This window comes from Chanodichthys erythropterus, chromosome 16, assembly GCF_024489055.1.
Source record: "Chanodichthys erythropterus isolate Z2021 chromosome 16, ASM2448905v1, whole genome shotgun sequence".
Lineage (NCBI taxonomy): Eukaryota > Metazoa > Chordata > Actinopteri > Cypriniformes > Xenocyprididae > Chanodichthys > Chanodichthys erythropterus.
In genome coordinates this window covers 12862032-13115000 of record NC_090236.1, presented here as the reverse complement: position 1 = coordinate 13115000, position 252969 = coordinate 12862032, and the positions used below count along the sequence as shown (strand labels likewise).

General features: G+C 35.7%; 12 protein-coding genes and 1 long non-coding RNA gene across 18 annotated transcripts in view; 8 read left to right on the top strand and 5 right to left on the bottom strand.

Annotated features, from left to right (window-relative positions):
- The window catches only part of ncana (neurocan a), a 95539-nt gene extending 89976 nt beyond the window's left edge, over positions 1–5563 (top strand). Inside the window, exons 14-16 of the mRNA XM_067364032.1 lie at positions 187–331; positions 5077–5259; positions 5452–5563. Coding sequence (XP_067220133.1) covers positions 187–331; positions 5077–5259; positions 5452–5549 — 426 coding nt within the window. The 3' untranslated portion in view covers positions 5550–5563. The remainder of the gene's footprint in view (positions 1–186; positions 332–5076; positions 5260–5451) is intronic.
- An 8234-nt stretch (positions 5564–13797) lies between these two features.
- tm6sf2a (transmembrane 6 superfamily member 2a) lies at positions 13798–22697 on the bottom strand. The gene is made up of 10 exons (XM_067363709.1): positions 22402–22697; positions 21770–21873; positions 19670–19767; positions 19138–19241; positions 17920–18002; positions 17678–17802; positions 17325–17426; positions 17143–17235; positions 16942–17061; positions 13798–15415 (listed from the first exon to the last, which is right to left on the bottom strand). Exons 1-10 carry the CDS (start codon positions 22491–22493, stop codon positions 15206–15208), a joined length of 1131 nt encoding a protein of 376 aa, XP_067219810.1. The 5' UTR covers positions 22494–22697; the 3' UTR covers positions 13798–15205.
- A 2797-nt stretch (positions 22698–25494) lies between these two features.
- Positions 25495–59198, top strand: sbno2a (strawberry notch homolog 2a). 5 transcript variants are annotated; one of them, XM_067362103.1, is made up of 32 exons: positions 25495–25548; positions 26405–26582; positions 28420–28499; positions 30619–30706; positions 37370–37543; positions 38079–38153; positions 38249–38354; positions 40703–40863; positions 40974–41107; positions 41223–41313; positions 42406–42549; positions 42874–42991; positions 43312–43417; positions 43497–43650; positions 43899–44075; positions 46181–46278; positions 46481–46563; positions 46682–46864; positions 47280–47401; positions 49064–49195; positions 49300–49435; positions 49518–49630; positions 49845–49916; positions 50068–50176; positions 50718–50789; positions 51277–51420; positions 51560–51654; positions 52153–52245; positions 52367–52498; positions 53039–53115; positions 53539–53729; positions 56189–59198. In XM_067362103.1, exons 2-32 carry the CDS (start codon positions 26463–26465, stop codon positions 57343–57345), a joined length of 4737 nt encoding a protein of 1578 aa, XP_067218204.1. In that variant the 5' UTR covers positions 25495–25548; positions 26405–26462; the 3' UTR covers positions 57346–59198. The 5 variants fall into 5 exon arrangements, with proteins under 5 accessions (XP_067218204.1, XP_067218205.1, XP_067218207.1 ...); XM_067362104.1 differs by having other exon boundaries at positions 25532–25552; XM_067362106.1 differs by lacking the exon at positions 25495–25548 and adding an exon at positions 25553–25689 and having other exon boundaries at positions 38082–38153.
- Positions 26669–28268, bottom strand: LOC137002538 (uncharacterized). The gene is made up of 3 exons (XR_010891885.1): positions 28133–28268; positions 26889–26925; positions 26669–26760 (listed from the first exon to the last, which is right to left on the bottom strand). It is a non-coding gene; the product is annotated as an uncharacterized lncRNA (long non-coding RNA).
- A 2397-nt stretch (positions 59199–61595) lies between the features above and the next one.
- On the top strand, positions 61596–95407 carry arhgap45a (Rho GTPase activating protein 45a). Of its 2 annotated transcripts, none has more exons than XM_067362816.1 (23): positions 61596–61814; positions 66888–67251; positions 75394–75540; positions 75994–76078; positions 77523–77595; positions 78692–78767; positions 79104–79235; positions 79408–79469; positions 79981–80091; positions 81682–81762; positions 81845–82024; positions 82387–82524; positions 84627–84817; positions 85049–85173; positions 86145–86246; positions 86530–86628; positions 87637–87800; positions 88657–88845; positions 89347–89484; positions 90734–90972; positions 92140–92338; positions 92484–92535; positions 94260–95407. In XM_067362816.1, exons 1-23 carry the CDS (start codon positions 61734–61736, stop codon positions 94523–94525), a joined length of 3294 nt encoding a protein of 1097 aa, XP_067218917.1. In that variant the 5' UTR covers positions 61596–61733; the 3' UTR covers positions 94526–95407. The 2 variants fall into 2 exon arrangements, with proteins under 2 accessions (XP_067218917.1, XP_067218916.1); XM_067362815.1 differs by having other exon boundaries at positions 66873–67251.
- A 6826-nt stretch (positions 95408–102233) lies between these two features.
- polr2ea (RNA polymerase II, I and III subunit E, a) lies at positions 102234–106145 on the bottom strand. The gene is made up of 7 exons (XM_067363249.1): positions 106022–106145; positions 105040–105214; positions 104849–104964; positions 104705–104785; positions 102867–102925; positions 102610–102688; positions 102234–102483 (listed from the first exon to the last, which is right to left on the bottom strand). Exons 1-7 carry the CDS (start codon positions 106076–106078, stop codon positions 102418–102420), a joined length of 633 nt encoding a protein of 210 aa, XP_067219350.1. The 5' UTR covers positions 106079–106145; the 3' UTR covers positions 102234–102417.
- A 212-nt stretch (positions 106146–106357) lies between these two features.
- gpx4b (glutathione peroxidase 4b) lies at positions 106358–112402 on the top strand. The gene is made up of 7 exons (XM_067363566.1): positions 106358–106480; positions 108705–108799; positions 109148–109292; positions 111552–111703; positions 111794–111818; positions 111903–111962; positions 112137–112402. Exons 1-7 carry the CDS (start codon positions 106415–106417, stop codon positions 112167–112169), a joined length of 576 nt encoding a protein of 191 aa, XP_067219667.1. The 5' UTR covers positions 106358–106414; the 3' UTR covers positions 112170–112402.
- A 2167-nt stretch (positions 112403–114569) lies between these two features.
- Positions 114570–172057, top strand: pip5k1cb (phosphatidylinositol-4-phosphate 5-kinase, type I, gamma b). Its single transcript, XM_067362251.1, has 17 exons — positions 114570–114757; positions 138104–138135; positions 138941–139033; positions 140340–140470; positions 140981–141098; positions 143948–144100; positions 145667–145966; positions 146045–146250; positions 147777–147860; positions 149333–149381; positions 151600–151684; positions 151794–151955; positions 156483–156615; positions 156988–157023; positions 157383–157514; positions 161721–162042; positions 169558–172057. The coding sequence occupies exons 1-17, from the start codon at positions 114661–114663 to the stop codon at positions 169558–169560; spliced, it is 2136 nt and encodes a 711-aa protein (XP_067218352.1). The 5' UTR covers positions 114570–114660; the 3' UTR covers positions 169561–172057.
- Positions 172058–173958: 1901 nt separating this feature from the next.
- Positions 173959–185767, bottom strand: rab11bb (RAB11B, member RAS oncogene family, b). The gene is made up of 5 exons (XM_067362723.1): positions 185571–185767; positions 182901–183096; positions 178150–178343; positions 177472–177552; positions 173959–175789 (listed from the first exon to the last, which is right to left on the bottom strand). Exons 1-5 carry the CDS (start codon positions 185608–185610, stop codon positions 175644–175646), a joined length of 657 nt encoding a protein of 218 aa, XP_067218824.1. The 5' UTR covers positions 185611–185767; the 3' UTR covers positions 173959–175643.
- A 14964-nt stretch (positions 185768–200731) lies between these two features.
- On the top strand, positions 200732–201206 carry LOC137003601 (cortexin-1). The gene has a single exon (XM_067363810.1). The coding sequence runs from the start codon at positions 200732–200734 to the stop codon at positions 200996–200998; it is 267 nt and encodes an 88-aa protein (XP_067219911.1). The 3' UTR covers positions 200999–201206.
- A 9041-nt stretch (positions 201207–210247) lies between these two features.
- cers4b (ceramide synthase 4b) lies at positions 210248–225963 on the top strand. The gene is made up of 11 exons (XM_067362833.1): positions 210248–210630; positions 213515–213685; positions 215894–216011; positions 217544–217662; positions 218830–218887; positions 219236–219286; positions 220891–220983; positions 221493–221621; positions 223865–223971; positions 224228–224384; positions 225289–225963. Exons 2-11 carry the CDS (start codon positions 213516–213518, stop codon positions 225496–225498), a joined length of 1212 nt encoding a protein of 403 aa, XP_067218934.1. The 5' UTR covers positions 210248–210630; position 213515; the 3' UTR covers positions 225499–225963.
- Positions 225964–228043: 2080 nt separating this feature from the next.
- On the top strand, positions 228044–230351 carry uba52 (ubiquitin A-52 residue ribosomal protein fusion product 1). Its single transcript, XM_067362372.1, has 5 exons — positions 228044–228091; positions 228871–228980; positions 229823–229909; positions 230000–230102; positions 230190–230351. The coding sequence occupies exons 2-5, from the start codon at positions 228878–228880 to the stop codon at positions 230281–230283; spliced, it is 387 nt and encodes a 128-aa protein (XP_067218473.1). The 5' UTR covers positions 228044–228091; positions 228871–228877; the 3' UTR covers positions 230284–230351.
- A 2442-nt stretch (positions 230352–232793) lies between these two features.
- Positions 232794–252969, bottom strand: part of LOC137003200 (homer protein homolog 3) — a 41386-nt gene continuing 21210 nt past the window's right edge. The window contains exons 4-10 of the mRNA XM_067363255.1: positions 252781–252912; positions 252449–252556; positions 242957–243090; positions 240698–240854; positions 236630–236737; positions 236377–236457; positions 232794–234699 (exon numbers count right to left, since the gene is read on the bottom strand). Coding sequence (XP_067219356.1) covers positions 234514–234699; positions 236377–236457; positions 236630–236737; positions 240698–240854; positions 242957–243090; positions 252449–252556; positions 252781–252912 — 906 coding nt within the window. The 3' untranslated portion in view covers positions 232794–234513. The remainder of the gene's footprint in view (positions 234700–236376; positions 236458–236629; positions 236738–240697; positions 240855–242956; positions 243091–252448; positions 252557–252780; positions 252913–252969) is intronic.

Here is a 252969-nt window from a genome sequence, read left to right as displayed (position 1 = left end):
TATTACGTTTTGGAACCAAACTCTTCATTAATTAGTCCAAATAAACATTCTAAACCTCCACCTGTCGACGGTTCAGCTCCTGTGAATGAGGTCAAACTCTCAAACCACACATGCTTCATGCCCTCATATATGTCAGAAGAGCTTGTACATGTTCTGTCCGCTGGTGTCTGACTGCGTCTCATGCAGGTGTACGAGAACTGGCGGGAGAATCAGCCGGATAATTTCTTCGCGGGCGGAGAGGATTGTGTGGTGATGGTCACTAGAGAGGACGGCAAATGGAACGATGTGCCCTGCAACTACAATCTACCCTACATCTGCAAGAAGGGAACAGGTGAGAGAGACTGTTATTAATCCCTTTGTTCAGCGAAGACACATTAAAATGTGACAGTAAGGATGTTCTGACATCTTTAACCTGATATAAAAGCAATGAAGGTCTGTGCATTGTCAGATTAAGTGTGTATTGATGTGTGTATTGATTCCTCAATAAGAGTCAGAAACACTAATGCAGAGTGTGAAGTCAGTGTGTTGTTCAGTTCTCATATCACACACAAGGCAAAACACTCAGTTCAGCACCTCAGTCCTGCATTTCAATGGCTGTGATTTCAACAGATGGACTCTAAACGCCGTCTTTCAGTCCTCAACACAAGGAGGTCTCAGTTTTTAGGGGCGAGTATTCAAACCCCATTGAGAAGGTCTCAGATTGTCGATTTAAGCACTACAATTCCCACGATGCCGTCCTTTGTGGCATATCCAGGATCCAGGCGGTTTCCTGTGGCAGTGACGCCAGAGAACAGATTTACGGCTGAGCCGGTGGCTCCCTGCCTATGGAAACAAGGCTCATTGTCTGGAGACGGAGCACTTGTGCCAGGACTTCAGGATTTAGTTTAATATATTTCAAAAGGTTGACATTTAAAAAATCGTATTTTCCCTAGAAAATCTTATTTTCTTGAAACCAGATGTATTCAGATTAGTGCTCGGGGACTGTGTTGGATCAATTTGATTTTCAAACTGCTTGGAAACACTGGTTCAACTCTTTTTTTTTCTTTTGTGATTTATTCTCATTAAGGGTGATGAATGTGCATGCAAATGTTCCACACATACAATAGCGGCCAAAAGTGATGTTCAGAGGGGATATTTGTTTTTAATGACTGTACAAGTTTGATTAAAATGGATTGTTTCCATGCAATTTGACAAAAATCAGCACTTTGAAAAACAGCAGAGAGTCGGGTAAAAAACAGAAAACCTTTATTGTAGTTTGTCAAACACTGAAATATGAAATGCATGATTAATTATGATATTTCATTTTCAAAAAGCAACAATGATCAAAAAATCACTGTTTCTTCTTCTATTTGAGTTTCACAGTCAAAAATAATCTGTGAAAGGATGTTTTTGGTGGTTAGTTTTTTTTAGATCTGGTCTGCACTGAAAATAAGTGTGAGAAACACATTTTACCCTCACAACGGTTTGATATCCAGATAGAGGCTCTTACACCAAGTATAAATAGTAATAAATACTTGCACAATAAATGTTTCATACTGTTTATACTTAGTTGTAGTTACTTATGGAAGCTTGTTTCCACCATGAAATAAAAAATAAAAAAGGCAATTGCGACTTTTTTTCCCTCACAAGTACGAGTTATAAAGTCAGAATTACGAAATATAAAGTCAGAATTGTGAGATATAAAGTCAGAATTACGAGATATAAAGTCAGAATTACAAGTTATAAAGTCAGAATTACGAGATATAAAGTCAGAATTACAAGTTATAAAGTCAGAATTACGAGATATAAAGTCAGAATTACAAGTTATAAAGTCAGAATTATGAGTTATAAAGTCAGAATTACAAGATATAAAGTCAGAATTGTGAGATATAAAGTCAAAATTACGAGATATAAAGTCAAAATTACGAGATATAAAGACAGAATTGCGAGTTATAAAGTCAGAATTACGAATTATAAAGTCAGAATTGTGAGTTATAAAGTCAGAATTGCGAGTTATAAAGCCAGAATTACGAATTATAAAGTCAGAATTGTGAGTTATAAAGTCAGAATTACGAGTTATAAAGTCAGAATTACGAGATATAAAGTCAGAATTACAAGATATAAAGTCAGAATTGTGAGATATAAAGTCAAAATTACAAGATATAAAGACAGAATTGTGAGTTATAAAGTCAGAATTGCGAGTAATAAAGTCAGAATTGCGAGATATAAAGTCAGAATTGTGAGATATAAAGTCAGAATTACGAGATATAAAGACAGAATTACAAGATATAAAGTCAGAATTGCGAGTTATAAAGTCAGAATTACGAGATATAAAGTCAGAATTGCGAGTTATAAAGTCAGAATTACGAGTTATAAAGTCAGAATTACGAGTTATAAAGTCAGAATTACGAGTTATATAGTCAGAATTACGAGTTATAAAGTCAGAATTACGAGATATAAAGTCAGAATTACAAGATATAAAGTCAGAATTGCGAGTTATAAAGTCAGAATTACGAGATATAAAGTCAGAATTGCGAGTTATAAAGTCAGAATTACGAGTTATAAAGTCAGAATTACGAGTTATAAAGTCAGAATTACGAGTTATATAGTCAGAATTACGAGTTATAAAGTCAGAATTACGAGATATAAAGTCAGAATTACGAGTTATATAGTCAGAATTACGAGTTATAAAGTCAGAATTACGAGTTATATAGTCAGAATTACGAGTTATATAGTCAGAATTGCGAGTTATAAAGTCAGAATTACGAGTTATAAAGTCAGAATTACGAGTTATATAGTCAGAATTACGAGTTATATAGTCAGAATTGCGAGTTATAAAGTCAGAATTACGAGTTATAAAGTCAGAATTACGAGTTATATAGTCAGAATTACGAGTTATATAGTCAGAATTGCGAGTTATAAAGTCAGAATTACGAGTTATATAGTCAGAATTGCGAGTTATAAAGTCAGAATTACGAGTTATAAAGTCAGAATTACGAGTTATAAAGTCAGAATTGCGAGTTATAAAGACAGAATTACAAGATATAAAGTCAGAATTGCGAGATATAAAGTCAGAATTACGAGTTATATAGTCAGAATTGCGAGTTATAAAGTCAGAATTACGAGTTATAAAGTCAGAATTACGAGTTATATAGTCAGAATTGCGAGTTATAAAGTCAGAATTACGAGTTATATAGTCAGAATTGCGAGTTATAAAGTCAGAATTACGAGTTATAAAGTCAGAATTACGAGTTATAAAGTCAGAATTGCGAGTTATAAAGACAGAATTACAAGATATAAAGTCAGAATTACGAGTTATAAAGTCAGAATTACGAGTTATATAGTCAGAATTACGAGTTATAAAGTCAGAATTGCGAGTTATAAAGACAGAATTACGAGTTATATAGTCAGAATTGCGAGTTATAAAGTCAGAATTGCGAGTTATAAAGACAGAATTACAAGATATAAAGTCAGAATTGTGAGATATAAAGTCAAAATTACAAGATATAAAGACAGAATTGTGAGTTATAAAGTCAGAATTGCGAGATATAAAGTCAGAATTGTGAGATATAAAGTCAGAATTACGAGATATAAAGACAGAATTACAAGATATAAAGTCAGAATTGCGAGTTATAAAGACAGAATTACAAGATATAAAGTCAGAATTACGAGATATAAAGACAGAATTACAAGATATAAAGTCAGAATTGCGAGTAATAAAGTCAGAATTGCGAGATATAAAGTCAGAATTGTGAGATATAAAGTCAGAATTACGAGATATAAAGACAGAATTACAAGATATAAAGTCAGAATTGCGAGTTATAAAGTCAGAATTACGAGATATAAAGTCAGAATTGCGAGTTATAAAGTCAGAATTACGAGTTATAAAGTCAGAATTACGAGTTATAAAGTCAGAATTACGAGTTATATAGTCAGAATTACGAGTTATAAAGTCAGAATTGCGAGATATAAAGTCAGAATTAAAAGATATAAAGTCAGAATTGCGAGTTATAAAGTCAGAATTACGAGATATATAGTCAGAATTGCGAGTTATAAAGTCAGAATTGCGAGTTATAAAGTCAGAATTACGAGTTATAAAGTCAGAATTACAAGATATAAAGTCAGAATTGCGAGATATAAAGTCAGAATTACGAGATATAAAGTCAGAATTGCGAGTTATAAAGTCAGAATTATGAGTTATAAAGTCAGAATTATGAGTTATATAGTCAGAATTACGAGTTATATAGTCAGAATTGCGAGTTATAAAGTCAGAATTACGAGTTATATAGTCAGAATTGCGAGTTATAAAGTCAGAATTGCGAGTTATAAAGTCAGAATTATGAGTTATAAAGTCAGAATTACGAGTTATATAGTCAGAATTACGAGTTATATAGTCAGAATTGCGAGTTATAAAGTCAGAATTACGAGTTATATAGTCAGAATTGCGAGTTATAAAGTCAGAATTGCGAGTTATAAAGTCAGAATTACAAGATATAAAGTCAGAATTGCGAGTTATAAAGTCAGAATTATGAGTTATAAAGTCAGAATTACGAGTTATAAAGTCAGAATTGCGAGTTATAAAGTCAGAATTACGAGTTATATAGTCAGAATTGCGAGTTATAAAGTCAGAATTGCGAGTTATAAAGTCAGAATTACAAGATATAAAGTCAGAATTGTGTGATTTAAATGTCGCAATTACCTTTTTAATTTTTTTATTTTGTGGTGGAAACAAGCTTCCATAGTTATTTGTACCTCAGTGAAGTCATTACAAAAAAAAACTTTTTTTTTTTTTTTGTGTCGTTCAGCTAATTTTGAACATAAATATGTGGAAATTATAGAAATAGATGAAAATTGTGAAATTTCTCACATTTTATACTTTTTAGTCTCTGACAAGCTACAATAGAGGTTTTCTGTTCAACATGAATCGTTAGTGTTTTTCATAGTGTAGATTTTTGGCAAATTACATGGAAACCAATCAGTCTGACCCGTGACACAGACAGGGTTCCCAGACTGTCAGTCCTCTGGAGCAGTTTTCTGCATGTTCATGATCAGTTCAGTTAGACGAACACTGATGGTTTATAATGTTTGTGTTTGCAGTCATGTGTGGCACTCCTCCGGCCGTAGACAACGCCTATCTAGTGGGCCGCAGACGCTCACACTACGACATCCACGCTGTGGTGCGATACCAGTGCGCCGACGGCTTCTTTCAGCGCCACATACCAACCGTCCGCTGCCGACCCAATGGAGTCTGGGAAAGACCCAAGATCATCTGCACTAAATGTGAGTCTCAACATGATTATCTAAATAAATATTACAAAAATAATGCTCATTACTGACACCAAATATTGGATTTTTTTTTTTTTTTTTTTTACAAATTTTTGAATGCATGAACCAATCAAATGTATCGGTTTAGATAAAAGCCAAATGTACATGCAAAGCAGATGGTCATGTGACATTTCGGTCTCCCTCCAGCACGGCGATCTCACCGTTATCGTCGGCAACACCACAGATCTCGACGTGAGCATCGAAGACATCGGAGACACGGATCCGGGCACAGGGGGCGGGATTAGGCCACAAGGGCGGAGCTAAACAACAGGGGTCGTCACCTCTGACCCCGTGACATCTGTTCCGGTGTTTCCCTGTTAGAGGAAAAGCAACAGACGGAAAGGACAGAAACTATCACTCCTCCTCTTCTCGTTTACCTTTCTTTTAGTTCATTTAGGTTTCATTAACCCGCTGTTCACATCTTCAACTCGACGTGACGTTATTTCATGTGTACTGAAGGTTATTCGACGCAGAGAGTCGGTCATGTGGGCAGAACAAACGCCTCTTGATCTTTTTGGGATAGTTGTATTAATTTGTTTAGGCGGCAGGTGAAGGTTTTAGTAGCTCATGTTCATAGATTTTTTGGATTTAATGCTTTAATGAAATACTGAACGTCCCCAAAATGAAAGAAGTTCACCTTCATAAATAAGACACTTGTAATCAATTCCTTCAGTCTAACATCTTTGTATCTTTTACTTCGTTTCGAGTGTTTGCTGATGATTTGGTTTATATTGCAATCTTTAACTCTTGTGAAATGTTGGAGTAGAATCGTAGGTATGTTCTGTCATGTTTAATCTCATGAAGAAAAGCCACATCCAAGTCATGTTTCGCCACTAAATGAAAAGAAATTCAATTTTGCATAAAGAACATGAAGCCTATTTTTTAAACTGGTAAGATTTTTTTGCATTGTGAAAATTACAGTGTATTTCCCATCAAATTAAAAATGCAAAAATTAAAAAAATCACAATTCCAATTGGAATGCAAAATGTAATTTCTCATTTCTTCTTTTTGATGTTGTGGTGAAATATGACCAAAACTCAACATAAATCAGTTCACTTATCTTCTCGCACAGATTGTGATGAAGCATCTGAAAGCTTTGAAACGTTTTTGGCAGGTGTCGGTTTACCCATCAAACTGTCATCTCTGTGTTCAGAGCGATTCAAAGTCAGTCATTTCTGTCTAGAATTTGAGTGTTTGAAGAGAAACAGACACAGGCACATTGAATCCTCAAGGAGGCGATAAAGTTTCATTCAAATGTCAGTATCGTTAAACCAGTCGTGTTGTCATTCAGGTTATCTCAAAAAGATCAATAAATTGACCTGAAAGAGAAAACTGAGCCTAGAAGGAAGTTTATGCATGAACACATACTTTTTAAATTACGTTCTGACACATTTTGAAATGCACCAATGTGAGGAAATTGGAGTTTGCGTTAGTGTTCACATCCTTTATCAGGATTGTTTCGTGTCTCATTCACTCCCTTGTTTATTCTCACGCTGCTGAAGCACGTGTGACTCTGGCGTGTTGGAGGAGTTTCAGACGACTCATTTGACATGCCTGTTGCTTGGTAACATCGAAATGTTTCTCTGTGTCCTTCCCGTGTGTGTGTGTGTGTGTGTGTGTGTGTGTGTGTGTGTGTGTGTGTGTGTGTGTGTGTGTTATTTGAGATAACAGCATGTGTTTGTGTGTGTTTTTTGTTTGTGCAGTTTTAAATGTTTTTTACAGTACAGATGACACTCATTAATCAGTTCACAACCATAATAAGTATTTTTGTCTTGTTCCCCTACAAATATCTAAACATTCTTAAATCAAAACACATTTAATTCTTCTTTTTTCCTCAAAAAAATGAATGCTTAAAACAAGAAAAAATATCAGCAACAATTTACTTTTCGCCTTATATATATAATGCATTATAAAGGTATTCATAATGTACGTTATAATGCATTATATTTTTTCATAAATAATTGTAACCAAAGTTAAAATGCATTATAATATTCACCGATTCCTTGTTCCATCTGAAATTGGTTGTTCGTCATGTTTTAATGCATTATAAGGTGTATTATAACTGATTATAATTATTCATGAGATCATACAATGCATTACAAGGCATAATTAATGCATTAAAAATACTTTTATGTAAAAGTAAAGTGTTACCAGAATATCTGCCAGTGTGGTCAGAAAAATAAACTTATTTTCCCTTTTTAATTTCAAGCATAAACTTGCTTAAGTTTTTCAGACAACAAGACTTTCTATCTTAAACCATTTTGCATCTCAAGTAAATGCGTCTTGATTTTAAAAAAAGTTTAGATATTTGTGTTGGAAAACAAGACAAAAATACAAAGTAAGAAAATAAATTTTTGCAGGTCAGGATCTGTTCTTAAACCTAGTGAGCTGCCTAACTAGACAACTCCAAGAAAAATCGTTCATTGCAACAAGAAATATAATCCAGTATTTGGGATGAAGCTCAATAAAATATACTTACATTTCATTCAGTGGTGGAAAATATTAATGCATTATTTTACACATATTTGTGTGTCATTTTTATTCAAATACAGTGTTAATAAAGTGCACTTTGTGTGGGTTTGACTTCTGAAGGATGCTGCCTATGTAGGGAGCACTAGGTTTTGGAGAAGATGTGTTTGACACCAATAACCCAGTGTGAATCTGGATTTGTTTTCTTTTCTTTTTGCTCTGTGTTTATTAATAACATGTAGCCTAGTGAACATGATGACAAATAATCCCTTCAGCTCACTCCTCTGTTTGATCCAAGCTTATTCTTTTGTATATAAATTGGATGGAGTTTGTATTCTGTTGTTTTCACTCATTTATTCCTTAATGATGCTCATGTTTTTTATTCTATTGTCTGATCACATGTAATCGCCCTCTTCAATAGTTTTTGCAGAACTGACATGGAAACGTGTGTTTCACACAATAACAACACGAGCGTATGTTTCAGCAGCTCTTCATGAAATTCGGCGATGAATCTGGTTTCTGAAGTCAAACCTTGATGTTTTTATGGCTTCACTTCTCGTTTGTTGATGTGTTTTGTTCTTTATTAAACTCGAAACAAACCAACAATAAAACTGATTGGATCAAATCTGCTGTCATTTCAGTGACCTGCTTCCTCGTTGTACACCAACAAAATGATTAATACTTCTGAAAGGGTACAAATCTGTTTTTATTCTTTTTCCATGATGCATTTTTTCAGTTATTTTTTTAAGTGTATCACATCTAAATATGCTAATGTTACAAGATGGGGTTATGCATAACTTTATTGATGTTGAATTAAAGCTGTCAGAGCATGACGGCAGTGTTTTATACTCAGTTAGTTTTAGTATGCTGTGCTGTTTTGCTGCTTATTATTGCTCTATTAGGACTCGTCCCTTTGGAAGGACACCTACTTAGAGACGACATCAGTCACACACACTTTCATCTGCTGATTTAGGCCAGAAACACACACTTTATGCATGTATTTAAGCGAAAGTCCCCATTTGCTATACTGTTGCGATATTAAAGGGTTAGTTCACCCAAAAATGAAAATTCTGTCATTAATTACTCGCCCTCATGTCGTTCCACACCTGTAAGACCTTCATTCATCTTCAGAACACAAATTAAGATATTTTTGATGAAATCCGATGGCTCAGTGAGGCCTGAGCAATGACATTTCCTCTCTCAAGATCCATTAATGTACTAAAAACATATTTAAATCAGGTCATGTGAGTACAGTGGTTCAATATTAATATTATAAAGCCACCAGAATATTTTTGGTGCACCAAAAAAACAAAATAACGACTTATTTAGTGATGGCCGATTTCAAAACACTGCTTCATGAAGCATCGGAGCACAAATGAATCAGGGTGTCGAATCAGCTGTTCGGAGCGCCAAAGTCATGTGATTTCAGCAGTTTGACACGTGATCCGAATCACTGATTCAATACAAAAGATTCATAACGCTCTGAAGCTTCATGAAGCAGTGTTTTATAATCGGCCATCACTATATAAGTCGTTATTTTGGGTTTTTTGGCGCACCAAAATATCCTCGTGGCTTTATAATAATAATATTGAACCACTGTACTCACATGAACTGATTTAAATATGTTTTAGTATCTTTATGGATATTGAGAGAGGAAATGTCATTGCTGGCTATGGAGGCCTCACTGAGACATCGGATTTCATCAAAAATATCTTAATTTGCGTTCTCAAGATGAACGAAGGTCTTACAGGTGTGGAACGGCATGAGGGTGAATAATAAATGACATTATTTTCATTTTTGGGTGAACTAATTCATTTGTGATTTCCTGAGGGATCTGTTCTGTCCTGCAGTATTATATTTCTATATTAATCTTCAGGTTCATGTGTCTGATCCTGACGCCCACTTCAGGTCCACGAGGTCAGATTGAGCCCCTCTTGATCTGATCATGGTGAAGTGACTCTCATTGTTCACTTTCTTAGTTCTCTTTTCTGGACAGAGGTGTATTCTTCCATCACACAAAAGCAGACCAATGAGTCAGATCAGAGCTTCATAGAAACAGGCGAGTTAGAGGTTAGGATTTGGTAAAATGAGTTCAAATGAGCTGAGAATAGAGACACACCATGTTTTTTTATTTATTTGATTAAAGGTACGCTAACTTTTTTGCTCAAAATTAACAAAATTTAAATAATGATTAAATAATACATCACCAGTCCTTCTTCCAAAATGAGTTTTTGTCTTACCCTGATTTGCTATGGTAATCCTGTTATATTTTAGACCGGGCGGGGTGGTTTTCGCGGGAAATGATTTACTTGCGTCACTCGCCTGTGCATGCCTCGTCATGAAAAAGAATAAATAACATATATTAAGGGCATGCACATTTACTCTCTCTTCAGCCGTTTACTATTTAACTCATAAAGCCCAGTTTAATTAGCTAATTAATGGTAAAATCTAATTTTTGAAGCATCAACCTTTTCTTCTGTCCTCAGGGTTATCTGTATTTGAATAAACATCGTTTACAATGGTATATATGGTTAATTTATTCAGTTGGCCCTTCATGTGTTTTCAGACACAGATAAAGATCAGCCATTAACATCAGATTCAGAAACTCAATAAGCGTCTTCAGTCGCCCAATAGCTTTGAGCCAATCTGTTGCCACGGTTACCGCCCACATCAAAGCATTCCATTCTGCAGACGCAATGGTTAAACATGCTCTTTGTAATTGCTGAAAAACTAACCGGCATCATTCAGCTTTTGAAATCCTAATGAGGCGATCTGAGAGACATCTGTTCGAGTCGGATTCAAACGTTCCCAGTCCAATTCAAATCCGCTACAAGATTATGGACACCCTCAAAACAGCTCAAACGTATTAAAAGGCTCATTTGAGTTGAATAAGAATTCATTTATAGTCATTAGACCACAGGAACATTAGCCAAAAACATCCTGCATCTACTTGAGGTAGATTAAGAACTAGTTTTTTTTTTGTCAATGAACGTCCAGAATCTATTCTAGTTAATGTGCATTAGGCTATGTGTTCATTTCTTAAAGAAAAAAAAAAATATTTTGACCAATTAGTTTAACAATTAACAAAATCCAGATTGATAATCATCCAAGAGTAAATTTTCTCTTCGTTCAGCATATGTTTTTCAACTGATTATGAAACTAAAGATTGAATATGAATCATTTTTAGAATTGTAATTTAATCAAATCATTGTCAGAGCAAATATTTCCACCCTTATTATGTTACGTGACGTAGGTGTAGCAAGGAACAGGGACGAAGGAGAATACGTTGAGTATTTAATGACAAAACAGGCAGGAATACACTAATCACAGTCAACATCAACAAGAACGGACGAGGAATGAATGGAAACACAGGGTATCGACGTCACTTTCCCGCCGAAAGCGCGCTCCCTCAGCTGGACTGAGTGGCAAAAGAACCTGCTGCATGACTGGATTTAATAGGAGAAACTTTCCCTGCGTTCCAATGTCCATACTATCCATCCTAAATAGTATGTGAGATTAAAATAAGTGTGTCCCAAAGCATAGTATGTTGAAAAGAGTATGCCAAAAGTCCCCGGATGGTCTACTATTTCCGGTAGATTTTCGAAGTGTGGATCCGTGCACACTATAAAGGCTAATATTGCCCACAACCCATTGCGCATTGGACGAGGATTCATGGTGCGTTCAAGTCATGTCGGAAAGATCGTATTTACGAGCAGAACCGACATGAACGCCACCATAATGTCGTAAATACCAGTGGGAAGCTCGTAATTTTCTTTAAGCTCCGATCTGTACGAGTTGGGGGCGTGTCAGTCAGAAACATAGCGAAATACCACAATACCTGCAGGTATTTAGCAGTGACATTGTCAGGCTTTTCTATTTACAACGAAGTAAGCTGATTCCCAGCTAAAAATATGATAGCATCACAGTATAAAAATGTAATATGTAACAATAAAGTTTACAATGGCTTCATAAATGAATTAAAAAACATAAAAAAGCAACATACAACTAATGCACACAAGTGCTATTTTGTGTAATTCATTTAGAGAAGGCACACCGCCATTATACTCCGAGGAAAGTGACTTGAACGCACCTACCGTCGTACACACGACTTCCCACCTCGTAAATACGAACTTCCCAAGAGGACTTGAACGCACCATCAGTTCAGAACTACAAACACGAGTAAAAAGTGTTAAAAAACTACAAAACATGGCGGATACGCGCGATCGACGCTGAGAGATTTGAGTGACTAATAATCATTTTAACCTGATAGAAAATATATATTTAATGTTACCCGTGTTATTTTTCATCTGCAAATACCAATGTGGACTTTTATAAAGATCCGAATGGCCATTAACTTTTAAATGCATCATTATGCATAAATATGAGGACAGTTCTCCACATGAAAGACCCGCGACTGCAGATCAACGTGCTGCATTTCTCTCCGATACGGTAGGAAATTAACTAAATGAAATGTGGAGGATGTAAGATGATTGACAGGCCAGTTTACGGTGACAGGATGCGACAGAGAGAATTGACGCGATTGTCTGACGTGTTAGTATGTCCCAAAGCTTGTCTACTCTTTTGCTACACACTCAAAAGTAAGTACTTTTTGTTCACAGAAAGAGTACATACTTTTAGGGCGTAGTATAAGTAGGCGAATTGGAACGCAGCATGTGAAAAAGCGAGTAAAGCAAACGAATTACACTAAAGGTTGGAATTGAATGTGTTCCTTACAACTTGTCAAATAAACTTAATCCATGGATATTGACATGCAGCCAGGAGTCGTGTTTCCTGACATTTATATGTGCCTGATTTCGACGCTGGGGAAACACATAAAGCAGATCTGGCTGTGAATATTTTATATAACTACAATATAGGTAGGTTTAAATCCGCGTAATCACTTATATCAATGTTATATCGTCATATTGTCCAGCCCTATAGCCAGCGTTGTTTATTGAAATACACCCAATTATGCAGAATATAAGATGGAAAATATTTAATTGATGACTTGTCAACATAATATACAACAATACAATATATACGGTATGATTTTACCTCAAAATCCAACAATTTGACACAAAATGATAACTGCAAAACATGTTTCTCTGCCTGGAGTCCAGCTTTTTCTGTGAATTTCAGTGATCCATTTGCTTATTTTTTTCTGTAGCTTTCTGCAGTTTTTAAATATATGCCTCGGGTTTTGTGTCAAAGCTATTTGTACAGTCAGTCGCAAAGCTCTTTCCCGTTTTGGATGTGTTTTTCGCGACATTCATGCTGAAAACCAATGCTGCCGCTCAGTCTTTTGCCACTCAGTGGGCGCGACCGCAGTCGTAACGGTCGACGGTGACGTCACGTGCATACCCTCTATACACACAAATCAAACTAGTAACTAATGAGGGCGATAATGACACACAGGTGAAAGAAATGACTAATTAAACAGAATGAGGAAAACTAGGTCAAACTTAAGGAAGACAACAGAGAACATGTAACATATTAGTAATGCAGCATTATTTTTAATGGCTGAGATATGTAAAGTCTGTTTGAAACAGAAGTTGCACTGGTCTTTTGTTCCCTATTGTGACGTATAGCCTAGTGAAACGGCTTTGCAAACAAGAACAAATGTAGGGCAGGGCTTGATTTTGATTGGATGGTTGTGGTTTGCTATTGGTGGATCTCATGTGAGTGACAGATTGCCCCGCCCTCATCATCAGAGGAGGGAGGGGAAGTTATTTTAATTAAGGATTACAATGAATTAAATAATAATGATAATTTGCATTGCTATTTATAACAAATACTGCAATATTCCATAAAATTTTTGATATCAAGGTGATTTTAATTCAATTTCTCTTCATGCAGGAACATTGAAGATAGGGTGATGTAATCAGTTCATTCTACACTCTCACACGCTTCATTCATCTGATGGTAAGCGGGTAGGAGGTCACTGGACCAGCGATGCTGCACTGGTCCCGATGATGTCATCAGCGCTGCAGAGCAAAGGTCAGAGATTTGATAGGACGAGGCAAAGAAATGTGATAGTTCCGTTCATGATATCTTTAAATTAATCATTCGACTTCTAGTTTGACAGTGTTGCAACACTATAAATATCTCTCCACCCTGAACCCGTGCCCCGGCGTTCCCTTTGGAGCCTAACGCAAAGAATAATAAACAGCGAATTTCACAAGACGAGAGATATGAGGGTTCATGACACCACTGACAAATCATCGCACCACAGAAAAGTTGGGAAAACACTATATGATATAAAAACAGATATCAAATAAAACATTTGGTTGAATCTGTGGGTCATATTTTGACATTTGATAAAGTAACTGAATTTTTGATGATTTATTAAAGACAATATTATTGACCATTGTATCCCTTCATCTCACACTAAAACAGTCAAATGTGCCCTGGATGAGCTTTTGTGAGATCAGGATCTGTTTTAAATCATTTAAAAAAATTATTTACAGCAAGAAAGTACTGCTTAAAACACACACACACACACACAGACATGATCAGGACACACCCATCAAACGTCTCTGAGAATGAAGTAAAGCAGTCCAGAGTCCAGATTTATTGAGATTTCACCAACTGACCCCAGATAAACTTGGCAGAGATCAGTAGTTTGAACTCTTTCACACAAATGAGGCATTAAGAAGCTGCAAAACACCATGTAAAAAAAGAAAAACAGATGACTTTACATTCTTTCTAGGGATGCATATCAACGTTTTGGTCAATTATTTTGTCATGGCCAGTAATAATCTTTTAAATCCATACCATTTGTTCACGCACAGTGCCATGCTTATAATAAAATAAATAAAATCATGCATCTGTCATTCTAAATCACACTGATACTGACGATAAAAACACAGCTGTGATTATTTTCATGTTATGACTGAAAACTTTTTATAATCTAGCAAAGAAAAAAAATGTAATGCTTGAATTGGAAAAAATAAGCCCAATACTTGTATCTGCTCATAACAGAACTTTGGCTATCAAAGTAATGAACAAACGTTCTTACAGTAACACTAATAGAATGTTCATCTGGTCTTTACAGCGTTCTAAAAACAGAAACATTGTTTATGGAACTTTATCTGAAACATTTTAGTTTTTTTAAATGTTACTACTTGTTTCGGAATGTTCAGAGAACATTCAAAAGTAACATTTCCATAATGTTTGAAGAATGATCAAATGGAATGTTCTTATAAAACATTTTTAAAACATTTAAAAACTGGACGTTTTGAACGTTCTGAAATAACGTTATTTTTGTTGGCTGGAATCAGACTGATAGGCTTTAAAAAGACACAGATATAGATGCAGTCACTGATACTTTTACAGATAATTCAGGGAGGTTTCAGCTGGTCTCTCTTCTGAAACTCGCCCAATTCAAGCTTCACTATCCTCACACGTTCTTGCGTGTGAATTGTTCGTGATTCTAACTCTTCTTCTTGCCGTTGCTGGCTTGTTCCTGAGGAACGTTCTTCATGAAGAAGGCCTGATCCAGGTAGCAGCGAACGGCGAGCAGGACGGGCACGGCCGCGTACAGCAGGTTCAGCGTGACGACCAGCCGCCACTCGTCTCTGGGGATCCGGTAGGTGAACGATGTGCGAGAGTGAACGGACGCTCCGAGGTGAGTCCACTGAGTCTGTGGAGAGATGTAAGAACATGTGCTTTTAAACAGTGAGAATATCGACATTAACTAATATTAGATTGCAGTTTCATTGTGAAAAGTTTTATTCAGACAGTTTAGATTTATAATGGGCCATCATATCAGTTATAACAAAAATAATTATTGGTTGTATCTGCAAAATCATTCATCTTAATTCATTTATTCAACACATTTTTCTCTGATGCATAAGGCTATTTTTCAAACTAAATTTTTTAAAAAACGACAATGATAATTGTTAAATTATTAAAACTATTCAATTAATAAAACTAAAACTAAATTCTCACATAAAGTTCATCTCAGTTTTATTTTAATATTATTTATATAATTATTAATAATGATAATAATTATTATGATTTCATTATATTAATTATAATATTAACGTTCATCTCAGTGTTATTTAGAACTATTTTAATAATAATAATTATTATTATTTTTATTTTTATTATTATTAATATTAAAGTTCACCTCAGGGTTATTTAGAATTATTTTAATAATAATAATTATTATTATTTTTATTATTATTAATATTAAAGTTCACCTCAGTGTTATTTAGAATTATTTTAATAATAATAATAATACTTATTATTTTTATTATTATTAATATTAAAGTGAATCTCTGAGTTATTTTAGTATTATTTATATAATTATTAATAATCATTATTATTATATTAATATAATTATATATAAATAAATAAATATAATTATATAAATATAATATAATATAAAATAAATATATATAATTATATAAATATAATTATAATATTAAAGTTCATCTCAGTGTTATTTAGTACTATTTTAATCATAATAATAATAATTATTATTATTATTATTAAAATTAAACTTCATCTCAGTGTTATTTTAGTAATATTTATATAATTATTAATAACAATAATTATTATTGATTTTATTATATTAAATATAATATTAAAGTTCATCTCAGTGTTATTTAGAATTATTTTAATAATAATTATTATTATTATTTTTATTATTATTATTAATATTAAAGTTCACCTCAGAGTTATTTTAGTATTATTTATATAATTATTAATAATCATTATTGTTATGATTTTATTATATTAATTATAATATTAAAGTTCATCTCAGTGTTAAGTAATATTTATATAATTATTAATAATAATAATAATTATTATTATGATTTTATTATATTAATTATAATATTAAAGTTAATCTCGGTGTCATTTAGTATTATTTTAATAATAATTATTATTATTATTTTTATTGTTATTAAAATTAAAGTTCATTGCAGTCTTATTTTAGTATTATTTATATACCATTAGTATTTATTAATTCACTTTTATTCTTATATTTTCAGTTTTCATTTTAATTTGAGTTTAATTTTTAGTATTTTGTATGTGCTTTTGTTTTTAGATTGCAAGGCAACATTTGTTTTTCATCTAATATTTATATTTGATTTAACTGCAGCTTTATTTCAATTTTAGTTGTAGTTTTAGTTGTACCAGCACTGGTTCCTGTATATTTACCTGAGCGACAGCTCCTGCGAGGAACAGTGTCCAGTCCAACATCCACGTGCATCCAGGAGTGTAAAGCCCATAAACACACGCGGTCAAGAGCGGTAAAACATAGAACATTGACACCAGCATCTACGAGGACATGGAAAATGTGATGATTCATCTCATGATGCATCTCAAATCATGCGAAAGTCCTAAAGCCGCTGAACTCACCATGACTTTTGGAAAGCCGACGCTGTCTTTCATGTACGGCTCAGACTGGTAGATGTAGGAAAAACAAGAATCCAGAGAGCATTCAAGAATAACCTGTTGAAGATAAAAAAGAAAGGAACAGAATGAGTAACGGAAGAGCTGGATGGATACACAGACCCACGGATGGATGTGCAGATACTCACAAACCCTCTGAACGCAGTGAATATGATGGTCCCTAAGAGGCCGAGTGTGAGCAGCAGGTCTGCGGGACGAGAAAACAGCGCTTTCTTCTGCTCGACCTCCACCTACAGACGAGAAGAAACTCATGTAGTGCTTCTACTTCAGTAGAGACAGTGTGTTTGCCTCAAGGCACATAGACGGGTTTAAATTTGTGCTGCACTACTGGATTTGTAAATGAGTATTTACAAGCCAAAACATTTGATTCAAGATAATTTGACCTTTTATCCTCGGTTTGATCTTACAGTAGATGATTAAATCAATCCAGCTGATGTGATGTGAATATTAATGTTTCTGACATCATCATCTAGAACTTCACCTTGTCAGCAGGAATGATTGACAGCTCTCTCGGCCTGTTGAAAAGCTTCGCCGCCGCCCATATGGGTAAAACCAAAAAAGCCGCGTTTCTCCAGAAAGCAGGGAGGATTTTCTTTCCAAATTTACCTAAAACACAAAAACAAAGACATCAATATGCAGCTGAGTTTGACCCAATAGATTACAGAAGGTTTTAACAATAAACACAAACTTTATGTTCGAATTCAGAGTAAAGAAGCGTCTCACCTACTACAATGCCTGGGATGAAGACGATCTGACTGGCGATCATCGATCCGGCCCATACGAGAGCCATACTGCGAAACGACTTCCTGTATGAAGAGAGACCAACACCACCATCTCAAACACTACCGCTTTTGATATAAATGTGTATCTGGTTGTTGTTGCATTATTGAGTGACAGGCCGTCTGTAAGAAGTTACAGACCAATATATTGACCATGCTAAATAATCAATTTATAATAATCAATAATAAATATATATTAATATATAACATTTTAATATTAACAATTTCATAAATATAATTGTTTCATTAATTATTATTATTAATATGCATATATAAAAATATGTTAATGTTAGGTGCAATTAATCGCAATTAATTACAGAAAAATGTGCAATTAAGTTATTTTTAATCGACTATAAGCACTATGTGTGTATATATATATATATATATATATATATATATATATATATATATATATATATATTACAATAATTGATTACATACATACAATAATTAAATAATTTATGTACATATATATATATATATATATACACATTATTTAATTAATTATAAATAGTTATACAATAGTATATACGATATACAGTAGATATATTATTTCTTTAAATAAAAAAATATATTTTATATAGTAATGTAGAAATATTATATTCTAATATTATATTATTATAAAATTAATAGGACTTTTGTGAATATTAATTAATGATTATAATAATTAATATTCATATATATTAATATTTTTAAATGTGAGTCAATCATCTGAAATATTGCTTAATTATCATTACATAAATAAGTGTAAAATATGTATTATTTTATATGGTTTATATTCAATACACTAATATTACTTCATATTATATCATATTTATTTTAATTGTTATAATTAATATAATAATTATAATGTATTAATATAATTTCAAACATACATGTGTGTATACATTTTCACGTGGCCCGTCACACTATACACACACACAATTTTTAATATATGTATTTATATATAATAAAACACATTTATATTATTAATATTAATTAATATAATGCGAGCTGCATGCATAATATTTATAGAAAAATTAGCAAAATCCATTAAAACTGGAAATGGCGTGTCACTGTGCAGGAAAACATCCCAAAAGTATTTCATATCAACTGCCCTCATCAGCACAAGCCACAATTGTATTGACACTCTGCTGTGTGTTTATCTGATGATCACTCTTACCCTGCGGTCAGACGGTGGATCATGATGAGGAGCAGACCGTAGTGAACCACTCCGTCCCAGTAGCTCATCATGATGCAGTGGGCTGAGCTCAGGTACGGCTCCACCTTCAACACATGATGTGAGAGGAGGGATTCAGTGTGTGTGTGTGTGTGTGTGTGTGTGTGTGTGTGTGCTCGTCCTTCATAAGAACTGAGAGCGTTTGCTTTTTCAATCTAAGAGTGATCCCTCTTTCAGTTGCACAACAGAGGAGCTTCATTAATCCGACAAAACATGATTAATCATCATCATTATCATTAATAATAGTCTGTTTCACTTCATTTACCTCCATTTTTAAGAATCTGAGGTAAAAATAGAGCATTTTGTGAAATATTTGGAGACAATTTTTGCTATTATGACAACATGTTTATGTGTAATTCATATTAGAAAATCAATTGCATTACCAAAAACTACATTGATTATTTCCATGATCTGATATCACATCATGTTTGCTGCCTGAATTCAAGTTCACTTCGATGTGTGTGTGTGTTCTGACCTTGCTTATATAAAAGTCCATAAAGCCTCTGATGAATCCATCCTGCTGCAGAGCATTGGTGATGCCGACAACAGAAGTGAAGGAAAACACTGCGAACACTGAAACACACACAGATTGGAAACATCAGCACGTTCGGCTCTACATCTCTCACTCTGATCTCGTTTATCTCTCCCCCTCTCCATCCTTTAGCCTCTGTCTGGCTTTCACTTTCTTTTCCTCGCCAACTATTGATTTCTCTCCCAAACAGCAGAGCTAATGATGGCTCACGGTTGTCCAGGTGAAGGAGGAATTCGATCATGCGGCCCTCAGACTAGAGTTTCCTCATTCCCAAGTGGACAAGTCGACTCGCTTTTGGATTCAAAGCGCTGGCAGCCGGACAAATAAAGGCTTGAGAAACTTTAGAGAAGCTGAGATCACTCAAGGATTGATCACAGCGGGCTGATTTAGTGGCTGTCCACCAACTCACTGACAGCGACACGACCCACATGAAAATGTTTTGCTCTGGGAACGCTCTTCAGAGACAGAAACATATCGAGAACTCAATAAACATAAGGTCAACTTTGTCTGCAAATCTTAAAATTAGTGAAAGATCCTTTCCATCTAAACTGGTTGTAGCAGAACCAAAACAATGTTCTTCCGCAAAATGCATGCAGTTTTGTTTTTTTACCACTAGAGTGCCAAAAGTTACATAGAGTATCTTTAAATTGCACCTTTTTTGTCATATAGTTCTTTAAAATTGAGTTTAAAACCATAGAGTTCTGTATATAAAACACCATTGAACCTTGTTACTTGCCATTTCTTTGTGATTATTTGTGAAATTTACTAGTAATGTCCAGTGAAAGCTTTTCTACACCTATCGTATCCATTGGCGTTCTTATTATTATTCTTTGTCAGTTTCTTCTTTTTCTTCTTCTTCCGCTCTTGAGTCTATGGCAGCCCATAGAACCATATGGTAAAAAGTTGTGAAATTTGGCACACAGATAGAGGTCAGACCTAACATTAACCACACAGATTTTGGAATCTCTAACTCAATCCCTCTAGCGCCACCATCCTATGACATTTTCTGTCATGAAAATTTTTCCACCATTTTTAATTTTCCCGAAAACATACTTTTTTTAACTCCACCTAGGCCGTTGCTCCAATTTTCACAAAAATTTAAGCAGATCATCTTCAGACCATGCCGACAAAAAGTTATGGAATTCAAGTCAATTCGTTAAACCATTCTCGAATAACATGCAAACGAATTTTACGTAGCACTTGCATAAATATAGGCGTAAGGCTGTATCTCCTCAATGCGTTATCATTTTCAGACCAAACTTGGTCCATATCATCATAAGCATGACCTGAGGTTACATGCTGCATTTGGGCGCAGCGCCACCTACTGGTCCGGAGATATGCAAAAAAAAAAGTCTATTTTTGCTTATAACTCCTGATTGGTTTGCCCAAAGTTAGATTCAGGGTGACATGCCAAGTCGAATTTTCCCGTATCGTTATGAAACTAGGTATGGGTCATCAGCACTATGCCCTGAAGGAGCCTGAGAAGTTTCAAGCCAGCGCCACCTAGTGTTAAAAATCAAATATTCAAATGCTTATAACTTTGGGTTTGGTCAACTTATTTTCACAAGTCATCTCCTTAGACTCTCCAAACAACATGGTTTGCGCAACATGGTGATTTGGTGTTAAAACAACTTTCACCAATACCTACAAAAGCGTTAGTCCGATCAAGACGAAACCAGCTTAGGAAATTCGAAAACATAGATCGTTGGCTATACTCTAATGGCCAAATGTCAAAATATTCATAGAAGGTGGCAAAAAAAGGCAAACAAAGTTTTCCTTGGGTCATTTTTTTCTGTTCTCATAGATATATATGTCTATAACTCCAAAGCAAAATGAGATTTTCACCAAATTTGATGGTATGGGCTCACTCTGAGGACACATAAAAAAAAAATGGTGCATGGTTTATTATGCTCTTTGTGCTCGGACCCGATAATTTTCAGTGTGTTTGGAGAACATAACTGAGATATTAATGAGATCCCATTTGTTTTCTTTCAATTAGGGGAATTTTTGCTCATCATCTTCATCTGTCAGTATTGGACTTACCATAAAAGAGAGGGTCGGTAGATTTTCTACTCTTGACACTGAGGTTTGCCAGGAGGAATAGTGTTGTAAGAACTGTGATGCCTATAGCCAATATAACCTGTGGACTGAATGAGAAAACATGTTGTTGAAACGTCATAAATGATTATCAGAGGATTGTTTTTATCTTGCATGATCAATGAGGTCATATTTCACCCTTAAAAAACAAGTTATCATTTGCATAAAGAAAATGAAGCATACTTTAAGACCACGTGTAATTCTCATTACTGTCAAAGCTCATTTCTATTAAATTCTTATGATTGTATTGCACATAAAATGCTGCAATAAATGCATAATTTAAAATAGTACAACATATGTAATGTAATAAATACAGATATAGTTAATGAATATAAAAGAGATTCACCAATGAATTGCATTAAACAACGTCAGCTCAGTGATCATATCACCTCAGAATGAAGTATGAAATAGAAGTTGGTTGCCCTCTTTTGGCAAAACGAGGCAGGTAAAACCTCATAAAACGTTTTAAAAGTTACACTTGATCTTGTAAAACAAAAACGAGTTTACATTGCTTAATCTCAATGCAAACTTCCTTAACATGCACTGTTGTAAAATAATGGCATAAGATGCAAACTTACTCTTGTAAGATGGACACATGATTGATTGTGTAGAGAATAAAAGGTGCTGTCAGAGACAGAAGAAAAACACTGATCTCTGGAGGAAAATCCATTTGAGAAATCAGGAATCCACACAAATATAAAAATATGCTTCAGCTCTGTCTAGCACAAATATACAGGCATATAAATAGCTATTAATATAAATATCTAGAAACTGAAATAACACATCATGTCTTGATTTCCCTGAGGTTTCCAGTGTAAAGGCGGCTCTGTCTGTGTGTGTCCTGTAGTTTACTCAGCACTGATGATGATGGAATCAACATGAAATCAGTTCAAACCCTCCAAAGTCCATGGACTATGAACTATTACCACCCAGAGTTGAAAGAAAAAGTCCCATCAATAAACCTCCATATGGAGGCGCAACCACTCAGCAGAGACAAATGTGTTCTAAGAACATTTTTCTAATGTTCCAATTAAGTTACGAAACATTCCATTAGACCATTTTGCAAACATTATTGGAATGTTACTTTTGAATGTTCTCTGAACGTTCTGAAACAAGTAGTAACATTCTAAAAATTGGCACACAGTGTACAGCATAAATGAGTACACCCCCTCTGAAACTTCTGAAAGTCAGAAATTACTCAATTACTAGAAGACATGTTAGGGTTCTTTAGAGATATAATGTTCCAGGAAGTCTGCTTAAACAATTACCAAAGAAGCATGTCAAAATTATTCATAAAAATAAGATTTTCTTATCAAGGTGATAAAATGTTGTGTAGCAAAAATGAGTACACCCTCCTAAAAGTTACTAAATAAAACGCTTTTGAGTCTATGGCAGCCCATAGAACCATATGGTGAAAATTTGTGAAATTTGGCACACAGATAGAGGTCAGACCTAACATTAACCACACCGATTTTGGAATCTCTAACTCAATCCCTCTAGCGCCACCATCCTATGACATTTTTTATCATATTCAGACCTCACTTGGTCCATATCATCATAAGCATGACCTGAGGTTACATGCTGCATTTTGGTGCAGCGCCACCTACTGGTCCGGAGATATCTTTAGGAGACTTATTTCTTAGCACAAAAGAGGACAGTGATACAAGAGAATTACCAAATCATTGTTTTAAGTGTGAAAATATAGCAAAAGTAACACAGAAATTCAAAAACTATGGACTTGTGACAATAATCAGGCCTTCATTTTAAGCTTTCGTTTAGTGATGAGGGATTTTTTTTTTGCTAGACAAAGAGCAGGAGAAACACAGAGTGTCTCAGAGCCAGCAAAAGCTATGAAAAGAGTGTTTATCTCATAGAGTGCAGAAATGACATGCATGGGGGTTGTTCTCATTGAAACTACCTACTGTAGCCAAAGCACAATAAAGTCAGCCATTTCCAAAGCCCATATTTACAAAATATAGATTCTGGGAATCAATACTCTGGTCTCATGAGACCAAATCAATCATTTTGGATCTAACAGCATCCAAAATGTTCTGGTGTTGCTAGAGGAGGAGTACAGTGAGAAGTGCCTGGTTCCCACAGTAAAGTTCAGTGATAGTAAAGCTCTTAAGGCCGGAACACACCAAGCCGACGGCGACGAACTAGTGGCGACGAAAGCAGACTGCGGGGTCGGCTGGCGTCGGCTGGCGTCGGCAGCGTCTGGGTCCAAAGTTGCCCTGACACACCAAGCCGACGTTCGACAGCCGACGGCCAAATAGCACGTCCGTTCTGCGCCTGCGTGAGATGAAATGCCTTTCCATGCCAGCAGGTGGCAGTAGTTTGTGTTCGTTGCTATGGTTCGTTGCTAGGGAGACCGGAAGAGCTACAGGGATACAAAACATAAACAAAGGTGCATGAAAAACCAGTTCTCGCTCATCACATACGGATTCGTGTTATTTCAAAAATGTCCGACACGTTGCAAATGGCACTGGCTTTGTCAGCCCTTGGTCTTTTGCTTGTGGAAGAGGAAAAGAAGAAGCGGATGAGAAAAATACGGAGAAAGCGCACTAAATGGGTGAAACCATGGATACTCCAGAGACAGGCCCAAGGTGCTTTCCCGAACCTGTGTCGAGAGCTCGAGTTACAGGAAACTTGTGGTTTTAAAAATTTCGCTCGGCTTTTTCCCACTCAATTTCACATGTTAAAAGAACTTATTAGTCCAATCATACAGAGAACAAACACGAACTACCGGGATTATATTATATAGGGATGTATGAGTGCTGAAGGTGTGAGGGAGTTGTGCTTTATCAATGCTGTCATGAATTCCCACACCACTGTGTAATTTAATACACAAACTTGTAACAGAAGATGTTACCTTCATTCCCTGCATTGTTGGGCATTATTTCAACATGACAATGAGGATATGCATTCACCCAAGGTGAAAAACAATCTTTGCACTCAATCTTTACACTCTTGGGCACCTGTGAGGGATTCTGTAGAGACAATTTGAGGAACACTCCCCATTAAAGATCAGGGCATTTAAGGAGCTCATCATCCAGGAGTTCAACAGGACAGATGTGACGTAGTCATGAACTTGCCAAGAAGGGTATATTCAAAATGATGGAGGGCATACTAAGTGCTACAATATTATACATTTGTTGAATTAAATCTAGGGTGTACTAATTTCTGCAATGCTTAATTTAAACAAAATTGGCTAATTTACTTATTTTATGGCTATTAATGACATATATTTCTCAGATTTGATTATGTATATGTTTAATGCATTTTAGTTTTGCCATCTTTCCATGAATTGTATTAGTGATTATAAAGAAAATACATCTTTTGTATGTGTTCAGAGGGGGCGCACTCATTTATGCTGTGCACTGTACATTGCACAACTAGGTGCTAAAAAGTTTAAGGCTCAGAAGAGACCTTGCAATAACTGAATATTACTTCACCATAGTAATATTAATAAAATTGAGTTTTTACTTAGATTGGTGGGTTTAAAGATTCTAAAATCATCATATTATAACATCATATCATATTATAAACATCAACATATTATATATATTTATAAACAATGGAAAAAGTAAACCAAATGAGTTTTCTAATCCACAAAAATCGTAAATTAATCGTGTTCCTGTCGCGCGCGCGCGTTCTGGACCGGCCATGACGTCAGCGGAAGAGTCCTCCTTCTTTTAGAACAAGATGGCGACGTCGACCAGGAAGTAGGTAAACAACCGTACAGGGGTAGAAAAATATGGATTAACCCCTCCAATACACCCTTACCGATCAAGAAAAACCCAGATTGAGTGGTCGTTAGTGCTCGTGGAGGGGGTTCGAGGAAAGGGGGGTTTAATTAACGCGCGGTGAGTGAGTTTTCTCTGAGGTTAGCATGTTAGCACGAATCAAACAATAGCGCTCCATTGAGTCAATCAGAAAAAACACACAGACAGCTGATAAATTCGTGAATAAATCAATTAAGTTAATCTACAGTAATCAATATGAGCTGGGAATCATATAAAAGTGACGTGCTTTATAGGTCAGTGCTGTTTGGTTGATACTTTTGAGGTTGACAGACGCTCAGACAGATTATTTTATGATAATCTTATATATATTTTAATATTTTAAGTTTGATATCATCTGTTTATTAAGGGTGAATGTCTAACAGGTTGTTCTAAAATGGTAAGAATAAAGCTGAGACATACTTACAGTGTAATCCCTTCAAACTGTCACATAGGCAAGGCCTCTATCACATTTAATATAATAACCCAAATCTGTCTCTTATTCTGTTTATTCATATATCTACATGTTGTCTTTTATCTGTAATAAACTGTTTGTATCCTCAGATGATAATGTGGTTAATGTACATTTTTCAGTTAAAACAGTAGATGATAATAATTTATTAATGGAAACGCATGCATTTAATAAGAAAAATGCAAAATAAAAGCCTTTTCTATGTAGTAATTTTATTATTTCTAGTAATCACTTCTAAATTAGTAGTTGGTCAAGTAAATCTGGAGGGTTCAGGTAATCAGTATTATTACCCTGACTGATCTCTCTCTTTCTCTTTCCCTCTCTCAGAGATGGCTGAAGAACGACAGGGGGTTTGACTCGTAACCATGTTTCTGCTCGGAGCCTGATGCCCATTCTTGCCACGTCTGTTGTCATGGACACGGAGGACTATCTGCACCCTGAGGACCCTCAGCTGGGGAGCCCGAAGTTCATTGCTCCCAGTCCTCCTCTCCCAAGTTCCATAGAGGTACATACTACACCACACACATTTTACATTGTAAATTTTACACTTTTTTTATTGTAAATGTCATGGTTACCCCTATACAAAGAGTCCCAGGCTAAAGGTCTGCACATGTTTGAACTTGAGACCCTGTGTGTATCGGCCTATTGTTTAAGAATAGACGATGATCAGGGCTGATTATATCCTGTCAATCAAAAGTAGGAAGAAAAACGTGTCAGACTGCAACTCATTCTGTGTGTGAAGAAAATGTATCTTGTTGATTTTAAAGGGCTAGTTCACCCAAAAATGAAATTTCTGTCATTTATTACTCACCCTCATGCTGTTCAACACCCGTAAGGCCTTCATTAATCTTTAGAACACAAATTAAGATATTTTTGATGAAATCCGATGGCTCAGTGAGGCCTTCATAGCCAGCAATGACATTTCCTCTCTCAAGATCCATTAATGTACTAAAAATATATTTAAATCAGCTCACGTGAGTACAGTGGTTCAATATTAATATTATAAAGCGATGAGAATATTTTTGGTGCACCAAAAAAAAAAAAAAAACGATTTCAAAACATTGCTTCAGGAAGCTTCGGAGCATTATAAATCAGCATGTTCAGGGCGCCAAAGTCACGTGATTTCAGCAGTTTGGTGGTTTGACACGCGATCCAAATCACTGATTCGACACAAAAGATTCATAATGCGCTGAAGCTTCCTGAAGCAGTGTTTTGAAATCTACCATCACTATATAAGTCGAATGGCAGGGGAGAGACGAATTTGTTGAATAAAGTCGTTATTTTTGTTTGTTTTTGCGCACAAAAAAGTGTTCTCATTGCTTCATAACATTTATAGCGTGCCTCGGAAACAATAATTGCAAAGATCTTTGTTACTTGTGATAAGAAAGTCTCAGCTTTGAAATTCTGTCCATATTATCACAAAATTCAAACAATACACTCTTTGACGCTCTTAAATGTGACGTGACAGATTGCTATAGCAGCACCTCTTTTCTTCCTCTTTAATACAAGTTATTGCATGAAAAAACATGCATGAACATCAGAAGGTATGTTGAAAGGTACAGTACATCTTACCGAAATGTATCATAATCAATCGCTCAATGTTTCAAATGTGGAAAGACTTCAATAAAACAGCTTGAGAATAATGTAACTTAATGTTGCATTTACCTCAGGAAAGTAATCCAGTGTTCATAATTCATTAGCTATAAAAACACCAGAGAGGAGTTTATTTAGTGTTAAATATATATGTATGTTTGAATAAGTTTGTCATGAAGACCAGTGTTTATGAAAACTATCCATATATATATATATAATATGTATGTATATGTTTCATTATCTAAGCCCAGTACAAATTAAAAAGTTACACATTAACAGTTCTCCTAATCCTGTCAGGCTCGGGTTTGGAAGCGTATTGAACTCAATATACAAGCCTGTCAGGTGTCTAATTGCTGCTGCAATTTCTAATGTCATAGTCTTTATGTCATTTTTCCTTGATCTGATAAAATCTGCAGTTTTAAACTGTCTTCTTCCTAACTATTACTCTAGTTGGTCTTGTACCTTATCCAGTATGGGGCGGACATGGAGTGCGTTGGTAGCCAGTGGTAATCATCTTTCTAGAAACGGTTGCCTCACATCACCTGGTTTACGGTTGTTTATTTAGTGAACTGTTAGTTTTCACTGTGTATGTGCACGGTTTATGCTGGGTCTCACCATGTGTAGATGAGTCATTAGTTCATCAGCACTGCCAGTAAATATTTGGGTTAATGGGTAGTATCTCTGCTGAACAGTGTTTCCAAAAGGCCACTTCCTGTGTCAAATGTGCTGTTTGTTTCCTGTTTCCCCAGAATCAGCTGTATCCGTCTAACTCATGGGCGTACTCACAGCAAACTCAATACAACCAGCACTATCCTATGCAATCTGGGAGGTGAGTCGCGTACACTGTACGCGTACAAAGCATTGTAACTAGGGCTGTCACGATTCCTTGGTTAAATTCGATTTAAAAAACAAAACAAAAAAAAAAAATCCTTGATTGCAATTTGCCTGTGTCGATTAACTGGCAAAATACCGGAAGTGGCGCATTCAATGTACAAGAATCCATGAACCGCATTATTAGAGTCTGACGCGCTTTGTGTTTCATGCAAAGTATTGCACTGTTATCATTTCAATGCGTGTAGCGTGTCTCAGCAGCTCACTTAACAAACTCCACCTCTGCATATGCTACGAAATTGAGTTTATAACGTTCATTTGAGAATGCAACATGAGCTATTTCACTATATTTGAAGAGTTTGGTTCCAAAACGCGATAAACGCCATTTTCAGAAAAATTGAGTTTCTGCCAAAATCAGTATTGTATCTGGTCGGTATTGAAAAGTCATTTATTAATTTTGTGCAAAATGCGATATCCGTCATGTTATTCTGTCATGTTTTCTCGCTTTCTTTCCAAAACGCGACAAACGCCAGTCTCCTTTTTCTGCAGAACGCGATATATCCGCTCAACCAATCACATCGCACCATTCCACCCAATGTAAACATTAAAGGCTTTTTTAAAAAACGTTTTTTAATACCAATGTATTTGGCAAATGCGTTTATTTAACCGTGCGGTGGCGCCAGATACTCGTTAATCGCTAATGACAAATGATTTATGACATTAACATGACCCGTTAATTTCATTTTGGGAGCGACGGCTGAATGTAGCCTATTTTTAGTAAAATGTCTGTATATAAGATAAATATTGGCAAATTTTAGACTCTGTCATATATGTGAATCAACTTACTTTATGTATTTTCAATTTGAAAAATAATTTTTATATTGATGGATTTATTGCATTTTGGGAAAAAAAATTACGTTTTTATAATAAACTTTTTAAAATCATAATGTAGATTTGAATTTTTAATGTTTTTATAACCAAAAGATGCTATGTGAAAGTTTGAAACAGAAAATAGTGGTTTTTATCTTGCCACACCTTTTTACTCAAATTAATCAAAATGAAGTTATTGCGTTTTGGAACCAAACTCTTCATTTGTAACAAATCACTTATAAACCTGCGCCAACACAGGAGAATACATCAGTAGGTTTCTAAATATGCAAACTGTTGTTCATCACAATTTCAAAATAAAAGTTTAAATCCTAGCTTTGAGTTTGCATGTCTTGTTCAGGAAATTACAGTGGCTGTAGCATTTCTAGATATTAAAGATTAAGTGGACATTAAATTAAATGTTATTTGGCCAATATTAAACAAGGATTTTATCATTCTGTAAAGTGTAACAACAACAACAATCTCCAGGCCGTTGGCGCCCTCTGCAGGCATTTGCTGTAATATGTGATGTACATAAGTTAATTGTTTATATTATGTATGTTACATTATGTATTTAACAGTTGTTTGATAAAACCATATGATTACTAGCTTGATTTGAACCATTATTATTGCCTTATTGTTATTATACCTTTGAATTTAAGTCATTTTAATGGTTATTGTTCACTTGGGTCTATTTTTATTACCACAAAAAAATCTAGATTAATCGTCAAAATAATTGACCGATTATTCGATTACCAAAAAAATCATTAGTAACACCCCTCATTTTAATGGAGTTGTGAGTTTGTGAATTGTGCATTATATTTTAATAATAATATATTGATAATAAATAGTCAGCACATTTTTTTTAAATTCTCACTGACTGCATGCACAATTAACATCCAGCTTAATCTGTCGTTCAATTCACAAATTAATTGGTTTAGTGAAGATCGTAGACTGAATCAGTCGAACAACTTACTGAATCGACTCAAACCTTTAACTGTCTCTTTCATATATTCAGTGCTGTTTCCAAATATAATATTGTGGTGCATTCTGATGTATTGAATGTGACATATGTACTTTATCGTGAGTTAGTAGATTCAATGTGTATTTAAAGATATAAACCTGGTGGTGCTGTTAAATATATCAGCACTCTGAATTGATCTTTATTTATAGGAGTATTTAAATTAGTATTTTGAAGATATTCTGCTCTCTGTGTGATTGTTCTTGATGTTTCTCCATTGATTTATTAGGCAGCTCCAGCCGAACCCGTCCTCTGTGAATCTGGACCTGTCTGACATAGACTTTCATGACCTCGTACGGAACGGAGACTTCTCCCAGGTACGAGCAGAACCCGTCTTTTCTTGTTTCCAGAACCATTGAGTTCAGGCCAGACTTGAACCTGCATCTCAGGATCACTATTGTGCTTTGACCATTTTTTTTTTTTTTTTTTTTTTTTATGAATAGCTTTGCCTGTGGGAAAATGGATTAATCTCAAACCTACAGCTGAACAAAGCAGTTCTGTTGAACATGAACGTGTGATTAACAAAAAAGATTTACTCCATCATTATAGCAGCTGCAGTTCTTGCATGTGGGATAAAAGCGCAGGTTTGAATAGCTGAAAATGCAAAACCCCCCACATTTTTTGGTTAGTTTTAGCTAATTATAATATGGAAGCTTGTTTCCGCCACTAAATAAAAAAATTAAAAAGGTACTTGACTTTTTACCTCACAATTCTGACTTTTTTTCTTTGCAATTCTGACTTTATAGCTGACTTTATAAAGTCACAACTGCAAGTTATAAAGTCAGAATTGCGAGATATATAGTAAGAATTGCGAGATATAAAGTCAGAATTGCGAGATATATAGTCAGAATTGCATGATTTAAAGTCAGAATTGCGAGAATTGCGAGATATAAAGTCAGAATTGCGAGATATAAAGTCAGAATTGCGAGATATAAAGTCAGAATTACGAGATATAAAGTCAGAATTGCGAGATATAAAGTCAGAATTGCGAGATATAAAGTCAGAATTGCGAGATATAAAGTCAGAATTGCGAGATATAAAGTCAGAATTGGGAGATATATAGTAAGAATTGCGAGATATAAAGTCAGAATTGCGAGATATATAGTCAGAATTGCGAGATATAAAGTCAGAATTGCGAGATATATAGTAAGAATTGCGAGATATAAAGTCAGAATTGTGAGATATATAGTCAGAATTGCGAGATATAAAGTCAGAATTGCGAGATATATAGTAAGAATTGCGAGATATATAGTCAGAATTGCGAGATATAAAGTCAGAATTGCGAGATATATAGTCAGAATTGCGAGATATATAGTCAGAATTGCGAGATTTAAAGTCAGAATTGCGAGATATAAAGTCAGAATTGCGAGATATAAAGTCAGAATTACGAGATATAAAGTCAGAATTGCGAGATATAAAGTCAGAATTGCGAGATATATAGTAAGAATTGCGAGATATATAGTAAGAATTGCGAGATATATAGTCAGAATTGCGAGATATATAGTCAGAATTGCGAGATTTAAAGTCAGAATTGCGAGATATAAAGTCAGAATTGCGAGATATAAAGTCAGAATTACGAGATGTAAAGTCAGAATTGCGAGATATAAAGTCAGAATTGCGAGATATATAGTCAGAATTGCGAGATATATAGTCAGAATTGCGAGAAATAAAGTCAGAATTGCGAGAAATATAGTCAGAATTGCGAGATATATAGTCAGAATTGCGAGATATAAAGTCAGAATTGCGAGATATAAAGTCAGAATTGCGAGATATATAGTCAGAATTGCGAGATATATAGTCAGAATTGCGAGATATAAAGTCAGAATTGCGAGATATAAAGTCAGAATTACGAGATATATAGTCAGAATTGCGAGATATATAGTCAGAATTGCGAGATATAAAGTCAGAATTGCGAGATATAAAGTCAGAATTGCGAGATATATAGTCAGAATTGCGAGATATAAAGTCAGAATTGCGAGATATATAGTAAGAATTGCGAGATATATAGTCAGAATTGCGAGATATATAGTCAGAATTGCGAGATATAAAGTCAGAATTGGGAGATATATAGTCGGAATTGCGAGAAACTCAGAATTGCGAGATATAAAGTCAGAATTGCGAGATATAAAGTCAGAATTGCGAGATATAAAGTCAGAATTGCGAGATATAAAATCAGAATTGCGAGATATAAAGTCAGAATTGCGAGAATGTCAGAATTGCAAGATGTAAACTTACAATTGTGAGTTAAAGTCGCAATCAATCTATATTTTTTTTATTCCGTGGCGGAAACAAGCTTCATACTATAATAACCCTGGTTTGAAATGTTTAGTGTTGCATGCTGTGACCGTTTCACAATCTTATTAAAATAGTAAGATTACAGTATGTACAGTATGTCTGACTATCACTCTGTGACACATGGAAAGTCATACTATATGGAGGAAAATATAGTTTATATATTGCTCTTCAGGCACATACTCGCTATTTGCTCTGTATTAGCATGCTATTAAAGAGCCACACACTGCTGTCGACTCTTAAAACACATGTGGTAAAAATAGGCTGGGCTGCCTGTAAATGTGGACACAAAAGCATCATTTCCTGAAAGAAGACCACCACACCCCAGAGCAAACACACGCATGATTGTGTTCGAATGAATGTTACCTGTGTGTCACCACGCACAGGTCAGATCCTCATGGTTAGGTTTTGCGTTTAAGTGAACTTGTACCTGCTATCAGTTCGACCTAATGTTTTTCTCAGATGAAATTCTTCTTGGCACTCAGTCAGATGCCTATGCTGCAGTTTCGCGCACACTGCTCTGATCAGACAGGACGGCCTTTGGTAAAGGTACAGCTTCGGTTTCGGTTAAATATGTCTTATTTATAAAAGTTTTCATGTTAGGCTGCTGGATGCATTCAGGTATTGTTGTTTTCTATAGTTGTAATATGGAAATGACTTCAAAAAGCTTCATTTTTTGAAATGTAGATCATGATATCTCTTGATTGGTTACCTGATATCTTTTATATTCTTCTTTGAATCACTTTATTTATTTATTTTCTTAATTTGTAATTCTACTTAAGCAGCTTTGTTTGTCTGATTTTAAAAAAAAAATCTGTTTTGTTTAATGCTTTCTAAAAAAAAAGCCCATGCAATGTGTCAAAGTGTACACATTTATTTCTTTTGAGAATAATTTGGGATCCCTGAGCTCACAGCTGATTGGTCCCTTACTAGTAAACATTCTGAAGTGACATGTAGCTTCACTTCCAGGCATGATTTTGAATGATTTCAGCGTAGAAACAAGTTGCGTGATCCACCTATTGCTGTGAGTTTAGTTCTTTTATTTCAGCATCTGCTTCTACAGATATCAGTTTTTGATGTGTTTAGACATTTCATCTCATGTTCTGACCTTGCTGTGCTCCTCATTCCTTCCTGTCCAACTAAATTTACTGCTATTGTCCTGTCATTCAGTCCTGACCCTGTTTTATCTCTGCTAAATTGCCCGTTTCACTCTCACAAATGGAAAAATTACACCACTGGATGTCTCTCGCTGTCGGAAAAGAGTAGTTCCAGAATAATACGAGGCAATTTCATTGTCTTTTGACAGCCAGAAATCATTTTTATAGTGCACAATTGAAAGATCCATCCAGTAGAGCACTTTCAAGAGGCCGTAACATCTGTGAATAGAAGGTTACAATATCTGGAATGGGCTTTCATTTGATTGTTGAAGGGTTATGGGTTTGTGTAAGATTCTACCTTAAAGGGGTCTTTGATTATGATTTCGCTTATTTAACTTTAGTTAGTGTGTAATGTTGCTGTTTGAGCAAGTTACGACGCTCAAAGTTCAATGCAAAGGGAGATATTTTCTTTTACAGAAATAGCTTTTTAAGGACTACAACAAACGGCTGGTAGGGACTAGAACAAACTTCTTCCCTAGTTGGTGACATAACTAACCCTAAAATTTACATAAGCCCCGCCCCCGAGAACACATTGTGACGAAACGTGAGCTGTTAAAGCTCCGCCCTCTTCTGGAAAGGGGGTGGGGAGCAGCAGCTCATTTGCATTTAAAGGTGTTCTAGAACCAGTTTTTACGAGATGTAATATAAGTCTAAGGTGTCCCCTGAGTGTGTCTGTGAAGTTTCAGCTCAAAATACCCCATAGATTTATTTTAATTAATTTTTTTAACTGCCTATTTTTGGGGCATCATGAACTATGCACCGATTCAGGCTGCAGCCCCTTTAAATCTCTCACTCCCTGCCCCCCGAGCTCTCGACTATAATACAGTGCATTTACAAAGTTCACACAGCTAATATAACCCTCAAATGGATCTTTATAAGATGTTCGTCATGCATACTGCATGCATGCGTCGGATCATGTGAGTATAGTATTTATTTGGATGTTTACATTTGATTCTGAATGAGTTTGATGGTGATCCGTGGCTAAAGCTAACATTACACACCGTTGGAGAGATTTATAAAGAATGAAGTTGTGTTTATGAATAGGGCTGGGTACCGAACTCGATACTTTTTAGGTACCGATCGAACTGCCTCGATACTATCGAGTATCGAAAAGTGTCTTGTCATTCGGTACCAAATTTCGGTACCTCAGAATGGAGCCGAGTAGAGGGGCGGAGAAATGCCTTCGCTGTCTCGTTGAGGAGCAAGTATCGTTGCGCTACATTATTATTTATATCTCAATATATAAAACTATACGCGCGAGAGAGACCCTATGTGCGAGAGTGCGAGTGACGTTTTCCGTTTATCTCCGAATGGACGGGTGAGAAACGGCTGTTTATGTGAGCAGCCGGTTCACTACAGATACTGTTAACAGAAAACAAAAGTGTGGCACTGCCTGCAGAAACAGCGGAACGCGCAATGTTTTTTAGACTAGTTATGGACAGGTACAACACACAGCAGCTTTACATCAGCGTTCTTCCCTCAAGTCTATGGAAACTCACGACCGGTTTGTGACAGGCTCGTTCGCCTGCACGAGCACAGGCTCTGCCTCTGGCTCCAGAACGCGAACAATTCTGCTGAAAAAGGGGTATCAGCGTCCTCCTGATACTGCGGATAATCATAACAAAAATTAATTGCGGGTGGATGAGAGATGAATCATTAATGTGTTGATTTTAATAAAGACACAGAACTCTTATTTCACGGTAAGACGCAACAAACTTGCGTCACTCTTACTTCCGCTTTGATCTTGTTAATAATAATTAATTTTTTGAAGAACAATTGCTGAGTGATTTAAAAAGAGCCTCACATACTGAATTTTTGCACTGAAAACTAAACTTTATTAAAACTTTGCACTGATTTATTGTATTGGGTAAATTTTGTTAATTTGTGCTTTTTTTATTCCCCGCAGTGGCTCAGGAGATGAGTCTTTGAGAAAAAAAGTCAACAAAGTTAAAATATAAAACCAAAGATTTTTTTTAGGTTATGTAATCTTGTTTAAAGATTTTATAAAATTGGTATCGAAAAAGGTATCGTTTAGGTATCGGTATCGAAGTAAAGGTATCGGTATCGTCTCGGTATCAAATTTTTGAACGATACCCAGCCCTATTTATGAATTATACTGTACAGACTGCAAGTGTTTAAAAATATAAATAACGACGGCTCTTGTCTCCGTGAATACAGTAAGAAACGATGGTAACTTTAACCTCATTTAACAGTACATTAGCAACATGCTAATGAAACATTTAGAAAGACAATATCACTAAAAGTATCATGATATCATGGATCATGTCAGTTATTATTGCTCCATTTTTCGCTATTGTTCTTGCTTGCTTATCTAGTCTGATGATTCAGCTGTGCACAGATCCAGACGTTAATACTGGCTGCCCTTGTGTAATGCGTTGAACATGGGCTGGCATATGCAAATATCGGGGGCGTACATATTAATGATCCCGACTGTTACGTAACAGTCGGTGTTATGTTGAGATTCGCCTGTTTTTCAGAGATCTTTTAATCAAATGAGATTTATATAAGAAGGAGGAAACAATGGAGTTTGAAACTCAATGTACGTCATTACTGAATTCTTGTTATTCAACTATGCCAAGGTAAATTCAATTTTTGATTCTAGGGCACCTTTAAAGGGACACACACAAAAATGGTGTGTTTTTGCTCACACCCAAATAGGCTCAAATTTGACAAGCTATAATAAATGATCTTAGCTGAAACTTCACAGACACATTCTTGGGACTCAAGAGACTTATATTACATGCTGAAAAGGGGCATTATTGGTCCCCTTTAAGCTTGAGTTGAAGTTTACTGTATAATTGAGGCTTACACATTTCATAATACAATTGTCAAGTATTTCATGTGCTCAGGCACAAGCTATTCTAAAGCTTCATTAAGATGTTTAACCCCTAAACATGAACGTGTGGTTTCGCTTTAGCCATGTGGAGTTTTCAATATTTTATCTCTTAGGAATAGCACATTGAGTGTGATCATGAATACTGTTTGAAGCTTCCAGGAATGAAAAGCATCTCTTGACAGATTTACAGCAAATGTTTTTGGACACTGGCCATGTCTGAAGTAATGTGTTGAGTCCACAGCTGCTGTGAAAAACAAACCGCAGTTCGCGCATCATATATCAGATGAGTTTATGAGCGCCGTTTCTGAGTATCGCAGCTTTTAAAGGAATACTAAACCCAGAAATGAAAATGGTCATTTACTCACCCTCACGTTGAACTCGTATGACTTTATAAGAGCTACTCTTTTCAATTCAATAAGAGTCCTCATGCAAATCATATGGGTTGTATGAACTAATTTTATGGTGCTTAAAGTCCCTGTTTATTGTAATTGCATGGAAAACACTGAACAGTGCATTATTAAAATGTTTCCTTTTGTGTTTCTCTGAAGAAAGAAAGTCATGCACATTTGGACACACACTTTGATTAGATAAGAGAATATCTAGAATGAAAGTAAAATGATATTAGTGACTGAAGCGTCAACTTCTGAACATGTTTTTGCGGTTGTTATTTTTAGGATCTGTCGTGCATAGACGAGCTGTCCAACACATCTCTGTTCTCCTCACCATCTGAATCTCTGTCGGAGTATCCAGACCCTTCAGGATTTGGCACTGATAGCCTGGCACAGTTACCCGCTGAGGGCACCGCGGCACAGATGTGCTGGGGTATACCTGGACAGAGTCAGAGACAGGTATTCATACGCTGCTTTTCTCCCAGATGTTCATTTGTCTGACATTTTCAGTGGTCCTGCCACACAACTCTAACAATGACCACATTTGTAAACACATTCTTAAACCGATTACGTTTAATAAGAAGGCAACATGTGTGGTCATTTAAATGCATTACACCATGAGGTTTCCTTGTTGCTCGGCATGTAAACACTTGTGCCATCGGATTAAAGCCAAGGACAAGTAGTACATTGAGGGCATTTACATGCACTTTTTTTTTTTTGTTGAATTATTTAGCCTTTATTGATATTTTGTACAGAGAAATGACAGTAAGTGAAGTGGGAAATTAAGTGGGTAATGGTCCACGGACCGGTATTCGAACTCGGTTCAGCTGATCCGCAACCATGTGCCATGAGGCTATCGGCTACATGCACGTTCTTATCTTAATTATGATTTAATATACTGACAATGCGCATGGTTATCAGAGTAAGTCTTGACCCAAGAAGTCTGTTATTTCATACGAGCGTTCATCGTCTCTTCTGTATCTGTGTTCTTCAGCAGAACCTGAGCACATTTCCTGCTAGGTTCGATGACATCAGCGTGATCCTGTCAGCGCCAGTGGCCAGTTTTAAGGTAGATTCTCTTCTTGCCTTCATATAATATTCGCTTTTCTATTTCACCGCATTTCATCATCTTGTGTTTTCTGCCTCCCTTCTTCATTTCTACAGCCTGCTCCTCCGCCGCCACCACCAGAGGAAGAGGAGGAGGCAGACGAGGAAGAGACGGAGGAGTTGGGGCATGTGGACACGTACGCCGAATACAAGCCATCCAAATGTAAATTCACATGTCATATCATATCTATTTACAGCACAGGGGTGGGCCGAATGAACAAAATGAGTATGGTAATGGTGTATAAGAGTAGGGCTGGTTAAAAAATCGATTTTTAGATTTTAATCGATTCTCATTTTTATGAACCGATATCGATTCTTAAATCCCAAGAATCGATTAGTCTAGTCTGTTTTCAGTTGATGAATGAGCAGAATATGTAGCGCCTCCCATCCAATAAATTGCAATAATCTGTTACTTTTGATATGAAGCAAAGTCTCAGATTTTAAATGACGTCCATCTTATTATGAGATTCAAAATAATAAACACCGTTTTGGCGCTGTTTAATGTGGCGTGACAGATCGCTTTAGCGCCTCAGTTAAAGAGAAGCATGTGATCATCCTCTCCTCCGCTTTAATACCAGTTACGGCGCGAAATAAACATGCATGAACATCTGAAGGTATGTTAAAATATACAGTACAACTTACTGAAATCCGTATCACGTCTCGTGTAATCGCTCAATCAGTGCTTCAACCTCGGAAAGACGTCAATAAAACAGCTTCAATGTCACGTGACGTCACATTTACCTCAGAAAAACATATTCAGTGACCATAAACTCATTAGTCAGACTCTAGAAAGCAATATTCTGATAAATATAGCTATGCACATTACATATTCATTATAATGTTCTTAAATATTTAATGCATGTTTGAATAAATCAGTTATGACGGCTGCGATTTAAATGTTTATATTTCAAAAAAATGAAATGGAGTAGAAATATGATTATGTAATTCTAAACTTTATTTATAATGAAAACATAATTGAGTGTAATTTAAGTGTTTGTATATAAATAAGTTAATTTAATCTTCAATATTATTATAGTAGTACCAGCTGACTCTCATGTGTAGTTAACAGCATTAGTTGAGAGATTTTTTTCCTCTAGAAAATTTGCCATGTACTGAAACTGAAATACTACATCCAAAATAATCGATATTGAATGTTATCGTAATCGTAATCTGATCGAATTGAAAGCATGAGAATAGTAATCGAATCGTGAAAATTGTCAATTGTGCCCTATATAACATGTCAGTTAATTTTGGTCATCATGCACCTATGCATGTTGATTATAGTCGCAGTTATCGTTTAATGACCTTGGTGTTGTTTCACCTTAGTCATGAAAAAAAATGTCATCGATGAACAGTTTTTGTTCACAAAAATAACACACATTTCGTTAGTCCATCATGCTCCACTATAGGCATGTGAGGGTATCAAATTTTCATGTTGCGAGTAATTGATGAAGATTTTATCACGGTATACGGTATTATCACGGTATTAAAATAAGTTGCAAAACCATTTTTGTCATAGTTTAACAGGTTTAAGAACTCTTTTTGTAATAAAACAAAAACAACTTATTTTCAAACAGATTAAAATGCAAAAGAATTCGGCTATAAAGAACAACAGATAACACTTTACTCTATTTAATGCATTAACTAAGATTGAGCAATAGCTACATTTGTTACAGAAAGTGTTATTTTTTGTTAATGTTAGTTTAGAAACACAACTGATCATTGTTAGTTTTATCTCAGGTCCATTAAATAAGTTATTTTGATTTTAGTAATGTTATTAAATAGTAACTAACAAATCAACATTAATTAATAATAATTAATACTTTATAAGTATTTTTATTGTCAGTTTAGTGAAAATGAATTAACATGTTAACTAATGAAGCTGTATGTTTTCAAAGTTTTACTGAACAATAACAAATAATCAGAACATTTCTAATCATTAGGGCATGTTGTAGTCCAGATTAAAATATAAAAATGTTTAGGTTTGAAAATAAATATCCTTTTAAGTCTTGTGATGAACAACACTCAGATTACAAAAAAATGAATGGCTGTTTGAAGCATTTTAAAAACCTCACTAGCGCAGTTACTTTGTTTGCACGGTTTCCATGGTAACCGCTGCATGCTGCTGTTCCATCAGCGCCCTCTGCTGTCAGAGAGTGAACGCGCACTTTCATTCAGCTCGTCTCCTTTACTGGTTTCACCATGTGCTTCTCGTGCACGTTGGGATTGTTTACATCTAAGCGTGTGTCCTTTTGACGCAGAATACAGCGGTGTTGTGCATTTTTATACGATTGATGGGTAAAGTATTCTTAATCGCCTTATAAAAAAAAAAAAAAATTGGTAATAAATTATTTACGGTATTCTGAAGTGCCGACGATTACAATATCGTGCACATTCACTATCGCGATTTATTACCGAATATCGGCACAAGTCTACTCCACTACAGCAAAAATCATTTCATATTTTGTGGGGTTTCCATGGCAAATAAACGCTCTGTTCATATGTGTGCAGCTACTATTGGAATCTCTCACCCTGACATCGTAGTGGAGACCAACACACTGTCCAGCGTTCCTCCTCCTGACATCACCTACACACTGTCCATTTCGGACAGCACCATTAACTCTGGCCTGCTGTCCGCCCTGCAGCTGGAGGCCATCATCTACGCCTGCCAGGTACGGTTCTGTCTCTGTGCACTTCACTTTCGGCCTTTCTGTCTCTGTTATTGTCTGTTTCCACTCAAAAATGTGTAGTATGAAGTTGTCTTTGTGGTCGTTTTCTTCAGCAACACGAGGTGATTCTTCAGAACGGTCAGCGAGCGGGTTTTCTGATCGGAGACGGGGCTGGTGTTGGGAAGGGCCGTACTGTTGCTGGAATCATACTGGAGAATTTTTTAAAGGGAAGAAAGAGAGCACTATGGTAAATACTTGCATGTGTCCCTAACACGCCTGATAAGTCAAATGAGTTTGACTGAACATAAATCTTAGCGTTTATGTTCTCCATTCATTATTTCTGAAAATCTACTTTGTTTTAGGTTCAGTGTGTCAAATGATCTGAAGTATGATGCTGAGAGAGATCTCAAGGACATAGACGCTCCCAACATCCCCGTGTTTGCTTTAAATAAGGTTTGTGAAATGAGTCGTCACAGTTTTATTTTTATGAGTATTGTACATATTAGGGTTTTCCAAATGTGATGGAAGATGGAACTAACAGATGGTTAGTGAGTTATATTACAGAGATATATACACACACATATAATATATAATATATTATATTATATTATATTATATTATATTATATTATATTATATTATATTATATTATATTATATTATATTATATTATATTATATAATATTATATAATATTATATATAATATATATAACGGGTTTGTGAGTTAAAAGCTTATGTAAAATTTAAATACATAAATAATTTAAGAATAAAAACAATAAAAATAAAACACTTGCAAATATTAAAAATATTAAAAGTATTTTATTTGCTTACATGCATTATTTTTATTTGTTTTAGCTTTTATTCATTTTAATTAGTAAGTTAAAAGCTAATAATTAAATCATAACAATGTAAAATTTAAATAAATAAATGGCTTTAAAATAAAAACAATCAAGATAATTTGATTTAAAATATTTAAAATTTAAAATATCTTTTTTAATATTAAAAGTATTGTATTTGTTTATCTGCATTATTTTTTATTTCAGTTTTAGTTTTATTAATCTTAATTCTTCAACTTTATTTCAATGTTACCAAGGCAACATTTTCTAATTTTCATTTATCTATTTTTTTTCAGCTTTATTTCAATGAATGAAAATTGTTTAATACTTTTAATTTCACTTAACTCTGCCTTAAACCTTCAAATGTGTTAAATTATTTAAATTATATGAAAAATTACTTGTTTCATTACCAGATAAATCAGCATTTTTTAATGAATCTCTTGATTGAATGATTCAATGACAAATGCATTTTTAAGTCACTTATCGCCACCTAGTGGCCTAAGATTGTAATCGATGCAATCATTTTTGAAGCGCTGTGATTTACTCTATTTTGATCACTACCGTAGACGTCAGTGTTTATATCTAAGATATAAACTTTTATCCCAGTACTTCTGTGGTAATTTGAGTATTTGTAACACAGAAATAATGAAACTGCCAATGCAGATTTGATTCCGGTGCGACAGTTCTCATGCTTTTCCTCTTTCGTACAGATTAAATACGGAGATACGGCTACCTCAGAGGGCGTTCTTTTCGCCACATACTCAGCGCTGATTGGAGAGAGCCAGGCCGGCGGGCAGCACCGCACCAGACTCAAACAGATCCTGGACTGGTGCAAACCCAACTTTGATGGAGTCGTATCCTTCACATCCAGCGTTGCAGCCTGTGCATTAATTTGAAATCTTGAAATCTTAACTGAAGTTTCAACACCATTTCAGCAAGGTATCAGATGGGACACACAATAGTTGTAAAGGTGTCTTGCAGCAAAACCTGATTCTTGCTGTACCTTTAAGACTGATGTATAATATAATATCTAAATGACCTCTGTTATGATTGGCTAACCTCTGTTTACCAGCACAGTTCACATTGACATTCATCAGGGATTATCTTAATACTGATTGACTGTTGATATGTATTAACAGTAGTAGTGTTGTTGACCCTTGACCTTTAACCTCTGTCAGATTGTGTTTGATGAGTGCCATAAGGCTAAAAATGCGACCTCCACCAAGATGGGTAAAGCCGTCCTGGATTTGCAGAGCAAACTGCCCCTGGCGAGAGTAGTGTATGCCAGTGCCACAGGTGGGTGCTCGTGTCGCTGTGTGTCAAGGGGCGGTCACACTACTTTTCATTCCATTGATGTCCATTTATACGCGTGCGAATGCATCAGACCACAAACGCAAGCTCATTCTAAAAGTTTGTATTTGGGGTTCAGATGGTGTTGTGCAAACTAACTAGCCTAACCTTTGACCCCTTGATGTTTGATTTTGTTGGTTAGTTATTTTCCAAATACCCAAATCCACTTAAAAAGGGTTTATTATGGTTTCATCCATTGAAATCTCTTGGTCTTTGTGGATTAATGAGATCAAAAACGTTCCTGTCTTTATCATTCTCGTTCTCAGGTGCTTCTGAGCCAAAGAATATGATATACATGAGCCGACTGGGTATCTGGGGGCAAGGAACACCTTTCAAGACCTTTGACGACTTCCTGCATGCGATTGAGAAGAGGTCAGAGTTTATCTTTTTCTGACAAAATGTTCACTTTCACTTATAAACATTTGCTCAGTTATCACCTTCCATCTTTCAGGGGTGTTGGTGCCATGGAGATTGTAGCTATGGATATGAAAGTGAGTGGCATGTATATCGCACGGCAGCTGAGCTTTTCCGGCGTGTCCTTCCGTATAGAGGAGATTACACTGGATGAAGAGTTTAAACTGGTCTACAACAAAGCAGCTAGACTGGTGAGAGAAACACGTAGACATCTCTAAGGCCAAGTCTACAGTATCTATATATAACACAGTTTTCCTTAGTTGTACCGGAAAATATACACTTTGAAGAATGTCTTCAAAAACGGCATCTCAGAGTGGACAAAAGGCCAAAACGTAGAGACAAAGACGCAATTTCAAATGTTTCCAGATTAATGTAGACGTAATGCGGTCTGCCATGATTTTGATTACACAAAATTTCAAATCCTTCTGTCTCTCTCCAGTGGGCTGAGGCTCTCGAGCTGTTCACCAGAGCAGCAGACACGTTAGGTCTGGCCTCCCGGAAGTCTCTATGGGGTCAGTTCTGGTCGTCGCACCAGAGGTTTTTTAAGTACCTCTGCATCGCCGCTAAAGTCCGTCGTCTGGTTGAGCTCGCTCATAATGAGATGCAGCACGGCAAGGTGAGTCTGTGATTACGATTTGTGCTTTTGCTTGTTATAAACCCATTACATTTTTTATATATATATATATATATATATATATATATATATATATATATATATATATATATATATCCTTACTGTGCGTTCACACCGGACGCGACTTGCGTGAATAAATCGTGCTATTCGCGCGTAGTTGGACGCTTGAACATTTTGAGTTTACTCGCTTCATTCACGCATGACATTCGCTTCATTCGCGCATGAAAATCCCTTCACAACAGACGCGAATTCGCGTCATGAGAGGGGCTCTCCCGCTCCTTTATGTGTCCCAGACTCTCCCACTGCTTTCTGCACACTTCCTCTGAATAAACACAACTTGTCAGTGGGGAAATAATTGTAAATTACAGCGAATAAGCTCAATTGGTCATCTTTAGTTGGCTTGTAGTCTTAATGTGTGTGTGTGTGTGTGTGTGTGTGTGTATATATATATATATATTATTGCTCAAATTGAGTAAAGACCGTTTTTTACAACTTATCAGATTGTCCGACCTCCTCACTCACTTTCTTTCAAACACTATCCTTTTTATTTCTGTTTCTATAAATGTATGAAGGTGTACAGCGACGATGATTTTGTCCTCCATTGTTGTTTTGAATTTCTGCCTCAGCTCGCTACATCACGTCACTACTAGAGCAAGCTCCTGATTGGTTAACGCGGTGCGGAAATTCGCCGAAGTTCCAATTTTTCAACTTGCGCAAATCGCGTCAAATACCCGAATTGCTCAATTCGTGCTGCAGGATGTCATTTCTTGTCTTTGCATTGTCTTAACATGTAAATCACTCGCGCTTACCGCTTCATTCGCGTCCGGTGTGAACGCACCATTACCCAGTAATAGGGCTGCAAGATTAATTGAAATAAAACAAAAATTGCCATATGACTTAGTGCGATTATCAAATTGTAATGGCTGTGATTTAATGAAATAAATATATGCAACGTGTGTTTCAAAGTAAAACGCAGCACTATTCATTTACACATGAGCAGCTCATGATTCAGATCAGCTCGATTCACAGGAAATGCTGATCCATACGAACTCCGTCTCTGCATCTGCTCTGCGTTTGAGTCACTTATAATGAGCATTTGTGAACACAACATGTGGCAACCATCTTCTCAAACTTGTAATGAGAAGCACATATAAACCGACTTTCCGACGAAATAAGAGTTTATTGGTTTGATGTTTGTAAATTAAGAAATGATACATAAAGACATAAATATTAACATTTAATTTTGCAGCTGTACTGTAAAATATTATTTTTCTTACATTCTCAATTTCTTGTATTGTGAAATATTGTAATAGTACGATTTCTTGATTTGATATTAACATTTTATTTAGTAATGGTAATTATCATAATGATGATGATGATGATGATGATGATGATAATAATAATAATTATTAAGGCTGTCAAGCGATTAAAATTTTTAATCTAATTAATTACATAATGTGGCGATTAATTGATCTAATTAATCACACATGAAATTTGGCTGAGAAATTGCTCTCAAAAGAAACTTTAAAGTCATTATTGTGTAAAGCATCAAATAGATATTACAGAAAGTAGCTTCAGCAAGAAATATTTGAATTGATTCAACATAGAATTTATTACACATATTCTTTTAGACCATGAGGCTGAGTAAATGATGACTGAATTTTTATTTTTGGGTGTTTTTTTTGTTTTTTTATTACTATGGAAATATGAAATAATTTTTTAATGAAATTATACTCTAAAAAGAAACTAAAACTGCCAGTATGTGGCGGTAAATGTCTTAATGATTAAGTCATTCATTCATTTGATTCATTCAAACGGCTGATTCATTCAGAAGTGAAGTAAATGGTTTTTTGTAACTGTAATTAATTAATCTAATAAACGTGTTAAATCGACAGCCCTATAATGTGCATCCCTGCTAACAAACACAGCAAACCTGGAACCTTTATTTTTTTTAAATCAATTTTTATTGGGGAATTTGGGATGCAAAATTTATATTTAAACATGTGGAAACCGTGTTTTAAGTGTTCCACTAATTGTGTAAAATCGTCTGACTGTGACTCCGCCTCTCTCCCATGTCATTTCAAAAGTGCATCGTGATTGGCCTGCAGTCCACTGGAGAGGCTCGTACTCGAGAGGTCCTGGACGAGAACGATGGACACCTGGACAGATTCGTCTCCGCTGCTGAGTAAGTGTGCTGAAAGTCTTTTAAAGCAATTAAATTGTCCACAAGTACAGCTTCTGTCTGCTTGAGTGGGGAAAGAATCCAACAATTCACCAATAGGCCAATCAGAATTCCAGAGAGCCGTATAAAATGGATAAATATCTGTCCAATAGTTCTGTGTTTATGTGAACTGGATTGAGTTTTGTGTTTTTTTTTGGTCATGTAGGGGGGTTTTCCAGTCATTAGTTCAGAAACACTTCCCAACACAGAAACCCAAAAGAGAGAAAAGTGCAGCAAGCAAAAGGAAACGTAAGTCGCATCATATTCATTTCCTTTGAGGATTTGTGCTGTATCAGACATTGATTTGTCTCCGGGCCTTTTGGTCTGTGGGGTTTTTGTTATGAATCTCTCCGTTTGTTTTCTGAAGGAAAGCCCAGAGGCCGGACTTCAAAATTTCCAAAGCACTGTGTGGAAGTGGGCGGGGTTATTAAAATCAGCGACGATTCAGACTCTGACTCAGATGAGATTGACAGCGAATCAAACTCCTCCCCTGAATCACTACAGGACAATGATGATGTGATTTTCGTGAACCACATCAACGGACCTGCTGGTAGGTTGACTTAAATGCAAGATAAAATCAAAATTTTAATTTATTTTTGAGTCTTATGTTCACACTTGGCCGGTTTGGTTCGATATTAATAATCATTAGTGTGATCCGAACCTAACAAGTGGACCGAGATCCCCGAAAAGGTGAATCTCGGTTCGCTTCCAAACAAACTCGGGTGCAGTTTGACTGAAATATGAATGCAACACAGACCAAAGACATCTAAATGAACCAAAAACAGGATGTGACCTCACAAGATGCAACCCTAAAGAATACCTGGTTTGGTTTGGGCAAGTGTGAAGTGTTTTTTTCTGCTCCCTGTACTTCACATTACACACTTATTAAATCAGACCTAATTTCTGTCTAGATGGCTAAACCACACAGGAGTGATTAAGTGTGTGTGTGTTGTGTGTGTTTTCAGCTAGACTAGAAGAACTTAAGCAGCGGCTGCTGGGTAAAATAGCAGAGCTGGGGAAAGAGCTGCCACTCAACACTCTTGATGAGCTGATTGACAAGTTTGGAGGACCAGAGAAGGTGTCAGAGGTGAAAATCTCTTTAATGCATGCTTTTGATGCTCAGCTGTGTATTTGAAACAATAATTACATTAATATTTACATTACATTAAATTACATTACATTACATTACATACATTAAATTTAGACGGCTACATTAATTAGTATATTGCTGACTAATATTTAGTCTCAGCTTCAAATTGCACATCCAGCTGTCTGATATTTCAAAAATATCAGAAAATTACACTTCAAAAATTGCAATTTCTCAGACTAATGTGGTGCTTTTATCAGTCCACAAGAAAATAGACTTCATGACGTCAGTTTTTTGTGTTGTTATTTTTAACTAAAACTATTTAAAATAAAAAAATTTAATTATTTATTTAAAATCATGTCCGTTAATTATAAAGCTAAAAAAAAAGAATAAAAATGAAAAATAAAATATTGAACAAAAATATATACAGTACAGTCCAAAAGTTTGGAACCACTAAGATTTTTAATGTTTTTAAAAGAAGTTTCGTCTGCTCACCAAGGCTACATTTATTTAATTAAAAATACAGTAAAAACAGTAATATTGTGAAATATAATTACAATTTAAAATAACTGTTTTCTATTTGAATATATTTCACAAAGTAATTTATTCCTGTGATCAAAGCTGAATTTTCAGCATCATTACTCCAGTCTTCAGTGTCACATGATCCTTCAGAAATCATTCTGATATGATGATCTGCTGCTCAAGAAACATTTAATGTGTACAATTGTACAAAATATTTGTGTACAATATTTTTTTTCAGGATTATTTGATGAATAGAAAGTTCAAAAGAACAGTGTTTATCTGAAATCTAATCTTTTGTAACATTATAAATGTCTTTACTGCCACTTTTGATTGATTTAATGCATCCATGCTGAATAAAAGTATTCATTTCTTTAATTTCTTTTCAAAAAAATAAAAATAAAAATTCTTACTGACCCCAAACTTTTGAACGGTAGTGTATAATGCTACAGAAGCTTTGTATTTCAGATAAATGCTGTTCTTTTGAACTTTCTATTCATCGAGGAATCCTAAAAAAAAAAAGTACACAACTGTTTTCAACATTGAAAATAATCATAAATGTTTATTGAGCAGCAAATCAGCATATTAGAATGATTTCTGAAGGATCATGTGACACTGAAGACTGGAGTAATGATGCTGAAAATTCAGCTTTGCATCACAGGAATAAATTACTTTGTCAAATATATTTAAATAGTACACAGTTATTTTAAATTGTAATAATATTTCACAATAAAATCTTAGTGGTTCCAAACTTTTGGACTGTACTGTATATAAATAAAATTAATATCCTGGCAACTACCTGATATAAAATAAGTTAAAATAATAAAATGACTTAAAATAAAACTGAAATAAATGTAAATTAATGCTAAATATCAATTAAAAAAATGTAAATGACAAACGCACATGACAAAATAACAAAAAATTAAAATTTTAAAATGTAAAAAAATAAAATATCTTTCAAAATATTAATAAATACTGTAATATATAAATAATACTAAAATAAAACTGCTAAAATAATACTAAAATAATAATGCTCAGTTTTTTTTGAGACACTTGATGATGTTTGTTCACATCTGTATATTAGACTGATATCACAATGTCATGTTATGACACACAAGTAAAATGCTAAGTGTGTGTGTGTAGATGACAGGCCGAAAGGGACGTGTAGTGCGGCGTCCTGATGGCAGCGTACGATATGAGACCAGAGCAGAACAGGGCCTGACCATCGACCATGTCAACGTCAGAGAGAAAGAGCGATTCATGATGGGAGAAAAGGTGACAACCTCTGATCTACAAACACACAACACTTTCTGGATTCTGGATATTTTGTCGTAAAATGCAGTGTTCATATATCTAATGCAAGTCCGTTTCTCTCTCAGCTGATAGCCATCATCTCTGAAGCGGCTAGCTCGGGTATTTCTCTACAGGCGGATAAACGCGTGCAGAACCGCAGGAGAAGAGTTCACATGACCTTAGAGCTGCCGTGGAGCGCGGACCGCGCCATCCAGCAGTTCGGTGAGTGTCTGCGTTCGTTTGTGTGTGCGTGTTTGAGAGATATTGTGGCGCTTGCTAATATTGTGGCTGTGTATCTTATCAGGTCGAACACATCGCTCAAATCAGGTTACAGCTCCGGAGTATATCTTCCTCATCTCAGAGCTGGCTGGAGAAAGACGCTTCGCCTCGATCGTCGCCAAGAGATTGGAGAGCCTGGTAAAGTCTCTGGTTTTCAGATGTTATATACACATAGGGTCCTTGGATACATGCATCATGCCTTGTGAGCATATGAAATGTACTTAAACTTCTAGATTCATTATGCAATATTTATTAGAAGCCATTCTACAATCATGTGAGAAACTGATTAAATTGCTGTCAGAGCATGTTTATGGAAATCCAGCCACATTAAAACGTGTGTTGTGTTTTTCAGGGGGCGCTGACACACGGGGACCGACGAGCCACTGAATCCAGAGACCTGAGCCAGTACAACTTTGAGAACAAAGTAAGCGCATTTTCATCCAAACCAGGATCTTTTTTTATTGCAAATGTACCACAGTTCAGACCCACCAATGCAATGTGAAAATAGACCAGTTGTTAAAGCCACCTCATTTAATGAAACTGTTTATTGATGGCATGTCTTTTGTCTGTCTTAGTATGGCACCAAAGCATTGGATAAGATCACTAAAGCCATCCTCGGGCACATCGACAACAAAGTCTCTCCACCAAAGGGCTACCCAGGAGGTGACATCATGTTCTTCAGAGGTAATGACATCTGCTGTGATGTGCTTCAGTCTCAATTCACACACCTGTACTAAACTTCACACTAAAATTATGTACTTCACAAACATACTTCACCATTAAAAAGTTTGGTGTCATGCTTTTATTCAGCAAGGATGCATAAAATTGACATTAAAGACATTTATAATGTCACAAAATATTTCTATTTTAAATAATGCTGTTCTTTTGAACTTTGTTTATCAAAGAATCCTGAAAATATGAAGCAGCACAACTGTTTTCAACATTGATAATAAGAAATTTGAGCAGAAAATCAGCAGATCTAAATTGTACAGACAGTTAAATTGTATATGATATATTAATAGTTGACATTTCTACCCAAATACCATAGTTTCTGTAGTTATTGTTATTATAGTAAATCCATGAAGTCTGCATACTGTGATTTCAGACACTAATCTTACTCTTGCTTACTATTTTGGCTTGCGAGACACTGTTCAAGCCAATGCAAAAGAGCATGACAGTGTAATGTTTGTGTGCACTGATTTTAATATTCATTTGTGTGTTTCAGATATGAAGAAAGGCATGATTGATGTGGGAATCTTCTGTAGGGAGCCGCGTCTGAGTCTAAATACAGAGAAAGGTAAATTTAATATAACAACAACACAATATTATCAGCAATTGCTTCTGCATACTTATTATAGTGATTAAATATATATCTGTGCCAGGTAACACTTTATTTTACACATTACATGCACTTACTATAATAATACCAGTAAATTTAGCATAATTACATGCAACTAGCTCTAAATTTTAACCCTAACCCGGAGCCTATAGTAAGTACATGTTGTTAATTGATATTACTTAGTACTTCAATGAATAATTAAACTGTAAGTAAGGCATCTTAAAATAAATATATGGCTATTTTGATGTTATTGATGTTGGCTGATAATCAGGCTGTGTCAGATTCAAAATATGTACAGTTGTACAGTGGAGTGGTGATGCATAACTGATGGAGTTACATCACATTTACATGCAAATTATTTATTTTTGTATTTATGTAAATTACATGCAAGTAAGGTAAATGCAACCAAGTGGCTAATCGTCTTTCTTTTCTTCCTGTATCCTAGACTGCACTATCACTAAGTTTCTGAACCGTATTTTGGGTTTGGAGGTCCATCAGCAGAACTCTCTGTTCCAGTACTTCACCGATAACTTTGACTACCTGATCAACAAGGACAAAAGAGAGGGGAAATATGACATGGGTATATTGGGTGAGGAATCTGAATTTTAAAATGATTCACAGTATTAATGCAAATTTGGTCTGTCACATATTTATCTGGTATGTTTTCATAGCAGTAGACGAGCTGTATGTGTGTATGGGATTGATGTTGTTATGTCTGCTGTGTTCAGATCTGGCTCCGGGTAATGATGAGATTCACGAGGAAACACAGGAGAAGTTTCTGACTCCAGGAAACCCTCAGGAGGGCCAGGTCATCCTCTATAAGGTACATGAGGATCTCTGATCTTGCACTCGACTTGACTGATCCAACATCTCTAAGAAATTAATACTTTTATTCAGCAAGGATGCATTAAATTGATCAAAAGTGACTTTAAAGACATTTATAATGTTACAAAAGATTCTATTTCAAATAAATGCTGTTCTTTAGAACTTTCTATTCATCAAATAATCTTGGAAAAAAAAGTTTCATGGTTTCAACAAAAATCTGAAGCTGTTCTCAACATTGATGATAATCAGAAATGTTTCTTGAGCAGCAAATCAGCATATTAGAATGATTTCTGAAGGATCATGTGACACTGAAGACTGGAGTACTGATGCTGAAAATTCAGCTTTGATCACAGGAATAAATTACTTTTTAAATTATAATAAAATTTCACAGTATTTACTGTATTTTTCCAAAATCAAAAACATTTCAAAATCTTACTCACCCCAAACTTTTGAACAGTTGTCAGTATCATAAATGTCCTGACATTGTTGTTTTCAGATTAGTGTGGATCGTGGGATGCCCTGGGAAGAGGCTTGCAGTAAAGCAGAGAAACTCGCTGGAGAATATGAAGGGTTTTACCTCTCAAACAAGGTATGAGACACACACATTGATGTGTTTATGCACTTGCTTTCTATTGAAATCATCCAAATGTTAATGTTTCCAATTACCAGCCGTCTTTAAGTAAAAGGAATACGTGTTTGTGTGTGTGCAGCTGCGTGGGAGCCAGCCGTGTGTCCTGCTTGCCGAACAGGGTCGTGGTCGGAACCTCATCCTGTATAAACCCAACATCGGTAAACAGGCTCATCCTGAGAACCTGGACAACCTCCTCCTGAGATACTACAAGGTACAACACGCTTAACCCGTCCCTACATCTCACACACAGCAGAATAATGTTAAAACTTACGCAGAGATCTTGTTGCACAGTGACATCTAGTGGTAGAGAGCGGGTTTGACAGGAACACAAATACATGTTTGAATCATGTAAAAGTTGGTTTGATTGTTTGGTCCAAACCTGAACTTAATACCAGATTGTAGTTATGCTTTTTTTTTCATGTTCATCTTTCTTTAGTGTGTAATGTTGCTGTTTGAGTCCCTCCAGCAGGAGTTCTTCTCTATATCAGTGTCAGTGTTTCTGAAACACTTCATCAAAAAACACTTCATTTCTCATTCACTCTCCTCTGAGATGGTGAATAAAGATGTTTGATTGGCTGCATTAAAAGCATAACTAGCCTTAAAATACAATGTTGTAAACAAATAAAAAGTTATAATGGATAAAAAAACAATCAACAAGGGCATTTAAAAAAACGTTTTTGCCACTTTTGATGGCATTTTTGTTCAGCTTTACACTAAAAACTCAAAAAGTGTTGTTCTTCCCGCTCTATAGGTGACTCCTGATGAAGCAAAGGATTTCTGGAAAAGTCAATTTGACTTCTCCTTTAGAAACTGCACCCATGCCAATTGGTGAGTGACATTATGATTGTGTGTGTGTAAGAGAGTGAGTGATTAGTACATACTTTAATCCTATTGACCTTGATTTATTTAGATTTTGTCAGTGTTTCAATATGTACCTGAAAAAAAAAAATTATTTGCAAGGTTTTTATTGTAATTTGCACAGAGATGATTATTTTAACAGCTATGATGTAACTCTGAACTGAGTAAGTTTGCGTGTGTGAAGTTGTGGCCACGTTTACCATCGCTCTGCATAATTTCACAGGCAAAAGCACGGAGGACCGGATGATAAAATATGTAAATGCATAGGCAAATTTCTTCACCATCTGACAAAATTCATCATTGCATCGATTCCCTTTAAAATGACTGCATTTTGCTCATGAAATTTCCCTGTGAGCACAGTGTAATCGTGTTGTATTTCTGTTTTTCTCGTAGGAAGGGTAAGTGTAAGCAGATCGAGGACGGGCATGAGTGTTTTCTGGGGATGCGCCTCCGGCAGTATCACATGTTGTGTGGAGCTCTGCTGAGGGTTTGGAAGCGAGTGTCTGACATAGTCTCGGACATCACCAACTCCAGCATCCTGCAGATTGTACGGCTCAAAACGAAACAGAACAGCAAACAAGTTGGTGAGTTGACATTTTTGTTATCTGTTACTTCTCTATCATGTTTCCTAGCAAACAAATTATTGCAATGAACATCTCAGATTCATCCTAAAGCTTATTTTGTCCTGAGTGTTGATTAAGAGTTAAGGCCCGTTCACACCAAGAACGATAACTATAACGTATCTTCAGTTTCAATTTTTAGAATGTTTATGTCCCAGCTGAAGAACGATGATAACATTGACAGCCAATCAAAATCCAGAATTTAAAGCAGCAGACGCTTATTAGGGGTGTGAATCATCACTGGACTCATGATTCAGTTCAATTAAGATTATCATGTTTTCGATTTGATTCTATGATGCGTTGCATCCTCAATTTTCTATATATCTGCACATGGCTAAATTTGTCAAAGAATACAAGCAATCAGATATATGAACTCCCATTTTATTTGATCTGCTCCAAGAAAGTACACTTCCTGAATGTAGTAAACATCAAACAAAACTAACACAGCAGACGACAGGAGCATTTAGAACTAATAAACCAAATAAATACTAAAAGAGCATGAAACTGTCAAGTAGTGAAATTGAGTTACAATAATGCTCGCACACACACACATTCTCTCACACACACTCATACATACTCGCACACACTTTCACGCACGTTCTCTTGCTCGCATACACGCTCTCACACACTTGCACGCACACACTCGCACACTGTAAATGTTAAAATAGTGGGCGCATTTTTTTATGACTCTTGTTTTGCTATTTTACGTTGGCGCGAGAAGCACCTATGCAACGAATGACATCAGAGAAACTTCAGTAGGCTATTACGGCATCAATGCAGAATCGTCCGCATCGCGATGCATCGTAGAAACGATTCATTTCAACACCCCTAATGCTCATAATAAACAGAACGTTATTGCGCATTGTTGTGGACATTGTCGTTCTTGGTGTGAATGTCATGGGAAATAACTAGTGCTGGGCAACGATTAAATATTTTAATTGCGATTAATCACATGGTTTTTCTGCGATTAATCGCGATTAATCGCAGCATGCGCAAAATTCAATAATGAAATCAAAAGTAGTGTATTGCGTAATTTTATTCTTTCAAAGTACTGCTGTATGAACAAAAGTGCAATAGAGAATACGAACCGACGTCACACCTCGTTGCATGCCGGGGCGGCGCCGCCATTTTGACAGGATCGCCCTCTACTCGTACTGAAATTAATACGGATTCTTGCTTACCTTTTGTTTTGTTTCTGCCATTATTTGAACGTTAACATTTTTAATGGTATCGTTTGCAGGGAATAGAAGCTATTTTATCGCATCGCATGATCATTTTATTTATTTTTTCACTGAAGTTTTGTAGAATTTCGTTTACAGTGTTGATCTGTTTACCGTGTCGCACGCTGGACGCTCCCTGCGTCAGCCATCGTATGAATATCATCGTATGAATATCCAAATAAATCTATGTAATTAACACACTGAGAAAAGTCGATTCATTTATTTGTTGGAAACGTTTAAATGATGCTTAAACGAGCATATTGAGTAGACCTACATGTCATTGTAATTCCCCTTTTCCACGATCACAGATGAGGAGAATCAGAGATTATGGGTCAAATTCAGCGGACAGACGGACACAAACACACTGTATTTTTATATTTATTTTAACAAATGACAACCACACTAAGCCTTTATAAAACCGTTATGAAGAAAATTTATAAAATGGTTACATTTTAAGTGATACTGAAAGTTTATATTTTGGTGTCATCCGTTTTTCTGCATGTGCTTTATTTGTAAATAGAATTTGGTATCTTTAATATCAGTCTAAGTGCATTAAGCATTTTCTTGAGATGACATGAGAGGAAACCGTTTAAGATATAAATGTGTTGCATTCATATTTTGGGCTCATTTGTTTATCTCCACACAGTATGCTTTAATAAACATGTACAGAATTGTTGGTCACATGAAGCGTTTTGTTAAGCATTTGAATGTCCCCGTCATTCACGAGCGCAGTGAGAGTCAGACTCGCAAAGGTAATGTTAATTATTAAACCAAACAAAATCAAAACATTCAAAAACACTTAGCAATGTGATTCTTTTATTGAGTGATAAGCAGTGGGTACCTTTTTCCATCTTTCTGTCCGCACCAGATATTTTCTTTTTCGCGCTGTAGCTCTCTTAGGCACACAACAAATGCTTTCATTGGTTGAGACGCGTGATGACGCTCATCCCAAGCAGCCAGTAGCCTATTGATAAACATCCCGCCCCTCCTGTGACCCATGGTTTGTGTTGTATTCGGTTGTAGTCTATCTATGTGTATTCAAACGCAGTGAGCAACGGACTTTCAAAATGAAAAGTACGTTAACGCGCGATAAACTAATTGTCGGCGTTAATTAATTAATGCGTTAACGCGATAAAAACGCGTTAACTTGCCCAGCCCTAGAAATAACATGTCGATTTAATAACGACTTTCTGTGTTTCACAGGTATAAAAATCCCCGAAAACTGCGTATCCCGCGTACGCGCCGAGCTCTCTCGGATGGACGAGGAGGTGAAGAAAGCGCGGCGAGAGAGAGAGCAGCTCGCAAAAGAGCGTCTTCACCAAGAGATGCTGGCCAAGATGATCCACGCCCGCAAGCTCATCGCCAACCCTCCCCGCTCCCTCCCGAACCACCTTCACTACCCACGATCCCTTCTGGCACCTGCGGTGCTGCCAAAACCTGAAGCTGTCAGCGAGGTCCTGGATCTGACCATCAGCCCCTGCCCTTCGCCGGACATCAAACCGCCTGCGTCAGACCTAAACGGCGTGTCCCTAAACGGAGCGATGCTCACTGGCAGAGGACGGCCGTGCGCAGTTGTTCCAGAGACGTACAACCTGGAAGAACTGATTTCCCAGGAGCGGCAGAGACATAGTCAGGTGCCGCTGAACTTGAACATGCGTGTGCCGTCGTCGCACGCTGCTTTGAACATCCCGCAGCAGCACGTTCACACACTAAAGAATCATTCATCATACGGGGTGCTGACGCAGCAGCAGCAGAGCGGCTCCCACGCACAATCGTCCGCGCAGTACAGCGCGCTTCTGTCGCAGCTGCAGCGAGGGCACGACAAATCCTTAGTGCTGCAGCTTCTCAATCAAATGCAACGGCAAACTGTCACGCCAGTGCAATCGCCGCACGTAACGCTACACCAGAACAGTCAACGCATGCCGCACACTTCAAACTCGCACGCGCAGCTGTCAAAACGACAGCCGCAACCCCTGGAGTCGCATGTCACTCAACCTGCTCACGAAAGAGCGAACGATGACTTCACTTTCGACGACTTGGACTTCGGTTACCCTTCGCCCGATTCGCAACTTAAGTACCCGTTCACCTCACAGGCCCTGCCATCCTCGACTCCGCCCCCTCCTCCTTATTCCTCCTCCCTCTTTGCGTCGGCACCTACAAACTCCTCCCTCTCTGACTCTAGCTCCTCCTCCTCGCACTTCACTCCTTCGTCTTCTTCCTCCGAACAGACGCATCTGTTACCCAACGGCCACAGCAGTATGGACCCCCTGGATACACTGGATCACATGATCCACGGAACACCCTCGGATCTCCGCCAGTCTGTCATCCAGTTTAAATCAGTGGACTGGGACGCCACCTAGAGGCTGGTACACGCACAGTCAAAAGTTTTGTTTTCCCAAGTCATTCTCAGTCCATAAGCTACGAGTTGCATTGACGTTCAGTGAAGACGATTTGAAATACACGGGCACTTGAAATCAGTTTGGTTTTTATTTGCCTTATTTGAAGCAATAGGGCTTTTCCACCCACCATTTCATCACATCAAACATTGAGGTAAAAGAGATATTTATTTATTACGACATTGGTGTATACTGTTTCCTATCTTAGGGAGTTTATCTTTTCGAATGAATGCCTTCTGTTAAATCAGTGCCTTTATCTCCTTCAGATGCAGTCTTGTGTGCGTATATATACATATATATATATATATATATTTCTAGACAGAGTAGTGCTATATTATTTATTTCCGCCGGTGTCGATATCCTCTACCCAGAGTTCTGTGCTTCTTCGTAGGCGGCGTACGTACGGACCCGATCGCATGATTATGAAACTGCTGTTTGACCCCTTAACCCTGTGAATTTCTCCTTTTCTTTCAGTAATCTGAACACAGGGACAGATTCGCTCACAATATCAAGGTTACAGTGATGGCGCCGCTCACCCGCTTTACACCGTTTGTGTAATTTCTCAGGTATATCATAGACTCATCACTGTCCAAAATGATTATTTTATAAAATATAATAGACTGCAGATGGATCGTCGTGAGCTTTGGGAATTGGAAACCAAATTATTTATTAACAGATCTTATGAGGTTGCGAAATAGCGCTAAACCACTGGACCTCACGCTGAGACGTCTTTATAACAAGTGCGAGTGAGACTTAGCAATAAAAACCAAACGAATGATTATAAAAATCAAATACTGCCCCATGAACAACTCGCGATTCTCTTTATATCTGTTCAGAAGTGATATTTTTGAATTGTTTTCGAAGAATATTATATTTGTTAAGAGAAAAAAAATGGACTTGTTTGTTTGTTTGTTTGTTTGTTTGTTTGTATGAGGTCAACGTTTTTTCCTTTGGTCTTGTATTCTCGTGTAGTTGGAATGAAAGCAAATGTATTGGTGTCTTTGATATTGCTGTTCGTATTATTATTATTGTTATTAATACTATTATTATTATTGTTGCTATTTATATCCAAGGGACATTATTAGTAGAAGTAGACATTATTATAATAATCACGTGTAGAAGTTCAAACACTTTTCCAATGCCTTGTCAGGGTTTTGTTTGATTTCTCCTGCTCCCAAAAGACAGAATCAAAGCCTGCAACCTGCCACCAAATCCAACTGCACTGCCCTGCGCTGCTTACTTATTCCTTCACTCGAACTTCGGAAAAGTTCAGTTTTCTTCTTTGGGTCGGGCGTCTAGATTCCCATCGCACCAAAGTTTTCTGTGCAGTTTTTGCAGGCACCGTACGGTCGTGCTTAATCTCAGGAAAAGTCGAGGGAAAGAATGCGGCGTCGCGGATAACGACGCGTGATACTGACTACTGTATTCTACAGGCCTGGCTACCGTATTCTAGACTTGAAGTATATGAGAGAAAATGCGAATTTAGGAATATTGCTCGAGTATTACTACAAGTTCTCTGCTTTTGATATGAGGTTTTTTTTTTTTTTGATAACTTTTATGAGAAATAATGCAAGCAGCTTTGAAACTGGATTGGCATATCATGTGAACAAAAACAATCCCACTCCCATGAGGCTGTGATTGGCTCTAGTTACTCAATTTAAGTGTTTTTGTGTGTAAAAAGAACCTTGCAGATGTGTTTTTGCCCACTGTGTTTCTACTCCTTTTGTCCTGACATCTTGCCAGAATTTTAAAACTCATCTGCTGCCCGGCGTTTTTTAAAGACATCACAAATGAACACTTTAATAATAAAAACAAAACATTTAAGACTGCTACTGATTGTATGTATTGTTGTTGCTGTTGTTGATATTATTATTGTTATATTATTAATGTTTCCAGTTAGAATTCTGTTCAGCACTTTTACTTTGGGCTTCTTTGTTTTATCCCAATATTTATGAGTTTAGATGGAACTGTAAATAATGTAAACAAATGTGCCTTTTGACTCATTCTGAACGTTTTCTACATTTAACAGAAGGAATATATTGTACTGCAATATAATTTTTAACAAACAATAAAATTTTAAGAGTTTGTTCAAATTGCTCATCTGTATCAGTCTGACGGTGTTGTCTGTATCAGCTCTAACCAAGAAATACCATGTATGTGAACATGCCGAGTTAAAGGTGCAGTAAGTGATTTCTGAGAAGCTGTTGATATTTGAAATCACCAAAACAGACACGCCCCTACCCAAAAGGATCACACCCCTATCTTGATAGCTCCACCCCCAAAATCATGAATACGCTATGCAAAGGCTGCTCTGATCCTGCTCACAAGTCAGTGTAAAGGCCCAATGCCGCATAAAAGCCAGACTAAAGTATTCCTGCTTTGGCCCTAGTGTATATGGTTGTAATTGTTACCTCTGAGCAGCATTAAAGAGTTTGTGTAAAGACACCTAAATGCCACTTCAGAAGCAGCCTCTGTACGGTGTATAGCTATGTGGCATTTGACTACCATGGTAATATCATATAATATGAAAGTTAATAATTTATCTTGTGTACTGTGTATATTTACATATCACATGCATATCACTCTTTTTGGTTTAGTTTAGGGTTACACTTTATTTTAAGGAGTCCTTGTTACATATTCAAGCAGCCTGCTGAGTAATATTATTTAACTGAATGTACTTACTATTTTAGGGTTTGGTTTAGATTAGCTGCATGTAATTATGCATAATTTATAGCTGCTAACTATATGTAAAGTGTAAGGACACTCTAAAATTAAAAGTCTTAGTTTGACTGTGTTAGTGGCGCTAAAAAAGACTATTTAAGTTCCCTCAAATTGATAGAAATATGTATATAAATGGAAACATAATATGATTGTGTCCCAAAAATAACCACCAGAAATGCATTTTCCCTCTGAAATTAATTGACCTACGGAAGCCCGCCATTTTAGGTAAATATAAATCAGCTTTTGATAAATAAATCTTCTGACTCGAGTCAAAAATATGAGATGAAAAGTCAATTATGACATATTAAGTCATAATTATGAGATTAAAAAGTAGAAATTATGACTTTTTACACTGTCGGAGTATATGTGCAGCGTGACGCAGCCAATTTTACCTCATAATTTTTAAATGTTAATGTCATAGTTATTCATTTTTTAAGTCATAACTTCGATTTTTCATTCCATATTTAGGAAAAGTCTTGGTTTGACTGAAGGTGTTAGTGGCGCTAAAAAATACGATTTAAGTTCCCTCAAATAGATTGTGTCCCAAAAATAACCACCAGAAATGTATTTCCTCCAGAAATTCATTGACCTACGGAAGCCCGCCATTTCAGGTAAAATAAATCAGCTTTTGATAAATAAATCATGACTGAAGTCAAAAATATGAGATGAAAAGTCAAAATTATGACACATTAAATCTTAATTATGAGATTAAAAAATCGAAATTATGACTTTTTACTTATATGTCGGAGTATGTGAAGCTACGTGATGCAGCCAATTTTACCTCATAATTTTTAATTTTAAAATTTTAATGTCATAGTATTTATTTTTTAAGTATAACTTTGATTTTTCATTTCATAGTTAGGAAAAGTCTTAGTTTGACTGAAGGTGTTAGTGGCGCTAAAAAAAAGACGATTTAAGTTCCCTCAAATAGATTGTGTCCCAAAAATAACCACCAGAAATGTTTTTTCCCCCCTGAAATTCATTGACCTACGGAAGCCCGCCATTTCAGGTAAAATAAATCAGCTTTTGATAAATAAATCTTATGACTCAAGTCAAAAAATGTGAGATGGAAAGTCTAAATTATGACATATTAAATCATAATTATGAGATTAAAAAAATCTAAATTATGACTTTTTACTTACTTAAATTTCAACGGCTGGTATGTACGTCACGCAGCCAACTTTACGTCATAATTTTTTACATAATGTCATAGTTATTTTTAAGTCATAACTTCCATTTTTCATTTTATATTTAGGACTTAGCATATAATAATTTCGACTTTTTATGTCATAATTACGATTTTAAAAGCATGAGTTTTTCCTAAAATGGCTTTCATATTGACCTTAGCTGTTCAAATACTGAAGAAACCTGAACCTTGATTCATATCTGAATCTCTCGTGTCATGTTGTTGTTGGTGATGTTTGTTTAGTGGCTCTCCGGCAGGTGCCAGCAGCGTCTTTGAGACAGACGCGCGTCACCGCAGCAGGAAGAGAGCGCGCCGCGCGGGAGCGAGTAACTGAACTCTCATGATGGGGAAGTAACTGTCAGTCACAGACGAGTCTGCGGATACATTTTCACAAGTATTTGTCTCATTCCTGAAGATTTGCACGATTTCTGTAAACAGTGTGAACATGTTTTCTCGAAAGAAAAAGGAGCAGACGACTAAAGCTTCTCCAGCATCCAAAAAGAGCAACTCCGCTCAAAACCCTTCGGTAAGACCAACAGCCTTTCTTAGGAAAATCAAAAAGCGAGTTTAGTTTTGTTGATATTACTGCTGTAAGGGTGTTTAAAAGAGGAAAAACTGGTTTAATTTCCCCTAAAACCTACTCGTAAAGCGACTTTACAAAATTTGCTCCATTTTAAACGGTTGACAAACTAGTTCACATTCATCCTCTTGCTTTCCTTAAGCAGTTCACACAAGAATTTTGTTTAAAAGACTAAATTTACTGTATTTCTTATAGATACTGGACATGTGTGGGAGGTCTGATTCATAGCAGAGAATTTGTTTGCTCGAACGATTCATTAAAATGAACCGGTTCACAATAGTCGAGTGTTTTATAACTATGAACACTTGTTTCTTGTTACTGAATCATTAAAAAGAATCGGCTCGAAAGGATCATTTGTTCAGATGGTGTAATTCACTAGTGAATATTGCATATTGATGATGAACGGTTCTGTACAACTGTTGTTGGTGAACAATGTCTGTTGAAGTACGTCTTTCTCTTTGTTTCACAAACAATGCCAAAATTAAACTGAGAGGAAGTCATGCAAGAGTCATCTCAGAACGAGCAACTGTTTAGTTTTACAGCTCCAGATGGAAACAAGAATAGAATAGAATCCAGACGGGCTTCACTTTTTCTGTTAATGCAATATAAGATGCAATACACTGATCTGAACAACCTATAATTTAACAAAGAACTTATACAAATCTCCATAGAACCATGATTCTTGATTAAAAGAAGAGAGTTAATCCAAAAATGAAAATTTTGTGATTTTTTTTTTTTTACTGTTATTCCAAACCTAAAACACAAAAGATATTTTGAAGAACAGAGGGGTCCAAACAACTTTGGACCTCATTTACTTCATACAAATGACAGAAGAACAGTCATTTATTAATTTGCGATAAGAGTATTTTCAGACTCATAAGGCGTGTTCAGACCTTTATTTTGAAATATTGATGTACCAACCCAATCTCATGGAAAAAAGGTAACAATATTTTTTTTAATCACAAGGCGTTAAATGGCAGCGATAATCGTGCGCGATATTCGCCCCGGTGTATACAGGCCTTAATGCACGGATCCAATACACTGATACACATCCGATATTCTCCCAACTGTTTACGTTCACTTAAAGGGTTAGTTCACCCAAAAATGAAAATTCTGTCATTTATTACTCACCCTCAGTGAAATGACAATTTCCTTTAATTTCCTTTTTACTGGTGCTTCAAGGAACCCAGGAGTGCATCACAACTAGCAGATGACACCTAGAAACTATAATTACACATCAAGAACTGTATAAAGATAAACTAACTAAATATCATTTGAAAGTCGAGTTTTCATTCTTGGTGACTGATTTTCAATACAAATGACAGAAGAACAGTCATTTATTAATTTGCGACAAGAGTATTTTCAGACTCATAAGGCGTGTTCAGACCTTTATTTTGAAATATTCAAACCCAATCTCTCGGGAAAACGTAACTATTTTACGAAGTGGCGATTTTGTGTGAATTTGTATAATTTGAATCGTATAAAAAACGCATGATAGCATATAGGCCTATACAGTCTTTATAACAACTTATAACAAAAGATAACAAAGAACACTGAGTGATTTTTCACTTTGTCCCTATGAAATTTGTTTTATTTTTTCCCAAATTCCGTTTTTTTCCGTTTTAATTTTTCTGGATTCTGTTTTTTTTTTTTTTTTTTTTTTTTTGGACTTCATTTTAATGGTTAAATTAAATTTTAGTAATCAAAAAGCATGTCTAAATAATTGAAAAAATAAAACATCCAATTTACCAACAATTTATTAAAAGTTTAACAAAAAATTTAGAGCCCTATGATATACGTTTTATTTGTTTTTTGTTTTTTTCCCCAAATTTTGTTTTCTGTTTTAACATTTCTGCGATTCCATCCGCGTTTTCTGCATCGCGGAAATCATAGGGCCCTAGATTAATAATAATGACAGAAAGCATCAGGTTATTAGGCTGCTGTCACTTTAAGATTTAAAGCCTCGTACACACCAGGACGAATATCACGCACTTATCGCCAGCATTTTTCAATACGTTTTTCATGTTTATACCCAAGCGATTTTCACTGGCAATGCATCGAGTGAACGAGCAAATTCACTCCCTGACAGTATATGGTGCTTGTGCTGAACGGTAGTGCAAATAAATATATTTATGATATAAAATTAACGAAGATAAAAATACAGATATAAAATGGCATATACATGACATGAAGAGATGGTAGTCAGAAACGGTAGTGCAAATAAGTCACAATGAGAGTAGTGCAAGTGAACGGTAGTGCAAATAAACATATTTATGAAATAGACATTCTCAACTATATGTCTTGAATGTAAAAGTAAAAAAAACTATAAAAATACAGAAATAAAATGGCATATAATACACATCTAGTATTGGTGTGGCCAAGAACTGGCAGAGCACCCATAGTTTGTAGGGGTCTTCCTCATCTACTTACTTCCTCTTCGTCGTCTTGCTATCAATGTGTGCTTGGCAAGACTGTTTTGTGCTTGAGTGCCACCAAGTCGTGTTTTAATGTAACTTCAGCAGCTCCAGGCACGTGAACAAAAGCGCCAATCTCATTGGTCGGCCAGTTTTTAAACCCGAGGTGTTTTTTAAAATTTACGCTTTTACGCCTGCCGTTTTTCGCGTCGGTGTGCACACTCACAGTGGCACCCTTTGTTTAGTCACGAGGCGTTAAACGGCGGTGATATTCGTGCGCGATATTCGTCCCGGTGTGTACAGGCCTTAATGCACGGATCCAATACACTGATACACATCCGATATTCTCCCAACTGTTTACGCTCACTTAAAGGGTTAGTTCACCCAAAAATGAAAATAATGTCATTAATTACTCACCCTCATGGCGTTCCACACCCGTAAGATCATCTTCAGAACACAAATTAAGATGTTTTAGTTGAAATCCGATGGCTCAGTGAGGCCTGCATAGCCAGCAATGACATTTCCTCTCTCAAGATTCATTAATGTACTAAAAACATATTTAAATCAGTTCATGTGAGTACAGTGGTTCAATATTAATATTATAAAGCCACGAGAATATTTTTGGTGCACCAAAAAAACAAAATAACTTATATAGTGATGGCCGATTTCAAAACACTGCTTCAGGAAGCTTTGGAGCGTTATGAATCTTTTGTGTCGAATCATGATTCAGATTGTGTGTCAAACCGCCAAACTGCTGAAATCATGCGACTTTGGCGCTCCGAACCGCTGATTCAACATGCTGATTCAGAATGCTCTGAAGCTAATAAATGACATTATTTTCATTTTTGGGTGAACTAAACCTTTAAGACATAACTGACTGTGTTTACGTGACATTTTGGCATAATTTTGTGTGTTTTTGTCCATTCAAGCGTGAAAAGAGAGCTCAATTCAGTACTCGTGCGCTATCTGAGAGGCAGCTTTCTGTGTGTTTGTGCACAGAAAACCACACTGAATTGAGCTCTCTTTTGCTTCGTCATGCCGTTTTTGAGATTCATCTCTTTCTCCCAGACGTTTACATTTCTGAAAGTTTTATGAAGAGGACACAATCATGCATGCAGGACATCAATTTCGACTGGATCTCTTCCCAAATCTTACATTTTTGTGTGGTTTTTATTCGTTGATGAAAATGTCAGTAGATTTGTCATATTTTTTGTTATTCAAAACTGTTTTTTATTTAACTATCATCTCGTTTTCGTCAGTGAAAAACATTGACGCAAATTGTTCCATGGAACTGTGAATAATGTAAACAAATTTTACATTACATTTTACATTTTTTAACAAACAACAACATTTTGTTCAAATTGTTTGCTCAAATTGCTCATCTGCATCATTCAAACAGTGTTGTTGTCTGTATCAGCTCTAACCTAGAAATACCATGTTAAAGGGTTAGTTCAATTCATCATTAATCATTAATAAAGTCATTAATTAGAATCTTCAGAACACAAATTAAGATATTTTTGAGATACAAATTAAGATATACCGCCCATACTACTTCTGAATAGGATGTGTACTTCATAAATTGTTTGAAAATTTCCTTATATCATCACCAGTGGACCCTGGATATCATCTAGTGGAAACGTTTGGTACTGCGCCCAAACAAAATCTGACTTAAAGCTCATTTTTTAAGATATCAACCTAAAATTTGGAACACAAAGTAAAACATGTTTTGTGAAATATATATATTTTATATAAAATATTAAAAAATTATATTTGTATTTTTTCATAAACTTAAACTTTTATAACTTTTTTTTTAATTTAACTTTGATCATTTTTTTTTAACTTCTACAATAAGTTGCCAAGTGTCTCATTCAAAAAGAGACCAAACTTAAGTCTGCTCCAAAGATTTATAACAGTTTTAGTTGGAAATGTAATTTTGGGATATGTGCCCCAACAATGGGACTGACAGTTAAGAGGTAATATTTTTTTAAGTAAAATTTGCACATAATTTATATATTTAATGTAGTTTTATTATGAATATTTTAATTTTCAATATATCGAGCTTGTCATAAAATAGCCTTTGCTGCTGATATGGCATTAAATAATAAACAAATAAACCAGAAAGATTGTAAGATATGTAAACAATTCATATTTAAATAAATAAATACAAATTAAATATAAACATTTTATTGTAATATTAGTAAATATTGCATAAAATATTTTAATGTACATAATATTTACTCAAATTGCAATTAAAAATATAAAAATAATTAATATTAATTAATTTAACTAGTTTTGACATTTGGTGACTGATTTCCAATACAGGAACAGTAATTTATTAATTTGCAACAAGAATATTTTCAGACTCACACCTGTGACTGCGCACAATCTATATTAATCCACCAAGTTTTCAGCCTTGCAGAATTGTTTAATAATTAATTTAACTATTTATTCACTGTTGAGTTGTTATTTAAACATATTTCTGTTTCCTCATATATTACATCATTAACCCTGTCCATATTGTTCATCTCCATAATCATCCACCGCCTGTCATTCACACTCCATTCTCTCTCTCCTTCCCACGTTAACCCAGTTGTCCATCCTTCAGGAACACTCTCACAATGACACTATCGATGGCCCCTGCCTGCTGACCCCTCCTGATTCAGTCCCCTCATCCTGTCCGGGAACACCGTCCGCCCACTCAAAGCTAACAGGATGCAGTTCACCTGTCGGCACACTCAAGCGGCCCACGGCTCTCAGCCGCCACGCCAGCGCTGCCGGGTTCCCCTTCCAGACCTCTGGGACATGGGGCTTCCATAAAGGCTACGTCCGGGCCGCTCTCAGCTTTGGACAGGCGTCGGAGGGTGTGGAAGCATCGGTCATCGAGGTGGAGGACATTCCCTCGCTGCTAAGAGACGTTGCCCGCTTTGCAGAGGCTGTGGAGAAACTAAAGGACATGGTGCTGGGCGAAGGTATGAGATTTTGGGTTGGTGTTGGTTTGAAAAGAGATTTTCAGATGTTTTTTGGATGGTTGGTTTTTGGGTGGTTTGTAAATGAACTCTGTAGGCCAAAATAGCAACTGAATATATATTCATCCATGTTAATAGATAATATACATTTTCTGTTTTTAAATACTTTTGATTGTAATATTAGTAAATATTGTCTAAAAGAATTTATTGTCCGCAATATATACTCAATTTGCAATTAAAAAATGTGAATATTTAAATAAATGAATACAAATTAAAAAATAATACTTATGATTGCAATATTAATAAATATCTCGCAATATAATTTAAAAATGTAAACATTTAATATTAAAGTAAAGTAATAAATAAATGACAAAAAATTAAAGAATACTTTTAAATATATTAGAAAATATTGTCTAAAATAATTAAAAAGTGTAAATACTTAAATTTTATGTGAATGAATAAATAAATAAAAATTAAAGATAATACTTTTGATTGTAGTATTAATAAATATTTGTGCAAAGATAATTTATTATACACACTATTTACTCAATTTTCGATTAAAAAGTGACAATATTTACTTGATTTGCAGTTAAAAATGTAAACATTTAATATTTAAGTAAATTAATAAATAAATGAATAAAATGAAAAAGAATACTTTTGATTGTAATGTTAATAAATATTGTGTAAACATTTATTGTACACATTATTAACTCAATTTGCAAAGAAAAAGTTTACATTTACATATTAAAGTAAATTATTAAATAAATTACTAAAAATTAAAGATAATACTTTTCATTGTAATAGTAGTAAATATTGTCTAAAATAGTTTATTCAACACAATATTTACTCAATTTACTATTAAAAAGTTGTATGTATTTAATATTTACGTGAACAAAAATGTAGAGATTGAATAAATTATTGTAATATTAGTAAATATTTTGTAAAACTATTATACGTAAAATTAACTTAATTTGAAATTAAAAATATGTAAAAAATGTAATACTTAAGTAAATAAAAATGAAAATACTTTTGATTGTAATATTAGTAAATATTGTATAAAAGATTTTTTTTATTATTATTTGAAGAATTAGAATTATTTGAAGCTCTTATAAATGCATTTAAACCAAGTTACGGCATTGCTTTTTGGCCTTAAACATTAAGTTACAACTATTTTACTGGCCAGAAGAATTGTTTAATACTTAATTTAACTATATATAATATAAATATATTTAAATATATGTTCTATAATATTCCCTGTTGTATTCATAGTTTCCATATTTTTGTAGAAGGAAGAAAGACACTCGAGGTCAAATTAAAACTAGCATTGAATTTTATCTGATGTATTTCAACCGCAACTCATCAGTGATCTCTACATCTCATTATCAGCTGACTAATCAACATGAGTTCAGGAATGGCTATTTGTAACACGTGTTTTGTCATTGGGTTTCCATGGTGAAAGAGAGGAAGGAAGAGGAACCGTGCGTCAGATGTTTTCATTGCAGCCTTCAGTTTGAGATTACACACGTCCGCTGGGGTCCCCCCCCCCACCTTCCCTTAAAAGTGTGTTTCACAGGCAAAACCCTACAGAGTGTAGACCCGACGTCTACTGCTTCTCACCGCATGCAGAAATGTGGTGATGTGGTGTTATAGAGGGGCTTATGATATTCCTCTTTTAGTCTTCATGCACAGTCACTCACTCATTTAAATATTATCAGACATATAAGGTGCACAAATGTAAGGACTATTGACAAACTGAGATGGTAACCATGCAAATCAGCACCATAAAAATAGCCATACAACTATTTTCCAAGTCTTCTAGTCTGCTGTGATGAACAGACTGAAATTTACGTCATTATTTGCGGTCAAATCTCATTCGACTTCCACATATTCTAACATGTTTAAAGACATCTTGTAGCACATACTGTTGTCGGTTCTTGCGTGTCTCGTAAACTGAGCGCTGTGCACCTTGTCTGACTTTATCCAGGGCAGAGGAAAGGAGATAGAGGTGTATCACGTCTGCTCTTTAAAGAGCAGAAGTCAGTTGAGTCTCCTCAGGCCTTGTGGACTTCCTTAAAGTGTCGCTATTTTCATCAGCTCTACTTCCTGTTTACATCTGCGCTGCTTATAGAGTTGCAATAGAAATGTGTCCAATGCATCTCAAGGCAAAACTTTCTTTCAGCCGTTTGGTGTTAGCGTAACCCAGGGATTGCCAAACTTTCTTGCCAGCTGGACCCCTTTGACCTAAAATATTTTCTATGAAAGTTAATATTTCAATAATTTGGCGACAGAGTTCTTATTGTTAACAAAAAAAATTTTTTTTTGTTAATCATAATTTTACCTAAATAAAAACTAACTATATTTGAAGTTGGAAAATAAATAAATAAAAAACTAAAATAAAGATAATAAAGAAATAAAATTAAATAAATATAATAAAATTAAAATATAAGAAATAAAATTAACTAAATAAAAAAAGCTAATAAAAATGACAAAAGAACATAATAAAATTACTGAAAATTAAACAAATTAAAATTTTAAATATATAACAGTGCTTCCCACAGGTTTGAAATATACTTGCGGTGGTAGCCGGGTGAAAAATCCTCCTATTACCCAAGGCACAAAAATGTGACAAACAAATAATGTGTGATTTTTAACAGTGTTTTTATTTATTGAAATTAATTTTAATTACATAGCATATTACATTTAATTACATAATAATATTATGCATTATAATGCTTTGTAAATTATGCAAAATTACAGCATTTAAATGGTTATCCTTTTCCTATGTTCTCCTTGCTGTCATACAGTGTCTCTCTCAGTGAATTGGACACAGATTTTACTAGTAAAATTTATATAATGAATAATATATGTGTCAAATAATGTTCTTAGTCTTTTCTTCCTGTGGGGGAGACTACTATTACTACTACTATGAATTAAATGGAAATCAAATGAAATACAATTTATTGTGTAACCAAAATATCAATAATGCCCAAAAGAAAAAGAAAAAACTTAGCATGTGACTTTTAATTATAAACAAGCCCAAAATTCACCGGGACTCTTATTTTGAAATGTCTGTACTATTGCAGGCTGATCCTTCAGATTCTTACAATCATCTAAAACATTTTATATAAAGGCCATAAAGTAGACATAATAATTCATCAACTTGAGTTCATTAGCAATCGCTTGGCATAAATCTGCTCTTTCATTGATTGAGAATCACTTTGAAGCAGTGTTGCGCGAGCTTGTAGAACGCGCAACAGCGCCACCTTGTGACTTTGCAAAATGCAGCGCAAAATGATGCACACATAACGAGCAGGTACGAAACGACTAGTTAATCTATCGCGGATGGTTTCATTATCTTGGGCGGATATAAAAATATAAGAGGATAAAAATAATAAAAGCAAAAATGTGTCTCCAAATTAGGGCTGTGACGGTAGGCATGACAACCGCACCACAGCGGTCGTGGAGTGTCACCGGCAGTAGTGTGACATTTTATATGTATAAAATATATATAAGAGGTCGCGTTAACCGAAAATTTTCCGTCATTGATGAATTTTTTTTAGCAGTGACAGAAAATATCTGCAGCCCGTCCGTCATTTTGACAGATTATGTAGCTTGTAACTGTAATTCCCACCCCTGTCCAGTAGGTGGTGAGCGCGCTCCAGTGTGGCAGCAGAGCGCGAGTTCAGTCTCCAGAATAAATTGAAAACAGACGAGCACCCTAGTTTAAGTCAATTTTATAATAATAAAGTTACTTATGTTTACTTGCATAATTAAGTTTTGTTATTTTTCTTACTGACTATAAGTTTATGGTCAACGAATGGCTTTTCTGAGGTATATTGTTACGTGAAATTGTTTGCAACACTGATGACTGATGTGATACAGATTTCGGTAAGCTAACTTAAGTACTTTCAACATATTTTTTTTAAATTTTCATTCATGTTTATTTCGTTCTGTACAGTAGTAAAGAGGAAATGGTGTCACAATCCGTGACAAGTGTTCAAGATAACTGAAAAGTGACGCAGTATTTGATCAACTTTCTTTTCATAGTATAAATAAATGCATAGCCTATGCCTATTTGCTTATCCTGTAAGTTCATGAATAAAAATGAAAATGTTGACGAAATAAGAAGCTATTAAATGACTTATCAAAATGTATAAATTCAAATGACGGGTAATTATTGATTATGATGGATTTTTTTACGATCCTGTCCATCAAAATGACGGTGAAACGCAAGTCTAACACAACCTCTGATTTTTTATATATATATATATATATATATATATATATATATATACATACACACACACACACACACACACACACAACCAAACCCCGCCCCCCTTTGGACCCCACCACCGCAACACCGGCGGTTGTTGGTGATTTACCACCGCGGTAGTAAAAATTTGCCACCGTCACAGCCCTACTCCAAATATACTTGGGCGGCCGTTAATAAACCTGGGCGGCCCGCCCAAGTAAAGTCTATGTGTGGGAAGCACTGTTTAAAGACAAAAGCTAATAACAAAAACTATAATAGTACATAAATAATACTAAAATAAAACATTCGCATGTTCATGGTCCTCTGATGTTTGTTAATGGTCACATGACATGCAGCTAAACAAATACAATATTTCATTTTCATCTTTTTCAAGTTTGTGATGTTTTGTTTTATTTTTAAAATTATTTATTTATATTAATTGGACATTTTTATGACATATTTTAGTTTTCGCTTTTCATAAACTCAAGAACCTCAGTTTGGGAAACACTGACGTAACTTAAAAACTAAAGAAATATTGGTAACACTTTCCTTAAAGCCTTTGGGCTCTATCACACACCCGCAATGCGGCGCCAGGCGTGACGCAAGTGTTTTTGTTTGTTTCATCCCGACGCAGCTATCATTTTTACGTCCTGTGCCATGTTGCTTAAATAGCAAATGCATTTGTACCCATCTGTTCGCACACGAGCATGCTGGTCTGAAAACGAGGTGTGTTCAGGTGCATTGTTGGCGTGTTGCTATTTTGAGGCAACTGAAAACGACTGCACCATTGACCAACAAAAACCTGCTCAAGTTAATGCCGCAGTATTTTTTTTTTAAGAGCGTGTTAGTAATATGCACTTATATGCAGGTGCACAACGCTCTTACACTCTGCTTGTTACACACAAGGGGACGCACAGCAGCACACAAACATGCCAAATATTAAAAATAAAATGATTACAATGTAAAAGATTTTTATTGTGTGCATAAAGATAAAAATGCTTTGGTGGAATCTGACTTTTCCCGTAGATGGTCTGCTTGCGTGCCTTAACCTCATGCACGAGCAGATCCGTTTCCTCACTAGAGAAGCATTCAGTTTTTCCACTTGCTAATTCCGCCATGTAAATAGCGAATCCGCCATGGCATGAGTGCAACTGGCTTTTAAAGGGAATGGGAGATAAGACTCTGATTGGTTTATTGCACGTTATGCCCAAAACACACCCATGACTCATTAAGAGAATAGGGACAACCCTTTTAGACCATGCACCGGGTGTGCCGACCATTTTTCCTGGCGTTAAACTAGTAAAAGTGGATTCGGACACGCCCTAAGTGCACTTGCGCACGCGCTTAGATTGTTAAAATAGGGCCCTATATGTATAAATGCATTATAAAGGTATTCATAAAGTATGTTAGAATGCATTATAATTGTAACCAAAGTAAAAATTAGAGATGCACCAATATATCGGTCAATAATCGGTATCGGCCGATAAATGCACATTTTAAAAACAGCCAATAATCAAAAGAAAATACACTGAATTTGTGCTTTGTGTAAAAAAAAAAAAATGCTAAGAAACCAGTTTGATGTTCAACATTAATAGTGATTATATGAATTAATAACTTTCAGAAAGTTAATTTAATCTTCAGAATGTAGTTAATGTGTGTTGAGTAATGTGTTTGTTAATAACTGATACCAGTTACTCTGAAACAAGTTGATGAAATGGAGAGAATAAAGTTTTTATTTGCATTTCTTTCAAAATATAATAACTAAAAATATAATGATTAATTATTAATTATACTGAAATTCATTAATTTAAAAGAAGGTATAGAAGGCAGAACCGCCAAACTATCGGCAGATATCACTTTAGTATCGGTACATCTCTAGTTAAAATGCATCATAATCACTGCAGATTCATTGTTACATCTGAAATTGGTTGTTTATCATGTGTTTTAATGCATTATACTTTCTAAAGATGTAACAATGAATAGATAATTATTAGAACTGAGGTTACAATTATTCATGAGATCATACAATGCATTATAAGGTGCATAGTTAATGCATTAAAGATACTTTTATAGTTATATAAAGGCTTTAAATAAAGTATTACTGATAAATCACTATCAACTCATTTGTGTCTATTCTGATATTTCCTAAATACCTGAGATGAAGCTGATATTAGATAAAGCATAACAGAGAACTCAATGAAGTCTCCTGAGCAATGAAAGAGCAACCTCTCTAGGAAGTCACGTAGCGTAGTCGTGTTTTTCTTCAAATATAGTTGTCATTTCCTCAGCAGTCTCAGAGCTGTAAAAGCCACAAAAGGCGATTCATTCACTGCTCACAGCCACAGATCGACTGCAGCGTACAGGCCTGTACAGGCTTTTACAGTTTCTTCTTACATAAAACAGCATTCAGTGTTGAATCACGCTCGATTAGATGCCTGTGAGAGGTGGGGGACGTTTTATGGCAGATGGCATGATTTTTTATCTCTGTCATCATCGTATCATGTGTTGAAGGGGTGAACAGTAACATTTCAGTTTTAGATGGACAGTTAAAAACCTGCACAGGTCTGCATGACGTGCATGCATCAACATGCACAGAAACTCTCTCCTGTAAAACATCAGAGGCTTGCATCACTATTACTATTACTTTTGCAACCACCCAGAATGCTCTGGCATCGGGACAGGGAGTTTTGCATGTGCAAACGCCACTTGTGTTTCCTTCAGAACATCAAATTGTCTGAGAGTTACACACTTGTGTAGGAGTTCATCATATTTCCAGCGCTGCATCAAAGAGGAGCGACTTGTTTGAAATGATACACTCTTGTGTTGTGTGTTGTGTTTTTTGCATTTTTAAGAACACCCACTCTCCGAACATGCATTTAGGCATGGACACACACACACACAAGGACTTTTGTCGTGCACAACAACAGCTTTCATTGTCCTGCTGAAAAGGATATGGTTCCAGCAGCCAAACTCCGGCTTTTTTTCCTCAAACGCCATGGTATAATGGCTGCTGACATTGATTTACAGTGGAGTTCTGTGATGTTAAAACAAAACATTTACTTACTTACTTACTTATTTTATAGACTAATGGTTTGATTTAATCACAAAGTGAAGCAAAAGTCATTGCTCTGAACATGTGCATCTGCTGAACCTGATGAACTCATGAGGTGACCGTAATATGTAGTATCATAGACGTAAGTGTGTGGCTGTAAGTTCCCTCTTGTGGTATTGAGTGGAATGTTCAGGCACTGAGAAGTGCATTGTGGGAATGGGTGGGTAGGAAGTGGACAAATAACTGACATGTTTTGGTGAAAATAAGAGGCAGAACAACAGTAGATCTACTTCCTAACATGTGGCAATTGTGTTTCTGTGTGATTTATAGTGTGTACAAATATTGTTTGCACACTTAATGCACATTTAAAATATCAGAATGATGTGGCTTTAGATTGGTTTACTTCAGAATTCATATTTCCTGATAATTTCCTCACCCTCATGCAATCCAAGATGTTCATGTCTTTCTTTCTTCAGTCAAAAAGAAATGAAGGTTTTTGAGGAAAACATTCCAGGATTTTTCTCACTAACGGGTTGAAGGTCCAAATGTCAGTTTCAGTGCAGCTTCTAAGAGCTCTACATGATCCCAGATGAGGAATAAGAGTCTCATCTAGAGAAACCATTGGTCATTTTCTAAAAAAAATTAAAAATTATATACTTTTTAACCACAATTGCTCGTCTTGCACTGCTCTGTGATGCGCCATGCATTACGTAATCATGTTGTAAAGTGTGTCATTTATTTGAAAGACCTTTAAAGCAAACTATTTGTCCAAATGCTTCTTGATGTGATGAGCGTAAATGTGTCCGTGTTCATGAATGAAGATGTTTTCTCTCTGCAGTGAAAGAGGAGCCGTGCAGCAGGCCGGCCGTTCACGAGTGTTTAGGGGAGGTTCTGCGTGTTTTGCGGCAGGTAATCAGCACGTATCCTCTGCTGAACACCGTGGAAACACTCACCGCAGCTGGAACTCTTATCTCAAAGGTCAAAGGTCAGTCATGTTTTCTTTACTTTTATTAAACCTCTTCAAATAACATAAAGACATTATTTTTATATCACACAACCACACTAAAAAGGAATATATTAAATTAAATTAAGCTTTAATTAATCTATACATATTTCAAGTAATTTAGAGAGTTTTAAGGCACAACTGCCATGTTAAACTCAACTCATGTCATCGGTTCATTCCTCTCACACTCTTATGATTGCAAACACATCAACATGTTCAGTGCAAGCCACATTATATACCCAAACAGCAGTTAGCACACAACTAGCAAGGAAAAACACATATAGCATGAGGACATGACTAACTGAAGTACAGGTGTTTCCATTTTTTTCCTCTAAATGTGATGTCACTTCTAGTTTTATTTGTTATCAAAGCAGAAGCACACGTTTGTTTTAGATGAGTTGTGACAGTAAAATTGTTCTCTTCTCTGTTTGTCAGGGTTCAGTTATGAAGGCACGACTGACGCTCAGAAGAAAGACTTTGAGAAGGCCATCGAGACCATTGCCGTGGCCTTCAGCAGCAAGTAAGACCCGACGCTCTGCATTCACAGATTACCTGCTCTTTTTCTTTATTTTAAATTATAATATAATTATATTAAATGTGATTAAATAAATAAATATTAATTATATGTATTTGATTATATTTTAATTGTGTATATATGTACCGAGTTAAAATATTATTAATATAATTGATTTTAATATGATAATATTAAAATATATATATATATATATATATATAATTTTAATTTAATTTTATATATATTTTATTTAAAAAATAATTTTATGTATATAATTTTAAATATATATATATATATATATATATATATATATATATATATATATATATATATATATATATATATATATATATATAATTACATATAATTAAACTTTAACAATATTATAAATGTTTATATATATATATATATATATTATTCAGATATTTCAAAATATAAATATATCATTATACTAAATAAATAAATATTAATTAATTAAATATGTATTTTATTATATTTTAATTATATACATGTATAACTAAATTAAAATATTATTTATGTAATAATAATATTATGTTTTAAATTGTATATATATAAACATTTAATATATTACTTTATATATTATTATTATTCAAATATTTCAATATGTAAATATATATTTAAAATTGAGAAAATACATTAAATATGATTAAATAAATAAATATTAATTATATATATTTTATTATATTTTAATTATATACATGTATAACTAAATTAAAATATTTTAAATTCAATTAATTTTATGTAATATAATATTATTTACATTATATATATATATATTATTCAAATATTTCAATATATAAATATTATTTAAAATAAATTAATGTAATGTAAATCCCCATATATATATATATATAACTTATAATGTTGGATCATTTTCTACCTTCTCTCTAAAATTTTTGTAAATATTTTTGGCTCTGTGACAAATTGCTTTTTTTTTCTCCATTGTAAGTTGCTTTGGATAAAAGCATCTGTTAAATGCATAAATGTAATGAAAGTGTAGAATAAAACTTCTTTTTTTTGCCACTGTACCTTTAAGACCTCTTCTGTAACGCCCTCTTCACCTGTGACACTCTGACTACTCTGCATTGACCCTCATAACATCCTCGTCTTGCACAACCAAATGCAGATTTTATCTTTCAATGATTATTGAAAAACAGAGAAGAAGATTTTCATCTCTAATAACTTTTATCTAAAAGATTAAATGTAGAGGAAATGAACACTTTTCTGTTTTTTAGAAGAGATCCCTACAGTGGCTCAAACTGTGCTCAGATTCACCAACATATGCAATCGAAATTCAGAGACCTCATTATGAACTCAAACATTTCAAATGATTTGAGCTGCTCCACATGCACTTTATAGCGCTATACTCTTACTAGACAAGAAACATGGACTCATTTGTGTCTTTTTTATTTCTTTATCTATTTATCAGTGTTTCAGAGTTGTTGATGGGAGAGATTGACAGCAGTACTCTTCTGTCCCTGCCGCCGACAGAAAAGAGCAGGGTGAGTGTGTGTGTGTGTGTGTGTGTGTGTGTGTGTGTGTGTGTATTTACGCAGTGCGGATGTTGTTAGAAGCGTGTGTGTGGGTCGCTTCCTGAGTTGTCTTGCAAGCATATTGTTTCCTCCACACCTCTATACAGACTCAAGTCTTCGAGAAACACATCACTGATGACAAATTAATCATTTTGACTGTCCAGAAGAGCCACTAATATTTTTTCGCAGAAATACTTCACTTCCCACTTTTTAAAAAAGCACAAGCTACGAACCAAAAGTAGTAAAGTACATCAAACATACATTGGCAATGTTATTTTATAAATATAACTATTCGATGATATAATTTAGTTTTGATTCAACATTATATCTAACTTTTTTGACAACACTATATGTAACAGATAATCATTTAAATAATGATTGATAACTAGAATATGCTATAACTAAAACATAGAAATGAGCTGCAGCATTTAACTAAATATTTCAGTGCATAAAATAAGATCTAATGTTTGATTTTTAGTCAGTTCACTTACGTTCATTTCCCAGGATGCAGAGAGTTTGTGAGTTCATGAAAATGTTGTAATTAAATCATAAAAATGTAAAATTAAAATAATTTTAATGTCTAAAATTTTTTTTTTTTTTATGAAAACAATCTAAATAAAATATTTTATGTTTACCTGCATGTCATGTGACCATCAGAGGAACTTAAATTGTTAGCTTAAAATCTCAGGACAACTTCAAGAAAGGGTTTCGGGCCCCGAATTCGTGTTCAAGTGAATCATTACAAATGAACCGATTCCCTAGAATGAATCTGATTTACAGTGCGAGAGCATTTTATGAGAGTGTGTTTGATAACCGCCTTTTCTAAGGTAATATCAGTCCCTAAAAGGTGAAGTAATACTGCAAGGGAAGAGCCAAATCTACCCAACAGCCCTCAGAAAAGGAAGTGATAAGACTACTGTCTCACCGCATGTATCTGATGTTGACCTCGGCTCTAAGATCACCGTGAAATTACAATCCACCCTGTTTAATTTCACAGTGCATGTTATTTTCAAAAAAAGAAAATATGTAATAAGTTGCCGTGCCTCTGTCTTGTGAATGTGTGCAGTCTATGGAGGATCTGTACAGGGTGTCATCAGGTCAGGGTCCTGAAGGAGGAGGAAAATACGACCATCAGGACTGCAGTGAGTCAATCACTCTTTTTATTGTCTTTAGTTATGAGCAGAACTTCTGTTTTTGAAAGTACATGTTATGCATAGTGTGCAGAGCGTTACTGACAGACTGGGAAGAGAGGAGCTGCAACAATGGAGAATATGAGGAAAATAATCAACCTGTTCTAGTAGAGCCAAAAACAACATCAAGAATTGTAAAAGGGCATAATATGGGCTTTTAAAAATATAATAAGCAATATATACTATATATACATCACTTTCATATTCCATTCTAAACAGCTATTTTTCATTTAAAAGTGTTATTTGTTCATATATGGGATGGCTGATGTTTAGCGTGTGTGTTGGCAGTGAGTCCACAGGAAGTTGATATCCTCCTGCAGCGCAGTGAAGGTGGTGTGGACTCGGCTCTGAATTATGCCAAATTTATCGCCAAATACATGAAGGACATCATCAGCTACGTAGACAAGAGAATCGCTCTCGGTAATGCCATGCTGTTTATTTTATTGGTGATTTTTGAAATCCATGTGTTTTTACTGTCATAAGCATTTCAGTGGCTTCTGGTAATAACTTGAACAGCCCATTTAGACAGATGCATTTAAAAACCATCCCATTATGTTTTCATGACACTTTTTGTCTTGTTTTTCTGTCACAGAGAACGAGTTTTCTAAAGGTCTTCAGAGACTCTACCAGTCCTGCAAACAAAACATCATACAGGTACATCAGTGTGCTTCGCTTGTGTTTCAGTTGTTTCTGCAGATTGAAATGACACTAGTGAGGCTTATGTTGTAAAAACTTTAAAGATTACCCAGACCGTGAAAAAACATCTTAAAAGACACCTTAAAAAAACTATCATTAAATACCTTAAAAGTGATCAGTACAATTTTAACAGTATCTTCCAAACACATTAAATATAGAATAAATGTCATATAGACTATTTTTAAGTTATGTTTATGTTGATTTTATAGTGTTTTAGTCATTTTTGAACACTGTCGACTTATTTTACTGAAAAAACAAACAAAAAGGAAAGATCAGAGTTTGAATGGATCATGACAGAATTATTATTTTAATTTAAAAACAGAGTTATCATTATCATATCATCTATTCCTGTAATTGATACTGAATCTATTTGTAAATATTTATTATTTAATATCACATGCTTACAGTATACAGCATACAGTAAAGGAGGTTTCTCAATCTTCTCTCTCTCTCTCTCTCTCTCTGTCAGGAACACATGCCATTGTTGTCTATCTTCTCTCTGGCTCTCGAGCAGGACTCAGAGCAGAGCTGCGGTTTACAGCAAGCCACAAATAACATCTACACACACTCGTTTCTACAGGTACCACACCACCTGCTCTGGCAACACACATTACAGCAAGATGACAGTGTGAAAGTATATTTGCAAAAGTGGGTGAAACAAAGAAATGTCTGGGTCACATTTCACCGCTAAAACAAAAGAAAAAAAATATATATATATTTTGAAAAATAATTATAAATCTGTTTTTAAATATTTGTATAATACAATAAATATTGTATTTAAATTTATTATTTACATATAGTATTTCACCCCTTATTTAAAAGAAAAATGTGAAAAAATAAATTATAAATCTATTTTTAAATATTTTTACAATAAATGTTGTATTTAAATTATATATATATATATATATATATATATATATATATATATATATATATATATATATATATATATATATATATCGAGAGCCAGATAAAATTTTATATATATATAATATATTTTATTTATTATTATTACAAATAAATAAATAATAAATTAATTTAAAAAAAATATTATTAATTTTTTTATTATATTACTATATATATTTTTTAAATTAAAAAAGGCTCATTTTTGGATCATTACAAATCTTTTTTTTATTATTATTATTATTATTTCACATATGACATTTTAATTTCTCATTTCTCATATATAAAATGTAGGATCATTTTAGGATTTTGATGTTATTTTCAGGAAAATTAAAGATATTTTTATTGTACTGAGAAAAAAAAACCCTCCATTCCCATTGTTTTAATATGAAAAAGTGACATAAGTGAAATTGTTCCCAAAAACATTATGCCAATACTATCACAGCCCAAAGTATACATCAGTAGTCCACATTCTGTGGAGATCCGCGCACTGTCCACGTGATGTAATCATCGGAAGGTAGGGATAATCAACTTTTCGCGCAAATTTTGGTGACGCAGTATATTGCCAGTTGTGTTTACATGCATGTTTGTTATATATATATATATATATATATATATATATATATATATATATATATATATATATATATAATATTATTATATATATTTTTTAAATTAAAAAAGCCTAATTTTTGGATCATTACGAATCTTTTTTTTTATTATTATTATTATTATTATTATTATTTCACATATGACATTTTAATTTCTCGTTTGTGACCCTGGACCACAAAACCAGTCATAAGTAGCACAGGTATATTTGTAAATTATCGTTTTTTCTTTTATGCCAAAAATCATTAGGATATTAAGTGAAGATCATGTTCCATGAAGATATTTTGCACATTTCCGTCCATAAATATATCAAAAATGTGTTTTTGTGAGTGGATATGCATTGCTAACTTTAAAAGCGATTTTCTCAATATTTTGATTTTTTTTGCACCTTCAGATTCCAGATTTTCAAAATTATTGTATCAAATAAAATGTATCTCTCCTATCCTAACAAACCATACATCCATGGAAAGCTTATTAATTCAGCTGATGTATAAATCTAAATTTCAAAAAAATTGACCATTATGACTGGTTTTGGGGTCCAGGGTCACATTTTGTTCTTGGCAGATTTTGTGAGATTCACCTAAGTAAGTCTAATGAAAAATCAAAAACAAATAAAATTAAACCTTTAAAAGATTATTTCCCTCTCTCTCTTGTTCAGCCCATGACACAACGCAGACAGGAACATGAGAAGAAGCGCAGAGACATTAAAGAGCAGTGGCAGAGAGCCAAGAGAAAACTGGTAACGAACTAAACGAACTAAATAACTCATATGTATATCTGTGTTGATGCTTTAAAGATTTGTGTGTTTTTGTGTTCATCAGGCTGATGCTGAGAGTAACCTCCGCAAGGCGCGTCATTTGTACATGGGCCGCTGTGAGGAGTACGAGAGAGCTCGGACAGTAGCCAATAAGGTTGAAGAGGAACAAAGCGGAACAGGAAGTGGCTCAACCACTAAAGCCCTGGACAAGAAGAGACGACTAGAAGAGGAAGCACGCAACAAGGTCAGCAAGCTCAAACAGGAAATGATCTAACATGAGCTAATTTCACACATTTTGTGAGGGGAGTGTGAATTTGTTTTGTGGTCACGTGCAGGTAACCAACATTTTGTTGCATAGATTGATGTTAGATTCTCTTTACATGCATCATCTCCTACATTTCATTTTTGATATAAAATTAGATTATTTAATTTTTTTCTCTGCAATTGATACATTATTGTAGTATTTGTGGAGTTGCTTTTAATTAATTAAAAAAAATAATGTTTTTAGCAGCATTTGTGCCATTGTGTAGTTTTCTTGATATAACCCCTTTACGACAAGCAAGCCAGAGGAAGTATATCAAGTCTCGTGTGTGTTTGTGTCCACAGGCGGAGGAGGCCGAGGCAACATATCGCACCTGCATCGCTGACGCCACGACTCAGCAGCAGGAGCTGGAGGACATGAAGGTGAACGTGCTCAAACAGATCCAAGAACTCATCAGACAGACAGACCAGATCCTGCGAGCGGTGAGAGTCATATGAGTCTTTAATTGTATATAAAATGTAGGATCATTTTAGGATTTTGATGTTATTTTCAGGACAATTAAAGATATTTTTATTGTACTGAGAAAAAAAACCCCTCCATTCCCATTGTTTTAATATGAAAAAAGTGACATAAGTGAAATTGTTCCCAAAAACATTATGCCAGTACTATCACAGCCCAAAGTATACATCAGTAGTCCACGTTCTGTGGAGATCCGCGCACTGTCCACATCATCGGACGGTAGGGATAATCGTCAACGTTTCGTGCAAATGATGCAGTATATTGCCAGTTGTGTTTACATGCATGTTTGTTAACTTAAAAATGAATTTCACAAACATTTCGGCCTATCGTGCTGCTTTCTGTGTCAGATGCAGAGGTTGAGCTAAGACAGCTCCTCCACACACACACACACACACACACACACACACACATAGGCTACGTTCCACTCCACTTTTAGACACGCACTCGCAAATTTCCTTAAGAACTTCCCCTCAAAGGGGAATCCCCGCTGCCATTTTGAAGCAAATTCCACTTCGTGAAGTGGACAAGGGAAATTTATATGGGCCGACCGTATACTGATGTACACTTCAAGCAACTATACATCCCACAATTCAACTTGATTGTGACGTCACAGCACATAAATGAAGTGTATAATATATTAATTAGATATTTGAGATACTTGTAGCTACCTTATGGTTATAGTATTGATATTTGTTTGTTTCGTACCTATAGGATTTTATATATTTTCTCCAACAACTTAAATGCAAATAGAATGTTGCATAAAACAAATTCATAAGCAAAAAGAGGTTTAAATAATAAATCAGCTCCATAGTGAATTCCAAGCGATCAAGGGCAATGATATTGAGCCACTCAAAATCACCTCAAGGGAAATTCCTTTACCTCGACAGCCTTATCGGGAGGATCTCTGCATCAATCCATCCGCGTATTTTGCACATGCAGCACATGCGCGTCCACCGGGTGGCAGTAGGCACAGTTATGATGTACTGTGCAGTAGTCAAAGAAGACTTTTTGTTTTGGTTCTTGTTCTAAACACTGCAATCCAAAACCGCATTCTCTCTTGAGTAGGTACTTATTTTGAGTAAGTAATTATTTCACGACAGCTAAAAAAGTATGTTTCATATTATAGTATGAGTGTGTAGTATGAATGTAAACTAGATTTGCAATGTTGTCATTATCATGTGACCTATCAGAGTCAAATGCATTGCTTCACTGCCAAAACACACTGTTTTTGTGTGTGTCCCTTTAAATGTAAATGAGCTGCTGCTTCCGGCCACCCTTTTAGAAGAAGGCGGAGCTTTAACAGCTCGCACTTCGGTTGCTCAACAACAACAAAGCTGGAGAATCTCACGCAGCTAAAATGACAAATTCCGTGGCCTCATGGGATATTAAAGTGTCCATCGTATGCACAATTCCGAATCTCGCCGGAAGTAGTAGGTCATCCGGGTACTTTCTGCATACTCTTCCAGACATACTTCTTGTGTCACATACTGTTTTTTGCCTACTATATGGTAGGGAAGTATGCAATTTCGGATACAGCCAGGGTTGCCAGGTTTTCACAACAAAACCCGCCCAATTGCTACTCAAATCTAGCCCAATCGTGTTCCAGGGGGTAAAATCCGCATTTTTGGCGGGGTTCCTGTGGTTAAAATTCACATTCCAAAGGCTAAATATCATGTTATTTGGGGTCGCTTCAACCCGGAAGATGAAAAACAACCCACGGCAACAGTGTTAAAGTAGCCCAATTCCACAAGAAAACCATGAACTTGGCAACACTAATTTTCGACTCAGTGCTGCCCTCAGATATCTGGTAAGATATAAAAAGCAATTGTACTACGTGTCAACTGCGTCCATCTGCACTCGAGTATACTTGTGAAAGCTGTGTGGACACGACTGTGTGCAAGATAAATATGCTGAGTCCTTTAAAGGGGTTACAAGGTTTACAAAGTGTATTTGTACCGTATACTGTATTTGGGACACACAAATCCTAATCCTGCCTACCTTTTAGGACATCTGGTATGTGAATAGGGATGATTGTGTTTAATGAATCCTTTTTCTCTCTGTTCAGTGCACCATCTCCTACTATCAGACGATGCATGTGCAGACAGCAGCACTGCCGGTGCATTTCCAGACGCTCTGTGAGAGCTGTAAGCTGTACGATCCGGGTCAGCAGTACGCTTCATACGTCAAAAACCTGCAGCTCCGCACAGACCTGCCCGTACAGTACCAGTTTGAGCCGTACTCTGCGTCCAGCCACCAGTAAGACCACTTCCTGTTAGAACAAGACTGTATTCAGAATGAAATACTTAGTAAACTATGAAAAAATATGAACCGTGAATGTTTCAAACAGTTCCGTGCTACACTGTTGTCACATGACCTCACTACTTTGCATGTTTAATTTGCAGTTGATGTTAAGGCTGCATGATTTATCAAAATAATTTGGAATGTGGTGCAATAAGGAAATGATGAAATCACTTTTATCCTAATCAGGCATGTTCGAACCCGGAACAACAGCCTCTCTAATGACCAGCGGCAGAACAGCTCTGAAGCTCCTCCCACCACAGAGGTGGCGGGATTTGGAGAGGGCGCTGTGGTTAAACAAAGACGAAGTCAAGGTCAGTTTTACATACAACCCGAATTCCGGAAATGTTGGGACGTTTTTTAAATTTGAATAAAATGAAAACTAAAAGACTTTTTTGAATCACGTAAGCCAATATTTTATTCATAATAAAACATAGATTACATAACAAATGTTTAAACTTTACAAATTTTACACTTTTATCCACTAAATGAGCTCATTTCAAATTTGATGCCTGCTACAAGTCTCAAAAAAGTTGGCACGGGGGCAACAAATGGCTGAAAAAGCAAGACATTTTGAAAAGACTCAGCTGGGAGAGCATCTAGCAACTAATTAAGTTAATTTATATCTGGTCTGAAACATGATTAGCTATAAAAGGGATGTCACAATAAACACAATCCGCCGTGCCATCTGCAGATGCCAACTAAAGCTCTATCATGCAAAAAGGAAGCCATATGTGAACATGTTCCAGAAGTGCCGTTGTGTCCTGTGGGCCAAGGCTCACTTAAAATGGACTGTTTCAAAGTAGAAAAGTGTTCCAAATTTGACATTCTTGTTGGAAATCACGGACGCCGTGTCCTCCGGGTTAAAGCGGAGAGAGACCTTCCAGTGTGTTATCAGCGTTCAGTTCAAAAGCCAGCATCTCTGATGCTCATTTTGTGCATAAAATTGTACAATTTCTCTGTTTAAACATTTGTTATGTTATCTATGTTCTATTGTGAATAAAACATTGGTTCATGTGATTTGAAAGTCTTTTAGTTTTCATTTTATTCAAATTTCCCAACATTTCCGGAATTCAGGTTGTACAATAAATGAACCAAAATCAGCTTTTAGGGGCCGCACACACAACATATCTTCTTACCTTATAAACAGAAGAGATTGCTGTCAGTGTGATCACCCCTTCAGGCTGTTTTTATCATTGCAGTCACAGTTTTTAGGGTATTTGATGTGAATTGTCATTTTAAAGTGTGATTATGTGGACATATGTGTTGTGATTTGTCATTGCAGGTAGAGACCATCATCAAGCTCATAAGTCCTGGCCGTCCACATTGAGTGACACGGACAGTGTTGGTCCAGGAAGTGGACTGGGCTCCCCGACCTCCAGCACAGGTATGAAACACAACCAGATCAGTCTGGATTATTGTTTTACTGACCATTCAGCATTAGTACAGATTTTTAAAATGCTGAATTATTTTGATCTTACAGTGAAACATCAGTATTAAATACACCATCAACTTAAGAACAATCTACACAAAAAAATAGATCAATATTTAAAATATACAATCTAACATCCACAATCTTTAGGAGTCTACACACGGAGTGAACTACGATATCTCTCAGTTCAACACCTCAGGATGGTTTACAATAATATTGTATAATGTTTTGGTCTCAGGTGACATCTCAAAACCTTCAAGGCCAGTTTCTGCAGCCACCTTGTCGTCCAATGAAGATTTAGAGGAGAGAGATGGCACCATGACCCCGTTTGAACAAAGTAAGTGACAGATTGCAGTTCAAGGAAACATTAAATATAAATACACAGAGGGACTTTTTTATTGCCCCAGACTTGAGTGCACACTTTGCAGATCTGAGCACTGAAGCAATCTCAAGATCTCTTCTGAAACTCCAGAGGAAACACATGAGAGATTACTGGGGTCTTTTTCTAAGGAGAAACATCTGAGAAGCTGGAGACTTAAACTAATGTCTCAATTTGCTCTCCATTTAACAATCATTGTTTTTCATGCACTGGCCAATTTTGAGATTTTGGGCTATTTTGCTTCTATAACGTGGAAAAGAAAGCATCCAAAATGCACATTTAAGTGTTTATTTTATTACACTTTATCTATTTGTGCCCATAGATTTCAAATGCAATATGTCTTCAAATGCTGTTAATAATGTTACTTAAATGCACTAGTTTTATCTATAGATATCTATAGTTACAACTATAATATTTCCTCAAATAATTTACTCTATAATGTTTACTCAAATGCCACTCGGCAACAAATAAAGTAGCAAATGATTATCTAAATCATACTGTACTTTGCTGTTTGGTGATCATTCAACATCAAACCACATTTATAGTATCAAACTGATGTGTCAGAGGTGAATATATGCAGGTTATGCAGTTTCTGGTTTCTTTACCTCATAAGTATGTTATTACTTTGAGAAAACATTGACAAAAACCCTGTTATATTCACAGTAACTGTACTGTATACCAAATATAATGTTGAAAATAATGCTTGTATGAACCATTTATGTTAAATATGTTCTGAAACATGACATTCCAGAAAAATTGTAAGACAAAAGTTTATGTATTAATGTCCTGTGATTAATCAACTGGGGAAGTATGGTGATACCTATTGGTTAAACATTGTATCCTATTCATCTGTAGTATCCTGCCTTAAACACATTGCTGTCTAGGAGAAACAATAATCTTGTTTAGTAGATCTAGTATTTAGTCATGATATTTGACGAGTGCGTCTGGATGTTTGTTGTGTTTTAGGTATAAATGGGATTGAACCGGAAAGCGTGGCGCCCACTGGACCTTTCAAAAATGTGGGATTGTCCAAAGCCGCAAAAACCCATCGTCTGCGCAAACTGCGCACGCCATCAAAGTGCAGAGAATGTGACAGCTACGTTTATTTCCAGGGCGCAGAATGTGAGGAGGTGAGACTGACCGATGCATTTATGTTGTTGACAGTATCAGATAAAACTAGAGATGTATAATACCTGCAAATCAACTGTATAAAACAACATTATTGTGCGTTAGATCACTGATGTTGAACGACAAGTCAAGTCACATTTATTTTTATAGCCCTTTATACTGTACAGAAGGACTCATGTATTTATTTAATTTATTTGTGTGTGTGTGTGACCCTGGACCACAAAACCAGTCATAAACCAGTTTAAAAAAATATTTATATATACATAATAAATATACACAGTACACATATATTATGTAAACACAAACTTTTATTTTGTATGTGATTAATTGTTTGACAGACACAATTTTTTAAATTGAGATTTATACATCATAAATCTCCATACATTTCCATTGATGTATGGTTTGTTAGGATAGGACAATATTTGGTCGTGATACAACTATTGAAAATCTGGAATCTGAGGAATATTGAGAAAATCACCTTTAAAGTTGTTCAAATTAAGTCCTCAGAAATGCATATCCACTCACAAAATACATTTTTGATATGTTTATGGTAGGAAATTTACAAAATATATTCATGGAATATGATCTTTACTGAATATCCTGATGATTTTTGGCATAAAACGAAAATCGCTATTTTTGACCCATACAATGTACAGTTGGCTATTGCTACAAATATACCCGGGTCACTTTTTTTCTGTTTTTTCTTTTTTGACAGACAGTGTTGCAAAATTCAGTTATGAAACAACTTCATTTTCAGCCATAAAGCAGCTCTACAGAAGACAATATTGTCATTATTCAGCTCAATTCAGTTCCTGTTTGTTCTCATCAGTGATCAACTTGTGTGTGTTTGTGTGTCAGTGTTTCCTGGCCTGTCACAAGAAGTGTCTGGAGTCTCTTGCCATCCAGTGTGGTCATAAGAAGCTCCAGGGTCGCCTGCAGCTCTTCGGCCGTGATTTCTCTCAGGTCCTGCAGGGTGACGTGGAGGGCGTTCCCTTCATCATCAAGAAATGCATCACAGAGATCGAGAGGAGAGCGCTCAGAATGAAGGTGCGAGAGAAAGAATAAAGTTGTTCCTGTGTTTTCCCTTTTTCTTCCTCTATTTCTGATTGGTTTGAATGTTTACCTCTGATAAATGAATTATAAATGTACTGTTTGCTCATTGCTTCATTTGCATATAAAATCTGAAATAAAATAGCAAATAAACTACTTTATACATTATATGCATGCGAGTTATGCACATAAATTCCCCAGCTGGGGAGATTTGAACTTCACTTCTAAATAATGTTTACTTTATAAAAATCAGTGCAGATTTCACAGCAAAAAAAAACACGTAAACCACGAAGTGAAGGTGTACATTTGTACAATTACACCAAAACGCTTTTTACTTGGTAAAAAAGTCTAAACTGTCATTCAGACAACAGAAGGCATGTAGTAGATTTTGTGCAACAGGTTTTACAGTAAACTTCTGATCATGTTGATCATTCATGATCATTTCAAATATGACACACTAGGGTTTATAGGGTTAATGCTCTCTTTGCATGACTTCAGGGAATCTATCGTGTGAATGGCGTGAAGACCCGAGTGGAAAAGTTGTGCCAGGCATTTGAGAACGGCAAAGAGCTGGTGGAGCTCTCGCAGGCGTCTCCACATGACATCAGCAACGTGTTAAAGCTCTACCTGAGACAGGTGAGTCACCTGACACAGGCAAGCACAAATACAAGCTCACACGTATTTATTGTAAAGACGTCTCCTGTCATTTTGCAGACTGATATGTGAGTGAAAATGATCATCTATAGCATCATATTTGCTGAATGAAACCCAATATTTGTTTCTTATTCATTTTGGGGTTCTGATTCCAAAAATAGTGCATGTTTTGCTCTAGCATGGCACTTTATCACAAAATATGATGTGCATTTTGTAGCTTTTTTGCTTTTGAGTCTTGTATTTGTAGTAAAAACTGCTACAAACAAATCTGATGATACTCACATGTATGACATTATTTTTTTTGTCTAATTATGGGCAGTGACAGGAGAAAATACAAACACATCTCTGGGTGTTTTACTACATCCAAACAGCGACAGAAAATTGCAGATTTTGTGCAAAAGCTTATTTATTTATAAACTTGTGTTTTAAGTAAATTATTTGACATTAAAGGCACAATATGTAAGATTTTTGCATTGAAATATGCAAAACCCACTTGCACAGTTGCATATTTTATTCACTTGTGTACTTAAATTATCCCAAATGTTTCGAACAATGTTTAAATCCAGAGAAATGCACAATTTTAACCAGTGTAATGTCCCGTGTCATTGCGTCACCTGTCAATGACGTCATATCCATGTTATCCTCGGTTTCCACTTTTACTGCTGAGAAACATACATACGGGTGGATACGTTCAAATGTACTTTAGTATAATTGTTTTGAACACGTAAAATTGCGCTGCATTACCCCACCATTTAATTCGACAAATAAAGTGACATTTTTGAGTAGTAATTTAGCATTAACATTACTTTACTTGTTCATGTGATCAAACCTAACAGTTATAAAACTTTATTTCATTACCTCATCTATGAACATGACTTATGAGTCCCATCAGATTGATTTGCATCGGTAGTGGAGGTGAAAACTACAACTCCCATCATTCCACACTCCTTCACAGCGTTTCAATTTATGCCTTTGTTATTGTTTTGAATATGCGACCTCTAGTGGCGAAAATTACATACTGTGCCTTTAAATGGAGTATTTGAACATGTTTTTTTACTTCTTTTGCAATACTTTTTGTCATTAAAACAGAAACTTTTGACATTTAATATAGGTGCAGGGCTGCGTAGTAATTGACATCATGCCACAGATGCTGTTGATTGACATTAAGACGAAAATGCTCCTATAATAGACGAGCGTTGTGGCATGTTCATCGTCTCTGTCTCCTCCTCAGCTCCCAGAGCCCATCATGCCCTTCCGTCTGTATAATGATCTGATGGGACTAGCGAAGGAAAGCCTGAACTCAGACGGCTCGGAGGCCGGTGAGGGGGTGAAAAGCCCAGAGCTGGTGGATCGTGGGTCAGAAACAGAACCAGAGGTGCTGACGTTAGTGCAGAAACTCAGAGAGCTGCTCAAGCGGTTGCCACATGCTAACATCTCCACGCTGAAGTACATCGTCCGGCACCTGCGCAGGTGAGATTCTGATCCCGCAGATTCATAACCTACCACAGATGAACTGAAGGGGATTTATGAGATTGTGATTAGAAATGTCAATGCCATATTGAAGTATGTATGATTCTTAAAATTATAGGTATATTTAAAAAGTCTTAATATTGGCACTTTGCTCTGAACTGTACAAAAATGTACAAAAACTACGATAAAATATTTATTTTTTAAAAGTATCATAAAATATATTGGTTATCATAATTGTAGAAAGGCTGGAACTTTACTCAATTTTAAGGGGATACTGTAATAATAATAATAATTATGATCAATTAATTCAATAATAAAAAATATAAACATTTAATTACTAATGTTTTATAACAATTAAAAATAATAATATTTTGATGATTTAAGTTTTAATATAATAATAATTTAATAATATTTAATAGTTTAGGTGAAACTTGTAATATTGGAAATGTCAATTCCATTTTAAAGTATGTATAATTCTTAAAACTAAAGGTATAATATTAAAAATGTCTAAATATTGACACTTTGCTCTGAACTGTACAAAAACTGTATGATAAAATATTTTTTTGAAGTATCATAAATTATATTGGTCATCATAATTATAAAAAGGCTGGAACTTTACTAAATCTTAGGGGTATACTTTATTTAATAATAACAATTAATTAATTTAATAATTAAATAATAACAAATATAAACATTTTTATTAATTGCTAATTAATATTTTATAATATATATATATATTTTTAAAAAAGTATTATTTTGATTATTTAAGTTTTAATATATTAATAATTTAAGTCTAATAATTTAATAATTTAGGTGAAACTTTTAATATTTTAATAATAAAAATAAATAAATCTGTAATAATTAAAGTCAGGTGTTCAGAAGACAAAAAACAAGGCATGCAAAATAATTTGGTAGTTGACAAATAACATGAAAGTATTATTTTTTAGCATTTTCATATATGAGAGCATGTATTTTAGGTCCTGTAACTGGTCTCCATTTTAAGTTGCATTAAACTGCATGAATATAAAAACAAACAAACAAAAAAAATGTTTTTTAAAATAGTCTCTGCTTGAAATATCAAGTATGCAAACAGCTGTTTTATAGATTTGTCATAAGTGTGCTGGGAATATAAATCATCACAGGATAATGTCCTGTTTTCTCTCTCAGGGTGTCAGAGTTGGAGCAAGATAATAAAATGAGCGCCAGTAATTTAGGCATCGTGTTCGGCCCGACCCTGATGAGACCCAAACCCACCGGAGCCACGGTGTCGCTCTCTTCTCTGGTGGATTACCCTCATCAGGCTCGCATCGTAGAGGCTATGATCGTCTTCCAGCAGAACATCTTCATCTCTCCAGCTCAGAGCCAGGTCTGCTCACAGTCACTGCTAACATGTGGATATCTGATGTGATGTACTGTAGTAGTGCACGGGGTTATACGGGAGTGTCAGTGATTGAGGATTGATGTGGTTCAGTCACAGCACACTTCTGATGCGCATCTTCTCCTCCATACAGGACTGTGAGGCTGGAGCTCAGGAAGAGCCAAACAGAGCCGATCTGGAATGTGGTGAGAGAAATATATATGAGAAACAATCACATCATTTAATAAATATTAAATAATTAAAAAAATAATAATAATATATAAATATTATAAAATATGTTTCATGCTTGGGTTTGCAAATTAAGTGGGATATGTATTAGAAATATTATAATTAAAATGAATAAATTATTCATTTTTATTATTATTTTAATATTAATATTATAAAATGTGGATTGGGTTTTTTGAATGAAGAGGAGCTGGACTGTGGTATATATAATATATATATATATATATATATATATATATATATATATATATATATATATATATATATATATATATATATATATATATTACAAATTGAATTTTTTTTTTTTATATATTTTATATATGAATGTTATAAAATAATATTTTTTATCCATAGGCTTGTGAATTAAAGATTATTATTAGGATTAGAATGATAAATATTTATGTAGAATATAAAGAAATATTCAAATTTTTATTTTACATATTGTTTTAAATATTTTTAATATTTTACATATAAATGTTATAAAATATTTTGTATCCATAGGTTTATGAATTTATGATTTATTTTACATATTGTATTTAATATTTTTATATTTTCTAATATATTTATCTTTATTATTTTAAATATTAATATTATAAAATGTGGATTGGGTTTTTTGAATGAAGAGGTTCTGGACTGTGGTATATATATATATTACAAATTGAATTTAAATTTTTTATTTTTAATATTTTATATATGAATGTTATTAATATTTTTTATCCATAGGCTTGTGAATTAAAAATGAATATTAGGATTAGAGTTAGGAATATTATTTATATATTATTATTACAAACTGAAGTTAAAAATTAATATTAGGATTAGAATTATAAATATTTATGTAGCATTTAAAGAAATATTCGAATTTTTATTTACATATTGTTTTAAATATGTTTTATATTTTACATATAAATGTTATAAAATATTTTGTATCCATAGGTTTATGAATTAAAAATTAATATTAGGATTAGAATTATAAATATTTATGTAGCATATAAAGAAATATTCGAATTTTTATTTACATATTGTTTTAAATATGTTTTATATTTTACATATAAATGTTATAAAATATTTTGTATCCATAGGTTTATGAATTAAAAATTAATATTAGGATTAGAATTAGGAATATTATTTATATAGCATATAAAGAAATATAAGAAATTTTATTTTACATATTGTATTTAATATTTTTATATTTTCTAATATATTTATCTTTATTATTTTAAATATTAATAATATAAAATGTGGATTCGGTTTTTTGAATGAAGAGGTTCTGGACTGTGGTATGTATATATTACAAATTGAATTTAAGATTTTTATTTTTAATATTTTATATATGAATGTTATAAATTGATATTTTGTATCCATAGGCTTGTGAATTAAAAATTAATATTAGGATTAGAATTAGGAATATTATTTATATAGCATATAAAGAAATATAAGACATTTTATTTTACATATTGTATTTAATATTTTTATTATATATTTTTATTTATAATATATATTTGTATCCACTGGGTTGTGAATTAAGAAATAATATTAGGATTAGAATTTGAAATTTAATGCCTTTTTATTCTTTTTAATGGCAGTTATCATATTGCAGTTCAAATCACAATATTTGTTAAAAAATCCTCCTAAATTGTGCTGTCTTACTGTTGAACAAGTGTCATGTTTTGTCTGTCTTCAGGTCATTCGGTGGACTCCTCTGGCTCTCAGGAGCGTTCGCTGGACTCAGACTCTGACGTGGAGGATCCGGGCAGAGGAAGCAGACAGCGCCCTCCTCTGGTGAGTCAGGAGAGTGAGACCAGCACAGAGGACGACCAGATGAGTCCCAGAGCGAGCCTGGACCTGAGCGGACTCGTTCCAGAGACCATCCCAGAGCAGACCACCGGTACAGACCCGCAGTCAGACGACGCAGAGGAAACCAACTCCGAGCAGGTCTCAGATCAGTAAGACGAGGGAGGCATTAGTCAGGCCAAAATATTAGAAATGTGTTCTTTCTGTATCTGTATGTTAATTCCTAAAAGTCAGAATAGCAACATTTATTTACATTTACGGTTTTGGCTGACAGGCAAACTGATGTGACCTCTCAGTGACCTCTAACCTTTTTTTTTAGAACGGAGATCAGTGTAGTTTCAAATATTGGCTGATATGAACTGGATGTTTATATAAAATCAGTCTCTTTATTCAGTATAACAGATCATCTGTGCACTAGTCTGCATAAACCACAATAATTACTGTCCTCCAGAAACAAACATGAACGTCATTATTATTTAATACAAGTTCAAGGCGAGTCAGTGTGTAGATATTAAAAGTGCTTTGCATAAAGTCTCAATATATATATTGAAAGGATATATAGGAACTTTTAACATTTTGATATTTATTATAGTTTCTTCTATGCACTGGAGATTTTCTTTTGTTTATTAACCAAAGAGCATAAAAAGATGTTACGGTTAAATGAACTAACAGTGGCGCTGCTGGTCAGTGCCGGATTCTCTTGTCTCTTCCAAACATTTGCTTCATTTGTATTAGTGTGTGTATTTCAGAAATGATGGTAGGATGGTTGTTCCCGCAGGACTTTACTGTGTAACCAAATACAGTGAGATCTGGGGCTGTAGCTTCATCTGAACCATGTTAACAAAAACAAAAACTTGATTGATGACATGTGGACTTCATTCACATCCGTTTTGTACATTCTGAAACTGTATATATTCAAGGAAACATTTATGACCAATAAGACTATCATTTCTATTATATTTGCAATTAATAATTTACTTTGTAAACTTTTTGCCATTTATGTAAAATGTTCACAAAACCCTAATAAAACCATTCATGAAACAAAAATTGATTTATTTTTTTGTCGTTTTGCAAAATCCAAGATTTTAAAACAAAAGAACATGAGAATTAATATAAAAAAAAATCCTTTATCTTTATTATTTTAAATATTAATATTATAAAATGTTGCTTGGGTTGGAATGTGGTTTATACATACATATATGTATATATATATATATATATATATATATATATATATATATATATATATATTGTGCTATTATTTTGTTATCACAGATTCTCCAAGTAGTTCATATACTTTTTCTTGTGTGTATATATGTATATATATATATATATATATATATATATGTATGTATATTATTAGGAGTGTCATGCCACATATTTCAAGGAAACATATCTAATAAATCGTCTCGGTTACGTATGTAACCCTCGTTCCCTGAAGGAGGGAACGGAGACGTACGTCAGTAGTGACCGACGAATTGGGATATCGCTTAGAGAGCCCTATCATCTTCGTGTAAACTAAAACAAGCCAATGGAATTGGCGTGCGATATTTGCATAATGCGCACCGCCCCCGACAGGTGTATATAAATAGGAAGCAGATGCAATCGCACTCTGTTTTTCGCTGAGGAGACAACTGGTGTCCGCACTACAGCGAGGGTACAGAAACTGTGGCGACGGGACGTACGTCTCCGTTCCCTCCTTCAGGGAACGAGGGTTACATACGTAACCGAGACGTTCCCTTTCAGTCGGTCACGTTCGACGTACGTCAGTAGTGACCGACGAATTGGGATCCCAACTAAAGCGCCACAGTTACGAAACCCCTTCCAGTGCCCAGCACAAGCTCAGCCGCCCATAGCACCGGCTGGCGGTGAAGGGGGCGAGCTTACACCGAGAGAGTCTACTGCTGTCTAACCACTACCCACTAAGTAAACTAGACACACTGGGGAAGCGAACCCGTAAGGGATGCTGCGGAAACCACTACCTACCCAATGGGGGAGGAGTTTATGTGGGAAATACACACATGGACTGGCCCGGGGGGGGCAGTACGCATATGGAGTCACTGGGATGGCTCCACCTGGTTAGGGGGAGACTCATCTGACAGGTGACAGCAGAGCTGGCTCTGCTAAGGGAAAGACACGGACTCGGCCCGTAGGGAGTTTTAACCGTGGAAAATACACATATGGGACCGCTCACGTAGAGGGGTCACGACATATGGGCCCCAGCCAACAGACAGCGTCAGCGACGGATGTAGGCCTGGCATCAGACACTCCGCAATGTCCGAGCCGAAGGGGGAGGCGGAGGAACTCGACAGGGTTCGCCAGCGGGGAACACGACTGGAGTGAAAGTATGCACGTATCCGGCCAGTGGCGGGAATGGCATTGCAAGCCGACACTTAGAGTGGGTACAACACGTCTACCGACTAGTGGATGCGAGTACACGCGAGGATACCGGCTCTACACGTAGGCTATAAAACCTAGCGAACGTGTTTGGTGTCGCCCAGCCCGCAGCTCTACAGATATCTGTCAGCGAGGCGCCATGAGCCAGCGCCCAGGAAGAGGCCACCCCTCTGGTGGAGTGGGCTCTCAACCTGAGCTGGCAAGGCACGCCCTGGGATTCGTACGCCAAGGCGATGGCATCCACTATCCAGTGGGCCATCCTCTGCTTGGAGACAGCCTTTCCCTTCTGCTGGCCTCCGTAACAGATGAAGAGCTGATCTGAGGTCCTGAAGCTTCGCGTTCTGTCCATGTAAACGCGCAGAGCACGGACGGGACAGAGCAAAGCTAGGGCTGGGTCTGCCTCCTCCGAGGGCAGCGCTTGCAGGTTCACTACCTGATCTCTGAAGGGAGTGGTAGGAACCTTGGGCACGTATCCAGGCCGGGGTCTCAGGATGACGTGAGAAGCACCGGGCCCGAATTCTAGGCACGTTTTGTCGACCGAAAATGCATGCAGATCCCCTACCCTCTTCAGGGAAGCCAATGCAACCAGAAGAACCGTCTTAAGAGACATTAGTTTCAGGTCGACTGATTGCAAAGGTTCGAAGGGATGACCCCGGAGAGCTGTGAGAACCAGGGGCAAATCCCAAGAGGGTACGGAGGAAGGGCGAGGAGGATTCAGTCTCCTGGCCCCCCTCAGGAATCTGACGATCAGATCGTGTTTCCCCAGGGACTTACCCTCAACTGCATGGTGATGTGCGGCAATGGCGGCAACATACACCTTGAGGGTGGAGGGAGACAGCCTTCGCTCCAACCCATCTTGCAGAAAGGAAAGCACGGATACGACCGAACATGATCGGGGGTCCTCTCGGCGAGAGGCGCACCATTCGACGAACAGGTTCCACTTCAGCGCGTAGAGATTCCTAGTGGAAGGAGCTCTAGCGGAAGTGATGGTGTCTACGACCGCTTGCGGGAGATCACTCAGAACCTCCGCATCCCGTCCAGGGACCACACGTGGAGGTTCCACAGATCGGGACGCGGGTGCCACAGGGTGCCCCGTCTCTGAGTCAGGGGGTCCTTCCTCAGAGGAATCGGCCAGGGAGGTGCTGTCACGAGGAGAATGAGGTCTGAGAATCAGGTCCGAGTGGGCCAGTACGGAGCCACTAACAGAACCTGCTCCCCGTCCTCCCTGACCTTGCACATGAGTTGTGCGAGAAGGCTCACTGGGGGAAACGCATGTTTGCGCAGACCCGGGGGCCAGCTGTGTGCCAGGGCATCCGTGCCGAGCGTGCCGCCGGTCAGGGAATAAAATCACTGGCGGAGGGCAGTTTCCGGGGAGGCAAGCAGGAATACCTGGGCCTCGCCGAAACGCTGCCAAATCAGCTGGACCGCCTGGGGGTGGAGCCGCCACTCGCCCGCAAGTAGATGCTGCCGTGACAGCTCGTCGGCTGCACGGTTGAGCACACCTGAGACACGAGTGGCCCGAAGGGACCTCAGATCCTTCTGACTCCACAACAAGAGATGGCGGGCGAGTTGCAACATGCGACGGAAGCGTAGACCACCTTGACGGTAGGTGTACGCAACGGTCGCAGTGCTTAGTGAGCGGACTAGAACGTGCTTGCCTGACAACAGCTCCTTGAAGCGGGCCAGCGCAAGACGAACCGCTAGCAACTCGAGGCAATTGGTATGCCAATGCAGCTGAGGCCCCGTCCAAAGACCTGTCACTGCATGCCCGTTGTACGTGGCCCCCCATCCCGTGGCAGAGACATCTGTGGAGACCACAGCGTGCCTGGACACTCGTTCGAGGGGTACTCCGGCCCACAGGAACGAAGGGTCCAACCACCGGACAAGGGTGCGACGGCAGCTCGGTGTCACGGGGACACGGAGCGTGCCGCACTGCCACGCCCATCTCGGGACCCGGCCGCGGAGCCAGTGTTGAAGCGGTCTCATATGAAGCAATCCGAGCGGCGTTACCGCGGCTGCAGATTCCATATGCCCCAGGAGCCTCTGAAAATCTTTCAGTGGAGCCGCTGTCCTGCACTTGAGCGAGCTCAGGCAGTTCAACACCGACTGGACGCGCACCTCGGTGAGACGCGCAGTCCGTGCGACCGAGTCTAGCTCGAGACCGAAACAAGAGATCCTCTACCCGGGGGCGAGTTTGCTCTTGTCCCAGTTGACCTGAAGACCCAACCGGTTGGGAGCTACAACCATGTCGGTTAGGACTTTGTACTGACATGCCCGACCCTCGAACGCAGACCGACCTAGGAAGGGTCTGTGTCGAGGCAGAATCGAGACATGAAAGTACGCGTCCTTCAGGTCTATTGCTGCAAACAATCCTGGGGACGGTCCAGGATTGGCCGTAGCCCACCGCCCTTTTACGGTACAATGAAGTAGGGGCTGTAAAACCCCGACTTCATATCGGCTGGAGGGACCGGCTTGATTGTACCCTTCGCCAGGAGGACAGCAATCTCCACCCGGAGAACAGGAGCACTGTCCAACGACACCTGAGTGAAGTGGACAGCCCTGAAAACCGGGGGACGCCGGGCGAACTGAATCGCATAGCCGAGTCTGATAGTACGAATGAGCCAACTGGACAGGCTGGGGAGCGCTATCCACGCTTCCAGACACTGAGCCAGCGGGACCAAAGGCACCACAGACGCACCGGGGGTGGTGCAGCAAGGCAGAGAGGGACCCGACTCGGACGGCTTGAGGGCGGCCCGGAGTGGGGTCGGACTCTGCGAGGCAGCAGTGTGCATGGGAGACGGCGCACGGGACGCGGTCTGCACCAACACACTGCCACCTGCTGGCGAATGGGGAGGGAGCTGACAGCAGCGAGGCGGAGCCTGGCACACTGGCAGACACCCCTTGTTGTGACCTGGAGTTTGAGGAAACTGCTCTTTTTGTGGCAAGTGGGTACCGCTGGACTCCGGAGAGCCAGCGGCGGTAGATGGACAGCCGCCACATTATCCCCCCCGGCCCTCCTCCGGGGGTGGGAGAGCAGATGGAATACTCTCCCAAAGGGCAGGAACCTTCCGCTCCAGGTCGCCCGTCTCAGGGCCGAGTTTTCCCCGACTGCTTGCCACATGGCTGGCAGAGACGGGCTGGGCACCACGGGCACCACCGCGGGGCGGAGGAAGACGCAGGCGGGCGCCTTCGGCGACGAGCGGGCTGAGGCTGAGCCACGGGCGGCTGGGTGGAGGCAGCAGCGGACCGCCGTGGCATGACATGTCTGATAGCCTCAGCCTGCTTCTGTGCAGCGGAGAACTGTTGGGCACAGCTCTCCACCGCGTCGCCGAAAAGGCCGACCGGAGACACGGGGGAATCCAGGAACCGATGTTTGTCGGTCTCCCTCATGTCTGCCAAGGTCAGCCAGAGGTGGCGTTGCTGGGCTACCAGAGTAGACATCGCCTGGCCAACAGAACGCGCTGTCACCTTCGTTGCCCGGAGGGCAAGGTCAGTGGCAGCGCGCAGCTCCCCAAGCAGCTGTTGGTCAGGACCTTCCTGGGGCATCTGCGACAGCGCTTTTGCCTGATAGACCTGCAAAAGGGCCATCGCGTGCAGGGCAGAGGCAGCCTGCCCACAGGCACTGTAAGCTTTCTCAGTCAGACCGGCTGAGAATTCACAGGCCTGGGACGGGAGACGCGGCTCACCGCGCCAGCCAGCGGCCGTTGGACACAACTGCGTCGCAACAGACCGCTCGACTGGCGGGATCTTCGCGTACCCCCTGGCTAGCCCGCCGTCCAGGGAGGTGAAGGCGGACGAGGGACCAGGCCCTGTACGAGCCCCATGCGGAGCTTGCCAAGACCTGGTCACCTCATCGTGTACTTCCGGGAAGAAAGGCATTGGGGCGGGACGCTGGATTTGACCAGCGCGACCCCCCGCCAAGTACCAATCGTCCAACCGAGATGGGCCGGGACAGGGTGGAGGGTTCCACTCAAGCCCGACGCACAAGGCGGCCCGGGAGAGCACAGCCGTGAGCTCGGGATCCGACTCGGGCAATCCTCCGGTCACCCTTCCTATACAGCGCCGTACCGTCATTCCGGTTCCCGGGGCCGGAAAAAACGGTCGTACGCGGCATAGGAGAGGGGACCCCCGCTTCCTGAGACTTCAGGAAGGAGAGTCTCGACCTCAGCATCGCGACAGTCATGTTCCCGCAATGGGAACATGAACCATCCACAAAAGCTGCTTCAGGGTGCAGAATGCCCAAACACGAGATGCAACGATTGTGCCCATCAGCAGGGACCAGGGAACGACCGCACCCATTAACGCACAGACGAAATGACATACTGTCAGGGTTCGTCTGTAAAGCTCTTTTAGAAGGGGAAGTCAACTCACTCGTGCTGAAGCACCCAGGGAGCGACGCGATGTGTCAGGTACACCACTCCCTGACACACCGAGGAACCGGCCCAAATCGCTACACACGCACACACTCTTTGTGTTGCTGTGAAAACAGCAGTTTTCGAGCTTATAGCTCAGCTCCTCGGAGACTCGCGCCCTCGCTGAACGTGCCCTTTCACCAGCACTGAAAGCTCGCTGTAAATCCTCTTCTGAGGCAATGTTTTAGAATAAAACAAACGAAGAAAGGAGTCTTCTAAAACAGGACACCAGTGAATGGCTCCGAAGCGAAAGACAGAGTGCGATTGCATCTGCTTCCTATTTATATACACCTGTCGGGGGCGGTGCGCATTATGCAAATATCGCACGCCAATTCCATTGGCTTGTTTTAGTTTACACGAAGATGATAGGGCTCTCTAAGCGATATCCCAATTCGTCGGTCACTACTGACGTACGTCGAACGTGACCGACTGAAAGGGAACTATAATTTCTACTATTAATAATTTAGTAATTTTTTTAGTATTTTTGCCATTAATGTGTTAAAATATTCATAACACTGTGATAAAAAAACACTCATGAAACAAAAATTGATTTATTTTGCATTCATGCATTTTTTTATTGTTTTGCAAAAACAAAGAAAATCCAAGATTGAAATTTTAGGAAAATGTAATTCATAATTGTTGCCGTCTATCACAAGAATCCCATTATAAAACAAACAAAAAAAAAACGTTATTAATTATTTTAAATATTAATATTATAAAATGTTGCTTGGGTTTTTTGAATTAAGAGGATCTGGAATGTGGTTTATATATATTATTATATATATATAAACCACATTATATATATATATATATATATATATATATATATATATATATATATATATATATATATATATATATATATATATAATATAGTCCTCTTATTTTGTTGAAATTATTCACATTTTCACAGATTCTCTAAGTAGTTCGCATACTTTTTCTTGTGTGTGTATATATATATATATATATATATTTCTACTATGAATAATTTAGTATTAATTTTATCATTTTGCCATTAATGCGTTAAAATATTCATAAAACCATGATAAAAACCACTCATGGAACAAAAATTGATTTATTTTGTCATTTTGCAAAAACAAACATAATACAAAATTCAAGTTTTAGGGAAATTAAATTCATAATTGTTGATAATTGTTGTCGTCCATCACAAGAATCCCATTATAAAACAAAAGAACATGAGACGCAATGAAAAATCAAAGCTTGACGACACTCTGGTCTTCACTGTACGAGTCTGTATGTGATGTAGCGTCCAGCCGTCTCACTGGGCCGGATGATCTTCACCACCTGTTAGACGGAGAGACACGCCTACAATACTTCAAACTATATGATACTCTCTTTCCATGACAGGAAATGTGATGTGCTCCAGACTTCAACTTACACAAAAGAGTTCAGATAACATGATTTTCTCACCTGCCCTCGTTTCAGCCCAAAATATCGTGCCACGGGATCTCCAGACTGAATTCTGGGTAACTGGCTCTCCTTGAGTTTACTGACGACAGTCAAGAAAATCTCGGTTTAACATGTGGTCAGCAGTGAGTGAGTTTGGAGCAGGACGACCTGCTTTTCTGATCAGTGACAAGAGGGAGTGTGTGGAAACATGTGACAACGGTCATTTTGGTCGTCGGTTTGACACTTTAAAAGTGTCAACACACTTCAGATTTGGATACTATCTGGCCAGCAGCTCTGTCACTTCCTCTTTTGTCATAACGATGTGTTCAGGGACCAACTGCAAGAGATCATAGGGATTAATTCAAGATTTCCTGATTTTTAGAATGAATAATGAAATATTTTAAATTATATTTACTTTAACATTTATTAGAATTTAGTAGTTTTTGTTCATTTATCAGATCAGCAGAAGTTAAATGTTCGTCATCACAGTTCAAATCCCAATTTGTTAATATAGGAAATCTAAATGATATTTTAATTATTTTTATATTCATATTTGTAATATTTATATTATTAATGTTCTTAATATTAATATAAAATACTTTTATTAATGTAAGAAATCTAAATGATTTTTTAAATAAATGATTTTTATTTTCATAATATTTATTATTAATGTTCTTAAATACTATATGCTGTAATTAATATTTTAAATATTCATATAAAATATGCAATTTTTGTGCAATTTAATATAACAAATCTCTATGATTATTTAATACATTACCATTTTTATATACATAATACAATTTATATTATTAATATTATAAATACTATACTTTTAATATTTTAAATATTCATATTAAAATATATTTTGTGCAATATTGTTAATATAACAAATCTCAATATGATTTTTTAATAAATATTTTTATATCCATAATAATATAATTAAAGTTCTTAAATATTATACACTAATATTTTAAATATTCATATTATAAAATATTTTGTGCAATATTTGTTAATATAACAAATCTCAATATTTGTAATTTCTATATAATATTTATATTATTAATGTTCTTAAATAATATACGCTTTAACATTTTAAATATTCATATAAAATACTTTTATTAATGTAAGAAATCTAAATTTTTCTGATCATTTTTATATTCATAATATTTATATTATTAATGTTCTTAAATACCATATGCTGTAATTAATATTTTAAATATTCATATAAAATACATTTTATGCAATTTAATATAACAAATCTCAATGATTATTTAATAATAATAATTAAATTTATATTATTAATGTTGTAAATACTATACATTTCATATTTTAATATTAATTAAAATATATTTTGTGCAACATTTGTTAATATAACATCTCAATATATTTTTTTAATAAATAATTTCTATATTCATAATAATATTATTAAAGTTCTTAAATATTATACACTAATTAATATTTTAAATATTCATGTTATAAAATATTTTGTGCAATGTTTGTTCATCTCAATATGAATTTAAGTAATTTCTATATTCCTTTTTATATTATTAATGTTCATAAATAATATACGCTTTAATTAATATTTTAAATATTAATATTTTAGATTTTTTTGTGCAATATTTGTTAATATAACAAATCTTGATATGATTTCTTAATAAATAATACTTTATATATTTATATTATTAATGTTTATAAATAACATACACTTTAATTAATATTTTAAATATTTATATTTTAGATTTTTTTTGTGCAATATTTGTTAATATAACATCTTGATATGATTTCTTAATAAATAATACTTTATTCATAATATTTATATTATTAATGTTCTTAAATACAATACACTTTCATATTTTAAATAAATATTCATATAAAAATATTTTTTGCACTTGGGTTAAAATTATAACCCAATAATATTTTTAGACAGAATTAGAATTTATCAGTTTTTGTTCTTCTAACAGCAGATATTCATCATATCACAGTTCAAATCACAATATTTATTAAAAATGATCTCAGTGTGATTATACAATTCAGATAATATAATAGGGTTAGACAGAGAATGTTTATTATGCTTCTCTTTTCCCGTGTTTTGCGTGTATCAGTGGAAGCGCCTCACCTCATGCTCTGTGATGTTTATTAGCAGCTCTTGCTGTAGAAACTGTTCCAGGATGTATTTTGGTGCCATGTCAACCAAAGACTGCAAAACAAACATCATCAGGTCAACTGCTTGCTTGGCACCTGATCAGCTGTTTTTACGGACCTGTTTAGCAGATGGCGTCATGCCCGTCTGGACTACGATGATGGCCCGAGTGATGTTTTCTTCCTGCATCCGCTGGCAATACATCTTAATGGTCTTGATGCCCACTTTAGGCTCCTCTGCGTGGATGCAAAACACTCCTTAAGCACATTTGAAACGTTCAAAGTCACATGGACCCGTGCATCAGATCTCACCTGGAAAGAAAACAAACATCTGGTCGGTGGGATCGTCATTGTGGGCGACCAGTACGGTGAGATCCGTCCGTCTGGGTCGCCCCTCACTGGGCCGGTCACCGAACTGACCTTTAAATTCATCCAAGGTCTGGTCCAGCTCATCCTGGGTCACCAGAAACCCTCGATCATGGCAGAGCTACAGCAGAAGACAACGTTAATGTGAGGTTTGCTTGTTTTCTGCTATATTAATGCAGCTTATGCATCCTTTCAGTCATTCAAATAGCAAATAGTGGAGCATCTACTGGTAAAAGTGATCAATCTCACAGTAAACCATGTCAAATGATCCGTTATACCCATGAATGAAAGTTAGAAATGTGGGTCTTTTATAAAGTCAATTTTACATAAAAAGCTGTTTTTGTATAAAAACCTATTTTTAAAAAAATATTTTTTAATTTATTTATATAAATTTACAAAATATGATAAATCCTCCAAAATCTGCACAAATGTGGAGTAAAAACATTAATAAACAGAGTAAAATTTTGTACAATTTTGTCATTTTTTTTGGCTGGGGTCTCTGGAGACCCCAAAGACCCTGAGTGTACTTCCCAAACGAAGACTTAAATGCACCTATTTAAAATCCCACTTTATACTGTGAAAAATTAATGTTATATATTGTTGAATATTATTAAGATGATATTTTGAAGTATTTGGGTAACCAAACAGTTGATGAGCCCCATTGACTTCCATAGTATGGAGAAGAAAAAAATACAATGGAAGTCAATGGGGACCAACAGCTGTTTGGCTACACACATTCATCAGAATATCTGCCTCTGTGTTCAGCAGAACCAATAAATTAATACAGATTCGGAACAACATGAGAATGAGTAAATGATGACAGAGTTTTCATTTTTTTGGGTGAACTATCCCTTTAAAATCACGTGTTTAATGTTATCAACCAGCAAACGGGTTATAAAAATGGAGAACAGCTACAGTACATTCACACCTGCATTATGGTCTTGCGGATTTTCCATAATCGATAAGTCTCCTCCTCGTCGTCCATTAGCGCGTTTCACTGATCATAAACTCATAAAACACTCTGCTTTCAAACCACGCGCACTTCGTTTCATCAGTCACGTGCTCACTGAGGAGGCGACGCACATGACTATTACATTAATTTTTTTAATATATTTTTAATACATGTATGTTTTGTATTTGTTCCATTGCAGTTCCAACTGAAATAAAAAATAATAATATGTAAAATAATAATAAAATAAAACTAATACGTATTAATCATATGATTATACGTTCGTTGCATAAGCGCCGTCTCTGATTGGCTGAAGTTGACAGAAGGGGCGTGTCTCTCCAGCAGTTGGGCGGAGTTTAGTGCCGCAGCGCTATGTGGTTGATTCAGAGAGCGCTGTTGATCGGGGCGCTGGGCAGCAAGAGCTTCACTAGAGCCATGGTAAGACATCATACGAGCCTTTTAAATGCTCTTTAACTCTGTTTAAGGCGCTTTCGTGTTTCTGACAGCTAGTTTATGATGTTGTTGTAAGTAGGTCAAAGTCCGGTGTGTTTATATGTGAGCACCTGCGTGTCTCCGGTAATTCATTCCGGTGGAGGAACATTAGCTCGTTAGCTTTAATGATGTAATCATGTCTCTCTGGGATTATTTATGATTTAAAATGAAATTATATTTGTTTTGCTAGTGTATTTTGTTACGAAACGACTCGTAAAAGTCCAGTTTGTTGGTAAACAAGAGGTTTTAGGCCTGGTTTGGGTTTAGTGTTGCTGACTTTTGAATTAAATCACGTGGAGAAGATGAATCAGTTCTGCTATTTGGTGCTAATGTTAATCATTTATAAGTTTTAATCATATATATATATATATATATCTCAAGAGTATTAATTTATTATTATTATTATTATTATTATTATTATTATTAAGCCTTGAAATGCATCAAACATATATAAATGTCACATATAAAGAACTGGTGTTTGTTTTATGGTAGAGTGTAGCAGGTGCATTCATTTCATCTGTCAAATTTAATATCTTTAAGTATAAAATCATTCCAAACAAATATGTAAAATGCTTTTTAAAATAAACTGTCATAAAGTGTCTCCTTACTTAGGCTCATTTGCACTGTTTGCCACTCCCAAATCTGTAGTAAAATCAAAGTTGTTGTGCCTGCAGATATAATTAGTATGACCTGTTCAGCCACATACTGAAAATGACGTGACGAGCAATTTTTTTTTGTCCAAAGGCCTTAATAATAATAATAATAATAATAAAAAACAAAGATATGACATCCAAACTATGTAAGGTAGTACAACTAGATCTCTTTTACTGAATCCAAAAGGTTTTAATTATATTTTGCTACATATAAAGGTATTTTAAAGATTTTAAAGCATCAAAAGGCCAATTCAGCCATTTAATTTGTGATTAAAATATCTTAAAATGTAATAAATGTATATATTTTTTTATTCTGGCATGATTTTATAACATCATCATATCAACATAGTGCAAAATGGTATTAAAATTATGTGTAGAAGTCGTTGCTTTGTTATGAGAAAGAATGTCCGGAAAAATGAATTTCATTGATGTCATTCGGAGTTACCGATATAAAGGGATGATTTTGGATCAAGTCATGCGGTCAGTATCATGTGACAGGATGTGACATCATTCAGACACCTGCAAAGGACCACATGGTCATGAAGCAAAGTAATTAACTCTCTCTTAATTATTTGAAAAATTCATGTTTTCACTTGATCATATGCATCTCCCGAAACATCATTTGGTACAACCGCTATAAAACATGGAAAATGTTGTAATATTTTAAAAACTTGCGCTAAATATAAAAGGTTTGATTGCCCTTTTGCTTGCTAGATATCAGCCTGTTAGCATTGTTTGAAAATATCGTCATTCGGTAAAACCGTAACTTTTTTTGGTGACACATTTTCTTGTAAAAAAAGAAAAAAAAGACAAAAGCAGTGTTCATTGATTATAAAAACCACATAATCTCATTGTTAACATTTAATAAAACTTCAAAATTAATTATCTCCATTATGTTTTTTTACACTTTTAAAAACCTTATTCGTCAATGATCCAAATATCATGTGCTTGTGTCATATTTGAAGCCTAAAAAGCTTTGTACTAGTAAATAAACCCACACAGCATGAACTTAATAGGGATCTGTATTTTCCATATATTTTCAAACATACAAAATGTACTTTGGACTGCCATATAGAGGCAAATATAGTCTGAACTCTCAGATAGGATTACTCTCAAATCTGTTTAGCTTGACTAGTTCCACCTGTGAGATGTTTACGTGTTTCCCGTAAGTGCGACGCATCCCCTGTGACGCTGTGTTTGCTGTACACAGTCCCACAGATGGAAAATCTGCTTTGTGTAGGAGCTCTAGATAATGTCATGATGTCATTTTAATGCCAAACCTTTTATTAAAACCCCAATAAATGAATATATAGTTTCTTGTGTTAAAATTACACACATGACACTTTCAGGGCAAAGATGACTTGACATTTCACAAGCCAAGCTATTGCATTAGGAAGTTGCATAACTGATTTATAGCACATGATTGTGCATCATTGTTCTTGTGGTCAGTATCTGATGGCATTCATCTAGACACTCGCCACGCCTTGTGACCTTTAACCTCTCTCTGTTTGTTGCAGTGTGCCCAAGCCAATGACTGGCAGTCGGCCAAGTCCATATACGATTTCTCAGCCAAAGACATTGATGGAAATGAAGTGGCTCTGGACAAATACAGGTGAACAGAATTGATTTGATGTGCTAAATCGCTCATACATTTTTTTAGGGGTAGTGATTTGAACAAAGTCTTAATGCAAAGTATTAAACGTACATGTAATGCAGTCAAGAGGGAATGAATGTGGTGCATGTCAAAACAGCCAAATAAAAAATCCTATAAATGCCAGAGCAAATGTCAGTCCACCCACACATCCTCGCATCATGATGGAGAGTTTTGCACTGCTTTTGCATCCGTTGCAGCTGTCCTCTTAATGCACATTCATCATTGTGCATCCAGTTATTTTTAGTCTTAGTCCAAGTGTAATCTTGCTCTAGGAAACTGGGTCATAGTGTGTTTGTCTGTTGTCAGGGGTTACGTGTGCATCATCACTAACGTAGCCTCCAAGTGAGGGAAGACTACTGTAAACTACACTCAGTTTGCGGCAATGCACGCCACGTACGCTGAGAAAGGTTTACGCATCCTGGGCTTCCCCTGCAACCAGTTCGGAAAGCAGGTATGTACATGAATGCAAATACCAGTGTGCACTGCATTATATACTGTGTTCGCATGCTATGTAAATAAATAGTATGCTGAACAGTATGCAAGAATAAACATTTGAAATAGCGACAAACACTATGTATGTTGCATGTTTAATCCAGTTGTTTTTAAAAAAACAAAGTATGGAAGCTTGTTTCTGCCATACAATAAAATGTAAAATTTATAAAATTAATCTCACAATTCTGACTATATATCTCGTGATTCTGACTTTATATATCGCAATTCTGACGATATATCTCGCAATTCTGACTTTATATCTCGCAATTCTGACGATATATCTCGCAATTCTGACTTTATATCTCACAATTCTGACTTTATATCTCGCAATTCTGACTTTATATCACGCAATTCTGACGATATATCTCGCAATTCTGACGATATATCTCGCAATTCTGACGATATATCTCGCAATTCTGACGATATATCTCGCAATTCTGACGATATATCTCGCAATTCTGACTTTATATCTCGCAATTCTGACTTTATATCTCGCAATTCTGACGATATATCTCGCAATTCTGACGATATATCTCGCAATTCTGACTTTATATCTCGCAATTCTGACTTTATATCTCGCAATTCTGACGATATATCTCGCAATTCTGACGATATATCTCGCAATTCTGACGATATATCTCGCAATTCTGACGATATATCTCGCAATTCTGACGATATATCTCGCAATTCTGACGATATATCTCGCAATTCTGACGATATATCTCGCAATTCTGACGATATATCTCGCAATTCTGACGATATATCTCGCAATTCTGACGATATATCTCGCAATTCTGACGATATATCTCGCAATTCTGACGATATATCTCGCAATTCTGACTTTGTCTGGCGCAATTCTGACTTTGTCTGGCGCAATTCTGGCTTTGTCTGGCGCAATTCTGGCTTTGTCTGGCGCAATTCTGGCTTTGTCTGGCGCAATTCTGACTTTGTCTGGCGCAATTCTGACTTTGTCTGGCGCAATTCTGACTTTGTCTGGCGCAATTCTGACTTTGTCTGGCGCAATTCTGACTTTGTCTCGCGCAATTCTGACTTTGTCTCGCGCAATTCTGACTTTGTCTCGCGCAATTCTGACTTTGTCTCGCGCAATTCTGACTTTGTCTCGCGCAATTCTGACTTTATAACTTGCACTTGAGTTTAAATCTTGCAATTGTGAGTTAGTCGCAATTACCTTTTTAATTATTATTTTTTTTATTTCTTGGCGGAAACAAGATTCCATAAGAAAGAGTAAGTATTGAAATCGTTAATTATATCCGGTTCATTTGTCACAATGGAAATGATTGAATCAGGCATGTTGCTTTATGGGATACAGTATTCCATACATACTGAAAATTAAAAGTGTTATGCAATGCTGCAAAAATAGTAAGACTTTGGTGTGGGATTATATTGTAAATTACAACCGATTCAGTCCTGAACAGTTGTTCTTGGACGATTAAATGTAAGTGTTAACTGACTGTAGGACTGTTCGCTGTCATCACTGTAAGTAGGTCACGCGAGTGAAGCTGTAAGTGGATTATATTTTGTTGTGGGGTGAGATTTAATCTTACAACAACACATGCAAAATGCTTTGAATTGCTTTATAAGTCCTTCATCTGAAGTCACATACAGACCTCTATGATCAATATGTGCCTGTAGTTAAACTATCATCTGCTCCATCACATGCAGCTGTGCTGAAAATAAAGTGGACATCTGGGAAAATAAAGTGGACATCTACTTTTTGTTCCCCCCCAACAAAAAGTAGGTTAAAGGATTAGTTAATTAATTTTCTGATAATTTACTCTCCCCCATGTCATCCAAGACGTTCATGTCTCTTTCTTCAGTGGAAGAGAAATAAAGGTTTTTGAGGAAAACATTCCAGGATTTTTCTCCATATAGTGGACTTCACTGGGGTTCAACGGGTTGAAGGTCCAAATGTCAGTTTCAGTGCAGCTTCAAAGAGCTCTACATGATCCCAGACGAGGAATAAGAGTCTTATCTAGAGAAACCATCACTCATTTTCTTAAATTTACATGCTTTTTAACCACAAATGCTCATCTTGCGCTGCTCTGCGATGCTCCACGCATTACGTAATCATGTTGGAAAGCCTTCATATAATCTTCTGTTCTGTGTTTTGTTGTGTCAGGCTACTTTTGACACATCAGATAAGTTTTCTGTTGTGTAATCCAGTGTAAGCGTTCAGACTGTTTCTCCGTTTTCACAGGAGCCTGGAACCGAGGCGGAGATCAAGGAGTTTGCCAAAGGCTACAACGCAGAGTTCGACCTCTTCAGTAAGATCGAGGTGAACGGCGACGGAGCCCATCCTCTGTGGAAATGGATGAAAGACCAGCCCAAAGGCAAGGGCACTCTGGGAAAGTGAGTTTCTTTGGTTTCTCTACTCAACATTTTTCACTCGTTCTCTAATGCATTGATCGTTTGACATAAATGCTGTTTTTGTTTCCACAGCAACATCAAATGGAATTTCACTAAGGTAACTGTATTGCATGTTAATAGATGATTTTATTCTCTAATTCCCTTCAATATTGTGAACTCAAAACTGATGTTTTTATCATAGTTCCTCATTGACAAAGAAGGTCAGGTTGTGAAGAGGTACGGGCCGATGGACGATCCCAGCGTAAGTCAACAATACTTTAATGAAATTTAAAAAGAAATGAATCATCATTTACTCTCCTTCATGCATAAGGATCATTAAGTAACTCCAGTACCCTTAATGTCAGATTCGAAGAGTTTCATTTTGTATTTGATTAAATAATGATAACCTCCGATGTTTTGTTATTTGTCCCACCAGGTTATTGAAAAGGATCTCCCCAAGTACCTGTAGCCATTTGGATCAAATCCGATCTCCGTCCATGTGTCTCGTAGGCGCTCATCTCTTCTCTGGCCGATGACTGGACGTTGGCAGGGTGTCGCCCAGATCTGTGACGGCCGTTCCTCAAGCCTGTGTTCAGGTGGGAACGGCCTGATGTCCTCCGGCGTGCAAATTCTCTGGGAACAACCCTCCGATGTCCGGAAGCGTCACCAGAGAGGAGATCAATGCCAGTCCTGCATGCACTGAAGATCAAACTCATGTACCTAAAGAACATTTTCTAATGAGCAGTGATGATAATTAAACCATAGTGTCAGAACTTCCTGTGTGGCCAGTTCTTTTACAATGTATGTTTTCTTTCTTCACGATATTGGAAAAAAACTGACATTGCAATAAATTAAACATGATTAATCTGTTTTAAAGCTATTTATCTCTTTGTGTTTTGTTGTTTGATTAACGTTCATGACACGAAGCAGCAGGAATATTAGGCTGCTGTCACTTTAAGACCGAATGTGCCAATGCAAAATTTTGTTAGAGATCCTGTTCTTTCTCAGTTGTTTATTTTCACTAATAAGCCATAAGCAACTGTGCTTCTGAGGATACAATGCATTTTGATGATTTTTTTGTGTGTGTGTCTGTGCAAGCACAAATAGACAGTGTGTGTGCACAGAGAAAACAGACGCACATTCAGAATTGAGCTCTCTTTCGCGCCATCTTGCGCTCAAATGGTTTAAAATCATTTGAATGTTTAAACTGACGGGACCTAAAACACGTGCAAATGATAAACAGTCATTTTATGATGGTCAAACTTTGAATCACATGGGTTTTGAACCGTGGTGTCTGGTCTGTATGGATACTAAACATCACACATCCTGCCATGTGCCATCGATATTGATGCTAAAACAATTTATTTAGAGATTTATCATATGCAGATTAAAAGGTTAGTTCACCCAAAAATTAAAATTCTGTAATTTATTACTCACCCTCATGTCGTTCCACACCTGTATGACCTTCGTTCATCTTCAGAACACAAAATAAGATATTTTTGATGAAATCCGATGGCTTAGTGAGGCCTGCATAGCCAGCAATGACATTTCCTCTCTCAAGATCCTTTAATGTACTAAAAACATATTTAAATTAGTTCATGTGAGTGCAGTGGTTCATTGTTAATATTATAAAGCCATGAGACTCTGACTGGATTGTCTTAGAATAATGGCACAGTTTAACTAATCTACTGTTTAAAAAGTCTATGTAATTCCAATAGGAATCCTGTGCTGATTCCTGTAAGTAAAACTCCGTTACTTCAGGACAGTGTCTGAAATTTACCTTCTTTTATTAGGGGCAATATTTCCTCATGTTTTATCTTTACGACAGCATTTTTTCCTCAAACCAGATAAAAGCACAGGGGTCCATCTACGTCAAATGTTTCAAATAACCCAGTGAACACATTTGACCTGAAACATTTACTTGAAATCCATTTCATTAATATTTTAATAATTTAACACATTCACATGTTCAACAGTCTCCGATGTTTGTCACTAGTCAAGATGACTCGCAGGTAAACTAATAAAATATTTAATCTATTTTTAGTTTTTATTTTAAAATTATTTATTTTATATTATTAACCCTTTGCAGTTCCTTCACAAACCCTTGAATTAACTCAAAATTGAGTAGAATTTTTATTTCGGTTAATTGTCAGATTATATGCAAAAAAAAAGTTGTAATAAATGCCTAAAACAGAGCACAATGATTTATTTTACAATTAAAAGCATGTTGTTATGCATGACTGGTGCCCAAGATGAGAAAATTTTTTATTTTTAATTAAAACTTTAATATATTTCAGTTGCATTTTGACCTCGAGTCCTTCATGTGAACTGAGCTTGTTATTCATGTCCTGATAGTCAGTTGTAATAAATATCTTGATTAGCAGGTTATAAAGTGAAGTTTGTTGTGAAGTTTGCAATTCGAATATCATGCAGTAGAGGGCGATGTTTACTTTTTTTTTTTTTTTTTAGATCCATTAGCTTTTTCTCAATTTCTAATTTAAAGGAAAATTAAAAATTTCCTTAAAATATTATTTTAATTATGATTACATCAAATTGTTTTAATGCCATTTTATATTAATAATTTATATTATATTTTTTTTAAATTAATGCTTGAACAACAATAACAAAACAGAAAAAAGTGCCAGGGTTAAAGATACAGAAATATAAAACACAATATCTATTCATTCCATGCATTGCTTACGCACTTTCCTGACGTCGTTTTGAAAGGCGATAATAGAAGAAAAAAAAAACGTCGCAGCAGAGCCCGGTGACGTCATCGCTGGCGTAGCAGCAGCAGCAGCGGCGCTCGAGCGAATCGGACTCACATGAGCGCGAGCGTGTGATCGAGCGCTGTGCGGCAGCTGCCAGGAGCGCGCTCAGACCCGCACAAGCACCGCGCACCCAGATCATGACGCCCGCTCCGTTTTTTTCTCATTGCATTCGTTTTACCGTTTGATCTGATGGAGGGAGCTGCTGCGGCCGGAGGATGTTCCGCGCTGCCGGAGGACGCGGACGCGGTGGTCGGCGCGGGATGCGGGATGGATGCTGCAGATCTCGGTATGCGGAGGATCTTTTACATTCATGCTTGCATTTCACATATGGGTCGCGTTAATGCATGCAATTTGCGTTTCCATAAAATATACAATTTAAATGATTGCATATATGAATATAGTCATTTTGGAATACCTGACAGTATCATATGAATATAATAATCAAACAGTGCAATGATATTCTTTACACCATCCAATGCAATCACTGAACCACTGTAATGCCATAATTCTTTATTGCATATTGCATATTGGTTTGATTATTAATTTTCAGTTTATTTCCATATAAATTGCACTTCTGTTATAATAAACCATGGAAGCACATGTTATATAAATATGGCAATCAGTACCCTAGTTTATTAAAAATACCATGGTATCACCATCACTGAACTGCTAGAGTATATTTTAAGAGACACAAGAGTTTATATATATATATATATAAATTAAATATTTTATAGTATACAAGTATGTGCACAGATCATGTGCAGTCGGAGTGTGTTTGGATGCGTGTGTGTGTTTATTTGCATGTTTTGTGTGTTAATGTGACGTTGTTGTGTTGTCGTGTGCGTGTCCTTCAAACGAAAACACAAAGTCAATCTGAATAATAATTGTTAGTGTTTCCTCCATCCCAACATGCCTTGTGTTGACAGCTGTTCCTGTGGAATATCCAGTTGAGAATACACTAGGACAGGGGGTCTCCTTCAGGTCCTGTGCACTTGATTTTGGGCTCTGCTCTGTGCTCGGCTGTTAATCCATGTGTTTATCCACGGTTTTCCACACTCAGCATTCCTGTTCATCACGGTTCCCTTTGACTGTCTGTTGGGTTAGTGTTGACACGACGGGTTTGATATCTTCTGAGAGTTAGATAATGAGATTAATGGAGCTCTCAGTTATGTTTCTTTCAAATATTGTCCCAGATATTTCTTTGGAGAAATGAAAATCGAATAGAGCAGCACTGACTTCTCATTGTAGACTGTCTTGGAAAATCGGAGACATTGTTGATATTTCTTCTGAGGAGACACACGTGAGGACTTTCTCACGAGATACTTCAGACCTCGTTTCTGTCTCTGGGAATCAATTGAGATATAGAAGAAATAGATCTCATTTATGATTGATTTTTCTCTCCTGCAATCGAAGGATCTCAATATGAACTCAAACATTTCTCATCAGATTTTTTCCCAAGACCAAATGATCTGGGCTTTTAGGAGAAACATCTTGAAGTTCATACATAAACTTGATTTGTAGAAGGTTTAAAGTAGAAATGGCTGAGAAGGTTTGTTTTCAGGTTTGTTCGTTAAAGAGAGTAAAGAGAGATGAAATATGTGATCTCACGCATCACACACACTCTTTTGCATGTTTCCACGTGTTTTGTGTGTAACTGCTGCAGGTGTTTTGGAGTAACGTTAGATCGTACGTCCTGATTCATCCATCAACCAGAGTTCACAGTGTCATACGGACTGAAGGTTTGTTATGATTATGAATCGCCCACGTTAAACCTGCTCTCAGATCAGTTCAGCTTATCTTGAATGATCGCATCATTCTGTTGGAGATCAGAGTCGGACATATACGTAGACGCATATCAGGAAATCACAGGAAGGAAACAGGCGTTTTGGGATGCATTAGTTGGTCCCTCATGCTGAACGTGTTCTTGCTCTTGTTGGTTAAATGCTGCACTGGATGTTGTTAGTCATGTTGTAGAGTATTACTGGTTTTCTGGTGGACAAATTGAACAAAATTGTCTTACAATATAAGAAAGTATATGAAAATGTCCCAGACGTTTGCATTTTTGAATTACTTTTTCTTGTTCTTAGTAAAAGCTGATGTAAAAGTCTGCTATTATAAATAGACTCTTAAAAATAAAGGTTCTTTATTGGCATCTTTGATTCCATGAAGAACCTTTAACTTCCTTTTCATTCCACAAAAAGTTCTTTATAGTGGAAAAAACATTCTTTAGATTTTAGAATAGTGCTTTTAAAGGATTAAAACTGCCTTCCATATTCAGTTTAGGAAGAAAGCGTAACTTACGTCGCGCCAGTACGGCATGTGACGGTATCAGATTTTCATGTTGCGATTAATTGATGAAGCTTTTATCACGCTATTAAAATAAGTTACAAAACCATTTTTGTCATAGTTTAACAGGTTTAAGAACTCTTTTTGTAATAAAACAAAAACAAATCTGACTGAAATCAGATTCAAACAGATTAAAATGAACCGTGATTAAAATGCAAAAGAATTAGGCTATAAAGAACAACAGATTTACTCTATTTAATGCATTAACTAAGATTGCTACATTTGTTACAGAAAGTGTTATTTTTTTGTTAATGTTAGTTTAGAAACACAACTGATCATTGTTAGTTTTATCTCAGGTCCATTAAATAAGTTATTTTGATTTTAGTAATGTTATTAAACAGTAACTAAGAAATTAACATTAATTAATAATAATTAATACTTTATAAGTATTTTTATTGTCAGTTTAGTGAAAATGAATTAACATGTTAACTAATGAAGCTGTATGTTTTCAAAGTTTTACTGAACAATAACAAATAATCAAAACATTTCTAATCATTAGGGCATGTTGTAGTCCAGATTAAAATATAAAAATGTTTAGGTTTGAAAACAAATATCCTTTTAAGTCTTTTTTAAGTATTCAGTATTTGGTGCTGTGATGAACAACACTGAGATTACAAAAAAATGAATGGCTGTTTGAAGCATTTTAAAAACCTCACTAGCGCAGTTACTTTGTTTGCACGGTTTCCGTGGTAACCGCTGCATGCTGCTGTTCCATCAGCGCCCTCTGCTGTCAGAGAGTGAACGCGCACTTTCATTCAGCTCGTCTCCTTTACTGGTTTCACCATGTGCTTCTCGTGCACGTTGGGATTGTTTACATCTAAGCGTGTGTCCTTTTGACGCAGAATACAGCGGTGTTGTGCATTTTTATACGATTGATGGGTAAAGTATTCTTAATTGCCTTATAAAAAATTAATAATTGTTAATAAATTATTATTTACGGTATTCTGAAGTGCCGACGATTACAATATCGTGCATATTCATTACCGCAACTTATCGCATTACCGAATATAGGCACAAGTCTACGCGCCAGTTAATTTGGGCGTAGTGTATTCGGGCGTAGTGTAAGCGTTTTCAACTGCGAGAGGCATTATGATTCTGAAGTACATTATCCACACCGGTGCTGTGACTGACAGCAAACATTAGATTCATCTGCGCTGACGGGCCGTGCCAATGCACAATGCTGTAAAGATAATAATTCCACATATAACTGCAATTGCAGGTTTCAAACAGAGATGGCGGCTAAGAGGCACATCTTACGGACATCAGCTTTAAATATGGAATTTTTTTTTACATAAACGCATCACTTCACTTCAGAAGGCCTCTATTAATATAGTTAATTGTCTTTAACTTGATTACTATCATCATCCATCAAAACTTTACTAGCGAGACATTGGTTTGCTTTATTCATCCGAGAGATGTAGTTTTCGTATATGTTTTGAGCCGCTGTACAGTCTGTATGAGAAACGGCTTGGGCTGCTCTGAAACAATCACAGAATAGGAGAGAGATCATGCTTTGAAGCCAAATACACTATTCTCTCCACCATCTCTGGTGAAATCAGCCGGGTTTTCTCTGCATTAGGCTGTTTTTGACTGATTGTTTGAATGCATTTGCTTGCTGGATCCTTGGACAGAAAACTTTCCTGGAGTTTACAGTTTAAAATGATCTTATTGAAAACAGAAGAGCAGAAACATAACAACCTCCCTTGTCCAAAAACCTGCTTCTTTTCAGTTTTTAAAGTATTGTTTCCGCTATTAATGTATTGACTGTCATAGAGGAACCATTTTTTGATTCCACAAAGAATCTTTCAGTGAACAGTTCTTAAAAGAGCCATTTTATAATCCAAAGAATCTTTTTCCACTATGAAGAACCTTTAATGCAATGAAAAGATTCCATGGATGTTAAAGGTTCTTCATCTAACCAAAGATGCCAGTAAAGAACCTGTATTTTAAAGAGCGTATGCATGATTATTTGATTTGTAGCAACTTATTATTTGCATTCAGCATTGGTTTTTGCCTTCAGAACATAATTCTTTGGCCGTGACCCACCAGTTGAGACGCACCGATCTAAAGGAAGAGAACGGAAACACATGGCTTGTTGTGTGCAGTTTGTTTGCTGAATAGAGGCTCAGGCTGTTGTTGAGACTCAATAGGTAACCTGAACTATCTGTGTCAGTCTCCCAGTGCTGAGCGTGCAAGTCTCTCTCAAACAGACATGCTCGTACCTGAACTACAGATTTGCATGTAAACACACATACATGCCACAGGGCCCGTCCAGATCCGCTCGACACGATTATGAAATGTAGTTTTTGTGGTTCAGTATTCACTAGTCCGTGTCGTAATTTGATTAAGTGTACAGCTTTACTTTTGATTTATTCATCCAAAAATTTGCCAAATTCCGTGACATTCCGTATTATACAGTAAATTCCATTTTTATTATTGGATTCAAAGATTACATCCATGTTTTCCACATCATGGAAATCATAAAAGTTTTTATAAGTTGCATTTCTCTTATTAACCAATAAATTCACAAGACGTTTCCAGTCGTTCATGATTTACTTGATAAGGATTAAGAAATTAAAAAAAAAAAAAAAAATTGTAAAAATGATTACCCGATAAAATATTTTAGAGCTTCGCTAAAAATAGACCAAAATACTAAAGACCAAATACCAAAATACTAGAAAAATGTCCATTCATTTCAAAACTGCTTATGGAGCTTTAAAATTGTTATAAATTTTCATGACTTTTCCATGTCTATAAGTCACACTTCATATAGGCTCCAGTTTTCCAAGACAATAAACTGTGTTGATTTTTAGTTGTTTTAGCTTATTTTAAATCTTGAGGACACTTTGGAAGTTTGCTGAGGTTTTCTAGTGATTCCAAACCACTGATCTAATGTGTTTTGTGTGTTATATTGTTCTTTAACAGCCTTTGTAATTCATTTTAAGTTTCCCCATTGATAAGAAAGAACTGCATTCAAAATTTATATTATAATTTGGTCTCAATACTAATAAATCTGTTCAAACCTACAGTCAGGAAGTCCTGATAGGAAAAACTCCCCCTGTAGGACATCACAAGGAATTTAAAGTAAATTTGAAAACATCTATTGCTCCCATAGCAGGACGTTATTCCAATGCACCACAAGTAGTGTTCTGGTAAGATCAAATATCCGAGAGAAATTGAGGAAACTAATTAGATTAGAGGAAAAATCCTGTTGCAATTTTGGTTCATCCAGTAGGATCTCATTAGGATCCTTTCAAATTATGATGAATTATGATGGATTCCAATAGAAATCCTGTACACATTCATACCAGCGTTGCCAAGTCTGCGTTTTTCCCGCGGAATTGGGCTACATTAAAGGTGCCCTAGAATCAAAAATTGAATTTACCTTGGCATAGTTGGATAACAAGAGTTCAGTACATGGAAATGACATACAGTGAGTCTCAAACTCCATTGTTTCCTCCTTCTTATAAAAATCTCATTTGTTTAAAAGACCTCCGAAGAACAGGCGAATCTCAACATAACACAGACTGTTACGTAACAGTCGGGATCATTAATATGTACGCCCCCAATATTTGCATATACCAGCCCATGTTCAAGGCATTACACAAGGGCAGCCAGTATTAACGTCTGGATCTGTGCACAGCTGAATCATCAGACTAGGTAAGCAAGCAAGAACAATAGCGAAAAATGTCAGGTGGAGCGATAATAACTGACATGATCCATGATTACATGATATTTTTAGTGATATTTGTAAATTGTCTTTCTAAATGTTTCGTTAGCATGTTGCTAATGTACTTAAATGTGTTTAAAGTTACCATCGTTTCTAACTGTATTCACGGAGACAAGACTGTCGTTATTTTCATTTTTAAACACTTGCAGTCTGTATAATTCATAACTTCATTCTTTATAAATCTCTCCAACAGTGTAGCATTAGCCCGTTAGCCACGGAGCATAGCCTCAAACTCAGAATCAAATGTAAACATCCAAATAAATACTATACTCACATGATCCGAAGCATGCATGCATTATGCATGACGAACATCTTGTAAAGATCCATTTGAGGGTTATATTAGCTGTGTGAACTTTGTAAATGCACTGTATTATAGGTGCGAGCTCGAGGGCGGGGAGCGAGAGATTTAAAGGGGCCGCAGCCTGAATCGGCGCATATTTAATGATGCCCCAAGACAGGCAGTTAAAAAAATTAATAAAAAAAAAATCTATGGGGTATTTTGAGCTGAAACTTCACAGACACATTCAGGGGACACCTTAGACTTATATTACATCTTTTGAAAGAACGTTCTAAGGCACCTTTAACACTGTTGCTGCATGTTGTTTTTCATGTCCGTGGGTTGAAGTGACCCCAAATAACATGATTTAGCTTATGAAATGTGAATTTTAGTAGGGGAACCCTGCCAAAAAGCGGATTATCCCCCTGAAACACGATTGGGCTAGTTTGAGTAGCAATTGGGCTGGTTTTGTTGTGAAAACCTGGCAACCCTGATTCATCCATTCATTCACTCAGAATAAAGTTGTATTGGAACTTGTAAGGTTAATGTTTCAGAACTCAGTATCCACATTATTCTTATCGTAAGGTTGTGTTGAGGCTTGTTTCCATTTATTGCAGACTTTGTTATTTCGGTGAATCTGTTTTCAGACGGCTCTAGTGAATTCTTCAGAGAAAGAACTGGCCGGTGGAGTTTGCAATGTTCTTGTCGTCAAATATTTAAAAGATACAAGACTTTTGTTTCAGACACTTAATAGTAAGTAAATGAGATGTCATTGAGCACAGCTGTATTAAACCTTTAAGATGTGGGCCCGGTTTCACAGACAGGGCTTAGATTAAGCCAGGATCAGGCCTTAGTTCAATTAGGGCATTTAAGTAGCTTTAATAAATGTGTCCTAGAAATACAGCATGACTGGTGTGCATCTTGAGACAAAACAATGGCACTGACATATTTTAAGATATGCCACTGCAAGTTGCTTTCAGTTAAAACAGCTCAATCATGCAGTTTAGTCTGAGACTAGGATTAAGCCTTGTCTGTGAAACCGGGGATGGAGTTCACTTGAACTACATCACTTTGATTTTTCCTGCAGTGTCCTGCGAAGCTCCCTTTGGAAAGAAAGTCAGATATGTGAATTTGGTTACTGTAGACTGTTCGGGTTAGTAGAATAAGTTGACATGTAGTTGCAAAGATACTTAGTCTAAAGTGGACCATCGAAATAAAGTGTTGCCATAATTTTTTTTCAGTGATGATTAATTAAGTCTTCGTCATGTTCTGGTCACGTGAACCGTTCCAGCACGTCTTGGATTGTGTAAGATCAGAACATGAGCCGCATGTTCCATGTTGACTTTGTGTCCGCAGCGACGGCTCATGTGTCAGTGGAGTGTTACAGCAGCACACATGACTCCACAAACACATGAGCGGACAGAGACTAATGCACGATCACTTAAAAAGAAAAGACTGTGAGTGATGTTTACCCAGTCTTCAGTGTCACACGATCCTTCAGAAATCATTCTAATATGCTGATTGCTCAAGAAACATTTCTGATTATTATCAATGTTGAAAACAGCTTCATATTTTCATGGAAACTGTGGTACGTTTTATTTTTCAGGATTCTTTGATTAATGCTGTTCTTTAGAACTTTCTATTTATTTGAAATAGAATCTTTTGTAACATCTTTACTGCCACTTTTGATCAATTTAATGCATCCTTGCTGAATATAAGTATTCATTTCTTTGACCCATGACCTTAAAACCTTATCGTACAGTATGTATTACATACACCAATCAGGCATGACATTATGAGCACTGACAGGTGAAGTGAATAACACTGATCATCTCTTCATCACGGCACCTGTTAGTGGGTGGATATATTAGGCAGCAAGTGAACATTTTGTCCTCACAGTTGATGCGTTAGAAGCAGGAAAAATGGGCAAATGTAAGAATTTGAGCAAGTTTGACAAGGACCAAATTGTGATGGCTAGACGACTGGGTCAGAGCATCTCCAAAACTGCAGCTCTTGTGGGCTGTTCCCGGTCTGCAGTGGTCAGTATCTATCAAAAGTGCTCCAAGGAAGGAACAGCGGTGAACCGGCGACAGGGTCATGATGGCTCATTGATGGCTGGCCCATGTGGTCCGATCCAACAGATGAGCTGCTGTAGCTCAAATTGCTCGTGAAGTTAATGCTGGTTCTGATAGAAAGGTGTCAGAATACACAGTGCATCAGTTTGTTGTGTATGGGGCTGTATAGACCCAGACCAGTCAGGGTGCCCATGCTGACCCCTGTCCACCGCCGAAAGAGCCAACAGTGGACACGTGAGCATCAGAACTGGACCACGGAGCAATGGAAGAAGGTGGTTAACAGATCGGGTGCGTGTGCGTCTCTTACCTGGGGAACACATGGCACCAGGATGCACTATGGGAAGAAGGCAAGCCGAGTGATGCTTTGGACAATGTTCTGCTGGGAAACCTTGGGTTCTGCCATCCATGTGGATGTTACTTTGACACGTACCACCTACCTAAGCATTGTTGCAGACCATGTTCACCCTTTCATGGAAACAGTACTCCCTGGTGGCTGTGGCCTCTTTCAGCAGGATAATGCTCCTGCCACAAAGCAAAAATGGTTCAGGAATGGTTTGAGGAGCACAACAACGAGTTTGAGGTGTTGATTTGTCCTCCAGATTCCCCCGATCTCAATCCAATGGAGCATCTGTGGGATGTGCTGAACAAACAAGTTTGATCCATGGAGGCTCCACCTCACAACTTACAGGACTACTGCTAACATCTTGGTGCAGATCCCACAGCACACCTTCAGGGGTCTAGAGGAGTCCATGCCTCGACGGGTCGGTTTTGGCAGCAAAAGGGGACCAACACAATATTAGGAAGGTGGAAATGGAAGTTTGTTCAAATTAAACATGTAAACAGTTGTTATCATAAAGAGTTTTTCCCATCTTGTTTCCAGTGTAGCTTTAAGATATCAGATCAATTCTGACTTCATAACATGAGATAAGTGCATTAAAATCATATTGCGGTCTATAAGACCAGAAGGAGTTAGTTATGCATGCAGCGTGATTGTCATTTTGACATGTGCTGGAGCTCCTGCGGGATTGAAGGGATGAAAGAAATGCAGTCGTCTTTGAGTTCTGTCATGTAGTGTGTGGCACATCATCTGTGAGCCGACATCACAGGCTTACGTAACTAAACGCCGAGGAAAGACTCTTCCAGCTGTTTAGATCAGAGAACATGGATCAGATAAGCTGATTATGAACTCCAGCTTCATCTTCACCGCAGGGCCACACACAGCACGAGACGCCGTTCAGAAGGTTCATTGCTCTGAGGTTGAGCGCTCATTTCTTATGAGACTTAATGGAGATCTCAGGTATGTTTCATTTTGAGTTTCAGCGTGATCTCGGATGCTTCTTCTAAGAAATAAAGGAGTCAATAGTTGCCATGCAGTGAGAGTGTAAAGCTGCTTTGAGTTTGATGAGAAGTAGGAGCCTTGAGCAAATTTCATCTCCTTTTAATCTTCTTAATTTGCTTCATTATTAGTTTAATTATTAGGCTTCATTTGCTTTGCAATTAACTGTCTTGGAGAAACAGTTGAGATCTGATTATTATGGTTGTATTTGTGTCCTCTCCTTTTGACTTTAAATGTAGGCTCAGTCTGCTGAGTGATTCGCTCCATCTGTTTGTCTCTGTAATGCTTGTGAGTTTTTAGAGTAACAAGGTCCTTGATGTTGTCATGTGGCGAGTACAAATGAAGATGAGCATCCCGTCGGCATGGTTACACGGCCGGTGATGGTGTTATTTGCTGAAGGTGGCAGATCTGTCGTTGAACATGAGTGGAGAGGCCGGATTAGTCCAGTGATGCGTGAAATGATTTTTCAGCCGTTCTGAGAAATGAGAGCAGCTCTGTCCTGGGTGAAAGTATCATTTCTCAGATTTGCTCATTTGAAAAGGTCACACAGATCAGAGCGCTAAGCTGCGAAGTGCCAGTTTTTCAGGAGATAATGATTATATGGGACAGCAGGTACCTGTGAGGACACGGGATCGGCACATGCAGACTGTGGGAATGTGTGTCAAACTAGGACTGGGCGCTACAGATGAAAGGTGTATCCTTTGGCCTAGATATGTACAGTATGAATGTATTTGTTCTGGAATGGCTTTTTTTGCTTTTGCATTTTTCCACAAGCATTCATTGTAGTCAAAGAGATTCAGAATGTTTAATTATTAAAAGTAAAGTACTATTAAAAGTGAAGTTCAAAATAATCAAGGCATGTTTTCAATTTTGTGATGCCCAACTTTCAACCCTGATTTTCTGGGTGGTTGCTAGGGTGTTGTTAGTGTGGTTGCCAGTGCTTTGTTAGGGTGTTTCTAGGGTTTTCTGTTGAGTTTGCTAGGGAATTGCTTGGTGGTTTCTATGGTGTTCTGTTTGGAACATCACTATGCAGTTGCTAGGGTGTTTTGGGTGGTTGCCATTGCCAGTGCTTTGGTTGCTAGGACATTGCTAGGTGGTTTCTATGGTGTTCTGGGTGGTTGCTAGGACGTCACTATGCAGTTGCTAGGGTGTTGTTAGGATGTTTTGGATAGTTGCCAATGCTTTGTTAAGGGGGTTGATGGGGTTTTCTGTTGAGTTTGCAAGGCCATTGGTAGGTGGTTTCTATGGTGTTCTGGGTGGTTGCTAGGACGTCACTATGCAATTGCTAGGGCGTGGTTAGGGTGTTTTCGGTGATTGCCAGTGCTTTGTTAGGGGGTTGCTAGGGTTTTCTGTTTGGTTGCTAGGGCATAGCTAAAGCTATAGTCACTATGCATTTGCTAGGGTGTTGTTAGGGTGTTTTGGGTGGTTGCTAAGGCATCATGACTCAGTTGATAGGGTGTTGTTAGGGTTTTTTGGATGGTTGTAATTACTTTGTTAGTGGGGAGGCTAGGGCTTTATGTTTGGTTGTTAGGGCATAGCTAGGTGGTTTCTAGGGAGTCACTATGCAGTTGCTAGGGTGCTGTTAGGGTGTTTTGGGTGGTTGCTAGGGCATCACTATTCAGTTGCTCGGGTGTGTTGTTAGGGTGTTTTGGATGGTTGTCAGTGCTTTGTTAGTGGGGAGGCTAGGGATTTCTGTTTGGTTGCTAGGGTATAGCTAGGTGGTTTCTAGGGAGTCACTATGCAGTTGCTAGGGTGCTGTTAGGGTGTTTTGGGTGGTTGCTAGAACATAACTATTCAGTTACTAGGGTGTTGTTATGGAGTTTTGGATGGTTGTCAGTGCTTTATTAGTGGGGAGGCTAGGGCTTTCTGATTGGTTGCTAGGGTATAGCTTGGTAGTTTCTAGGGAGTCATTATGTGGTTTCTAGGGTGTTTTGGGTGGTTGCTAGGGCATCACTATTCAGTTGCTAGGGTGTTGTTACGGTGTTTCGGATGGTTGTCAGTGCTTTATTAGTGGGGAGGCTAGGGCTTTTTGTTTGGTTGCTAGGGTATAGCTAGGTGGTTTCTAGGGAGTCACTATGCAGTTGCTAGGGTGCTGTTAGGGTGTTTTGGGTGGTTGCTAGAACATTACTATTCAGTTGCTAGGGTGTTGTTACGGTGTTGGATGGTTGTCAGTGCTTTATTAGTGGGGAAGCTAGGGCTTTCTGTTTGGTTGCTAGGTTATAGCTAGGTGGTTTCTAGGGAGTCACTATGCAGTTGCTAGGGTGCTGTTAGGGTGTTTTGGGTGGTTGCTAGAACGTTACTATTCAGTTGCTAGGGTGTTGTTACAGTGTTTTGGATGGTTGTCAGTGCTTTATTAGTGGGGAGGCTAGGGCTTTCTGTTTGGTTGCTAGGGTATAGCTTGGTGGTTTCTTGGGAGTCATGTGGTTGCTAGGGTGTTTTGGGTGGTTGCTAGGGCATCACTATTCAGTTGCTAGGGTGTGTTGTTAAGGTGTTTTGGATGGTTGTCAGTGCTTTGTTAGTGGGGAGGCTAGGGCTTTCTGTTTGGTTGCTAGGGTATAGCTAGGTGGTTGCTAGGGCATCGCTATTCAGTTGCTAGGGTGTTGTTAGGGTGTTTTAGATGGTTGTCAGTGCTTTGTTAGTGGGGAGGCTAGGGTTTTCTTTTTGGTTGCTAGGTGGTTTCTAGGGAGTCACTATGCGGTCGCTAGGGTGTTGTTAGGGTGTTACTATGCAGTTGCTAGGGTGTTGTTAGGGTGTTTTAGATGGTTGTCAGTGCTTTGTTAGTGGGGAGGCTAGGGTTTTCTGTTTGGTTGCTAGGTGGTTTCTAGGGAGTCACTATGCGGTCGCTAGGGTGTTGTTAGGGTGTTACTATGCAGTTGCTTGGGTGTTGTTAGGGTGTTTTGGGTAGTTCCCAGTGCTTTTCTAGGGATGTTGCTTACATTAAAAATTCCAAGTATTTATTTATTAATTCCCTGTTCAATTGTTCATTGTTTCAAACATTCTCCTTCGATGACACATCTCTGTGATGTTTTTTTTGTTGTTCAGTTCATGCAGCTTCTTGTCAAACATGCAGGGCTGAAGCATGACTGCATACGTCTGAGGTTGTAAACACTAGTTGCGTAAGAACAGGAGCTGAAGGCTGGAGCTTTATTTAGCATTTCCTCAGCCGTAAGCCGTTGAGTTTCGCTGCATATCAGCGTCTCATCCAGCCCAACTCATTGACTTGAGAACATAAACACAGCCAGTGATACAGACGATTCCTGCTGAATCCCTGGACACATTTGATGATGTTATAATGTTCTCATCTCACCTTGAAACAACTGAGACCATAAACCTTCATGAGAGAGAAGAAGGTTCTTCAGAGGAAGATGTCATTGCTCAGATGTTGCTCAGGTGACTCAGTTAAGCTTCATTTAAGTATCAACTTTGACTCTTAACTTTGCCATAAAAAGTACAAAATGAATATGAATAGCAGCTCAGATCATTTGATCATGGATGAATTAGATGCAAAACGTTTGAGTTCGTATTGAGATCTCTGAATTTTGACAGCAGATTTTGGTGTCTTAGCAAATCTGAGCAGTTGTCAATTTCTCAATGCAGATTGCCATCAAATCCATAAAGTGCACAATATTTTTTAAAAATGTTACTGTATGCTGTATGCTTGTTGTTATTTGAGTATTATTTATATACTATTATAGTATTTATTCATATTTTAAATATGCTTTAATTTATTTTTTGCACAGTCAATTTAGTTTTAGTTTGTTTTAGTCATTTTTATGTGCATTTTGTCATTTTTTTTATTTTTTTTTATTTCAGTTTTAGTACTTATTTATTTCAGGTCAGTCATTTTCATTTAAGTTTTTTATTAAAAAAATTTTTTATATAGTTTTAGTAAAAAATAACAGCACTGATACTATGTTTTTGTTGACGTACCATGGTAACACACCTTGGCAAATACAACAATACTGTATATGATAATAATTCAGTATCATATATAGTTATGTAATGTATTATCCTTTTACTATCCAACACTATCTCTGTACTGTGGTAGTCTTTTGTAGTTTTTTTTTAAGTGTAGTGTGAAAACTTTCCAACATGACATTTTACTATATAGACACTCAGAATGCAAATGTCATGAGTGTTTTGACACATTTTACAGGATGAATCATTGTGAAACTGCTGTTCGATTGAGTTTCAGCTTCGTTTAGTGGTTGTTTGACTCAAAACAGGTGGATTTCCCAGTGAAGCTCGTGTGATTAAATGTTTTATTTGGCTGATCTTGACTTTTAAGTGCTCTTGATTTACTGTTGTGTGTGCATGGTCACATCAGGACACGTTCATTTCTCAAAGCCATATTTAACCACTCAAACTCTCGGTTCTTCTTCTCTGATTTCTCTATAACTCAGCTCAGGATGTTAGTGAAGCACTGAGCAGGTTCACTTTCATTTTAAGGTTGATGATGATTAATCTGTCAGACTGTGTGAAGAGATGTGAGCAGGCAGAAGATCTGAAGTAAAGCTGACCTGGTAAATGTGCTGATGTACATCTACTGCTATAGATGCAGTTCTAAGGCAATATTGAAAATAATGCATGAAATGAAAATACGTATGTTCTTGAAAATCTATTGCATTGCTTTTAAGCATTTTATTCGAAATTACGCATAATGATCCTGAACTAGTTTGATCAAACACTGTTTTAGTATCAGAAGATGTGTGTGTGTGTGTGTGTGTGTGTGTGTGTGTATATGTTTACTGTCCTGACCCTAATCCCATCATAGCCCAGTACAATCTGACGGTGACCAGAGATTATCACCGGTGGAACATTCCAGTCTGGTTATTTTCCCACAAAAACTTTGAGGCAACACATCCATCCATGCATCATTTATCAGCAAGGTAACAGGGTCAGCAGTTTAAAAAATTAAATTTGTAAGCACATAACACAAGACACTTCTCTTTAATTAATTATTCTAACACATAAGCTAATATCTAACACAAGCACACAGAAAGTACAGAAAGAAAGAAAGTGAGGAAAGAATGAGTTTTAAGAGAGTGAAATGATGAAATCCCAAGTTTCTAGCAATGTGTGCACTTTGTAAAACCTGACCTGAATGAACCATCAATCATTAATTTAACCCTTCTATCGTTTCTTAGGCGGGGTTATTAAATTTCAATCAATGCACCACTTCGGCTAGAATCTTGAGGCATATTTGCGTCTGTTGTTTGTGTCTTTAAATGGAGATTCCCTTTTTTGGCTTGGTTTCCCGAGTTTGTTGATTCGGTCTTTTTATGTCTGGATTGACGTTTTCTTGGGAGGCCAATCACGTGGGTGTGTTGGCGGATGAATGGAGTCTTCCTCGTGGCTGAAGTTGGAAGTTTGAGGCGGGCAAAGACTGTAGAGTCGTTAAACTTTGCAGCAAAACTTAACTTGGAACACGAGACTCTCAATGGAAAAGAAAGGAAAGTACACTGCCCTCCAAAAGTTTGGAAACACCCTAGAAAAGTGGGATTTTGGACAATATTGGCATGAATCCTTTTTAATTTGTGATAATTTTGCACTGATAAGGGACAACACAAACTACGAAAGCATATTTTATTATACAGAGGCATGAAAAAGTATGTGAACCCCTTGCAGAATCTGTGAAAATGAGAATTATTTTAATAAAATAAGAGGGATAATAAAAAATGCATGTTATTTTTTGTTTAGTACTGTCCCGAGTAAGATATTTTACATAAAAGATGTTTACATTTAGTTCACAAGACAAAACTATAGCTGAATTTATTAAAATAACCCCATTCATAAGTCTGTGAAGCATTGATTCTCAATACTGTGTGTGGTCACCTGATGATCCACGACTGTTTTTATGTTTTGTGATGGTTGTTCATGAGTCTCTTGTTTGTCCTGAACAGTTAAACTGAGCTCTGTTCTTCAGAAAAATCCTCCAGATCCTGCAGATTCTTCAGTTTTCAAGCATTTTTGCATATTTGAACCCTTTCTTTTGGAGGGCAGAGTAAGTGAGACGAGAGTAGTTAGATGGCTTGAATGAAGCTGTTAACCCATCTTCTTCTGATCTTCTCATCTGATTCTTTGTTCATGTCCTGAATTTTTAAACTGAGGTGTTTGTCCAACATCTTTGACCAATTAGGTATCGTCTTTGATTCAGAGGTGGCTTTCCTCCTCCTCCTGCACCATAAATGACCTGGTGGAGTTCAGTTTAGATATGATTTCTTTAAAACGAATACAATGCATTTTACACAGATTTCATTTAAGCCAATATTTGAGTTATGAACAGAGATTTACACCAAACAAGGCACACTTTCAATCAACCATTCAATAGTTATAACAATTACATGAACTGTGAGTGATCTGAGCGTAATGGTCACATATGTAGACATGATATAGAATTATGTCCATTTAGAAATATTATGGAACGATCTGATGCATTTTTGATATGTAAAGTCTCAGTCTGTGTGTGTTTTAAGAGATCCAAACAAAAACAAATCTGTCTTTTAAATTAAGACTATCTAAATAAGTTAATCTATCATGTGCTTCTGTGTATAAAGTTAGAGATTGTGAGTCCTTGAGACGTTGTGAGTTGTTTCTGGTCGTCTATCTGCTGCTCTGTGCCCTCGTCCTTGGCACATGGGCTTTTCCCGGTCTTATCCTCCAGTGGGCAGACACCAGCCGTAATCTCTGCCTCTCATTGGCTGCCGGTCGAGTCCAGGTGACCAGAGAGCTTGTGGAGTTCGTCAGGGCAGCAGATTAGTTCCTCCTGTCAATCCAATTGAGCTTTGTCCTTTAGGACTGATCCGACTCCAAATAGAAACGAGCCACGCAAACCACGGCCGTAAGGATTCCTATGACATCTGAGGTGTGTGTTTCTGACTTTTATTCTTTCATGCATGATATTTCAGTGCATAAAAGTCTATCAGCAACTGTTTTTGATTAAAACATATGCATAGCTGCCATGAATCTTCAGTTTTTGGTTGGAGGTTGTTCCTCATGTGGATGTTATGATGTGTGTTGCATTGATATGAGCTTTCAAACTGGCACTTTGAGGATGTTTTTGTGCAAACTTCTCCGAGTTTAATGCACTGAAGACATTTGCTCGGTTCATTATCTCATCTGTGTATCCTCGAGGCTCTCATCAGTCATTATATGTTCATAAAGCATCTCTTTAATTGATTGCCTCCAGCACCGGGATGAAATTTTTCATGTTCTCCAGAGAAAAGCTGCAGTGCTGGAAAACTCAAGACGGCAGTGTTCCTGCTTCATGTAAATGAACTATAAATTCAATAGTATGATTTCTGAATTAGGCGTATCCTATGGATGTGAACTGTGTTGATGTAGACGAGCTGTAATGAATCATGTTCTCTTGTTAAATTCAGCTGGTTTTCAGGCGGTTTTTCTCTCTCTCTGTATTAATTTGGAGGCTGGTTCCCTCTGGCTCTCATGACGGACTGACTTTAATGTGTCTGGACAGTTTGTGGCCTGACCTGCTGTTGTTTTTCCTGATGTTTCAGGGTTGAACTGATTCTAGTGCTGTTGCTGGGGCAGAAATCACTCGTCTTTAGTGATTAACAGTAGCTGCATCTACTAGGTTTAAAAACCTCCTTTTATGTCAGATTTACCTTCATCTTGCAAATGATTTTATCAGAATCAATTCATATTAAAGAGTAGCACTGACGATATTCATCATAAAATAACCTCCATTTATGTCAGATTTATATTCATCTTATCAAAATCAATTTATTGTAAGGAAACGGTACCGTTACATATTATCATATACAGTATCATTGCATTTGCCAAGGTATTGGTATTACCATGGTACGTCAACAAAAAAAAAGGTATCAGTGCTGTTATTTTTAACAAAAACTATATATATATATACATATAAAAAAAATAATAATAATTAAATTAAAATCTTGAATGAAAATGATCATCATGACATGAAATAAATAAGTACTAAAACTTAAATAAAATTGAAGAAATATTTAAAAATGACAAAATGCACATAAAAAATGACTAAAACAAACTAAATCTAAAATTGACTGTACAAAAAAATAAATTAAAGCTTATTTAAAATATTAATAAATACTACAATAGTATATAAATAATACTCAAATAACACTGCATGGTATGTAAACAATCATATTATTTATCCGTATTTTTGTTTTTTCCTGAAAAATAAATTTTATATAAAGTTTAAATATATAACAATTTATATTAAAATATAAATATAATTATTTATAAGTATTTTCAATTTTATAATTAAAAATAATTTAAATTAAACTTTAAATGTGAAAAATTTACATTTGAAAAATATAATATAATATATATATATATATATATATATATATATATATATATATATATATATATATATATATATATATATATAATTATATATATATATATATATATATATATATATATATATATATATATATATATATATATATATATATATAAATAATATATATATATATATATATATATATATATATATATATATATATATATATATATATATATTAATTTTTTATTTAAATAATTAGTATTCTAGAACACATATAAATGATTTTTAGAATTTTTTTCTTGACATCAGCATACAATTCTTTACATTTATTATTATATTTCTTTTTCTCCAGCTATTTTTTTTTTTTTTTTTTTTTTTTTTAATTTTAAAAATAATTGTCATGAAATTTAATTTCAAATTAGAAGAAATAAGGAATTTGTGAGATTTACTCCAAAACTGTAATGACAATGCACAATATCATCCAGTATATCCATATATTACTTTAATTGTTTTGACTTTATGGACGTCTCATTATACCTGTACAATAAGAAGTTGGTAAATCCACTAAGTCCACTTCACATTCATAATTGCTGAATTTGCCTTTAACTTGTTTAAATCAAGCCTTGATAATTGAATGTTATTCTACAATGACACACAAATATTTCATGCTTTTTCATGCATTTATTCTTCCGCTTCATGCGTTACACTCATGTGCAATACAGTCAGTTCATTTGTAGGTCTGTGTAATGATCTTAATCATTCAGTACTTGCTCTTTAAGTATGACCATCACTGAGGTCTTTTGTTTACAACTGAATGAAGTGACCAGCAATCATAGCTGTATCTTAAGTTTCTCGACATTTAAACAGATGAATATAAAGCGTCGTGAGCAGTTGGGTGTGAATCTCTAACAGTCTGTTGGCTTTCTCCCACAATGCTCATGGCGAGATCCAGTCTGTCGCTGGCCCGAGTTAGACCATATATTTCTGCTTTGCGTTGTCGATTTAAACAATTACAGCATTAATGTGACTTTTTTTAACCTCCTCTTTTCAACCATGGATTTTATTTAGATTTTCTTGGCATCTGGCAGAACACTTTGATTAGTCATTTGAGGGCAGATTTTGAAATACAATCATCATGCAGAAGTATGTGGTTTTTGTTAAAACGGCATCTATGAGGCCGTGTTTATTGTGGTGTTGCTGTGTGATGTTATTACCGCTGAATGTGATTCTGCTGCCTTCATTTAAGGCGCAAATGTTTGCATGATTCATTCTTTCTTCTGATGTGCTTTGACTTGCTATTGTTTGTAATAAAACAATTTTTTTTCTTTGCTTCTTTAATGTGTGTGTGATGCAGCATTCAAGAATTCAGGATTTATGTTCTTTGTTTCAGATGTTGTTGATTGCAGTGGTATCTGCTTTCTACAGAGGATTATCCACTTGATGTTCTAGTAGTGATGATTATCATTAGCTGTGTTTCCATCCACCTTTTGTTATGCAAATTTTGAGATATTGCATAAAAAAATGCTAGATGGAAACACCAAGATGCACAAAAATTCAAAAAGATAGAAGAAGACATGCACATAAACTGATGCAAACACATTTACCGAATAAATCCCTTGATGGACAACACAAAAAACATCACAGCATTTTGCCTCAACTGATGATGTGATTGGACAACTGGACCAATCGCAGCATCTCAAATGTTGGTTGCTCGTTCTGAAACACCTGAGACAAAGTCTGTCATCAGAAAGATTTGGTTTAAAGAGGAACCTTTCACAAGATGTAATATCAGTCTCTGGTGTCTCCAGAATGTGTCTGTGAAGTTTCAGCTCAAAATCCCCCACAGATCATTTATTATAGCTTGTCAAATTTGGGTGTGAGCAAAAACACCATTTTTGTGTGTGTCCCTTTAAATGCAAATGAGCTGCTGCAAACAACAACAAAGCTGGAGAATCTCACGCAGCCAAAATGAGGAAAGTGTTCAGCCTTACATTGTTCAAACTGATGGAGAGACTCAGGAAGAAGTTACAACTTTTAGACGTTTCTGAATGGTTAGTGGATAAATTGATGTAGTTGCTGTGGAGTTGATTCAACTCATCCACTAGCATGTGCCGTCATGTTCATCTTTTGTGTTGAATGTACCCTCGTTTGTGAGGCAGTCCGGCGTAAAATGACGGCATGACAACAACACTCGACTACAACAACTCTTCCTCTTCTCTAAAGCAGCCCAACATGGCCCCGCCCCCTTTGTTGAGTGTTCTCAGGGGCGGGGTTTATGTAAATTGTAGGGTTTGTGATGTCACAAACCCAGGAAGAAGCTCGTTGTAGTCCCTACCAGCCGTTTAAAAAGTGATTTCTGTAAAAGAAAATATCTCCTTTGCATTGAACTTTGAGCATCGTAACTTTGCAGATGTTGTTTATGATCAAACAGCAACATTACACACTAACTAAAGTTAAAAAAGTGAAATTATAATCAAACACCCCTTTAAGGGGCCGTTTACACAACACCATTTGCAACTAAAAACTGAAAACTTTTTATGCGTTTTGGCTGTTCATTTGCATGACAATGGCGTTTCGGGGCCTGAAAATAATTTTTTTTTGAAAACAGGATTCGAAGTGCAAGTTTTTGAAAACGATACCGTTATTGTCTCCGTGTAAACAACAAAAACACAGATTTGTTAAAAAAAATAGTGACATGCGCATGCATATTATGTGTCTATAGCACCGTAGTGTTTCTGTACAAAATGACATCGCCATCTACTGACAGAATGCAGCGTTTTTAGTCATTTTCATGGATCCGTGTGAACGGGGATAATTTTGGCGTTGTCGTCTGTATGCGAAAAATGCAAAGAAAAACTTTTCAGTTTTTAGTACATCGTTCCCCCACAGAAGCATCTCACACCAAACACAAGCATCCGAACACATGATAACATAACAGTGTTTATTGCGTTTCAGTCTGCCGCTCATTTATGATTGAGGAAAAAAAGAGACACCATTTCTTCCCCGAACTTCCATTTTTATTACCGATATTTCATGCCAATTTCCCAGGAAGTGATGATTTTGTGCTCTTAAACATGGGATGGAAATGCTGCTTTAATCGCAAAGGTTTTACGCGATATTTAAATTTGTGAGTTTTTGTTATCATCTGGCAATTAAAGAATTCATTCATCCGCATTCATTTTTCTTTCCCGCAGGAGTTTGACTGCTGTACCCAAAATTTAAATGGAGGGATGTATTAAACCTGACTTTTTTTAAGATATGACTTATTTTCCCTGTGGGTGTTTTTTTTATAATGTTAGTCTGATGTTTCTCCGTAAAGACAAAGTTTTTTCCTCCAGCACCATCTGTTCCTCATGTCTCGTCCTCGTCTCTTTCCATAAATCACAGCGGCACAAATATGATTACAATTGATTTGGGCGTTATTTTTGTTTGCAGAGCTGTCTGTCTGCATTCAATTCTGAGATCTAGATTTGTAAAGCGATAGAAAATGAGCCTTGTGTGATATTTCAGAAGAAAAAACCCTGCATTTTAACAGAAGATCAGACGATTAACCATCATTTCTGTGAGTTTTGCGCAGGCAAGCGCCTCCACGTTTTCTTGCAAAGTGTAAAAATGTAGTAACACCCTCTACAGTAAATATGGTTACCATGGTAAATTTCTTCAAAAATGATGTTTTGTAACAGAAGAGGAGCGTTTGGTCGGTCTGTCTGGAAGTGTGTGGACGCTCAGCTTCGTTCTGCAGTGTGTGTGAGAGGCAGAAGTGATTTTCTCAGCAGGTTTCTGTGTATTTATGTCTCTCAGTCGGACGACTGCTGCACATGTCATGCGTTTCCTCGGCTCTCATTATCTGCTTCTCAAGCACATGCGCCTCCACGAGAGACCGCCAACAAAACTGCATCTGCCATCAAAACACACACACACACACTGTTTACAGCTTTACAGAGGATATTCTTGATCTCACAAAATCTGTCCAGGTCACATTTAACCCCAAAATCAAAAGAAACAAAACAGATCATATATTTTGCATGAAGAAAATAAAGCATTTTTTGGATTATTTGCATTGTGATATTATTTTCATGAGAATTAAATACATTTTTCCTGGGGAAAAAATAATGATTTACTATTTAAATAGTGAGTATTTGTGCATCATAGTAATATTTGTTGTACTGCTTACAATTTATGCTGATTTTTTACAGTCTGTCATGAAAATAATGTCACAGTGCAAAAAAATACAGTAACACTTTACTTTAAGACTTAATATATAATGCATTATAAAAGGCATTAATAATCTCATGAATAATTATAACCACAGTTCTAATACTTATCCATTCATTGATACACCAAACAATGCATACTTCTATAATGTATTATATATAAAGGCATCAAATGAAGTGTTACCAAAAAGGTTAATGATCCTAAAATAAGCTTAATGTAATTTTCTGTGTATAATGACCTGGACGTGTGTTGACGAGATTCAGCTGTGTTCCAGGATGAAATTAAGATTAAAAGCACTCTTTTTTTTCAGCGCTGCATTGCTGCTCTAATTCCCAGCTATTAAATTGTCTCACTCCTGTCGGGTGTAAAGCAGGTCAGGTCTCATTTGCTTTCCGTTATCTTGCCTTAATTCCGCGACGCCACGTGCAGAGGGATGATTGACAGGTTTAGTTGTCTGTAACTCCGCCCCCTCCCCTTGAATTCAGTGACACAGAAACATGTGCAAGAAAAACGCAGTGTGAAATAACTGCAAGGCAACACAGAGCTGCAGACTCCCGCCGGTTGTCCTTGGACTGTTATTCACACATTAACCAGTGTGTGTTCAGAATATCATACTATTCATACAGTTCATATTATTTTTGCAGTATGATTGTTTTCTGTACACATATAGTGAGTTATTATAACTCCCAGTTTACAACAGCCTACACTGAGTGGGTAATGTATCCCACAATGCAATGCACTAGTGAGAAGACTGAAAAGGAATATATATAATGCATGATTTTAAACGTCCCTTTCTTGATTCATTCATTAGAGAATTGCATACGAAATGGAAAACTGGATGCCATTTAATGAATGGCAAGATTTTGGCAAGGTTCTCTCAAGGTTATGAACAAACATTCTTCCAGTAACATTAATAGAATGTTCGTTTAAAGTTATCTGGTCTATAATAATGTTCTCAAAACGTTAGCACAAAAACATCATTCATGGAATGTTCAGAGAACATTCAAAAGCAACATTCCATTAATGTTTGAATGATAAAATGGAATGTTTTTGTAACATTTGCAAAAAAACACACCTTAAAAAACTGGACATTTTGAACGTTCATAAAATAATGTTTTCATAACTTAATAGGAATGTTAGCAGAATGTTCTTGGAATATGTTTTTTGTTAGCTGGGTTAATGAGGTTGTGTGACAACATTGCATAAGAGTTTTTTTACTAGTATTGTGCAGTAAGCATTCTGAACATTTTCTCATCTACACAGATCTTTATTTGGTTTCTTTTATTGTTATTAGCAAAGAAATGTTATTATCTCTGTGGGATTTTTGTCATAATATCTTTCTCTTCCTGTGTCGTTTCAGACGCTGCTCTTAAGAAGACCCAGATAACCGAGGTGAAGAATTGTTTGTCATCTATAGGTGACCCTGGACCACAGAACCAGCCATAAGGGTCACATTTTCTCAAAATCATCTCAAAGCTGAATAAATAGCTTTCCATTGATGTATGGTTTGTTAGGATATAGGACAATATTTTGTCGAGATCCAATTATTTGGAAATCTGGAATCTGAGGGTGCAAAAAAAAAATCTGAGAAAAATATTAATATTTTTTGAGAAAATATTGAGAAAATCACCTTTAAAGTTGTTCAAATGAAGTCCTTAGCAATGCATATCCACTCACAAAAATAACTTTCTGATATATTTATGGTAGAAAATGTACAAAATATCTTTATGGAACATGATCTTTACTTAATATCCTAATGATTTTTGGCATAAAAGAAAAATCGATAATTTTGACCCATATAATGCATTGTTGGCTATTGCTATAAATATACTGGTTTTGTGGTCCAGGGTCACATATATTATTGATTTTGGTCATAAAACTCCAATTTTACTTAATGCAATCTTGAGAAGACTTACAGTTCAAGTGTTTCATTCTAGCAAAATATGTTATTGATCTGAGGCTTCGGAAATGGAATTAACTGAAGTATCAACTGTTTCTTCTAAAATTCCTCTGTATGAATAAAAATAGACACAGATAAGTCAGTAGTGGTCATACAGTAAGAGTATTGCTTTAAAATTCATGTGGATAGCAGCTCAGATCATTAGGAGATCAAATCTCCATGTAATCTCTTTGTTGTCTATGAGAGCCAGTTGAGATAAACGTATTAAGGAGATCTTATCAGTGTTTTTCTTCTCAGATGCCATCTTCCTCGTGTCACCCCGGCTCTGGCCTCGAGAAGAAGATCGGTCACAGGCGAGTCGATGCATCCGGCGAGACCACGTACAAGAAGGTGTGTTCCTCACAACTTCAGTCTGCATTGGAAATCTGGGATCATTTTCCCCTTTTAAACCTGGAAATCATCAGTTTTAGGATTTTGAAAATGACTTTTTGACATCATCCCGTATATACACATATATGATACATGATATAACATGATTTATTGACAGAAAATGACATTGAAATAGTTTGAATTAAAAGTGTAAAACACTTATTTTACACAATAGTTTCACTATATTAAAACACTGGAAAATGTGTATTGACAAGGTTATTATGAACCTAACATTTTTATTTATTGATCATTGATCTCAAAAATATTAGCCAATAAATTTGTTTGTTATGAAGGGAAAAATGTTTTTAAACCACTTTGATGGGTGTTTTCCTATATATTTTTATATATAAAAATATATATCTGGTAACACTTAATAATAACATTAGTTAACATGAAATAACAATGAAAAATAAAACATTTTTTAATTTTAATTAATCTTAACTTCAACATTTACTAATACATTATTAAAATCAAAAGTTGCATCTGTTAGTATTATTTAATGGAGTTAACATGCATTAACAATAAACAGTATTTTTTATTAATTAACGTTAACAAAAATGTAAAAAAAAATGTTATATAGTAAAAACATATTATAAATTAATATTTATATTATTGAAAATATTTATAATATTGTAATTGTAATATTTAATATTTATATATGATAAATTATAAATATTATACTTTAATATTATAAACATTAAAATTAGAATATAATATTTTATAAACAAATATAGTAAGAAATGTATTTATATTTTATAAATGTAATTATATATTTTATATAAAATATATATATTTTATATGAAACATTTTTGTAACAATTATATTTTTATATATTTATATGTTTTTTTATTTTAATAAACATAACTATATTTTTAGTGTTGTCAAGTCAATTAATCATGATTAATCGTATCTAACATAAAAGTTTGTAAATATATATATGTGTGTGTATGTATGTATATTTAAACTTTTATGTAAGATGCGATTAATCATGATTAATTTATTTGACAGCACTAAAAAAAAAATTATAATAAACATATATATATATATATATAAACTATATATATATATATATATATATATATATATATATATATATATATATATATATATATATATATATATATATATATATATATATATATATATTTGTATTTTACTATTTGATCCTTTGTATCCTTCATGCTGTTATCCAGTGATTTTATGTCAGGGAAGCAGGGCATGTGTAACTGGTGTCAGAGTCAGAAGTCTCCATCTTGTGTGTCTACAGACGACCTCGTCTGCCCTGAAAGGAGCCATTCAGCTGGGGATCGGCTACACCGTCGGTAACCTGAGCTCCAAACCCGAGCGGGACGTCCTCATGCAAGACTTCTACGTGGTGGAGAGCATTTTCTTCCCCAGGTCAGTATGAGCAGGTTCTGCTGGAACAGGGAGTTTGAAAACCATCTGTTCATATTGTCTCCCTGCCACTGAGAATTTAATTAGTGCTGTTTGCTAAGTCATGCTTCACTAGTTTAACTAACGAATGCTTTTGGCTTAATTAAAATCAAGCACTTATACCAACAAACACACACAGGCTATATTTGATATATAATGTGTGTGTGTGTGTGTGTGTGTGTGTGTGTGTGTGTGTGTGTGTGTGTGTGTGTGTGTGTGTGTGTGTGTGTGTGTGTGTGTGTGTGTGTGTGTGTGTGTGTGTGTGTGTGTGTGTGTGTGTGTGTGTGTGTGTTTGTGTGTGTATGGGATGAGTAGCTTATTCACTCATAAAAAAATAAAATAAAAAATACATATAACACTACCATTCAGAAGATTGAGTTCAAAAACACAGTAAAAACTGTAATATTTTGATCCTAAACCATAATGAGCATCAATCAAATCATGTGATGTCCTCCGTGTCTCTCTCTCTCACAGTGAAGGCAGTAATCTGACACCAGCGCATCACTATCCAGACTTCAGGTTTAAAACTTACGCTCCTGTGGCGTTCCGCTACTTCAGAGAGCTCTTCGGGATCCGACCCGACGACTATCTGGTGAGACGCATCACACACGGGTCGACCCTTCAAACACTGCGTTCGCTAGAATCAGATTGGTTCTGTAGCTGTAAGAGCAAAGTGCAGATCTGAGCTTTATTTCTGTATGTGTGAACATATCCCAGAAGATAATATTATTCCTCAGAGGTCGCTCCAGAGATCTCATTTAGGTTTCATCGAAGCATCATGTTTCCATCCAAAGTTGCACATTTAACTTAAATTTATCAAATTCACTGCAAAAAATGACTTTCTTACTCAGTATTTTTTATTCTTGTTTACAAATATCTCAACATTCTTAAAGGTGCAGTATGTAGGATTTCTGTCCCCTAGAGGTCACTAGAGGCCTATTCTAAACAAAGGCGTAGCTTGATGACGCCAAGTTTGAGTGCGGAATCTTGGGACATGGAGCGGATGGTGCAAAAGAATAGGGATAGGACTCGGGAAGAAATCATGTTCATGGATGCGATTATTAACGTCACTGTAGTGTGAACTGAACGGAGCTGAACGAGGAGCTGGAGCGATTGATCAACACACGCCTCACGAGCAGCGGGACTTTTATTATGACACAGTCGCCGGCGCCACTTCCGCTTTTCCGGTCATGAGTATGAGGTAACGCATTAAAATTGAACGGGTAAAATTGCAATTTTCTCACAATTTACAAATAGTTGGAAACATTTGGGATATTGTAAGTACTCAAGTGAACAAAATATATAACACTGGCCTAGTGGTTTTTGGATATTTTACTACAAAAATCTTACATATTGCAGCTTTAAATCAAGATACTTTTATTTGAGAAGCAAAATGTCTGAAGATATTAAGTCTTGTTTTCCGGTAATTGAATAAGTGAGTTTATGCTTTAAATGAGAAAAAAGTCTGCTGATGGGGTTAGAAAAATAAACTTAATTCAAAGGGGAAAACAAGATTATTTTTTTGACCTCATTAGTAGATATATATTTTTAAATTTTTATAGGTTTAATATGTTTATTTTAAGGTGCTGTAGAACGTCTTTTCAAAAGATGTAGTATAAGGCTAAGGTGTCCCCTGAATGTGTCTGTGAAGTTTCAGCTCAAAATACCCCATAGATTTTTTTTTTATTCATTTTTTAACTGCCTATTTTGGGGCATCATTAACTATGCACAGATTCAGGCTGCGGCCCCTTTAAATCACGCGCTCCCTGCCCTCCCGAGCTCTCGACTATAAGTACAGTTATACAGTGCATAAACAAAGTTCACACAGCTAATATAACCCTCAAATGGATCTTTACAAGATGTTCGTCATGCATGCTGCATGCATGCGTCGGATCATGTGAGTATAGTATTTATTTGGATGTTTACATTTGATTCTGAATGAGTTTGATAGTGCTCCGTGGCTAAAGCTAACATTACACACTGTTGAAGAGATTTATAAAGAATGAAGTTGTGTTTATGAATTATACAGACTGCAAGTGTTTAAAAATGAAAATAGCGATGGCTCTTGTCTCCGTGAATACAGTAAGAAATGATTTATAATTTGATAATCACATTTAACAGTACATTAGCAAAATGCTAACGCAACATTTAGAAAGACAATTTACAAATATCACTAAAATATCATGTTATCATGATATCATGTCAGTTATTATTGCTCCATCTTCCATTTTTCACTATTGTTCTTGCTTGCTTACCTAGTGTGATGATTCAGCTGTGCACAGATCCAGACGTTAATACTGGCTGCCCTTGTGTAATGCCTTGAACATGAGCTGGCATATGCAAATATTGGGGGCGTACATATTAATGATCGATGTTATGTTGAGATTCGTTTGTTTTCCGGAGGTCTTTTAAACAAATGAGATTTTTATAAGAAGGAGGAAACAATGGAGTTTGAGACTCACTGTATGTCATTTCCATGAACAGAACTCTTGTTATTCAACTATGCCAAGGTAAATTCAATTATTGATTCTAGGGCACCTTTAGACTTAATGTCTTTATTTTATATATATATATTTTTTTTAAATCTGTTTGAGTGAATGATTCAGTGACATTCACCAACATTTTCCTGGCATACTGTATACCACAATGCATAAACTTCTGCTCACCAAGGCTGCATTTATTTAATGAAAAATACAGCAAAAATAGTAATATTGCAAAATATTATTAGAATTTAAAACAGCTGTTTTCTATTTGAATATATGTTAAACTGTAATTTATTCCTGTGATCAAAGCTGAATTTTCAGCATCATTACTCCAGTCTTCAGTGTCGCATGATCCTTCAGAAATCAATCTTTCAGTGTAATGTTCATATCGGAGCTGATTGGTTTGGATCTAGACTCTTTATTGAAGAACCAATGAGGGAAAAGTTTCTACAGGGCAGTGCTGAGGGTCATGGGAAGGTTAATGTGTAATTATGATATGAGCGTCTGGAGCTTAAATGAAACTTAAACATATTAGGTGTGTGAAAGCACATGGCTGCTCTATAAGCACACACACACTACCTGAGACAGATGGTGATTAGCACACTAATGCTTTCCTTTTTAAGCACTTAAAACAACAGATATCCTCTGATGAGTGCGTGTGTGTGTTCTTGTATATATGCTTCATGAAAAAATGCAGTTTTTTGTGATGGGTAAATAACAATTTATATTTTAAATATTTCTAAACTTGCTTGAATTTCTTCTGTCGAACATGAGACGTTGCTCTTTTTCATGCAATAAAAATAGATGGTGATTTATGTTAATATCAAGCTCCAAAAAACATAAAATATCATAAAATTATAACTCGGCCAATATGACGTTCCATCAAGTGCTGTATAACTATAGTTCAGAATAAATGCATCATCCTCTGACGTCCTGTTGTGTCTCTCTGTTTGTGCAGTATTCTCTTTGTAATGAACCCTTGATCGAGCTCTCAAACCCCGGTGCCAGCGGCTCCATTTTCTACGTCACTCGAGACGATGAATTCATCCTCAAAACCGTCATGCACAAAGAGGCTGAATTCCTGCAGAAGCTGCTTCCAGGATACTATATGGTGAGTCATCATCTCCATCCTGAACAACTGAAGCTTTAGCACTCTTTGCACACTAGCCATCCGAAATAGTATGCATGATCACAATATAAAGGAGTATGACTGGTAAAGTATGCATCTTAACTTCAGAATTTTAAGCTAACATTGTGCACAACCCTTTTCAAATAGTTTTAAAATGTAATGACGAATGATGTGAAGGTGTTGCAGCAGTAAGAGTAAGTGAAGTGATGATGAAGTTTAGGTAATAAATTTGTGCATGCAAACACAAACTGTATGTAGGAGATTGTGATCGAGATGCAGTTTTTATGACATGGTTATGTGTCCAAATACATTTTTTTAAAGAATTCACATCTGCCAAATGCACCATTTTCAGTTCAATGTGACAAACGAAGACGACACAAATCTGAATTTTAACAAGTTATACATTAGTATAGGTAAATTAACAATATGTACTCTGTTTTTGGACCCAGATATCCCTGTTTATTTGTCAGCATAAGTCCGCTAGATTACTCAAAATGCATAATTTTACAATATCTGATAGACAAAAAATATATTAACAAAAAATAAATAGCAAATATATAAAAGCAAATGATTACTAGTTAAATTACTTAAACTTAAAGGGAGTTAATGCATATATATTTTAAGTAATTTAGAGAATTTTAAGGCCCTCTTTTTTTAAGTTTTAGGAATTCAAATAAATAATTTTAAATGGCACAAATTTGTGCTTAATTTGTGCACAAAATGAGCCTGAAATGCCAAATAAAAAGCATAATTACAGACAGTAAACTTAAACTTCCAAAAGCATAAACATAAAATAACATTTAACCATATTTATTGTATTTTTTTAAAGCCATGAATTTGTTATAATACCATTTGATCTGTTTTCTATTTGCAATAGTGTTATATAGTGTACATTTTTTTATGAATTATATTAAAACTAGTCAGGCGAGCTTGACTAATAATAATTAATAATGTGGAACATTTAAAAACAAAACTGTATTGTCTCCGTTAATCATTTATAGATAATAACAAGTGAGATTGTTGCCCACTGAACTAGGAAATATCCCTAGAAACGTAATATTCGTGTTGAAGTTTTTGGCAAAAGAAAACAGCTCTTTTTCACTGTTTTCTCTAGTCATGTAGCACCGATTTTGAACATTTTTTTTGCATTTCTATTGCTTACAGGAGATGTTCTCAGAACGTTGGCTAAGGTTCTTTCAAGGTTATGAACAAACGTTCTTCCACTAACATTCCAATAGAACATTTGTTCAAAGTTATCCAGTTTTTAATAATGTTCTAAAAACATTGTACATCATTAATGTAACATTTTTTTTCTGCTCTTTTCTCCATTTTTTAAATGTTACTAGTTCAGAGAACATTCAAAAGTAACATTCTCATGTTTCCAAAATGATAAATTGGAATGTTCCCATTTTTAAAACTTTTAAATATGGGCATTTTGAACGCTCAGAGAACAGTTATTTTCCATAACTAAATGAGAATGTTAACAAAATGTTGCCAGCATTGAATTCCTGCATTAAGTGATTCTAATCTGTGTTTTCTCTCCCTCAGAACCTGAACCAGAATCCACGCACCCTGCTGCCCAAGTTCTTCGGTTTGTACTGCGTTCAGTCCGGCGGGAAGAACATCCGGATCGTGGTGATGAATAACGTCCTGCCCCGCGTCTTCCGCATGCACCTGAAGTTCGACCTGAAGGGCTCCACATGCAAGCGCCGAGCGTCCAAGAAGGAACGTGAGAAGTCCAGACCCACTTTCAAAGACCTGGACTTCATGCAGGACGTTCCAGACGGACTCCTGCTGGATGTGGACACGTACAACGCCCTGGTGAAAACGCTGCAGAGAGACTGTCTGGTGAGTGTGTGGATGCGCTCGGTTAGCGCAGGTGTGAGCTGGACAGGTTTATGATAAAGGTGTGATGTTTCTGTGCAGGTGTTGGAGAGTTTTAAGATCATGGACTACAGCTTGTTGTTGGGCGTTCATAATCTGGACCAGGCGGAGCGCGAGCAGCAGATGGAGGGGTCGCAGGGCAGCAGCGACGAGAAGAGACCGGCCGCTCAGCGAGCGCTTTACTCCACCGCCATGGAGTCCATTCTGGGCGGAGCTGCGTGCGGAGACTCCATAGACACCGAAGACACGTATGTCCGATGCTTCGGCTTCTGTTTCAGTAAAGATACACTTCTAAAAGCACAAACATGAAATAACATTCGCTAGATCAGATCAGAAATATTAGATCCAACCCTGGATGAATGTTGAGCATTGAATAATCTTAGTTTTGTATGTTTCCACTGACCAGTACAAATCCAACAAGTCTTATTATACCAACGCAGTGAAAATGATTGCTTCACAACGTCATCCTGTGACATTCAGAACCTTGAAATGGACACATGAAGACAAACATCCCTTGAAACCACACAATCGTACGACTAAACAATAGCAAAATAAGTAATATAAAGACATATTATAATGATGAATTGCATAAATCAAATGACAAATTACATAAATGACTAATGATGATTTAAATTATTATAAAATTAAATAGAATAAAAAACAACACAGATGTATGGTTGCTCTCTTGAATATTAAATACAATAAGACAAATTGTATTTAAGCATTATGTTTTGATATAATGCTTGTTTCCGCCATGAAATAAAAATAAAAAGGTAATTGCAACTTTTTATCTTACAATTCTGACTTTTTTTCTTGTAATTACAAGTTAAATTGTGTGATATAAAGTCAGAATTGCATCATATAAAGTCAGAATTGTGAAATATAAAGTCAGAATTGTGAATTATAAAGTCAGAATTGTGATATAAAGTCAGAATTGTGAGTTATAAAGTCAGAATTGCGAGATATAAAGTCAGAATTGTGAATTATAAAGTCAGAATTGTGAATTATAAAGTCAGAATTGCGAGATATAAAGTCAGAATTGCGAAATATAAAGTCAGAATTGTGATATAAAGTCAGAATTGCGAAATATAAAGTCAGAATTGTGAATTATAAAGTCAGAATTGTGAATTATAAAGTCAGAATTGTGATATAAAGTCAGAATTGTGAGTTATAAAGTCAGAATTGTGAATTATAAAGTCAGAATTGTGTTATAAAGTCAGAATTGCGAGATATAAAGTCAGAATTGTGAATTATAAAGTCAGAATTGTGAGTTATAAAGTCAGAATTGCATTTATATCTTGCAATTCTGATTTTATATCACACAATTCTGACTATATAACTCATAATTCTGAGAAAAAAAGTCCAAATTGTGAAATAAAAAGTCGCATTACCTTTTTTATTTTTGTATTTTGTGACAGAAACAAGCTTCCACAGTTTGTTATTTGCAGTTAGGTTCATTTTGACCAGCAAACATCAATAATTACTTTCAATAGTAGAACCCACAACAATAAAAAAGTGAGATTTCTGACGTCTTCGGTTTAAAGAAATCCGGTCACATTAATATGCCTGTTGAAGTTTTTGGTGAATTAAATGCCACAGTCCTTTTTCTCTGTTCTCTCATGTAGCACCGATTTTCTATTTTGACTGCACAGACTGCCTGTTTTATTAAAAACCCATGTTGCCAGTTGTGAAGATGCTTTGAATTGTGTTTTAGAGCTCTTTAAATCAAGATCACTAGTTTGATTTGATAAATCATCTCTCTCTCTGTCTGTAGAATGGGTGGGATCCCTGCGGTCAGTGGGAAAGGAGAGAGACTCCTGCTCTTCATTGGCATCATAGACATCCTGCAGTCCTACAGGTGACACACTTATAACTCTATACTGGAACGCATTTGTTCATAAAGCACGCTTCAAATCGGCTTTTTTCTCTAAAGCAGCGTATCGAAGATCCAAGAGTCCAATTTTAGCAATTTGTGTATTGTCCATCTTAAATAGTATGCATGATCGCAATATAAAAGAGTATGATGTTTCTGCTGTATTTTCAAAGTATCATCTAAACATTAACATTTTATCATGCACAACCCTTTTCAACGTTTTTTAAAAATGTTTTGAATGTGATGTGAAGCTGTTGTAATGAACTTGTGCATGCAAACACAAACAGTATGTAGGAGTCTATGGTCAAGACAGATTTATGTTATATACATTATTTTTTTAATTCACATCTGCCAGATTTAAGTGCAGTTTTCATTTGCCACAAATCTGCTCTGTTCTCTAAAATCACATGACCCACTAAAAAATACTTAATTTTAATGCTCACATTTATAGAATAAAGCAAAGCTGTCAAGAGATGAATATACACTCTAAAAAATGCTGGGTTAAAAACAACCCAAGTTGGGTTGAAAATGGACAAACCTTGCTAATAGGTTGTTTTGACCCAGCTATTGGGTTAAATGTTTTCCCAATCTGCTGGGTAGTTTTGTTTAACCCAACTATTGTGTAAAAATTACTGTATTGTTGCTTAAAATGAACCCAAAGTATGTTGTAAATTAATATTTATTAGTATGTTTAATAATTAATAATAATAAGTTTAATTAATAATTAAACAATAATGTTAAATTGCTTACTAATAAATGTTCACCTTTTGATTACTATTGTTGCCTCTAGTAAACGTGTCTGATTTTTAATTTCCAACATATTTGGGGTTCATTTTAAGCAACAATACAGTTATTTTTAAACAATAGTTGAGTTAAATAAAACTACCCAGCAGGTTGGTCAAACATTTAACCCAATTGCTGTGTCAAAACAACCTATTAGCAGGGTTTGTCCATTTTCAACCCAACTTGGGTTGTTTTTAACCTTAAGATTTAGATTTATAATTTAAATTTAAATTTATTTTTAATATATTTTTTTAAAGTTATGTTATATCACATTTAAGAGCTAGATGTAATATTTAATAGTTTTATATATATTGATATATAAAAATCATTATAAAATAATTATTAAACAGGAAAATATTATATGTATTAAATTAAATATTATATGAAAATATTATTTGCAAAATTGTAGAAATATTTGTTTTAAGCTAATTAGCTTTTTTATTTATTTTATTTTAAGTTGCATATGGTGCAGGTGCCCTGTTGTTTTGGGGACAGATATTTTCTCTCTCATTCTGCTCCTCTGCCTGCATTAGTGTGTGTTTTTGCTCTATTGCTGAGTCATTAAGACTGCATGAAGTTGCAAAAAATAAATCCAAAGCTCTCCCATCAGGATACTCAGCAGTGTGTGGTTCTGTGAATCTGTGAGCTGACGTCTGTCTCTCTCGTTCATGCAGACTCATTAAGAAGCTGGAACACACGTGGAAGGCTCTGGTCCATGATGGGGTGAGAAACCTCAAATACATCATCATCTTCACCATTATGATGTGTCATAGTCCTCAGAGCATTAATACACATCTGCTCTCATCTGTATAAACACAAGCTGTGACGGCACAGACAATTGACCTAATATACTTTTTTACAGTTTTATCTATCTTTAGTGTGTAATGTTGCTCACCCTGTGCCCTCCTTTATTAATGCATGAGATGTTTGATGTATGTCTGTGTGTGTGTGTGTGTGTGTGTGTGTGTGTGTGTGTGTGTGTGTGTGTGTGTGTGTGTGTGTGTGTGTGTGTGTGTGTGTGTGTGTGTGTACTGGAGATTCACTGAGACAGTAGATAGACTTTGATAAGGATCATTTGTGTTTGGTTTCGCTGTAGATCTCAAGTCTAAGAAAACGTCTCTTTCCATTCGCTTTCCAACTTCTGTTTCTTTCTACTTTATTTCCAGTCTGTCTTTTTCTCCCCAAATACTTCCACGTTACTAGTAAATACTGTTTACTAAAAAAAAAAAAAAATATATATATATATATATATATATATATATATATATATATATATATATATATATATATATATATATACACTAGTGCTCAAAAGTTTGGGATCGGTAAGATTTTAATGTTTTTAAAAGAAGTTTCGTCTGCTCACCAAGGCTTAATTTATTTAATTAAAAATACAGTAAAAACAGTAATATTGTGAAATATTATTACAATTTAAAATAACTGTTTTCTATGTGAATATATAGTAAAGTGTAATTTATATCCAGTGATCAAAGGTGAGTTTTCAGCATCGTTACTCCAGTCTTCAGTGTCACATGACCCTTCAGAAATCATTCTAATATGCTGATTTGCTGCTCAAGAAACATTTACGATTATTTTCAATGTTGAAAACAGTTGTGTACTTTTTTTTCAGGATTCTTTGATGAATAGAAAGTTCAAAAGAACAGCATTTATCTGAAATACAAAGCTTCTGTAGCATTATACACTACCGTTCAAAAGTTTGGGGTAGGGACGTCAAACAATTGATTGCGATTAATCGCATACAAAATAAAAGTTTTGAGTTTGCATAATATATGTGTGAGTAATGTGTGTAAATAATATGTATATATAAATACACACAAATTAATGTATATATTTAAGATGTTATTTATGTACAAAAAATGTATTTATATATAATATAAATTATATAAAAATATAAATAAATACATATATTGTAAATATTTCTCAAATATATACATGGATGTGTTTGCATTTATATATACATAATAATTACACACAGTACTCCCACATATATTAGGCAAACTCAAACTTTTATTTTGTATGCGATTAATCATGATTAAACGTTTGACAGCCCTAGTTTGGGGTCAGTAAGAATTTTTATTTTAATTTTTTTGAAAAGAAATTAAAGAAATGAATACTTTTATTCAGCAAGGATGCATTAAATCAATCAAAAGTGGCAGTAAAGACATTTATAATGTTACAAAAGATTAGATTTCAGATAAACACTGTTCTTTTGAACTTTCTATTCATCAAATAATCCTGAAAAAAAATATTGTACACAAATATTTTCTACAATTGTACACATTAAATGTTTCTTGAGCAGCAGATCAGCATATTAGAATGATTTCTGAAGGATCATGTGACACTGAAGATGTCTGAAAATTCAGCTTTGCCAACAAGAATAAATTACTTTGTAAAATATATTCAAATAGAAAACAGTCATTTTAAATCGTAATAATTTTTCACAATATTACTGTTTTTACTGTATTTTTAATTAAGTAAATGCAATCTTGTTGAGCAAAAATCGTAACGATCCCAAACTTTTCAGTGGTACTGTATAGTATAAACATCTATGTATAATAAATATAAAGCTCTTTTGCACTAAGCAGTGACTTTAAAATAAAATAAAATGTGTTGAATTTTCATGCAAATAATATCAAAAGTCAAAAAAATCTAAAATTAGGCTTCAAGCTAAATTTAGCTACTAAATATAATAATATACTACCCGTGATCCAAGCAGATGAATTTTCTTAACCTTTAACCACTAAATGGCTGTGATTGGTCAGTCGTCGCCAACGTTGAGGAAAGTAACAGCCGGCACAGCTTACGTGATGTCACTGACAAGCTTTAATAGAATAAAAACAGTCAAAATAAGAGATTTGTTATTATATAAACCCATTTTGTCTGATCAATACACGTGAATGTCCTCTCCTCCGTCTCACAGGACACTGTCTCCGTCCACCGGCCGAACTTCTACGCTGACCGTTTTTTCAGGTTCATGAGCAGCACTGTGTTCAAGAAAAGCACTTGTGAGTACTGACCGATAGAATTAGTGTGACGTTCAGTTTAAATAAAGAGCCAATGGAGACGATTAATACAGCATGTAATCTAATAGAAGACATTCTCTGGTTTCTCCAGCACTGAAGGCTTCTCCTGCTAAGAAGGGACGTGTGGCGCTGACCGTGCCCAAATTCAGCGTTCCCGGAGCGGCTTGGTCGGCCAGTCAGCTGCCCTCAGAGAGAGACCAGAACATCTATGATCTGAGAGGAGCGCGCAGCTTCCCCGTGCTGGAAAACGATGGTCATTTTCTTACTGTTGTTCTTTCCTTATGTGCATTAATACTGTGTTTTTTTTTTTTTTGTCACACTTTATTTTAGGTTCCAATTCTCACTATTAACTAACTTTTGCCTCAATAAACTCCTAATTACTGCTTATTATTAGTTAGTAAGGTAGTTGTTAAGTTAAGGTATTGTGTAGAATATGGTCATGCAGAATAAGGCTTTAATAAACAGCTAATATCCTGGTAAGATGCATGCTAATAAGTAAATAGTGAGAATTGGACCCTAAACTAAAGTGTTACCATGTTTTTTATCATCTGAAACATGCTGTGACTTATATTACAAAGCAGCTTATATAATACAATTAACAATGAGCGTGCAAAACATTCACAAAGAGCACATTTGGATTTTTAAATACATTCGTTTAGGCTTGGTGTTTATAATAAATATTGATAATGAATGCCAGTATCATTTATGTTCATTTTATACTTATATTTTTTCATTCCAGTTCTGTTAAATTTAAAATATTTGTTGTGGAGTGAAGGGAACTAAAATGCATGTTTATAATGTTAGTAAACATTTCATTTTATTTACTGGTATTTCTTATTTTCCCCTCAAAAACGGCATTTTGACAGGTGAAACTTATAGTTATTTTTTACGGAAAATATGGTAGTTGCTTTAAAATTTGTACGACATGATAACTGGGCGCCTCTTTCTGAATGAACATGTAGCAACATAAGGCAGTCATGTGACAACAATGTAGCTTTTTTTAAATTCTTTTGAAATTGACACTTTTTGTTACATAACATAACATTATTCTAGTAACGTTAATAGAATGTCTGTTCCAAGTTATCTGGTTTTTAATAATGTTCTGAAAACGTTAACACAAAAACGTTATTTATACATCGTTGTTACGGGTGGCTGGTAGAGAGATGAGGCAGATACGGATTTCCACGATAATAGAGACTTTACTTCAAACAATGGCAATGAACAACAGACAGACACCTTAACCAAACAGAGAACGGACGAGGAGTGAAGGGAGTGAGTGCAATATATGGGGAGTGCTGACAATAGAGTCCAGGTGCAGGTGATGAGTGACGATGAGGAGCAGACGAGGGAAGTGAGTGCAGGTGTGGAGAACAGGAGGATACTGGGAAATGGAGTCCAGGGAAACAAGGGATCTGTAACAGTACCTCCCCCTCCCGGTAGGCGCGTCCTCGCGCCGTAGATGTAACAACCGGGAGGGGGGCGGGCGCCCTGGAGACCTCAAACCGGAGCAGGGGAAGGAGTAAACTGGAGTGGAGGTCTCCAGGGCAGGTCCAAAAACCATGGCGGGTCAGGAGCCGTGGGCAGCCATGGGGGGTCAGGAGCCGTGGGCAGCCATGGCGGGTCAGGAGCCGTGGGCAGCCATGGGGGGTCAGGAGCCGTGGGCAGCCATGGCGGGTCAGGTGCAGCGGGCAGCCATGGCGGGTCAGGTGCAGCGGGCAGACATGCAGCGGGCATACATGGCGGGTCAGGTGCAGCGGGCAGCCATGGCGGGTCAGGTGCAGCGGGCAGCCATGGCGGGTCAGGAGCCGAAGCCTTCGAGGCGTTGAGCCCAGGCGTCGCTGAAGGACTGGCGGGTGATGGCGGAACCGAAGGCTCTGCCGACCGAAGCGCAGCCGGGGCTCCAGAAGGCCCCAGTGAAAGCAGAAGGACAGCCAACAAAACGAACACCGGGGGGAGTGAGGAGGCCAACTGAATCCGAGGGACGGAGTGACGGAGCGGAGACGGAGGAGTGAAGTCCAGAGGGGAGGGCAGGCTGATGAAAGACCAAGGTGTGAGTGGAGGCAGGATGGAGACTGGTGAAGCTGGAGGACTGATGGGCAACGGTGGAGCAGAGGGAGGTTGGAGCCGGGGTGAAGGTAATCGCCCAGAGGTCCGAGGTGGAGATCTGGGCGAGGGGGCTTGAGGTGGAGGTGCAGTATAGACATGACTTGGAGGAGGCGGGAGAGGGAGGCAGGGAGGGAAAAACAGTCTTTGGGCTGGAGAGTTCAATCACAGAGACCATACTAGGAGCGGCTGGCTCGGCGGCGGCGGCTGGAGCGGCAGGCTCGGCGGCGGCGGCTGGAGCGGCAGGCTCGGCGGCGGCGGCTGGAGCGGCAGGCTCGGGCGGCGGCGGCTGGAGCGGCTGGCTCGGGCGGCGGCGGCTGGAGCGGCTGGCTCGGCGGCGGCGGCTGGAGCGGCTGGCTCGGCGGCGGCGGCTGGAGCGGCAGGCTCGGGCGGCGGCGGCTGGAGCTGAGGGCTCGTAGGCGGCGGAGACTGGAGAACTTTGCTCGGCGGCGGAGACTGGAGAACTTTGCTCGGGCGGCGGAGACTGGAGAACTTTGCTCGGCGGCGGAGACTGGAGAACTTTGCTCGGCGGCGGAGACTGGAGAACTTTGCTCGGCGGCGGAGACTGGAGAACTTTGCTCGGCGGCGGAGACTGGAGAACTTTGCTCGGCGGCGGAGACTGGAGAACTTTGCTCGGCGGCGGAGACTGGAGAACTTTGCTCGGCGGCGGAGACTGGAGAACTTTGCTCGGCGGCGGAGACTGGAGAACTTTGCTCGGCGGCGGAGACTGGAGAACTTGGCTCGGCGGCGGAGACTGGAGAACTTGGCTCGGCGGCGGAGACTGGAGAACTTGGCTCGGCGGCGGAGACTGGAGAACTTGGCTCGGCGGCGGAGACTGGAGAACTTGGCTCGGCGGCGGAGACTGGAGAACTTGGCTCGGAGGCGGAGACTGGAGAACTTTGCTCGGCGGCGGAGACTGGAGAACTTGGCTCGGAGGAGACTGGAGAACTTGGCTCGGAGGAGACTGGAGAACTTGGCTCGGAGGAGACTGGAGAACTTGGCTCGGCGGAGACTGGAGAACTTGGCTCGGCGGAGACTGGGGTTGAGGGCCATTTCATCCCCTCAAATACAATTAAAATCCCCACAGGCACTGGAGCTGGCTCTGTGGGGACTGGAGCTGGCTCTGGAGATACTGGAGCGGGCTCTGGAGATACTGGAGCGGGCTCTGGAGATACTGGAGCGGGCTCTGGAGATACTGGAGCGGGCTCTGGAGATACTGGAGCGGGCTCTGGAGATACTGGAGCGGGCTCTGGAGATACTGGAGCGGGCTCTGGAGATACTGGAGCGGGCTCTGGAGATACTGGAGCGGGCTCTGGAGATACTGGAGCGGGCTCTGGAGATACTGGAGCGGGCTCTGGAGATACTGGAGCGGGCTCTGGAGATACTGGAGCGGGCTCTGGAGATACTGGAGCTGGCTCTGGAGATACTGGAGCTGGCTCTGGAGATACTGGAGCTGGCTCTGGAGATACTGGAGCTGGCTCTGGAGATACTGGAGCGGGCTCTGGAGATACTGGAGCGGGCTCTGGAGACATTGGAGCGGGCTCTGGAGATACTGGAGCGGGCTCTGGAGATACTGGAGCGGGCTCTGGAGATACTGGGGCCGCTTTCTTCCTCCTCCTCCGCTTACTGGGCCCAGTAGCGGAATATGGGTCCAGCCTGGGGCAGGCAGGGAGTTCGCTGGAGCGGTATGCGGAGGAAGCCGGAGGTTGACTGACTGGCCCGGCCAACCGTGTTTCTGGATGGACCGGACGACAACACTGATCCTGAACCTCTTCTACTAAGAAATTGGAGCCATTCAACCACAAAATTAAATTGATAGTGTCGCTTAGGAGAAACAAAAAACAGGTTCATCAAAACGGATAGTGTCGTCATCCAATCCATCCAAAAACAAGGAGATCAACTGAGCATCAGGCCAGTCAGACAAGAAAGCAAGCTCCACGAACTCCTCCACATACCTCTCCAGCGAACGTCCTACCTGCAGGAGCCCGATAATGCGTTCGCTGGCTGTTAGAAGAGTGAGAGGCGCTGGAGGAGCAGGAGCCAGGGAGCTGATGGAAGTCTCCATTTTTTTTTTCGTGGAAAATCCGGTCGGTTTAGGTCCGTTCTTCTGTTACGGGTGGCTGGTAGAGAGATGAGGCAGATACGGATTTCCACGATAATAGAGACTTTACTTCAAACAATGGCAATGAACAACAGACAGACACCTTAACCAAACAGAGAACGGACGAGGAGTGAAGGGAGTGAGTGCAATATATGGGGAGTGCTGACAATAGAGTCCAGGTGCAGGTGATGAGTGACGATGAGGAGCAGACGAGGGAAGTGAGTGCAGGTGTGGAGAACAGGAGGATACTGGGAAATGGAGTCCAGGGAAACAAGGGATCTGTAACAATCGTTCATTGAACTTTTTTCTGTAACATTTTAGTTGGACAGTCATCTAACATTTTTTAAATGTAACAGCTTACTTCAGAACATTCAAAAGTAACATTCCCCTAATGTTTACAGAATGATAAAATAGAATGTTCCCTAAACATTTTTAAACTTAAACGGAATGTTTTAAACATTCAGAAATAACGTTTTCATAACTTACATTAACAAAACCTTCTTAGAACACATTTTTATTAGCTGGGACATTGTTTTTCCTCTGTTTTTCATGTGATTGTTTGTTCTTTTCTCTCAGGTCTGCAGTCTTGCACTCCTCCGTCATTCGAGGAAGCGACGACAGCATCTGTGGCCACAACTCTGTCCTCCAACACCTCCATATCTATCCCAGAACGCTCTCCATCGGACACCACAGAACACCCGCGCTACAGGTCAACACCTCACCATAAATCAGCTTATTTAAGCAGTTTATTTCATTTAGCTAACATGAGGCAGCATACGAGCTCTTCAGAGAAGAAACAACTGTAACACTTCAGCTGAGGCCTTTATGTGCAAAGTTAAAATCTTTGTTACATCTAATATTGCATGTTTTTTAATGCATTATGCTTTCTAAAGTTGTGATAGTGTATAGATAAGTATTATAATTGTGATTACAATTATTCATGAGATCATACAGTGCATTATAAGGTGCATCAATAATGCATTTTATAATGTATTAAAGTAAAGTGTTACCACAACAAATACCTGCTTTATTCTGATCGCATGCATCTGTGAGTATCTTTTGTTCTGTTTTGTCTTCACAGAAGACACACACTGTCTCTGAAAGATGGCGAGGGGAGGTGAGCTTCATTTGCATTACTGTATTTTTGTTGACAAACCATATTAAACTGTGGCATTACATGCTCACAATAGCTAGTTCACTGATCACACTGTGCAGTATTTTAGTCTTATTTTCCAAACAAAAATATAAACATTCTTAAATCAAGAAAAAGAGATTTTGCTGAAAATTTGTTATTGTTTTAAGCATAAACTCACTGATTTTTGATACATTTTTCAGATAACAAAACTGAATATCTTCAATCATTTTGCTTCACAAGTCTTGATGTTTAGATATGAGTAAGAATTTTGCAGTGCACTGCCAAAGTCAGAAGACCCAAAACCAGTGTGTTCAGTGAGTTTAATCTGCTTGTTTCCGCAGGACGCATGAAGTGGTGGACGTCCACGAGGAGGAGCAGCAGACGATCACTGTGCAGGTGGAGGTGAAGAGAGAGAGAGAAGAGGATGAGGAGGAGGAGAGAGATCAAGAGGAGCCAGACGTCACGTTGACACCGTATGTGCAACATTACCTCTGTCAGAAATCACATTAATTACTGTTATTATGTGTTTAACGAAGCGATACCTTTATGCAGCGTTTTTCTCAGTAAGTTGACCGAGTGGATCTCTGCGAGTGTGTGGAGGCGGGGCTAATTTGCATATTCATGGCTCCTCGTATACTAAATAAAGCAAGGGTGTAGAGTTACATTCAAGTGATTTTAAGGCATGAAGAAGTTTTTGTTTTTGTTCAGATTTTGTTTTAAGTGTATTTTGAGCAATTTTTCAGAGAATAAGACTTCATATAAAAGTAATTTTGCTTCTGAAGTAAATGCATCTTGATTTAAGAAAGTTTAGATATTTGTACAGGAAAACAAGACAAAAGTACTGAGGAAGAGTGTGCATGTGAATCACATACTGCTGCTGTAGCACTCGTTCTCTGATATTTTCATGATATTGTCACGATATTTCCGGTTGAACCAAGTTACAGAGAAACAAGTGTTCCTGTAGCGCAATGCCAACGTCATGGGTTCGATATCAGGGAATTAATGAACCGAAAAGTTGTGTAGCTTGAATGCAATGTACTGTAAGCATCTGACAGATGCAAAAATTTGTGTGTGTGTGTGTGTAAGGGTGATCATCCTCTCAGGATTTATTTTGGGAAATTGACCAGATGTACATTATCCTTTGTACATTATCCTTTACCAAGCAACTCTGCATCCGAATTAACATAATATTCATACATAGTATGCAAGATTAAGATTAGTGCATCCAAAATCCATACACTGAAAATAGCATGCCAAAGGATTGTGTGTTGTTTCTGGTGGATTTATGAAGGATGCATCCATTTTTTGGGCTGAAGACGTGGATCATGTGATGCGGTCTCTCTGAGATCCAGGTGTAGGATGTGTCCGTATGGTCCGGAGGGCTTTAATGCAGACCATCTGCTTCTGTCCCCTGCTGCTCATCTTAAACACTCAAACACTCGCCCTCAGCACTTTCCATTCTTTATGGAAACTGGTCAGGTTTGGCTGCACATGAATGTCAGGTCAATGATATGAATGAAAGTCAACTAAAGTGTTTTTAGAATCACAATGAGATTTATTTCATTTAATTTAAGGAATTTCTCTTAGTGACTGAAGAAGCTTCTAACAATGAGGCACTGACGATAAAAATAAAATAAAGTGAATAGAAAATATATTATATAAATGATTACAGATCATTATATTACATATGTGAACATTTGTTATACATACAGTAGTGGCGAAAAGTGATGTCTGGAAGGGATATTTATTTTTTATGACCCTACAAGTTTGATTAAACGATCGAAATATGAGTAAAATATTTTATATTTTTAAAATATTTTAATTATGAATAAAAAATAAAACACTATACTTGGTTAAGGTATTTATCTGACAAAATTATTTGGCAAAAAAGTCAAACTACAGCTACAAGTTTTATGCAAAAAAATGCATAGAAAAAGTAAAACATTGACTACAACATAATCATTTATTAACGGAGGAGGATTAGGGCCAATCAATAATACAAAATAAAACCATCTTGAGATTAAAGTTGTTAAATTTTGAGAAAAAAGTGTAGATAAAATGTTGAGAATAAATTTATTAAATTATGAGAAAAAGTCGTTAAATTACGAGAACAAATGCGTTAAATTATGAGAAAAATGTCGTTACATTTCGAGAAAAAAGTCGAGATAAAATGTTGAGAATAAAGTAATTAAATTATGAGAAAAAGTTGTTAAATTACAAGAACAAATTCATTAAATTAATTTCTCATAATTTAACGACTTTTTTCTCGTAATTTAATGACTTTATTCTCAACATTTTATCTAGAATTTTTTCTCTAAATTTAACGACATTTTCTCATAATTTAACGACTTTTTTCTCGTAATTTAATGACTTTATTCTCAACATTTATCTGGACTTTTTTCTCGAAATTTAACGAGATTTTCTCATAATTTAACAAATTTGTTCTCATAATTTAACGACTTTTTTCTCGTAATTTAATGACTTTATTCTCAACATTTTATCTAGAATTTTTTCTCTAAATTTAACGACATTTTCTCATAATTTAACGACTTTTTTCTCGTAATTTAATGACTTTATTCTCAACATTTATCTGGACTTTTTTCTCGAAATTTAACGAGATTTTCTCATAATTTAACAAATTTGTTCTCATAATTTAACGACTTTTTTCTCGTAATTTAATGACTTTATTCTCAACATTTTATCTAGAATTTTTTCTCTAAATTTAACGACATTTTCTCATAATTTAACGACTTTTTTCTCGTAATTTAATGACTTTATTCTCAACATTTTATCTGGACTTTTTTCTCGAAATTTAACGACATTTTTCTCATAATTTAACAACTTTTTTCTCATAATTTAGTGACTTTATTCTAAACATTTTATCTAAACTTTTTTCTCGAAATTTAACAACGTTTTTCTTATAATTTAACGAATTTGTTCTCGTAATTTAACGATTTTTTTTCTCGTAATTTAATGACTTTATTCTCAACATTTATCTGGACTTTTTTCTCGAAATTTAACATTTTCTCATAATTTAACAAATTGTTCTCGTAATTTAACGACTTTTTTCTCGTAATTTAATGACTTTATTCTCAACATTTTATCTCGACTTTTTTCTCGAAATTTAACGACATTTTCTCATAATTTAACAACTTTTTTCTCATAATTTAATTACTTTATTCTCAACATTTTATCTCAACTTTTTTCTCGAAATTTAACAACGTTTTTCTTATAATTTAACGAATTTGTTCTCGTAATTTAATGATTTTTTCCTCATAATTTAATGACTTTATTCTCAACATTTATCTGGACTTTTTTTCTTGAAATTTAACGACATTTTCTCATAATTTAACAAATTTGTTCTCGTAATTTAACGACTTTTTTCTCGTAACTTAATGACTTTATTCTCAACATTTTATCTGGACTTTTTTCTTGAAATTTAACGACATTTTCTCATAATTTAACAAATTTGTTCTCATAATTTAGTGACTTTATTCTAAACATTTTATCTCAACTTTTTTCTCGAAATTTAACGACGTTTTTCTTATAATTTAACAAATTTGTTCTCGTAATTTAACAACTTTTTTCTCGTAATTTTATTACTTTATTCTCGACTTTTTTCTCAAAATTTAACAACGTTTTTATTATAATTTAACGAATTTGTTCTCGTAATTTAACGATTTTTTTCTCGTAATTTAATGACTTTATTCTCAACATTTATCTGGACTTTTTTCTCGAAATTTAACGACATTTTTTCATAATTTAACAAATTTGTTCTCGTAATTTCACGACTTTTTTCTCGAAATTTAACGACATTTTCTCATAATTTAACGAATTTGTTCTCGTAATTTAACGTTTTTTTTTCTCATAATTTAATGACTTTATTCTCAACATTTATCTGGACTTTTTTCTCGAAATTTAACGACATTTTCTCATAATTTAACAAATTTGTTCTCGTAATTTCACAACTTTTTTCTCGTAATTTGACGACATTTTCTCATAATTTAACAACTTTTTTCTCATAATTTAATGACTTTATTCTCAACATTTTATCTCAACTTTTTTCTCGAAATTTAACGCCGTTTTTCTTATAATTTAACGAATTTGTTCTCGTAATTTAACGATTTTTTTCTCATAATTTAATGACTTTATTCTCAACATTTATCTGGACTTTTTTCTCGAAATTTGATGTCATTTTCTCATAATTTAACAAATTTGTTCTCGTAATTTAACGACTTTTTTCTCGAAATTTAATGTCATTTTCTCATAATTTAACGAATTTGTTCTCGTAATTTAACGACTTTTTTCTCGTAATTTAATTACTTTATTCTCAACATGGGTGGTTACTAGGGTGTTCTGGCTGGTTTCTATAGGTGTTTTATTTTTACTGTCTCAAGATAAAGGAGTCCATCCTCAGATCAGTGTTATGGTTTGCAGGTTATTTAATCCAGTCATTCCCCCAACTTTTTTTTGTCAGAGCTAAAATACCTTTTTAAAGATGAGATTAACAGTTCTCGTTTAATGGTCGCATGTCTGGTAAACAAATTAAATTAATTTTACATTATTTATTTAAATTATTAGCTTTTCACCCCTAACATTGTTTTACATTTCACACTTATCATGAAAAGATTTGAGTCTCACTCATTTCTGACCGTACTTGTCCTCTTTTCTTCTTTCAGTGCAGCACAGCAGATGGAGGTTCCTCCTCCAGCACCAGAGACTGATGACCTCTTCCAGGAAACAGCCGCTTCAGCACTCGTCTCCCAGGAAGCACTTCCTGGTGACACAACAGCGCAGACAGCAGTTCCCCCGGAAACAGCTCCTCTGCCTGAAGCCGGGACCCTCAAAACAGCTCGGGCCCCTGAACCAGCAGAACAGACCCCTGAGCCGCCCTGCTCCAGCCCGAACACGCAGCGTCCCGACGCGGACAGACGGCTCTCAGAGACCCAGAGCCGTGAATCGCTGGACGAAGAGGTTGCAGCATCCACTGACATCTACTTTGTAAGTGTGAGCATGATTGCAGGACATTAAACTGAATCCAGATTTACTCTTTCCAAAGTGACCCGTTACTTAATTGATTAATCCGGCTGTGAGGTGTTTAAGAACTTCATCAGGTTTTGTTTTGGTGGTGATCTGCACAAATACTGGATATGGATAGCATAATGGTGTTATTTTCATATTGAATTTATGCAGTATTACATACAGGGTTCCCACAGTCACAAAAATAAATACGGGATTTTAAATTTGTGCTGGAAAAGTGGATAAATGATATTTTAGTATTAATTGTATACCATTATAGTATTTATTAATATTTTGAATTCGCTTTTTAATTTTAGTTTAAGTAATTTATGTGCTTGTCATTTTATTAGGTTTTTATTTCTATTTAGCTTTAATTTATTTTTTATTATAATTTTTGTACTTCTACTTAAAGGCAAAATTTCTAATTTGAATTTTACGTTTTAATTTCTAAGTTTAAGTTTTTCATTTAATAATTACATTTCATTTTATTTAATATATTTAAATATTATTATTATTTTATTTCAAATTTATTTACATTTATTTTTAAATAATTAACACTGGTGGATAAAATGGAATAAATCTTAAAATTAGTGCTGTCAAATCAATTAATCACGATTAATCGCATCTAACGTGAAAGTTTGTAAATATATAATATATGTATGTGTGTATATTAGTGTGTGTGTATATATATATATATATATATATATATATATACACACACACACACACACACACACACATACACATATATCAAACTTTTATGTTAGATGTGATTAATTGCAATTAAAGCACTACAAATATCTTAAATATTAAAATCATGATATTTATATAGTGAAAGTTACTCTCAGCAAATGTATAATATCATATGAATATAATATTTAAAATTATAGAACCTGCTCTTACTGAATGCAGTCTGTGTGAAATGATTTATAAAATTAGATTTTTATAATATTATTATTTCATCCAGTATATACAGGAAATGTCATGGAAATGCATTGTTTAAAAGGATTGGAACTCTGTATTTACTGTCAATATAAGATATTTTAAACACTTAACACCTTCAAAATATATATGTTTTACAGTTTTTTACTAAAATAACATGTCACAAATGCGATCCATTTAGTGTAGGTTAAAAATAACAACCTTTAAGTAAATATGCACCTAATTTTAGTCACTTTATGTAGAGTGGGGCTAATTGTAGATGACATGTTTCACAGAGCACCAGTCTGGATGATCTGGTGGAGTTATGAAGGTAACATGCATGTGTAAAAGAGTCACAGTCTCTTTCTCCTCTATCTTTAGAACTGATATTCTGATCGAAGGATATTAATATTAATTCACAGACTGTGTCCTAACCACATGACGACACAGAATGCGCTGCTCAGTTTGACCTGATTCCATTGGTCGTCACGGCTGGTTAGGACACAGTGTCAGTGTGTGGTGAAAATGTTTTGGTGGCGTGAGGGATTTAGCATGAGGCACAAAATGTGTCAGTCCTGTTGGAACAGTGAGTGTGTGTGTGTGTGTGTGCATGTGTGTGTGCGTCACACACTCGTACTCCTCATATGTGGCGTCTCTCTCCCTGTTAATCTCATGCTGTCGTTTCCTCTCTGTCGGGGATAATCACATCTCTTATTTCCTTTCTCTTTTTAGTTTCTCTCTCTGTATCTCTCTCATTGACTTTCCATTTATATATTTCTTGTTTTCAGTAGTTGCTGGTCATATTTATTTTTTGTGATAATCTGGATGCTTCTTTAAAACTATATGTCAACATGAAACGCTACATGCAACCAATTTGACTTCTTTAATGTGACATATTTCTGGGAAAAAGAGCGGGATTTGATTTCATCCCTCAGGAATTGATTATCTGGTGTATAGTGAATCTATATGAAGCATTTTCATCTTAATAATGCAAATTCAGTATTGGGTGTAATGCATTACTAAGTTATTATTAATTACTGTAATTTAATTACTTTTCCCTTGAAAAAGTACAGTAAGGGATTGCTCTGTAATTGAATTAGTTACTTCTGATGTAATTGCATTAAATACTGTACAAACTATAGAACAATTCTATATAAAACATCAAAATTTAACGTCTAATGTTGAAATGTATGTTTCTAATGTAACCTTTCCCATCTAAATACTTTGATCAGTTCAAGAATAATTTATGCAATTTTACATTATTTGTTAGTACGAATTAAAATAGCAGTTTCGTGTCTATCCTTGTTTTGTTTAAGGTTGATATGAGATTTAGAAAGTAATTAGTAATAAGTAATGCAATACTTCTTAGAGAGAGTAATTACACAGTAATCTAATTAAACTTTTGAAGATCTAATTAGTAGCTATTAATTAATTACTTACCCAAATACTTCAGCCTGATGTTGTAATAGATTTATTATTCTTGAAGGTGGTTTTAAAATCAGAGGGATTGAAGAACAAGTAAAAATTGATTTTCGTGTTGGCATAAATCAGTTTGATTCATCATCATGATCTTTTTTCTGTCTCTCTCTCTCTCCCTTCCACTCCATCTCTTTTTTTTTTACTCATTCCCTATTTCCTGTGCATGTGTGTGTGTGTGTGTGTGTGTGTGTGTGTGTGTGTGTGTGTGTGTGTGTGTGTGTGTGTGTGTGTGTGTGTGTCAGTACGCTGAAGGCAGATATTGGGTTTATTCCCCCGTCCTCCAGCGGAAGCTCAGTTCCTACAGTATCGTAAGTGAGCCGATCCAAACACCTAACAGCAGGACGTCCCAACCGCCTCCTTCAAATCAAATATAGACAAAGACAATATTTAATTAAATTTGGCATTAGCATTCCTATTACAATCTTATACAAACCCGTGGTTGGGAAACCCTGCTGTAAACTTTAGTTTTAGGCATGATTTTAGTCTTAAAATACAGTAGATCGCTTTCAAGTGTAGATCTTAAACAAGGTCAAGTTAACACCCGCTGACTAACTAAAACATGATATGGTACTGTCCACATAGGGTTAGTAATATGCAGAGATTAGTACCTTTCGTAGTAGTGTTTGCATCCAGAGATATAGCAGAACCACAGACAACTAAACGATGTTTGAAATGGAAAACTAGCTTACTGCATGCTAAACATTATATATTAATATAGTATGTGAAACAGTGTGCAGTATGCAATACATTTCAGACAATGTGCTGTGCTGTTTTTATGTTTAATTTGTAGTCCCAGTTGAAGATGATTTAATCTTCTGCAATGGCCTGTGGTGTTCTGCAGGGCTCCGTGTTGGGACCAATTTTGTTTTCAGTTTATATGTTACCTCTTGGATCCATCATCTGGAAACAATATAGAAATTTTCACTGCTGTGCAGATGATTTACAGTTATATTTATCACTGCAGTCCAATGATCTGACCAGTGTAGTAGATATGCTTAGTAGATATAAAAAAACTGGATGGCTTGTATATTTTCTGCAATTAAATGTTGATATAATAATAATGAAAGTCAGTTTGAGTCACTAAAATAACACTGATTGAATTGCTTTTATAGTTTTGATTAATAAAAGTCAGTATTTATGTTGTTTTTTGTCATTTTTATGTATTTTTGTGGCTTTATTATTTTAGTGCATGAAGTTAAACTAAATAAAATAGGATACATTTACATTTATTTTATTTTAGTTAGTAAATAAACATTATAGTTCACATTTATTTTATGATTTTAGTTTCATTATGATATTGCATGCATGCATACGTGCATACTGCACACTGTATTGCATACTGTCAGAATAGTGTGTTTGTGTTTGGAGCTGCATTTCACTGTTATCTGTCGTTTTATTCTTCGTCTTTTCTAGTCACCTCATGCGTTTGCTGTCTCTATCTCTGTCTGTCTGTTTCTGTTTCATGCTGTCTGCACTGCTCGGCCCTGCCTGTCTCTCTGTGGTGTGTGTGTCTGCCTGTGCATGTCTCTGGCGCCCTCTGCTGTGGCGGCGGCACGTCTGCAGCCTCCAGAGGAGAGGAGCTGGATGTACTCACCCCTGCATTATGGCTCAGAGCCTCAGCCTGTGTCCGATGGCGAAAGCGACACAGTAAGTTAAAGTGGGTTCAAACCAAAGAACTTCCCGAAACTAATCCCTGCCCATTCAGAGAACTCTTGAATTTAAGATCTACACCTTTCCAGAGAACTCATTTATTAATCAGTTCATCATCAAAAGAAAATTGTACCCCGAAACATGAAAACTCTCATTATTGACTTATTTGTGTATTTTCCAAAAGATTTATTGTAAATATGACCATGTTTGTTTTTTAGGCAAGACACTGCAGAGATTTTGGGCTGTTTGGCTTTCCATTACGTGTTGTTTCAGACTAGCTGAAAGAAACCATCCAAAATACACCTTTGAGTGTTTTATTACATTTTATCTATGAATTCACATCTGTAGATTTCTATTACAATGCATATCTTTAAAGGTGGTGAGTCTGAATCAGAAATCTCCACTTCAGCAGCTTTACACACACCAGAACTTACTGTTTTATTCATATATCATTTGACTGATTTATTTAACATTTTATTCCAAAAACATGGTAAAAATGTATTTTCTGGGAGGGCATTGGACTGGTATAATTCATATTTGTTAAACAGAACATTTGTAGTGTCCGTTGGAGATGATTTATCCTCTTCTTCTACAGTGGGAACTTGTGGTGTTCCACAGGGCTCCGTGTTGGGACCAATTTTGTTTTCAAAACCTCTTGGATCTGTAATCCGGAAACATTTATATGATTTATAGTTATATGCATCACTTTGATCCAATGATCTGACATGCTTAGATGCTTAGCAGATATAAAAACTGGATGGCTTGTAATTTTCAGCAAATAAATACTAATAAAACTGAAGTAGTGATAATCATGCAGGGCCCTAATAAAGTCATTTCCAATGTGAGAGAGATTTTAAGTTTCAAAGACACAGAGAAGCTTATTCATGCTTTTATTTCATCTCATCTGGATTATTGCAATGCCCTGTTTTTTACTTTATCACAGCTTCAATTAGTACAAAATGCCGCTGCTAGATTATTGACAAACTAGATCTTTTAATCATGTTACTCCAGTTTTAGCTTCATTAAATAGGTTACCAATTAATTTTAGGATTGTTTTAATGACATTTTTATTGACATATAAAGCACTACATGGTTATTCACAGTCCTATTCCTCCTCCTGGGTCGACATTTCATTCAGTAACGTTAGGCAGTTTTGTTTGCTGTTTAATGTTTGATGATCGTGTTATTTTACATGTGCGTCTGCAATGCATCTATCGCTTGTTTCTGCTTCTTCTTCGCTTGTTTTTTCATCAGGAGGTCCTGTATTCTTTCAGAAGATGTGTAATAGCGCCCCCTACCATATAACAAAATGTGGATTGACAGAAAATTCCATCAATGGCGGGAAAGAGTTAATTAGATACTGCTTTATTTGCATATGTAAACATAGCATTTCAGAAAACTGTGGAAGTATGGTGATATCTATTTTTTTGCCCTATTGACCTGTAGTGTCCTGCCTTAAAATGAAAAAAGTGCTGCTGTAAATGTAACAGTGAGTCTGGCTTCAGACGTTGCTCTGAGCTCGTTTCATGAAGACGCCCGCAGCTGCTGTTAATGAAGTGCTCAGTTGGGTCACGTTCAGCTCCACTGCAGCTTTGGCTATTTTGAGTCACCCTCCATTTCCACGTCTCATCTCATATGAACACACTCACACCGGAGGCTGTTCTCCCTCTCTCTGTGTGTGTCTTGAAATGTGGCTGTGTGCAAACAGTCCAAGGGCATGTGTATATGTGTGTGTGTGTGTTTGCAGTTCATGCAGTTAATAAAGAAATCTCATTTTGTATACAATCTGTACTGTATAGTATGCAAGATTATGGTTGTTGCACCCCAAAGTGATGTATGCTGAGAAAAGTTGTGCCTGGATGGTGTGCTGTTCGTTCGTTATTTTTAGCCTAATATGCACCATTGCGCTAAACTTAACTTCACTTGCTGCCTTAAGTTTTTAAGTATAATCAAGTCATTTTAACTTAAATTACATTAAGCTGACTTAAAAAGTGGAGTTGAATCTCGTATAAGGTATAATACGGAGCCCCACACGTGACATGCAAGAAAAAAAAAGTAAATCTTGTGCATGATTTACTAATTCATTCCCTCCATTTACTAAATCGTGTGAACGTTTTACTATTTTGTTCCCTCAATTTGCTAAATCATGCACATGATTTACTCATTTGTTTCCTCGATTTATAAATCATGTGCATGATTTAGCCTACTAATTTTTTCCTGCATGTCATGTGCGGGGCTCTGTAGTGTAATAAAAGAAATTGCTTCAGTTATTTTGATGAGTTAAAGTTATGTAAAATCATAAGTTGACATGACTTACTGATCATATCATTTTTTACATGGAAGTTTGGGCCTGTTTTCAGTTGAATGTGAGACAAAAGCTTTGCTATATATATATATATATATATATATATATATATATATAAAATCTAGAACATTTATAACCCTTATTAACGTTACTTATTTATATTATTAATAATTATTTAAGTATATTATATTTAAAATTAATTGTGAATAGCTATTGATATGGAATATTGTCCAGTGAATTGCATCATTTAGATGATAACACCTAAATATATCATTTTATATATATACTCTGCCCTCCAAAAGTTTGGAAACACCCCTGGCAAAGTGTGGTTTTGGACGATATCAGCATAAATCCTGATCATTTTTTGGTGCATATACATTACAGTAACTTGACATTATCATTGAAGACCAGCAATAATAATTTTCATTTTGATTACATAATAATGGCAATATATACATGTCAAAGTCAGATACGCCCCTTTGCCAGCTGTGATGCCTACTTTAAACTTGACCCAGGTTTGTAAAAGATTTTTGGGTCAGAACAGCCAATTAAGTTTAGAATACAATGAACCAATCAGAACCCAGTTTAGGTCAGATAGCTGCTAATGATGAATATTTTGATGAATCGAAAATGTACGTTTTTTCTATGTATAAACTGTTTATATATTAAAATGTGTTTTCGTAGTTTGTGTTGTCCCTTATCAGTGCAAAAATATCACAAATTAAAAAGGATTCATGCCAATATTGTCCAAAACCCTACTTTTCTAGGGCGATTTCTAGGGCAGTGTATATATAATATAAAAAATACATATATAAAAGTCTGTAAGTAGTACATATAATATAATATAATAATATACATATAATATAAAAGTCTGTAAGTAGTAACAGAATTTAAGGAATTCATTTGGATGGTAATGCCTATAACATCTTTAACCAGTCATTAAATAATTCTACATAGATGCTTACATTTACATCCAATCAGGAATAGTTTGCATGACGAGGGTCTGAGGTATGAAGATGCAGTTTTTGATATGATCGTCTCACTAGAAACTCGCTGTTTGAAAGCATGCACTTGTATGTGCATATAGAGCTTTGTGAAGCATTTTCATTAACCTCTGTCTGTGTGTCTTTCTCTGTCTACAGTAATCTGGACGCTCAGTAGACACTGAGACGAGAGCTCTTGCTGTGACGTGAGGTGATCTCTACTGCCGGACTGCTGAACAGCTCTTCAGGATGGATTCTGCTCTTCTGAGTAACATCAAGTCAGGAAAAAGAAAAATGTGTTCCTTTTCTACCTGGGTGCCGCTTCCCAATGGATTCCCCTCAAGAACAACGTTATCTCTCAGTAAATCCAGTACGTGTGTTTGTGAACCCGACCATCTCGACGTTAGACGGTTAGTGACGTGCATCGACTCCCTGAAAAACATCTTGTCATTTTGCATTGCAAGTTGTGGATGTCCCATAATGCACTGAGATTACAGTACCTGTCTTCAGTCATTCCATGAACACAATGTGTCCGTTCCTCAACGTGTCGGCTATCCTGAAATCCATGCATCCAGTGTGGAGCTTCGTCATTATGCAATATGAACTTTCCCCGTGATCGCATGTGATTACATGATATATTTTTATTTTGTGTACATCGGAGATGTTCAGAATGGAATATAGTTAAAATGTGCGAAACAAATGTAAATGTTTGAGACTGAACCCATTACTGCAGATGTTTGAAATCATGTAATCTGAGACTCGAACCTGCTGTGAAGCCACTGGACTCTCAACATATCAAACGTCATCAGCCACACGAAATCAGGCGTGAATCGCGAGTCTTTTTCTATCAATTTCTCAGTCAGACGTGCTCCTTTTTGTATATTTCTTTCTCTGTATTTTTTCATAAGAGTTTTACTATAGATCATTGTTGGTCTGTTTTAGATGGTCATCATTAAAACATGGTGAATTCACTCTATCCTGGTCAACGGCTGCAGAAAATCAATCATTTAATCAATATTTTTGTCAAGTAACATGCCTAAACATCCTTAAATCAAGACACATTTGCTTGAGAATTATATTAAGACTTTTTAGAGAACATGTATACACTACTGGCAAATTGTTTATTTCTTATTTTAAGCTATTATTATTATTAATAAAAAATATTTTATTTAAAAAATCCATATTCTGTTCAAGGAATAGGAGCATCTTTTATCCTCAATTTTATGGATGTCTATTAATTGTTTATTTCTTATTTTAAGCCATTATTATTAATAATAATATTATTATTGCCAGTTAAGTATGAAAATACTTGATTCAAGATCTTATTTTAAGGATGCTTAGGTAATATTAATGCTTTTACGTAATTCTGTTTTCAATCTTTATTCCATTTCAAGGAAAAGTTTCTAACATAGTTTTTCTTTTTAAGATAATGTTTTATTTATTGTCATCTTTTATCTATGTAATATTATGGATGTCTATGAAAACTTTATAGTTTTTTATATTTTTTTAATGTCTTTTTGTTGTTTTTAAGGCTAATTTTGGATGTGCTGGATCTCATAATCATGATTATCTGGTTCAGAACAGACATTTATATATAAATATGTATATAATAAATCTGTTTTCCGGTTCAAGTAACTTCAAATGAAAATGAAAATTGGATTCAACTTTACAGACAGACAAGGTTAAGTGATTTTATTCCGACACACATCAGCACATGTAATGTTTTCAAGTCTTGTGGCAATACTTTCAAAACTGTATTTTAATGTTCATGTTTGTGCAGCGCTCCATAGACCTCCATTATAAGTGCATTAATGTAAATGTGTGTTTTTGTTGCAATGTGTGCTGAAATTACTTTCTCTGGCGGTGCATCATCTTTATTGAACCTAAAACAATTCTTTAACATTCAGTTTGGATTTTGCAGAATAAAATTGCCTTATTTGGAAAGCGAAACATCAATTTGATCAAATCCGTCATCAAAATCAGTCTATATTTATCATGATGTAGTATAATGTACAATATGTTTTAAACCGTAATCACGTATTGTATGTCTGAAGTAATAAGAGTTTTATTTTTCAGGCTGCATGTGTGGATTTTGTGGCCCTGAAGGTCTGTGAGAGTTTGTCGCTCTTCAGACGTCTGCTGTAAAGCTCTAGTGTTTGAGTATATGATGTACAATCTTCCCTCAATAACGTGTGTGAGTGTGAGGCTGTCTGTGTATGACTGTAGATATTTTTGGTTATTTGTTTCAGGAAAGTCTTGCTGTACTTTAGGCGTCATTTCCATGAGACTCAGTGCATGTGTCGACACCGAGAGACATTGCTGAATATCTGTAACCGCCCGCGTCCATCTCTAACAGAATCATTGATGGCCTGTGTGTTTGTACAGATCATTAGCTGGTGATGTAAAGACAAAAGCTACAAATAAAGTCTATATGGAAAATAGATGTTTCTTGATGTTGCATTGAAATGAGATTCACATTATGTTTTGCTCTTGATTATTTTGTGCGAGTGCATCTGTTTCTCGTCACAAAAAAACATGTTTAGTGTCTTGAATGGCATGCAAAGACACATTTATGGGTGAATAATTTTCATCCTCTCCCAAATCTTTGTTTTAAAATGGCAAATTTAAATTGACAACTGATAGAATAAGTGCTTCATGTATGTTTATGTTTTTTTTATTGTTATTTGTTTAATATTTCAAAACCTGCCATAGAAAGTTGTGTTTGTATTATGTGTAATATCTGCTTCTCATATGTCATAGACTACTAAAGATTTTAAAAAGTTTTAAACATGTGAACATCATTTTTGTCATGTTATTTTTCATTCTTGTGTTTTCCGTGCAGTGATGAGCTGAAGAAACCTGTTTGGTGTTTTTCATGTTTTTTTTCAAAGAAGTATCTTCTGCTCACCAAGGCTGCATTTATTTGATCAAAAATACAGTAAATATGGTAAAAACTGTGAAATATTATTACAATTTTCTATGTGAATATATCTTAAAATGTAATTTATATCCAGTGATCAAAGCTGAATTTTCAGCATCATTACTCCAGTCTTCAGTGTCACATGATCCTTCAGAAATCATTCTAATATGATGATTTGCTGCTCAAGAAATATTTATGATTATTATTTACAATTTTTTTTTTTGACATGGAACAAAAACGAACTGTGATTGGTTGAGTTATTTAGCACAGCGCCACCTGGTGGTCATGAGATATGAAAATTGCTATTTTTGCTTATAACTAGTATAAATAATTGATTTTCTTTTTCAAACTCCTCAAATTTGAGTCCAATCACCTTCAACCCACGCCAGCAAAAAAGTTATGCATTTCGTGTTGATAGAGGAAATTTTTTCATATACAGCATAAATGATTTAGATGGCATAATGCCAAACATCTGAGCTCATATCTCTAGAAAGATTTGACCCCAAACTTTATGTAAGTGTCACCAAAACACACTCTCCACACCAGAGAAATTTGGTGTTGGCACCACCTATTGGACAAAAGTACTAAGCAATTATGTCACATTAAGTGATTGTATTTATGGGCTTTCAACCCATTTTGCTTAAAACCGTCTCCAAATGTCTTTACTCATTTTTGCAGTTGGTCTGATGTTCGCTCTGCCTCTGTGGTGCTGCTTGCAGCTATATTTATTGCAGGTTATACCGTCGCTGGTGTGAACAGGCTTTTAGTCCTGCTCTCCCACTATCTGATGTCATGTACTGTGCTGTTTTGTCCTATAGTCCGCTGATGGCAGTGGATATGACACAGACGCCCTGCTGACTGACCCGAGAGCAGCGTCTCTTATCAGCGCTCACAGGCTTCCTGCAGTGAGACTGAAAAAACACACATTCATTTACATTCATATCATTCACAAACCACCCAGCCAACAGGGAACACTCTCAGAACTTTGGCTAATGTAATGTTCAGGCAAGGTTCTCTCAAAGTTCTGAACAAACGTTCTTTCAGTAACATTAATAGAATGTTCGTTGTCTTTAAAAATGTTCTAAAAACTTTATTTATACATCATTCATGGAACGTTTTTTCCAGAAACGTTATTATTACTTGTTTCAGAACGTTCAGAGAACAATCAAAAGTACAATTTAAAAAAGAATTGTTGGTTTAACTTTTAAAAAGTTGCCTGCCTTAAAATTTTGAGTTCATTGAAATTAAAAATTTGATTTAATATAATGAAGGTGATTGGTTTAATCAACAGAAACTCAAAATATTGTTATCCTAACCGCATTCATTATCTAAGTTGATTTGACAAAAGAAAAAATGTTATAAAAAAAATCATGAAAATAAATTGTTCATATAAAATTCCCATGTTTGCAAAATGAAATGAAAATTTGCACAACTAAGAAAAAAAAAGTTTTTACATTTTTTTTTTTAATGGACGTTTTGAACGTTCAGAAAACATTCAGAAATAAAATGTTCATAACTTATTGGGAATGTTAGCAAAACATTCTTAGAATTGAGAACAACTTTCTGTCCTAGTTTTTACTAAAACAACAACAATTTTTTTTATTTTTTTTTTTATTTCTTATAACAGAAGTGCAGATGTGTTTTTTAAAAACAACCAAAATTCATTCATATTGCTGTCAGATTACAGATTTTCATTCCTTTATTTTCCAGATTAGTGTTTAATGTATGTTTATAATTTTTACTTTTTTATTTTAAGCATTTGTTATTATTATTGCCAGTGAAGTATAAAAAATACTTGATTTTACCTATAATGCATTGCTCTGTTCAAGGAGAAAGGGTGTCATACTATATAATTTCATGTGTACATGATGCATAATTGACGCAACATGCCAGTATTCACAATTTAAGCATTTTATTTTTAATTTGAAAATGTTGATAATTACAAATAGAGGTGTGTGTGTGTGTGTGTGTGTTCACAGCGAACCTCCAGACCAGCATTCATGAGACTTCAAAGAGACACTGAGGTGACAATAATGAACCTACACATATTAAAAAACAATGCATACAAACAAAACAAATTCCCAAAAGAACTATGCATAAAAAAATGAAATGAACAGTGCTGTAAGAGATGAGCTCTGCCTACATTTCTGCTCTTGAGTTTGCTCATCTGTTAGTTTCCACATGAGTGTGTTTGTGTGTTGGTTTATGTCTCAGAATCCAGTCATAAAGAAACATGTTGTGGGAAGGTGAGACTTCCGCTCTGTTGTAAATGTCATCCACCTCCAATAGTGTTCCACAGACAGGGATATAAAGCTCATATATCGGACTCAACTAGCAGCTTTATCACATTTAAATGCTTAGATCTACCCAGCTGACAGGGAACGTTCTGCCAAGGTTCTCTTAACGTTATGAACGCTCTTCCAGTAATGTTAATAATGTTAATGATTCAGTTTTCTGGACTTCAATAATGTTCTGAAAATGTTAACATAAAAACATTATTTATACATCATTCATGGAGCATTATTTCTCAAATGTTCTATTTAGACATACATTTTTTAAATGTTACTTGTTTCAGAATGTTCAGGGAACATTCAAAAGTAACATTCCCAATGTTTAAAGAAATCTAAAATGGAATGTTCAGTTAATGTTCACAAAACCAAAGCATTTTTAAAAAACTGGATGTTTGGAACATTTGGAATGTTTTCATAACATAATGGGAACATTAGAAAAACGTTCCAAGAACATATTTTTGTTAGCTGGACAGCAGCTTTACTAGTAACTTTACTGATCAATGAAGAATATTAATGTCAATCTCAAGAAAACATGTAAATTTAATTACATTTTTTAGGATAAAATTCTCATTAGGTCAAAGCAAAAACATTTTACCTTCGAGTATCTTTTGAGTATTTCGTATTGTATTCAATAGTATATATGTATATTCAAAAAACACTGTGAAAATTAAAAAATAATAATAAAAAAAATCTAATAACCAAATTATTCAGCTGCTTTATGAAAAATATTATTAATTTTAATTTTGGAGTGAAATATGGCATGCACATGATCTTGAGATTTTTTGTCCATGTCTAATATTTTCTCGCACTGATAATCTGATAAACCCGACTTTCAGTCTTGAAGCCAATAAACCACAGCGCAGTCAGATACTGGAAAACTTTACTCATGTCAGTCGTATGTGTGTATGTGAGTGGACAAGCTATCAAAAAGAAAAATATACATATATATATTACACAAATAAAGTTGAGAACATTAGCGGCACGACGTGTGGAGGGAGTCGGAGATGAGTGACAGGTGGGGCTGGTTGTCATGGTTACAGGTTTTGGCAGCACTGCAGTTTGTTGCCTTTCTGGCCGTCTGTAGTCGGTGGGACGCTGATGTCCACCACGTTGTTTCCCGGCGACTCGTCGTGGGCCGATCGGTCAGCGATTTGCTTCTGTGATACAATGCGATAAATTTCTACAGATGCAGGAGAAACGGAGAGAGAAAGAGTGAGAATGGAGAGTTACGCATCTAAAATCTGATTGGATGAGCCTCATTCATAGTCACTGTAAAATAGCTTGATATAAGATATTAATCTGTTGATAATCATAAATCCATTACTGAAATAACTCTCAATCAGTGTTATGTGAGTATAATTTGTATACTATTATAGTTTTTATTCATATTTTTATTTTTATGTTTCATTTTTTTTATCTAGTTCCATTTTGTATCTTGTTTTTTTTTTTAAATACTAATACTAATATTATTACAGTTTTATTTATATTTTTAATTAGCTTTTTTTTGTTTTCAGTTTTTATATTCATTTTAAAATATGGGTTTTAGTATTATTTACATACTATTATAATTTTTTTTTAAATTTTTTATAATTTTTTAATTAGCTTTCATATTTGTTGTCATTTTTCATTTTTGTTTTTTTTGTATTTTTTTTCCCATTTTTATCAGGTTTTTAAAAATATTACTATATGGGTTTTAGTATTCCTTATATACTATTATAGTTTTTATTCATAGTTTTAATCAGCTTTTATTTTTATGTTTTCAGTTTTCATTTAATTTTTTTTTAAATATTTTTTTCATTTTATTAGGGTTTTTTATAAATATTTCTAAACAGTTTTTTAGTATTATTTTTAGACTTATAGTTTTTATTTATATTTTTAATAGCTTGTATTTTTTGCTTTCAGGTTTAATTTTAATTTTTAATGTTTTTTTTTACTTTTCCATTTTTATTAGGTTTTTTAAAATATTAATATATATATGTGTGTATATATATATTTATATATTAATATAAAATATTAATATATATATATATATATATATATATATATATATATATATATATATATATATATATATATATATATATATATTTATTATAAAATATTAATATATATGTTTTCAGTTTTAGTTTCTGAAATAAAACTTTAATTTTTGTACAATTATAATTTTAGTGCTTCAACTTAGCTCAGCATTGCTAAAGTTTTGCTTGTAATATTTATTTTTTATTTTATTTCAACATTATTTAAAGTAACTAAATATGTTTTAATTTTTTTAGTTAGTTTTAGTTAATGATAATAACCCTGCTCTCAATATATTACAGTACATATTACATTTTTGAGTCTGTGAATGTGAAATGCAGTGGGTTTTTTGTCAGTGTTTGTCATTTGTCATATATATAAAAATATTATTATTATTTTTTAACTGTGTTATGCTTTGGGTTTGAGAAAAGTGCATTAAAAGTAAAATGTATTATTATTACTTTAATTATTTTAAAATATATTTTTTTATTTTTTTTTATTTTAATTTAATTATTTTTTTAAATAATTATGAATCATATCAAAATACTGTAATTGAATCACACTGAATCATGGCCAAAGTCTTGATGATGCACTGCATCATTTAGTAAAGAATCGTTATGAAATCGCATCATTGTAAGTGTGAATATATACTCTCCTATCAAAAATATCTCTCTAAATTCCCTATAATTCCTGGCAGGCAATCACAGCTTAGCAGATGGCAGATGCTGTACTTTTAAAGTTGCATAACATGCCACTGTAGCTGTCCTGGGAATCATGTTAGTTGGTTTATTGCTACTGTGAGGAAGCGTTTCATTAGATTGTAGCTCATATGTGTGTGTGCTGTACCTGTTAGAATGTTCTTGAACGCCTCCTCCACGTTAGTTGAATCCAGAGCGGAGGTCTCGATGAATGACAGGTTATTCTTCTCTGGAAGCAAGAAGAAGGTGTTTAATATCACCTGCTTTTAAAAATCCCCTGAGAACAAAACAGACTTCCTTCATGAAACACAAGCTGAATGAATTTATGTGCAAGTGGGGTCGGTACGATTTTTCAAAAAGGTTTTTGAAAGGAGTCTCTTCTGCTCACCAAGGCTGCATACATTTGATCAAAAATACAGTAAAAAATTGTGAAATATTTTTGCAATTAAAAATAACTGTTTTCCATGTAAATATATTGTGAACTATAATTTATTCCAGTGATCGAAGCTGAATTTTCAGCATCATTACTCCAGTCTTCAGTGTCACATGATCCTTCAGAAATCATTCTAATCTAATCAATTGACATAATTCAGTAAATTACTGTAAATTAAATTTAATTTACCACAATTTAATTTAATTATATAATTAGTAGTACATAATCATTGTCAAAGCAACAATCTAAAATGCTCTGTATTTTCTCGGCAGCATTGCATTATGCCAGCCAGGATCAAATAAACAAAAGGAGCAGCAGTAGTGCAGCTCTGGTAACGTCACACCCCTCCTCAGCTCTTCAGAGGGTTCGGCGTGTCTCTGGAGCTCGTTGTACCTGCGAAAGCGCGCGCCTCGTCGGTGGGCACCGCTCTCAGGTGGCGCAGGTCGCTCTTATTCCCCACCAGCATGATGACGATGTTGTTGTCGGCATGATCTCGGAGCTCTTTCAGCCAGCGCTCCACGTTCTCATAGGTCAGGTGCTTGGCGATGTCGTACACCAGCAGCGCGCCCACCGCTCCACGGTAATACCTGCACAGAAAACCAGAAGCACAGTTTAGCGTTGGAAGTGGAGTTGTTAAAAGGGTTAGTTCACCCGAAAATGAAAATTCTATGTCGTTCCACACCTGTAAGACCTTTGTTCATCTTCAGAACACAAATGAAGGATATTTTTGATGAAATCCAAGAGGTTTTTTTTATCCCCCGTATTTACTCTAATTAGAAGAATGACATGGCAGAGATGAAATTGTTGAATAAAGTTGTTATTTTTGTTTTTGCACAAAAAAAGTATTTTTGTTGAACCACTGTAACTACGCTGCTTTCAATGGAGGATAAATAATCTCTCAGATTTTATAAAAATGTCTGTGTTCTGAAGATGAATGAAGGTCTTATGGGTGTGGAACAACATGAGGGTGAGTAATTAATGACAGAATTTTAATTTTTGGGTGAACTAACAATTTGAGGCAAGCATCACTATTACTATTACTCATATTTTTAGTTCATGTTATGGACAAACACTGCTCTCAAAATGTTAGCACATAAACTTTATCTAAATTTATACTGCAGGGCTGCACAGAGTTAAATCAACTCTGCTCAGAGTACATTTGCTCCCTTTCAAAATAGTGTTAAAGTAACACTTAAGCAGAGTTAAAGTTAATTAAGCGATGATTGAGCATTAGTGATGAACACCTGCTGTTAACAAGCAGAATCACTGAAGAGAAACACAAGAACTACAACTGACTTCAGCCACAGCCTTAGATGAAATCAACTGAAGATAAAAGGATTAACATTAAATCTTTCAAGAGTTTTAGATGTTGATGTTTTATTGGTCAAGGTAAAAATAAGATGTCACGATCATATAGATCAGTGTTTGCTTTAGTTGGGCTCTTGACCCTTGATTTCCTATGTTAGATTTTTCTTTTTTGCTGCAACAATGTATATGTTGTTGTAAACCAGTGAGGTCAGCTCTTCGAAGAGAGCAGATATTATCTGCTTTTGTATGATGAGTCATTGTGAGCTAGACTGATTGCATCCAAAGTAACTAATGTGCTTTGTCATTTGTTTCTTTAGGTTTTGCATTACCATCCCTGCAGCATGAGAATAAAGTGCAGCAGCAAACAGTTATTGTGAATGATTTTAAAACCATGTAGTGCATAAAAGATTTTGAGCCTGATCGGTAACAGTTGTTCATCACTGAAGCATTACAGTTGCATTTGTATTTTGTTGCAGTTCTCTAAGATGTGAATCTCAGTGAATAAACCAAAAGAGAGAGAGACCACTTGGTGATGTTCATGCAAATGGCTTACAAGCAGAAAACACAAGCTGATCTGCTCCTTCAAGCTTTTCTGCAATGCACAAGTGTTTGCTGTGAAACACTAAATTATTTCAACAAATATAAAAGGGAAGCAAGGGCCTAACTAAAGCAAACACTGACCACCATGATGGTGGCATTATTATTATTATTATTATTATTTTGGCCAATAAAATATCAACATTTATCCTCTGTTAATTCTCTATAACAGCTTCTGTAGACAAATGACAGAAATAAAGTCTGGTTAGTAATAAGTGAAGCTGGTAATGCTGTTTATGAAGCTGTTTAATCAGATCTTGAGAGATTTAGGGTACATTTACATGACAACAATATGCTTAAAATGGAGAATTTTTTTTCTTTGCGTTTTCCCAAACAGACGACACCATTGTCAAAACGATCCCCATTCATACAAATCCGTGAAAATGACTAAAAATGCTGTATTCTGCTGGCAGGCCATTAGATGGCGATGAAACACTATAGACTCAACGTTTAATGCGCATGTGCATGACGTCATTGTTTTCACCGATTTGCGTTTTTGTCCTTTACATGGAGACCGTTTTCAAAAGCTTGCATTTTCAGACCACCAAAACGCCATTGTCATGAAAATGAATGGCCAGAACCCATACAAAGTTTTCAGTTTTTAGTTGAAAACGGTGTCGTATAAACAGCCCCTTAATGTCTTATTTTATCTTCAGTTGATTTCATCTAAGTCTGTGGCTGAAGTCAGTTGTAGTTTTTGTGTTTCTCGTTCCTTCAGTGATTCTGCTTGTTAACAGCAGGTGTTCATCACTAATGCTCAGTCATCCCATAATTAATCGCCTAATTGTCTCATTAACTTTAACTCTGCTTCAGTGTTACTTTAACTCCCTCAGGTTAAAGTATTTTGGATTTTTTTCACATCGCAGCAAAACAGACTTAAAATACTCCGTCATTTCTTGTCATAGAGACATAAGTAATATATCAATTGGAACTATAGAATGTCTTCTTTTATTTGTGTACACTCATAGTAAAAACACAATGTTGTGCTTTTTGTAAAATAAAGAAAACTAGCATGATGCGTGATCTCTCCTCTCCCTCTGAACGAAGTCCAATCTGATAGTTCTCAGAAAATGAACTGTAACTTATGAATACTAATGACAAAAAAAATGACACTTATGTCTAAAGAAACGTTGAAATGTCAGGTTTTAAATTGTGCAAGTCAAATCGAAAACAAACCTTCTGTGTTTATGTAATCTGTATGAAAAGAGAGCCATGTCAGAAGTCCGAGATTCAGCTCATTACCCACTAATGCGGCCACGCCCACGGAGCTAGCGCTATTCAGACGCAAATTCAGAGGCAATACATGCATACATCGTCTCAATCGTGTATTTATTGTCTTGAAAAGTGTTTATTTGGATGTTAAAGCCATGGTTAGTTCCTAGTTCCTTTTCTTCTTTATATGAATTTGTGGCCTAAAGGTGAACAGAGAGCGCCCTCCGGCTGCAAGTATGAATTGAAAAAAGAGTATCCAGCACTCATAGTGATGACAATAAATATTACTTCTCAGTATAGAAAATTGACATAAATATATAAGAATCCATCAATATTTCTCCAAATGTGCATGCTTTTAAGCTAAAAGCCTATATGAAATGCCATAGAGGTAACATAATTGTTCAGACACTTTGCATCACAGAAATACATTATATTTTAAAGATATATAATAGAATACCATTATTTTAAATTGTTATAATATTTCACAGTATTGCTGTTTATGATGAGCTGAGACATTATTACAGAGGGTTTTTTTCACAGCCTACCTTACTGAAAGGCCTCATTAATATGCAAGTCATTTCCGGTCATTATTATGTGATTCTTTTGTCTTCTCAGGTGAGAATGGCCCATTATTCATGATGATTCACGCCTCCACGCATACTGTGTTTCTTGACAAAAAGTGTCTTACAAAAACTAAATCAATATATTGTTTTATATGAAGGAGTAGGCAGCATAATTTTTACATAATTCTTAAACAAAAACTCTAGTCTACAACCTCCAATACCCAAAAGTCTTGTGAACACAGATTTAATATACTTTTTTGGCCTTATTTCAGTGACTTAAGTTTTTTGTTTTTTCAATAACCACGCATAAACATTATTCCTTCAAAAATACAAACATGTACATACATGTTCCTCACATATTATTGTAGCCTAGTTTGTGCTGAATACAGTGTGATGACACTTTTGTCATTTATATGTTTATGAACAACTGAAAAAAAAGCACAAATGTCAGGGCATGTCAAAACTTCTCCAAGCCCCAAATCAGCCTCAGACTCCAAAGGGTTAAGATTATACAGAGAGGGACCAAATGTATTCTGAGCAGAGCTGATTTAACTCTGTGGATTTCGCTGTGTGTCGAATGGTTGAATCTGATTGGTTGACGTACGTTCTAATTATTTCCATGTTTTTTTCCCACAAAAGTATGTTTAATTATGTACGGAAAGCACATCCTCTCTTTCCCCTGCTCTCTCTCCCACTCAAACACACATAGCACCACAGAAATGTGTTGTCAGCATTGCTCTGATGATTGTATCAGTAAAATAGTTTAGCAACTTAAATGCTACATGACATTTCTCACTAGTGAGGTAATAACGGCGCTGTTCTTGAAGCAGATAAACTTAGAGTTTTGCTATTAGTAAAGACGATGCTGCCGTGAGAGACGCACAGACTCGGGTAATTCACAAACACCTAATCTCTCTCTCTCTCTAATAACTGTTCTGAGAACATTCAGAAATAACGTTTTCATAACTTAATGGGATCATAAGCAAAACGTTCTTAGAATATATTTTTGTTAGCTTCAATTAAGATCAGTGAATAATTTTTTTTGTTCTTTAATTAACATTAATGACAGGCACCACGTTTATTAGGCTACTGTCACTTTAAGATCCAAAATACTGTTACACATCCGTTTTCTTTCTCATCTGTTTATGTTCCCTTAAGACTAATCCGACTGTGTTTACACAGATATATTGACGTAATTTTGTGCATATTGGTCCGTTCAAGCACAAGGAAATGTGAAAGAGAAGTCCATTTCGGCTTGTAAAACAAAATCAAAATTGCCTTTTCAAATCCCCGGTTCTTGGAAAATTGGAACCCAAAATCTCAATACCCAACCCTAGTCTCTATGTGGGTGCAGGTACGGTATACGGAGGGGCTTTTCTCTGCAAAAGGGTGCCCGGCAGAAAATGTTTGGGAACCACTGGTCTATATCAAGGTATTTGCCATCTGATAGATGACTGTACTCACGCAGAAGTGATGGCCCTGTACCGTTCCTGTCCTGCTGTATCCCAGATCTGTGCTTTTATCGTCTTGCCATCCACCTGAATGCTTCTGGTGGCGAACTCCACACCTATCGTGCTCTTGCTTTCCAGGTTGAACTCGTTCCGTGTGAAGCGTGACAGCAGGTTACTCTTCCCGACACCCGAATCTCCGATGAGAACAACTGCAAAACAGACAGTCTGAGATCCCTCCATAACTACACAACTTAAAGGAATAGTTCACCCAATAATGGAAATTATCCTATAATTTACTCACCCTCAAGCCATAGGTGAACACAATCTGAGTTATATTAAATAATATCCTGGCTATTCCCAGCTTTGTAATGGCATTGAGTTTTTGAAGCTCCAAAAAGTGCATCCATCCATCATAAAATAATCCATACGACTCCAGTGGGTTAGTAGATCCCTTCTGTAGTGAAGCAATGGGCTTTTGTAAGAAGAATATCCATATAAAAAACTTTATAAACTATAATCACAGGCTTCTGGCAGTGGTCGTACACGCATTCATGAGAGATTCTGGCGGAAGGGTGACCTCTGACCCCACGTATGACGTAGACATGATGAGAAATTGACACCTTTCACAAAAATCACGTAACTCTCTTGTGAATGCATGTTGTTGCCAGAAGCCAGTGATTATAGTTTATAAAATTTTAAATATAGATATTTTTACAAACCGATCACTTCTCTTCAGAAGGCCTTTATTAACCCAATCTAGTCGTATGGATTACTTTTATGATATATGGATGAACTTTTTGGAGCTTCAAAACCTTGGCCACTATTCAATGCCATTACAAATCTGGGAAGAGTCAGGATATTTTTTAAAGGGGACCTTTAATGCAAGATGTAATATCAGTCTCTGGTGTCTCCAGAATGTGTCTGTGAAGCTTCAGCTCAAAATCCCCCACAGATCATTTATTATAGCTTGTTATATTTGCCCCTATTTGGGTGTGAGCAAAAATACGCCGTTTTTGTGTGTGTCCCTTTAAATGCAAATGAGCTGCTGCTTTCCAGAAGAGGGTGGAGCTTTAACAGCTCAACAACAACAAAGCTGGAGAATCTCACGCAGCCAAAATGAGGAAAGTGTTCAGCCTTACATTGTTCAAACTGATGGAGAGACTCAGGAAGAAGTTACAACTTTTAGACGTTTCTGAATGGTTAGTGGATAAATTGATGTAGCTGCTGTGGAGTTGATTCAACTCATCCACTAGCATGTGCCGTCATGTTCATCTTTTGTGTTGAATTGACCCTCGTTTGTGAAGCAGTCTGGTGTAAAATGACGGCATGTCAACAACACTCGACTACAACAACTCTTCTTCTTCTCTAAAGCAGCCCAACATGGCCCTGCCCCCTTTGTTGTGTGTTCTCAGGGGCGGGGTTTATGTAAATTTTAGGGTTTGTGATGTCACCAACCCAGGAAGAAGCTCATTGTAGTCCCTACCAGCCGTTTGTAGTAGTGATTTCTGTAAAAGAAAATACCTCCCTTTGCATTGAACTTTGAGCATCGTAACTTTGCATGTGTTGTTTATGATCAAACAGCAACATTACACACTAACTAAAGTTAAAAAAATCAAATCATAATCAACCACCCCTTTATTATAACTCCGATTGTGTTCGTCTGAAAGAAGAACGTCATATACACCTATAGGATGGCTTGATAGTGAATAATTTATGGGGTAAACGATCCTTTTAACAAAATCTTAACATACACTACCTTTCAGTTTGGGGTTAGTATATTTTTGTTTAAAGAAATTAATACTTTTATTCATCAGAGATGCATTAAATTGATCAAAAGTGAAAGTAGAGACATTTATAATGTAACAAAAGATTCTATTTCAAATAAATGCTGAAAAATAAAATGTATCACAGTTTGCACAAAAATCTTAGTTTAAGGCCCATTCCTCACGCCTGTCTGATGTTTCTCCACAGAGAGCAGTGTTCGTGTGCAGGTGAGCTGTGAAAGCGTTTGCATTGATTTCCTTCAGCTCAGGGTCAGTGAGATGTGAGAGTATCCTTATGTTGTCAAAGCGAACTTTGCTCCTCACATTATGCTGATCTTGTGAAAAAAAATCGAATGTAACAGTTTTGCCGCGTCAGACTTTGATCGGGCGGTGACGTGATAGAATTAAAGTAACAGAGTCACCGGCGGTTACAATGTAACAGATCAGCTGGAGGAGAGGATATCGGGATGTGGCCTGATTATTATCATGCAGAACACGATCCTAGAAAGTATTACAAAGCAGTGCAAAACAAAACAGCCAAAATTGAGCATCTTTTGTCTTAAATCACTTCAAAACATTTAATTCTGCACCTAGATTCTCATTTAAGAGCCTTAATGCCTCATCTTCAATGCATCATGTTCAATTTCCCATCATTTAGGCCCAGATATCCTGATCACAGCCGGTGTGAAAGCATCCAGGCCATCACAAACAGATGTTTTACTGATCGATGAATGTGTATTGATGCCTCTGCGGGCGTTTCTATGTCAAAGACAGTTAAATATGGCATGATTTCAGACAAGATATAGACTGCCATCGCAAAAGAGGTTTACTGACACAGTAGGCTTGTCAGATCTATAGGTCTGAAACAATGGGTGGATTATGAATGATTGCTCCTCTGTATGAGGGAATGCAGAATTTACCTTTGAACAAGAAATCGTATTCATCATCTCTGTTGGCCATTTTAGAGAAGCCCGCTCCGTGCTGTAGTCCGCCCAGAAGGAGGTAAATCAGATGATGTTGTGTTAATAACTCAATACAAGAAGAAATAGTCAAATGAATGCTAAAGAGACACAATGCGCCAGTGCTGCTGCTGCTGCTGTCACACCGCAGGAAGAGCGATCTGCTCGGTCTGCAATAGGGGAGGAGTCCCGCTGATCATGACAACAGCGCACAGCAGAGGGCGCTATAAACACTGCTGTCATGTCACTGCCTTTACACCTATGCTGCTTTCTTTCACGCCATGTTGTAATTGCCGTATTTTCGAGATGACAACACGTGACGTTCTAGTTCAACACTATCAACTGAATCTGCAGGAGTCAGGTGGTACAAGTCGGAGCTCTCAGAAAATTCCCAACTTACAAGTTGTAATTACGAGCACTATGATGTGAACGCGTTTTACAAGTCAAAATTTCGCAATAATGGTAATTACGACATTGCTTGAACACACCTAAAGCTAAAAACATTTAAAAATAAAAAATTAAATACTTAAAATAAAATAATATTTAATTAAAATCAGCTAGTTTTATTTACTTTAACTTGATGTACTAAAATACATAAAACTGAAACTGAAATAAAACTTAAAAACTAGATATATTAAGAAAAAACAAATAAATTAATTAAACTTTTTTTTTTTTACTTTTTTAACTAACTAAAAAAATACTTAAAATAAAAACAGATATTATAATAAATATTTAACAAATAAACAAATATAAAAAAAATAATTCAAAGTATTAATAAAAAGTATAATCACAAGATATCAAGTTCAATAGGGGTTTCAACATTTTTTCTAATTAGTCACATCAAAACTATTGTATGTGGCATTTATTTTTGCAACTTGATGCTTTTATCTACATAATTTATTGTTTTACCCTTATTTCTGCAGACTTACAGTCTTAAAATATGAAAATCCATCATGAAAATGTAATTTCATGTTTCATGTTTCACGATAACTAAAATAAAGAGTGAAATAAACATACACATAACACTTTTATTAACAGTTAAAAAAAAAAAAAAAAAAAGATTATGACTGTCCCTCATTTCCACCAACAATTTAGTAGTTTTGTTTTGTTTTCTTTTTTTGTTTTTCTATAGGAGACATCAGTGACGAGCTTGGATGAAATATGGGACGTGATTTGTGAAGAAAACAAAGAAAATCGAGGTAAATAAATATTATTTGAGCAGTTTATTTTGAGAACGTTTTTATTGTGTGTCAATTCCAGTCAAAGATTATGCAAAAAGTGTGAAAAATATTTTATTGTGTATATTTAGTATAAAAAGCTATGAAAATTAGTCTTAATATAGAAATGAGTCAGCTATTTTTATTTCAAAAATGTCATTAAACATAATGCATAATGTGAGATGTGGTGGAAATTGCATGATTAGTACAACCTTTATTATCATATATGCATACAAACATAATGCCAAAAATTAATTAATTAATTATTCAGGAATCTCAAGCATTGGCAGAATCCGAGGCCAGGAGGAAATATGTATGCCGACCTTCCATGACCCCACTGTTTGAACACGCAGCGTCAGGTGGTTCCTGGGAAGAAGGAATAGGATAGAGCATCAATAAATATTTAATTAGATATGCAAGTATATGTGAAAAATTAGATGAGAGCAAAAACAAGGAAGGAATTTAATATAATAAATCATGACTGCATAACAGCAAAAGTAGGTGGCGATATGCACACAGGATGCAACGCGCCAAAAAACTAACGAAGAAGAAGACCCCACTGTTTCCTGTGGCAGACAGGAAGTGAGGTGTAACTGCTGAATAAGCTTCCCAGCAGCAGAGGACAAATATATCATATATTAACATGGTTTGAGATTTGGGCTTTTGGAATTTGGTTTTTGACATTTTCCTAGAGCTAGAAAGCTGCAATGCATGAACTAATCCAAAGAAACTGGCAGCTGGAAAGTCTGTATTTTTAAGCAGCTTATAGCAAAATGCTTCTTCTTCACACATATAAGGTGCTTTTATGGAAAGTGCTGTAAGGTATACATGTTATGCATTCCCTGAGAATCAAATTACTTTACCATTGCAAGCGTCATGCATCATTTGAGCTACAGCACTGTAAAAAATTATTAAACTAAAAATTTGACTTAATACAATGAAATACAGTGATTTTAAGATTAAGATTTTAATGCATCCCAACAAATAATTTTTTACAGTGATATTAATTTAATAAACATGGTGCTAGCACTGTAATATTATTTTTGTATTTTTTCAAAAATGTACCAAAATTGTATTTTTTATATATGTGAAATGTAATGGAAAGTAGACCATGAAACTGAACAGCATGAAATGAACCTAAACCTAAAGAGTTTGTTTCTTCTTTTATTGCATGTCATTGGTTTAGCGTGTTTATTTTGGTCTTCTTAAGAGCGTTGAGTGTGAAGTCATCTGAGGAAGATTCTGAGATGATTGTGAGAGATTGTTCACGAAGTGAGTCACATCACTTCCCATGGTAACATGCAAATGAAGGCTGCATTTAGATGCCATCACATGACTCTATGCAAAACAGCGACCAAAGAGTTTCTCTCTTAAAGAACGAAAGAGAAAATTAATTGAAATTTGTGTAATTTACTATAAACTGTCATAGTTCCATCATATTTTATGATTAAAAGTTATGCATTTTGTGTATTCCAAAGTGCAAATGATTGCTTGACAGCAATGCAATTAAATTAAGAGCAAGTTAGGACTTTTGTGTAACTCTTTTTTTATCCTTTATTATCAACAAATGTTTGAACATATCCCATTACACAACAGAAAGAAATTTCACATGCTTCATAATCATAATGGAAATTAAACAAAAAGGGAAAGAAAGAAAAGACCATACATTGTTGAATAAGCACCAGTAAACATTCTTTTTTTATATGAAAATGTTAAACAAAGAGCATATTGCATATTTTGTTGCTTTACTGTTTGTAGATTTTGACATTACATGCACATTTTAACCTCCTTCTTTTGCATTTGCGATTATAGAATTTACATAAAAATAAAAAAAAACATTTATAATGAAACCAGCATCCTTTGAGTAATCATCCTTAATATAATAACCCAAGATCACATGCTTATAGGATAAGAAAAATGGTGAATATTATAGGAAAGAGAAATGACCATTAAAATATTCTCAACAATAAAACTGGATAAAACTGGATATTGTTATATGTTCTCTGTGTTTGTCCATGGACTTCTGTTAAACGTCCTGTTTGCTGTTTTGTCTGCCATCTTTGTAGTCCTTTTGTAGTTTTCATGTTGTTTCCCCAGGTGTGTTAGTCCCTGTGTGTATATATAGCCCTTGGGCTTCTCTTGTTGCTTTGTCAGTTGTTGTTTGCATGTGTTTCTGTTCCTGGTTATTTGTTTATTTGGTTACTTCATTAAATACTCCTTAGATCAGTGAGATCCTCGCCTTCTCTTCAGCTCCCTGCTTCATTACAGGTATCTTGGCATGTTTTGCTCTTTCTCTACAGCTGATGCTCACATCTGTGTTCCTCCTGACAGACACTAGAGGGTGTAGTGTGCATGTACTCAAGTCTGCTCATTTCTCACTCCTCTTTGTTTTACATGTATAAGATTTTCTCCGGAATGTCACAATCGTGAAGATTGTTTTTTGCAGTTTAGTTTCAATAAATGTTTTGGACTGTCACATAAAAATCCTGTTTTCTATTAAATTACCCCATCTAGACTTGAAAGTTAAGTCTCTTTAAAGGGGTCCTTTATTATGATTTCACTTTTTTAACTTTAGTTAGTGTGTAATGTTGCTGTTATAAACAATATAAACAACATCTGCAAAGTTATACAACGTATAAGGTTCAATGCAAAGGAGATATTTTCTTTTAAAGAAATCTTTGTTTAAGGACTACAACGAGCTTCTTCCCAGGTTAGTGACATCATTAACCCTAAGATTTACATAAACCCCGCCCCCAGGAGCACGCAACAAAGGGGGCGGGGCCATGTTGGGCTGCTTTAGAGAAGAGGAAGAGTTGTTGTAGTAGAGTGTTGTTGTCATGCCGTCATTTTACGCCGGACTGCTTCACAAACGAGGGTCAATTCAACACAAAAGATGAACATGACGGCACATGCTAGTGGATGAGTTGAATCAACTCCACAGCAACTACATCAATTTATCCACTAACCATTCAGAAACGTCTAAAAGTTGTAACTTCTTCCTGAGTCTCTCCATCAGTGTCGACTCCGGTTTGAACAATGTAAGGCTGAACACTTTCCTCATTTTGGCTGCGTGAGATTCTCCAGCTTTGTTGTTGTTGAGCTGTTAAAGCTCCGCCCTCTTCTGGAAAGCAGCAGCTCATTTGCATTTAAAGGGACACACACAAAAACGGCGTATTTTTGCTCACACCCAAATTTAACAAGCTATAATAAATGATCTGTGGGGGATTTTGAGCTGAAACTTCACAGACACATTCTGGAGACACCAGAGACTTATCTTGTGAAAAGGGGCATTATAGGTCATTTTTAAAATATTATTATATGTTCAGACCAGACTTTTGGCCCTTTTGGTCCATTTAAAAAAAAAAAAACACATGCATTTTGCGGAAGAACATTGTTTTGGTTGTGCTTTGGCTCAGTACATTTCCTGTATTAAACTTTTTTCACTTATTTTTTTATAGTCCCCCTGTGGTGAAAATCAAACTTGTAATGTTGTTTATATGTCTATGTGGTGTTTTTAATATGATTTAAGACAAACCATGTGCAAATTCATAAGTCAACACCATTACTGAGTATTTTCTCCTTAAAACTGCAGGGATCTAAAGACGGTTTCAAAAACACGTCAGTGTGAGATTGTCAATGAGTGGATCTCTGAGCTGGTGCGAGTGAGTGGAGGCGGGGCTAATTTCCATATTCATAGAACCACATATACTAAATGAGGCAAGGGCATGAAGATTTTTTTTTTTTTTTTGTAATGAGTTTTAAGGGATACAATTATTGCTTACAGGAGTGTCTTCTTTAAAAAGAGACCAAACTTTGGTCTGTATTCCAAAGCATTCATAAATTACTACCAATTAAGTTTGGATAATGCATTTTCACATCTATGCTCAAAAAGGGTGGTGACGGTTGTTTCTAGTTTCCAATCTGTTTTTATTTAAGCAGTGATTTCTTTACAAAAATGTTTATTATGACATGAAACTGTCCTGCATAACAGGAATGATCCAGTTACAAACAAAGATGCTCAGAGCAGATCTTAACTTTGACAAAGGTAATGAATCCTGCGGCAATGTGAAAATGACATTATTCCAAATATACTTGAGGTAAGACGTCTCATATCCCTCGTGCATGAATCTAGAACATGATGTGATTCTGACATCTTTTTTTTTCAGTGTAAAATGGGGCAGATTTGTCATTTTAATTACCCACATAATTGACCTATTAAGGGCTTGTATCAGATAGATGTTCTGTTCTACCTGCTCTCTTATCTCTGCACGACAAATCTTCCTCTTTCGGGATATTGTCAGGGGATTGATGTCCTCAGAGTCGCTTTTATGAAGCTGTGAAGAGTGTCTGTCATGTAATGTTCTCTCATTCATTTGCACCTGCAGCTCCTGAGGGGTTTCTTCAGTGCTTTGTGTTTAGTACAGCTGGTCCGGACACCTGTACAACACGAGACGCTGAACCGCTGCTTCCGTCCAGGATTCTGGATACGTCAATCCTGATGTATGTCAAGCAGTAGCAGGAGACAAATGAAAAACAGAAAAAAATACAATGCATTATGATTTTATGCTTAAAAGAAGTTATAAAAGTGTTTAAGAATAGGAGTGTTCGCATTGAAAGATATTTCAGTCCTTCATGAACGTCCGGTGTGTTTGTGCATGTGTGTGTTTAGATGGGAAACATGAGTGTGAAAAAGCTTTTCCGGTTCTCACAGGCCTTGACCCAGATCACAGCAGGTCACTTCTACTCTGTCTGCTCTTAAATGTTATTAATTATCTGCATTTTTTACGTTCAATTTGTCAATATGTTATACATAAATTGTATATCGTATTCAGGATATGCAAAAATACTATATATATTTAAAACCAAGTGCAAATAGAGGCTATTTACACTAACTCCGGCAACCATATCTAATTGAATTGGTGATGTTAATTAGGTAATGCAGCATCTATTTATGATTTTAATTAATATAATCATATGCACTGAATATGTTGTTATTATTACTGCATACTGTTTTTTAATACAATACACTGAGGTGCAAACTGTATTTTAAATACAGTATATGATCACCGGGATTGTGCCAGACATGTTCTTGGATCAACATATTTTGTTGATCCTGGAACAAGATTCCTGTCTGAAAATGTAGTCTTAACCCTATCCCTACAGTGCTCAGAGTGATTGAACAAATGCATCTCTCTGTATTATATCCTGATGCTTTTATTTGATGAAATAATGCAAAGATAAGAGAGTTTTTTCCTTAAGTGAGTCTGTGTGAATCAGAGCCTAAAGAAGGCGATCATTATTGTTAGTGTTTACTTTTTAAAATTGTCAAAAATTGAAGTGAAAGGCAATCTGATGCGATCTTTCAGCAGAGGAAAGGATGGTTTTGCTACTGCTGCATGTTGTATTTTTAGTGATTCTGTTGGGAGGGAAGATGCAATAAAAATGACAGCTGACATGTGCAAGTAGAAATGCTCACGCAGCAGATGTACGTTTACTGTACACTTAAACTGAAAACACATTATAGTACTTAAAGTCCCCCTTGTAGTCAATTTGTATCTCTTAAAACTCATCTTTGATCATCACAATGACATATTTAAAAGTTTTTCTCCTGTGAAAAAAATTCTTCATGCCTTAAAATAGCTTGAATGTAACTCTACACCCTTGCCTCATTTAGTATACACGGATTTATGAATATGCTAATTAGCTCCGCCTCCACTCCCTTGCACCAGCTCAGAGATCCACTCGGTCAACTTACTGAGGTAAACGCTGCACAATGGTATCTGACACATACCGGTACACTGTTGTTTCTACGGAAAAATACTGGCAGCTGTGGTTACCAGAACAATACTGTAAAAATGGCATCAAACCGTAAACATACTTACGGAATTACATGTGAATTTTACATTTTAAATATGTATATTTAACATTGGATTTCAGTACACTGTAAAAAAAATCCCAGTAAAATTTACGGTAAAATAACATATTTCATTAACTGATATAATGTTAATTTACCAACCTGATGAAGTATTTATATCTGTTTTGTACCTTTATAATACACTAACAGTCACCAAACACAGTGGTGATAAGAGTCACATGATGAATCAAAGTTCGTCACAAGCAGCTTTTCCACAAGCTGAGGAGGACAATACTAACATATAGAAGGTGCACACAGTGTCATTCACACACACACTAAACACCATCATGGTAACATGCATGACATTTTAAAAATGCAATAAACATTAATTTAACAACATTAGATGTAACATAAAACCCTAATGTACATAACTGATTAGAAAAAAATTAGAAAAACTAAGAAGAAACAGAGTTATTTCAACAAAAATATATCAAATGTGAAGTGTCACGCAGGGAATTGTGGGAATGTCAATTTACGGTTTTTCACTGTAAATTTTACAATGAATTGTTATTTTTCACTTTCAAAAACTGTGAATTTAACGGTATTTTACCGTAAAATTACATTAAATGTACCGTTAGCTCTATTACAGTTATTCACCGTATATAGTATGGAAACTTTCTGTAAACCAATTGACAGTTTTTCACCGCAGCATTTTTACAGTCTTTTACTGTTAAAATCACGGTAATTTTTTACAGTGTAATTAATAAAATGTTCAGCCTTTTGCTTGACTACTTTATCAAACAGCTAAAAATGTGTTGCTAATATTACACAACTCGCTTGCTTAAGAGCGGTTTGTGACGTAAGCGAAACACCAGCGATTACAAACCACGTTTTAAATAGATTTTCACAGCAGTTTTAAATAGAAAATACTCTGCAATGGTGTTGACTTATGAATTAGCACATGGTTTGACTTAAAGCATATTAAAAACACAACATTAAAAACTTGATTTTCACCACAGGGGGACTTTAAAATAAAGGTACTTTATTGGCATTTATGGTTCCATCCCACAAAAAGTTCTTTACATGGGAAAGAAAGATTTTTAAATGTTCTTCACACTAAACAACTGTTGACTGAAAGGCATTACATTTTGAAATAATCTCTGAGGTTTACTGACATGAAGGTGCTGTAATGTTAATGTGTGGACCATTGCAGACACCCACTGAGCATCATGTATTATTTACCTTCACTTCACTCTCTGTCTTATAATGATCTTTAATTGAGTCTTTGAATAGAGTTCGACTGCTGAGACTGTGGCAAATATCGATCCAGTGATAATGAGCAGCATTTGTGTTGTTCTGTCACATTGTTAAACACTCAGGGGGGAAAAAAGTGCAAACGGTACACTTTTGTTCCTTTTAGGTACTAATATGTACCTTTTAGGTGTAAAAGTGCACCTTTTGAAAAGGTAACACCCCAGTGACTGATTTTGCACCTTTTGCAACTCTCTGTAATGATGTTTAAGAGCTCAGGTAACGTTAATTACACAAACATTTAATGCACACTATGTAAATTTTCACCACTAGAGGTCGCTCGTTCAAAACAAAGATGTAGTTTGATGATGCTTTGAATTCGCGGAATCATGAGAGGTGTCATCTTCACGTTTTTGCACACTGCAGTAAGATCGATATTAGGCATGGTAAAACATGGTACTCGCAGTAAATCAAGAAAAACAATAATACTTACTGTGTTGAGCTATATAACATGATTAGTTTTTTGTCGGTGAATGTATCCAAACAGTTGCTCACCTGTCTAATAAAACACATTTGTATCTGTGTGCACCTTTAAAAAGCAAATTGTGATGAACTTTGATTCTTCGTGTGGTTTTCCTTTTAAATGGAACCTATTATGCCCCTTTTACAAGATAATATCAGTCTCTGGTGTCTCCAGAATGTGTCTGTGAAGTTTCAGCTCAAAATCCCCCACAGATCATTTATTATAGCTTGTCAAATTTGCCCCTATTTGGGTGTGAGCAAAAACACACCGTTTTTGTGTGTGTCCCTTTAAATGCTTTCCAGAAGAGGGCGGAGCTTTAACAGCTCAACAACAACAAAGCTGGAGAATCTCAAAATGAGGAAAGTGTTCAGCCTTACATTGTTCAAACCGGAGTCGACGCTGGTGGAGAGACTCAGGAAGAAGTTACAACTTTTAGACGTTTCTGAATGGTTAGTGGATAAATTGATGTAGTTGCTGTGGAGTTGATTCAACTCATCCACTAGCATGTGCCGTCATGTTCATCTTTTGTGTTGAATTGACCCTCGTTTGTAAAGCAGTCCGGCATAAAATGACGGCATGACAACAACACTCGACTACAACAACTCTTCCTCTTCTCTACAGCAGCCCAACATGGCCCCGCCCCCTTTGTTGCGTGTTCTCGGGGGCGGGGTTTATGTAAATTTTAGGGTTTGTGATGTCACCAACCCAGGAAGAAGCTCGTTGTAGTCCCTACCAGTGATTTCTGTAAAAGAAAATATCTCCTTTGCATTGAACTTTGAGCATCATAACTTTGCAGATGTTGTTTATGATCAAACAGCAACATTACACACTAACTAAAGTTAAAAAAGTGAAATTATAATCAATCACCCCTTTAACACTTGTGTTTTTAACGTAGTTGTGTCACTATATTATAAAAGCATAAAATAGATTTTCATTTGATATATTAACATAATTTCAGTTAATGAAATACACGTTTTTTTACAGCAAATTAAAGTTCAATCTGTGAAACTTAAAATGTTGCTACCGTACTTTTTTACAGTGTAAAGTCCAGGCGAGCACAGCTGATTCATGCAGTTTCATTTAGTGGATGGAAGTTTCGCTCACACCACACATCATATCGTGTCAAAGACGCAGTTATGAATTCTCCTGTGGCTGACAGGATATTCACAATCTCCTGCATCATCTCAGGAACATGTTGACCATGATTCCTCATTATGGCTGGAGAGATGATCCCAGTCAGCATGTTTAGCGAGCGTGTGTGATAAAAATACCGCGCAGCTAATGCACTTCTGCCCTGTTCCTCTTCTCACTGTTTTCCATATTAAATGCAGTTGTAATATAGCTAATACTGTAACAACGCAGGGATTTGACGTTAGGTTTCATTAGCTGTAAGAGCAGACGGGACTCCGGGTCAGAGTAGCGGGTCGGCTGGATCTCAGAGCCCGGGGGTGTTTCACTCTGAGCTAAAAATACTTTATGACAGCAGTTCCTTTGTGCTTTCCATATGACCGTAGCACATTTACAGTGCTGTACCCGGAGGACAACACACACACACACACACACACACACACACACACACACACACACACACACACACACACACACACACACACACACACACACACACACACACACACCTGAATTATTGCTTAGAAATCAAATCAGACAGGCAGAGATTCCCCAGCTAAAAGGAAATGTTCTTAGAACTTTAGAAAGGTTCTCTCAAAGTTACAAACAAACATTCTTCCAGTAACATTAATGGAATGTTCGTTTATGGTCTTTATCCACTTTATCCAGTTTCATTCTAAAAGTTGTAACTTCTTCCTGAGTCGGTTTGAACAATGTAAGGCTGAACACTTTCGTCATTTTGGCTGCGTGAGATTCTCCAGTTTTGTTGTTGTTGAGCTGTTAAAGCTCCGCCCTCTTCTGGAGCAGCAGCTCATTTGCATTTAAAGGGACACACACAAAAACAGCGTGTTTTTGCTCACACCCAAATAGGAGCAAATTTGACAAGCTATAATAAATGATCTGTGGGGGATTTTGAGCTGAAACTTCACAGACACATTCTGGAGACACCAGAGACTTATCTTGTGAAAAGGGCATTATAGATCATCTTTAACCTGGAAATTTTCCAATACTGGCTAGGAAATAAGAGCCTTGGTTTGGTTTGAACATTAGAATTAACACATTTGATAGCTAATAGTATATTTCTGCACTATTTCTCCCCCTGGAAAATGTAAAAAGGTTTCAATAAGTGTGTCTCCCTACAGAAACGTGCTTTCAAACACTAACCCTCTCTGAGAAATATTCACTGGAGTGAAAGTGTGACAATTTGCCCCGGTTAGGTGCATGCACTGATGTTCGCCCTCGCGATCAATCAGCCAATCGCACATGAGCGTGTGTGAGGGATGACAGTGAGCGCGCACGGGAGAGCTGCCAGACCAGCACGCGCTCCGGACCGTCAACATGGGTATGCTGCGTTTCATTTTTTTAAACATAGTTTTTAAGTTCTCAATATGCGTGATTTGTCTGTCACTGTCAGTATATGCGTGAATGCATTTGTAGATTTTATATAGCCTATATTTGCCATACAATAAACTGAATCACTGTAAACTTGATAATACTTTCTATGCCGCCTGTTCATATATAATATTTTTTTAAAAATTGTCAGACGCATGTTTTATAACAAAACATTCAATATATAGTTTTTAGTGTACGCATCCCTAATTTGAGATTTGCATTATTATAAATGGTCTGGTGCACATACTGTAAGTGACTAATAATCCTGAAAGTTGATAATACAATATGTTAATTAGACAGATTGTGTTGACTATAAATCCATTGTTTGCTCTGTTTATTGAGTTTATATTAAAATGCGTCATAGTTTTATCCAGAGGTGCTCCAGTCAAGTACATTGACAGCAAACAATGATTTATCTGAAGTTTGAGAGTGGATCGATCAGCTCTGCTATTGATCTGTGTCTATTTCTGCACAGGCAGGATTTCCTTCTGCACGTCTGATCATGTTAACTATATCAACCTTCATAACCTTTCTGAAACAGCTTTATATATATATATATATATATATATATATATATATATGTGTGTGTGTGTGTGTGTGAGAGTGAGAGTGAGAGTGAGAGAGAGAGAGAGAGATGTGTGTATTCACAACACTGAAACAAATAAAAATGTGCTTCATTTAACCTAGTTAGGTTGATGTACACTGAAAAAAAAACTGTTGTACTATATATAGTAAATTCTTGAATGCATTGCTAATTTCTACCAATATAGGGCTGGGTATTAACGCAAATTTCACCATTCGATTCAATTTTTACAAGTTTTGATTCTGATTTTGATATATTTTGATATTTCCAAGGAAAAAAATCTCAACTAAAAACTATGAAAATATTAATATTCAGTTATTTGTGGTGAGTTTTTAATAATCCATTTAGACTAAACAGTGTCTTTTTTAGCATTTATTCTTGCAAAAAGGTCATTCACAACAGAGAGAGTCTTTGCAGTCTTATACACACATGCATTACAATATTAGGATAAATTAAAGTACTCAAAGTGATCAATATTTCACTCATCACTGATGTCTAGAAGTCTCTTCTTTGAAGAAAAAAAGAGCAAACAGATCCTTATTTGCAAAAGCAATAACCTATAATTGATACAGATTATGGTGTATAGTAAAATGTTAAAGAATTCTTTGTCTTTTACTGGAAACTAAAATTGCTCTGTTATATGCCGGTTCAAATCAAAATTTCTATTTAACTTCGCTGCAAAGACTCTGTTTGTTGTGATCACAGAAATAAAAGCTGAAAAAGACACTGTTTGGTCGAACTGGTTTATTGCAGACTCACCACAAATACCTGAATATTAATTTTTCTATAACATGCTACATTGCTATAATATTGAAGGTTAATATTAACTGATTAAATAACACACAAGAAATTGTTCTGCATAATAATAATAATAGTAATACTAACAAGTTTATGGTCACTGAATATGGTTTTTCTGAGGTAAATATAACATTACATGACATATTGTTACAAGCTGTTTTACTGACATCTTTCCGCGGTTGAAACACTGATTAAAGGCACAATATGTAGGATATTTGGATTAACAAATTTAATTTGTTGACTTGTGTACTTACATTATCCCAGATGTTTCCAAGAATGTTTAAATCCAGAGAAATAAGCAATTTTAACCAGGACAGGGACCGTGTCTGTGTGTCACCCGTCAATGACATCATACCCGCGTTACCCTCGATTTCCAGAGAGAACAAAAATGCTTTAATATATTATGTGTTTTATTAGACGGGAGAGCAGCTGTTTGGATATTTTATCGACAGAAACCTCATTATGTTATTTAGCTAAACACAGTAAGTCTTATCGTTTAAATCTCGTTTTCTTAATTTACCGCTAGTACCATGTTTTACCATGCCTAATATCGATCTAGCTTATCAGTGTGCAACACATGTCTCATAGCAGTCGCAGAGTGAACGCAGACTGGCATTATAACAACTTTCAACACACAAATGTATTTAATATGATAAACAGCGCTGCGTTTCCCCACATACGCTTGACTGGAAGAAGCGGAAGCAGCGACTGCGGCATAATAAAAGTCCCGCTGCTCTCTAGATGTGTGTTGCGCTCGTCTCTTATTAGCAATCGCTCCGTCGGCCTCGTTCCACTCCAACGGCTTTCAGCCACACCCTGCTTCATACAACAGTAATGATAATGAATCTTTATACATTAGCTCATCCATGAATATGATTTCTGCCCATTGGATTCTTTTCCACCATCTGTAGACATGAAGACAAGACATCCCATAAAAAAAGCCACGCCTATTCAAATTAAAGCCACGCCTTAATTTGAATAAGCGCCCTCTAGTGGTGAAAATTACATATTGTGCCTTTAAGCGATTACATGAGACATCATACGGATTTCAGAAAGTCGTACTGTATTTTAACATACCTTCTGATGTTCATTCATGTTTATTTTGTGCTATAACTAGTAGTAAAACAGAAAAGATGATCAGTTCACATGTGCTTCCCTTGATCTGAAGCAGCAACAGCGATCTGTCACGCCACATTAAAGAGCACCAAACCGGTATTTATTGTTTAAATTTCACATTAAAATGGACAGAATTTGAAATCTGAGACTTTGTTTCATATCAAAAGTAACATAAAGCTTACTGTGAATTATTGGATGGGAGGCACGTTACAATGTCCGGTTCATTCATCAACTGACGACTAAATAATCCAATCAATATCAGTTCATAAAAATGAGAATTGATTAAAATCAAGAAATCAATATTTTTTTCAGCCTGACTACTAATATCTACAAAGCAACATGCAAATAACAGATTTAAATGTGAAATTTGGAAGTAGTAAGACTGACTATTTCATTTACATTGTAGTAAGGTTGATTCTGTCACTAAATAATATTTTTGATACTACCTCCAGTCTTATTGACGTTCCTCTATTGAGGCTATTTGATAACCAAAGCATGGTTTTGTCTATATGACCTTTTCTAAATTTGTATATATAGATGCCCTTTGACCTGCCCTTAACCCTCTAGTTATTATTAACTCAGCTGTCTTTGGGACAGGAGTCAGCTTTCAGCACACAAATCCCATCCTAATGAAGTCAGAGGGAGGGAATTCCAGTGGCAGAGTCTCTATTTACTTTAGGAAATTTTAGGAAAACCATCCCATCAAAGTGTCAGGTTTTGCTGTTATACAGGCCTTGCTCTTTAGTATTCCACACAGATGCTTTGGTGAACAGGTGACCTGATTTATTTCTCTTTTATGTGGCTGCTATCGATTCACAATGTTTCGAGATCCCAATCGACCCAGATTTATGTGTGCCATCTTTCTCTTTATTCACAGAGTGGCATTTCCTGTCACGTTCCTGCTGGAAATAGCAGCTTTTCTCTCTTTCCTCCTGCCGACAATTATCTCTGCGAGTGAGAGCACCTGAATATGACGCCGCGTGTGCAATTATCCACTGAAGAGCATGTTTTCTGTCTGTCTGGAGTCCATTTAAACAGCAGTGCAATGTCTGTGTGAACTCAGTAGAAGATGTGGACATCCTCTGCTGGATGTAATATCTTTTGTGCATGAACATCCTGTTGCATCTTCCTGATTTCTAGTTGCATCTGCTGATGAAGTGAGGTGCTGATGACACTTTCACCTGGATGCATCAAGCTATTCTAGAGGAAATTTTATTGATCCTCTCACCCTTGGACTCCTTTCATCTTTGAACTGAGAAGATGAGTGAAAGCCCTCTGACGGAGTATGAACTGCTGTCTCTGGCTCCTGTCTCGGGCCCCGGGGCCACAGCGGGGCTCCTGCTGGCTCCTGACACAGAGCAGAGCACTGCGCTTTGTTTTGTGGGGCTCCTGCTGTTGTTTCTGGTGTTCCTGCTAGTCCGTTGTTTCCGGATTCTTCTGGACCCCTACAGCAGCATGCCGTCCTCCTCGTGGTCTGATCCCAAAGACAGTTTGGAGAGAGGACAGTTTGATTACGCGCTGGTGTAGCTGCACAGTTACAAACCACCTGTCTGTTCGAGGGCTAAAAGAAGTTCAATCTCACAGATACTGTCAAGAACATATTTTACCTCCAAATAAAAAAGGTAATTGTTGAAAGTATTTGACTTTTATTATCTAAAGGTGTGTTTCCTTTAGATTTTGGGGTGAAATATGAGCTAGACTCGTTCTTGAAAGGTTTTGTGAGATTCATCAAAGCTACTGCTACCAACCCAATATTTCTGATTGTAAAGATTTTAGTCTATAAAACATTGATTGTTTGATATTATTTTTTTCATGTGCATGTAGTCATCATTAAAGTGTGAACATATAGAAAATAAATAGATATGACTCAAGTCATATCTCATATCTCAAGTCAAACCATGCAAAAAGCCTTAGCAACTGCATAGCAATGCCCTGACAACAATTCAGAACATCTTAGCAACCACATAGCGACACCCTGACAACAATCCAGAACAACCATCCAGAACATCTTAGCAACCACATAGCGACACCCTGACAACAATCCAGAACAACCATCCAGAACATCTTAGCAACCACATAGCGACGCCCTGGCAACCATGCAGAACACTGTAGCAACCACATAGAGATGCCCTGACAACCATCCAGCCCGTTTTAGCCTTCGCATAGCGACGCCCTGGCAATCATACAGAAAATCTTAACAACCACATAGCGACACCCTGACAACCATTCACAACATCTTAACAGCCACATGGCGACACCCTGACAACCATCCACAACATCTTAACAACCACATAGCGATGTCCTGGGAACCATCCAGAACATCTTAGCCACCACATAGCGACACCCTGAAAACAATCCAGAACCTCTTAGCAACCACAAAGTGATGCCCTGACAACCATACAGAACATCTTAACAGCCACATAGCGATGCCCTGACAACCATACAGAACATCTTAGCAACCATATAGCGATGCCCTGACAACCATACAGAACATCTTAGCAACCACATAGCAACGCCCTGACAACTATCCAAAACATCTTAGCCAATTCAGAACATCTTAGCCACCACATAGCAACACCCTGGCAACAAACCAGAACATCTTAGCAACCATATAGTGATGCCCTGACAACTATCCAAAACATCTTAACAGCCACATAGCGATGCCCTGGCAACCAACCACAACATCTTAGCCACCACATAGAGAAACCCTGGCAACCATCCAGAACATCTTAGCCACCACATAGCGACACCCTGGCAACAAACCAGAACATCTTAGAAACCATATAGCGATGCCCTGACAACCATCCAGAACATCTTAGCAACCACATAGCAACGCCCTGACAACTATCCAAAACATCTTAGCCAATCCAGAACATCTTAGCCACCACATAGCGACACCCTGACAACTATCCAAAACATCTTAGCCAATTCAGAACATCTTAGCCACCACATAGCAACACCCTGGCAACAAACCAGAACATCTTAGCAACCATATAGCGATGCCCTGACAACCATCCAGAACATCTTAGCAACCACATAGCAACTCCCTGACAACTATCCAAAACATCTTAGCCAATCCAGAACATTTTAGCCTTCACATAGTGACACCCTGAAAACAATCCAGAAAATCTTAGCCACCACATAGCGACACCCTGACAACCATCCAAAACATCTTACCAGCCACATAACGATGCCTTGACAACCATCCACAACATCTTAGCCACCACATAGAGAAACCCTGGCAACCATCCAGAACATCTTAGCCACCACAGAGCGACACCCTGACAACCATCCAAAACATCTTACCAGCCACATAGCGACACCCTGACAACCATCCACAACATCTTAACAGTCACATAGTGTCACCCTGACAACCATCCACAACATCTTAACAAACACATAGCGACGCCCTGGCAACCATCCACAACATCTTAACAGTCACATAGTGTCACCCTGACAACCATCCACAACATCTTAACAAACACATAGCAATGCCCTGGCAACCATCCACAACATCTTAACAACCACATAAAGATGCCCTGACAACCATCCACAACATCTTAACAGCCACATAGCGACACCCTGACAACCATCCACAAAATCTTAACAAACACATAGCGACACCCTGGCAACCATCCACAACATCTTAACAACCACATAGCCACGCCCTGGCAACCATCCACAACATCTTAACAACCACATAGCGATGCCCTGGCAACCATCCACAACATCTTAACAACCACATAGCAATGCCCTGGCAACCATCCATAACATCTTAACAACCACATAAAGATGCCCTGACAACCATCCACAACATCTTAACAGCCACATAGCGACACCCTGACAACCATCCACAACATCTTAACAAACACATAGCGACACCCTGGCAACCATCCACAACATCTTAACAACCACATAGCCACGCCCTGGCAACCATCCACAACATCTTAACAACCACATAGCAATGCCCTGGCAACCATCCACAACATCTTAGCCACTACATAGCGACACCCTGAAAACAATCCAGAAAATCTTAGCCACTACATAACGACACCCTTACAACCATCCAAAACATCTTACCAGCCACATAGCGATGCCCTGGCATCCATCCACAACATCTTAGCCACCACATAGAGACACCCTGGCAACCATCCAGAACATCTTAGCAACTACATAGTGATGCCCTGGCAACCATCCAGAACATTTAAGCAACCACATAGTGACACCCTGACAACCATCCAGAACATCTTAGCCACCACATAGCAACACCCTGGCAACCACCCAGTTATGTGTTGCACTGACAATCATCACCCAGAGTTTAAGAACTGCATTTTAGTTTAAATTCCTGTTTCAATAAAATATGTGAATCTGTAGAAAAGGATCAATGAATACACATTTTAATTAATTTATGTTGGAACAGACTTTTATAGACCATTCTTTTTATTGTGACTGCCTTTCTCATCAACTTTATTGTTCATGTGACTTGGTTAAATGTTACTTATTAATATTATTATTATTATTATTATTCAGTGTTTTACATTATGTTTGTCCACTTTGCAGGTTTTGTCGATGATAACTGGAGCAAATGTGCCTTTTATTGCTGTCCAGATGTATTTTTTGAATCAAAAACTCTGTTGTCTGTCTGTGGTTTTCACAGTATTGATTTTCCTGTGGTGTTGACAGCTGGTTTGGGATTAGTAGGTACGTTTTATCATTTTAAAAGGGCAAAATTGTGTAAAAGCACAGGGATTTTTCTCTGGAAATGTTTCTTACTCTGTTTGTTTTTAGCAAAGAAATATTTGCTCAATAAATGCCTTTTTCTCTCAGCATACTCATCTGTATTGTGTGTTGCCTGGTTTTCACCTTCACGATTAATCAGGCACGTCTGTGGACACCCCACATGGGGCACAAAGTCCCTTAACAACACCAGTGTATTACTCTGTCATTAATTTATCAAAAAAGACCTGTTTGTAGATCAAATGCTCATGTTTCCATAAGCGATTTAGCAACTGTTTCCTTGTGCATCATGTCTTAATCAATGCACATCCACACTGATTTTCACAGGAAACAACCTTGTTCCCTTGGGATTGATATAATTCTTCTTCTTTGACGTGATCAAAATGAAGCACGTACCCGTGTGTGTGTTTCACATCACTTGTAAATGAAAGGGTGAAAGGTCACATTCGCTTTATTTTCCCCTTGTGCGGCAGTAAATGATGTCCATGGAGCCGCTGTGGTTTATGTTCGGCCTCTGATTAAGAGAAACGTATTGATTAAAGTGTGCTGTAAATCCTACAGGTATCGACAACAAGACATGAAGTAGAGGCAGGTCTGTTTCAAATGCTTATTATGTCATGTTACATATAAAATATTAAATGCTTTTGAATGAACAAATCATGTAAAAACTCTGATGTCACGTATAGTGCTGAATATATTCTTCATGTTGTTTATTCAATAATGGTGTCACGTAGCCAGAGGTTTGACAATCCACATAAAGTGGATATAACTTATTCTGTATTAGTGTTGAAATCTGAAGAGCTCCATAGTGTTTGACACATGATGACTGATCCAAATAACACAAGCTAAGCATTCTGTACCAATTCTTTGCCTTCAAGCGCCATCTACTGCTGAAAATCAGTATGAAAGATGAATAACTGCTGGGTGCTATGTGTGAAAATGTCAAACTTCCATTAAATGGTCAAACAAAAATTTAAAAATGGCATAATATAATAATAATAATATACTTTTTAATAAACCCAATGCTCATATCCTAATGTGTGCAGTTATACGATCCAGTTATGAATTATGAGCTACATATTCTGACAGCTGCTAACAATAAAGATGAAATGGCTCATCATAATAAAATAATAATAATCAACTTTTTAGGGTTCAAAAGAGGAAGAAAAAAAAGAGCTCTCATAAAGAAACATGGATTTCAGATGGATTTTGGAGAGACCCAGTAAACAGTTCAGCCTCCGTCTCATTAGTGAAAGCTCCAGACACACAAAAGAGTTCTGCTTCACTTCATCCGAATAAAACACAGGAATCTGACAGAGACAAGCGACGCAACTTCATACTGCAGTGACATGAGAGACTCTGAAGCACAGACATTTACACTGTACAGACATTTATACTGCAACATGATGAGATATATAAAAAAGTGCACTTTAGCATACTTTTAATGCATAACATACTTTAAAATAATATACTTATTTGCAAACTTTATACACTTAACTTTTACAATAAAATGAAAATGCATTATATAATAAATATATTTATATTTAATGCAATTATCTGAAGCTTTATCTTTATTGCATAATTCTCTGAAAGTGGACTGTTGAATGTATGGACAAGCATTTATGATAAACTAAAATACATTTTAATGTTATTTATATTGAAATTTATAATTAAATACATGTGCATCGTTAATCAATTAAATCGTTTATTTAAAAAATTCACAAAAATCTAACCTTTCATTGAAGTATAAGAATTTAAAATGGGTGTAAATTTCATTATGAAATAAATGTTTTTCACTGTATATTTGTAATTACATATTTGATTAATTTGCAATGTAAAGAATAATAACACACTACAGTTAAAATGATAATCAAGTACACATCAAAATAAGTGTACTTTAAAAGTACTTTTAAAAGTATCCTTAGTGTGTTAAGAAACATTTATGAAAGTCTACTGTCTAATTAAGTGGCCTTTTATTTTGTTAATATTATATTATCTGCAAGTACATTTAAAAAGAAAAAATAGTGCACTACAACTGCAACACTTCAGTTAAGCACACTTCTTTTTCACAAAGGGGTTGTGATGTGATTTATGGGCTCCTGTGTTCAATATTACATTTTTACTCATAAATATTGTCTGCTCTTTACCGTAAAAGTGATTTATTGCTTAAACTCACAAACATGTATTACCTTGTCTCAGTTGCATATTTACATTTATTCATTTGATATTCATTTTTGTCTAAAGCTGACTAAGTGTTGGTTGAATTCGGAAAACAAAAACATACACTTTTACTTTTTCTGCCATATTTTTACAGCAGTATGGTGTGTAATTGTGTATTCCCAAGAAAACATGTTTTGTTTGAAAACGTTTGATTATAGAAAAGAAAGATGAAGAAACACTTGGGGAATATTTCCTCATTCATTTTCAGTTTTTCATTGTAGAAGTCCGTGAACATTCACTTAAATCAAAGCAGTGAAATGATTTAAAATTCACCCCTATGTGCATCGGTCATGCATGGAATTCTGCATGGAAAACAACACTCTGTGTCAGAGAGCATGTCAGCGAAACAAACCCTGTCACCCTGCATTAAATGTGTGTAATCTACATTAAGAGGCATGCCGGGTATGTGATCAGAGGTGAAAGTGTGATTGCATCGGGAACTGTCTGCATCTTATCACAGTCTCATCATTATCTGGGATCTAATACCTTCGATGGCACGTTTCACCCACAGTGCACAACGTAAGTGTACAGTACGAGCTTACTGCATATGACACAATAGAAAGAGAACATGTAAAGGAAGGGAATTTAACCCCATAGAATGATGCATTCATTTATAAAGGGTGAATTTACCCAGAGGGGACTTCTGTTCAAGAAAAACTAGGACATGGGGATGATTGAGACAGACCCACTATGGCAGTGACAGTGATATCAGATGGTTCTGGGCCCCTAGAATTGCCTGCTAGCTGGTTCTGCCCAGTTAACAAAAATAAGTTCTAAGAACGTTTTTCTAACGTTCCCATTAAGTTCTGAAAACGTTATTTGGGGCCAAGCACCGAAGGTATGCTTTAGTGTTCTTCTTATCCCGCTCTTGATAGCACATAGATCCGTACGGTAAAAATGAGTGAAATTTGGCACACAGATTGACGACAGTCCAAGCATTAACCATATCAATTTTGGAGACTTTAACCCAATCCCTCTAGCGCCACCAACTGTCCATAGTTTCACTTACATTTATGCTAATAACTTTTGAATTGTAAGTTTTTTTTTTTTTTTTTTTATCTGATTCCTTGGCCTGACCTGCTTTTTCATACTCTATATTGTTTGTCCGATTTTCACCAAAATGATTTGGTGAAATTCAAATCATCTTAAGAAAAAACATGGAAATCCAGTTGATTCATCAAACTGTTCTTGAATTAAGTGCTAAAAAATTTGATGAAGAACACGCCAAAATGGACGTGAGGCTATATCTCCGCACCACTTTAGCATATTTGGACTAAATTTGGTGCGTGTTATGACAACCATGACCTGAGTGTATATGCACAGTTTCGGCACGGCGCCACCTAGTGGTCACAAGATATGAAAATTTGTTTTGCTTATAACTTCTGAACAGTTAGACCAAAAAAATCTCAAAAAAATTGTCACCTAACACTGACCACACCAGATCAATTTGGTGTCAGTGCCACCTATTGGTAATTATGTCACATTACAAGTGATTGTATTTATGAGCTTTAAACCATCTCCAAATGTCTTTACTCATTTTTGCAGTTGGTCTGATGTTCGCTCTGCCTCTGTGGTGCTTGGATCTTAAATGCTGCTTGGAGCTATATTTTCTGAATGTTCTCTGGACCAGCAAGCAATTTTGCATTTAAAAGATGTCTATTAGCCGTCCAAACACGGCCCTGTCTAAAATTTGGGCTGTCAGTGAAAATTTAAAAGAACATAAAATGTCAAAGAAATGAAACCAAACACATTGTAATCACTGCTGACTTTGCTTAAATGATGGAATCATATATCTCGCAAAAAACGACATGTAACCAAATTCAAGGTTATTTTGGCTAGAAGTGGATTAGGCTACTCATATATCAGGTCTATAGTTAACTGAGACGGTGAAATGACAGCTATTGCTTGCTGGGAATGTTGGTTATGGTTATGCAAGGTTTAAGGAACATTCCATCTCATCATATTTCAAACACTGAATGTCACTTTTGAATGTTCTGAAACAATAAGTAACATTTAAAATTTGTTAGATGAACGTCCAACTAAAACATTTAAAAAGTTCCATTAACGATTTATATAAGTAGTAATGTTTTTGTGCTAACATTTTGAGAACATTATTAACTAACATTCTATTAACATTACTGTTAGAATTTGTGTTCATAACTTTGAGAGAACATTAGCTGAAGTTCTGAGAATGTTGTTAACTGATTTTTTAAAACAGTTAATTCCTGTCCTTCATTCTGATTGGTCAATGGCTGTGCTTTATTCACGATAAAACATGGTTATGACCGTTTCACACAAAGGTTCTGTGTATCACTACACAACACCCTTAGCAACCACTCTTAGCAACGAAGACTGTTTGTTCTCAGTTGATATTGTTCATTAAAGCTTACATTATTATGTTGAACTAGAGGAGTGTTGTGAGAAAGAGATTGATTGAGCAACTTTATTACCTGCATTCAGATTTAGCATTTTGCTTCAGGTTAGTCTTATGTTCATAATAAAAAATCTGGGTTACACTTTATTTTAAGATGTCTTTGTTACAATGTCATTATACATTTAAGTACTGAGTAATATTAAGTAACTATATGTAGCCTACTTACTATAGGGTTTGGATTAGGGTTTGGCTTGGTTTTGGGTTAGTTGCATTATGTATAATTTATAGTTATTACTATAGTAACTGCATGTAACATATGTAACAATGACACTGTAAAATAAAGTGTTACTAAAATCTGTTTAAATCTGATGTATTATCTTGTCCTTTTATCAGTTAAGGGGTTTTCCCGTGACTGACAGAGCTAGTCAAAGCATTTATCAGTTGCGTCTTGTTCCATGTTCACAACAATTCAGTCTTTTCAATGTAAAGGTCTTTGCTACTGACTGACACACTCATAAAGACAGTCTTTGCAGCCATCTAATGGCTTAACAACCTCTGTTGTTGTTCAAAGTTAGGGACTATTTTTTCCGGCGGAAGGCTTTTAGTAAAAGTTTACTTCATGAAAGTTGCATTGATACATATTTTTTCACTGTGACTTATTCACGATACAGCACAGCCTTATTGCTTACATTTAGGCCTACTCAGGTACTGTGATTACCATATTCATATTATGGTATTTACAACTGCTCCAAGGTACTATGGTATATCATGTCCAAAAATCATGATAATTTTATGATTTCTGTTCTAAAATCACCTTGTCTCAACGAATCAGTCGATAAGGGTGAAAACAGAACATTAACACGTAAAACTGCTTCTTTTATAATACAAAAATATAAGAATTCTGTCTATTTTTACTGTATTTGATAAGTTGATGTCCGATTTCCAAACGGATCGGTTCTGTTCAATGAATCGGTTGAAGTGAATCACAAACAAGCCCGCATCTGTTAGAGCCGAACTCGTGAGTTATAACAGTGAATTTACTTTTAATGAGCTTAATTATTGCTACAGAGTAAAAATATGGACATGGTCATGATATTTGTGGTTGATGTAAAACACACATGTCCTCTTTTGTACGAAACTGAAATCTGTGGATAACATGGGGGATGCCCGAAACAAACATACGCTCATAATCGCATTTTATCAACCACAATGAAACAGAAACAATGTTTTTATGACATAAGGACAAAATTATAAGCGCTATAATAAACAACACTAAATATATTCTCACTCCACTGCATATGAGAAAAACTAAGAACTGAATCAGCAGTCAAGCGAGCAGTTCAAAAGAACCGAATTGCCTAAACGAGTCAGGTACCGAGCGTGATCCGCTGGACCAATAGGCATCTCGACACACCCACAGACAGACACCAGTCTCTCGTAAAGAGGAGACGGTCGGTCTCTCACTGTTATCAGACAGACATCAAGAACCTCAGCGTTTATTCTGCACATTTATCCGAAGATATAAAAAAGGACTCGGCTCTTCCGGTTCATTTTTATTGGATATTTGTTTCTAAATAATTTAGCGCAACGCCACCAAGGGCAGGTTAAAGAGAATGTGCTTTGATATCTTTTAGTTTCGTATTTTTCGTGCTTTGCGAATGGACGACGATTGTTTTATAAGCTATATTCTGCATGCAAATCTCTATGGGAATTAATTTGCGTAAAATCCGCTGATCAGAAGTGCGCACTTCATCACACACCCTAATAATACACCATCACAGCCATCATCCAGCAGGAACCCCGCCAGAGACCTAGAGGACATTAGCAGGTATTGAACATTTTCCTTTAGGATTGGTTGCTTTTGTAATGCTTGGTGTTGTGAAGGTGTGTTGTGCCACAATGCGTGCTGTGGACTATTATTTTCTCGTGAAACAAGAATGTCTCATTGTTTGAACAGATATCAGCTGTCATCTTTGGGTCAGGTGATGTTTCAGGCAGGTGTGAAATGAAAAACATTTACTACATAGGAGAAAGATAACTGACATGCGTGTGCGAATCTTTATCTGAGATTTTTCATGATGATTTTTCTTATGGTACATCAGATATATGTGTTTGTGTCCAACATACCATAATTGTCTAATGCAGGTTTTCAAACTTTTTTGCTTACAAAATGTACTTTTAAGGCTGTCACTTACTTACTTTTAATGTGTGCACTTAAGATATATATTATATACTGTATATATATTTATAAATGAAATTATCATTAATTTAAAAGAAGGTATAAAAGGCAGAACCCCCAAACTATCGGTATTGTTATCGGTATCAGCAGATATCACTCTGAATTATCGGCTATCGGTATCGGTGGAGAAATTTAGAATCGGTGCTTTTCAAAAAAAATAAATAAATCAATAAATAATAAAAATAATATATATATATATTAGGGATGCATGATATATCGGCCACAATATCGGTATTGGCCGATATATGTTCATTTTTAATGTTATCGTTATCGACCTGATAAGACCATTTGGCTGATATATTAAAGCTGATAAATAATGGATTATTTCATTCAGCTGAGACACTTCAGATGCGCACTGTTCACCTTGATGGTTTTGAATTGCTTGAAATATGATTGAAAATCACTTCAAAAAGGAAAATACAGTAAGGCTTTTAATGCTGAGACTTTTGTTTTTGAAATCAGGCTCTCAAAAATTATACAAAAATTTGGATTTAGATTTATCGGCCAATATATCGGTAAAAAAAAAATCATATCATGCATCTCTAATATATACCCTTGGTAAATATGATCAAAGATGACTATAAAAATAAATCTGCATTGTTTATCCTTCTGATCTTTAATTATTAGCACAAATCTAACCTTACATTCAAGGAAAAGAATTGAAAGTGTGGGGAAAATCACATTATGAAATAAATGTTTTTCTCTAAGACATGTTGGCCACAATTATTGGCATCCCTAGAATTTTTTATGAGTACAATATCTCTGAAGTATATTCCCATTCATATATACATTTTTTAGCACACCAGGATGATCATGAACATGAAACTGTCCAGCCATGACTTCCTGTTTTACAGGAGTATAAACATGAGGAAACACAAAGGCCAAAATTCCCTTAATCATTCAAGAATGTAGTTCTGATGTGCAGCAAAAGATTGTTGAGCTTCACAAAATAGAAAGTGGCTGTAAGAAAAAAGCGAAAGCATTGAAAATCCACATTTCCACTATCAGGGCAATAATTGAGAAGTTCCAATCAACTAAAGATGTTACAAATCTGCCTGGAAGAGGACGTGTGTCTAAATCATCCTAATGTTCAGTGAGAAGGAGAGTTTGAGTGGACAAAGACTCTCCAAGGATCACAGCTGGAGATTTGCAGAGATTAGTTGAGTCTTGAGTCTCAGAAAGCCTTAAAACACGACTGGAACTTCAAACGTGACCGCCTTCTATGGTCAGATGAAACTAAAAAATGAGCTTTTTGGCAGCAAACCCACCAGATGGGTTTGGTGCACACATGGATAAAAAGTACCCCATGCCCACGGTTAAATATACTGCTGGATATTTAATGTCGTGGGCCTATTTTTCTTCTGGAGGTCCTGGACATCTTGTTCAGATACATGGCATCATGGATTCTATCAAATAACAACAGATAAAAAAATCAAAACCGCTTCTTATAATCTTATAATGGGCCGTGATTGCATCTTCCATCAGGACAATGATCCAAAACAAACATCAGAACCAACACAGAAATGTGTCTCTGAGCACAAAATGAAGCTTCTGCCATGACCATCCCAGTCCCCTGACCTGAACCCTAAAGAAAATGAGTGGAGTGAACTGAAGAGAAGAAGCACCAACATGGAGCTGGAATCTGAAGGATCTGGAGAGATTCTGTAATATGAAGGAATGGTCTCTGATTTCTGGCCAGGTGTTCTCCAAACTCATCAGGCATTATAGAAGAAGACTCAGAGCTGTTATCTTGGCAAAAGGAGGTTGCAAAAAGAATTGAATAAAAAGGTGCCAATAATTGTGTCCAACGTGTTTTAGAGAAAAACATTTATTTCATAATGTGACTTTCCCCCACTTTCAATTCTTTTTCTTCAATGAAAGGTTAGATTTTTGCTAATTTTATGAATTAAAGATCAAAAGGATAAACAATTCTGATTTATTTTACAGTCATTTTTGATCATATTTACCAAGGGTGCCAATAATTCTGACCACAACTGTATATATATATATATATTATTTGGGAGTCCTTAGCATTAAAAAGTTTGAAAACCCTTGGTCTAATAACTATTTGACATATGCAAAAATCTGAGTTTAAAATACTGCAGACAAAAATGCAGCATGAAGCATTATCCTGTGTAAACATTTATACACTAATAAGTATAATCATTTAAACATAATATTTCAAAAGATTGGAGCCTGGTAATCTCTGTGAAATGATTTCTAAAAAATCAATCCTTATCCATGGTAATGGAAATTCATTGGTCAGAACTGAAGTGTTGGAACTTGATAAGGTACATGAATATGGTAATCGTTCAATATGAATGCTTCACAGTTTCATGGAATCAGGACAGCACTTTCTGTATTGGATTTATGCTCAAGCTTTTCAAGTTATACTCAACTTTCCCAGCCACCAATCAATCAAATCAGTTTTTTCTGCCTGTTCATTTTGCGTTTATTGTCGTCTCTCCTGAAGGATGGAGCAGATCAGTCAGTGGCTCTGGAAGCAGGAATACTGGCTTCCTCCGGGAATCGGCTGGGAGGATATGGAGAAGATGGAGGGCTCTCGGCGTCCTCTCCCCCGGGATCTGCTCCTGGCTCTGCCTCTCGCTCTGGGATTTATCATGCTTCGTTACGCTTTTGAAAGGTGATCAAGTCCTGAAGGCTTTAAATGTCATTTATCAGGGTTTGACCCGAATTCATTTCAGAATGTTATTTAGTATACGAAAATTACCGTGGTATCAATGTGCTTTTTGGACGTCCTTAGAGCAGGGATGTGATTTTTCTGCATTTTTATTCACTTCCTTATTTTCCGACCTGCAGTATGACCGATTATTATTAATATTATTATCATTCTGAAATACTATTTATAATAGTATATTACAACAGTTTTATTGATTTTTTCATTAAGTAATAATAAAATATTATATTAGGTTTTAAATAATAATAATAAAAGTACTATAATTATATAATAATAATAATAATAATTATACATTTTACAATACAATATTACTTTCTTTAATTTCTGTATTGATTTATTTGATATTTTAAATAAAGATAAAATAAAATTTTATTTTAATTAATAATAATAATAAAATTACCATTATTAAATACTCATTTTTTTATTTCATAGTACAATATTGCTATTGCGATACTAATATATTTGTATTGATTTGTTTTTTTTAATTAAGTAACAATAAAATAAAACTATTATTTTGAATAATAATAAAATGAATATTATTATAATTATTAAATACTAATTTTATATTTTACTTTCTTTATTTTATTTATTGATTTGTTTGATTTTTATCATTTAAATAATAATAAAATAAAAATATTATTTGTAATAATAATAAAAATAATAAAATTACCATTATTAAATACTAATTTTTTATTTTATAGTACAATATTGCTATTGAAATACTAATATATTTGTATTGATTAGTTTTTTTAAATTAAGTAACAATAAAATAAAACTATTATTTTGAATAATAATAAAATGAATATCATTATAATTATTAAATACTAATTTTATATTTTACTTTTTTAATTTATTTATTGATTTGTTTGATTTTTATAATTTAAATAATAATAAAATAAAAATATTATTTGTAATAATAATAAAAATAATACAATTACCATTATTAAATACTCATTTTTTATTTTATAGTACAATATTGCTATCGCAATACTAATATATCTGTATTGATTTGTTTGTTTGTTTTTTAAATTAAGTAATAATAAAATAAAAATATTATTTTGAATAATAATAAAATTAATATTATTATAATTATTAAATACTAATTTTATATTTTACTTACTTTAATTTATTTATTGATTTGTTTGATTTTTATCATTTAAATAATAATAAAATTAAATATTATTTGGAATAATAATAATAATAAAAGTACTATTATTATTATTATTATGAAATACTTGTTTTATATTTTACAGTACAATATTACTTTTGTAATAGTAATATATTTCTTTATTGATTTGATTTTTGTAATTTAAATAATAATAAAATATTATTTTGGACAATGAAAACATTATTATTATTATTATTATTATTATTGTATAGTCAGAAAGCCTCAGCAACCACATAGCAACACCCTAGCAACCACCCAACATCACGCTGGAGAATTTTGAAATAGTGGAGAATAATAAAATAGTTTGTTAGTTTAACTAATTCCACCAGCCTCTAGTGCCTGAATATTTAGTATGCATGCTTGAATCTGTTCTCCTGCTGTATCTCCACATGCAATCAGTCTTTTTGTTTAGTGCTGCGCATTTGGCGTCTGCTGTGGCGTAACGTAGCGCTCTGACGGCCCGGCTAACAGAGACTCGCGTTCTGAACAGGTGTGTGTCCGTGGATTGTGTCTGTGCCCGAGGGAGCAGATGACAGGTAGTGTGCTGTAGGAGGGGAGGGGGACACTGTGTCAACAAACAGCAGCAGGCAGACGCAGAGCATGCATGTGTGTGTGTGTGTGTGTGTGTGTGTGTGATGAGTCTCGGTTGCTGCAGCAGCGTTTCGCTATAGAGTCAGCTGATGCTGTGACCCCTCTGACCCATGTTTGATCTTGGATCATCTTTCCACCGTCTAATTAAAGTCCAGCCAATGCAAACATATCCATATATGCAAAGAGTATTTGTATTGGTAATATTACACATAAAACAACAATCATAACAAGCTCCTCCTGAGCTCCCAATGAAAGAGCAACCTGTGAGCAATAAATATTCTTATTTTCAGTGAGGGTTTCGCACGGTTCAAATAAAGGCCTCTTTTGGTAACAAAACAGCATTGATGAAACGTGTTCTGTGTCCTTAATCCTTTATTTCCTGTCTCTCCTCGCAGACGTGTGGCGTTTCCTCTCAGCAGAGTCCTAGGAGTGAAAGATCAAGTTCGTTTGAAAGTCACTCCCGCCCCACATTTGGAAGCATTTTACACTAAAAACAGCAGACAGCCTACGCAGGTGAGTACACACACACACACACACTCACACTCACACTCACACACACACACACACACACATACAAGGTGCATTGTAAATAAAATGTTTTATTATTATGAAGCTAATTGTACTTTGGATAATTGGCTGATATTTGGCCATTTATCAGCATTAGTCTATAAACATCTGCTGATTGACGGATGTCATTGGTTACTATTTAAGAAACATTATTTTAACATATTAACAAACATATAAACAAACACATGCACACCTGCACCCTTACAAACACACAAATCAACCCACAAACACGTCTGAGAGATCATTCTCCAACAGTTGTTGTTTTGCATCTTACTTTCCTGGAAAACGTCCATACCTTGCAAATGAGTGTGTGGATGTGTAACCACATACGGAAAGAGAGGGATATAAATAACCCAGAACCAGACTCATCTTTATTATTTCCTGATTTATGAAACACGATTCAAATTATGATACTGTAATAATGGTACAGGTTACCAATTCATCCAATTCAAGGAAATGAAATATTCATGTATATTTCATACTGTAAGAGGAAGCCGCTCCAAACAGCGTGTTATAAGGAACCTGATATTGTTGACATTCATTTTGTATGTGGACTTATTGTGCTCCCTACAAAGGGACTGTGGGTCTCTCTGGAGTTCATTTCCATATTTTCAGAGCTACTTTTCTCGGCGGATGAATTTCTGGATATATTTTACATGTGTGAGTTTGCTCCATGTAAACATGCTTTATGGATTTGTCAGGTTTACAGTTTTTTATAATTGCTATGATACATTTTTCAACACTTGATCACAACAGCAGTCTGTGTGTATGGGGTTAGATTCCCGCCTAAAGCATTGCGGTCACGGATCAAAAAATATTAAGTGTGAATCAAAAAATTAAAAGCGCATTTAAAAAAATAACAAGCATGAATCAAAACTTTAAACACATTAAAAATGATATTGCACAAATCTTAAACTTGTGTTTGTGTTCTTAAAAGTTGTTTTCTTTGCTTTTATTACTTAAAGTACTCTGTACTTTATACTCGCTTACTTTTTCTGCTCATATTTTACTCTTTTTTTTTGCACTTATGCTGTTTTTCTCTTTGCTCTCTCCATGTTCTGCTCTTGCGTTTCCAAATGTTGCAGTTTGAGTTTTTTATGTAAATTAGGCCGGGCTTAAGCGTCACCATCTAATGAAAATTAAAATGTAAGAAAGCACAAAGTATAGAGTAATAAAAGCAAGGAAAACCACTTTTAAGAACACAAACACAAGTTTAAGATTTGTGCAATATCATTTTTAATGTGTTTAAAGTTGATTCATGCTTGTTATTTTTTTAAATGCGCTTTTAATTTTTCAATTCACACTTATTATATTTTGATCTGTGACCACATTATTTGCCATTCTGATAATTTTTTTATTATTTTTTATTTTTAGTGCATTATTATTACATATTTTTACATGTTTTAAAATTTTTAGACCACAATACTATTTGGTTCATTGCCAAATAATTCCTCATGTTATTGCATTAATCCTCCTAGAATGAGATCACCAGTCTGGTTAACCAGTGCAATCTGACTCAGAGACAAGTAGAGACGTGGTTCCGGAACCGCAGGAACCAGGACAGACCCAGCAACAGTAAGAAGTTTTGTGAGGCCAGGTAAGTTCTCGTCAGGTATGTGCTTTTGATAATATCACAATCATAGTTACACTTCTTATTTTCTAGTTCTTTCATAGTGGAACTTTAAAGAACCCATCAACCAAAACATTCCAAAATGTAACTTTTTAAACTCATAAGAACTATAGAATGTTCTAAATAATAACAATCTCAGTCTAATATACTATGGCAGGTGTAACTATAGAAAGAGTAGAAATAAGTGTTTTTTTGTGCAATAATAACATGCTGAAAAGATACTTAATTGAGTTTTTAGGCTGTGTGTAGCTTAGTTCTGACATAAATGGGCTCTGAGGAGTATAACTTACGCACTACTAAATGTTTTTGCGTTGCACCATTAAACTCAGTCGAACTTAGCTGAATAAAATAGCCGACTGACTGAACCGCAGCAATGAACCCGTCAGACTTCAATCCTTTAGATATATGTGATAATGCTGATATTTGCACTCGCTTACATTTTAAGAGAGAGAACATCATGTGAATGGATTACTTTGTTAAACACAAACACAACAATCCTTATTATTCTCAAATACAGTTTCTATAGTTATTTAAATATAAAAATACCTATGATTAAGTAGTTTCACATTTTGATTGGAAACTATTTCTTACCATTATGTGAGACAATAGAATTTAGAATCAACATAAAATGAAATTCACGGAATTTAAACAACGTTTGCTCACATATTGGATTATTGAGGGTAAATATATGCATCTACGCATTACTTTACAGATACCTATTAGCTGCGTTCTGTCTTAAAGAATCAGTTCACTTCAGAATTCAAATTTCCTGATAATTTACTCTCACTCTGGAATGTTTTCATCAAAAACCTTCATTTCTTTTCCACTGAAGAAAGAAAGACATAAACATCTTGGATGACATGGGGGAGAGGAAATTAGTGAGAACTTTATGTTGCAATTTATGTGCAAGAAGGTGCAACCCTACCTGGTTGTGTTTCATTTAAATGTCAATAGTTGTCATACAGGATAGAGTGATAAATTAATTGTGAAGAGAAGATGAGAATATACTGAGATCTTTAGTATCTTGAAGATTCTAAAATGAAAAAGAACTACAGTATCAGTAAGCACTAATTATCAAGAAGAATGCATGATAATGAATCTGTTTTAGTAACTTCATATCTTTTGTTTCCCCAGTTGGAGATTTGTGTTCTACCTGGTTGCTTTCACCGCGGGATTTGCATCTTTAATTAACGTGAGTTGCTTTATTCCCACGTGAACCCAAGCGCGTCTTGGGGTTGGTGTCTTTTAAGTCATTGCCTAATTACGGTCCCCTAGTTAAAGTCCTAACAACGAGATGGTTAGTCAAAAGCCTTTAACGTTTCTTCAGAATGACCAGCATCAACTTCAGCTTTGTTGTTTCGAATGCACACGGTTCAAATGTTTTCCTGAAACACAACACTGGCCCTCAGGACTCAGTGTGATTTTCACTGTATGACTGCCTCTTTTGTTGTCAAGCGGTTAAAGGAAGTAGGTTTGCTGTTGATGTTTCATTTTAACGGGGGTTGTCTGAAAGTGACCGCAGTGTTCCTCTTCCTCATAGACGCCCTGGTTCTGGGAGCAGAGGGAGTGCTGGAGAGGATATCCTCAACAGGTGAGCTCACCTGTCTGATTTACACGTGTCAAAACAAACATGCTATTGGACACACATGCAAATGTATATGCAGCATGTGATAGCAAAGCATACAAGATGTATATAGACAATGGCTGCATCCGAAATCACATATGGTATGCGAAAACATATAGTAGTTTTTCAGCCTTGGTAAGCAGAAGAGGCTTCTTTCAAAAAGATTATGAAATCTCACCAACCCCAAACTTTTGAACAGAAATGTTTCTGACTCATACTGTAGGTTTCATGCTAAGGCAGTATGAATCACATCTTACTATCTCAGAACAATCTACCTGTAAAATCAAGGAAAATGTCAGCCTTTCTATTTGGGTGCTGGTTTTAACCACACCTTTACAATAGCAGGCCAAAGGACACTGATTTAAAAAACCTTCAATAATTCAGAATCTGAAATAAAGGCGTACTTTAATGCTTGACATTATTGTGGATTAAATCAATGCTTGAACTGATGATGAAGTTTGACTTTAGGTGTGAACTGTCTCTTTAAGAGAATGCACTTTGGAAGGTGTTATGTGTGTTTCTAGTGAGGAGTATTTGGGAAAAGAGTAGTGATTATCCATATTTAATAAGATTTACTGGTAAAGTGGCTATTTGTTTAGTTTCATTCTAGTCTGAACATGCAATCCTTTACAATGAGATATCATTATAGTTTTTATTACAATTTTTTTTTTTAAATTAAAAACTAGTTTCTATTTTTATATTTTTCATTTTAATTTGAAGTTTAAATAAAGTTTTAGTCATTTTGTTGTGTGTTTTGTCATTTTTAGTGTATATTTTTCAAAATATATTTTTTAGTTTTAGCTTTTGTCATTTTAGTACCAAGTTAAATGAAATTTAATTGAGATTTTTTTATATGTATTTTATTTTATTTCAGTTGACCTTTATTTTATTTACTAGAATAATAACTCTATTTCTTGATAAGCTCATTTCTGAAAGGGAATAAAAAATTCTCAAAATTGCACGTTTAAATCTCGCAAATTGGACTTTATAACTTGAAATTTCGAGATTATATCTCCCAATTCTGAGAAAAAAAGTCAGAATTGCGAGATAAACTCACAAATGACTTTTTATATCCTGCAATTCTGACTTTATCTCTCAGAATTGTAGGGCTGTCAAACGATTACTAAAAGTTTAAGTTTGCCTATATATGTGGGTGTACTGTGTGTAATTATTATGTATATATAAATACAAACACATTCATGTATATATTTGAGAAATATTTACAAGTATATTTTTATATAATTTATATTAAATACAAATATTTTGTACATAAATAACATTTTCCCTTAAATATATACATTAATTTGTGTGTATTTATATATGCATATTAATTACACACAGTACTCACACATATATTATGCAAACTCAAACTTTTATTTTGTATGCGGTTAATCGCGATTAATCGTTTGACAGCCCTACAGAATTGCAATTCTGAGATAAAAAGTCACAATTACCTTTTTATCTTTTTATTCCATGATGAAAACAAGCTTCCATACTGTTCATATTAAAGGCAATATTCTTTATTCTGTGAGCACTGTCTTCATTAAGGTCCTGTGTTTGTGTTCCTCTAGCCGGTGCAGGACGTTCACTACTGGTACTACATGCTTGAGCTGGGCTTCTACTGGTCTCTGCTGCTCTGTGTGTCTGTGGACGTCAAAAGAAAAGTAAGATCTCACACAACAGTTATCAGAATATGGTTAAGATAAAATATCTTTTGAAACTCTGACTATTGTGAAATCTCTTCATTGTTCTGGGGTTTTTTAGATTTGATCTCATTGCTGTGTGGTGAAATTAAGGGGATTTCTGGACTCATACTGTAGGTTTCACAAATTTGAGACTGTATGAGTCATATCTTATTATTATCATCAGAACAATCTAGCTGTAATATTCAAGGAAAATGACAGCCTTTCTATTTGGATGCTGGGTTTGTCAGCAGTCAAAAGTTTGGACACTTCTGATCTAAAGGCTGGAGAAATGAAAGAGCTTTTTTTAAGTGTGTTTTGAGGTATACTTTACACACCCACAGTAAATGCAGATTATCAACACATGATCTATTGTCTAGACGTGTTTGTCATTTTGGGTGTTTCAGGTTACGTTTCTTTCAGTACCTCCCAGCGTGATATCAATTATTCTTTTGTCTTTTTATGTTAATCTGGATCATGTTCTGTTTTAGGATTTCAAAGAACAGATCATCCACCATTTTGCCACTATTTTCTTGCTGGGTTTCTCGTATTGCTCCAACTACATTCGTGTCGGCACCCTGGTGATGCTCGTGCACGACTCCTCGGATTTCCTCCTCGAGGTATGAGCTCAACCGCGAGTCACGCGTTCATGGTCAAAAACAATGACTCTAACACTTCCAGAAAATCCCCAAACACATTACTGTCTAATGATTTCACTTTATTTCCTGTTGAAGTCACACGGTTTGCAATGACCTTTATGCTTTGTTTTGATTTTGTGAAATGCATTGAAATGTTTTAGTATTTGGTGTAAATTGGAGTTTATGTGGTTTCAGCACACAAGATCAGTTTACTTTAAAAAAGTTTGGAAACGGATTGCATTATTTTTAACATCCTTTAAACTTAAAGTAAAGAAAGCGAGTTAACTAAGTATCAAGTTAGTTTAATGTCAAATCTAGTTAATATACTGAATGTTTGCTAATGTTATTAAGATGAATATGTTATGAATTCTATTTAACTAACAGTGTTATATTTTGTTCTACAAACATCCTAAATTCTATTATTAAGATGGGTTTAATCTCTCATTGTGAGCTATAGAGACTTCGAAAACTATGTGAAATCATTTTCCACATTGATTTCAGAAGTTTAACTAGTATGTCAGGTAACGAAAATATGTTCTAAGAACTTTATAAAGTTATGAAAGTTATGAAAATATTGTTTCTGAACATGCAAAATGTCCAGTTTTGAAAAAAAAAAGGCAAATAACCTTAAAAAGCAAAAACAAACACTCATTTTGAGCCATTACTGCGTCTCTCACTTACTGTATGCAATCGCCTCTATCGCGGTTAGGCTCACATGACTTTGCTGTGGTGCGTGTTCATGAAAATGTATTTTTGGCATATGTTTTTAAGTGTTGCATTTTAAAACAAACAATTTTAAACCTTTGAAGCACAGTAAGCAACGAAAGAGAACTCATTTCGCTATATGCGTGCGCTGTCAGAGAGACGTACACACATAAAGCCGCTGCTCAGAGAGCGTGTGAGTACAGAATTAAGTTCTTTTTGCCGCCTAATTGACTACATGAACTTCCACAAAAATATAAGCCAGCTCGAAATATTCCGGTAAGATGTCATGTGCTGGTGTGTTGAGCATCAATAGTGTAATACTTAGTTTATAATCAGAATATAGTCACTTAAATAGTCAGGCATGGCATTAATTTAGTTATTCAAACGTAAGATGTCATAAAAAGTAAATAAATAAAGACGTACCTCGGCTAAATTCAATTCGACCATCAGTTTTCACACTTTTGTGTGAAAAAAGTGTCAAAAATTAAATATTTATTGTGCACTTTAGTTAGATTCATTGAATAAAAGTGTGCTGAAATCATTGATCTTGCGCTGCATTGACAGACAGCTTCAGTGATTATAAAGAGAGATCGGCGCTCGCTTTTTTTATGTGCAGTTCATTCATATTAAAAGTTATTGTTTTTCATGAGATTTTTTAAGTACTTCATACTTCACATTGACAAAATGTATTTTTAAACAGTTATTTTATAATGTTTAATATTTATTCAAAAGTGAAACTCGCAAATAAATGCTACTTTGCCGCCACCTGCTGGTTATAGTGGTAATTATTGTCTTTTTTATTTTTAAAAAAGTGTTTTCTATCAAATGTGGGATTTCCTACATTTTGAAATGTTCGGCTTTACAATGAGGACAATCTCAGAAGAATTAACAAGTAATGTTTGTGGTCATCACATTAAAAATAACATTTGAAGTGCTGGAGAAAAATGTGTGTGTGCGTGTCTGATTACAGTCACAGCGTTTTTAAACGGTCCCAATAGCTTCATCTTTATTGCAATCAATAAAACTGTTTTATTGGCAAATTAGGTAAATGTGATAACTGCATTAAAATATGAATACAACATTAAAAAGTCAACCACTGATGGTTTTGTGTGGATGTACAGCGACTACAGAATGAACAGCTAACAGTTCACCGAGCTGGCTTAACCACAACCAGGAAGTAACTGTGCATATAATCCATTGGGCTTGAACATTCAAATACACACACTTAGGTGTCAGAATGCCCAAGTATCCTCGTAAACACGGTCATTAAAGTCATAAGTTAACATAAACAGTTGAGAAAGAAAATGCATGTGAATCAGTATATTGGTCTTAAAGTGACAGCAGCATAATATACCTGCTGTGTCATTAATGTTATTCAAACAAAAAAAGAGAGAAAATCTCTCACTGATCTTGACTGAATCAGTTTTCTAACTAAAAAATTCATATAAATAATGTTTTTATGATAATGTTTTGAGAACATTATTTAAATTTCATTTATTGTAAATCTGCTTTTTTCACAGTCGGCCAAGATGTTCAACTACGCGGGTTGGAAGAAAACTTGCGATTCATTGTTTGTGATTTTTGCCGCTGTATTCCTGGTTACACGGCTGGTAGTGTTTCCGAGCAAGTAAGAACTTCAGCTACTGCTCTTTAAAACACGGAGAGTCAGATTACATCTTCTTAAGTTTAAACACTTCACTATTAATGTCACATTATCTTGTTGTTTATTCAGTAGCTGTAAAAGAAATAACCTACTCCGCTTAGATCATTTCCTCAATTACTACAGAAGTAGCATGTGTTGACTGTGAGGTTTTATGTTCCTGACTGCACTTTGTTTTTGTCAGCATTTAAGCAGTGTGTGTGTGTGTGTTTCTCTCCTATAGGATCATCTACACCACTCTTGTTTTGTCAATGGAGATGTTTGAGCCCTTTATGGGATATTATTTCTTTAATGCACTGCTGCTGGTGCTGCAGGCGCTGCACATTTACTGGGCGTATCTCATCCTGAGAATGATATACAAGTTCCTCTTCTTAGGGAAAGTAAGTCAATCCATCCATCATATCTACATCCCCCTAAAATATTTAGTCACACTTAAAAATGTCTGATCTGAATTGCATAGCAGTGTTATTTTGGTATTATTTATAAACTATTGTAGTATTTAGGTAGCACTAACTTTACAATAAGGTCCTGTTAGTTAACGTTATTTAACAATGAGCAAAATATTTGTACAGTATTTATTATTTATTTTTTAACATTACTTAATAAAAATACTGTTCATTGTTATTTCAGGTCCTTTAAATAATATTAACAGATACAATATTTGATTTCAATAATAGTAAATGTTGAAATTATCATTAACTATGATTAACTATTATGAATATTTTTCATTGTTAACTAATGCTAACAAATGGAACCTTATTGTAAATGTTACCAGTATTTATTAATATTATGAATATTTTTATATATATATATATATATATATATATATATATATATATATATATATATATATATATATATATATATATATTTAGTTTGTTTTAGTAATTTTGTTTTGTGATTTTGATTTTGTTCAGATGTTTTTCACTTAATAAAATGTTTTAGTTTATAACACATAGGTAACAAAATATATATTTAACTCTTTTATTTTAATGTTTTCAGTTTTCATTTTAGTTTAAGTTTACGTTTTAGTCATTTTATTTTGTGCTTTTGTCATTTTAATTGTTTTTTGTACATTTCTATTTAATTTGTACTACTTCACCTTACTTTTTTCAAGGTTGCGAAAATTTCTAAATATAAATTTTTTAGTGCTGTCAAATTGATTAATATACTGTATAAAATATAATATATTTACATATAAAATATATATATACACACACACACACACACATAGAAGAAATCAAAAGTTTTTTACCCACAAACTCACTTTGACCTCTTCAACAGCTGGACAAGGATGAACGCAGTGATGTTGAAAGTGAACCAGAGGAGGAAGAGTTTGAAGAAGAGGAAGAGCATGAGGAAGATCAGTGTTCCTGGAGGAAGAGGAAAGTGGTGCTGGACTCCAGGCTGGCCATGCTCAGCTCCAGCTGCGTCCTAAATAACCTGACGAATCAGAAAGCAGACCCCAACAGAAGACTGCCTAAAGCCAGATAGCAACAATGACATGTTTGTTTCAGCAGTCAGAGATGAGTTACTTGTTTGGTTTATTAGAGCATCACTGCAGAAGAAATTCACTGTGCTTCTAAGACACAAAAGAACACAAATCACTCAAATGCACAAAGTAATCTCATTTACACAAATAACCAAGTCAAGGATGAAGTATTTATGTGGGAGGGGTAGATTACTGAATGTATTTATGTTTTTAAGTGTAACTTACACCTCATATTGCTACTAAAAGAGAATTAAAATACTTGCTGATATATGCACTTAGTTCACAACAGATCAGCAGTGCAAACTCGTATCAATCTCTGATAAATAGGCTACAAATGACTTTTTAACTGAAAATACACTGTATTTATTGTTCACTTGTATGATGAAAATACTCTATATGAAGGTCTATATGAATCATGAATGATTTTTTTTTGTAAATAGAGCTGTAGGTTTCATTTTAAATATCACTGTGGAATATGTTTTCATGTATTCTGGTAGAATATAAAAAATATATTGTGAAATATCTTGCTTTGTCTTTTTATATATTTGCTAATACATACACTTTTGCGCTTAAAGAAGATTAAGGAAAATAGTCAGACGGCGTGGTATAACGAGCATAGAGAGCAGCCCGAAAAATGGAGTGCAGCTGGAAGAAACAAAACTAGAGGTATTTCACATTTTGTGGAAAGATAGTGTTACTGCATACAGAAAGGTCTTAAAAATGGCTAGATCTGCTTACCTTTCAACTCTTAGAAGAGAACAAACACAAGATATTTACTTGATACAGTGGCTAAATTAAGCTTAAATAAGGCTTCAACATTTACAAACTGCACAGCAGTAATGACTTGCAAGCATTATGACCATGCAGCCGTCTGCTACAGTATCGCATGAGATGTCGTGACATAGACCCTCTGAGGAACAATTCCATTCATTCTTTGCAATAGGAAAGGAAGAATTGTCTAAACTTGTTAAATCATCAAAATCAACAACATTGTATATTAAACCTTGTACTGACTGCTACTGAAAGAGATGCTTCCAGAGGTCATAGATCCTCTTATTAATAATTCATCATTGTCATTAGGATATGTACCAGAAACCTTTAAGCTTGCTGTTATTAAACTTATTATTAAAAAACAGCAACTTGATCCTAGAGAACTAGTTAATTACAGGCCGATCTTCCAATCTTCAATCTTCCCTTTCTGTCAAACATACTAGAAAACGCAGTATCCTCACAAATGTCCTTTTTAGAAAGAAATGGTATTGGCAAGGATTTAGACCATATCATAGTACTTAGATGGCTCTCATTAGTTTGACATTATATTTCGTCTGACCAAGCAACTATTAGCCTATTATTAAATATTATTAATTTTAATATGTAGAATTAAAACATATGTTTATGTACTTTTTAAGCTCCCCCAGCATTAAAGGTTTAGTTCATCCAAAAAGAAAATTATTTCATTTATTACTCAGCCTCATGCCATTCCACACCTGTAACACCTACATTAATCTTCGGAACACAAATAAGGATATTTTTGATGAAATCCGATGGCTCAGTGAGGCCTTCATAACAGCAATGACATTTCCTCTCTCAAGATCCATTAATGTACTAAAAACATATTTAAATCAGTTCATGTGAGTACAGTGGTTCAATATTAATACTATAAAGTGACGAGAATATTTTTGGTGCGCCAAAAAAAATAAATAAAATAATGACTTATATAGTGATGGCCGATTTCAAAACACTGCTTCAGGAAGCTTCAGAGCGTTATGACTCTTTTGTGTCGAATCATGATTCGGATTGCGTGTCAAACTGCTGAAATCACGTGACTTTGGCGCTCCGAACTGCTGATTCGATACGCTGATTCATAACACTCCGAAGCTCACTGAAGCAGTGTTTTGAAATCTGCCATCACTTTAAAAGTCGTGATTTTGTTTTGTTTTTTGGCGCTCCAAAAATATTCTCGTCTCTTTATAATATTAATATCGAACCACTGTACTCACATGAACTGATTTAAATATGTTTTTAGTACATTAATGGATCTTGAGAGAGGAAATGTCATTGCTGGTTATGCAGGCCTCACTGAGCCATCAGATTTCATCAAAAATATCTTAATTTGTGTTCCGAAGATTAACGAAGGTTAGATAGAAGGTTAGATTAACGAGCAATAAATGACATCATTTTCAATTTTAGGTGAACTAACGCTTTAATAGATTCCTGCGATATGCACCCAATGCAACACTTTTTTTAAAGATAAAATATTGTTTTCTGTAAAACAGCTTGAATTATATTTAAAGTTTCTCTAATGGAACGGTGTGCATTTTTAGTAATGCGTGTTTCAGACATAAATTCACACGATACCTTAAAGGTTGTCACCAAAAAATGCTGAAATCGATTATGCAGGTGCATAAAACGAGCACATTTTAACTCAGAGTCTGAAGAAGCAACATTCTGATTGAATATGCACCAGCGGCGTTCTGTAGTTCCGCTCCGGACCTCCAGGCGGCGGTAAAGCCGTTTCGACGCTCAAATACACACCATCTTCACGCACGAAACACGCATCGGTCTTTTCCGCCCGGACCAGCAGCAACTGCGAGGGTGAGGATTAGTGTCTGTACGATTGTTTAATTTTCTCATCTTTTCCCTCTTTATTCACCTCCGTGATTTGGTGAATATTTACATTAGACGTTTATGTTCATAAATGGTGCGATTAAAGCTTGTTATACGGCAGATTTAGACGCTTTTGTTTGGTTTGAAGTTTAATGTGTCGTGATGGAGTGTCATGGCGGCTTCTGCCATGTGTGTGAGAGAAACTCCTGTCATAAAATCACGCCTAATTTACACCAAACATACAATAAATCTCCCGAAACGTATGATATATGTATATATTACCTGAAAACACTTAAGTTGTTATGCTTGCTGGTCATATAATGGAGTCTGTAACAGGAAGGGTCGCTGTCGGAATGTACTATCAGTAATACGTTATTTATATATATATATATATATATATATATATATATATATATATATATATATATATATATATAATTGTAATGAATGATGTGGTATTTACATGATATCTTAGAGTACTACCATTGTACATTGAAGTACCATAATATCACAGATAGCATTGATGTATAATTTTTATATATAATATATGTATGTATATGTGTGTGTGTGTGTGTGTATATATGTATATGTGTGTATATATGTATAATTATGTTAATCTACACCAAAGAATGCCCAAACGGAGCAATAATATTATGTGAATCTGGTATTCTTGCTACTTTTCCTACTGTGGTTATTGCTGAACTCGTCACTAACTGATGTTTGATGCTGTAAGTCAGTGTGAATCATGTGTTTTCTCTGTGTTTCAGTGGCAAAATGCAGATCTTTGTGAAAACTTTAACCGGTAAGACCATCACCCTCGAGGTCGAGCCCAGCGACACCATCGAGAATGTGAAGGCCAAGATTCAAGACAAAGAGGGTGTGTATGAACTTAAACCGACGTCTGTATGAATGTGGCATTAGTATAAAAAAAAAGCTGAATATCAAGTAGGGCTGGGTAAAAAATATCGATTTTTTTTATTTTTTTTTATTTTAATGGATTCTCATTTTTACGAACCGATATTGATTCTTAAATCCCAAGAATTGATTAGTCTAGTCTGTTTTCAGTTGATAAATGAGCAGAATATGTAGCCAATAAATGGCAATGATTTTTTGCTTTGTTACTTTTGATATGAAGCAAAGTCTCAGATTTCAAATGACGTCCATCTTATGAGATTCAAAAAAATAAATAGCGTTTTGGCGCTGTTTAATGTGGCGTGACAGATCGCTTTAGCGCCTCAGTTAAAGAGAAGCATGTGATCATCCTCTCCTCCGCTTTAATACCAGTTACGGCGAAATAAACATGAACATCTGAAGGTATGTTAAAATATACAGTACAACTTACTGCAATCCAGATCACGTCTCGTGTAATCGCTCAATCAGTGCTTCAACCTCGGAAAGACTCAATAAAACAGCTTCAATGTCATGTGACGTCACAGAAAAACATATTCAGTGACCATAAACTCATTAGTCAGCTGGAAAAGTGAACTCTAGAAAGCAGCATTCTGATAAATATAGCTATGCACCATTACATATTCATTTTTTAATGTTCTTCAATATTTAATTCATGTTTGAATAAATCAGTTATGACAGCCGTGATTTAAATGTTTATATTAAAAAAAACAAAAACAAATTTGAGTAGAAATATGATTATGTAATTCTAAACTTTATTTATAATAAAAACATCATATGTCAGACCACTAATATGTCTCTGTTCCTCAGGCATCCCTCCTGACCAGCAGCGTCTGATTTTCGCTGGCAAACAGTTGGAAGATGGTCGCACACTTTCAGACTACAACATTCAGAAAGGTGTTTATCCAGTGTCTCTCTTTACACGTAACATTTGCTGTTGGTCACAATGGCATCATTTTAATTTACTATTTTATATTTATTCCTCAGAATCCACCCTCCACCTGGTGCTGCGTCTCAGAGGAGGCATCATCGAGCCTTCCCTCAGACAGCTGGCCCAGAAATACAACTGCGAGAAGATGATCTGCCGCAAGTAAGACCACGTGCTTATAATAATGGCTCGTTAAGTTTGTCAGGATTTGGAGTTGTTGTGAATCTGATGACGATGCTCTGCTCTCAGGTGTTACGCCCGTCTGCACCCCCGTGCCGTCAACTGCCGCAAGAAGAAGTGCGGCCACACCAACAACCTGCGCCCCAAGAAGAAGCTGAAGTAGACTGTAGCATTGATGCGCTTCAGGAACTGCAGGAGATTCTGTGTTCAAATAAATTGTTGAAAACTGTCGCCTTGAGTTTGTCCGTTCATTTGCACTCATTTTATGCTTTTCCTTTTTTTTGTGTGTGTGTGTAAAATGTTACAGCAAGGGACAGAATGATTTTTAAATGGATCTAGTGGACTTCAATCACCGGTTCAGATTTTTTTTTGTGTAGGTTTTTGGAATATCTTCCACAATTTTAGTACATGTGAAACATCTCAGGGACAGGACATGTGGAATTGTGAAATAGTTAAAAGGTCTTCTGCAGGGGTTGTAAACCCTAAGTATATTTATAATAGGTCTACAATATATCAAATACAACAAAAATAACTCATGATTGGTGTTTTTTTGCTTTTTTTGTGTGTGAATGAGCAATTTTACCCCAAGCCCACTGTTAAAATCTGATTGAGATCCATTAAACATTATGCTAAAGAACACACAAATGGTTTTGCATGAAAGCTTTTCATCTGTATGATGAATTTCCAAAAATGAGTTTATGAATTTAGAATAATGTGAAGGATCATAAGTTTGGCCTTTCAAAACCAAATTCTTAAGTTTTAATGCATTTAGTGCTTTGCCATTAGGCAAATGTAATATTTAACAAAGTTAATCATATTTAAGTAAATCTACACTTAAAAATAAAGGTTATTGGGTGAACTATATCCTTTAAAATAACTTTTTTTTAGTGTAAAGAACATTTTTAAAAATGTAACGAACCTTTTGTGCAACGAAGATTCCGTGGATTTTAAAGTTTCTCTATAGATTACAATCAAGAACCTTTATTTTTAATAAGAGTGTAGATTTACTTAAATATGCTTAACTTTGTTAAATATTACATTTTCATAATTAACGGCAAGGCAAATGTAGCTACTGTAACATTAACTAATTGTAATCTATAGAGAAACTTCTCTTTGTTGTATAAAATGGTCATTTAAAAGGGTTAGTTCATCCAAAAATGAAAATAATGTCATTTACAGGCACCCGTAAGACCTTCATTCATCTTCAGAACACAAATGAAGATATTTTTGATGAAATCCGAGAGGTTTATGAGTCTAAATATTTTAGTAAACTAATTCATAAATTTAACTACTTATGTATTCATAAATTTATTACACTTATAAATTATCAAGTAATCTCAATTTAAGTATTTTTAGTTGTTGAAAGCTGGCTATCTTTAGCTAATTAATTTAAATGATATCTTGCTAATTGGTGACACAATGCTTTGAAAGCATTTGCACTTTCTGAATGAGTACAGCAATATAACACATTTAACATATCTGTTCTTAAAAACTAAGCTCATGCTCCTCTCGTCACCATGATGGTAAAACCAACATAACAGAAACTCTTCTAAACTAGCATTACAAAACTTGTCCCACTTAACATTAATCTTGCACTAAAAACATTTAACATTTAATTTTAGCATTTACTCTACATTTTTAGTGTCATGTCAAAGCATGCTGGGAAATAGAAATCCCAGCCCAGCTTCAGTTAAATTTAAGTTTGTCTAAATTAAAAGACACAAGTTCATAACAATAACTCAAAACAATAAGTTTAGTGAACTCAAATGAAAAAGAAAGTTCTAAATACTCATAAAAGTTAATTTGATTGAACTAATTAGTTTGAGTTGAGCGTTTTATGATTTACATTGTGGCCGGCTCCTGCATCTGCATCACATGCATGTGTCACGCTGATCACGTGATCAGCTTTGGCCAATACTGAGCCGGCGTTCGGATGTAAACGGAAGCCTTCTTTGTACTTACTGTGGCAACTAAGGATGACGGAAGAGAAGAGATTATTGAATAAAGTCGTTATTTTTGTTTTGTTTCTGTGCACAAAAAGTATCTCTTCATAACATTAAGCTTGAACCACTTTTAGTGTTGATTATATTGCTGTCTATGGACGAGTCATAAACCTCTCAGATTTCATCAAAAATATCTTAATTTGTGTTCTGAAGATGAATGAAGGTCTTACGGGTGCGGAACGGCATGTAATAAATGACAGAAATTTTAATTTTTGGGTAATCAGATTACTAGATATGTGAAAAAAGTAAAGTAATGCATTACTTTAAAATTTACAACAAAATCTCAAAGTTACGTTTTCAAATAGATAGATTAGATAAATACTTTATTCATCCCATATTGCAAATAAGTAACACAAGTTATTTTGTTTTCCCATTTATTGCCCAGATGTGAAAAAGTAACGCAAAAGTAATGTAACATATTACTTTCCATAAAGAGTAACTAACGCAATTAATTTAATGCAATTACTTTTTTTTGAAGGAAGTAATGCAATACTGTGTTAGTTTTAAAAGTAATTTAAACCATCTGTTTAAATATTGCTTATTTTTGAGCTCATGCAGTTTTCCACCGACAATGACTGAGTAACTCACACCGGTAATTCAATGTAAAACAAATTTATTCAGCAAGTTTTCGTTAAATTCAGAGAACATCATACACTAACTGAGACTTGGCTCTGGAGTTTTCCAGCTGGTCGGCACAGTATGACTCTTAACAGTGTAGAACGAAATCTACCGTCATAGTATAATCAGGCTATCAAGAGCTGCAGAACAAATGAACTCCTGCACACTAAGATGCATGAGTGGAAAAATAAGGCTCTCGCATCAGAGATTACAAGCAGAAATGATGCATGGCACCTTATGAGATTTAGTCCTTGAAAAGAGTTCTTGCCACTTTTTAAAACTCCAAATCATTAATCACACATGCTTTCATTGTCCAAAATACAAAGCAGTACACATACTCAAGTACCGCATGAAGAAGAAATAGAAAAGTAAACACCTGTTTATTAGACCCTAAATCAACTGCGCCGGAAAGCAAACAAACACAAACGTGGCTGTTGGTGCCGAACCCTGTGGGTGTTTAGGTAAAAACAGGCTGTTGGCACTTAAAATACTGCAGTTTGAAGCCACATGAGTGACTTTCTTGTGCTATCACAAATATACTGTAGAATGCAACACATCCAACACGTTTGAAGCCTTCACACAGCAACTACACTAGATGCATTCAAGCACATTCAACATCCATTCCTCAGTGAAGAACTACAGCTATTCTTAATTCCCTTGTGAGTTCAAGAGATCTTAATATTCTATAATAACAGAACAATTGTTTATTTCTACCTAGTATATTTGCAGCTACTATTTAATGCTTTATATCAATGCTGTCCTCTATACTAAGCATTCCACTGTATGAAACACAGAGAGGCGTCCGAACGCCACATTCGAGCTGGTCTTTGGTTTACACACTCCAGCTGTGACACCGCAGAGCACATCCACATGAAGAGAAAACAGAGTCGTTCAGAAAAACTAACGAGCCTTTCGTATTTTGCATGTATCTCCCAAAAGTTTGGCGTTAGGTCTTTGCTACAAATTAGTTTTGGTTCTAAACCAAATCTCACGTAATAATCAATTCACAGAGTCATGATTCAGTTCAAAAACGATTCTTCCATTAGCTTAATGTTTTAAATTGTTCATAAAAATGTATTTATTTAAACAATTTTAAAGAGAAATTATTATTAAAATATAATCATTTTTAATAGCAATGCAGCGAAATGAAGATTGTGAGTCGAAACCAAAAAAAAAACCAGGATGCATTTGGCTGAAAATCAATTAATAATGAATAAATTAATTAATTAAATGTGTTTAATAATCAACAACACAAATAAAACTGAGTTGGACAAACATTTAAATTGCACATTATTATTATTAAATTATTATTAATGTCATTTAAAAATATAATTTTAAATTATTATATCATAATTTTAATAATTAAAAATAATAATCTTGTGTATTTAACTTCTGTGCTCCACTAAACTGAATTATTTGTTTTATGAATAGATCCAGAATCATTTCAGAGAGAATTGCAATGCATTTGTGAATCAATTTTCCTCCAGCCCTAATGTTTAAATAATACTGTAAAGACATGACGCAGCACTAGTGTATCAAAAATAAAGCTTCCCCTCCTGTACCGTAACATCGCTGCTCACGTTCTTCCAACATAACATCCTCTCCACTGAAGTTATTGCTAGACTTTGAACAGAAAGGGCAGAAAACAAAGCAAGAAGAAGATACTGATGGTATCAGTGCAGAAACTACTGAAGCAGAACTACGCCCTCTAGTGGATGCGGCGCCTCTCGCTGCGGCCGTCAGGATGAGTGTCTCTCGTCTCTCGGATCACACTATTTACTGATGAGTTTGACCAGACTCTGTCGAAGGTCGTTGAGGTCAAAGATCTTGACGTCGAGGATCTGAACGACCCTCTGCACCTCGTTCTCGGAGCGGTCGCGATCTTCCAGCGCTGAGGCCAGGTTCTGTTCGGCGTTCTGCACCCGGCGCTCCAAATCAACGTTACGCATCTCCAACTCCTGAAATCACATCCACAGAGTTTTGTGCTCATTTACAGCACGGCACAGATTTGACCACAACTTTCACAGTAATTAAACCTCCAAATATGAAAATGTCTTCATATCACACATGCTCTCAATGTAGAACATACAAGCAGCACATACTGCATGAAGAAATGTAAAAAAATATAGAAATATGAAACCTGATTCGGTACTACATGAAAAAAGAAAAAATATAAATATATAAAATATGACTCTGTACTGGATGAAGAAAAAATATATAAAAATAAAAATATAGAGAAAAAAAATATAGAAAAACCTGGTTCTGTAGTGCATGAAACATTATAAAATATAAAAATATAATGAAAAAAAAAAAAACCAGAAATATAAAGTCTAAAAATATATAGAAAGAAATATATAAATATAAAGCTGTACTTGTACTGCATGAAAAAATAACAAAAATACAAATATATATAGAAAAAATATAAAACGTGATTCTGTACTGAATGAAGAAAAAATATTCAGGTTTTTCTCTCTCTCTCTCTCTCTCTCTCTCTCTCTCTCTATATATATATATAGAAAAAAACCTCGTTCTGTAGTGCATGAAGAATTATAAAATATAAAAATATTTAGAAAATATATATAAATATAAAACGTGATTCTGTAATGCAAGAAATAAAAAATATAAAAATATATAGAAAAAAATAAAGAAATATAAAATGTAATTCTGTACTGCTTGAAAAAAAAATTGAAAAAATATAGAAATTTAAGAAATTTAATTGATAAATGAAGAAATTTAAGTAAGAAAAAATATAAAATTTAAGAAATTTAAGTGAATTTAAGAGATAAAAAATTTAAGTGATAAAAATATATAAAATAAAATATAAATATATTTTCTTCATCTTCATCCATCTGTACTGGATGAAGAAAAAAATATATAAAAATAAAAATATATAGAAAAAAAATATAGAAAAACCTGGTTCTGTAGTGCATGAAAAATTATAATATATAAAAATATAATGAAAAAACAAACAAATATAAAATAGAAAAAAATATAGAAAAAAATATATAAATATAAAGCCTGATTCTTTTTTATTTTTTTTCTTCTTCTTTTAAAAACTTGAGTTCGAAATAAAGACTACTACTACTACTATTCTGTACTGCATTTAAAAATAACAAAAAAACAAATATATATAGAAAAAATATAAAACGTGACTGTACTAGATGAAGAAAAAAAATATAGATATATATATAGAGAGAGAAAAACCTGGTTCTGTAGTGCATGAAGAGTTATAAAATGTAAAAATATTTAGAAAAAATATATAAATATAAAACGTGATTCTATACTGCATGAAGAAATAATGAATATAAAAATATATAGAAAAAATATATATAAAATGTAATTCTGTACTGCACGAAGAAATAAAAAATATAAAATATATAGAATAAAAATATAGAAACATAAAATGTAATTCTGTACTGCATGAAGAAATATAAAAATATATAGAAAACAATATATTTAAAATGTATTTCTGTACTGCACGAAGAAATAAAAACACATAAAAAATATATCGAAAAATATATATAAATATAAAACCTAGTTCTTCAATTTTAACCTAAATTTTCAGTGCTGCATTAAACTAACGGATTAATACTTTAAAATGGCTCTTTGTTAATGTGATGGAAATCCTCCAGCACCTGTAGTCTGTGAATGGCCTCTTCTCTCTCCTGCTCCAGCTCATGGAAGTCCGACTTCTTACTCTGGAGAATGCGGATTTCCTGAAATGCATTGAGATAAACATATAACACAGTGAGTCCTTGCTGAAAGAGGTGAATGTGTTCTGTGTCTAATACACAGGAGCTTGAGGAGATGATTACAGTAACTCAGGAAAGAGCATCTGTAGGTCACTGGACTCTCCCCTCCATCAGTGTGTGTGTGTGTGTGTCTCACCTCGTCCTTTGCCTTCAGTAAGTTCTCCAGCTCCTCCAGGGATTGAGTGAGTTCATCTTTGAGCATGTCGCTGGGTCCATGACCACCATGAGCCTCCAGGTCCGCCACCTACACACACGACAATCATCTACACTCTTAGAACAAAGATTCTACAGAACTCTAGGGTTTAAAGAACACTTTGTGCCAAAGCTTCATGTTCCAGAGAAACAAGTGCACAGCATCTTTAGAACTCTGTCTTAGCGGTAGCTCTGTGTGTTTCTATGGCATCGCTGTCGAAGAGTAATTAGATGGGGAAGTGGATTCACTTATTGTGGAGTTAACAAAAGTTATCAAGAGCATTGTGATGTTTGAAGCGGATGTCATAAATGTCAGCAGAACGGGAAGATTTTAAAGGGGATCTATTATGCCCTTCTCACAAGATGTAATATCAGTCTCTGGTGTCTCCAGAATGTGTGTGTGAAGTTTCAGCTCAAAATCCCCCACAGATCATTTATTATAGCTTGTCAAATTTGCCCCTATTTGTGTGTGTCCCTTTAAATGCAAATGAGCTGCTGCTCCCCGCCCCCTTTCCAGAAGAAGGCGGAGCTTTAACAGCTCAACAACAACAAAGCTGGAGAATCTCACGCAGCCAAAATGAGGAAAGTGTTCAGCCTTACATTGTTCAAACTGATGGAGAGACTCAGGAAGAAGTTACAACTTTTAGACGTTTCTGAATGGAGCTACAGAAGCTCTATCCAAGGAGAAATAGCTTCAATGATTGCACACAATACTTTCATGTATTCGTAAAAATGTATTTGACTTTTACATAAAACCCATTCATGCTTAAGTGACATATGTTACAGAAATGCTTGCACTTTATTTTAAGGTGACGTTACATGTTACTACATGTACTTATTATAGTAATAACAGTAAATTATGCATAATTACATGCAAATAACCCTAAACCAACCTCTATATATTACTCAGTACTTACTTACTATAGAGTTAGGGTTAGTTTTAGGGTTATTTGCATGTAATTATACATAATGTACTGTTATTAATTCAGTAAAAACATGTAACAAGGACACTAAAATAAAGTGTTACCAAATGCAATAAATAAAACAACTATTCTGCTACAGCGATCTATGCGATTGTGAACCCTGTGCAAATATTTATCTTGCTATCCTGACTATGCACAATTTTATTATTATTATTTAATATTATTATTAATGCTATTTTAGTATAATTGAGACAGGATTATTATAGTTAACTGAAACAAAACTAGAACCATAAAAAAAATTTTTTTTTGCTTGAAATAAAAAACAAACTTTTTTATTTAATTTCTCGTTTTCATTTAGTTTAACTTTGATGTACTAAAATGTCACTAAAAGTGAAATAAAAATTAATAAAAACTATAGACATATTAACACTACAAAGTTACTAAAAATTGAACTAAAATGGAAAATATAAAAATAACATTTTTATTAATATTTTCAGATTTATATTTTAATTTTAGTTAAGGTTTCAGTAATTTTGATGTGTTTTTGTCATTTTTATTAGTTAAAAAATAAAGGTTTATAACAACAATAGCAGTCAATCTCTATACAACTGTGTCATTTCTGTGCTAAAACGAATATCAGTCTGTCCATCATATGAGTTCAGAAGACTTTCGTGAGTTTTCCTTCACATGGATGGACTGTCTTGGTGTGTCAGAGAAACCTGTCATTAATTTCCACCCATTTAATTCACAGAACAGGCCGTTCTTGCAGGAGTCCTTCTAGGAAACGGCCTCTTATTGATATTTCAGTGATGGTAGAATGTTTTGAAGGCTCAGATGAAAGCAGTAATGACTCACTCGTTTCTCTCCTCCTGCCTGTCCATTTCTTTACAAACACAGCCTGTTCTGCTTTACCAGCTCATCTGATGCGTAAAATCATTTTATAACTTCACTCAGACACATTACACACAATCTCCAGCATAATGTCCACCATAAAGCCCCTCTGCTGACCTACATACACATTCAGTGATTATTCAGCCATTATATTTGAATAATGCATTACAGCTGACAGTAAAGGACGGAAGAAACTGGGCCGAGTGTTTTTTACGCCGCCAGGTGTGATGCGACCAGTATAAATTCATAAGTATGAAGTATAAATGCTGATCAGGTTATATCTGATGTCTAATATACAGCTACAGTAGACTATCGTTCAAATGTTTGAGGTCGGTATGATTTTAAAAATGTTTTTGAGTCTCTTCTGCTCACCAAGGCTGCATTTATTTGATCAAAAATACAGTAAAAACAGTGAAATATTTTTACAATTTAAAATAGCTGTCTTCTGTTTGAATATATAGTAAAATGTAATTTATTCCTGTGATCAAAGCTGAATTTTCAGCATCATTACTCCAGTCTTCAGTGTCACATGATCCTTCAGAAATCATTCTAATATGATGATTTACTGCTCAAGAAACATTTATGATTATTCTATCCTCTAACAGAGCCGCATTATAACCAAACACACACACACACACACACACACACACACACACACACACACACACACACACACACACACACACACACACACACACACACACACACACACACACACACACAGGAGAAAAAGGAGCACCTCCTAAAGGTCTCTGGCACTTGGAGGGCCTTAAGAGAGACTGGCTTATTTTTAACCATGTAAAGAGCAAAAAAAAGTTTCCCAAACGAGGGTCTGGCAGCTCCCCCTGGTGATATTTCAGTCCTCCTAACTAGGCCATTGAAAGTAGGATACTGCTGTCCTACAAACCACCCCACATCTCTCTCTCTCTCTCTTTCTCTAGTCCCATGAGACATGAACCATTTCCAACCACCTGGTCGCCTGTTCTCATCTCAAAGAGACAGAGCGATATATCGAGGGCTACCTCTCTCAAACACGCGTCCTGTTCGGAGTTGTTAAACGATAATGAGAACACACTGTGAGAAGTGAGAGAAAAGGAAAGGGTGATGATGACAATCCCATTCGGATCGATGGAGAGTCGGATCATTTCTTGCAGTTTGCTTCTGATTCTTTTGATTAAGAATTATTTAATGCTTTTGAAAAGGGCTCTTATGGTCACCAATGTTGCATTTATTTAATCAAAAATACAGTAATATTGTGAAATATTATTACAATTTAAAATAACTCTGTTCTATGTGAATATATAGTAAAATGTAATTTATTCCTGTGATCAAAGCTGAATTTTCAGCATCATTACTTCAGTCTTCAGTGTCACATGATCCTTCAGAAATCATTCTAATATGCTGATTTGCTGCTCAAGAAACATTTAATGTGTACAATTGTACAAAATATTTGTGTACAATATTTTTTTTCAGGATTATTTGATGAATAGAAAGTTCAAAAGAACAGTGTTCATCTGAAATCTAATCTTTTGTAACATTATAAATGTCTTTACTGCCACTTTTGATTGATTTAATGCATCCTTGCTGAATAAAAGTATTCATTTCTTTAATTTCTTTTAAAAAAAATTAAAATAAAAATTCTTACTGACCCCAAACTTTTGAACGGTAGTGTATAATGCTACAGAAGCTTTGTATTTCAGATAAATGCTGTTCTTTTGAACTTTCTATTCATCAAGGAATCCTGAAAAAAAAAGTACACAACTGTTTTCAACATTGAAAATAATCATAAATGTTTATTGAGCAGCAAATCAGCATATTAGAATGATTTCTGAAGGATCATGTGACACTGAAGACTGGAGTAATGATGCTGAAAATTCAGCTTTGATCACAGGAATAAATTACTTTGTCAAATATATTTAAATAGTACACAGTTATTTTAAATTGTAATAATATTTCACAATATTAATGTTTTTACTGTATTTTTAATTAAATAAATGTAGCCTTGTAGCCATAAATAATCTTAGTGGTTCCAAACTTTTGGACTGTACTGTGTGTATATATATATATATATATATATATATATATATATATTATTTTAATTAAATAGTAAATACATTAAAATATTTTTTTCTCTTGCACTTTCAACCCTTTCCATGTTACATATCGTTTCAAAGCATGTTATATTTCTATATTTTCACCTGATCTCGTAATCTCTCCGTCTCGTCCTGATACGCCGCCAGCTGTTTCTTCCACTGCTCCACGTTGGCGTTGGCCTCATGCAGCGCCGCCACTAGTTTAGCGTTACTGTCCTGTAAGCTGAAGAGCTCAGCCTCCAGATTCATCTCACAGATCGACCTGAAAGAGAGAGAAATGCTCAAAAGATTCCATTTTAACCCTGATGTCATGCTGAGATCAACTTTTAGTTGAGGTTCCAGTAACTCTATTATGAGGAAGAGTAACAATGATTCTACATATCACTAAATGCAACTAAATAGTCTTTATTTTCCAGACTAAAATGCATGTTTGAGCTGTTTTAACTGAAAGCAACATTTCTTAAAATATGTCAGTGCCATTGTTTTGTCTGAAGATGCACATCAGTAATGTTTAAAAAAGCTATTTAAATGTCCTAATTGAACTGAGGTCTAATCCTTGCTTAATCTAAGCTCTGTCTGTGAAACCAGGCCTTATACGAACTGCAGAAGATAAAAATTATTGAAGTTTTAATGCTCTGTGCATCAAAGTAAGCATGCAATGCATAAAAGTGTAATCAGGTAATCCTACCATGCAAAAATTCACTGCATTTATGCATGTTTAATATTCCAAGCGTTCATATTTGCTCACCTGTATGTACTATGCATCATCAAAATGGTGTAAACTGAATATGATCTTTTGATATCACTGTTTTAGTACATTAAGGCACTTTAAGTGTTTTTCACGTTAAGTGTTTTACAAACTTTCCGCTGTTTTTAGTGATTGAAATACTGCAGAAGGAGCTCTATATGGATCACAAGTGCCCAAAACGTGCATCTTGTTCACATATTTTTGTTTTTGAGATGGAAAATTGACAAGCTTGTGCTGCAGCTCTATGACCTCCAGCCATGTGACTGAAAACTATGAATAAGTTCTCATTTGTAAATATTAGTTAATGCTTTAGTCAACAAACTAACAAGCACTATATTTTTAAAGCATTTAATAATCTTTGTTAATAAAAATATAATTGTTCATTATTTGTTCATGCTAGTTCACAGAGCTTTAACTAATGTTAACAAATACAAGTTTGGATTTTAAAAATGCATTAGTAAATGCTCAAATTACCTTTGACAGATTAATAAATGCCGCACAAGTATTGTTCATTGTTAGTTAACTAATGCAGTTAACTAACATTAACAAATATAAAGTATAAACTAGAACACAAATATAAAAGAAAATTAAACATATAATAAATACAAAAGAAAAAACGAGCCAACTGAGACAAACCAAAGAAATGTTTATCTGAACCCAGACCTGAATTGACAAGACCATTAAATGCATCACATTGCATCATTAAATTCACAATTATCACCATGTCAACATAAACAATGAGATTTCCCAGGGGTCAAAGGTCATTTTATGATCATAACCAATGAAGAAAAAACAGAAACACTAAAACCATCCAGGTATGTAGCATCATTTTCACATTTTAGCTGACATATAATGTCCAAAAATGCTTTTGAAGCACTAAAGTTTTCAAATCAGCATCTTTAATGGATAAAACATTTTGTGAATAAAATGTTTTGGGGAATCAAAGGCGTAGCTCTTGTGAAAGAGGAGCGCAGCCCCATGCAAATGTTCTTGGTTACTTTTACAGGAAGAAGTATTCAGACGCTCTCCGAGAGCCCTGTGATGAAGCGCCGTCAGAGATTTAAAGAACATGTTGATTTATGCATGTGTGAGAGTGTGTGTGTGTGTAAGTGTGAGTTACTCATCAGACTAATGGCAGACCAGGATAGAGTCTCTCCTGACATAAGGCCACTTCACAATAGAAAAACACCAAAATAACAATGTCAAAAAAAACCCTAGATTTTAAATAAAAGTTTAGTGGTGCTTGATGCACCATAATTAATTTGCAAAGGAAATGGCGCATTCGTTTTTGGCTGAATATTTTTAAATGTCAATGCATCACTAGCTTGCCTGCAAAATTCAGCTCCATAATGCAAGTGTGCTGTAGGGAGTTGCTATGCAGTTTCTAAGGTGTTCAGAATGGTTGTTAGTGCTGTAACAACTCACATGGTTAGGAGGAAAACTGAAATTAAAAGGCATTTTATGGGCTCTTTCAGGCAGGAAAAGCCCATTTTAGTGTGATAAGTGGATGTTACACACATTCTTCTCCGATATTTTTTCCACCAACGTGGATGACGGCCTCTAAGGCGGACATCTAGACAGAAAATGCATGAACATTAGCGCTGCTGAAGCCTTACCCCTCTGAGAGCATCTTTTTAATGCGCTCCTTCTCTGAGGACAGAGTAATATCAGCGCTCTGGCTCCTGTAGAGCTTGTCCTCCGGCCCGTTCACACACATCACTGGAGGAGACTGCAGCTCATCAGACAAGTCCTACAACACACACACACACACACACACACACACACACACACACACACACACACACACACACACACACACACACACACACACACACACACACACACACACACACACACACACACACACACACACACACACACACACACACACACACACAGAAGAAAACTGTTATCACATGAATCCAGACACACACTGACAGGCTTCAGGGTAAATCCTTTTAACCCAGACAACTGAGTGTTAAACTAAACAAAAATAGTTTATTACATTAATAGTAAAAAGAAAAAAAAATTACCAAGCAGCTCAGATTATTATTACATATTGTTGTGTCCATATGAATTACTATTGATACTGAACTTAGTCACATTATTCTATAGATGCAAATGTTTTTTTTTTGCAAGTAACACCGAATAATATTTTTGTAATGAGTTTCATTATGAACGAGATGTGTTACTAGATATGTAAAACTAGGATACTAATATTGTTATATTATAACTGTAATAATACACAGGCACAAAACTGAAACAAGGCAACAGAACAGAGTGATACTACCAGAAATTACCACTAACAGGTGCCGTGATGAAGAGATGATCAGTGTTGTTCACTTCACCTGCTCATAATGTTATGCCTGATATACATATAAGAATCAATCATTAAAGTCACCATGAAATCAAAACTGATAATTTTTATGGAATATTGCAGTATTTGTTATAAATTATTTATCTATAATTTTTATATAGTTTTTTTATATTTCATGTTCCTCGTAAACTTGAATAAAATAACACAGCGACATCTCTCCTCTTCTCTGAGGACGAGGGCGGGGCAACCTGTCACTCACATGAGATCCACCAATAACAAACCACAACCATCCAATCAATCCCCCATGGACAAAATAATTTGTTCTCGTTCCAGAAGCCATTTTACTTGGATATATACGTCATAACAGGGAAGAAGACAATAGCACAACTTCTGTTTCATGCTGACTTTATAAAACTCATGTGTAGACCACTAATCTGAATACTGAAGGAGACATGATGGTCCAGTCACGTCTATACGGGTTACAGTCCTGGCATTTTGAGCCTGAGCTGGGTAAATATGACTTCAGCACTAACCTTCTCGAATGAAATGCATTTTTAAGCACAAATGGCACTGTTGATGAATGACCCAAAGTTTAAAATGCAGATATTCTCGGCCTTGTTATATAGAAGTGAGCAAATCCACTATAATGAGCAGAACCACAGGTATGAAATATAACTCGTTTATGGTGAAGGAGAAAAAGCCCTCTTTGTCACATGTAAAAATGACCTGATTTTTGCTCCTGCAGTGCAGATGATGCTACAGGGTTCACCGTGGGAGTTACTTGATTGCGGAGCTCACGGGACACGTGATGTGTGTGTTATAGTGTGATAAAGCACAAACCCCCTTTCCTACATGAACAGCGGCTGCGTATATCCCTGAACCCCTGTGCACAAATCTGAATCCTGCCGCTGCCCTCATGCTGACGTTGTGCGGTGAGCGAAACTCACCTGAGAGAACTGACAGCATCCGGGTTGAAAGCGTTGAGAGAAAACGATAAAAGATACAGGCATTTACATCATTTATCATGGGTAGGGGTCAGTGGCAGCATTTATCACATTTCACACACTTTTGGTATAAGAAACATTTAGTGCAGTTCAATTACTCATACAGTCATACTCATAAATATATAGGCTAATACACACTGCGTTCCAAATTATTCCATATCAGTAAGATTTCAGTACAATAAACATTCAGATTTTAGTTTTTCTAAGAAAATGTTTGTTTGTTTATTTGTCCATGTCTTTTTAGATACCAGGGGCCGTATTCACAAAACATTTTATCTTACCACTAAGAGTTCTCCTAAATAGCAGTAAAAGTTCTTAGCTAAGAGTTTTCTCTTAAAACCTGTTCACAAACCTGCTGAGACAAACTTTTACTAAGGAATAGAGAGAAGTCTTAAGGTAAGAGTAAGGGCGGAGTTGACGTCGTTGCTATGGAGTAAACACACAGTGATTGGCTGATGGGGGAGGAGTCAGTGATTTAATCATAGAAATATTGTAGAATGAGGTGTCATGTTTCCTTATTAAAATAAAGGTTTTGAAATACAAATGTTGCCCTATTCAAATAAATGTTTTTTTAATAAAAATGTTCCCACAGTCAAAATAAAATGTTGACATATTTTTGCCATAAAGGTTTTAAAATGTAGGCTAAGTGTCACTAATTAAACTAGTATAGTTAATTGTCCACCTCTTGGTTGTCTGCATCTCAAGACAACGCAGAATTGAACCGACAAATTATGTTTTATAAACAAAGTTTGGGAGAAACACATTCAAACGGTCTTTCTAATCAGCTCGAGATACACAGACGAGATATATATATATATATATATATATATATATATATATATATATATATATATATATATATATATATATATATATATATATATATATATATTTTTTTTTAATCTATTAAATTATTTCTAAGTGTGAACCCATGAAAACCACTGCCACAGGTAATCAGACAATATTTATTTATTTGTTAAAGATTAATTTTTGGCATCTCATCATAGATTCAAATCTATAAATCAATTTTTTTTTATTGCATTGCATTTTATTGCATTTATGAAGAAAAGGTTCAGCACCCAAGGCTCTATTGCTATTCCCTCAATGGTGTTCAGTGTCTTTGTGTGGATTAGGACTGTTTGTGATTTGGTCTTAGTGATTTAGGAGTCCTCTTGACTACTCCTAACATTTCACAGATTTAGGAGCTAGTTTTAGCGCTAAAATGCTTTGTGAAATACTATTAGAGCAAAAATTTAGGAGTCCTAAAATTAGGACTGACACGCCCATTATTTTTAAGAGTTTCTCCTAAATCGGCAAGTTAGGAGCTAGCCTTAAGATGTTTTGTGAATACGGCCCCTGATCTCTCTAGATATCTGCATCTTCACTTATTACAGACCACTCTGGCTTTGTTTCTTTCATACAAATCTTCTTAATGAGGTGTTAATGTTTTATCAAAATTTATAGATATCACCGTTACGGAGGTAAGCGCTTGCTTTACTTGGGCTCCTGACCCTTGACAGTTTGACTTTATTTTTTCTCAAATTGTTGTAACTGTGTTTTTCTAAAGCATTTGTTACTACAAAAAATTGTGAGAAAATAAATATTATCAGTTGGGTTTGGATGTTTAGTCATTGTTGTTGATTTGATCATCATACAGTGACCTTATTCACTGATCTTTGAATATTGTGTTTTCTTTTATGTAGACATATGATAATACATAAGATCCTGTTCTTCTTTGAAAGTTTTTATCCTTATGCAGAAATTATTCAGACAACATCATGTCGATTCACACAGACATCAAGATTCTGCGTATGAACCTCAACAATGGTGACAAATTTTTCAGATAAACAGATTAACTCTGAACATCACAAAACAAGCTACTAAAGTCACAAAAAAAAGATTTTTTTTGTGTCACCATTGTTGAGGATCATACGCTGATTCATGATGTCTGTGTGAGTCTAAAAGACACTGCTCAAAACTCTGTATAAAATATATAAAAAAAAAAAAACTAATAAAAAAAGGATAGAAAAAAAGTTGATGCAAAACTGACATTTAACACACTCATAGTTTAGACTCTGGAGAAGACCAGTGAATCATCAGCTCTAAACTACCAAATTCATCTGATCAGACTTTCTCCTGCATCTTTTGCTGTAACAAACATGTTTTGAAAAGTTAAAGCAGCCAAAGAAAATCTAACAATTAAATAGCAAAAATTAAGAGCCACTAAAGCAAACGCTCTCCTCTATAACGGTGACTTCAAACTTTATTATTTTCTATATAACACACACACAGAAGGAGTTCTTGTGCAACTTTGTCTAAAAGTGAAGAAAATTGTGAAATTTTACAGAACATTTGGGACATAAAACATCCTCTTTTGGTAATGAAAGTGCTGCAGTTCAAGGTTCATTACATGATTTTAGGGGGACGTTCCAATTTGGTTTATTTTATGGTCACATAAGAACATTACAAAGAGAACTTTTGGGAAGTTATCAGAACGTCCTATAGTGATAGTCCCCTAAACATTCTCAGAACGTCCTGAATGTTCCCTGAAGATCCACCAAATAACATTCCCCAAACCTTAAAAGAACTCCACATCGTGACCATCTCTAAACGTTCTGGGAACGTTACTAGACAACGTTCTTAATACCAGTGGACATTCTGAGAATGTTCTGGGATCATACATTTTTTTGCAGGACAACCTGTCACCTAGTAACGTTCCCAGAACGTTCAGAGACGGTCACTATGTAGAGTTCTTTTAAGGTTTGGGGAACGTTATTTGGTGGACCTTCAGGGATCATTCAGGACATTCTGGGAATGTTGAGGGGACTATTACTATAGGACGCTCTGATAACTTCCCAAATGTCCTCTTTGTAACGTTCTTGCGTGACCATAAAATAACCAAAATGGAAAGTTCCCCTAAACTCATATCGGGAACGTTATTAAATGATCAACAGAGGACCGTGTGGGAACGTTCTGTTAATGTCCCAAATCTCCTATTTGTAACGTTCTTTTTTTGACCATAAAATAACCAAATTGGAATGTCCCCCTAAAGTCATATAAGAAACTTTGAACTGCAGCACTTTCATTACCAAAAGATGTTGTTTTAGGAACGTCCCGAATGTTCTGTAAAGGTTCAGAAATTGTATCACCTTTTGAGAACTTTTAGGGAACGTTGCGTAAGGTCCTGAGAACGTTGCCTTCTACGTGGGTAAGAGCAAATCACAAACAGTCCTAATCCATCCAAAGACACTGAACACCATTGAGGCAATAGCGACAGAGCCTTAGGTGCTGAACCTTTTCTTCCTAAATGCAATACATTTTGATTTATAGATTTGAATCTACAATGAGACGCCAAAAAAAACTTACCTGTGCCAGTGGTTTTCATTAGTTTACACTTACAAATGATCAAATAGAGTAAAAAAAAAAACACACACACATACACACACATATGTATATATATATATATATATATATATATATATATATATATGTATATATATATATATATATGTATATATATATATATATGTATATTTTTTTTTTTTTTAACTGTATATACTAGTTTAATTAGTGACACTTAGCCTATATTTTAAAACCTTTATGGCAACAATATGGCAACATTTTATTTTGAATAGGGCAACATTTGTATTTTTAAACCTTTATTTTAATAAGGAAACATGACACTTCATTCTACAATATTTCTGTGATTAAATCACTGACTCCTCCCCCATCAGCCAATCACTGTGTGTTTACTCCATAGCAAAGAGGTCAACCCCGCCCTTACTCTTAGCTTAAGACTTCAAGTTGGTCTCAGCAGGTTTGTGAACAGGTTTTAAGAGAAAACTCTTAGCTAAGAACTTTTACTGCTATTTAGGAGAACTCTTAGTGGTAAGATAAAATGTTTTGTGAATACGGCCCCTGGTATCAAAATAATTTGCCAGGTCAATGGAAACCCTATTTAGAGGTTGTTCCACATTATTAACCAAGTCACAGTTCTCATGCAGTATGGGGAGGAAGATCTTTCTGAAGATGAAAAGCATGAAATGTTGTGCAAAAGGCATGAAAACAACTAATATTGTGTTAAAACTGAATGGAGATTATTGAATTAGCACTTAGAATTAATTAGAATTAGATTTGTGAGTGATTTAGAGCACAGCAGAACTTGGTCAGATAAAGGCTTATTAAGGAAAGTTCCTATAAAACTCCTCTGATATTAGAGTAACAATTACAGAAGAATAAAATAAATCGTATTTTGTTACCTTTTGGAGCTTGAAAGGTCTCAGTTTGAGCAGATGTTTTATGCCATCACCACTGTCCTCATTTCCCAGTAAATTCAGCAAATAATGGGCTAGTTTTATGTTTCTGGTCACGAATATGAGCCCATTCGCGATCTCAAACGTATTCTCAAAACTACTTCATTTTCAGCTTCAAAATCAATATTTCTATCACTAACAGCTTCACCAGATCAATCCAGTAACAGTTGCAGTCATATTTCATTGCGTTCAGTACTTACTCTGCAGTAAATCACTGAGCCATTTCATGTTGTTATTATTATTTCGTTTTCTGTCTGAATGAGTCGTCACTTCAGCATTGTGTATCAGACACTGCCACCTTGTGGAATAAAGGTTAATCGCACTTATTCCGTCATCTAAGATTCAATTATTGTTGTGCAGAAAAATATATGTACACTCATACACACCTCGGGTCGTTTGCGACCCTATACAATTTTTACAAAAAATGAATACAAAAATAGGCATTCTTTTATAATTTTATGATTTGTTTCTTGTTACATTCTTTATAATGAATTGATTGAGGAATACCAAGAAGGTTGATGTCCAACAACGAGGAGGAGGGTAGTGAATGACGTCCCGGGTCACAAAAGACCCGAGATATGCATTTAAGGGTTAAAAGGGCAGCTATAAAAAACAAATGTTGAGCAGCAAACAGGTATCTGAAGCTGCTGGTGTCTCTGGAGTCTCAAGAAGCTCTTCATGCAGGCTGGCAGTTGTGCATAAAGATGCATTTCAGCCACTCCAGACCAAAGCTCACAAAGAGAAACATTTACAGTGGGTGTAGAAATACATTTTCAAACAGTTTTATTGCTGTGGTGTTTTTTTGCAGCATGGGATAGTGCATAGTGCATTATTCTCATTTTTATACCATAGCTGAAAATGGCCAGTTATGAACTCCACATATCTTGGAAAAGTCATTTAAATACCCTCCATCTCACTTCCCAATAATCCAGCACAAATCACCAGCTCCTTGCTGACATCACAGTCTTGTTGGAACGTGGTGGCCATTCACCAACCATCCAGAAATCCATCCATTTAGATCATCCATTGTAGTACGGCATGAGTCAGTAAATAAAACTATTTAAAAATGAGTCTTCATGTATCTCTAAACCCACTGTAAATGTTTCTCGGCTGCATGAAGAGCTTCTTGAGACTCCAGAGACACCAGCAGCTTCAGATACCTGTTTGCTGCTCAACACTGGCTTTTTATAGCTGCCCTTTTAATACATACAGGAACTTTCCTTAATAAGCCTTTATCTGATCGAGTTCTGCTGTGCTCTAAATCACTCAGAAATCTTATGATAATTCGATAATCTCCATTCAGTTTTCACACAATATTAGTTGTTTTCATGCCTTTTGCACAACATTGCACCAATTCATGATTTTCATCTTCAGAAAGATCTTTCTTCCTCCCCATATTGCATGAGAACTGTGACTTGCTTAATAATGTGTAACAACCTCTAAGTAGGGTTTCCATAGATCTGGCAAATTATTTTGTCTGAGATTGATACCAGTTATCTAAAAAGACAAGGAGAAATAAACAAACAAACATTTTCTAAGAAAAACTAAAATCTGAGTGTTTATTGTACTGAAATCTTACTGATGTGTCACTTACATAATAATTTGGAACGCAGTGTAGTGCATATATTCATTGAAATTTCTCTAGTGAACTAACATGCTGTGGACACTAAATGGCTTGCCTGAGGTAAATGTAATGGTACGTGAGATATTATTCTCAAGCAGTTGGAACACTGGTTGAGTGATTACACATGAACATATCTATGCATAGATTGTCTGTTCTTCTTCTGGTATTTTTCCTGTTGTGGCGGTTAGCAAACGACATTGCATTTCTGTGCACGCCCCCTTCTGGATTGGAGTGTTGATCGCCTGTGACTGACTGTATTCGTCGTCTGACTGTATGCACCAAACCACAATGTCCGTACCGTTACACCCTAATATTAATATTAGCAGCATGTGAGTTTGGTTATAGAATGCGGTTGTCACTCTGGTAAATAAATTAACTGTGTGTGAACGTAACCGTATTAAGAACTCAAACACAGGACTGACAACCGCATACTGTTACTGTGTGAATGAACATGGCCACTGAGTCCAAGAGAAGATAAAATGCCTTTTTGGTAATAGTAAGCCAAACTCATGCTCAAAATTGAGATGTGAATATTGATTGGTTCTAGACTGCAGATGCCACTCTGGTTTATAACCAAACTGTGTGTAAATGTAACCATGTTTAACACTTTAAAACTTGATGTGATCTTGTCCTCTCAGATTCTGCACAATGAGAACAGATGCCTACAAAAGCGAAACTGAAGCACATTGTGCAGAATTCAGTGTGAATATCAGAACAAACGGGCACTCGTCACGAGGTCAAGAGGTCTGTGTCACTCTGACTGCTTAATGGCACTTAAAAACCTGAAAAGATGAGCATCATATGAGAAGACAGACACTGGCAGAGAGTGAACAGGACAGCTCCAGATAATTTTATCACTGTCCTAGTTCTCCTCTCACTTCCCAGTGAGACGAATGACCCAGCTCATCCTGCTCTCTCTCTCTCGTGAGGTGGGTCTAGGATTACAGTAACCCTTCGTTTACCACAGACACAAAATATCTGTGAGAAGTAAAGCATAAACTGCATGAAAATGAGTCATGTTTGCCCATGCAAAACTAAGGTGTTCTGGGCAGTTGCCAGTGTGTTGCAATGCAGCTGCTGAAGTGTTGTGAGTGGTTGTTATGATGTTGATATGTGGTTGCGATGCAGTGCCAGGCTGCTAGAATACTGGGTGGTTTCCAGGGTGTTGCTATGCAGCTGCTAAAGTGTTGCAAGTGGTTGTTAGGATGTTGCTATGTGGTTGCTAAGGAGTGGCTTCAATGCTTGACAGGTTGCTAGAATGTTGGGTGGTTGCCATGGCATTGCTATGCAGCTCATAAAGAGTAGCAAGTAGATGTTAGGATGTTGCTATGTGGTTGAGTGGTTTCAATGCATTGCCAGGCTGCTAGAATGTTGGGTGGTTACCAGGGCGTTGCTATGCAGCTGCTAAAGTGTTGTAAGTGGTTGCTAGGGTGTTGCTCTGTGGTTGTTAAGGAGTGGGTTCAATGCATTGCCAGGCTGCTAGAATGATGGGTGGTTGCCAGGGTGTTGATATGCAGCTGCTAAAGTGTTGTGAGTGGTCGCTAAGGAGTGGCTTCAATGCATTGCAATGCTGCTTGAACATTGGGTGGTTGCCAGGGTGTTGCTATGCAGCTGCTAAAGTGTTCCAAGTAGTTGTTAGGATGTTGCTATGTGGTTCAGTGGTTATGAGTGGTTTCAATGCATTGTCCGGTTGCTAGAATGTTGGGTGGTTGCCAGGGCGTTGCTATGCAGCTGCTAAAGTCTAGCAAGTAGAAAGTAGAATTCTGAATTTAGGATTACTTCAATGTAATCTGTGTGCTTTTTTTCACCTCTTTATGTACATATTGAATGCAAAAGAGATGATGTCACACCTGAGGAGCTGCGATACTAAGAGCTGCAGAGCTCAGCTCCATCTTGTCCTGTGATTTCTCTCTGGCAAGACGTGTAGCTTCCTTCACCTCCTTAAAACGCTCGGCAAACTGCAACAAAAACACACTATGCAGTATTACAGAAGGGGTGATGCAAGTATTTGCAAACATGTCTGTGTAAAACTACATTATGTTGTTTTTAATCCATCTTCTTAATCTCATCTCAAGTGTTTAGATTCATACACTTGAACAGTGCATGTTTCAGGCCTACGAGAGACAATGTATCATCTGTAAACAGGGCATTAAAGCAGACATTATTGTCCTGATGTCCACACCTGGTGCAGCTGCTGCTCTGTGGCGAATCCGAGACCATAGACCGTGTTGGCTCTGCTGTCGGCCCACTGACCGAACTTCTGAGACGTCTTTGTGAACGTCATGTTGGGACTGATCATGCTGTTGATGATCGCCTGCCGAGAGAGAGTATGTCAATCACACAAAAACACTGTCAGAAAATTCTAAATAAG

What these genes read in the sequence shown, in the direction of transcription:
- cers4b (XM_067362833.1), top strand. Translation starts at nt 213,516, where the DNA reads ATGGAGCAGATCAGTCAGTGGCTCTGGAAGCAGGAATACTGGCTTCCT. An exon ending in GATTTGCATCTTTAATTAAC is followed by an intron (nt 218,888 to 219,235) that starts GTGAGTTGCTTT and finishes TCTTCCTCATAG; the next exon opens with ACGCCCTGGTTCTGGGAGCA. An exon ending in CCTCGGATTTCCTCCTCGAG is followed by an intron (nt 221,622 to 223,864) that starts GTATGAGCTCAA and finishes CTTTTTTCACAG; the next exon opens with TCGGCCAAGATGTTCAACTA.
- LOC137003601 (XM_067363810.1), top strand. Translation starts at nt 200,732, where the DNA reads ATGAGTGAAAGCCCTCTGACGGAGTATGAACTGCTGTCTCTGGCTCCT.
- polr2ea (XM_067363249.1), bottom strand. Translation starts at nt 106,078, where the DNA reads ATGGACGACGAGGAGGAGACTTATCGATTATGGAAAATCCGCAAGACC. An exon ending in TAAACATCACAGAGCATGAG is followed by an intron (nt 102,926 to 104,704) that starts GTGAGGCGCTTC and finishes GATCTCTTGCAG; the next exon opens with TTGGTCCCTGAACACATCGT. An exon ending in ACAGAGCTGCTGGCCAGATA is followed by an intron (nt 102,689 to 102,866) that starts GTATCCAAATCT and finishes GACTGTCGTCAG; the next exon opens with TAAACTCAAGGAGAGCCAGT.
- rab11bb (XM_067362723.1), bottom strand. Translation starts at nt 185,610, where the DNA reads ATGGCCAACAGAGATGATGAATACGATTTCTTGTTCAAAG. An exon ending in TACAGGGCCATCACTTCTGC is followed by an intron (nt 178,344 to 182,900) that starts GTGAGTACAGTC and finishes TTTTCTGTGCAG; the next exon opens with GTATTACCGTGGAGCGGTGG. An exon ending in GTTCAAGAACATTCTAACAG is followed by an intron (nt 175,790 to 177,471) that starts GTACAGCACACA and finishes CTGCATCTGTAG; the next exon opens with AAATTTATCGCATTGTATCA.
- tm6sf2a (XM_067363709.1), bottom strand. Translation starts at nt 22,493, where the DNA reads ATGGATTTTCCTCCAGAGATCAGTGTTTTTCTTCTGTCTCTGACAGCA. An exon ending in TGGACTTTTATATAAGCAAG is followed by an intron (nt 19,242 to 19,669) that starts GTCAGAACACAC and finishes CATGTGTTGAAG; the next exon opens with GTGGAGCCGTACCTGAGCTC. An exon ending in ATCCACCGTCTGACCGCAGG is followed by an intron (nt 18,003 to 19,137) that starts GTAAGAGTGATC and finishes CTCTTCATACAG; the next exon opens with GAAGTCGTTTCGCAGTATGG.
- pip5k1cb (XM_067362251.1), top strand. Translation starts at nt 114,661, where the DNA reads ATGGAGGGAGCTGCTGCGGCCGGAGGATGTTCCGCGCTGCCGGAGGAC. An exon ending in TGTGTTCAAGAAAAGCACTT is followed by an intron (nt 151,685 to 151,793) that starts GTGAGTACTGAC and finishes TGGTTTCTCCAG; the next exon opens with CACTGAAGGCTTCTCCTGCT. An exon ending in CTGAAAGATGGCGAGGGGAG is followed by an intron (nt 157,024 to 157,382) that starts GTGAGCTTCATT and finishes TTGTTTCCGCAG; the next exon opens with GACGCATGAAGTGGTGGACG.
- sbno2a (XM_067362103.1), top strand. Translation starts at nt 26,463, where the DNA reads ATGCCCATTCTTGCCACGTCTGTTGTCATGGACACGGAGGACTATCTG. An exon ending in CCGTGTTTGCTTTAAATAAG is followed by an intron (nt 41,314 to 42,405) that starts GTTTGTGAAATG and finishes TCTTTCGTACAG; the next exon opens with ATTAAATACGGAGATACGGC. An exon ending in GGTTTTACCTCTCAAACAAG is followed by an intron (nt 52,246 to 52,366) that starts GTATGAGACACA and finishes GTGTGTGTGCAG; the next exon opens with CTGCGTGGGAGCCAGCCGTG.
- uba52 (XM_067362372.1), top strand. Translation starts at nt 228,878, where the DNA reads ATGCAGATCTTTGTGAAAACTTTAACCGGTAAGACCATCACCCTCGAG. An exon ending in CAAGATTCAAGACAAAGAGG is followed by an intron (nt 228,981 to 229,822) that starts GTGTGTATGAAC and finishes TCTGTTCCTCAG; the next exon opens with GCATCCCTCCTGACCAGCAG. An exon ending in AGACTACAACATTCAGAAAG is followed by an intron (nt 229,910 to 229,999) that starts GTGTTTATCCAG and finishes TTTATTCCTCAG; the next exon opens with AATCCACCCTCCACCTGGTG.
- arhgap45a (XM_067362815.1), top strand. Translation starts at nt 61,734, where the DNA reads ATGTTTTCTCGAAAGAAAAAGGAGCAGACGACTAAAGCTTCTCCAGCA. An exon ending in TACTCTGCGTCCAGCCACCA is followed by an intron (nt 84,818 to 85,048) that starts GTAAGACCACTT and finishes TATCCTAATCAG; the next exon opens with GCATGTTCGAACCCGGAACA. An exon ending in TCTCTCCAGCTCAGAGCCAG is followed by an intron (nt 92,339 to 92,483) that starts GTCTGCTCACAG and finishes TCCTCCATACAG; the next exon opens with GACTGTGAGGCTGGAGCTCA.